Here is a 288,358-nt window from a genome sequence, read left to right as displayed (position 1 = left end):
TTAATTTTTGAAAAGAGAGATGAAAACCTAAAAAATAATTTTAAATTGGCTAAAAGTCGCAGAAAATTCGAACCGTTTTACTCATTTTGGCTAGAAAAGCTAATTAAATTTTGCTTCGATTTGAAATTTAATAAAATGTTAAGTGATAAAACGTCGAATATTAAAAAAAAAGTTCAATAAATAAGAATACGCATGTCTACATTTTGTTTCTAAATATAAGTAGGTTCCAACTAAAACCAGCTGGATTTTTTTTTTTTGAAATTAAGAGATTTTTTTTTGTGTTACATTCAAAATTAGTGAAGATTTTTTTTTTGTCTGTTCAAGAATAATATATAATGAAGCATAAAATGTAGTTTCTGTGATTTAAACATAAGATTTTCAGAGTTATTTTAACATTTTTTACGTTCCGCGAAATTTGCGTGAAATGTGGTGGTTTGAAATTGAGGGCCCCGTGAAATTTGCTATTTTCGAGCGTGAAAAATCACCAAGCCTAAATATGGGTATCAAACGATTCAAAATTTTACATGCAATTTTACTGCTTTAGAGTTTTCTGAATGAAATACTGTAATATTCACAAAATACCGTATTTTCTCAAAAATACTCAAATTTTTATAATTCACAATATGGGTATCAAACGATTCGAAATTTTGCATGTATTTTTACTGTTTAAGAGTTTTTTGAATGAAATACTAAAATTTTCACTAAATACCGTATTTTCTCGAAAATGCTCAAATTTTTATTATTCGCAATATGGGTATTAAACGATTCGAAATTAAAAATATTACAACTGTTTTAGAGATTATTAAATGAAATACTGATATTTTCACAAAATACCGAATTTTCTTGAAAATACTAAATTTTTTATGATTTGCAATATGGTTAACAAACGATTAGAATTTGTGCATATATTTTAACAGTTTTTTTGTAATGGAAAAGCAGGTAAAATTGCGCTTTGTTTGATACCCATATTGCTAATCATGAAAATTTGAGTACTTTAAAAAATGCAGCATTTTGTGAAAATTTGAGTATTTCATTCAAAAAACTCTAAAACAGTGAAAATGCATGCAAAATTTCGAATCGTTTGCAAATCATAAAAATACGAGTATTTTCGAGAAAATACGGTGTTTTGTGAAAATTTTAGTATTTCATTCAAAAAACTCTAAAACAGTTAAAATACATGCAAAATTTCGAATAGTTTGGTACCCAAATTGTGAATTATAAAAATTTAAGTATTTAAGAGAAAATACGGTATTTTGTGAAAAAATTAGTATCTCATTCAAAAAACTCCAGAACAGTAAAAATACATGCAAAATTTCAAATCGTTTGATACCCGAATTATGGATTTAAAAAATTTATGTATTTTCGACAAATTTTGGTATTTAAAAAAATAGTATTTCATTCAAAAAACTCTCAAACAGTTAAAATACATGCAAAATTTCAAATCGTTTGATACCCATATTGCAAATTATAAAAATTTAAGTTTTTTCGAGAAAATACGGTATATTGTGAAAAATTTAGTATTCCATTACAAAAAAAATCTAAAACAGTTAAAATACATGCAAAATTTCAAATAGTTTGATACACATATTGCATAATATACATAATTAAAGATTCTTGAGAAAACACGGTATTTTGTGAAAAATTTAGTATTTCATTCAAAAAATTCTAAAACAGTTAAAATACATGCAAAATTTCGAATCGTATGATACTAATATTGTGAATTATAAAAAAATATGTATTTTCGAGAAAATTTGGTATTTAAAAAAAATAAATTTCATTCAAAAAACTATAAAATAGTTAAAATATATGCAAAATTTCAAATCGTTTCATACACATATTGCGAATTAAAAAAAATTAAGTATTTAAGAGAAAATACGGTATTTTGTGAAAAAATTAGTATCTCATTCAAAAAACTCCAGAACAATAAAAATACATGCAAAAATTTCAAATCGTTTGATAACCGAATTATGAATTTTAAAAATTTATGTATTTTCGAGAAATTTCGGTTTTTAAAAAAATATTATTTCATTCAAAAAACTCTAAAACAGTTAAAATACATGCGAAATTTCAAATCGTTTGATACCCATATTGCAAATTATAAAAATTTAAGTATTTTCGAGAAAATACGGTATTTTGTGAAAAATTTAGTATTTCATTCAAAAAACTTTAAAACAGTCAAAATACATGCAAAGTTTTAAATTGTTTGATACCCATTACGCGAATTATTTTTTTTGTGTTTTCGAGAAAATACGGTATTTTGTGAAAATTTCAGTATTGCATTCAAAAAACTATAAAACAGTTAAAATACATGCAAAATTTCAAATCGTTTGGAACACTTATTGCGAATTATAAAAATTTAAGTATTTTCGAGAAAATACGGTATTTTGTGAAAATTTGAGTTTTTCATTCCAAAACCTCTTAAACAGTGAAAATGCATTCTTCTCTCGTTTTGAAGAACTCACAGTAAATAAATTATGGTAAAATTACATCTAAAAAGGGGTACATTTTTTTGTTAGAAAAAAACTTAAATTTTACCTCTAATAATGTCTAAATTAATGTCTGGCAGACGCTAGGAAAAAATATCTTGAATCCCAAAAACATATCGAGCCGACGATGGTTATATCTAGCTTACTAAGTCCGCTCCCCAACCCGCACAGCCAACTCGCCGCTGTGAATACTGGATGATCAAAGCCAATTTATTATTAAATTAAAGCTTTTTTTCTGACATATAAGATGTACCCCACAACCCTGGCAACGCTAGAGCCAGCAACAACACGGTGTTCGACGCTCTCCAAGTTTTTTCGATTTTAACGCCGCGAGTTACGTGATTATCCGCGAATCTGCCTCCCCGAGATGCCGAAGTCCGGCCGGAGCCGTGGCAGCTCGAGTGCGGTCTCGAAAAATCCGCGAAGTTCTTCTGCCGGCCGAGTGCAAAAAGGTGGTAAACAAACCATTGCCAATTCCGCCGCCATCACGAAAACGAGCGATCGAATCTTTGACGACACGTATTTACACCCCGAATATCGACCACGTGGCATCGTGGCCCCGAGAAGTCCCGTGTTGACACGTGGGAAGACCGCGGCCGCAGCAGGCTCGAGCAAGGTGAAGGTGCCGAATCCCGACGGCAATAAATCAACGGGTGGAATTCCAACCAGCAACCCGTACGAGCCCCTCAGCGGGGAAGAGGAAGAAGACGTCGAAACCAGCAGTGACGACGACGACGAAAACAGCAACACTCCTCAGTCCAGCGCAAAGGAGACGAACAAAACGCGTTCGAAAGAACGAAGGCCGCCGCCTATCTATTGTCTGGGCCATCTCGCAGACGATATAGATGAGCTCCTCGAGGGCAATAAATATTCGCTCAAGCTAGGCAAAACTGCAGTGCAAGTCATCACACTCGACAAAAAAAGTTTTGCCGATGTGATCGCGACTCTCAAAGCAAATGGGATAAGGCACTACACTTTTAGCCATGCAGAGGACGTCCCCGTAAAAATTGTCCTCGGCGGGTATATGGATCGCGATATTTCGCAGCTGGAGGAACACCTCCAAAACGCGAAAGTACAACCGCGGGAGATAAAGGTGCTCTCGCGCAAGACCACGGAGACAGGTACGCACACGCTGTACTTGTTATACTTCAACCGCGGTGCCGTCAAGATCCAGGACCTGCGGCGGATTAAAACATTGGACGGGTTTTGGGTAAACTGGCGGTTTTACTCGAAACACCCGAACGACGCAGCGCAATGTCACCGTTGCCAGAAGTACGGCCACGGCTCGCGACACTGCAACCTTCAGCCACGTTGCGTGAAATGCGGTGGCACACACCTTTCTGAGGTGTGTTCACTGCCACGGAAGGCGGATTTGGGGGATGACGCAGCCCAAACCAAGCCGCGCATCAAGTGCGCCAACTGCGAAGGTAATCATACCAGTAATTACCGTGGATGCAGCGCACGCAAAGCTTACCTCGAGGAGCAGGAAAAGAGGAAGAAGAAACCAGCAGCGTCCCGCCCTCCTCATCGAAGTACGAGCACAACCGTTCCTGCAGCTGAGCAGCGTACGGTTCCAGCGAGCAATTCAGCGTCTCCTCCTGGATGGGGACGTTCATTTGCCAGCGTCGTCGCCGCTGGCGGAAATTCGGCGCAGCAAGAAGTAACTGGCGAGGATCTTTTCACCCTGCCGGAGTTCTTTGCTCTCGCGGGGGAGATGCTAACGCGGTTCAAGACCTGCCGTAACAAAGCAGAGCAATTTATGGCGCTTGGCGAACTTATGATTAAGTATATCTATAATGGATAAATATTTTACTGTGATCTATTTTTAAGCTTTCCTCTCTCACTATCCCCTTTCCTTAGCAAGTACAGATAGTTTTTTTTTCTATTTTTCTATCTATTGTTAAATCCTTATTTAGCAATTAGAGTTTCCAAATGATCTATGAAATAACTCACAGCTGTAAGGAACCCCAAAACTCTGTAATGTACTTAAATGAACTAATTGTACCCGGGCAGACGGTAATAACAAAATTAATAATATTTCAATAACAAATCCTGTTAAAATAACAAAAAGAGTTATTATTTTATTCTGAAGTTCAACTTCAAGAAGAAAAAATAATAACAGTTTCTGATAAAATAACAAAATTTGGTATTGAAGTGATATTATATTGAAAATGTTTTAATAACACGCTAATAAGAGGAAATGTTATACATTTCAAAAACTCTCCTAATAACAAAATTTGTTATTCGTTCGGTATACTGACTTAGAAATAAAATTACCATAAATCGCACAAATGGAAAAGTTTCTAAGTGTCCATAACACAATCTGTTATTACTTTTTTCTTTTGTTAAATATGTTTAGATCTTTGGGATAATTTTGTCTAATTTCGTCGGGGTCATTATTTTCGCCATGAAATGGGGTCCTTAAGCTAAAATTATTCTAAAGAGTTGAAATTTCTGAAGTTGATTTTTTTTTTATTATTTGATATACCCCCTATGGGACGTTGCTAAAATTGGCTAGAACTATGGGATAATTTTGACCAATTTCGTCGGGATCATTATTTTGGCCATGAAATGGGGTCCTTGAGCTAAAATTATTCTAAAAAGTTGAAATTTTGAAAGTTGATTTTTTTTAATTATTTGATATACCCCCTATGGGACTTTGTTTAAAATAGTTAGAACTATGGGATAATTTTGACTGATTTCGTCAGGGTCATTATTTTGGCAATGAAATGGGGTCCTTAAGTTAAAATTATTCTAAAGAGTTGAAATTTCTGAAGTTGATTTTTTTGATTATTTGATATACCCCCTAAGGGACTTTGCTAAAATTGGCTAGAACTATGGGATAATTTTGACCAATTTCGTCGGGATCATTATTTTGGCCATGAAATGGGGTCCTTGAGCTAAAATTATTCTAAAAAGTTGAAATTTTGAAAGTTGATTTTTTTTAATTATTTGATATACCCCCTATGGGACTTTGTTTAAAATAGTTAGAACTATGGGATAATTTTGACTGATTTCGTCAGGGTCATTATTTTGGCAATGAAATGGGGTCCTTAAGTTAAAATTATTCTAAAGAGTTGAAATTTCTGAAGTTGATTTTTTTGATTATTTGATATACCCCCTAAGGGACTTTGCTAAAATTGGCTAGAACTATGGGATAATTTTGACCAATTTCGTCGGGATCATTATTTTGGCCATGAAATGGGGTCCTTAAGCTAAAATTATTCTAAAAAATTGAAATTTTGAAAGTTGATTTTTTTAATTATTTGATATACCCCCTAAGGGATTTTACTAAAATTGGCTAGAACTATGAAATAATTTTGACCAATTTCATCGGGGTCATTTATTTCACTATGAAATGGGGTTTCAAGCTAAAATTAATCCGATAAAATTAACTTTTTAGAGTTCATTTTTTTTTTTATTTTGTTATGTTCCCTAACGGAATTGATTTATTTATTGAGAATTTTTGAAGTGTGAATAACAAAAACTGTTATTATTTTCACAGAGCCAGGAAGTCGGAGCTGACGTTGAAGTTCGAGCTGGAGTGAGACCTCGAAGACTGCATCGGATTCAGCAAATTTTCAGCAACTTTTACTTGGAGTCGGAATCTGTGAAGTCGGGTATTTTTGGAGAGCTAAAGTCGTCGTTGACGTCATATCCTGCATCCAGAGTCGGAGTTGTCTTCAAAGTATGGATTCAAAGTCGCTTGGAGGTACCCGACTCTGCAGCCCCGACTAGTACAGAGGAGTTATGGCAACTGCAGGTTTATTTACAAATTACAAATAAACCAAAACAATAACTTTTTTTTGTTATGGAGACAAACCAGTTCAATAACATTTTTTGTTATTATGCTGCTCCACCTCTCTGCACAAAATAACAAATCTTGTTATTCCTTCATGATTCCTTCCGTGTTATTGGTTTGTTATTGCAATAACAACATAATAACAGTTTAAGTTATTCTTCGAACAAATCTTTGTTATTGATTTTTGTTATTTTAACAACTAATCCGATCATCCCAATAACATATTCCGATCTTCTCACAATATCAAAAACTGACCTTCCCAAGTTATTTCCGTCTGCTCGGGTATCATGATTATTCACTAATAAAATCTGAATTGAATTGAATAAGATGTACCCTTTTTAAGATGTAATTTTACCATGACTTTTTTTCACTGTGTAAACAACAGTGACCCAAAGCGAATCAAGCGTAGTCTCCCCTATAGAAGCCGGTATCAAGTGGCAATACCCGAGGACTTAGTACACCCATAATGGGTTGTCTTTAGCTCGAAAATTACATCTGGCAGGTCTTCAGCGATCTGCACAACTCTAACCGGAGACTACATGATGTGGCAGAAGTTGTCGTATTTCCAAGTGCATGGCGCTCGAATGACGAATATGAGTCCGGACGGCTGTAGCGCACTCGTTGCAACTTGGCTTCAAGTTGCACTTTTTTTTTTGAACGACCCCCGCGTCGTGTGTCGAGCTTTAGATTGTGGCGTATAAATTTCAATTTCAAAGTCCTCGCGTTCCCTCAGCTTCCTCCTCTTCGAGGAGATCTCTTGAGGCAGAGTTGCCGTTTGAACTCTGGGGTGGTTCTGGGAGGTGGTTCAAGCAATGGCAATAGCATTAGAGAGGAACCACCCCCGCGCGAACGCCACTTCATCTCGTTATGCTTCAACGTTCAAACTCACTTCTCCAGTGCAAAACCCTTTCCCAAGTTGGTAGCGCTGTGCGCGCGAAGGTTTTAGTACAAATTATTATTTTATTTGTGTCAAACACATTAAATTATAATAAAATTGTAAAACAAACCAACAGTCGTCGTCGTCAACGACGAAGTCGTGTGGTTTTTATGCTCGATGCAACACTTTGGCAGAAAAACAGGGAGGAGGAAATTGTGGGCAGGAAAAGCGCTACTGGTGTTTCGCGCTAAATTTTCCTCCCAACACTTACTAATTCATTAAATCACTTGTTCTGTTTTACTGGTGAGGTGAGGTGCGGTGTGTTTGTACGTTTTTTTTATCTTTACTATTTTTCTCTTCTGTGCTCTGGAGTTTTGTTGGGCTGTGTCGGTCGACCGTAGCGAGCTGCATGTTGAACGTTTGGTAGAGCATTTGGCTTTATGATCGCAGCAGCAAAACATTGAGCATAAATGCTGGGACACAAGTGCAGTCAGCAAATATAATTGGTTCTGTAAGTGTGAAGGAGGAAGGTCATAAAGGTTATGATGATTGTGAGTTTTATTAGAGCAGATTTGTTTTTTAAAGAGAAGGCAGGAAATTAGAAAATAAGATGAAATTGATCAAATGTAAACTTGATTTGCAAGCCTTGGAAGAGCAGATATTAGGGGGTGAGGCTTCTTTCCAACTGAATCAAATTTCTGAACTTGATGGATTGCTTGCGATCTTCCTAAGACTCATCATATCTGAAACTATTTTTTTAAGAAAGGGTCTTACAAACCAATATTTTTTTTTTGTTTTTCGGGTGTTTTTATTATTTTTTTTAACGAAAAATTAAGGTCGAAACAAAGAATAAACTTTTTTGAAGACAAATTTGATCAGCAAATTCTTAACCTTAAATCACATAAATTGAAAACATTCATCTCACACTTGTTTCAAAATAATTTATCTGTAGAGCAATTCACGCTGAAATCGGTCAATATATTGTACTTTACGATTGAATTTGGCTCAAACTTTGCTGAGCAAAAATGCGTATATTAAGCCGACATGTAACCAAAATTGTTAAGGAATTGTTAAAATAAATTTGGAATTTAGGACATCTCAGGATAAAACCGAGTTGTATTTACAGCTTACAAATCCCATTTTGATATCAGAATGCTTATTAATTCGACGTTTTGAAATGTTCTTAAAGTAAACCGTAATTTGCAGAACCAAATCTTTATCTTTTTCTTCCAATATGTTGTCATTTATTTAAAGTTTAAGATTTCGCAAGTTGTCTTTTTCGAATAATATTGCTCAGAAAAATAAATCATACTCCAAAATATAATTTAACGTCAGTTTTTGTTTTTAATGTAAAAACAAATTGGCAATAAAAAAAACTTCACAGAAATTTAATAAAATTTCATAAAATAAAAATCAGTTTGTTCTTTTTTTTTTCAACATATTTTTGTTTCGAAAGGTTGAAAAAAATCCATTTAATCTGTCTAACAAAAAGAAATACCAGTGGTTGTTAAGACACAGCTGATAAAAGAAACACGAAAATTGAAGTTTCCTAATACTCACACAAACAGAATTTCAGGCACTTTTTGTTAAAAAGAATTTTAGGCAACATGTCAAAAGAATTCTAAAATAATAAAATATAGATTTAAGAAACTTATTTTTATGTGAGAAAAAAGTTGTTCACAAAATCGGCATTTTTTCTCGTATATTATTCGCCAGTTTTGATTTTGTTTTTTTTTAATGACACATAGCCTTTTAATACATCTGTTCAAATAAGCTGTTGAGCATCAATGGTTTCTCCATACAAGTTTTCATAAAAAAAATTGGAGCTGTACTTACAAAAGTGCTATGAAAACGTTTGAGGATACATATGTTGAGGAGGGATTTTCTGATCGTTTTGGAATCTTCGACAAGTTTTTAGGTTATGGTTAACAGTTTTCATTTTAAAATATGTACACGGAAAAATCTCTTCTGTTTTACACTGTGTTTATTTTGCAAGAACTTGACTTGACCAACTCACCCCTTTGATTATTTTTTTTCATTATTTGGTATAAGTGGACCAAAGAAGCATACTTTTGAGTTACATTGCAAAACAGAAGTTTTTATTCCTGGAAAGGTTATTGTTTTAAGGAAATAAAACTATTCTAATAAGTAGTTTTATTTCCTTAAAAATTTTGTTTGTACAAAAATTTTGATATATAGACATAAGGGGTTTGCTTGTAACAATCACGAGTTATCGCGATTTTACGAAAAAAAGTTTTGAAAAAGTTACTTTTTGCGTTTCTCTTCGTTTCGTCGTCCGTGTCTGTCGCCATGATCGATGACGACCAACTTTTTCTAAACTTTTTTTTCGTAAAATCGTTTCATCAATTTTTCAATATTGAGCAGTTCTCTAGGATTGATTTTTTGTATTTTTTAATCCGACTGAAACTTTTTTGGTGCCTTCGGTATGCCCAAACAAGTCATTTTGCATCATTAGTTTGTAATTTCGCAGCTGTCCATACAAAAATGATGTATGAAAATTCAAAAATCTGTATCTTTTGAAGAAATTTTTTGATCGATTTGGTGTCTTCGGCAAAGTTGTAGGTATGGATACGGACTACACTGAAAAAAATGATGCACAGTAAAAAAATTTGGTGATTTTTTTCTTTAACTTTTTATTACTAAAACTTGATTTGCAAAAAAACACAATTTTTATTTTTTTTATTTTTTGATATGTTTTAGAGGACATAAAATGCCAACTTTTCAGAAATTTTCAGGTTGTGCAAAAAATCATTTACCGAGTTATGAATTTTATAATCAATACTGATTTTTTCGAAAAATCGAAATTTTGGTCGCAAAAAAATTTCAACTACACTACTTTATTGAAATTTTGATAAAAGGCACCGTTTTCATGTTAAATCCATATTTAGCCTTAATAATGTTAAAATTATTTTGGGACTTCTATGGCTATGCTTCTGACATAGAAATTCATCATAATTTTGTGTTTTCATCAAATTTTAATCAAATTTATGCATTTTCTATTTTTTTACCAAGATGGCGGTCAATCACATTCAATCAGACCACGCGTTTAGTGCCATAATTAAGGATTGCTATTTGGCTGCCTTAAATGCTCTTTTAGGAGCTTATGGTTTTAAGTGAGCTTTTTGCATGCTTAATGGCACTTGACAGCTACAAAGTTTTTTTTTCATATTTTTTTTATTGGGTCCTTTTCGGTACTGGGACCTGGTTAGGACCGAGTCGGCTTTTGTAATTACATTGTTCTCAATGCTAAGAGTAATTACAGAGGATCTTGTGTGTAAATGTTAGTAGGAGGGAGCCGAACAGCTACAACATCCTTGGCTTAAAAGAAGCATGCAATAAATCCGTTTGGCATGGCATTGCCATCTGGTTTTAAGCTTCTATTAAAACTTACTTAAAACCTTTTTGAAAGCCAGTTGGCTTTTGTTTTCACCAGGTTTTATGCCCGAGGCATAAAACCTCGTTAGAACCTATTAATAAACTCTTGCTTATTGGTTGCGATGAATGCCCAAACAAAACAATTACGCAATCAAGATGCTACCATAAAACCTTAATAAAACTAGGTGGTTACTAGTCGGTTTACATGGGATAGACAATTTTGGATCTGCTGTGAAATTATTCATCCACAACAATGTTGATCCGACCTTTGGTTACTTAGTTGCTGAGCAAATTTCTAAATCACTGCTAACATTTAAAAAGGGCGTTATAACAAGTTAAATGAAAACGTCCATCATGCGATATAACTCAAAAATTGCAACTTTTGGTCCACCAAAGTGAAATAAAAAGTCGGGATTTTTTATTCGGTGAAGTCTATTACAACTTTACCGAAGATACCAAATCGATCAGAAATTCTCTTTGCAAGATACGGATTTTCGAACCTATGTAGAGCACTATTGTACGGACAGCTTCTAAGTGTGTTTGCAGAAACCAATGTTGTTTGTTTGTTTAAGTCTTGAGAGTGATCCGAGTTAAACCTGACAAGTTTTCAACCACTCGAAGAAAAAAAATCTGTAAGATTGTTTTTAAATCTCCACCGATTTTGCACATAATTTAAATAATTTTGCTCTGAGTTGAGAATTCTTAAGATTTGTTTAGAAGACTGAGCACCACAACCTTTACCGTTAAGCAAACCCAATTAAATTCCGTAAGTACACTGGAACCACGCACTAACGTGTCATCTCAGCAGTTGCAGCACCAGCTATTCTCGTTCCCAGTTCCCGCAACGTAATCGTGTGTAAATCATAATAAAAGATATTATACACGCCCATAATTTCTCTCAGATTTCTATCAGTCATACTTTCAGCTTCTTCTGCCTCCTACTTCCCAGTCGTTCTTTCTAACAGAAAAAAAAACGACGACGTCACAGCATTGTAAAAAACTACCCTCCTTTAATCGCACACTCTCATGACTTTATGGTAGCGCGTACGCCAGAAGCCTCGCGCGTATAATAAAACGCCATAAAAACTTTACTCCACGCGTACGTCTGTGTCTCTGCGTCTGTGTTGCTTATCAACACTGTAATTTAAATCTCGCGCGACCCAATGAGCTTGAACGGGTCTCGCACTGAGGTTAGGTCCCTTATTAAGGGCCCATTTTCACCAGCACTCTCTGCGCGTTAAGTCGGTTCAGAGTTGGTTGAACACCACTGCGCTCGACGTGGACAGAAGAAGGAAAAGGCCAATCAACGCCGCTACTTTGCGTACGAACTAAAGGGCAGTCCGATTAAGACCATCTACGCCTGGCCCGCAAATGGGTCTTCCAACGGAAAAAAAACTGGACTAAGCCAGGTTCTGCGCACGGTACCGTTATGATTGGATATCTATTAAGGGGGGCCACTCTGCGCTACCGAAGAACGCCAACAGTTTTGCACCTCTCGTAAGGTGAACACGTGCTGAATGCTTTTAAACTGATGTGGTCCAAAATTACTGCCAGCTCAGCGAGATTACGCTACGATCTAGAAAGCGGAGTTCTCGAAAAAAAACGAAGTAAACAAAGAACTTCCCCTGCGCGCAAGATGCGAAATTCCACATAAATTACGTAAGCCGTATTTGTGTCATTTTTCAAACCTAGCCGTCATGATTAACGCCCGTTCACTGCACAAAGGTGCACAGGCCGCGAATGCATCGTTGGGAGATCAACGGAACACTTGCACTCGCGGAGACTCCTTTGTAATGTTGCGGTATTCGGTACTGCTGCCACCGCCAAATAGCAGGACGGAACCGTGAGGGGTAAAGTTCTGCGGAGCAGAAATATTGCACACATTTATTTTTAATCACACTCTGCAGGTTGAGAAATGTGAGGGGGATGTCACCCAAGTACATCTGGAAAGTGTGATGGAATTGTGCTCTTCCGCCGAAGCGATGTCCCCCATCTGTTCTGACAGGAGAGCAGCGAAGAGTCAGTTCGTTTTAGAACATTTGCTGTAGACTTCTTAGAACTTCCGGTCACGTTGATCAATACACTTGATGACGAGTTGATAACCTGCAGCGTCTACAAGAAAATAAACCGTAAAAAAGGTATAATTGAGAAGAGCTTGGTATGTTACAGACAGGGCTGTGGAGTCGGGTCTTATTTCAAACGACTCCGGCCTACCAACTCTAGTCGATAGTTGGCAAAAAAATCTTACTTACGAATAAAATTAAAAATCATGAGAAAATTCTTACCGGATGCATAGTATTTGAAAAATACATTGAAATTCTATCAATGTTATCCCGATTTATGGCATTTATTTTTTTCTGCGATTTTTAAAGATGAACACTTTAAGCTTTATGCAGAGAAATTGTAAACATTAAGGTAATCAATATATTTAATATATTCAATGACTATTTCAAAATTGGTGGCAACTTTTTTTATGTATTTATTTTTTCAGTTTCAAATATTTGCAACATGACACTTAGATAATTTTGCTATTTACATACAAAATGAGCATGTTGAGTACCAAATAAAACATTGATATAATAGTTGATACTTTGTAGGTATAGTTATACTGTCAGTTAACAAATGTTTTAAAAAGGTTTAATTTTGAAAGTACTGGTAGTGAATCTTTATTTTTTACGACTTCCAAATACAGTGAATCTATTTTTTTCATAGAAATGTCTTTATTATGCACCTCATAACATTTTTTTTTTGAAAAAATAAGCAAAAAAAATATGGGTCATTCCAGGTCAACTGAGTACACTTTTGGGCTCGACTTTCACCGATTTGGACCAAACTTGGAGGGAACGTTCATCTATCGATAGTTAACAGAAATCTCAAGTTTGGTGCTGATTGGACCATTACTCTATTTTTGGCACCGCCCTCTTTTTTAACGATTTTCTAAAAAACTTTTTTTTAATCATAACTTTGCAAATACTTAAGCAAATACTTAAGCAAAAGACTTTCTACAGGTTGTATTTTATAGGAACTTGTCCAAGAAATTCGATAAAAATAAAATTTTAATCCTTAAATGCCCACTAATATTATATTTAAACGTTTTAAGTATTAAAATTCAGTTTTGACAAATTCCTTATATTTTTATTTGTTTTGTGTTTTGTGTTCCCCGGACAATTTTACATAATAATCAATGTAGACTTCAAACTAAAATGAACTATTGGCAAAATACAGGGATTTTACTGAAAAAAGTTTGATTTTAAGCAGCACTCGGAAGTATATGGTGTACCGTAAAACGGAGTGACTTTGATAGGTTTGCGATTTTTCCACAAAATGAAGAGTACAATTAAAATACGTAAGGAATGGTTTAGAAACATACTGACCGTGGTAGAGAAGTGTTCAAACTACCTTAAGCAGAACTTTTCATAAAATTTTAACAAGTTTAAAAAGTTAGTAAACTATAGTTAAGAAAATGTTAATCAAAGTCAAAACCCGTACCTGTTGGAAAATATTCTAAAAACAAATTGAAATCCTATCAAAGTCACCCCGGTTTACGGTACTTTTCAACAAAAAGGGATGAATCCCGCATAGTTCGGTTTTAATATGTGAGAATCTTATTTCGGATTTGAATTCATAAGACAGAGTGCAGCGCAAAATCAAACTTTTTTCAGTAAAATCGCTGTATCTCGCCAATAGTTCATTATAGTTTGAGGTCTACATTGATTATTATGTAAAATTGTCCGGGGAACGCGATGGTGATAAAATAAAACAAATAAAAATATAAGGAATTGGTGAAAACTGAATTTTAATACTTAAAACGTTAAAATATAATTTTAGTGATCATTTGAGAGTGAAATTTTTATTTTATCTAATTTCTTGAACAATTTTCTATAAAATGCAACCTGTAGAAAGTCTTTTGCTCAAATAGTTGCAAAGTTATGATTAGAAAAAAAAAAGTTTTTTTTTTATAAAATCGTGCCAAAAATAGAGGGATGGTCCAAACAGCATCAAATTTGGGATTTCAATTAACTATCAATAGATGAACGTTCCCTCTAAGTTTGGTCCAAATCGGTGAAGGTCAAGTTCAAAATAAACTCAGTTGGCCTGGAATGAACCATATTTTTTTACTTTTTTATGTTAATCTTAAAAACTTTAAATAATATAAAATTTTTGTTGAAGCAAATAAAATTTTAAATTTATACAAATTTGAGATTTTTTTAATTTGTTGATAATATTAGCAACGGCTTAAATACTGAAAAAATAAATTTTCACAAAATTGCTAGTTTTTTTTCTATTAGGCCGTTGCAAATATTTTTTGAAGTTTATGTCCCTCGACTCTGGTGGAGGTCGAGAGGGGAGGGGGAGGGGGGGGGGGCAAAAAAATAATTCAATATAATAATTGAATGTCATGGTCTCAACATTTCAATGAAAAAAATGTTCAAAAATGCATTTTACACCTGCCCAGTTATTTTTGAATTTGATTTAGTTAAGAATTATCGATTAAATAGAATTTTCAAATATTATAGAGATATTCATAATAAAATTTTATAAGAATAAAAAAAATTGAATAGTCCTGCAAATTTTTGTAATTTCGGAATGTTGCTACGATGATTTCATAATTATTATATTTAAAAAAACATGTGAATGTACTTCTTTTTCAACAAGAGTTTGATACAATTTGGTCAAATTTGAATTGAAGAATACATAAATACTGGCAAAAAGAGGCAGACAAGAAGCAATAAATTATTTTTGAAAATTTTGACTACGCAACCACAAAGTTTTACTATTTTATGAGTTATGACACTACAAAAATAGAAGAGAGTTGATTAATAAGTTATAAGTGATCATAGTGAAATTACACAGTTAGAGCTATCCATTCAAAATAAAAATACTTCAAAAACGTTACGGCATCTGATACACTTCTAGAACCAATTCGCGAGTTAAAAAACAAATGTAAAATAAATAAAAGTTCTGCGGATTGACCTGCATTATAACAAATATTGAACAATAAAGGTTCATAAGCTTTGTCAAATTTTGCGGCTACGACTTCGGGTTTATCAGAATATTTCGACTCCCGCTCCGACTCCATTTCAAGCTCATTAAAAATATTCGAGTTTTGACGACTCCTACTCCGACTCCGACTCCAGGTCCCCAAAAAGACCCGACTCCGCCGACTCCGACTCCGACTCCACAGCCCTGGTTACAGAGAAGAGTATTCATGCTCTACTAAGCATCTCGTGTTCCTACTTTACAAATCCGAAAATATCACAATGACGCAACATCCCAGAATAAAACCCCTCCTTACATTCATAACTTTCCCGAAAGCAAGTGCCGCAGTTACGTTCATGTTTTATTTCCAAAACGCAAAACGGCTAATAAATGACACAACTCGAAAGAGCTACACCTTAAGCGTATCTTGCCTTGATGCAGCGACCTCAAGTGCGAACGAAACAATCAAGTGTGAGGACATCCCATGTGATGCGCCCCGTACGGTCCGACTCTCTCCCGACGGAACGACTGGATGATTTATGGTTCAGAAGGGGGTTTACGGTTAACTCTTATTTTTTGTGCTGTGGCTAAAGTCAGAACGCTGCAGAAGGTGCACCTTGCTTTGAAGTGATGGGAAATGACACACGTTCCAAACAACTCTGGAAGAGTTTCGCGAAGCGAAATCGAGAGATTTTCGCACCACTGCTACCTTGAACGAGACCATCCTAGACCGAAGAATCTGCAATTTTGTCACAGCAAATTGAAGCCACTTCTGCACAACACAGTAGCTGAACCGAGGGGTTAACCCATTCAGGCCACGTTGTAGGTCCGTCCTTTTGGCCCATGCAGTAAAGAATTAATTTTATGATTTTCCTCCCCGAACCTCACTTCCACCACTTCTTCAACTAATCCGTTCAACGGGTCAGCCCGTTGACCGTCGGTCGGTCGGGCCTGCAGGCTTCGCGTCGTCGAGATATGGGTGCACTTTAACACCAACTTCAGCGCGGTCAGAGGCCCATGTGGAGACCGACGGGGAGTGCTGGTCCGAAGAAGTGTTTATGCTTGGCCAACATATGGGAACGTGTTGATTATGGGTTTAGAGACGGGAGAACTCGTCAACGTCAGGCTGTTGTTGTTCTGATATGCCTTCCTCTAAGCATACAATCGGGATGGTTTGTATGGCACATTGACGGATTTTCTACTACTGCGGCACTGCTGTACGCAGCAGTGTTGGGAAACATCTCCAAGAAGAAGTGGGAGCAATAAACTGGGATTTGTTTACTTTGGAGAATCGGAGGCAGAAAAAACGCACGTGTGTGAGCGTGGCGACGGTCTAATCCCTCCGTTTTGATAGGGTATCGGGTCATTGGGGGTCAACGTGGGAACCTTTTCAAAATAAACAAATCTTGGTAGAGAATCACTTGTAACGTAACAACAGTAGATGCTTCAACTATTTGGAACAAATGTAACAGATTTTCAGTATTACCAATATTCATCGATGACAATAGCTAGTCATTCTTGGACTTGGGCAGCATTCAATTACGTTCAAGAATGACTTTTTGATAACTGAACTTAATGGCTCTCAGGGATGTTCAAGGAAAGGCGAAGCGAACCGGATTCCAACTTCGGCTCAGATGTAACGCAAACATAAAACCTGTGGGTCTACCACTGTAACAAGCAAGAGGTCGATATATTTGGACTCTGGATCATATGCGTGATAGTGATATTGTAGAATTTTAGAATTTTAGGATATACAAATTTTAAAATTTTGTAATTTTGTAGTTTTGTAATTTTATAATTTTGTAATTTTGTAATTTTGTAATTTTGTAATTTTGTAATTTTGTAATTTTGTAATTTTGTAATTTTGTAATTTTGTAATTTTGTAATTTTGTAATTTTGTAATTTTGTAATTTTGTAATTTTGTAATTTTGTAATTTTGTAATTTTGTAATTTTGTAATTTTGTAATTTTGTAATTTTGTAATTTTCGACTCCACAGCCCTGGTTTTGGGTTACAGACAAGTCGTAGAAACAACTCTGGATATGTATCAATATCGTAAACATGGTTAAAATCGTGTTGTTACGATGGTAGACTCGAAGTTCTGGAGTTCAGAACAAAACCAAGTAAGAGTTTCAATCATCAATTAACATGTAATTGAAATATAAGGAATTGCAACTCAACAAAACAACCTCTTCACGGATAAACACCGCAATTTGCATTCAAACCCAGCTCAACTCTTATCAAAAACCTGAAGTTCTGCGCGCACCTTCCTGGTGCAACTGTTCATTATCCTATCAAGAGTACACAACACACTGAGCTAGAAGCTTCCCCAGGGGAAGCCACCACCACCACCTCCGATACCCACCCAATCCCGTCGAGCCAGCTTGTCTGCCTGCAGCAGCAGGTCAGCTGTGTACAACACTGCGCGCGTAGGTTCCGTACGTAGCAATTCTACGACGCAATTTCTTAGAGCTGGCGGTGGCACGCTGGGCGTTCGCGATCGCAAATCTTCTGGGCTCGCACTCTTCCTTGCCCCGCAGCCACGTTCTGCAGCGTTCTCCGCCCGATATCGGCTCTTCGAGCCTGGCGTTTGAAGCACGACACGCGAAAACCTCCCGAACCAGCTGGTGGCGTTGGGGCAAGGTCCTCTGAAGAAAGGTTGGAAGTCATAAATTCAATTTGACTTAGTTAGGAGCTTCTTGAAAAGATTTCTACAACTTTTATAGATGACCAAACAAAATAATGATATCTTGATGTCAACCTCTGTTTTAGGACCTCGACGCGACTTGACTTGAAGAACTCGAGGAACTTGTGGGACGACGCGGATTGGAAGGTGTCGTGTAATTCTCGTGCACAAGTCAGTCTGTGTGTCAATATGCATTTCATAAATTATTCCCGCAATAACCGTACAATTATTATAAGTTTTTATCTATTAGCCGCTGTGGACGGCTCGCGTCGCGCATACGCCCACCAATACACTCACTACAACCCTTGTTCACGATCCTGCTGCATAATGGTGCACAATCTCAGTTCTGAAGCAGTACGAGAGTAGGGATAATTGAGAGTTGACGTTCTGTGCGCGCGAGCACGCGCACCAGGACTAACGGTTCTCTCCGAGCTAATTGGGGCTGAACCGGACTTTGTGTGGTGGGTTTCGGACCGAGATTTGGCAAGACATGGTTAAGAGTAATGACGGAGGTGGATTTAGCCACCAATTGACCGTTTATGGAAGTGGGACAGCAATTTCGGAACTGGTCACTGAAGGTGCAAGCATTAGGAAGAATTGTGATGTCTGTTTAAGTTGTATGCTAATTTGAGCTTTTCGTGACATCTAAGTTTTGCACATTTTGACCTTTTTTTATTTTTTCTGGATTTTGATTGATTTGAGGAGGACATGAGGAAATAGAAATTTGGCGTCGAAGGGACTTTTGTGTAAAAATAAACGGCATTATCAAAATTAAAATAAAAAACCTTTGTTTTACAAAACAAAAAAAAATGATTTAAAATCGCTGCTATTTCTCGTTATACTTAATGTGCCTTTTGAATCCTCAAAAATCCAGAAAGGTTATTTTTATCTTTTTGAACTAAATTATTTATTTTAAAAATTTCCAGTTTTGACAAGGTTTCTGAACCTGTAATACTTAATCGTGTGCTTTTAAAATTATATGGATTTTCTAAAGTTAAGCCCTTTGACGTTTTTGTAGCTCATGCATTGCTAAAATGAAAGGATTTAAAAAAAATGTGATATGCCGTTCTTCACATTCAATTTATGCACGGACCACAACATACATACAAAGAGTCATTCTTATGCAAAATTTGCTGAAATCTTAGAAAAAAATACAAACTTGTAGAACATTGCTTAGTTTCAAAAATAAGTTACAAAAATACACGAAATTTTGATTATTTTTTTTTGCTATGACCTCTCTGGTTTTTTTGCAGTTTTGAAAGTAAAAAAAAATTTAAAAAAATGGGATGGCTCTCAAAAAAAAGAACACAAAAAAACTGCCATTTTTTATTTGAACTGATATTGCAAGAAGATGTACTTCAAAAAGCATCTATTTTTAATTTTCGAATTTTTTTAATGTGTTTAAGATAACTTGAAAAATGCCTCTTTTGCGCTAGAGTTTAGGATGGTGGAAAATCTGGTATCGGAAAGAATAATGCGATTTTTTTATTGAATAATATCTAAAAATAGAATCAAACTAAATTTAAAAAAATAGTAACTTCGAAATCAAATTTTTAATCGTAATTTCTTTTTTTTAACTGCACCGTTTTCAAGTTAAAGACATTTTAACACCCCTACAAAAAATATTCATTGAATACAGAGCAATTCCAGCTCAAATCGGAATTTTTTATGATACTTTTGTACCCGATCAATATGAAGACTTGCATTTAAAATTGTCAGTTTTTGTAAATGATTTTTGTATTTTTTTAGGAGAGACATACCATCCTGCATTTTTCGTCAGTCTTTTTGAAACATCTTAACCTATTTCCTCAAAAATTTCGATCGAAGAAAAATTGTGATATCACCTTAAAATTTGACTTTTATACTTAGAAATCTAAAACTCTCATAGAAGTGGCGTGTATTTTTATTTCAGTGTATTTTTTTCAGAAAGCTCGACCATATGTTTGTCTTTGACCACTTTTTGATACGATGCAACGGCTTCGAGGTACAGTAATTGTCAAATTGCAAAATACAAAAATATGTAAATAACTTACGCCCTTCTCAAATGTTATTTTCGAGCACAATTGGCTCCATATACACAAAAATGGCTAATATAGGCCTATGATAGCATGTCTACAAAGTTTCATTGAAATCGGAGAGAGTCGGCTACAAAAGTACCAAAAAAAATTCCTGATTTGAGCTGGAATCGCTCTACAGCAAAAAATAACAAAGATTTTTTTTACTTAAATTTAAATCAACAGTTTTCCTGATATCGTGAGTTGGAAAAATAGGGCTAGTAAGATTAAAAAGTTTTTTTTTAATTTAAACTAAAAGAGGCAACCTCAATAAAGTCAAATTAAGAAACTTCTCTCATCTTTCAAAAATATTTTTTGCATGGTGTTTTTTCTTAACAAACTATTTTTGAATTGCAAAAACCGATATTTTTTTCGTTAAGTTTTATAATAATATGAAAAAATGTGATATTTTTGGATGCCAATTTGATTTGGCATTTAAGAGCAGTTTATGCAACAAGTTGTGAAACGAAGATTTTTTCAGCACGAGTCGTACATTTATTCAACGAGTTTTACCGAGATGACACAAGTTCTGAAAAGTAATACTTTTCGACACAAGTTCTGAAAAGTTCTACTTTTCAGCACGAAATAGGTGCTGAAAAGTTGAAGTTTTCAGCACGAAATAGGTGCTGAAAAGTTGAAGTTTTCAGCACTTGTGTTGAAAAGTTGTGCTTTTCAATATTGTTTTGATTTTATCAGTTAAACTAATCAGATAGAAATTGACTTTAAATTCCATTTTAAGGGTGTTTTTTTAGGGTGTTTTTGAACTTGATTCGGTAAACCTCGTTAGATAAATGTTCGACTCGTGCTGAAAAAATCATCTATTTGCAACTTGTTGCATAATTTACTATTTAAAAATAATGTTTGAAAACATTTTGATTTATTTTTTAAATCTATTTTTTTCAAAAAAAAAGCTCGGGTAACCAGATTTTGCACTATATAAAATCAATAGAAAATAAATAAATTATTATTAACATGATATTTTTGAAATTGATCGTTTTGCAATAAAAGGTCAATAAAAATGGGAAAAAAGGTTGTTTTATCTGAAAAGTCAAAACCTTTAACTTTGCCGACACCGTTACTAACTTTTTGGATTAAGACTTAAAGCTTTGGTCTCTAGGCCATCTTTGTAGAGCATTTAATTTACTATGAGATTATTTAAAAGGAAACAGGAAAAAAAATCATTAATTCTTTATTTTTCCCGGTTTTTCCATTCTTCAGCCTCGAGTATCATTGGGTAAATGCTGTCCAATTTGGCTCATATTTGGCTGAGAGTTTTCAAATATCCCACGGAACAATATACAGCTTGTGGAGCTGACTTTTTTAAAAAAAAGTCCCATATTCTGGACTAGAAAAAAAACATATGATTCATATGGCTTGCTTTGACATAGACAACAAAATTGACATAAAACTACGTAATAATGCAACATTAAGAAGCACGAATAAAATGGCAAAATAAAAACTATTGAAGAGTGATTTTTGAGAAAAAAAAAATTTGATGGAGAAGTGAACCTAATTTTTTTTTTCATTATTTATGAATACACTTTTGCAGTCCGAGTGGTAGCAAACATGGAGTTATTCCAAATTTGTATCTCAAAATCTTCTTAAAATTCAAAAATATATCTGTAATTCTTATGAATCTAGTTTATGCTTTACTTCCAATGGGTTGCTACTCCTTATTTACGATTCAGCTGAAAGCTTTTCAATTAATCAAAACTGTTTACATATTAAGAGCTTATCATCGAGCCCTGTATAGAACCTTAATTTCTTCGGATTACTGGTCAATACTAGCGCTGAATTTTCTTGTAATCCCAATCAATCGTTTAAATAAAGAACAACAACAAAATGCCCCATTTCCCCCCTCAATTGGGTCAACTTTAATGAATTTCGCTAACGATCAAGATCGAAACAACTGATTAGCGGTAAGATTAATTTGCGCAGCAATCATTCACAAACGTTGTAAGCAAACCACTTGCAAAGCCGAATCGCGCAATCGGACAGACTGCCTGTCTCCGTTGCTGCCACACCGCGGTTGATAGGCTGCGCTCAAAGCGTTTGTTGATAGTAATTAATATTATTAGCTACGAAAATTATGAAATCTCACCTACTGTACCGCGGGTGCAGAATCCGCAGATACAGAGCGAGAGAGAGTTCAAGACGAAAGTAAAGTTTTTTTCCTCGCAGAACGTCAACGTCGTCGTCGTCGTCGCGCAGTTTTGTTGACGATATGGCGTGTTGAGGGTGTAGCCTATAGTCGGGTTGAGGTTAGGGTGGCTCCTGTAAACAAATGAATAACCTAGCGTTAAAATTTTAGAGCTGAACCACCCTATCGCGCTGATCTTGCCAAGGGTTAACTCGGACACGCGCGTGCACGCTCGGTACAGATTCGTTCGAAGCTGGGAATTAAAATAATTTTTGTTTACTATTGCTGGCTCGAAGCTTCATGTGTTCAAGGGACGACGTGGTTGGAGGTTAGGAAAGGGGCAAAACCGGACTCGACGCCGTGACGCCAAAGAACCAACGGTTCTTCGTGTAAAACTCACGCGAGCCTGCTAGAAGGCGTATGACCACTTAAGAGCCCTGGTTTGAAATTCAGCTCTTTGGTATTGTGGGCTTTTCATATTTTTTACTGGAAGGGATCGTTGATTGCCGTCCCTTGCACCGTGGACGGTGGCAAATTATTGCAAATTAGATTGTTGAAATATATTGGTAGCTAATTTAAAGATATGTTTTACGTCGCAGTTGAACTCGCCAAAGTACATGTTTGTAGAACAAATGAGCAACTGTTGCAATTTGGTACCCCGTTCGTTACCGGAGCTACCAGAAGCCCAAATCTGTCGAAAGTTATCCCTGCGGGCACAGCTTCCTCCAACCTGGTGTTGTATCGATCAGAAACCAAAGCCCCGGAACAGATTCGATCTGGCAGGGCGTCAAATGGGTCATAATTTGACACGCTGCTTCTCTACGGGAGACTCTGAGTTGGCAAAGCTCGCCGAGACTGATTTAGAGCCCGGAAAGTAGGTCATAAAAAAGCTGCAAGAATGGGACACGAAACCCCCTCCAGGCTTTAATGGTATTAAATCCTTGAATCCACCCTCTCGAGAGAGGTTTTTTTTCAGCCTCCTCCTTTCAAAGTCCTCTTTCTTTTCCTTAACAGTTCGACACAGTCGAATCCGAAACCAACCTCTCTGCGCACTTGCTACTTCAGATGTCCCCGGGGTACCCCTATTTTCAACGCTTCGTACGGTGAAATACGAGTCGAGCTGCTGCACTTGGACTTCATCTGAGGGATTTCTCGTTGGTCCTTGTTATCTTCGAGCGTACATCTTGAAGAAAGGTATTGCGTTTACGGTAAAAGTCCTTAACGGTGACAACGGAGCGACGTTTTTAAGTCAGAAAGACATCATCTGCTCAATAGGAGGATCAGTTCCAATTTCTTCCTCCCTCCATGGTGAAAACCGATGATGATGATGATGGACCACAACAACAACAACTCCAGTTCGGGAGCGGGGGTTGCTGTAAATTAGGCGAACGATTGTTGTGGGATGGTGCTGAGAACAGGTCCGGATTTTTTTACGTCCTTTTTTTTCGTTCGATGCATTCAACACCAAGTGAAAGGGGACCGAGGGACATGTGATCTAGCTTAGATGTGTGAGTGCTTTCACCGGATACTTTTCTATCAAGGATCGTAAAAAAAGGATGCTTAAGGAGTAAGTGCGAACAAAAAAGGGATTCCGGCTGTATTGTTGGATGCATGCACCTGTTTTCAGAGATAGGACTACAATTTTGTGATTTATTAGGTTCCATATCATTACGTTCACTACTGTATTAGCAATCAATATTGAAAATGTTCAGACATCGCCATATAACTTGAAATCAAAGTCCAAACGCTTGCGGTGGCTAGTTGTGGCGGGGCAATCACAGCCAGTGTCAACAACGACGTTCACACGTGTCTACATGTGTTGCACTTGGTTGATATCTTCCCAGCTGTCAGTTCGCTATTGTCGAACAGCTTGTGAGATAACAAAGGGCGTGATAAACGTCCGCCACTTGGCTGTTGTTGTCGGACACGAGTTTTAAGACCAATTGAAGAAACAAGGTTTGCCTTCCGGTTTAATTTCACAAATTTCTATAAATCTTGAACAAATGCATAATTTACCTGCAATTCAGTAGTTTTATTTTATTTTTTTCTAAAAGTTATAAATTTTCTTTTATTCATCGGCGAGGTACTGAGTCAGAATTTAACATGTCATTTCAACTCAAAATTGTGTAAATATTTGCGTAACTTACTTAACTAACTTTATTATTCTAATTCCCAGCATAACTTATATAAGCCTACATCGATAAGGATGTAAATTTACACCATCTATATTATCCACTTTTCATTTCATTTCATTTCGTTTTTATTAGGTTGCTTTAACAATTACATCGGTGCAGTTGTTTATCTGAGCTGAGTTATGGACTACCTTTCAACAGCTGATTTGTTCGAAATGAGGAGAGAGTTTACTGGTACTAAGGAGAACAAATTGGACAGAGAAGGAAAAAAATTGCAAAAATAACTTTCGAAATAGATTATCCACTTTTAAAAACATAAAATTGCATAAAGTTAAATTGCTTAAAGACCCCTAATTTCAAAATAAGGAAATCATCATGTGAGTGAAAATGTGAAATTTACTTTTAAAAGTCTGTAAATTTTAGAAACCGGTACATTTCGCTGATAAGCGTTTTACTGAATGGACATTTTGCAAAAGAAAAAGACACCTCACCGACAGCTTTTTTATATTTAAGGCTTTGAAAAATAATGGGAAATTTTGTGATATTTTTGGCTTAAAATCTACAAAATCAAAAAATGTTTTTTTTTACAAAGTGTTTAAACTGCCTTATTTTAAATGAATGCAAAAACTCATTAAAATCATTCCCATATTAAAAATAAATAAATAAGTTGTTCGCTCACCAGCATATTCTTGGCATATTCCCAACAAAATCAGTTTTCACTTCCAAAAATATCACAGAAGGATTGTAAAACTCTGCAGACTTATTTGGAAATTCCCAAACTTCAGATCATTAATTCGATGCCTCTGTGCTCTCCTGTACTAAGCTTGCCAATAGATTGGTTGATAAATCTACCAATTTATCAATCTACCAAATGAAAAAAAATCACTCAATTTTTGATTTTAAGAAAACTCTTCAACTTTGATTTCAATGAACTGCTCATGGTTGAAACAAACAAAACCCCATAGAATGTTTTTCAAAAACCGCATGTTTTTAAAAGAATGCTAAATCTCTGAAAAAATTTTGCAAACATGTTTTTTAAATTGCCCATTTTTCAAGGAAATACTCATGCTCGAAAGAGTGCAAAACACTTAAAAATAAATATCATCTATTTAAATAATGAAAAGATCTTCTCGTACTTGAATGAATTTAAAATCCCACAGATTTTTTTTTTTTTTTTTTTGAGAGATAAACTTTTTTCAACGAACTAGTCATGTTGAGAACAATGCAAAAAATCATAACTTTTTGAATGCTTAATTTATTGTTAAAGAACTGGTCATGTTGAAAAAAAATGTAAAAATTAATATAAATAAAAGTTATTTTTTTCCGAAAACTCATGTTGAAAAGAACGCGAAAACTCGAAGTTTTTTATGTTGAATAAATGACTGATAAACAAATTACTGAACATGTTCATATGATTGCAAAAAAGCACATACCAAAATGCATAGAAGAACTCATTTGAAAAAAAAGTTTTTTTTTAACCTGCGCATGTTTGAAAGAATAACCCAGTATTCGAAGAACTGATCATGTTCATGCATGCTGAAATTTGTTTAATTTGAAAAACCTGGTGAAGTAGAAAAAATATATTCAAAAACTTATATACTATCTATACATATAAAAAATTTCGACGGTTTTGTTCGAACGCGAATCAGTTCAATACGGAGCATCGGATCGAGGTGCTCTTTGTTGCGTTGGGTTCGTATAAGCCCAAGGAAGGTTTATATGCTAACTAATTGACACTATGGCCACTCTGGAACCGGTTCCGGAGCATCGGTAAACTTTATGGGAAAAGCTGCGTAAAATCAAATTTTGATCACAGGAGGCTGAAAAAGCAAACAAGCTAAAAATGTCAGGAAACCTAAAAAGGGCAGGACGAAGTTTGCCGGGAAAAGCTTGTATCATATAAAAAAACTAAAATCAATTAATTTACAGATTACATCTCTTGTCTAAATAAATGCAAAAAATATAGAAAAACGTGCAAAAAAAATATTTTTAATTTTTTTTAAACTAGCGTGAAAATATAACTGTTTATTTCTTCAACTACTGTTCATCTTTTGACAAGTATTTATTTTAATAACTGAAAGTTGAGATATGATATGATAGAATTTTTAAACTTTCGATTGAAACTCTGTTTTGCTGTTTAAAGTTATTTGCATTAAAGTGTAACTGAAAATATATAGCAATATCTCAGCTACTATTGCACTGATTTTAAATTTTAAAAAATTAAACATAATTTGAATTTTGTTATCTGATTCTGAGTAAAAATATTTTTAATTTTAAGTTCAATCCTAACATGAGGAAAAGCCATGAACAAGTGTCATTGGTCATTGTTATAAGGCCGATGCAAATATTTAAAAAAGTTTTTGTCCCTCGGCCCTGGCCGATGTCAAGGGGGGGGGGGGGGGCAAAAAAAATAAAAAATAAAAAAATTTAAATAACAAGCCATAGCCTTCACATTTAAATGAAAAATGTGTTTTAAAATGCATTTTACACTAGTTCAGTTGTTTTGCAATCATTAGTTTTCAAAAAATCTAAGATCTGACAAAAACAAAAATTGTATCGAAAAAAAAGATTTTGCATCGAAAATTTACAAAAAATCTTAAGTTTTTTTAATAAACCCAAACATGCTAAAAATGATTTTAAACGCAGGAGAATGTATTTTAATTTGATTTCAGCTGGTTGCACTTGAATTTTCATAAAAATTTTGAAGTTTATTGTAAAAATATTTTTCGGGCCAATTTTGAAGGGGGGGGGGTGACAAAAACTTTTAAAAATATTTGTACCAGCCTAACTAATTTCAAAAAAATAAATAAAATATTTTGCTCCAAATATCACATGATTTCAGTATTGTTCCGTGTTTTAACATTGAAAATCAGTCAAATAGCTGGAGAGAAATTGTTGCTTGTATATTGATCTCAATTTTGCATACACTTAAAAATCATCATTGCTCAAGAGATGGCATTTTTGGATATAGGTAATTCTACACCAACTCACACAGCAGTTGCCCCGATCCCTCTTAGATTTGCGTGAAACTTTGTCCTGAAGGGTAACTTTTGGCCTTTTTTTTTTTTTTTTTTTCCTTGGATGGCCCACCTCAGTCAAAAATATTTTTCGGGTCAATTTTGAAGGGGAGGTGAAAAAAACTTTTAAAAATATTTGTACCAGCCTAACTAATTTAAAAAAAATAAATAAAATATTTTGCTCCAAATATCACATGATTTCAGTATTGTTCCGTGTTTTAACATTGAAAATCAGTCAAATAGCTGGAGAGAAATTGTTGCTTGTATATTGATCTCAATTTTGTATACACTTAAAAATCATCATTGCTCAAGAGATGGCATTTTTGGATATAGGTAATTCTCCACCAACTCACACAGCAGTTGCCCCGATCCCTCTTAGATTTGCGTGAAACTTTGTCCTGAAGGGTAACTTTTGTCCTTTTTTTTTTTTTTTTTTTTTTTTTCCTTGGATGGCCCACCTCAGTCACTTTTGTCCCTGATCACGAATCCTAGGTCCGTTTTTTGATATCTTGTGACGGAGGGGAGGTACGACCCCATTCATGTTTGAACATGCAAAAAAGAGGTGTTTCAATAATTTGCAGCCTGAAACGATGTAGAGATAGAAATTTGCTGTCTAAGAGAATTTTATGTAAGATTGGACTCACGATTTGACGGCGTACTCGTAATTCTGAAAAACGTATTTTTCATTGAAAAACATGTGCATGTCATTTTAAGGGATATTTAATGTACTTATTGAATCCACATTTACCCAGAAGTGTCATCATTTCATTTAGAACAAAAAAAATATTTTAAAATTTCGTGTTTTTTCTTTAGAGTGTAACAATGTTCTACAAAGTTGTAGAGCAGACAATTACAAAAAAAAAAATGATATATAAACATAAGGGGTTTGCTTATAACCGTCACAAGTTTACGATTTTATGTTTTTTTTTTTTTGAAAAAGTTACTTTTTATTTAAAAAAATTCTGCTGATTGGAGCATATTCAAGGAGCCCAAATCTATCAAACCTTGACAAAACTAAAGCGTCAAAAATGTCGAGTTGTGTAATGATTGTTTTACTCAATTGAAATTTTTGTTTAATAAATTGAAGTGAAAGGGTAAATTTTAAAAGGTAGCGTGAATTCTTCTTAAGATTCCAAATTTAGAAGAAAAATTTAGTTTTAAGAAAAACAAAAATAGGACAAAGTTTGCCGGTAATGAACAGTCGACTGATTATTTTGAGTCTTGTACATACTCAAAAGGCAGTTATTTGTTTGGATACAGAGTTTGCCCTTCAAATGTCCCCGCTACATTTCAAACAAATAGTTTGTCAGTATGCTATGATTCCACCTTTCAACTAAATCACCCATGCCAGGTCTTCAAACCCTTACAAGAGCTTGATTAGCGCATAATGGATGGTCATACCCGCGGTGCAACCCCTGGTTCGTGGCCATCCTCTTCGACACTACACACCGGCCCGAACTGGTTTCTTTTTACACCACTTTTTGCACCTTCCCTGCGAAATACGAAACTGCATTTAAAGCCTCGGCCAGGTCACGAGGAAGTGCAGAGAGGGTGAGTGCATTTCTTGTGGAAGTTGCACCTCGCCTAGCAGCAGCAGCAGCAGTGTCAAGGCAAGGTTCGTTAGTTGCCACCTTCTGTCCCTGGCTCGAGGTGCCCCGCAGGCAATCATGATGTTGTGATGCTGCCCGGGTTTCTTCTAAAACATGTGATTAATGACGCCTAGTGACAAGTTGGTTTCGCTGCATCATATACAGCTGCGTTCAGCTCGGTGCCACCAACGTACGCGGACATGTATGAACACATATATGTGTGTTTATTAGGTTATTGGGGAGGGTATCTTAGTCAGCTGATCCATAGTGGCACGGAAAGAAGCTCTTTTGAGTTGGTTGGTTACAAACAGAAAAGAAAAACATAATTTTAAGAACTTCAACTTTTCCGTGTCGACCTGCTGCTTCAATGCATAGATCAATCTATCGTTAAGCAGATTTCTTCTGCTGAGCCCCTTCTCGGAACTCAATCTCACACAGACCCAACTAGTCCGATTGCTACACTCTGCAATCGCTAGTACACACTAGCTGCTCTCTAGGATTAATTATAACGAGTGCGCGGGCGAAGTTTTCAGATCCTCGCGAGATATCTCCCACTTCTACTCTCGCGTGTGCGACGCAGAGAAAAGTTGTGATTTTGGATTTACAAATTGCATACAACATCAGATCTTAAAGTCGCCGTCGCCGTTGGTGTAAGCTGATTTGCGTGATTGTCACGGCCCGGTGACACATTGGCTGGTTTTTGCTGCTTCATATCGCCCATATCGAGCAATAATGTGCACCTCGATTGAGAAATTTATGGTAGGCGATTGATTCCAAAGAACAGTCTGGTTTGACTGCAAACTTGAATTGTGCAATTGGTGCAACTTTTTTTCTTTACTTTGCAAACTATGCTGGACCCATTCTGATTTTGACAGAACAAATTAAGCTTCATTAGAACGGTACGGAGTAGGGGGCCAATGTTTGGCAGGGGGTTAGTGGATTAGTACACGCAAAGGAGGGTGTCACTTCGCAGAACGCGAGCAGTGATGATTGTGGCAATTAGTGTCGTGAGTGGACGAGAGCGTGGAGTAATTGAAGCGATTTCTTTTTTCAATGTGTTGAAATTGACAAATGAGAAGCTGGTTGATATCCGTTTTGTTTCTTGTTTCAACGCTAAATGAGCAATTGCACATGCTTTAAAAAAAATGTATTTGAAGTTTTCAAAATATTTATAGTTTTCAAAGTATTTAAAGTTTCTAATATTTTTCAAGTACTTCAAATATTTAAATGGAATTTTCAAAGTATTTAATTTTTTTAAAGTATTTTAAGTATTTAAAGTTTTTAAAGTTATTTAAGTATTCACAGAACAAAAAATCATGGTAATATTACATCTGGGAAGGGGTACATCTTTTATGTCAGAAAAAAGGTGTAATTTTACCTCTGGAAATGTGTAATTTTACCACTTTTATGGTGAAATGTCACTTTTTCAGTCTAAATTGAGGTAAAATTACATCATAAAAAAGGGAATATTCAATCTTCCAAAATTAAAGCTTCCAAATTTACATTAATTTTTCTGTGTTGAAAGCAATGTATTTAATGATTTTAAAGTATTAAATGTTTTCAAAATGATTTAATTTTTAAAGCATTTAAAGTTTTGAATGTATTTCAGGTATTTCAAATATTCAAATAAAGTTTTCAAAGTATTTAATGTTTTTTTGAAGTTTTCAAGTATTTAAAGTATTAAGAGTATTTGAAGTATTAAATGTATTGAACGTATTAATAGTATTTAGGGTTGTTAAAGTATTTAAAGTATTTAAAGTGTTTAACTTGTGGAAGGACACAGAGCTCTATTTGCTCTCCATCTGCATTGACTATTTCTTATTCCTGATATTCTGTTCTTCTTTTGCTCTCCCTACCATCTGTCTCTTTTATGTCCTTGTGAGGGGATCATCGATCCATCCGCATTGACAAACTATTTTTTCATTTTTCTTCTTATCTTTCTTTACATTTTTCATTGCTTTTTTCACACTTACTTCACACACACTGAGCTCCATTTGCTCTCCATCCGCATTGACCTTTTCTCAACTATGATTTTCCTTTTTTCAGTAGTTAGAATCAAAGCCGGGGATCGGGGAGGGAGCATCAGGGCAGTGGACGGTATGCTGTAATGGCGGAGACTGGATGTGGATAGTGGAAGACCAGAACTACGTCATAAGGGGGAAATAGTTTATTAATTATACAATTCTAAAGGATTGTCTAATTACTAGATCTATTGACCTCTGTCAGTCTCCAGCTGTCTGCTGCGCTCTTTTAGGCCCCCAACAGGGTGCGAGCCCTGTTTTTCAGCTTTGTCAGATTTTTTTCGGAGTTATTGGAGGTTACTGTCGGAAGGAGATTCTCTCCCCCTGAGGACACCGTGAGTGATTTTGCTTGTTCGCGTCCAACCATCCCCTTTTGGCCCTTCATATGGCAGTAATTTGAAGATGCTCCTTTTAAGTCTGAGCTACTGTAATTCTAGGCAACCGCTACATAGGTCATCCTTGTGGCCCTGTTGGTTAACACATCAAATCAAATCAAATCAAAAATCAAATCAAATTGAACATGCTTTAAAAAATTTCAACAAACACATCTTCTTCATTCATGTATCAATAGAGCATTTCTCTGAGATTTTGGTCATTCAATTTCATTTTGTATTTTTTAATCCGGCTGAAACTTTTTTGGTGCTTTCGGTATGCCCAAAGAAGCCATTTTGCATCATTAGTTCGTTCATATAATTTTCCATACAAATTTGGCAGCTGTCCATACAAAAATGTAATGAGTGAAAATTCAAAAATCTGTATCTTTTGAAAACATTTTTTATCGATTTGGTGTCTTCGGCAAAGTTGTAGGTATGGATAAAGACTACACTGAAAAAAATTATGCACAGTAAAACTTTTTTTTTGGTAATTTTTAATTTCACTTTTCGTCACTTAAACTTGATTTGCAAAAAAAATCACATTTTTTTTAATTTCTGATATGTTTTAGAGAACATCAAATGCTAACTATTTTTCAATTTCATTTTTTTGATGTTCAATCGAATTTGCAATCAAAAAGTACTTTACTGAAATTTTGATAAAGTGCATTGTTTTCAAGTTAACGCCATTTTTAGGTAACTTTTTAGAAAATAGTCTCACTTTTTAATTTTTTTAAATTACTGCACATGTTTGCCCACTTTTGAAAAAAATATTTTTGAATAGCTGAGAAAATTCTCTATACTTTGCTATTTTGAACTTTGTTGATAAGACCCGGTCGATTCCCATCTGCTGCAACCTTCCATCGGATGAGGAAGTAAAATGTCGGTCCCGGCCTTGGTTGTTAGGCCGTTAAGTCATTCCAGGTGTAGACATTAAGACCCTTAGTTGCTGAGATATTGCCATGCAAAGTTAAAAAAACAGGAAAATTGATGTTTTCCAAGTCTCACCCAAACAACCCACCATTTTCTAACGTCGATATCTCAGCAACCAATGGTACGATTTACAATGTTAAAATATAAAATATCCGTGAAATTTTCCGATCTCTTCGAAAAAAATATTTTCAAATTTTTTAATCAAAACAAACATTTTAAAAGGGCCAAATATTCAATATAACGGCCTTTTAAAATGTTAGTCTCAGTTTAATTTTTTTTAATATTTTTTTCGGTAAGATCGGAAAATTTAACGAATGTTTCATATTTTAACATTGTAAATCGGACCATTAGTTGCTGATCTGTCGACGTTAGAAAATGGTGGGTTGTTTGGGTGAGACTTGGAAACCTTTGCATGGCAATATCTCAGCAACTAAGGGTCGTATCAACAAAGTTCAAAAAAGCAAAAAATATAGAATTTTCTTAGCCTTTCAACAATATTTTTTTAAGTGGGCAAACATGGGCACTAATTAAAAAAAATGAATAGCTGCGAATATTTTTAAAAAAGTTACCTAAAAATGGCAATAACATGATAACGGTGCACTTTATCAAAATTTCATGAAGGTACTTTTTGATTGCAAATTGGATTTTACATCGAAAAATGAAGTTGAAAAATTTTGCGACCAATATTCCAATTTTTTTGAAAAAATCAGTATTGATTCAAAAATTCATAACTCGGTCGAAGATTTTTTGCACAACCTGAAAATTTCTGAAAATTAGGCATTTTATGTCTCGTACAACATATCAAAAAATAAAAAAAATAAAAATAGTGTTTTTTTTGCAAATCAAGTTTTAGTGACAAAAAATTAAATAAAAAATCAACAAGAAAATTTTACCGTGTGTGTGTGTGTGTGCGTGTGTGCAACCAACCAAACGGGACCACGCGGTCGCTTCTTACAAATTGAGTTGTTTCCATGTATTTTTAACTCTCATTCTATACATGCAAATAACTCGCATAGGCATTTGGAAGGTGTTAGCTCTGCCGAGCTTCGGTGACCCATTTCTACGCTGGCTAGCCGAGCGCGAGGTACTTCAGCTTTGTCGACAAGCCCCGCCCTGAAGAACGTTTGGACCAATCGGATTCAAACGTTATTTAGAACTTCCGAGCCCTTGTCAAATGGACAAGGACCCAGCGCGTATATAGGTGGTAACAGTATTCCTGATTCCAGTCATAGCTCACCAAGTCGCGATGGCCTAGTGGTTAGCATTTTTGCTTACCAATCCAAAGGACGGGGGATCGAACCCCGACTCGAGCGACTTTGAATTTTCGTACATGTTCAGAGTTTCAAGATTTATATTTCCTATACTTTCTCGTTGGGAGCAGATGGGAATCGAACCCAGGACCATTCGCTTACAAAGCGAACACCGTAACCAGTCAGCCACGGCCGCTCCCTAACAAGAAAATTTTACCGTGTATCATTTTATTCCAGTGTAGTCCGTATCCATACCTACAACTTTGCCGAAGACACCAAATCGATCAAAAAATTCCTTCAAAAGATACAGATTTTTGAATTTTCACACATTGTTTTTGTATGGACAGCTGCCAAATTTGTATGGAAAATTATATGGACAAACTAATAATGCGAAATGGCTTCTTTGGGCATACCGAAGGCACCAAAAAAGTTTCAGTCGGATTAAAAAATACAAAAAAAAAAACGAATGACCGAAATCTGTGAGAACTGCTCAGATACACTATTTCTTACATTTACACACAAAAACTGGAATAACAAGCCATATTTTCAACATTTGACTGATAAAAGTGTTTTTTGATGCATTTTTCATAAGTTCTGTAATTTTACAATTCTTATTTTTTTTATGTAAGATTTAACAAAAACAAAAATTTTAGCTAAAAAATAACTTTTTGAATAAACCCAATCATGCTAAAAATCATTATAAATACAGGAAAATGCATGTAAAATTAATTTCAGCTAACTGCACTCAAGTTTCCATTGAATCTTTGATTTTTTTTGAAAAAAAAAATTTCGCTGATTTTTTGGGCCAATTTTGGAGGAAGGGGTGACAAAACCTTCAAAGATTATTTGTTCTGTTCGATATTTCTTATCAACATCGGAGTTGTTTTGTTTTACAGATTAAAATTAATTAATGTCATGATAATTGTTAAAAACTTGCGATGCCACAAATTTGGCTAAATTTATTAAAAACTATTTGAAAATTTAAGTTAAATTATGATCAATTTTAATCAAAAATTGCAAATGAAAATCATTCTTAAATAAAAAACAAATATTTTGCGTCAGTCAACTGTGTCAAAGCTTTGCAAAAAATAACCTTTGTTAATTAAAGCCGTGATTATCAACTGGACCGTGATTATCAACTTTGAACTGCAAGAATACCGTTTCGGTGGAGTCGCTGGCGGCAGTTTTATTCACAATCCAAAGGGCGTCATTTCGAATCCCGGGAAGAATAGAAATTTAGGTGTAAAAAGAGGTTTGCAATTGCCTCAACAATCAAGCCTTCGGACATCTAGTTTCGTGTAGGAGTCTCGCTATCGAGAACACCATGGCAATTTGACTTTTTTTCTTTGGATTTTTTGTATGCAATTTTATCTCATGATTTATTCCTCAGACTTGCTTGATGACAATTACATGAAAATCACAAAGCAGAAAATAAAATTGTTTAAAATGAGATTCTGAATTGAGTAAGTTATTTCACACTTGTCTTGTCCACAACTAATGAAAATAATAACCCAAACACCACTTACATCTTACATTGTTTTTCAATTTCAAGTTGACTCAATCCTTACGCTTTTTCTCTTTATCTTTTTCTTTCATTTCAGGTAAGTGTTTATATCCTCCAGCAACCGGTGTTCCCTCTCCAATATCTGCAAACTGCTTCGACGGAGCTTTAGAACGTCGTCGTGCCTACACCCCCTAGCAGACCATCGCGCAAAGTTCTTGCGCAACATTAATTAACATCTCAACCCACGCACCTCTCAAACACTACCGCTGAACGTGGAGTGTTGTGTGCGCGATGCTCTTAAGTGGACAATCATTCTTTCGAACGGAACCGACCAAAATCTCCTCCCCGGTACCGTTTTGGCCAGTTTGACCAGCAACTAAGCGGGGCACTAAGTGTTGGCCATAAATCTGCAAGTGTCCAACGGCAGCGCGTCTGGCGTGGTCCAGAGGGGTTTTTTTGTGGCCACTGCAGATGCGGTCGTGGAACGGCCCGAATGACCAGCTTGGACGATGAACCAGTCCAGGCCGTTAAACCCTTGACTTTAGTGCGCGACGACGACAGTCATAAAGGGACCGTTTGTGGGCAGGTGAGCGGCGTGTCGAAAGCTATTGCAACGTTCCATCAGTTTACCTTAAAATCTCATTCTCGACGCACCGTCGTCAGCTGAGAAAACGGTCGTCGTCGTTCGCGAACAGAACCTCCTCCCGAGAGGGTCGTAAAATCCGCGCCAAAAACCAGTTTGCTTTAAACTGGCTTCCCCGGTAAAGTATAGTGGGCACAACACGGTTCCCTCCCTCCAGCCAGGGACTCCATTAGGTTGCCCGCGCAAGGAAACTCGTTAGAACCCGTAGTCGCGCGCTGCAAACTTCTAGAATCACGATCTCTGCTTCTATATCCTAGGCTGCAGAGTGCCTAAGCCTTCAGCTCCTAGGCCCTGCATCATGATCAACTGCTGCTGCAACTGTGTAACGTTGTTGTCGCTAGTGACTTGGAATAGGGGAAGGAGACTTATTTTTTATTATATCATACAAAGTTCCCTGTTTTATTTTTGTTTGTACTTCAATTTTCTGATAAACCGGAATCCTCAAAGGTCACAACAAAAACATTTTAAAATTTTGATTTTTTTTTTTAATCCGACTTTGACGACCAGTATTTGCAGCAAATTTAAACTTCGTTGATTTTGAAAGACGGCACTTTAAGCTTTTGTTTGTGCTATATTTATCCTATCCCACAACTCTCAAAAAAAAAATACAAAAAATACATAAAACTGTTATTACCAGCCATGGTTTAAACATTTGAAGATAAAGCAATCATAGGTTCTAAATTGTAAACTATTGACATTTTTTTTCTTCAAAACAAAAAAAAATCAATGAAAAATATGTTTTGACAAAGAGGTAATTTCTGGTCGTTTATTTAGGATTTCTTAAATTAGGACTCAACAATCACATTTTTGTCACGATCTTGTCATAACCTGGAATGGAAAAGAGACCTCAGAGATGTTCCGAAGCTTGAAATTTTATAGAACCATGGTAATGCGGTCAATATTCATCCTCTTTTTAAAACAACAGGAAATTTGGCAGTTATTCAAATACCAAATTTTCAAGTAGTTGGTCGATTTTCGTGTTTTGAAATTATGGTTTCTTGTGTTTTTTATCAAATTATGTTTTAATGATAATTCTTAACTTAGATTTGTGCAATTACGCTTTTTCATCCGGTTTTAGCTTGCTTGGGCGCAAATAAAAAGTGATAAGTTTAATTTGAAAAAAAAAAAAATAGTTTCAAAATCTAGCCTAATATTTGACAAAAAAAAATGTTTTGACGGTATCTGGACCCAAAAGCCTATCTTTGAAAATATGTAAACTGATTTCTTAAGAAATTTTACATTACATTTTACAATTTTAAATACATTAGGAAAGAATTTAGTAACAGGATTTCTAGACATGATTTCTTGAAAATCAAAACATGGTTTTTCGACACTCCACGCATAAATACGAGAAATGACGCAAACGGAAGGACTCATGTTTGTTTTTACTAAAACTGCGATAACTCTAAAATTTTAGCAATGAAAAATGGATTTTTTCAGGTTGCATTTTACAGGAAATTCTAATGAATTTGATAAAAATAAAAAAATAACCCTAAAATGCAACTAAATTTTATATTTTTGCACTTTAAAATTTTTTAAATGTGGTTTTAATCCATTCAATCTTTGTAATATTTTTTTTCACCATCGTATTTTTCAGACAATTTTATATAAAAATCATTGAAAACCTCAAACTAAAATAAAAAAATTACGAAAAACAGCGATTAACTGGAGATAGTTTGATTGAATTGGATAAAGCAAATAAATTGTTCAGTACAAAAAACATGTTAATATTACATCTGAGCAGTTCTCATCGAAATCGGCCGATTTCGACCATTTTTATTTTTTTTATTTTTTTTTTATTTGGCTCAAACTTCTATGACCAAAGAAGCTATTTTGTATCATTGGTTCACCCATACAAGTCTCCAAACAATTTTGGCAGCTGTCCATACAAAAATGGTACGTAAATATTCAAACCTTTGTATCTTTTGAGCAGGGTTGCCAGGTTGCCAGAAAATCCTGGGAATGGCAGATTTTTCAAGTGACAGCCAGAATAAAGATTCATCCTTCTCTTTGCCAGGTAATGACAAGTTTTGCCAGATTATTTAGATTATGCCGTTTTGAACAACTTTTTGATTAACATTAACGAATATAATTGAAAATCTAAAAATATAGAATGTGCTTTTCTTGAGGGAAATGTAAGTTCAACAATTTTTGAGGCCATAAAATCAGTTTGATCATCTGAATTCTTCAAACTTTTGAATTGAATCATATTGTACCTCCACTTCACCATTCAGAAATGTCAGATTTTCGACTACCAGATTTTTCAAATTTTTACCTGGTTACCCTGCTTTTGAGTGAATTTGGTAATCAATTTGATATCTTCGGCAAAGTAGTAGCAATACCTACTGTTGAGGAGGTACTTCTCTCCTAACTGCTCAAAGCTCTCCAAAGACCCCTCAGTTTTGGTCGGTCACGGTGGTGGAACCCCAGCATCATATTGGGTACCCCCTCTCTCGGTTAGATTGACGCGCGGAACGTGCCCCGAGTGTCAGATTGTCCCCTGGCAGGACCCACAAACCAACTTCGCCCTCTCCACACACACACACGGTGACTTAATGGTGGGCTCGCGCCCCCAATGTTTGTAAACAAAGTCCTGCGCGGATGGCTTTTAGTGGCTCAACAATATTATGGCATATGGTTGAGGAGGAGGTAGAAAAAAAAATCAATTGCATCGACCAGAAACCGGTTCCCAGAATCGTGTTTCCGATGCTGTCCGGGCCCGATGGGGTGCAATTGTGGGTACTGGAAGGTGGGTTGTGGATAGTGGGTTTCAATGTCAAGTAGGTTACAGCTACCGCAAATTACGTGTTGGCAATTTTGAGATCCCTTTTAACGGTGGCTATGCTGCATATATGCGGGGGCACGTAACCACAATGTTTAATCGGTTTGGACTTCATCTACGTGAATTCTAACATTAATATCAAGATAAAACAAAATTGACGTCCAATTGGTCCAAGTTCAGCCCAAGGTTACGATTTGAAAAGAATGATAATACTTTTTTTTAAATCCGTGATGTGATACCGTCAAAAAGGGTGAGATTTTACGATTCCACTGGCTCCGACTTCAACAAAATCTCCCCTACGAACAAGTTGAAAATTAGTAGCTGAGAGTTTGCTGATCAACCACCACGACGATATTCTACCTTTCGTTTGATGTCTTTCCGATCAGCAGCACTATTACTTGAGAGCTTCAGGGTCGTACCAGCATACCGACTGCATGGTTATGTGCATATCTTCGCGTGCAATGGGTAGGTATGCTTCTCGCGACACTATTTAGCACCGCGATCCGGTCCCAAGTAATATGGCAGGTCGTCGTCGCGATCGTCCTTAGACTTGTGCCATTAAATAAAACATGATGATGTTGCATCATTTTGTGCCGGACCCATCGGACGACGACGACAAGTGAGGGCCGACTCTACCAACCAACTTGTCGACAGGTTCTCGGATAAATAACAATGAATGCACATATCATTTAATGGAGAGCCGATGATGGTTGGTGTGTTCTAATGCCACACATGAGACCCCAGTTCTTTGGGTTGACGAGATGAAGGAGTTGAATACTTCGACGACGTCGAACGACAAGCGATGAATTGCAAATGGATATTGCCGCTACACGGCGATGAGAGTTCATTAGGAATTAGTGGAAAACTAGCGATTTGATTTATATGTCAGCGGGGAATAATTACTCCGCGCGATGAGCTGCCGTACGCGACGGATTGCCTAACGAGCTGCTCTGGACCGTTTAAGGGACACATTTTTGCACGAGATTGATATTTAACTTTGTGCACAGTGTGCCCGTGAAGGTCAGATCAATTACAAGTATCTCATTATGCTGGTACCGAGCAAAATGGTCTACGCGAGTCGTAGTTATGAACTTCTTGGAACAATGAACAAACCAGACCACGTAACGTAGATTTGTATCCAGCTATTAACGACAACTTGGTTGGCCTTCCAGCTGACCCCTTTGTTGACACACCTCCGTGGTCCATTTTGCAGAACCGATTTGGTTGACCTGAAGCATGTTCTGGCCGTGTACAACCAACTCATGAAGAAAGCGTCAAACTTCGCTGGGTTCGCCGTATCAAGCTAAATCATGTTTCTTTTGATTAATTAATTAATCAACTTTTACAAAGTCTAGTCAGCTCCCGATCGGCGACAGCAAAACCCGAGAGTTCTAAATCGCGCCAGCGTAATTAATCCAATTGTCAGTATAATTTATAAAGTGCAATTACTCTGTGGCAAGAGAGCCGTTTGCTACTGCTGCAACCCCGCGCAGACTATAGCCGGTATGAGTGAGTACTTTGTGCCCACATTGGAGTCGCTAGGCTTCACCAGGCCTGGTAATTACTCGGGGGGTCCAGACCAGACCGCAGAAAACCTCGAGAAGTGGGCGTGTCCTGCAATGGTTTGCAGGTGTTCAAGTAGTCACAAGGTTCCAGAACCTCGCGGGATAATGGAAAACTTCAAATCTCGCCCTCGGGATCTACGTCCAGGAACGACTTCAAGTGTGTTGTTGTACTCGAGGATTCTCGCAAACGACTATCATTAGTCTCGGTGCAGAGTACGAGCAAAAGGTGAATCAACCAGACATGGTTCGAGTTGCAGATGTGAGCGCTGACCCGGTCTGGACAGCGAAAAAAAGGGGTAATTCGAGAAGCTGCGAGCTACCGTTTTGACTGAAGGATGGATTTGCTCGTGCTTTTTTGTTGCGCTCTTTCTTTCTTCGGGCTCGGAATTGGCCCAGGGATTAAGGTTCGTTTGTTTTGTTTGGTTTGATTTTCCGGCAAAATTAGTCTCGCCCGGGTAGAACAACGCGAAAGAAGCAAAAAGCTTCTGCTGGCTGCTGCCCCTCCACTGATTGAGTTTCTTTCTGGGAGCGTTTACTTACAGCAGCAGAACTTGGCTCTTTTTTTTTGTCCAGCAGAGAACCGAAGAAGATTAATTACGGTGCAGTGATTTGGATGGAGATGCGATGCTCGGAGCCGGGAAAAGGATTTGAGTAATTCGCTTTCTTTTAATTATGCAGATTTCATGCTGAGATTTCATGGACTGGAAGCAATGATTTTGAGCTTTCTTCTCCGAAATCCGTTATTTGGATGAGTGAATTTGTTACTCATACTATTTTGCCGCTATATGTCGAGAGAAAGATTTTTTGACATTCAAACTTGGATTTTTTAAACTAATTAAAACAAAAAAACTAACTTAATCCACCTATGTGGTTGGTGCCTTCCTCACTCTTTTCCAACAATGGGTGATATGTGAAATGATGTGTTTGGACACAAATTTGGTCCAAAAAAACACACATATCACTCAAGGGCTCATAAGTGGCATCATAAGTGGTCATAGCTTGATACAGGGTTGCCAGATCGTCAATGTTTTGAACTCGTTGGAAAGGTCTTTCGATTACCTAACCAACGATGGGTCGGATGATGGATCCGGACATTGTTTACATACATTTAAGTGAGATCCGGCTACAAAAAAGGTACATAAATATCACTAAAGTGGTCAGAACTCGAGACAGGGTTGCCAGATCATCAATGTTGTGGACTCGTTGGAAAGATCTTTCGATTACCTTACCAACGATGGGTCGGATGATGGATCCGAACATTGTTTACATACATTTAAGTGAGATCCGGCTACAAAAAAAGTACATAATATCACATAAGTGGTCATAACTCGAGACAGGGTTGCCAGATCTTCAATGTTTTGGACTCGTTGCAAAGATCTTTTGATTACCTAACCAACGATGGGTCGGATGATGGATCCGGACATCGTTTACATACATTTAAGTGAGATCCGGCTTCAAAAAAGTACATAAATATCACTTAAGTGGTCAGAACTCGAGACAGGGTTGCCAGATCTTCAATGTTGTGGACTCGTTGGAAAGGTCTTTCGATTACCTAAGCAACGATGGGTCGGATGATGGATCCGGACATTGTTTACATACATTTAAATGAGATCCGGCTACAAAAAAGTACATAAATATCACTTAAGTGGTTATAACTCGAGACAGGGTTGCCAGATCTTCAATGTTGTAGATTCGTTGGAAAGGTCTTTCGATTACCTAACCAACGATGGGTCGGATGATGGATCCGGACATTGTTTACATACATTTAAGTGAGATCCGGCTACAAAAAAGGTACATATATATCATTTAAGTGGTCAGAACTCGAGACAGGGTTGCCAGATCTTCAATGTTTGAGACTCGTTGGATAGGTTTTTCGATTATCTAACCAACGATGGGTCGGATGATGGATCCGGACATTGTTTACATACATTTAAGTGAGATCCGGCTACAAAAAAGTACATAAATATCACTTAAGTGGTTATAACTCGAGACAGGGTTGCCAGATCTTCAATGTTGTAGATTCATTGGAAAGGTCTTTCGATTACCTAACCAACGATGGGTTGGATGATGGATCCGGACATTGTTTACATACATTTAAGTGAGATCCGGCTACAAAAAGTACATAAATATCACTTAAGTGGTTATAACTCGAGACAGGGTTGCCAGATCTTCAATGTTGTGGACTCGTTGGAAAGGTCTTTCAATTACCTAAATAACGATGTATAGCATGATGATGTTTGGTTCAGTTTACTGCTATTTATTCATCTTCCGAAAATATGCGAAATTACATTTTTATACATAACTTTTGAACTACTTATCAAAACTTCAAACAATTCAATAGCACCGTATGGGACCCTAAACCAAGTCGAATGCGACTGGTTTGGTCAAAATCGGTTCAGCCAGTGCTGAGAAAACTGAGTGACATTATTGGTCACATACACACACACATACACACACACATACACACACACATACCCACACACATACACACACACATACACACATACATACACACACACATACACACAGACATTTGTTTAGTTTTCGATTCTGAGTCGATATGTATACATCAAGGTGGGTTTTCGAGCTTTAAATAAAAAGTTCAATTTTAGAGCAGGATTATAGCCTTACCTCAGTGAGGAAGGCAAAATGGATTTTAAAATTATTTAAACCGATTTTTTTGTTGTTGTTTTTAAGCCTACCTATTCATCAACACTTTTACATTTATTCTGTTTGAAACAAGTTAAAAATTTACATTCTCATCAATAGAGTAACGAAAATTCTATTTGCTTCACAAGAATAAAATTTACTGTGCACAACCAAGTTTCTCTAACTTTTTTTTTTAAATTCAATGATTTTAAATTTCAAATTCAATTTATTTTATTAATAAATAATCAATTCTCAATTCTATATTTCATATAACCTAACAGAATTTTGGAGTTCCTTTCAGCTATGATTTGTATTATAGTTCATTTTGATGGAATTGGAAAAAATCAAATATTCAGTAAATAAAATATTCAAACCAACTATAATTTTGAAACAAGCATTACTTAAAACTCGTACTTAGGTGGCAAAAACATAATTGCAGGTTCAAAATTATAATTATGTAAAAAAGAATGGCATTTTCATTAAATTTCATTTTCATACATTTTGATGGATTTCCATAAATTTTCAGAAAAAATCTTAAATTTTCCTAAATTTTCTTAAATTTTTATTTATATTTATATACTTTCATAAATTTTCATAAATTTTCATAAACTTTCATAAATTTTGATAAATTTTGATAAATTGTGATAAATTTTGATAAATTTTGATAAATTTTGATAAATTTTGATAAATTTTGATAAATTTTGATAAATTTTGATAAATTTTGATAAATTTTGATAAATTTTGATAAATTTTGATAAATTTTGATAAATTTTGATAAATTTTGATAAATTTTGATAAATTTTGATAAATTTTGATAAATTTTGATAAATTTTGATAAATTTTGATAAATTTTGATAAATTTAGATAAATTTAGATAAATTTTGAAAAGTTTTGATAAATTTTGATAAATTTTGATAAATTTTGATAAATTTTGATAAATTTTGATAAATTTTGATAAATTTTGATAAATTTTGATAAATTTTGATAAATTTTGATAAATTTTGAAAAGTTTTGAAAAGTTTTGATAAATTTTGATAAATTTAAAATAAATCAAAAATTATCATAAATTTTCATAAACTTACATAAATTTTCAACAAAAATTAGAAATTAAAAAAAAATCATAAATTTGCATAAATTTTCATAAATTTCCAAAAAATTTCATAAATTTTCTAATAATTTCATAAATTTTCGAATAATTTCATAAATTTTCATAAATTTTCATAAATTTTCATAAATTTTCATAAATTTTCAAATTAAAAAAAAATCATCAACATTCATTAATTTTTATAAATTTTTATAAATTTTTATAAATTTTCAAAAATTTTAATAAACTTTCATAAATTTTCATAAAATTTCATAAATGTTCATAAAATTTCATAAATTTTCAAAAATTTTCATAAATTTTCATAAATTTTCATAAATTTTCATAAGTTTTCATAAATTTTCAAAAATTTCCATAGGTTTCATAAATTTCCATAAATTTTCATAAATTTTAATAAAATTTCTTTAATTTTCTTAAATTTTCTTAAACTTTCTTAATTCTTCTTATTTTTTTTTAATTTTCTTAATTTTTTTAAAATTTTCTTAATTTTTTTTAATTTTTTTTAAATTTTCTTGAATTTTTTTAAATTTTCTTAAATTTTCTTAAAATTCCTTAAATTTTCTTAAATTTTCTTAACTTTTCATAAATTATTTTCCCTCATTTTCTTTAATTTTTTTCAATAATCAATTATAATTATTGAAATAATCATAAATCATAAATTCGAGAAATGAAAAGTTATTTGATGGTTATGACTTAAACAATTACTATCGAAAAAAATGAGTGCATTTCCTATGTTATAGAATAATGTAACTTTTCCAAAAAATGGCAGCTTGATAAAACATTGGGTAGATTTAAATTGTTGAAATTTTGAAAATGTGTGTAATTTTTATTTTTTTGCACTGGAGACTTGTGAGGACAAACCTAAATAATTCAAATTTGCCCTTTTTCAGTCAACAAAATTTGAACCAATTCAAAAAAATATATAAAATAAATTTCTAGAAGTCTGCATCAAAGCATAGTAACTTTGCTCCTAGATCTTCTCAAAACATTACCAAGTTAGGAAGCTCCATAATCTAAGGACCTATCCGCCATAAACTCTAAACTCACCACCGAGTCGCACATCCCCGCACGAACCCGGAAGATGACCATCTTAACGTTCATCCATGTCAGCCCGACTCCTCACGAAGCGATTCAATGTCAACCTTTCCGTCAACAACACCACAGAAGCTCCCCCATGGGGATAGGGTCGTGATCAAGGTTCCCGCCACCACCACCTGGGGCCCAATGCCATTCGTGGTGGTGACATCCAGCGACGACGCCGTGGGTCAATCGGATTAGGTCATCGCGGGGAAGAATCGTGATCGGCTCGGATGTTCTGGACGCTCGAGACCCTGCAGCTAGATAACAGTTTGTGTATTCTAGTCAAGGGGCGCAGTCTCGCTATCAGCTTTGCTGCAAGATACGAAGTTGAAGTAGCTAGCGCAAGAATCGTTTGTAATTATAATAATAAAATATTTACACTTGCGCGGGGCGCATACGATCGAAGTCGTAGTACTACTACTCCACTGGTTACGTAAGGAGCGGCGCGGCGAGGAAAGGGTTCGAGCGGTTTGAATTATACATTTCATAGCATCGGTCCACCACCCGCTTCTCGCGGAGACGTCGCGTATAGAACCGCGCCGCCGTATGGGTGCACATGACGGTCCAAACGCCATCTCGGAAGGGGGCACATAAATTACCATCCATTCGCATCAATGCTGCTCGAATGTGTGTTATGTGCAACACACGACGCCACCCCAACTGCCTTCAGTGTTGCCACCCACCGCCCAACGCCTCCCCCGTCCAGCTGAATGCAACTCTAAATTATTAAGATATTGTAGAACTCTGTGTCATGCGTTTGACGGTGGTCCAACCGCAGCAGGTTCTCCACTTCACCCTACTCGAAACCTTTTTATTTTTGTTACCTGCAAAATTTACGCTTTTCCAAGTTCTAAAGCTATTTTGAGTCAGAAGAACGGCCCAACATTAGCTACAATTACCCTATTCTTCAGAATATCCGTGTAATACCATTGAGTACGGTAAACTCCTGGTAGTTCAACAGTGACGAACTGTCAAAAAAGTCGTTTCCAATCAGTGTCGAACCAGCGGGGTTGCACCGTACTCCCAAGAAGTGGTACGTGCAAGTAACGCGCGTTGCGTTCCAAAGAGATCTCGCCGAGAGTTGTGGGGCAGCAAGTGCAAGTTCGATGCCGGACGGTGCATGATGCAACTCCCGATGCAGTGTGGTTGAAAGACGCAAGTGCAAGTGCATGTAGGGAACGCGCTGGATTTTCTTCCATTTCCACCGCGTTACAGCATGGAGATGTTCGCGGCGGATTTGAATATTAACGAAGGATGACACGTGCGATGACTTTGGCATTGCGAATGTGTGGTGCGATAAATCAGGAGGGTTTCAAGGACAGGAAGGGGTTGCTGTTTTATCTGGTTTTATTCATCGGGAACAGTTTAAATTTAGATTCATAGTTACATTGTGATTGAAGCTCGATGTTGCTCGAAATTGTGTCAAATATAACCAGCTAGAAAGATTACTCAGCCTCGCACCAGCAATATGCTTCCCAATAATTTAATCACGTACCAACCTTGATCTACCAACCTTATTGATTTTCAGCGTAATCACCGAATCGAATTAGAATCGGAATATACTGCACAGCTCCCAGCTGAACTTCGTCTACTAGGCAGCCTAGTCACGCATGCTATTTGCCACACAGGCCGCTCTGATGTAATTGCACTTGCAACTGAAGGGAATTATTATTCCTGCGGCTGGTGGCCAAGAACACAATCTTATGCTGGTCCGGCTCATAATCGGTCAAAGGGAGAAGAGGTCGGGGGAAGTTCGAAGGAAGGGGACAACAATTTCAAAACTAATTAAATGTAAACTCAGTGCGGTAAAGGCATAATACTACGAGAGCCCCAGCTCGTTCTTCGTGGTTGATCTTGAATGTTTTTGCTTGGCAGTGCGCAGTAGCGACGGACATTTTCTTAACAAATTATCAACAAATGTGCGCCACGCGTACGATCCTTCGAGCTAGTTCACATGTTGGAGCAGAGTTGGGCAGTGGTCCTCAAAATAGTTGAAAAGCTTTCGCATTTTCACAAAAAATAACCTGAACCTGAAGCTGAACCTGTACCTGAAGCTGAACCTGAACCTGAACCTGAACCTGAACCTGAACCTGAACCTGAACCTGAACCTGAACCTGAACCTGAACCTGAACCTGAACCTGAACCTGAACCTGAACCTGAACCTGAACCTGAACCTGAACCTGAACCTGAACCTGAACCTGAACCTGAACCTGAACCTGAACCTGAACCTGAACCTGAACCTGAACCTGAACCTGAACCTGAACCTGAACCTGAACCTGAATCTGAGCCTGAACCTGTCCCGAACCTGAACCTGAACCTGAACCTGAACCTGAACCTGAACCTGAACCTGAACCTGAACCTGAACCTGAACCTGAACCTGAACCTGAAGCTGAACCTGAACCTGAACCTGAACCTGAACCTGAACCTGAACCTGAACCTGAACCTGAACCTGAACCTGAACCTGAACCTGAACCTGAACCTGAACCTGAACCTGAACCTGAACCTGAACACTGAACTGAAAGCGTAACTGAATATGGAACTGAACACTAAACTGAATTCTGAGCTGAACACTGAACTGAACACTGAACTGAACACTGAACTGAACACTGAACTAAACACGGAACTGAACGCGTAACTGCACACGGAACTGAACACTGATCTGAACACTAAACTGAACACTAAACTGAACACTGAACTGAACACTGACATGAACTCTGAACTGAACACTGAGCTGAAAACCGAACTGAACACTAAACTGAATTCTGAGCTGAACACTGAACTGAACGCTTAACCGAACACGGAACTGAACACTAAACTGAATTCTGAGCTGAACACTGAACTGAACACGGAACTGAAACCTGAACTGAATACAGAACTGAACACGGAATTGAACACTGTTCTGAACACTGAACTGAACACTAAACTGGACACTGAACTGAACACTGAACTGAACGCTGAACTGAACTGAACTCTGAACTGAACACTGAGCTGAACACCGAACTGATCACTAAACTGAATTCTGAGCTGAACACTGAACTGAACTCGTAACCGAACACGGAAATGAACACTGAACTGAACACTAAACTAAATTCTGAGCTAAACACTGAACTGAACAGAGCAATTCTCTACGAAATTGGTCTTTTTTCTTAAATTTTAATTTTTGTATTTTTTTATCCGGCTGAAACTTTTTTGGTGCCTTCGGTATGCCCAAAGAAGCCATTTTGCATCATTAGTTTGTCCATATAATTTTCTATACAAATTTGGCAGCTGGCCATACAAAAATGATGTTTGAAAATTCAAAAATCTGTATCTTTTGAAGGAATTTTTGATCGATCTGCTGTCTTCGGCAAAGTAGTAGGTATGGATATGGACTACACTGAAGAAAAAAATGATACACGGTAAAAAATATTGCTGATTTTTATTTAACTTTTTGTCACTAAAACTTGATTTGCAAAAAAAACACTATTTTTAATTTTTTTTATTTTTTGATATGTTTTAGAGGACATAAAATGCCAACTTTTCAGAAATTTCAAGGTTATGCAAAAAATCTTTGACAAAGTTATGAATTTTTGAATCAATACTGATTTTTTCAAAAAATCGAAAAATTGGTCGCAAAAATTTTTGAACTTCATTTTTCGATGTAAAATCAAATTTGCAATCAAAAAGGACTTCAGTGAAATTTTGATAAAGTGCACCGTATTCAAGTTAAATCCATTTTTAGGTGAATTTTTTGAAAATAGTCGAAGTTTTTCATTTTTTTTAAATTAGTGCACATGTTTGCCCACCTTTGAAAAAAATATTTTTGAAAAGTTGAGAAAATTCTCTATATTTTGCTTATCCGGACTTTGTTGATACGACCCTTAGTTGCTGACATATTGCTATGCAATGGTTTAAAAACAGGAAAATTAATGTTTTCTATGTCCCACCCAAACAACACGCCATTTTCTAATGTCGATATCTCAGCAACTAATGGTCCGATTTTCAATGTTAAAATATCAAATATTTGAGAAATTTTCCTATCTTTTCGAAAACAATATTTTTAAAATTTTCAAATCAAGACTAACATTTTAAAACGGCGTAATATTGAATGGTTGGCCCTTTTGAAAAGTTAGTCTAGATTTGACCTAAACCTAAAAATGGTTTTAACTTGAAAACGGTGCACTTTATCAAAATTCCATCTTGGATTGCACATACCCTGAGTACTTTAGAGTATTCTATGGCACATATTCAAGTTCAGCGACCCCAAATTAGTTGAATTTGACCCATTGATTGCCTGTTACACATCTGAAAAAAAATCAAATTTTCTAGCTTCGCCATATTGGCCGCCATCTTGGATTGCACATCCCTGAGTTTTTTTTGGAATATTCTAGAGCTCATATTTAGTGCGTAATTGACAAAGGGAGCGCGTGGTCGTAAAACTATTCGGAGTGAAAAGTGATTTTTTTTTTGTGTGTGCCTTTTGTTTCGCATTTTTGTCGTGTATTGTGTGCTGCGAAGAGATTTGAAATTTGCTCGCGTTATCTAAATTGTAGAAACAGTAAAAATATACTGATAAGTCCAGCCCATAGCACTTATGCTCGGTTGGCACGCGTTCGATTAAAAAAACTTTCTAAATCATCACTAATTTATCTTTCCGCAGCCGGCTGCCTAAGATTTAAAAAATTCAACCGATAAACAAAATGCTCATGGTCACATCACTGCCATTCGTGAATCCTGACCTCATACCCATCTACTAACCCCCTCAAAACTCATGTGATACTTTGTCGGAGAAGCAGTCGATTGGGCGATCTCTATCACTCAAGTATCGGACTAACATTCCCATCCACTTCCCCGTGACTCTACCACTGGTCGTGGCCGGCGCCGGTATTGATCAGCATGATAGGGGCCTTTGAGAAGTTGCGAAGCGAGGAAAGATAGCACCCACTTATCTTCCACGGCTCGTGGATGTAACTTCTGGAGGTCCTGGTCAATAACGGAGTAGCAACTTCGGGTGGGCACCTATGCTTATGCTAAAACGGTGCACTTTATCAAAATTTCACTTAAGTCCTTTAAAACATATCAAAAAAAAATAAATAAAAATAGTGTTTTTTTTGCAAATCAAGTTTAAGTGACAAAAAGTTTAGGGAGCGGCCGTGGCTGACTGGTTACGGTGTTCGCTTTGTAAGCGAAAGGTTCTGGGTTAGATGCCCATCTGCTCCCAACGAAAAATTTTAGAACACAGAAATAAGAAATTATGAATATGAACGAAAAATCAAAGTCGCTCGTTACGGGGTTCGAACCCCCGTCCTTTGAATTGGTAAGCAAAAATGCTAACCACTAGGCCATGTCAACTTGGTGAACTAGTACTTAGGAATACTGTTACAGAGAGCGAGTTGTGGCGCTATAACCACGGCAAATAGTGTCCAGGGCATTCGTGGAAATACAATGTCCCATCCCAGAGGGTCTCGGAGTACCAAACCTTCTTAGCATGGTGCTCCCAACGAATACAACCAAATTTCGGAGCGTATGGTGGTGTGTCCCCACGCTTCTTCCTCCCCTGTCGATTCAGAATTGTGTTGTTGTTCGAACACTCAGTGCTCAAACTCAACCCAATTACGAGTCATCTCTGCGATACGGCTTTACGCAGTAGGCCTGGCCGCTTTAACGCTTGTGATGTTTCAATGCATCTCGATGCAATGGCGCACTACAAATGTTAATAAATGACAAGAAGAGTGCTAGGCGTCATCTAACCTAAGGCACTCTCCAGGATCCCTTCGAAAGATTGGCTTCGCTAAGGTCTGATTAGATTAGATTAGATTAGAAGTTTAAGTGACAAAAAGTTTAATAAAAAATCACCAAATTTTTTTTACCGTGTATCATTTTTTTTCAGTGTAGTCCATATCCATACCTACAACTTTGCCCAAGACACCAAATCGATCAAAAAAAATTCCTTCAAAAGATACAGATTTTTGAATTTTCATACATCATTTTTGTATGGCCAGCTGCCAAATTTGTATGGAAAATTATATGGACAAACTAATGATGCAAAACGGCTTCTTTGGGCATACCGAAGGCACCAAAAAAGTTTCAGTCGGATTAAAAAATACAAAAAAATCGAATGACCGAAATCTGAGAGAACTGCTCAACACTGAAATGAACACTGAACTGAACACTGAACTGAACACTGAACTGAACACTAAACTGAAGGCTGAACTGAACAATGAACTGAGTACTGAGCTGAACACTGAACTGATCACCGAACTGAAACTGATAATGAATTGAAACTTTTGTTAAGCATAAGGAAGAACCGAGCTTCAGCTTGACGACCACTGGTTCAGCCCACCGCTAGCAAAGCCAAGTTATGCTCCGCGATATGACAACACGCGGCACACCGTGCTCAGTTTTAACGGGTGCTTCCCCCTGGTGATACCGAGCCCGCGAAGATTGATAACCTTGAACGTTGATTGCAGCGATCAGATTGCATAACATGTATGCACCTAGAATCTCCTCGCGACTTCGTCGCCACCCTCCAACTCCCCTCGATCGATCGATCACTCGAGGAGGGCATAAAACAAGTCAGGCAAAGTCCGACCCGCGAGTCGATTTGTTCCTGCGCAATAAAAAGCCACCGCGCGCGCGCACACACACGTGAGTTCTAGGCTCGGTGGAGGGCTCACCTGGTGAAGCGACTTGGACGATTCTGCCAGCGGGAGGTTGGGGGGAGGGATACTTTTGAATGAATAATTCCCCCTGCCGGCGTATAAAGAGCTTGCAACAATCAGTGGATGGAGTCGTCATCCGCGGTGCCTCACCTTTCCACCTCACTCTTTGGAGGTGGCATTTCGAGTAGAATCCTCAAGCTCAAGCGGCTTGGAGGAGGAGCAGCAGTGCAAAAACAATTATTCACTGCACTCTCATTAGTTAGTCCTGCCGATGGTGATCAACGGCAGTGCATTATGAGGCACTGTGAAAAAAAAGTTGTAGTTTGCATGAACAAATCAAAAATTACGAAAATACTGGCAACGCTGAAATTCTCACCTCCAAAGCTACTTCCAAGTCTTCAAAGCGCAGCTAGCAAAGAAGAAGCTTTTAGTGTTGAAGATCATGAGTTCGAATCTAAATACGAATGATTTTTTCTCTGTGCACCTTTCAAGTCACAACACTGTACTAAGTGCTTGATACGGGTTGCCAATGCGCGAGGTTCTAATGGAAAAAAAGCTTCAGCTTGAACGATGACGATTGAAGTCTTTTGCAGCTGTAGAGTTGCACTCTACCAGGACAGTACACTAGACGACAACCGCTGCATATGCAAATGAAGGGTAATTTCAAACCCCACTAGAACAATATAATAATGGCCCCGCGATGGAAGGAAATCAGAATGTGGTGGATTGATAATCTGATTATATAAGAAAACGCCGGGCCAGCCGTTAATTAAAGTCATGCCCCTTCTATGCACACCATCGTGGTGTTAACACGTGCCAGATTTACACCATGCTCGAAGAACAGATTCATCCGAGAGCTGCTTTAGTGCGGACAATTAAGCATCGCCGCGGGCAATTGATGCTAAGGTTTGACTTGAAGGATCAAGGGTTTTGCATACTGCCAGTAATGTTGAAGGTGACGTACAGAGTTGTGGAACACTGGTTTTGAGACAACATTGCGGTTTGCAATAAATCTGCATGTGAACAAGCTGTCATAACTTGCCAGAAAAAAAATATAAATATAAAAAAAAATCTTAAAAGTCTTAATTATTTTTTTAAAGGTAATTATTTTGCTTTTAGGGTTTGGGGGGAATCAAAATCACAAATCGGGATGGGAATCGAACCCGATTCAAAAACACTCCAAATGCAAAAAATTGATTGATGGACCTTCTAAAATAATTTGGAGGATTTATTGTAAAAAAAATGCAAAAACATTATGACAATCCAATCACTTTGAAATTTAAAATATGAATTTCAAAGGTTTTTTCAGCAGCAATGCTCTAAGACATAGTTAATCGATGAATATTCGATCTTGAGAAGAGATTTTCTGAACGATTTATTGTCCATTTTAAAAGAAGGTCAAGAAATTTTAGTTAACCCTCTACTGCCCAATCTTTTCCAAGAAAAGGTCAAGATTGTACATGACTTCTACAGGTAAAATAGTCACTTTTAGGAAGATATAACTTGAAAACGGTGTACCTAATAAAAAAAAATTGGAAAATGAATTCAAAAATGTCCTTTGACCATAATTATCTTGCAAAAAAACACATTTCAAAAATTCGAAACTTGGGAAAATCTATTTTAGAGCAATTCCAGCCCAAAACAGGAATTTTTTGGGTACTTTTTTCTCGACCCTCTCCGATTTCAATGAAACTTTGTAGACATGTTATCCTACGCTTATATAAGACATTTTTGTGTATATGGAGCCAGTTACACTCGATAATGACATTTGAGAAGGGCGTAAGTGTTTTCAATATTTTTGTATTTCGTAATTTAAATATTGCTGTATCTCGAAGCCGTTGCTTCGTATCAAAAAGTGGTCAAAGACAAACTTGTAGGAAATTTGACGGGCTTTCCGAAAAAAATACACTGAAACAAAAAAACATTCCACTTTTATGAGTTAAGTTTAAAAGTAAAATTTGAAGGTGAGCCCACGATTTTTTGTTTGTTCAAAATTTTTGTGAAAATAGCCTAAGATGTTACAAAAAGACTCACGAAAAATGCAGGATGGAGCAACTCACCTATAAAAAAAAATTTACTGAAACTGTTTTTTTCAAAAGAGTTCTAAACATCAAAATTTGCAAAAACCGATAGTGGGAATCGATTCTCCAGACAATTTTACATAAAAGTCTCCATAATTACTATTGTAATATTGAATGTTTGGCCCTTTTGAAATGTTAGTCTTGGTTTGAAAATTTTGAAAATATTGTTATCGAGAAGATAGGAAAATTTCTCAAATATTTGATATTTTAACATTGAAAATCGGACCATTAGTTGCTGAGATATCGACATTGAAAAATGGTGGGCTGTTTTTGTGAGACTTAGAAAACATCAATTTTCCTGTTTTTAAACCTTTGCATGGCAATATCTCAGCAACTAAAGGTCGTATCAACAAAGTCCGAATAAGCAAAATATAGAAAATTTTCTCAGCTTTTCAGAAATATTTTTTTCAAAAGTGGGCAAAAATGTTCACTAATTTAAAAAAAAAAAATGAAAAACTTCGACTATTTTCAAAAAGTCACCTAAATATGGATTTAACTAGAAAACGGTGCACTTCATCCAAATTTCAGTAAAGTATTTTTTGATTGCAAATTTGATTTTACATCAAAAAATGATTTTTGCGACCAAAAATTTCGATTTCTTGAAAAAAAATCAGTATTGATAAAAAAATTCATAACTCGGTCAATGATTTTTTGCACAACCTGGAAATTTCTGAAAAGTTGGCATTTTATGTCCTCTAAAACATATCAAAAAATAAAAAATATTAAAAATAGTGTTTTTTTGCAAATCAAGTTTTAGTGACAAAAAGTTAAATAAAAAATCACCAAATTTTTTTTACCGTGTATTATTTTTTTCCAGTGTAGTCTGTATCCATACCCACAATTTTGCCGAAGACACCAAATCGATCAAATCCTTCAAAAGATACAGATTTTTGAATTTTCATGCATCATTTTTGTATGGACAGCTGCCAAATTTGTATGGAAAATTATATGGACAAACTAATGATGCAAAATGGCTTCTTTGGGCATACCGAAGGCACCAAAAAACAAAATGATGATAACACAGATGATAAAAAAAATGTTTATTTAAAATGGGAAATAAATAAATTTGTTTTAAAAACATAATAACTCTTTTATAATAACAATAAAATTAAAAAAAATGTAATACAACAATAGTTGAAAGACTCAGGTTAATTAAAATCTGTATAAACTTAATAATAAATTTTGAAAAGAGTACAAATCTTCAAGTCACAAACTCACATTTTTTCGAATTATTATGTCTCCGGAACAGCTTCACCAATTATAGCTCGACGCAAAGAAAAAAAAATGTATTTTTTGAACTTTAATAAAAATTAATGAGGGGTTTTTTTTCTTTGCGATTATCATTTATTAAGTATTCAAAACAAAAATTTAAAAATAAATATTCAAAGAATTGTTTGAAAAAAAAATTAGGGAGATAAAAATAAATTTTTAATAAATGCCTGTGCGTTAAAACAACGAACGATGCATGTTAAAAAAACTAATTTTGAGGAAAATACAAATATAGTCTAAAAATTGAAAACATCGTTCAAAATATTCTAAGACAAACATTTTATGGAAAAAATAAATAGGCACACAAATTTGAAATAAAAAGTTTAAAATACTGAACAAAGTTTATAAAAGTTGCTACATCACTCATTTGCTCACAATCACTAACTCGAACTCTAACTCACTCGCTCACATCGACGTCGTTGTGCTATCTTGTCGCACCCGCCATTTCGGTGTTCCGAGAAAAACGCGTTTTAATGTTTGACCTTGAATCACGCAATGTAAACAATAACAAACACGTTTTGTTTGGCTGACCATTCTGTGCATTGTTCCGAAGATTGGTTTAAGTTGGTTGCTGGAGTCCCAAGTTGTAATTACAAATGTTTACGGTAGTCTAACTTGTACGTGCGTCAAACGCATTCTGACCTGAAATCCCTTTGGCCAATTGTCGCACTTACATCAATTTTTAAGAGAGTGACAAGATAGCACGACAAGATTGAAACTTCTTTTATATGTAGAGTGACAACAATGAACGGAGTTTTATCGGTTTTTATTGAATATCTCAGGATTGAAATCGAATTTTGGGGATCTGTGAAGGTCAAAAGGTGAGACATTATGAGCTGCACAAAATGGCGTTTTTGTTGTTGAGCCATAACCCATAAACTACTCTAAAGTGATTAAAAAAAATTAAATCCAAGATGGCGGCCGAAATGGCGGTGATGAAATATTGAAAAAATAAATATTCTAATTAAATGGCATTCAACAATTCAATTTCGACTAAAATGAGGTTGCAGAACTCGAATTTGATGTTAAAAATAAGATAATATTGCGAAATTTTCACTTACATGGACTTCGCAATAAAGCATTGCTAAATAAAAAAGGAAAATAAATTTTTCGTGATTCGATTATCCGAAGTCCCATACTTTCGGATAATCGAACTTCGGATAATCGAAACATCGGATAATCGGTATTTCAAATCTCCAAGCTGTGACGTCACGGGTGTGGGAAATTTCCCATATCGTTCTAAGGCAACAGACAGCAGGATGCAATCAACCGCGGCAGTATAATTAGCTCGCGGTAATGAAGGTGCCATACTGTCTGCCAGCCGGGTTAGCTGACTGACTGGCTCGTAAATGTTCAACAATTACCTAAGGCTCGCCGTCAGACCGGTTCATCCGCGACAGACTGACTTTGCAATCTGTAATTAGTAGCGCTTTGTAAAACTTTTGTTGCTTACGCGAGATGATGAGATGACGATAAGCCAAAAGGTGTGTTTTGCACGTTCTGCAAAATGTCCAAGCGCGATAGATCCCGAGGTGTCGGATTGCAAGTTCTAAGCTGCGGAAAGTCCTCAGGTATCATCTTGTTACGAATGCTCAAGCTCATTGCGAGGCTTATCTTGCTTAGTTTGCCAACTTTACCCGTAAATCTTCGCTTCGCTTCAGCAAACATTTGCTCGAGAACATCTCTCAAAGTTCAAGTACTTTTTGTTTGAAACCTCTACTCGACGATTCAGATGCAGGTTATTATTATGTTTGTTCTTCCTTTACTTGTTCGCTTCTTGGGGCGCACGATTTTACAAACTTTTGTTTTGGTCTGCTGTTTCGTCTTCACAGCAAACTCACTCACACACAGCACATATGGGCAAGATTGAAATCAACCACAGTCTGAAAATCATCGTTGGAAGAAAGTTTCATGCTTGATTTTATTTTCGTTTCTTCTTCTTCTTCATAGTTTACACACAATCACGTGCACAAAAGAGTTCTTTCTTGCATGGTACGATCATTTATTTGTCTTTCTCTCTTGCACGTGTTCGCCTGGTTCGTTCTGGCTTCGTCTTTTTCAATTTTTGTTTTGCTCCTTTTAAAGTTGCTTCTTAGGTTTTATTAGGGAACGTTGACCAGCTTTGAGTCTAATTAGTTTTTTTTTATTTCATTGTCTTTTTCCAATATTTTTTTTTCAATGGTTTCAGAAAGTGTGAATCTGAGAGGTGTATTCTTTTCTCTTTTCTTACACAAGATCTGTTCATATTTTTAGGTGTAATATTACACAAACTATTTAAAGTCTGGAGTTTTTTTTTTGTTTTTGAAAGGTCCAATAAACCAAATTTTCAGTTTTTGCTATTTGGGTGTTTTTTAATACCCCTGACTAAATGCGGTTTCAAAAACACCCAAAAAGCAAAAACTGGAAATATGGTTTATTGGACCTTTTCAAAAAAAAACCAAAAGTGATTACCTAAAAAAACAATTCCAATCTTTTTTGAAAAGCCATCTCCTATGCATCTTTTAACTCTTATTTAAAATTCAAAGTTCTTAATCCTATCAAGCATCATGCCAAGAGTAATAACCTTTACCTTTGCATTAAAATCACATCTTCGCATCAACTTGGCCCCAAAACCGTCCCGACCGGGTCCACTTGAAGCCCAGACATAAAACACGTTAAGTTCTCCGAAAAAAAAACGAACAGTCTTTCAATCTCGGCGCAGCAAAACCTTCCGCCAAAAACTCACTACCGAGTTGAGACTGCAGCATCTTCTTCTTCGCCTTCGAAACAAATAAAGCCCAAAAAGTCGACGGGAATCAAAGTACATAAACACAGCCCCCGAAAAAAGAAACCAGTTCCAATTGCCCCACTTTCCGTCATGCAGGGAACTTCAAGCCCTGCCGTTGTTGTCCCGTTTGATAACGACGTTGACGACAACGGTGACCTGAAGACTCTCCTGAAGACGAGATGTGGTCAAACGGGGTGCAGCACCCACCTTCAACCGTGCTTTGTTTGCTCATCTTGCTGCGTCGTTGTGCGTACAGCCATGAACGTCTCAACGTCAACACAGCCTCGGAGGATTGGGCTTTGTTTACCTAGGCGGGATCTGTTCAGGTCTCGGTCATCCCGAAGCGATTTGATTTTCCCGCCAAAATGGCATCGTCTCGGTTCAGCTAGAAGCAACACAGAGAACTTTGAAGACTTGGTTGTGGACGGACACGCACATGGCATACAACCAGGGCCAAAAGGGAGACAGGGTAAGAGTTCGTTGTACCTTTTCCAGTCGTTGAAGTCTTTTGGGCCCAGACTTGAGTTCTGAAGATTCAGTGAGGTGAGGCGAAAGGATGGGGGGTGGGTGAAGGAGAGAAGAAAACTTGTTTCTTGAAGCAGCAGTTTGGCTTGAAAAGAACTCTCAACTGCATCACCATCGGAGGAACATCATTGAGGGTGCATCATTGGCGGTGGTGGTACGATGGTTTGAGGACTGTAATGCTTTTGAAAAGAGGATTCAGGAAAAAAGAGGGAATCAAACTAAAGTTTGGGACACTTGCACCTCTTCGTGGAGCATGTAATGTCTTGGAGCGAACGTAGGAGAAGTTGACCAATAATGGTTACACAGCTCTTTTTTATTTGAATTTTGACAATTTTGACAATTTTGACAATTTTGACAATTTTGACAATTTTGACAATTTTGACAATTTTGACAATTTTGACAATTTTGGCAATTTTGACAATTTTGACAATTTTGACAATTTTGACAATTTTGACAATTTTGACAATTTTGACAATATTGGCAATTTTGACAATTTTGACAATTTTGAGAATCTTGAGAATTTTGAGAATTATGAGATTTTTGACTATTTTGTCAATTTTGACAATTTTGACAATTTTGACAATTTTGTCAATTTTGACAATTTTGACAATTTTGACAATTTTGACAGTTTTGACAGTTTTGACAATTTTGATAGTTTTGACAATTTTGACAATTTTGACAATTTTGACAATTTCTACAATTTTTACAATTTTTACAATTTTTACAATTTTTACAATTTTTACAATTTTTACAATTTTTACAATTTTTACAATTTTTACAATTTTTACAATTTTTACAATTTTTACAATTTTTACAATTTTTACAGTTTTTACAATTTTACAATTTTACAATTTTTACAATTTTTACAATTTTACAATTTTTACAATTTTTACAATTTTACAATTTTTACAATTTTTACAATTTTTACAATTTTTACAATTTTTACAATTTTTACAATTTTTACAATTTTTACAATTTTTACAATTTTTACAATTTTTACAATTTTTACAATTTTTACAATTTTTACAATTTTTACAATTTTTACAATTTTTACAATTTTGACAATTTTGACAATTTTGACAATTTTGACAATTTTGACAATTTTGACAATTTTGACAATTTTGACAATTTTGACAATTTTGACAATTTTGACAATTTTGACAATTTTGACAATTTTGACAATTTTGACAATTTTGACAATTTTGACAATTTTGACAATTTTGACAATTTTGACAATTTTGACAATTTTGACAATTTTGACAATTTTGTCAATTTTGTCAATTTTGACAATTTTGACAATTTTGACAATTTTGACAATTTTGACAATTTTGACAATTTTGACAATTTTGACAATTTTGACAATTTTGACAATTTTGACAATTTTGACAATTTTGTCAATTTTGTCAATTTTGACAATTTTGACAATTTTGACAATTTTGACAATTTTGACAATTTTGACAATTTTGACAATTTTGACAATTTTGACAATTTTGACAATTTTGACAATTTTGACAATTTTGACAATTTTGACAATTTTGACAATTTTGACAATTTTGACAATTTTGACAATTTTGACAATTTTGACAATTTTGACAGTTTTGACAATTTTGACAATTTTGACAATTTTGACGATTTTGACAATTTTCACAATTTTGACAATTTTGACAATTTTGACAATTTTGACAATTTTGACAATTTTGACAATTTTGACAATTTTGACAATTTTGACAATTTTGAAAATTTTGAAAATTTTGAAAATTTTGAAAATTTTGAAAATTTTGACAATTTTGACAATTTTGACAATTTTGACAATTTTGTCAATTTTGGCAATTTTGACAATTTTGACAATTTCGACAATTTTGACAATTTTGACAATTTTGACAATTTTGACAATTTTGACAATTTTGACAATTTTGACAATTATGACAATTTTGACAATTTTGACAATTTTGACAATTTTGACAATTTTGACAATTTTGACAATTTTGTCAATTTTGACAATTTTGACAATTATGACAATTTTGACAAATTTGACAAATTTGACAAATTTGACAAATTTGACAAATTTGACAAATTTGACAAATTTGACAAATTTGACAAATTTGACAAATTTGACAAATTTGACAAATTTGACAAATTTGACAAATTTGACAAATTTGACAAATTTGACAAATTTGACAATTTTGACAAATTTGACAAATTTGACAAATTTGACAAATTTGACAATTTTGACAAATTTGACAAATTTGACAAATTTGACAAATTTGACAATTTTGACAATTTTGAAAATTTTGAAAATTTTGACAATTTTGACAATTTTGACAATTTTGACAATTTTGACAATTTTGACAATTTTGACAATTTTGACAATTTTGACAATTTTGACAATTTTGACAATTTTGACAATTTTGACAATTTTGAAAATTTTGACAATTTTGACAATTTTGACAATTTTGACAATTTTGACAATTTTGACAATTTTGACAATTTTGACAATTTTGACAATTTGGACAATTTGGACAATTTTGACATTTTTGACAATTTTGACAATTTTGACAATTTTGACAATTTTGACTATTTTGACAATTTTGACAATTTTGACAATTTTGACAATTTTGACAATTTTGACAATTTTGACAATTTTGACAATTTTGTCAATTTTGTCAATTTTGACAATTTTGACAATTTTGACAATTTTGACAATTTTGACAATTTTGACAATTTTGACAATTTTGACAATTTTGACAATTTTGACAATTTTGTCAATTTTGTCAATTTTGTCAATTTTGACAATTTTGACAATTTTGACAATTTTGACAATTTTGACAATTTTGACAGTTTTGACAATTTTGACAATTTTGACAATTTTGACGATTTTGACAATTTTCACAATTTTGACAATTTTGACAATTTTGACAATTTTGACAATTTTGACAATTTTGACAATTTTGACAATTTTGACAATTTTGACAATTTTGACAATTTTGACAATTTTGAAAATTTTGAAAATTTTGAAAATTTTGAAAATTTTGAAAATTTTGAAAATTTTGACAATTTTGACAATTTTGACAATTTTGACAATTTTGACAATTTTGACAATTTTGACAATTTTGACAATTTTGACAATTTTGACAATTTTGACAATTTTGACAATTTTGACAATTTTGACAATTTTGACAATTTTGACAATTTTGACAATTTTGACAATTTTGACAATTTTGACAATTTTGACAATTTTGACAATTTTGACAATTTTGACAATTTTGACAATTTTGTCATCGAAAAACTCTGTTTTTATTTTCAAAAAATCTTATCTATGGAACGTACTTTTTGACATCCCCAATATTTTCAAATGTTATGAATGTTATGTTAAATTTTTCGAGGAATCCGATAAAAATATTTTCAGACACGGTAAAAACGCCAGTTTAAGTTTTCATTCGACTTTTTCAAATGTATGTCTGGTTTTTTCGGATCTCAAATTATTTTTGATTGAAAGGCAATCTTTTCAATGTTTTTTTTGCGAAAATATACGAAAATTTCCGTTCTTGGGACCACTCTAGAACGGTGTTGATTGCCCTAATGGCGAAACAATAAAAGACGGGTCTCATTATTTCCAACCCCAGAAATTTTTTGAGCCCGATCGGAAAACTTTTTTCGGTTTATGCTCTTTTCTAACGGAATTCCTGTATCTTTATATAGTCCGATTTTAACGTAGAAAAAATGTTGAATTTTCTGCTCTGTTAAATCAATTTTTATACCAAATTTAATAAACAATTATAAAAATTTTAAAGGGGCAAAACACTTTTTTTTATTTTCAAATGTTTGACTTTTTTCTATTTTATTTTTTTTATCAAAAAATCATAGTCTGGTCAAAGATTTATTAGCCCTTTCTGAAATTTTGTGAAAAGATCTCATTTTATGTCCCCTAACAAATATAAAAAAGGATTTTTTGGAATTATTTTTGAATTGACAAAAAATGATATCAAAAATCAGCATTTATTCCATTCATCTTTTTTTTCGATAAGTCCTAATCCATCCCCGCAAATTTGCCAAAGATACCAAAACGATCAAAAAATACTTTATAAGAACTGAAAAATGGCTTCGCTTGGGCAAACGGAAAGTACCCAAATATTCAGCTAATTTGGAAAAATAAATTAAAATGGCTATATGAAAATAAAATTGCGCATATTGGTTTTCGTTTGAATGATTTTATTTGTTGTGTTTTTTTTTTAAGAATATTTAAGCGCAAAAATATGTAAAAAAAAGTTTGGTGCATCAAAAGTAAGCAAAACAAATTAAATTTATGATTTTTTATTATTTGAATCTTTTACAAATCAATAGTCAAAACAATTCCTGCACCTTTGATTTCTGCTCTCAACAATGTAGCAATTTTAACTTTAAATATTAACATTTATTTCACCCCTCAACTTTTGGGCGGTCACCAGCAATCAGTTATCCTCTCAGTTAGTACAACTATCCCAACAGTACTCACTGCACCTCCATCACGTTTCCTCCTCTCACTAACGAGCTTCGCGTCCTCGTCCCAGCTCACGTCCCAACCCGACTCTCATTTATTCCGTGTGTGAATGTTTTTTTTTTCACGCTCCACTAATTATCATGTTCAGTTCCAGATGTGTGCTTCGCGATTGCATTATAGTTCGGCGAGGGCTTTGATAATGCGCTTTAAACAAACATCCTTGAAGCTAATCCCTCCCATTTTCCACCCCTCGAGTTGGGGTGAGTCCTTTTGATGATGATAAATTTTCCGCTCGTGGTTTGCGGTCTTTTTTTCTGAGGTGATCATGAGGAAAGGTGATCTCACCTCTCTCACTAATGATCACTTATGAGTACTCGGGTAGAACTGGTAGCTTTGAGCTATTGATTTTGCAAATGACCGTGCATGATGGTGCTCACACTGACTGTTCATTATGATGAGCAATACCCAGTGACCCATTTTGTCGTGCAGTTCCCGGCGGAGAACAAAGAGGCATTCACTTGAAGGATACTGCTTTGGACTGGATGTGGGCAATTAAAATTCCTTGCACTTGTCAGGTTTGCATCAGGTGTTTGAATCTTTGACAGCCATCAATCCGAATCAGGAGAATGACTTATTTGCTGGAGAAACAAATGAATACTAAATATTAGAAAATCTGTAATATTACCGTTTCTTATAAAAGTTCCTCTGACATTTCGCAAATCAATCATCTCGAAACATCACAGCGGTTAGGAATTTCCGGTGGAATTTATGCAATTTCCTTCTACAGCATCCCCGTTGCAAAACTGGAATGTCATTCTCATTAGCGGGCCAGTTGCAAACAAGATGCAGTCCTTCTCCCGCTGGAGCTGTTCTGACTCATATCGCAACAACAACAACACTTCTAACGCTCTTTTCTTCAAACCTCCTTCCCCCAGACACCCCCTCGACACCGATCTCGCAGTCGCCGCAGAGTTCGTCCTGCAGTCCGTTCACCACCGGGTACTACAACACGCCACCGGGAGGCCAGGTGTTCTTCCCGCAGACGCCCAGTGGAGTGCTGCCGCCGAGGACACCGAACGCGGCCGGAGGAGGTGGTCGTGGTGGGGCCAGGATTTTCTTCGGCCAGCCCACGCCCAGCCCCAGCGGCAGCAGCAGCTACAGCAGCAGCCAGCACAGTGCCAACAGCCCGGACGCGAGCCACACGACGACGCCGGCGTCCTGTTCGTCAGCGGCGCCCATTTTGTAAGAATTGTCAGGTCTCGAATGTCTACTCAAACTATAGTCAATACCTATCCCCACAGCCACCAATTCCCATCGAGCTTTTCGGGACCCACCGCCGACGGCGGCTCCACCACAACACCAGCAATGGCCGGCCAGCCAACTTCCTGGCCGGACGACGGCTCGGAATCGAGCGAGTCGGACTCGTCCCAGCCCTCGAGCTCCTCGGAAGCTGCGCCCACCGGAAATTCCCCCACCGGGTGCAGTTCGCACTGTCTGGGACTGGGTCAGCTGCACCAGCACCGCCTTCACCACCACCAACAGCCGCTGGACGTCGGGGGTGGAGGTGGCCCAAGTGGGTTCATTCCGCCCCACCTGGACTTTATGGCGGGTCGGGAGCAGCTGCAGGAGTTTGCCGGAAAGATCCCCCAGCGTAAGAAGAAGTCCAAGGCCGGCGGCAAGTCCAAGAAAGCGGGGGTGAGTGTTGTCAACTTGGGTTAGACTATGGTTTGTGTGCTGTGCAATATGGGTGAATGGCCTTGCATGAAAGGGGGGATGAAGATGCTTCAAAGTAAAAAGTAGAAGATATGGGAAATAAGTATCATGTAATTGCAGTAAGGTTTTGTTTTCTTCAACACATGAAAATGCTTGATTCGTTCTAAACATATTTTTATTTACCCTTTCATGCTACTTTCAATTCTGATCGAAAATCTTCAAATTCTATAAAATTAAATCCAAGCAATCGACCATAATACGCTGCCAAAAAGAATACAAAGCGCCCCCATCGTTCTCAAACACCCTTCATGCGGTAAAACCTCCAGCCACTCCTCCCTCCACCCAGCGAAGTATATTTAAACATGAAAAGTATCAGTAAACAAATCTCCCACGTCACACCCGAAACGGTGCGCCAGGCCGGCTTGCCCTAGAGGAGGTGGTGATGGAGGTGGCAATTCCACTAAAATAAACAAACTGACACACACACACACACGTTTCATTACATTTGCTTCGATTTGTTTTGATTATAATTGGATTGTAGTGAAGCGCTGCTATAAACATAATGCACCATCATACGAATCCATTCGGAAGAGATTATGTTGGGCAATTCAATTGCTGCTATATTTATGCTTCTGTTGTTCTTCTTTTTTGTTTTATTTGCCCCACCAAAGGTAATAGCAATATAAATAATAATGTTAGTATGTTATGAAGATCGCACCCTTTTGGTGTCTTCTAGAGTTTAAATTTAAACTTTGGCGTGAAGTGTGCGTGCGTTTATTTACGGAAATTAAAAAAAAAAAAAAAAACAAAAATGGCTTAGATGTGGATCAGAGCAGCAAAGATCAATCGCGTTGATATGTTGTATACTAATTGGCAGATTGATGTATGAAGGGTTGGAGGCAAAGTAAACTCTGTTCAACATTGTACTGTTGATTGTTGCGAAAAACATTTGACTTTTTTAAATATCAAGTCTAGTTGTTAAAAGAAATCCTGTAAGCAAACCCGGTAACTCTATTTCATCGAATTTGTAAACATTGAAACGTTTCCGAAAACGTCAACATTTTGTTGTCGATTTTGAAAATATTTACAGCGAAATCGAAAAAAAAAACGTTGACGATTTTGGAAACAATTAAATGTTTATAAATTCGACAACACAGAGTTACCGGGTTTGCTTACAGGATTTTTATCCGTGTATAATACACTGCAAGTAGCAAGGAAGCAAACCTTTCTGTAATAAAAGATAGTTATTTCCTATCTTGTTCTCTTCACTCTCAAAAGAGTTACGACACCACTTCATGCAAGGCAATTCGTCCATGTTGCACGTACGTTTTATACTAATCAAAAATATTCTACTCATTTTTTTCATCGGTACATTTTGAAATGTGAATACAGTCCAGACTAGAGTGTCCAATTCCCGGGGTTGCAAAATTCACGGGAAACAGGAAATTTTGAACAAATTTCCCGAAAAAAATAAAATTTACTGAAAAAAATTCTGATCCTGATTCTGATTATAATTTTGCAACATAATTATATAGAATAGCAAAATAAGTGGTTAAAATATGTGTGAGGATCAATTAATAACTTGACTGGTAGTAAAAAAACATACATCTTTAAGAAATTTTATAAATTTTCTAAGCATATAAACTGTCTTCGTACGAAATATGAAAAAATATTACTATAATAATTAATAATATTAATATATATTATTATAATAGATGTAATGATATTTTTTTTTGTTAAGAGTAGGTACCGTAAACCGGGGTGACTTTGATAGGATTTCAAATTATTGTTGGAATATTTTCCAACTGGTTTTTCTCAAGATCATTATTTTTTCAACATGTACTGGGATAGGCCACACAAGGTACATGCCCAATTTTGAAAAAAAAAGTTTGTTCGATAGCGTTTAAAAAAGTAGTTAAGTTAAAAATTCTTATTTTGAATTCCGGGGTGACTTTGATAGTTATAGTTTTTCTTAATCACTAAGGTTGCTTATATAGTTTTCAAGAAAAAAAATAATGTTTATGTTTTTTTTTATTTACAAATACTGCCTCTTAAGGTGGTAGACCAACTTTTTCAAAACATTTTTTTTGTGTAAAATCGCGATAACTCGTGATGTTTATAAGCAAAGCCCTTATGTTTGTATATCAAAATTTTTGTAATTGTCTGCTCTACAATTTTGTAGAACATTATTATACTCTAAAAAACGTTACTTAATCCACCAGAAGGTGGTTGCTGCCTTCCTCCTAAAAACCTTACAACCACACACTACGAAAAATTTCCCTTAAAAGGAGATGTACCAAAAAATTTTAACAGTCAAGTAACGGAAAATGGGAGAATTTCTAAAACTTTTTTAGTCTTTTTTTCGATGAAAAATACGTTTTTTCGGGATTCTGAGTACGCCATCAAACCGGGCGTCCAATTTGTGTGTGTGTGTGTGTGTGCAACCAACCAAACGGGACCACGCAGTCGCTTCTTACAAATTGAGTTGTTTCCATGTATTTTTAGATCTACATTCTATACATGCAAATAACTCGCATAGGCATTTAGAAGGTGTTAGCTCTGTCGAGCTTCGGTGACCCATTTCTACGCTGGCTAGCCGAGCGCGAGGTACTTCAGCTTTCTCGACAAGCCCCGCCCTGAAGAACGTTTGGACCAATCGGATTCAAACGTTATTTAGAACTTCCAAACCCTTGTCAAATGGACAAGGACCCAGCGCGTATATAGTTGATAGTAACAGTATTCCTAATTCCAGTCATAGCTCACCAAGTCGCGAAGGCATAGTGGTTAGCATTTTTGCTTACCAATCCAAAGGACGGGGGATCGAACCCCGACTCGAGCGACTTTGATTTTTCGTTCATGTTCAGAGTTTCAAGATTTATATTTCCTATACTTTCTCGTTGGGAGCAGATGGGAATCGAACCCAGGATCTTTCGCTTACAAAGCGTACACCGTGACCAGTCAGCCACGGCCGCTCCTACCATCAAACCGGGCGTCCAATTTTACATAAAAATCTTTTTGATACCAAATTTCTATCTCATCACCGTTGCAGGCTGCAAATTATTGAAAAATACCTATTTTTTCGCATGTTCAAAAATGAAAGGGGTCGTACCGCCCCTCCGTCACGAGATATCAAAAAAGGACCTCGGATTCGTGATCAGGAACAAAAGTTACCCCTAAGGACAAAGTTTCACGCAAATCGAAGAGGGGTCGGGGCAAGTTTTCCTGATTTCGTGTGAGTTGGTAGAGAATTACACATATTTAAAAAAAAAATATATTTAAGTCACTACAGACTAGTGGGAAAAATCGAAGGTCTTAATGGGTACAGCAGATTTAAGAGAAAAACATTTGGAAACCGTACCATTTTTTTGTTCTGTTACAGTTTTAACCGAAATCAATAAAAAAAATCAAAACACTATGCAAAAAATGGCTTGAACAGCAGTCTTAAATCGCTATATTTGTTCTGATGTGCCCAAGATGCTGGTGTTTGATGAAAAATAATCAAATATGATATTTTTTTTTCAAATTTTAGATCATTTATATACGTGAATATAAATCCAGTCTTTTTTAAATTTTATTGAATTAAAAAGTAAATATTTAGCGCTGGGCGCTGAGTTGCGAATCATTCAACTATAATATTGACAATTTTGACAATAAGCCTAATAATTGCTGAAATATGCCAAGTATTTCCACAACTAAATCTGAATTTCCTGACCAAAATTTGTTTTTTTTTTCGATTTCGGGAATTCCCGGGGTAAAATATAAAATAAATCCCGGGATTCGGGAGTTCCCGGTTTTGGAAAATTCCGGGAATTCCCGGGATGGACGCAATAGTTTCTGGGAAGAATGCTCTACAAAATAGCGTTCTTAGATCAATTCGGCTCAAAATGCACATGCGACAGGAAAGTATGAGCACGACGAATTGCGAAATTTTAATTAATTGCACCGTTTTCAAGTTAAAATTTATTTTTGCAAAAAAAACCAGAAATTATTTTGTATCATTTTCAAATTTAAAAAAATGTCCGTTTATGTGATAGTTAGCGCTGGTAGCACTACTCGTGAGAGTTCGAACATTATTTTTACATGTTTTTTGCATGTGTCGGTCCATAAAATATGTATAAAAGTGACGATAATTATTAAGGGGTTAAATACATGTAACTCGACAAAAATGTCCGAGGTTGGTGTGAGCACACATTAAAATTTCTTTATAATGTTTTTGCAGGGCATTTAAATGTACATTTTCATCTATTAACAAAATTAATAAGAAGACTTTTGCATGTACCTTTGCCGATAAATAGCTACCGTAATCTGGGGCGAATCGGGACTTCAGTCTGAATAGGGACAGCAGTTTTTGAAGAACTTAAAGCTTTTAAATTTGGAAATGGATGTACACATTTTGTTGGTCTGAGTCTGTTCTAACCGAAACCAGCCAGAAAAATCAAAATATTTTGCCCGTCATTCAAAAACTTTGAGTACCCCTGGCTTATGTCCATCCCAGAAAAAAAATATATTTTCAAATGTACGAAGAAAAATGGGGGACCATGAACAAAGTGTTCACATTCCACGATATTCCATTGTTCGTGGTTGCTCAATTTTATGATCGCTGGTTCATGATTTTGGGAACTAATTTTTCTCCGTGTGGCTGAAACAATTCTCCCCTTTTTTTTTTGCAATTGTCGATCCTGTGATAACTGAGATATTTGAAAACATTTAAAATACACAGCAAAAAAAAGTTGAATTTTGGAATTACCTTAAAAATGTGTAAAAATGTGAATCTGATGAATTTTCACCAGAAACTGATGAAAGTTAATCATTTTCTAGGGTAAAACTAATCATTTTTTTGCCACAAAATCTGTCACCATTTCCTGATGAATATTACCATAATTTTTTCTGTGTAGGTACCATATTTTTTTCTGTGACAGCAAAAAAATTTGTTTCAGTAATAACGATTTAGCACTAATCGTGCCATCGACGGTTTCTTGGAAACTGTTGATCCGTTTTTAAAGGTCAAAACAAGAAACCTTTGTAAAATTTGTGCATCCCAACGTAGTTTTTTCTGGATTTTAAAAATCAAGATGTTGTGCCGAGGATGGAGTTGTTTTTGAAAGTGTTCACCAGCTTATCGGAGATAGTTCTTTTGAAAGCTAAGCAAATTATGCATAAACCTGAACCTTTAAAGGTTTTTTTTGTGGCTTGCATTGCTTGAAAATGCTGGCATCATCCCCAATCGGCCATTTGGCGGCCATGTTTGTTTTAGAAAAACATTCAAATCTTTATTTAGAATGTTTCAATCAAAAAAAGTTTTCTTTGTGTTGTTTGTAGAAGCATTTTGCATACAGTAATTATTTTTTCATTTCAATTTAGTATTTACTACCCTGAATTCAGAATCATCATTGACAGTCATTGCCCCAAAAGTGAAGGACACATCTACCACCTTGTATAGAAAAGATTTTTAAATGCGAACTTGGATTCCTGGATGATTAGGGTCTAGAAGTGGAAACATCGAAAAAATGGCAAAAAAAAGACAAAATCGTCGTTACGCGCCAATGATGTTGAAAATATTCGCCTTAAAAGTTCCGGCATTTTTGAAAATGTCGCCTTAAATCCCATTTAAAATTCAAAGGCTAAATTTCAGCTTCTGTTATGAAATTTTTTTAACTCTTTTGTACATTTTATTTTGCATCTTAAAATCGTCACTTGTGTAATATCTTGTAACACGTCCTGTCTTTTACAGCATACGTGTTATTGAAAGGAAACATTTAAATTCAACACAATTTTTATGGAGATTGCAAATCACAATCATTACAACGGCAATAAAACCTCCCTTTTATCAGCCTCTCACAAAAGCAGCAACAAACAGCATCTCTTCCAGTGTATCTTGAAAGTCATCCGTTCAGGGAGGGGTGGGGTGAAACTACACTACACTCTACTTAATCAGCACACTGCTCCTGCCCTCGACAAAGTGTGGCATCATCATCTCGATACTTCATCATCGCCACATCTCAGAGGTTCACGGCAAAAACAACATTACCTACATATCCCATCGATCTATGTTCAACCCACTCTGCTGCACAGACACAGCCTCCAGCGCCAGCATAGAAAAGCAATTAGGAAAATCAGACCTTGTCCTAGCCTAATGTACTCTTCTGTTGCATATTCTTGGGATCTGCTTCTTTTTTTTTTTTGCAAACGTGTTGATCGAGCTCAACAGTGAAAAAGAGCTAGGATTTTCACAGTGTTAGAAGTAGGTAATTGGGTAACTGTTAGGATTGGTCATCCTCGCGGATTCGCGCGACCTCTGTATCCCTTTTGCCGTACAGTAATTAACCGTACCGCTTGACCCAATTGCGAGGTCCCACTCAAGCTGGTCAGCAGCAGCAGTGCTGCAAATCTGCTAATGGGGGAAACGGGGAATAGAATTGGCATCACTCCCTTTAAATTATCTTCCCGAGGGAGTAATCAGCAATTATACCGCGGCCGAGCCGATTGAATGATGTGTTTTCACTTATCGGGAGTATTTATGCGTCTTTTTTTTTGCTCATCTCGTCTTGTTTTTTGTCTTTTCGCAGTTCCTGGAGCAAACGCTGGTGTGGCCTACGCTGGCCGTGACCGCAACGCTGATCGCCCTCGGCTGCGGACTTCTGGCCGCCCGGTGAACACCGTCGTCGCTCGTCATCCAGAGGCCATTCGCTAATAGCTGTGAGCTGCAGCAGTAATTACATATCGCGTATTTGTGGAGCAAATCGATCGGCGCGTGGTCTAGATATCCTCGAAAAAGGGTGTCCCGCTGGAAAAAAAAGGAAACACACTCACACACGCGATAGACAATTTACCATCCCAGAGGAGAAAAAGGGCGTGCAAAAAAAGAGAAAGAAAACTCATTTTTCTTACAGTTAGGCTAATTAGTTGAAAGAGTAACCCCCCGTGTAGCGAGTAAGAGATTTTATTTTTATTGAAACCTTGAATTACGAAACCATTTTGAAATCCATTGGACGGATTGTGATCTCGATTTTTATTTTTTTTTTCTGCATGTAATTCTCGTATTTTTTTTCTCGTTCTTGAAATCGTTAACAAATTCAGAGTTTAGACGAAAATCGATAGACAAATGTAAATCCCAAAGTGAATGTGATTGATTTTTTAAACGATAAAAAAATATCTTTTTTTGTTCATTTTCATACATGTAATGTTATAGAAAGTAGATGATAAGTGAAAAGCAAGAATTTCTAACCATATGTTGAACTCAATATCGTGTAACGTTTGCAACACAGCAGCAGAGTGTAGCCAATAAAGATTTCCGTACCGCTTAAGCAAAACTGATCTTTAGTTGAAACAGACAGCCATCGGATCGGGTAGTGTAATGATGTTTTATTTTTCTAAGAAAAATCTTCTAAAGATGACGATCATCAGTGGTTTGAAGGAAAAGGGGAAAACCAAGTGCCGATTTAAAATAATTAACTTTTAAGGTTACACAACAAACATCTTATCCAATAACTTAGGAGGTTTGCATTTATATCAAAAGTAGAGCAAAATTGAATCTTTCTCAATTAGGGTGACAACATGTCAATTCGAATAGAGATTTAAGCATGCGCCAATACCATTAAATTTCATTCAACACGGATCCTAGAATGGTGCCATCTCATTAAAAAAAATCACAATAAGGCAAGATTGTTGAACGCTGAACTATCAATTTCTCTACTGCCAAAATTGTTTCCGTGTTCAAGAGGTCATTTTGAGCAACTTTTGTTCTACGAAAAAAAAAATCGGGCAATTTTTCCCAATTTCGTGTGAGTTGGTAGAGAATTACCCATTTCTTAGCTATTATTTTCAAATTAAAAATTATCAATTAATTTAAAGATAAATTGAATATTAAAAAATATATTTTCACCTAACTTCAAAAATGAGAATAATTTTATTGAATGCGATTCATCACGACGTGTCTTCTAGACAACTTTTAGAAGAAAAAATAGTCATTGCTGCTTTCAAAACTATCTTTTAGGAAATTTTCACAGTTTTCGAATGCTTCCATGAGATTTTTTTTCTAAAGAGCAATTCCATGTCAAATAGGGAATCGGTTGTACCCGACCCTCTCCGATTTCAATGAAACTTTGTAGACATGTTATCCTACATATACAGCAATTCCATTTGAAAAGAGCCTAAACCGAAAAAAAAGTTCTCCGATTGGGCTCAAATTTTTTCTGGGGGTTCCTTGGCCAAAATAATAAGACCCGTATTTTTTTGTTTGGCCATTAGTGTGACCTACATCGTGCTAGGGTGGTTCGAAAAATGGCAATTTTCGTCATTTTTCGCAAAAACCTCTTTTTTCAAAAAATCATATCTCCGCGCCATTTCATCCTATTTTCGCTGTCTTAGACGCAAAAGAAAGATGATGAGTTTGACTATTTGGGAAAAATAGTAAGAAGTTTCGAAAATCTAGCTTAATATTTGAAAAAGTCATTTTCCCGTTTTTGCGCGTGGCGCGACGAAAAACTAAGTTTTTATTTTCAAAAAATCATATCTCCAAATCGTACGGTTCGACATCGCCAAATTTTTTAAATGTTATGTGAAATTTTCCGAGGAATCCGATAAAAATATTTTCAGACATAGGCTCTTTGGTCCAGACACGGTCAAAACACCATTTTAAGTTTTCATGCGACTTTTTCAAATGTTAAGCTGGATTTTCGAAACTTCTTACTATTTTTCCCAAATAGCCAAACTCATCATCTTTCTTTTGCGTCTAAGACAGTGAAAATCGGATGAAATGGCGCGGAGATATGATTTTTTGAAAAAAGAGGTTTTTGCGAAAAATGACAAAAATTGCCATTTTTCGAACCACCCTAGCACGATGTAGGTCACCCTAATGGCCAAACAAAAAAATACGGGTCTAATTATTTTGGCCAAGGAACCCCCAGAAAAAAATTGAGCCCTATCGGAGAACTTTTTTTTTCGGTTTATGCTCTTTTGAAATGGAATTGCTGTATATATATAATGTGTATGTATGGGCTTACAGATATAAACTAATTACATTGCTCATCATAACTCAAAACATAATATTTTTTCAGTGTAGTATAGTAACCTGGATTGTAAATTAGCTTATATCTGTAAGCCCATACATCCAATTGAAATGTGGTCAAAGACAAACTTATGGGAAATTGGACGAGCTTTCCGGTAAAAATATTTTCGAGACTGAAAAATCAAGTCGGTCATATAGAAATTGTCAAAAACCATCAAAAAACCTATTTTTTCAACATTTTTATTTTTAAAACCACTGTAACTTCACAAAGATTGGACTTAGGACAATGGTCAATATGGAGACTTTTATGTAAAATTGTCTGTAGAATCGATTCCCGCATTCGGTTTTTGAAAATTTTGACGTTCAGAGCACTTTTCAAAAAAACAGTTTCAGTAAATGATTTTTGTATTTTTTTAAGGTGAGTTGCTCCATCCTGCATTTTTCGTGAGTCTTTTTGTAACATCTTAGGCTATTTTCACAAAAATTTTGAAGGAAAAAAAATCGTGGGCTCACCTTTAAATTTGACCTTTAAACTTAAAAATCAAAAAATCTCATAAAAGTGGACTGTTTTTTCTTTCAGTGCATTTTTATCAGAAAGCCCGTCAAATTTCCTACAAGTTTGTCTTTGACCACTTTTTGATACGATGCAACGGCTTCGAGATACAGCATTATTTAAATTACGCAATACAAAAATATTTAAAACACTTACGCCCTTCTCAAATGTCATTATCGAGTTAACTGGCTTCATATACACAAAAATGGCTTATATATGCCTAGGATAACATGTCTACAAAGTTTCATTGAAATCGGAGAGGGTCGAAAAAAAAGTACCTAAAAAAATCCTGTTTTGAGCAGGAATTGCTCTAAAGATTTTTGTTTTGAACTCTTTTATTACCTAATAACAGTTTAGGAAGCTTGTCAAATGATGTTTTTTTTTGTCAATTACTCATAAGATACGAAAAAAACTTTTTAGAATGTGTCAAATCGCTAAACATGTTCAACATTTAGGTTTAACTGATTTTGTTTTTAAGTTTTAACAAAAACTTTGAAAACGCGGGCTTTAAATAGAAATTATAATCATAAAACCGTTTAAAAAAAAATAACAAGAATTAGAGTTTTGTGTACAATGTTTTGTATACAATAATCACCTGAGGGCTCTGATTTAGCTGAAAAATCTAATTTTAGCAGGTTTTAGATGGGATTGGTATTATTGGATTTTTATGAATAAATATCATATTTCTTTAACCAAACATTCAACAGTTGCATGGATACGAAACATGTTTTTGTTTAAAATTGAACTACGAATTACTTTTGCAAGCTTCAGAAGAATAACTTTGTTTTAATTGTTTTTTTTTAACTACGTTTTTCAATTACTTGAATTATATTATTCTTCAAATATTTTTCGGGGATATTTTATTTAAATTGTTAAAATATATTGAAAATAATAAAAAAATTGTAACGTTGTTTTAAGCAAACACACAAATTTTCTTGCTTTTTTCAAATGCCTTTTTAAAGAAAAAAAAATTTTGTTACAAAAATATCTTTATTTTATACACACGAAAAACATGACTTCTAAAGTTTGTTACAGTAATTTAGAGTCTATTTTCGATTTAAAAAAAAAATGTAGCTATGCACCTGGTTAATGCTTGCTTTAAGAAATATGATATTTATCCAAATAAATCCAATAAAACCCCTAACAATCTAAAAACTACGAAAATTTCGGTTGCATCAGCTAAATCAGAGCACACAGGTGATATTTGTACACGCACATTATGTTATTATTATATTCCAATATTACAAAAAAACTTTTAAAAAATATCTCAAAAATTTATCGATGATACAATTTGCTCCTTGAAGCATCGGAATGCAGAGAAAATTCCCTATAAGACCCTTTTGAAAGCTGCAATGATACATTTTTATGCCAATTTGGTTCAAGAAAACAAGGCATGATTTGATATTTAGGAATAATTTCATTTTAATAGATCGTTTTTACTTTAGCAGAAATTTATTTATTTATTTTTTATGTTTGAGATGATTTTTTTTATTAAAATTTCTCTCAAACTTGTTTTTTAGACAAAAAATAGGAATTTTGTCTAAAAAACAAATGAATAATTTTTTGCTTATTTTAAAGTTTTTTGTCATTATAGGGAGGATTGCAAAGTTTCGAAAATGGATTTAATTTTCATTATTTTACTTGGCTCAAACTTTGTGGGGTCTTCCCTTTGACCAAAGAAGGCGTACATACAATTTTGACAGCTGTCCACAAACAAATGGTACGTTATTTTTTAGTGAAAACAAAGGAGTATTTGATGTACATTTTAAAATAACTGTTTTTCAGAAAAATAAAATTTCCCAAAATCCTTGCAAAACGTGCAACTTATGAGCAGCAGAGAAACACTTCCATAAAAATGAAACTGAAATATGATTTATTGAAAAATTGTGTTTTTTGAAGCAAATGAAATCTTAATCCAATCATTATTTACTGCAGTTTTTAATGTTAAATCAAATTTGCAATTCTCTAAAAAATTAATGATAACTTAAAACATTGCAGCTATTCGATTTTTTATGATGAACATTTCTGAAAATATTTAGTTTTAAAAATTTCAAGCAATTTCACAAAATCTGGCTAAAATATCAACGAAAATATAGTTCAGTTTTTTGTCCCAGGTTCAAGGAAAAATTCTAAATCAACTAAAAAAAATCCGTGTACCTATTTTTTTTAATAGTCCTCATGAATACCTACAACTTTTGCGAAGTTATCAAACTGTTCAGAAAATTTATTCAATGAACAACTGCCAAAATTAAAAAAAAATTGTATGGGTGAACCAGTGACAGACTTCTTTGGTTATAAAGAAGTTTGAGCCAACTAAAAAAAACACAAAACTTAACGATTTCATAGAGAACTGCTCAATAGAAAAATTATGTCAAAACATAGCTAATAGAATCTCCAATTCTCATAACAGTTAAATTGTCAAACACCCTGACATTTTATTGTAGTAAAATTACGTTTAACTTAAAGAAAAGAAATTGTTAGCTCGGCGACAGCAATTTTACTTACTTCATTATTTCCATAATAAAATAAAAATCAGATTAAACCAGAACCTAATTCAAAAAAATTCTATACAAATTATTGAACTGACAAGACTGTTGGATACTTTGACCTTGACATTGCCAGTTCACCGCCACTTATCTACGAATGAAAACATTTATTTGATAAGAAACCCGATCTACATTAGTAAAAACATACAACATGCTTAATCTAAAAACAAAAGCGAGAAGGTATATGAGGTTCAGATTCTTTCGAATCTTGCTGTGCAAAATTCCCAAAGAATTACATGTTTTTTTTATGTATCAATTCGAACGCAATGATCTCAAATCCAACGCGCCTTTTTGTTTGTCAGTTTCGTGTTACATGTTATGTGCTCTATTTTGTTCTCAACGTTCCAAAAGCGTAGCAAAATTGCGACAAATTTGTGTCCATCAACGCATTTCTCAAGTTTTCTTGCTTTCGTCCAACAAAAACAATAAACGCAGGAAATTGCAACAGCATTTAATTTAAGCAAAACACAGAACGATTTTACTCCTCTTAGATGATTTTATTCTTACTCAATAAGTGTCATAAAAAGCAACAGTTAAACAACATTAAACTAGTGAAATGACGCGTGTTTCGAAACGCAGAATCGGAATAAGCCAACATTACAAAAAAAAAACGGAGGAAGAATCTAGCTGCTAGAAAAACTAGTCTTAGTTGAATGTCGTTTTCCCCGTGCCAAACTCACACTGCTGGGCCTGGGAAAATTGCTGTGATGTACATTTTTGATCTCATTTTGAAAACCGTTTCATCTCATGTACCATAGAGCAACAGCAGCAGCAGCGAAAAGAATAGGTGTGGGTGGAATTCTTCTTTTTTTTTTTTTTTGGTTAAGTTTTGTTGTCACATATCGGATAGCGCAATTTTAGGACGTGTTAAGCTGGTTAGCGAGTAAGTTTAATAGAGTTATATATTTTTTTCTGGAGAAGGGGAAATGATGATAAGTATAGTAATACGATGAAGATTATATGATGATCTAGAACAGATTTCTATTGAGCTTTCCGCGAACGATATCTTTACTGTGTAAATTTTTTACCTTTCTTACAGTAAATGGATCGAAAGTGGGACCGATTACAACTCATTCGATAGAGTAAACATTTTGTGGGCGATCTCAAAACGATTCGCGAATTAGAAAAAAAAACGGTTAAGATTAAATTGGTAAGAAGCCAAAATTTGTTACGAGAAGCAACGTATTCGTCAATAAAGCTGTGAAAATTATGGTTTCTTTAATTAAACTTTATCACCATTCCCCTGCTGGCATTTCCTTTTGAGTATCTTTTTCGGTAGAAATACCTAATTTGAAAAAAAGCTTTAGAATAATTCAAAAACCCGATTTCATCCCACCTGGGGTGAGATAGAGCCTTTCTTACAAAAGAATATAACAGTGGTAGAACTTCTTTTGATTCTTAACATCGACTTTGTTTATTTATAACGTCAGCACAAAAGAAAGTGAAATGATCCAAAAAACTTTTTTGTTGAAAGCAAAGTAAATGATGTGTTTTCCAAAAGAAATTAAAAACGCAATTTTCACCGAAAGAATATTTTTAATCGTACATATTCTTAATCAAACAAGTGTTTATGACAAACGCGAGCAAAGCAAGCTTTCCCATGCCCCAGTAATAACCCACACCAAGGTATTAATTTTCTAACTTCGGTACGAGCCCGCGTCGGCTCGTCAGTTCGGTTTCGTGTCTGGCACTCACTCGTGGCATGAACCCAGCGTATGAGCCAAGGAGGTTCACTGCGTTCATGCCACGGGTAAGTGCCAGACACGAAACAAAAAATCAAAGCAAAACCGAGGTACAAGTGAACCGCGTGTGCCGCACGGTGCAGGGAAGTTTGCCATTCAGCTTCTATGAAAGTGACAGAGTCAGAGAAAGCTATTTCTACAACCGCACCACTACACACTCAACCGCGAGTACCTTTGGTAGATAGCAATTGGAGTCGCGAGCATTGAAAACGATATAAACGATGAAAAGCTTAGAAATCTTCTATTGGAATCCTATGTAGTCTGTTAAATAAACTTATGAAAACACAAAAAAATGAAATCTACTTTAAGGCGATTTAAGGAGCACATTGGAAACTATTTAATTTTAGCAAGCTACTACAAACGAGTATATCTCGAGCCACAAAATATATGCGCCAGCATTCGAAGCTCAACTTGAACAACTTGTCGACTTGGCGACGAAGCGTTGAAAATCGATGCAGTGTGTTTTTTAGCGATTTTTCCGCTTAAAATTCATGCGGAATTGTCATATTTACGAAGATGAAAATGATGTCCAGCCATAAAGTAAAACGTATACCTTTCTTTAGTAAGAATTGCCTTTTTTGTAAATCGTTTTAAAAATCGATCGGTATTGCCGATAGTTGTCGAATTTGTTACAGATGCTCACTCATGGTCTGAACTATGAATGTAAAAAGAAATTTCGGATAAAATTAGAAACGAAAAATGTAGGCGAAGGTCACCAGGTGGGCTTTTACCTGTTTTTAGGGAATTTTTTTAGGTTAATCGAACGGCTCTATCTCCAGAACCAAATTATGAATTCTTATGAAAATTTGAGAGGTTGTAGAATGCGAAATTCGTTGAAAACAGATGGATAGTTCTAAATTCAACCTCAAAATGGCCCGGGTTCAGCACACCAGCTTTCAAATGCACTTGGTACAATCAAAATCGAAAATAGGGGAGCCAACGACTTCGCGACACAAAATTTTGCGAAATTTTACCACACACGGACATCATTCGAACTCTACGCAATTTATTTTCTATAAATTCGAGGGTTGGAGATAGACGAGTTCTGTCAAGGTGAATCGATAGAGCGTCGAAAATCGATGCATTGTGATTTTTTTAGCGTTTATTCCGATCAAAATTCAAACTGAATCGTCTTATTTACGAAGATGAAACTGATGTCCAGCTATAAAGTAAAACCTATACCTTTCTTTAGTAAGAAAGGCAAAAGGACACAAATAACCAGGATTAAAATATTAAGAAACAGTCAATTTTTGATATGTATAAGTATTTTCTTAATTTTATTGGATTGTTTTGTAACAAACAGCTGAAAGCAACTCCTACTTGAAATGACATTTATTTATTTCTGTTCCACCAAATTAAATTTGCGATTAACTTTATGTAGTAGGGCTGGCCAATGAAAAGAGATTTACGATTTAGGCTGCTGCAAAGTTTAACATTTGAATAAAAAAAAAGAGTTTTAAAATGCATTATAAACCTGTCCAGTTGTTTTGCAATCATTAATTTCCAAGATTTCTAAGTACATATTGACGACAATTTTGGCGAGAAAAAAAAAAGTTTTTGCGGTGCCGTACATTGTAATTTCATAAAATTTCAAAATATTTTCATCCGAGCCCAATCAAGCTAAATATGATAATCAATGCAGAAAAATGTATTTTAGACTGTTCTAAGTTCATTGCATTTGATATTTTGGTGTTTTTAGAAAAAAAAATTGGGCCCTTTTGAAGAACTTTTTCTTTGAATCATGCTGTTTTCGTGGGGAGTTGAAGCATAATTATTTATTTTTGAACCTTCGTTTTACACTTTTTGCAGGATTGGTTTGACTTTTTCTCATAAGGCTGATACACATATTTTTAAAAGTTTTTATCGTTTTGTTGTCCTGAAATTCAAAATTTGGTTAGAAATTAAGAAGTTCAAATTTGATTGAAAACGCATAAATAAGAGCAATACAATGTATTCTGAATAGTTTACAATCGATTTTACAAGAAAAATTTGCATGAAAAAAAATTTTTAGGTAAGATTTTTTTCCCATCGATGTTTTGGGTAAACCTTGAAGGGGGTAAGTTTATATCGAAAACTTGCAAAGTTAAATCTTATTTTCGTTCCTTGTAATAACAATTCGACTGTAATTTTATTTTGAAGGTAGATTTACAAATAAAATCAGGGGATTCAAACTTGTTTATTTGAGATCAAATGAATATTGTTTCATGAAGTTATGTTTGATGTTCAAGCACAGGATTGGCAGTATTTTTAAGAATTGCATTCCTGAGACTTGTGAAATTTTCACGAAATTTGAGTTTTCCCCGTAAATTGGACATTTCGTCGCCGTCGTGCTTTCTTGTCATGCGTGCATATTGGGCCAACAATGAATCATCTTTTGACCTTCACAGATCTCCAAAATTCCTGAGATATTCAATAAAAACCGAAAAACTCCGTGCATTGTTGTCACTTTTCATTTGAAAGATGTACACAGCAAAAAAAGTAGTAATCCAGCTGCGTGTAAAAGGCCTGGGTGTAAAGAAAATGTTGCATTATTTTATGAAGTTATATGTAATATTACACCCTGAAATAAGTAGCCCATCAATATGGGGAACCTACTTGTCCGAAATGTCAAGCTCATATATGCGTTTATCCTTTCCTCATCGGTCTGATGGCCGAGCGGGCTAAGGCGCCAGTCCGTACTGTTGGTGCTGGGTTTGAATCCCGTCGGTTGCAATTATTTTTTGTGTTTACAAAACTTGTACATGCAGCGTGTAATATTAAGTGTCTATTTTGACGAAGGTGATGTGCATGCTTTTGCATGCGATTTTACGATCGGATTTTTTGCTGTGTATCAATCTTGACACAGCCTTTTTCATGTTAATTACATTCTAACACGTGTAAAAAAGGAACAGAATAAAAAGAAATAGATAATACATAGAATTCTTTTTTTATTATTGTCACGATCAAAATTGTTTAGAAAAATGAAATAAGATTGAAGAATAATAGAAAAAAGAGTTTAGGACATTTTTTTGTAAATTTTATTTTTACATTTTCTAGGTAATTTCATAATTTTTTACGTTCCATGAAATTTTGTGAATGCGAAGCCGGTATGAGAATCGAAACATATTTAGTAAAGTTTCTGTTGCAGTTTTTGTCAGAAATTAAAATTAAATGATTATATCCGTTTCACTGAAAACGATTTGTCAGCGTAACGCTCGCTAACAAAACGAATCGTATCTTTTTTCTAAAGACTCATTAGTTATCTGGCTTTATTGACTAAGATTTTAAAAACCTTTCAATCGAACAACTCAATCGGTTCCAATCGATTTAATTCTAGTTCTAGTAGTTTGGTTTGATAACAAAACCCACCGTCAAAGGCTCTCCCTTTTCTCCAAAATTTCTCCCACTTAACCGCCATTTTGAATAACCCGTTACCCACCATAACACCCCCGCAACTGCCAGCACGTTACTGCCAGCACGACCCATGCAGCAGCGGCAGCCCGAAACCCGAACCGCGTTTGTTTGCGCAAACTTCGGCCTCTCCGTTGCTGTTGATTCCAGCTTCGTGCTGTTTGTGGTCGGCCCGCAACATGTTTGCTGTCGGTTCTTCGGCCGTCGCATGTACAGTTTTATCGCGTTCGCCAAGCCGTCCGGACCTGCTGCATTCCTCTGCGCCAAGTTACGCGGGGTCGTTCGTCGTCGTTGATTCGGTTTTCGGTTAGTGTTTCCTGTTTGGCTCACCAGTCGGAAGTCGGCTCGTTCGCGGTAATTCGGTAATCGTCGAGTGTAAATACGCGAAATTTCGCGGCGAGTTTAAGGAATTTTACGGTGGGGGGGGTTGTTGTGTTGCGGGTCCTGAAGGGGGTCGTGGTGGGTCATCGGTATGTGGTGGTGACCTGAAGTTCTGGAAGTGGTGAGCCAAAGGGTTGCTTCAATAGTTCTGCAACAGCGGTGCGTGCAGTGTTGTTTCCCGTAAGTTGCTGACGATGTGTAATGAGAAGAATCCAGTCGGTGGTTGTGTGTGACATATTTTTCCCCTTCTTCTGCATGGAGCCTTCTCCGTTTGGTTGGTTGGTCTCTTGGAGCGCTGTGGAAGCTCTTTTAGTTGTTGTTCGTTGGTCTCTTGTTTTTCTTTTCCCTTGCTGCTACGTACGTCCGTAGTCGTTGCCGTTGTTGTTGTTGTTGTTGCTCTTGAAGTTGTTGTTGCTGGTGCTGCTGCATTCCAGTCAGAAAAACTGCCAGCATATCAAAGTGTGTGATGGAGGCAGTCAGTTTTTAAAGTTGCTACGCGCGCGATAGTTTGTGTGGAGTTGAGTGTGGCTGGCTGTCGGCTATCGCTGTATTCGTGGCATTCGGTGCTCGTGGCTATCCATGTGTGAAGGCCAGGGGCCGGCCCAGGTTGGGGGTGGAAGAGCGCCAGACCAAAACATAATAAGCCACTGTAGAGAACCGGTAGTTAAAGTGATTCGTGGAAGGATGCAAGCCATCATCGTCGGTGGCACTGAAAGAGAGTTCAAGTCAGCGTAAGTCAGCTCGGCCGGGCAGTAAGTAACACAATGTGACGAACATGTAAACGACCCGGCCTGTTCGGCCCGGTATTGGGACTTGGGAGAATCGATAACGATACTATTTTTCCATTCACGGTAATCAATCATTCAGAAAGGGAGGTTGGGATATTGGTACGGGAAGCCGGGCATGGGAGTACGTTTTGAGTGCGCACTTGCCGGTTGGAAAACCACAAATCCATTTTCAATATTCTATTGTTTTGAGAGGGCTTAGCAAATCAAGTGGGGTTTAATTATGAACGCTGTGAATGTTGTGCAATATGTTGCATGATGGTTTCAATGGTGCACTTTGCAACATTGTTTTGGATGGTTGGATTTAATTCAAATTGGATTATATGCTTTTGGAATTATTATGCAAATGTTCTGCTTTCGTATAGGTGCTCAGCATTATTTTCTTACAGGATATTATTTTTTTACTCATAGAGAATTAAAAAAAAGTTGAAGTAATCCAACAGAGGCCAGCAAATTTCAGGGTAGATAAAAGATCAGACATTTGTTTTGTTTTAGCAATCGCCATCTATTGTTTTAATGTCGACCTAAAATAAAATGAAAATTATATATTTAACAGTAAAAAATAATGTAAATTTGGAAGCTGTAATTTAGGAAGGTCTAATATTACCTCTTTTATGATGTAATTTTACCTCAATTTAGACTGAAAAAGTGACATTACCCCAGAAAAGTGATAAAATTACACATTTCCAGTGGTAAAATTACACCTTTTTTCTGACATAAAAGATGTACCCCTTCCCAGATGTAATATTACCATGTTTTTTTTTTCTGTGTTGGTAAAAAAATAAAAGTTTGGCAAATCTTTAAAAATATTGCAGTATTCACTTACCAAAATATCATCCCAACTCTAAAATGTCATAATACAAAAGCATGGAAACATATTTTTGCGTATTTTTTTAGTGGCAAAAATTAGCTCTTGGTCGATTTGACGTGGAAACTGTTACTATTAAACATGAAAAGTTAAATACCGTCGTCTAGGGCGAGTCAGGACTACAATCTAAATAGGGACAGCATTGTTTAGATCACTTAAAGGTTTTAAATTTGGTAATCGATGTACACATTTTGTTGGTCTGAATCTGTTGTATCCCTAACCAACCAGAGAAATGAAAATGTTTTGCTCTAACATGGTTAAAACTGCTGTCCCAATTCGCCGCAGTTGCCGGTACGCAGTGTTTATTTTTTTCAGTTCCAGACAACGCAAATATTTCAAAAATTTAATGTCCCCAGTATAAGGTGAAGCTGAAATTTTTAGCACTTGTTTTGAAAAGCAATATTTTAAAAATGTGTTATTATTTGAACGTTGAATTGGCTATAGTTTATTAACTATGTTGACTATGTTTATATGTATGTATACAGCAATTCCCCACGAAAACAGCATGGGAAAAAAACAAAAGTGCTCGGATCGGGCTCAAAATTTGTCTGGGGGTTCCCTGGCCGAAATAATAAGACCCGTATTTTTTTGTTTGGCCATTAGGGTGACCTACGTCGTGTTAGGGTGGTCTGAAAAATTGCCATTTTCGTCGATTTACGCAAAAACCACTTTTTTCGAGAAATCATAACTCCTCGCCATTTTAACCGATTTCAATTGTCTTATACGCAAATGAAAGGTGATAAGTTGGCCTTTAAAAGAAAAATAGTAAGAAGCTTTAAAAATCTAGCCTAACATATGACAAGGGCGTATGAAACTTTAAAATGCCGTTTTGACGGTGTCTGGACCAAAAAGCCTATGTCTGGAAATATTTTTATCGGATGCGTCTTTTAATTACGAAAATTTTGGTACTCAAACATTTATAGGTTATCGCTGAAATTTTAAAGTTATCGCAGTTTTAGTGAAAAAAGTTATCGACGAAAATGGCCATTTTTCAGACCACCCTAACACGGCGTAGGTCACCCTAATGGCCAAACAAAAAAATACGGGTCTAATTATTTCGGCCAGGGAAACCCCAGAAAAATTTTGTGCCCGATCCGAGCACTTTTGTTTTTTTCCATGCTGTTTTCGTGGGGAATTGCTGTATATGTATTAGGGTGGAATCTAGTTATATGCGAAAATTGAGAATGATTAAAATCCAATCAGCAACACATTTTTGGATCCCTTTTAGGGTCCCAAACAACCCCCCAAAATTTGGTAGCGATTGGTTAAGCCCACGATTGGCGCAATGCGATTGAAATTTGTATGGAAATTACTATGGTGACTGAATTTACAAAATTCATGTTTTATTATTCTATTAAACCAACACCCTAGCAGTGTACCCCTGGATGTCCTGAACAACTCTCCCAAAGAAAGTATAGTGCTAAAGTGCGTCATAAAACAGATATAGAGTTTTCAAAAGTAGTGTATTGAAATAATCAGTAAAACTCAAATATTCTGCCAGCATTGCCTAAGGAACCATGGAATACAAAATAGACATAACTGTTCTTATATTTTTATGCCCAAATCTATTATTATCAGAAGACATTATTTAGTTAAGTTGCACCCCAAATTCTCAAATATATCATAGCAGGGGTGACCAAAGTATGGCCCGCGGGCCAAACGTGGCCCGCGAAGTGATTTTTTGTGGCCCGCGAATCCATTTTGAATAATCATGAAAAATGGCCCGCTGATCACTTGTAAAGTGATTTTGTACTTTTTTTCAAAATTAAGGTATTTAAAACTTTTGATAATCTTTTTTACTTTTTGTTGATAATGTGTGATAAAAGTGAAACTAGTAAATATTCATCAAACTTTTTTGGAAATCCAGGCTTTCAGGATTAAGGCAGACTAAATTATGAAATAGGAAGAAATATGGCTGTTGCAAGTGACTCGAAAAATCACAAGCAAAAATATTTTTTCGAAAAATTTCAAAATATCCCTAGAAATTTTAGTGCAATCAGCTGAAATCAATTAAAAATGCAATCCTCTGCGTTTAGAATCTTTTTGAGCATGTTCTGGTATTCAAAAAAATGATTCAAGTAAATTTTTGATGAATAAATGTTTTTTCGCTGAAATGTCGAATCTTACATTTTTTGAAAATAATGTTTGCAATTCAACTTTACGGGTGCTCAAAACATTTTCTAACATTTTTTTTTGTTGAAATGTTGAAATTCTGGGTTTTAATCGATTTTAGTTACACTAAATTTAAAGAAAAAAAAATTATGCCGCTGCAAAAAAGGCAAAAAACATGCCGCCATTTTCAAAATATAAAAAAAACTTTAAAATTGTATTGAGAACACAAGTAAATTCAGATCAAACCATATTTTTTGTCAAATTCCTAAAACAATTTAAATAAACAATACATATAAAAGCCATACTATGTTTTCTATTATTTTTAATTAACAAAAACTTTGAAAAAATACAAAAAAAATAAAAATTATATCTCATTTGGCCCGCAAGCTAATTTGAGCTTCAAAATTGGCCCAGCCTCCAAAAACTTTGAGCACCCCTGCATTATAGTTTTCGAAAAATTCCGCTTGACTTGGCAAAAAGTAGGTATTTTTTTCGAGTATTTCGAAATGTCTGCAATTTGGCACCAGACTGTCTTCGGGTAAGTTGTTCAAGACATTAAGGGCTATACTTCTACGGTGTTAGTTTCATGAAATAATAAAACATGAATTTTGAAAATTTAAAAATGTGAAAATGCAAGTTTCCCCATATTAATTTCCATAAAAATGTCATTCGCTTTGCACCAATCGTGGGTAGGACTAATCGCTAGACTCTAAAAGGGACCCAAAAAATGTGTTGCTGAAAAAAACAATTTTCGATTCCTCCCTAATATGTATACAACTCGTCGCAAAACTTGATTTTTCCAGCACTCGTTGTATTTATCCATTCTGGCAAACCTGGTTGGATAAATGTACGACTTGTACTGAAAGAATTTTTTTGCAACATGTTGCATAAACTACATTGTTAACAGTTTTAGAGTTTTTTTTGAGTAGGTCTTATAAACATATGAAAGACAATAGCTTTAAGGACATTTTTTTTTCATTTTTTTTTATATTTTATTTATCGTTAAAAATTGTTTTGTGGAATAATTTTAAAATTTAAAATAAACATGAGAATGAAATAATTCGGCTTGAATTTTTAATTTTAATTTCTTTACTGACATTATCAGAAAATATGACAAAATAATTATTTTTTAACTTTCAACCAATCAATAGTTTCCCTAAATTGAAGAATGTGGAAATGCTATTTTTCTCAAAACTTAAACTGTAAGAGGATGTACCTCAGCGACCAGCAGTCCGTTTACAAAGTCTAATGTCAAATATTGCTGCCTATTTTTTTCGCAAACATCGTGACATTCGTGAAATTCCACAATTCCCGCGAAATCTGATAAAATTCACACAAAAAAATGACAAAATATTCATTCATTTCAACTCTTTTCAATTGAACTCTAATATTTGAATGAAACCCAAAATGTAATCTGAAATTAATGCTTTGAATACCTAAGGCCGTTGCAAATATTCTTCAAAGTTTATGTCGCCACGCCCCCCTTTCCGTGCGTCATGGTTGGGCCGAAAATATGCGGGCTAATTTTTTTTCAAGAGCTTCAAAATTGTATTATATATTAGAGCTCTTCTAAGATTCTAATAGCCAGAATCGCAAATAAAATATATTTTCGTCAATACTTAGATATTTTGAAAACCAGTGTTGATACCTTGGCTTGTAACATTTTTTTATTTTGTTTTTTTTTTTCTTCACAGTATTCTTTTTTAAAGCATAACTGAGTATTGTTTGCTAAAAATTGCTTTAAATTTGATATTTAGTTCTTTTTAATACACAATTTTAGCATTTTATCGTTCCGTGAAAACTTTGTAATTTGTTTTTTTTTTTTTTCGAACCAGTAGTCCCCTGAAAATGGCATTTTATTCTTGCTTCAAAAATCACTAAGGCTTATTTATTATATATATTTAAAAATTGAGCAATTCAATTTCCAGAACATATATAATTCTAATAATACCTATTTCATTTCATTTCTTTCATTTCTTATTCACATAGAGTATGGAAATATACTTTCAAATTACTGCACTTTGTTGAGATTTTGAAGAGCACTTTTCTTAAATATTATTTAATTCTAGAGTTTATTGAATCATTTATAAGCTATTGTGTTTTATACATTTATAAGTCCATTAAAAAACGTTATTTAATCCACCTTTAAGTAGTTAATGCGTTCCTGACACTAGTATAGTAAATCCATTTATTCAAAATAGCATCATTCTCTCTTAACATGTTTAAACAATTAAGCTGCATTGCTTCATTGACAGCGTTCTCAGATTTTCAATTTTTGGGCTCATTGCAAAGCTCTTTTCATAACGAATTCAACGATGGGTCGCATTAAAGACCCGGACAATGTTTTCATCAAAATATCTGATAACCGGCATAAACTAAGAGTATAAATGACACTTAAGTGCTTATAACTTTTGATAGGGTTGTCAGATCTTCAATATTTGGACTCGTTAGAAAAATATTTTATTTACCGATCTAAAAATGTAGGGTACGTTATCCATTAGTGGACCTCTTTCCTATAGTGGACCCTCTGAAGGGTTTTTGATGAAAAAGTCAATAAAATCACAATTTCAAGCGTGTTATTGTCTACAAATCTTTTATTTGGCATGTTCAGCATCATTTAAACCAATGTTGACTGATATTTAACTGTCCTTTTCACCAAAATAAGTGTTTTGAGTTCGACATCTGAAATCAGCCATGGCCACTAGCATTTTCACAACAAAACTGCATTTATATTTTATGATTGAATTAACTATCCAATCATTTTTTGACTGATTATTTAACTTCAGCAAGTCGAAATAATGTAAGTTTAAGGAACTTTACTAAAATAAAGCGAAGAACTGCTCATTTTCGGGCAAAAATTAGAGGGGTCCAATATAGGACAACGAAAATCAAACTTTTCCGAAAGTGGACCCCTGTTAATTAAATCTTCAAAAATAAAGAAAACTGTGTATTTAAGCAAAAGTTTCTCTTAAACATACAATAAATGCTTGTTGTTATCAACCTAAACGCATATATTTTTCAATTATGAGTATAAATATAGCTGTTTCATGTTAAAAGTACCAAAAATGCTGAAGCCGTAAAAAAATATAATTAATCAAAACTATAGTCAATTATACTTAACTGAAGCATCATAATTGCAGTTTGAAATGATATTTTATAATAATAAATCAAGAACAAAACTGTTTTTTTTTTAAATAAACATGCGTGGTTTTATCAGCAACTGTAAACAAATCTATTGTTTAGTTTTGGTCAACCATTTATGTAATTAATATGAAAAAATGTGCATCAAAATTAATTTTTTTAAATTATTTTATGTTTACAGTGGATTTTGAAACGTTTTCTCTGATCTTTTTCGTTAATAAATGTGTTTAAATGTCTGTTTCGTTTTGTTGTTGTTTGGAGCCAAATTTGTTAACAAAACAAATTTGTTTATGATAAAAAGTGAGCAGAATCCATCTTTTATTCATTATATCTATCATTAGACCTACACCATGCATCAAAACATCAAATATCGGTTAAATTTGGTTTAAAAATAACAGTTTGCCTATAGTGGACCCGGGTCCACAATTGGATTATGGACCCGGGTCCACTATAGGAAAAGGGGGTCCATGAAAGGAAAAAAACTTTTTTTCCAATGGCTATTTTTCTGCTCAAAAACAAGTAACTGATGAAACAAATAGTCAAAATTGTTCAAAAGAGTTTCAGTTTTCATTGTTTTGTACAAAGGGTTATGAAAAAGTGCTTAAAATATTGAAAATTTGTGAAAAATGTGCTTCGGCTCTACTAGGGGGTCCACTAATGGTTAAAATACCCTATAACATGAAGGGTTTCCTTACAAAAACAACCCTTTTTACAATGTTCCGGACTTTAGTCTAAATCGTTTTTTGCATAACTTTTGAAGTACTTAACTAAACTTCACAATTCGCAATAGCAACTTATGGGACCTCAAGACTGATCGAATGAGACCAATACGGACAAAATCGGTTCAGCCAGTACCGAAATAATCGCGTGACAATTTTTTGATCAACATCCCACCACACACACAGATATTTGCTCAGAATTTGATTCTGAGATGTATACGTGAAGGTGGGTTTACGAGCTCAAAGTACGAAGTTTAGTTTTCGAGTTATTTTTTAGCCTTTCCTCATTGAGGTGAGGAGGGCAAAAACTCTAGATTTCTTAAAATGGTGTACTAAAATGTGGTTTGACCATATGTTCAATACTTTCCACACACTTTTTTTCCAATAATTGAAGCGGATTTTGAAGAATCCTAAATTTAGCACAAAAGATGTTTTTTAAGTCGTTCAAATAAATCAAGAATAAATCGAATATCAACAAAACACCTATTTTGGAATTCAACCTTCAGTTATTAAAAACGATATGACAAAATTGGATTCTTTTTCAACTTTTCTTATGATGTGAAATTGTTGCTTTTCGTACAGGGAAAGTATGTGCATTTAGAATGTTTCAGTCGAACAAAATAAATAAATATTTTTGAAATTATATAAATTAGATTCAACATAACCTTTTTAAAAGTGTTGCCAAACGATTATTCAATGAATCCAACCAGAAATCCACTCTATATTTAATTTGAAAGTTTTAATCCCGCTCGCTTCTGCCTGGTTAGCTTCGCGGAAATTTTAAATGATCGCAATGGTATTCACTCATTTAATCAAAAACATTTGCCACAGCTGGAAATGGAAACTATGTTCGCAAATGTAGCCCCGTCTGGCTACACGTTTTCCAAAACCCAAAAAAAAAGTTGTTCAAAACTGCCAGTTGCTGCTCGCAGCAGCAGCGGAGCGACCGCATTTAATTAAAATTTCAATAAAAGCCAAATTTCCACCAGAGTGATGATTCTGTTAGCGAACTTTTCCACCACGGGATAAACAACACTGCGCGCGAATAATAGTGTGTGTGTGTGATCTGGTAATGTTTGAAATTCAAGAACATTGAAGTGCGCGTGGCTTTGAAGTCGATTCAGGTGAATTGGAACAGGAACTAAATCTGGAGTTTTTTTTAAAAGGTCCAATAAACCATATTTCCAGTTTTTTGCTTTTTGGGTGTTTTTGAAACCGCCTTGAGTCAGGGGTATTAAAAAACACCCAAAAAGCAAAAACTAAAAATTTGGTTTATTGGACCTTTTCAAAAAAAAAAAAAACTCCAGAAATGCTTATGGAAAAGTTTCTCAGATATTTCTATATTTAAAGATGAATTTGTCCAAATGTCAACTCTACAATGCTATAATTTATCAATTTGGTCCTTGCGTCACTTTGTACTATCGTGACAATACTATCGATATTCAATATTCATAATGTTCAAACATTCTTGCTCTAACGTTTCATGGCCACCGGAATGGAAATCTGACTGAGGACCGGCAATCGAACCGCCCACGGTACGATTCATAGTGCACCAAAACAAACACACACACTCTTATATACAAACATACTTTGCCGAGATCGTGAAAACCTGTTAAAACAACAACAACAACAACACACACAAACAAACAAACAGCAGAACTACTAACTGCTTTCATCATTCATATGTGTACCAAGTGAGAGTGAGTGTGAGCAAGAGAGGGAGCGGTGCAACGCATTGAAAATTCCTTTTGCAGATTCATTTGTGAATTGTTTTTCCAACCTTGTTTTTTGTTTTGTTTTTGCTCAATTCTTATTTTCACGTTTGCCTCTATTCGTTGGCCATTATTGTGCTCGTGTTGTGCAAGCTTTTGATTCCAAGCTGATGATGGGTGACGAAAATGGGTGCCCCTCTTTACACTGGAACGCATTTTCATCAGTAAAAATTGTATTCAAATCAAAATGATTTTTTTTATATCTACAATTAAGACGAAAACAGCTGCCTTCACCCTAATACCTTTAAGGTGCAGCGAAATGGCACCATTTTAGCTGCAGGCATTTATTGTTTGTTTGTACCTGTAAAATTGTTTTGTTTTATTTCTACGCTATTGTGTGTGTGTGTGCGCGACACCGCTTCAGTTCAGCAGAACGTTTTGGAAAAGTGATTTTGTTTTCCCTTTCCTCTTGATTGCTGCGGATCCTCCCGCTTGGGTTGTCCCCCTCCCCCCTCAAAGAGCTTACCAAATGATGTCTGTCAATTTGTTGATACTGTTGTTAAGGGGGGGCGTGGACACAGTTTTTCACAGAATAATTTGTTTTAGACGAGTTTGCTCAACATTACTGCAGACTGCAGAAGGCTGCCGGGGAATGTCGAACGGGGGTGAAAAGTTTCCGACTTTGTTGTTCTCCAAATAAAACGGTATTGCTCTGGATGAATTTTGCATTTTTTGTTGTGGATTTTCTCAATTTTGCGGTACGTGTAACATTCTTAAAATTGAGTACTTTCCGTGAAAAAAATGTCATCTGTTAAAATCTGCATTATTTTTTGATCTTTTCTTATTGTTAGTCTGAGATGCTTAATAAAATTTTTGTAATTTTTTATATCTGCAATATTTATTTAAACAAATATTTTTTTTTTCAAATTGTACCAATTTTTTTTAGAAATGATCTCAAAAATTAAAAGAAAACCCTTTAATAAGGCAATTTAAAATTATGTTTCATATTTTGGTCCTTCCTCCTCCACAATTTCCCCAAAAAATCAGGGGGTTAAAGTGTTTTTTTTTTTCTTTCTCTAAAACTTATATTTTCATTGAAAAAACTTGTAAAATCGAAGTATAATCTATTCAGAAAGCATGCACGCATTGCAATGCTTATTCATGTATTTGGGTAACTCTGCCCACTCACACAAAATCAGAAAATGTTGCCCCGACCCCTCTTAGATTTGCGTAAAACTTTGTCCTAAATAGTAACTTTTGTCACTGATTACGAATCCGAGCTTCATTCAAAAAAAGACATGTCTTTCAATAATATGTGGTCTGCAATGGTACTGGTTTGGAAATTTGGTCTAAAAGAAACTATTATGAAAAATTGGACGCTCGTTGTGAAGGCGTTCTCAGAATTTCTAAAAAACCGTATTTTTTGCCGGTGGTTTCAAAATTCTACCATTTTTCTTATTCAACTGTTTTGGCACATGTCATTTTATGAGAATTTTTTTGAACATTTATAAACAAGGTTTACCGAGTTGGATTAATACGTCGAGTGCTGAAAAAATGAAGTTTTGATACGAGTTCCATACAACATTTTTTGCAATTCCGAAAACACCCTTTGAGCATCCAACACAATCAAGAAATTCTCTCAGATTTCGGTCATGATTTTTTTTTGTATTTTTTAATCTGGCTGAAACTTTTTTGGTGCCATCGGTATGCCCAAAGAAGCCATTTTGCATCATTAGTTTGTCCATATAATTTTCCATACAAATTCGGCAGCTGTCCATACCAAAAATGATGCATGAAAATTCAAAAATCTGTATCTTTTGAAGTAATTTTTTGATTGATTTGGTGTCTTCGGCAAAGTTGTAGGTATGGATAAGGACTACACTGAACAAAAATACACGTTAAAAAAATTTATGATTTTTCATTTCACAAAAACTTGATTTGCAAGAAAACACTATTTTTTAAATTTTTATTTTTTGATATGATTGATTTGGGACATAAAATGTAAACTTTTTTTTAACAGTCATAATATCTACGTTTTTTTTAAATTAAATTTGTTATGTTTTTCAAGCTTACAAATATAGAATTAGCTCGATACTGTTAATTGGTGATAATCTATACTTCAATCTGAACAAAAACAGCGTTTTTTAGTTAGTTTAAAAAATACTAAGAATTGTTGTTTTTTGTTGTGCTTTGGATCTTTAATGAACCATAATTTTTAATCTAATGTCATATCAATTATTTCATATTAATCATCTTCAATTTTTTTTTAATTTCTTCTATTTTTCATATGAAATTACTTCTAATGCTTAAAGAAATTCATTGAAACTGTAAAAAAGAAACGAAAACAAATAAAATGATACCATTCAATGTAAAATTTTACAAAAGTTTATAATTTCATGTTAAAAAAAAATATTAAAAAATTATCTTTAAGCTACTACCGCCAACTAAGGGAAATCGGGACTGCAGTCTGAATAGGTTCAGGATATTTTTGAGTAATAAATTAGAAAATCGGTGTACCACTTATTTTGTTTATTTAAAAAAAAAATAACAGAACATTATGCAAAAAATATTGGCTTAAACAGCTGTCCTAATTTGCTCCAGATGCCGATGTTTGGTGAAAAATAATAAAATATTTTTTCAAGTTTAATACCATCACTAAACGTAAATATTTATAAAAATAAATAAATTTTAATGTAAAATATTTAAAACACTAAGCATTCTGTGGATCCGTACGTTAAAATATTAATATTTTTTCCTTTTAAGCCAAATAAATGTTGATATGTGCCGAATACAAATTTGTTAATGATTTAAAATTCTTTTCGATTACTAAGTATTCATTCATCTATTTCCACAACCAAATCTGAGTTTCCAGACCAAAAAATTATATTTTTTTTCAATTTCGGGAATTCCCGGGACAAAATATACAAAAAATCCCGGAATTCTAGATTCCCGGTTTGAGGAAAATCCTGGGATTTTTGTCCCGGAAATTCCCGGGATGGGCGCACCAGTTTTAAACTTTTGAATCAATCCTGATTTTTTCAAAAAATCGAAATATTGCAAATTGATGTTTTCTAAGTCTCACCCAAAAATCCCATTTTTTTCTATTGTCGATATCTCAGCAACTAATGGTCTGATTGAGAATGCTAAAATATGAAACATTCGTGGAATTTTCCGTTCTTTACGAAAACAGTATTTTCAAAATGGTCAAATCAAGACTAAAATTTTAAAAGGGTGTAAAAGCAACTTTACGAAATTGCGTTTTTTTTCGCTAAAATTGAACAAATGCTGATAGTTTATTTGGAGAAAATATTCTGTGAACTCTTGTATACAAAGAGTAGATTTGGTAAAATGTTCAAGGTTAAGTAATTTAGCGATGCTTTTAGAGTCTTTGTTTAAAAAAATGCAATAGACTCACCCCCAGAAATTGTAAGTACAATCAGTTGGAAACAATTAAAAATGCATTGTCCTGCGTTTATACTTATTTTTAACATGTTTGTGTCGAATAAAACATATTTTGAGTTTTTTGAATTTTCAATGTACAATATCGCAAAAACAAATGATTTCGCAAAAAAAAGGATTTTCATTCAAATAAATTTTACTACTGTATCATGCATTTTGAATGCCTTTTTTCATTGAATTTTTGAAATACTGGATTGAAATTTCAATCTTTATTTTTTTTTTGTTATTTTTGTTTACCTTCCCCCATAGCAAAGTGACAAAAAATTTGAAAAATATTTGCATCAACCTTAATAATACAAATAACTAAAAAAAAATTGTCAGTCTGGAATTAAATTTAAAAAAAATCAATCATGTGAAAATGGTTCAAAAGACCACACGAAAATTATAGACTAGTTAAAAAAAGATTGTTGAGTCATTATGCCCCATGAAATTTAATTCTCAATAAAAAAACTAACCTAATCCACCTATGTGGTTGATGCCTTCCTCAATTTTTACCAAAAATGGGTAATATGAGTGGTTTGGACACACATTTCAGCTTTTTTTAGTTCCAGAAAAAACAGATATAACTTATGTGGTAATAATTTGAGGCAGGCTTGCCAGATCTTCAATAATTTTGACTCATTGGAAAGGCCTTTCAATTACCTAACCAACGATGGGTCGGATGATGGATCCGGACATAGTTTACATTCATTTAAGTGAGATCCGGCTTCAAAAAAGTACATAAATATCACTTAAGTGATCTTAACTCGAGACAGGGTTGCCAGATCTTCAATGTTTTGGACTCGTTGGAAAAGCCTCTCAATTGCCTAATCAACGATGGGTCGGATGATGGATCCGGACATAGTTTACATACATTTAGGTGAGATCCGGCTTTAAAAAAGTACATAAATATCACTTAAGTGGTCATAACTCGAGACAGGGTTGCCAGATATTCAATGTTTTGGACTCATTGGAAAGGCCTCTCAATTGCCTAATCAACGATGGGTCGGATGATGGATCCAGACATAGTTTACATACATTGAAGCGGGATCCGGCTTCAAAAAAGTACATAAATATCACTTAAGTGGTCATAACTCGAGACAGGGTTGCCAGATCTTCAATAATTTTGACTCATTGGAAAGGCCTTTCAATTACCTAACCAACGATGGTTCGGATGATGGATCCGGACATAGTTTACATACATTTAGGTGAGATCCGGCTTTAAAAAAGTACATAAATATCACTTAAGTGATCATAACTCGAGACAGGGTTGCCAGATCTTCAATGTTTGGACTCGTTGGAAAGGCCTCTCAATTGCCTAATCAACGATGGGTCGGATGATGGATCCGGACATAGTTTATATACATTTAAGTGAGATCCGGCTTTAAAAAAGTACATAATTATCACTTAAGTGGTCATAACTCGAGACAGGGTTGCCAGATATTCAATGTTTTGGACTCATTGGAAAGGCCTCTCAATTGCCTAATCAACGATGGGTCGGATGATGGATCCGGACATAGTTTACATACATTTAAGTGAGATCCGGCTTTAAAAAAGTACATAAATATCACTTAAGTGGTCATAACTCGAGACAGGGTTGCCAGACCTTCAATAATTTTGACTCATTGGAAAAACCTTTCAATTACCTAACCAACGATGGGTCGGATGATGGATCCGGACATAGTTTACATACATTTAGGTGAGATCCGGCTTTAAAAAAGTACATAAATATCACTTAAGTGATCATAACTCGAGACAGGGTTGCCAGATCTTCAATAATTTTGACTCATTGGAAAGGCCTTTCAATTACCTAACCAACGATGGGTTGGATGATGGATCCGGACATAGTTTACATACATTTAAGTGAGATCCGGCTTTAAAAAAGTACATAAATATCACTTAAGTGGTCATAACTCGAGACAGGGTTGCCAGATCTTCAATAATTTTGACTCATTGGAAAGGCCTTTCAATTACCTAACCAACGATGGGTCGGATGATGGATCCGGACATAGTTTACATACATTTAGGTGAGATCCGGCTTTAAAAAAGTACATAAATATCACTTAAGTGATCATAACTCGAGACAGGGTTGCCAGATCTTCAATAATTTTGACTCATTGGAAAGGCCTTTCAATTACCTAACCAACGATGGGTTGGATGATGGATCCGGACATAGTTTACATACATTTAAGTGAGATCCGGCTTTAAAAAAGTACATAAATATCACTTAAGTGGTCTTAACTCGAGACAGGGTTGCCAGATCTTCAATGTTTTGGACTCGTTGGAAAGGCCTCTCAACTGCCTAATCAACGATGGGTCGGATGATGGATCCGGACATAGTTTACATACATTTAGGTGAGATCCGGCTTTAAAAAAGTACATAAATATCACTTAAGTGGTCATAACTCGAGACAGGGTTGCCAGATATTCAATAATTTTGACTCATTGGAAAGGCCTTTCAATTACCTAACCAACGATGGGTCGGATGATGGATCCGGACATAGTTTACATACGTTTAGGTGAGATCCGGCTTTAAAAAGGTACATAAATATCACTTAAGTGGTCATAACTCGAGACAGGGTTGCCAGATCTTCAATGTTTTGGACTCATTGGAAAGGCCTCTCAATTACCTAACCAACGATGGGTCGGATGATGGATTCGGACATAGTTTACATACATTTAAGTGAGATCCGGTTTCAAAAAAGTACATAAATATCACTTAAGTGGTCATAACTCGAGACAGGGTTGCCAGATCTTCAATGTTTTGGACTCATTGGAAAGGCCTTTCAATTACCTAACCAACGATGGGTCGGATGATGAATCCGGACATCGTTTACGTGCATATAATTGAGATCCGGATATTTGCGAAAACACGTTTTTATACATAACTTTTGAACTACTTATCGAAACTTCAAACAATTCAATAGCGATGTATGGGACCTTAAGCCAAGTCGAATGCAACTGGTTCGATCAAAATCGGTTCAGCCAGTGCTGAGAAAACTCAGTGAGAATTTTGGTCACATACATACATACATACACACACATACACACACACATACACACACACATACACACACACAGACATTTTTTCAGTTTTTGATTCTGAGTCGATATGTACACATGAAGGTGGGTCTAGGAGCTTTTAATAAAAAGTTCATTTTCAGAGCAGGATTATAGCCTTACCTCAGTGAGGAAGGCAAAAAGGTTTTCCATTGCAATTCTCAGATACCTAATTGGCCATTGCAAATTTTTTTTCAAGTTTTTGTCCCTATCCCCCAATTCAAAAGTTTCTCAAAAAATCAGAAGAGGAGGGGGGGAGCAAAAAATTTACTGATTATAATATAAATTGACTTTAAAAAAAATATGTACAATCGGTTCTTATCTATAAAATTAAGGATACATTGAATAATCATCAAATCTGCATTTTCAATGAAATAGAGCATTTTGAATTTATCTATTTTTTCAAATTTTGGGACCGCATATCGTAAAAAGATGTGAAACTTAGGGTTCATCCATAAACCACGTAGACACTTTTTTGAAGTGGGAATCAAATGTTTTCATGAAATCACTGAAATTATGCAAATTTGTGACAGAGGCATAATTCAAATGCTGTTTAAATTATTCTGTGCTATTCTCTGCTCTGCTTAGCTTGAAATTTGAAACTTGATTCTCCCTTGACCTTGACCAGAACTAAAGGATAAAAAGTTTATAAAAAATTGGTACCAGCCTTATGATTCTTTATAAAAATACACTTGAACAAACATAAAAAATGCAATTTTTCCCTAATATTTATAAACAAGATGGTTAACACATTTTTGGAAAGTCTGTTGGAAATTTTGTTGTGATCAAAACAGTTATCTATTAAAAAAAATCTTCTGCTTTGTATTAATTTCACGCACCAAAATCGGTTTCCAAAATCGTAAACAAACGTTCATGAAATGGGAGCCTTATGTCCACGGTTCTCAAATGTTTAACGCTTATTTAACGGTGCACAGCAACCATAGTTTTTTGCACCAAGATTATCTTCAAAACTACGGAAAATTATTAATTTTATAGTTGATTCATCCTCTTATGTAGTGTCTACCTAATTATTTGCAACTAAACAAAGTTTTACTATTTTTTTTGTAATCACAACAACAGCAGGATTGGGTCCGTAAGTTTGTCAATTTTCGAAAAAGAAGACAACATTTTTATCAAATTTTGTTAAATATGCCTGAAAAACTTTAGGATGGCATTATTCGTCAATTTATAGAAAAAACAAATATTTGGTTAGAGTCCACGAATCAAATCCATAGGTGAATCAACTCTCAACCTTCTATTTTCGGCCATCACTTTCGAAAAAACTGAAACTTTTCGTCACCAGACAAGACTAACAACTTTGCCAGAGTCGAGAGAAGATAAAAAGACCGATTCCGATTTGCATAAAAAGCAGATTATCTACGTGATTGGAAAAGAAAAGTTTCCCCTTGGCCGCCACCGTCGTCGTCGTCGTCCAACGATGTCGTCAAGTTTGGAGTTTAATTTTTCTTTTCGGGGTTTTTATTTCACGTCGAAACGGTTCGTGTTGGTCACCGGAGCTTTTCTTTTGTCCGTGTGTTCCTTCCGCGCGCCGGTCGGTGGCTGTCAGCGGCTTCTCATGGCCAATGGCGCAATAGTCGGGGGACCCAGAGAGTGGACGCCACCTTGGGCGGGCAGCTCACGCGAAAGTTCTCCGCAGCTTAAGGCCATGAACAATATACCTGGGGCGGCAGGCGCACGTGTACCTATCCATAGCTAACCTTTACCTGCAAACCACTACTTTGCGACTTTGTGTGTGTTTTTCGGGGTGCTCTATATAAGTGTATACAACGACAAAGTTTCGATTTTCCGTCCGTTGTTTCGCGTTGAATGCGCAAGGTTTTCCACGACGGAAAATAATAAGAAAGGGAAAATATGAAGAAAATGGGTGGAAAAACTACTGCAGAAAGGAAACACAGTTTATCATAGTGCCTACACCGCATTAATCATACATACATTTTGGGAACGGTGAAGGTGAGCACCCGTGGTTGCCTGGGAGCTCAATTAGAGCAAATTGGGGGATACAAAAAAAGGAACACAGTTGTATTTGTTCTGCAAATTTCTATGATATTTTCTGATATAAAGGAAATAATATTAAGTAAATTTTGGTTTAAAACTGAGCTGAAAAATTTTTTTGCTTTGAAAAAAGTAATTCGAATAGCTGATCATTGTTACATTCTTTAAAAAATCCTGCAAAGTTAGTACATTTTTGTATTTTTATCGATGAAAAATGTGTTTTTTTGGCTTTTTTACTGAGTACGTCATCAAACCAGGGTTTCAACTTTACATAAAAGTCTCGATCGATTTTTTTGTATTTTTTAATCCGACTGAAACTTTTTTGGTGCCTTCGGTATGCCCAAAGAAGCCATTTTCAATATAATTTTCCATATAAATTTGGCTGTCCATACAAAAATGATGTATGAAAATTCAAAAATCTGTATCTTTTGAAGGAATTTTTTGATCGATTTGGTGTCTTAGGCAAAGTTGTAGGTATGGATATGGACTACACTGGAAAAAAATGATACACGGTAAAAAAAATGATGATTTTTTATTTAAATTTTTGTTACTAAAACTTGATTTGTTAAAAAACCTTTTTTTTAATTTTCTGATATGTTTTATAGAACATCAAATGCTAACATTTCAGAAATTTCCAGGTTGTGCAAAAAATCTTTGATCGAGACTAACATTTCAAAAGGGCCAAACATTCAATATTACGCCCTTTTAAAATGTTAGTCTTGGCTTAGAAATTTTGAAAGTAGAGCAAAAGAACCTTTGCATGGCAATACCTCAGCAACTAAGGCTCGTATCAACACAGTTCAAAATAGCAAAGTATAGAGAATTTTCTCAGCTTTTCAAAAATATATTTTTTTCAAATGTGGGCAAACATGTGCACAAATTAAAAAAAAATGAAAAACTTCGACTTTTTTCAAAAAAGTCACCTAAAAATGGATTTAACTTGAAAACGATGCACTTTATCAAAATTTTACTTGGGTACTTTTTGATTGCAAATTTGATTTTGCATTAATAAAATCTGAATTGATGCAAAAATGTATAACTCGGTCAAAGATTTTTTGCACAACCTGGAAATTTCTGAAAAGTTGGCATTTGATGTCCTCTAAAACATGTCAAAAAAAGTGTCTTTTTACAAACTAAGTTTTAGTGACAAAAAGTTAAATAAAAAATCACCAACATTTTTTTTACCGTGTACCATTTTTTTTCAGTGTAGTCCATATCCATACCTTCAACTTTTCCGAAGACACCAAATCGATCCAAAAATTCCTTCAAAAGATACAGATTTTTGAATTTTTAAACATTATTTTTGTATGGACAGCTGCCAAATTTGTATGGAAAATTCTATTGACAAACTAATGAAGCAAATCTTCTAGTTTTTAACTAAAAAAAAGGCAAAAAAAAACATATAAAATCACATAAAAATAGTCTTTTTATCATTTTTTTTTTTCAAAAATAACGAGAGCATACAAATTTGGGAGAAAAACCACTCGGCCCTGTCTAAATATTTTTGACAAAAATTCAAAATGTACGTGTTTCTGGGGACCCAAAACTTCATGCTTCCCCTCGAGTTGAGGCTGTGCAGGAATTTTGTTGTTCGGTGTTATTTATCCAGAAATTTCAAAAATTAAGTTGCGTCTTTTTGAAACAATTTGTCAAAAAATATATTTGATTCGTTTTCTGCTAAAACAAATTCTTCAAACATATTTTCAAATGTTTTAGTTCTCTCAACAATCGTGGAGCTAGAAAAAAAAAACATTGTCATTCACATTGTCAGATCACAACTTTTCACTTGTCATAAAAAAATGTTTAACTTTCGACATGAGAAACATAGATATCTCTTTAAAATAAATTTATAGCTTTTTTTTAATATGCTCAAAATTTTTAGCGGGTTTAAACAGTTAAGTTTGATTTTTGCGTGAAAAAAATATCAATATTATTTAGGAATTGAATTGTTGTATTTTTGCCTTTCGTTTTTATTTACTGGATTTAAAAAATAAAAAAAAAGTAGTGAATTCTTTTTAAAGAAAGCTAAAATTTCAACTCGGTGATCATTTCATAAAAATATCCGTACCCATTTGAGCAAGTAATTATTTGCAGTGGTAATTTGCATTGTGTGGTGGCACTTCAATCGAAACCAGTTAGCTGACTGTTATTTAAATCAATTTCACTCGAATAACTAGACATGCTTGTGGTAGCCGAAAACGTGCTGTTTGGACATTCGGCTAGCCAGTGTAGTAAAGTATAACTTTTTTCGAAAACTGGATTAAAAAATGTGGTAATTTTATCCAATTTGCGTTTTTCTGTGAATGAAATTCTTCAAAATGTTATTTGCTTACCTTTTATAATATCCTTTCCATGAATCACAAACTTAAAATTGCCCAAATCCTCCTTGTCCTAGTTGCCAAAAAGTGAGTGCAATTGAAGGCCATACCGAAAGTTTTCTTGGCTTTCGGTACCCTCGACTCTCTCTCTCCGTAAATAAGTAAATTCATGTATCCCCGCCGTGAATGGCGACCAACTAACAACTTGAGCAAAAATAAACATAAACAGCCAAAAACAGGTGCCGAATCTCAGCGCCTCAGCGGTTTTGCACTTCCATTTCTTTCCGGGTTCGGACGGGGGACGTCTTCGGTTGTTGTGAGTTGGGCCATGAGCAGACTTTTAAAATATTTAAAACCGTTAAACGGTGAAGCGGAATGGAGATGAGCTGGGATTTCTTATGGATTCCTTACAGAGTGTGTGTGCTCTGGATGGAGGAGGAAAAGTTTCTTTTTCTGTTTGATTGCCCCACTTAAAGCATGAAGTTTCAAAGGCCCTATCATGCTGATCAATACCGGCGCCGGCCACGACCAGTGGTAGAGTCACGGGGAAGTGGATGGGAATGTTAGTCCGATACTTGAGTGATAGAGACCGCCCAATCGACTGCTTCTCCGACAAAGTATCACATGAGTTTTGAGGGGGTTAGTAGATGGGTATGAGGTCAGGATTCACGAGTGGCAGTGATGTGACCATGAGCATTTTGTTTATCGGTTGAAAATTTTAAATCTTAGGCAGCCGGCTGCGGAAAGATAAATTATTGATTATTTAGAATGTTTTTTTAATCGAACGCGTGCCAACCGAGCAGTAGTGCTATGGACTGGACTTATCAATATATTTTTACTGTTTGTACAATTTAGATGACGCGAGCAAATTTCAAAAATAATAAATAAATGACGCTTTACTCTTCATAAAATCGATAGCTTGATGAGTTAATACTAAAACTGCCAGTTGGAATAAATTAGTACGATCAAAGAATATAAACGAAAAGAAAACATGACACCACGTAACCGATTCTAATTCTAATGAGCCAACCTCCTGTGGCCGAATGGTTACGGGTTTCGCTTCATAAGCGGAAAGTCATGGGTTCTTCTCAGGGTGGCAGCCTTAGGTTTATGTTCAGAGGTAGCAGCAACCGCATGAGTATAAAACGGTTGCTTCACGTGCTCTTCAAGCATGTGATAGATCTTGGGATATTCCTTTGCGCCTCTTCCCAAAATACTTTCCTCGTGTCTTCGCATGTAAATAATGCCCAGCCGATCGGTATTGCACTGCAGTCCAGTCGCATTGTCCAGATCAGAGCAAAGGGAACACCGCAAGAGTAGCGCCGCAAAAGACAATTGTCTTTACAAGACCCCGCGCGGCAAATAATAGCTGCTGGGAAGAGCTTGAAAAATGACACGAAAAAATTGTCACCGCGGTTCTAGCGATACATAGCGCACAAGGCACAAGGAATGGAGTTTACAGCATCTGGATGGAACAGCACTTTTCCTCTCAATAGGAACTGTGTTATAGATCTCGAAATGCTTAATAACAGTAAAAATGGGTAACACGATACAATAGTCCTTGTAATCAGGATTCCGTGTCTTAATACTCAAACAGAAAAAAAAAACCGATTCTAATGAAATTAAAACAATAAATTAAACGAACTTTACCGGCGGCGTGCCTTCCTATCAACGATGATAAAAGAAGGACTTATGAAATTTTAAATGTAAAAAGGCTCCGAAAACACGTTGCATAGTAACCACGAAGTCCCGCTACTCACAATCGAATCCGAAAGATAGCTATCTAGAATTTTAAATATGGTATTAATTCGACCGCGATCCATCAGAAATTCTCCGTCGGCGTGCCTTCCGATCAACGGTGATGTAGGAAGGGCTTCATACATTAATATGATTTTATATCATAAGCTTTAAAAAATATTCATCAGCGTGCCTTCCGATCATCGATGCTGTAGAAAGGACTTAATCCAGCAATACGACTTGCTTGTCTCGAAAAAAAGAATTCGGATCATTTCTATCGAAAGCTAGGTAAAGAGAACAAAAAAACTCATCGGCCAACGAACGCGCGAACTGAAAATAAAGAAAAAAGAAGAAGAAGACCAATCACCCCATGCACACAAAAAAGACGAAAAAAACACGAATAAACAGGACTTCGCGTCCTCATAGGCACTGCACTTATTTATTTATTATGTTGACCAATCACCCCATGCACACAAACAACGACACAAAAGAGATGAAAATAACACGAAAAACAAGTCTACGCGTCGTCACAGGCACTGCACTAATCAAACAGGACAACACGTAATAAAATTAAAACACTAAATTAAACAAACTTAACCGGCGATGATAAAAGGAGGACTTATGGAAAATAACATATCAAATAAAAGGCTCCGAAAAACACGTTGCAGGGTAACCGCGGGGTCCCGCTACTCTTTCAATAAACGATTCTATAGCAATGAGTTTTTCACCTTGATAATTTAACACCTTATTTGAAAAATAACTGCACAATTTAACCCGAAGCACAAAAATCACCTATAACTGAAAAAGTGACACTCGAAACACGAATAATTCTGCAAGGCGTGTGCGCTGCCCCACCATCCAAATTCCAGTTACGCGGATGTAGACATGCATTAAACATAAACTCAGTCACACTCTCAAACACACAAAAGCCATCTCAGATGCTTGAAATATTAAATTCAAAGTTGCTTGTGAATCATGGACTTCACGAAAATTCACGAAAATAATATTTTTATGATCAAAACTGAAATATTGAAAAAATCTCAACATCGCTTGTGTTGAAAATTATCCTGAAGTTTGTATAACAACCTTATTTACAAAATTTCAACTATTGGTTTAAAATCAGAGACTAAGTACCAAATTTAAGATCACTATATTTCCTAACAAACATTTCTCGTTTAAAATTTCCTAGAAAACAAATAAAATAAAATAATATCAGCGATAACAATTCCCCACTTTAAATTGGGTTGAGTTTCCACTAATCTAAGAAAATGGATAGTTCCAAACAAACGTGATAAATGTTTTAACTCACCCCTCAGTGAGTGCTTAGAGTGAATGGCACTCATGTGTTATGACAGCTCTCACGCGCAAGTGGCGCTCACAAACATCTTTCATTCATCCAGTTCCACACAAACTCACACATATTTGAAAAGTCAACATGAAACGCGCTCACCGGGTTCTGGAGAGAATAATCGTTGGTCCTTATCTGCCACCGCAGCATCGAATCGGACGCATCAGTATCGACTGAGCCGACGACGCCTGGATTTCAGTTTCACACCTGTCGTTGCACCCCTCACAAGGCTCGCGGATTCAACTGTGTGCAGCTTCCACACAACATCACCTCTATGCAATTAAATGCGACACACCGCAAATCTTCCAGTTGATCACATTTCATAACAATCTTCAAAAATGATCATTTCAACATATGCCACTTAGTTGGCCATAGAGCTTTATGACGTTTCGCGTACACACACTAGCGCACCATTTGATTTTGCTGGCCGGACAAAATTTAACCTCAATCTTTTTCGTGTATGTACACGCAATACATGCGCACGTAGATAACTCTATAGAGCTATCTAAGCCCGATCTCACGCACACTAGCACACCATTTGTTTTGCTGGCTGGTACAAAATTTAACCTCACTTTTTTTCGTGTACGTACACGCAATACATGCTCACGTAGATAACTCTATTAACACTCTCCTTCATCACACACACTTGACAATCTGTGGTTACACCACACGCGAAAACTGTCACCTTAGGTTAGGGTTGGGTTACACTCAATCTCCTCACACACTTCTCATGTGAACTCACACACACTTTGGCAAAAGCCGATTGAGGGCAGAAGCCCACCACTGCTGTACCGCCATATTGGAATTTTTGCTCCACAAGCTCCGAAAACACTTTTCACTTTGAAATAAAATGACTTTCCATCGTATTTAACAAAAATCTTCACCATTCTCGTACTCACTCCGACGCGACGCATCGAGTAGAACACTTTATGCTGCGTTTTTCTTTATAATTCACGCGAATAACTTGGAATTTGTAAAAGCGCATCATTTGTCCGGCCGTTCCCTCTACACTCTCCATTTGTTCCTTGGAATCGGTGAATTGTTCCTAAAAAACTAACTTAATCCACCTATGTGGTTGGAGCCTTCCTCACAACAATAGCTGTACACAAGTTTCATCTATTTTTTAAATCCGGCTTCCAAAAAGTACATCGATATCACTTAAGTGGCCATATCTCGAGACAGGGTTGCCAGATCTTCAATGTTTTGGACTCGTTGGAAAGGTATTTTGATAACCTAACCAACAATAGGTCGGATGGTGGATCCGGACATAGTTTACATACATTTAAGTGAGATCCGGCTTCAAAAAAGTATATCAATTTCACCTAAGTGGCCATAACTCGAGACAGGGTTGCCAGATCTTCAAAGTTTTGGACTCGTTGGAAAGGTCTTTTGATAACCTAACCAACAATGGGTCGGATGGTGGATCCGGACATAGTTTACATACATTTAAGTGAGATCCGGCTTCAAAAATGTATATCAATTTCACTTAAGTGGCCATAACTCGAGACAGGGTTGCCAGATCTTCAATATTTGGACTCGTTGAAAAGGTTTGGAGTTTTGGACTCGTTGAAAAGGTCTTTTGATAACCTAACCAACGATGGGTCGGATGATGGACCTGGACATAGTTTACATACATTTAAGTGAGATCCGGCTTCAAAAAAGTACATCAATATCACTTAAGAGGCCATATCTCGAGACAGGGTTACCAGATCTTTAATGTTTTGGATTCGTTGGAAAGGTCTTTTGATAACCTAACCAACAATGGGTCGGATGGTGGATCCGGAAATAGTTTACATACAGTTAAGTGAGATCCAAATATATGTGAAAACACATTTTTATACATAACTTTTGAACTACTTATCGAAACTTCAATCTGTATAAAACTCGATCTATGGGACCCTAAACCAAGTCGAATGCAACAAGTTCGGGTCAAATCGGTTCAGCCAGTGCCGAGAAACATGAACATTGTGAAACATGAGCTAGTTTGTTGGTCACATACATACATACACACACACATACACACACATACACACACACATACACTACATTTGTTCAGTTTTCGATTCTGAGTCGATATGTATACATGAAGGTGGGTCTACGACGTTTTTATACGAAGTTCATTTTTAGAGCAGGATTATAGCCTTACCTCAGTGAGGAAGGCAAAAGATAATTCAGAACAAACTTTTCATTTCGAAACAATTTTAAAATAAAAGTTCCGTAAATCAATCAACGAGCCTAAAAATATGGAATTGGAGCACAACATGAAATGCATTGTCCCGTCACAAGCATTATACGAGCATTAAAATATCGCTTTATAAAGTGTCGTATAGTAGCAGGATTTATGCTTGATGATACGAATGCTTTCCATGGCACACACACGCTCACTTCATCATCTGGTTCACCGTTTTCTTTTGTGTGTTTGTGCTTTGTGAGTTCACGTGAATTGGTGCGCGCATACAACGGGCACAAAGTCACCATTGTTCTACGCCGCCGGCTCCGGTCGTTGCCATTGTTGATGTGACGCACACACACACGCAGCCGACGACAATGTTGCAAAAGTTTTCCTTTCTCCCAAAGGACACCAAACTTAGCAGCAGCAGCAGCAGCAGCGCCACCTGTCTGATAGAGCCGAACCGGGCCGGCCTGAGACGACTAAACATAATAACCAAAGTTTGCCCCCTCCAGCAGCAGACAGGTTGACACTCAAAGCAAAACATAATTTTTAAGACATTTGATTTAAACATTTTGACTAAAATACTAGATAAATTCGAAAAGCTTAGACAATTCTCAGCAATATTTCAGTCTTGCAAAGAGTGGATATTACAAAAAAGCGTTTTTTTTCATATTTTCTCATTTCATGTTAAATTTTAAATGCTTTCACTTGGAATGAATTTATTTAAAATGTAGTAAGGCCGTTGCAAATATTTTTTCAGGTGACATAAACTTTGAAAAATATTTGCACCGGTCTATGTTTCAAAGTATAAAACTCAAAATTGTTCACAAAATACCGTATTTTGCGAAAATACTCAAATTTCATGATTTGTAACATAGGTATCAAAGGAAGCAAAATTTTGTAGGTTTTTTCACTTTTAAAGCATTTTTTAAATTAACATTTTCACAAAATACTGTTTCTAAAATACCCAAATTTTCAAAATGCGCGATATGGGTATAAAACAGGAAAAAAATTGTATAAAAACGAAACTATTGGCACTACGCCCCCCGGGGCATGGCCTTCCTCTAACGTGGGATTTCTGCTCCAGCGCCTCTGACGAGACAGGAGAAACCGGGACCGACGTTTTACTTCACCATCCGATAGAAGCTCAGTGGATAAGGCGGGAATCGAACCCGCGTCTCATAGCATCATCGGGATCGGCAGCCGAAGCCGCTACCCCTGCGCCACGAGACCCAAAAAAAATGTATGCTTTTTTATATTTCTTTCTTTTTTGAAAATACTGAAATTTTAACAAAATACCGTATTTTTCCAAAGTATTATGAAAACTTATTTTCAAAATTTGCAGTATTGGTATCAAACAAAGCAAAATTTTGTAATTTAATATAATTATGTATGAATTTTCACCTCACAAATCTAAAATTTTCTAAAAATTCCATATTTTTCGAAAGTACTTAAATTTTTATAATTTGCAACATAGGGGAAATGTACCCATTTTAATCACTCCAAGCCGTTCGACCAATTCTCTTCACTTTTGCCGTTTTCCGCTATTAAAATAACATTTTCAGATGTATGAACAATGGAGAGTTGGTTGCTCACTTTAATTTGAGCTATTTATTACTTTGGTACAGTCAAAAACATTTTATGAAAGCTTTAACTCATGATCATTCATGATAGAGTGTTATAGTAAATATCAAAGCTTTCTGAAATACCGTTTTTATGTCGAGATACTCAAATTTTTCAATTTTGCAATATGGGTATTAAAAAAAGCAAAATTTTGTATGCGTTTTCACTTCATAAGAGTTTTTTCTTTGTTGAAAACTAAAATTATCACAAAATATCGCATTTTTTAAAACACTTCAATTTCACTTCGTTCCATATTGCAAATTTTGAAAGTTTTTATATTTCGAAATAATACTGTATTTTGTGAAAATTTTAGAATTTTCAAAAAAATACTTTAGTGAGCTGAAAAAGCATACAAAATTTTGCTTCGTTTGATACCCATATTGCAAATTTCGAAAATTTTAATATTTTCGAAAAAATACGGTATTTTGTGAAAATGTTGAAAAAATAAAACAAATATAAAAAATTAAATTTCAAGCCATGGTATTGACATTTGAATGAAAAAAGTATTTTAAAATGTATTTTACTCCTCTCCAAGTTGTTTTGCAATTATTGATTACATTAACTATGAAAACTATTTGCAAAAGAGCAATTCTCCACGAAATCGGTCTTTTTTTTGGAATTTTAATTTTTGCATTTTTTAATCCGACTGAAACTTTTTTGGTGCCTTCGGTATGCCCAAAAAAGCCATTTTGCATCATTAGATTCTCCATATAATTTTCCATACAAATTTGGCAGCTGTCCATACAAAAATGATGTATGATAATTCAAAAATCTGTATCTTTTGGAAGAATTTTTTGATCGATTTGGTGTCTTCGGCAAAGTTTTAGGTATGTATATAGACTACACTGAAAAAAATGATACACGGTAAAAAAAATTTTGGTGAATTTTTATTCAACATTTTGTCACTAAAACTTGATTTGCAAAAAAAACACTATTTTTAATTTTTTATTTTTTGATATGTTTTAGAGGACATCAAATGCCAACTATTCAGAAATTTCCAAGTTGTGCAAAAAATCTTTGACCGAATTATGATTTTTTTTAATCAATACTGATTTTTTTTAAAATCGAAATATTGTTCGTAAAAAATTTTCAACTTCATTTTTCGATGTAAAATCAAATTTGCAATCAAAAAGAACTTTAGTGAAATTTTGATACATTGCACCGTTTTCAAGTTAAATCCATTTTTAGGTGACTTTTTTGAAAATAGTCGCAGTTTTTCATTTTTTTAAGTTAGTGCACATGTTTGCTCACTTTTGAAAAAAATATTTTTGGAGAGCTGCGAAAATTCTCTTCATTTTGCTTTTTTGAACTTTGTTGATACGACCCTTAGTTGCTGAGATATTGCCATGCAAGTGTTTAAAAACAGGAAAATTGATGTTTTCTAAGTCTCACCCAAACAACCCACCATTTTCTAATGTCGATATCTCAGCAACTAATAGTCCGATTTACAATGTTAATATATGAAACATTCGTGAAATAGTGTTTTTTTGCAAATCAAGTTTTAGTGACAAAAAGTTAAATAAAAAATCACCAAAATTTTCTTATCGTGTATCATTTTTTTCAGTGTACTCCATATCCATACCTACAACTTTGACCAAGACACCAAAACGATCAAAAAATTCCTTCAAAAGATACAGATTTATGAATTTTCATAAATTATTTTTGTATGGACAGCTGCCAAATTTGTATGGAAAATTATATGGACAATCTAATGATGCAAAACGGCTTCTTTGGGCATACCGAAGGCACCAAAAAAGTTTCAGTCGGATTAAAAAATACAAAAATTAAAATAAAAGAAAAAAGACCGATTCCGTAGAGAACGTAGAGAAACATTCGTGAAATTTTCCGATCTTTTCGAAAAAAATATTTTCAAAAATTTAAAATCAAGACTAACATTTCAAATGGGCGTAATATTGAATGTTTGGCCCGTTTAAAATGTTAGTCTTGATTTTAAATTTTTGAAAATATTTTTTTCGAAAAGATCGGAAAATTTCACGAATGTTTCATATTTTAACATTGTAAATCGGAACTATAGTTGCTGAGAAATCGACATTAGAAAATGGTGGGTTGTTTGGGTGAGACTTAGAAAACATCAATTTTCTTGTTTTTTAGCCTTTGCATAGCAATATCTCAGCAACTATGGGTCGCATCAACAAAGTTCAATAAAGCAAAATATAGAGAATTTTCTCAGCTTTTCAAAAACATTTTTTTCAAAGGTGAGCAAACATGGGCACTAATTATAAAAAATGAAAAACTGCGACAATTTTCAAAAAAGTTACCTAAAAATGGCTATAACTTGAAAACTGTGCAATGTATCAAAAATTCACAAAAGTACTTTTTGATTGCAAATTCGATTTTACATCGAAAAAATAACTCGGTCAAAGATTTTTTTCCCATTCTGGAAATTTCTTAAAAGTTGGCATTTTATGTCCTCTAAAACATATCAAAAAATAAAAAAAATTAAAAATAGTGTTTTTTTGCAAATCAAGTTTTAGTGACAAAAAGTTAAATAAAAAATCACCAAAATTTTTTTTACCGTGTATCATTTGTTTTTAGTTTAGTCCATATCCATACTTACAACTTTGTCGAAGACACCAACTCGATCAAAAAATTCCTTCAAAAGATACAGATTTTTGAATTTTCATAAATCATTTTTGTATGGACAGCTGCCAAATTTGTATGGAAAATTATATGGACAAACTAATGATGCAAAATGGCTTCTTTGGGCATACCGAAGGCACCAAAAAAGTTTCAGTCGGATTAAAAAATACAAAAAAAAATGGAATGACCGAAACCTGAGAGAACTGCTCAAAAGGCTTAATTTCAAAAACCATATATGGGTCATTCCATCTGAAGCGGAACAGCATTTGAAAATTACCATCTCCGATTCTGCTCAAATTTGGCAGAGCTGTTGAGACTATCAAAACATGCAAAAATCCCGAATTTCATCCAAATCGGACCACCCCCTTCCATTTTTGTACCCTCCCAAAAAACGGACTTTTTGGCGATTTTTGAGTGAAACCCCTATCTTCAAGCGACGATAACTCAGGAACCACCAATCTTAGAGGGTCGGTCTTAGACTCAATTTTGAAGAAAATTGGACGTAGAATCCATTTCCGTGATCAAAATTTAGATTAAAATATTTTGTCTACCTGTATTGCGCAATTGAAAACTTTAAATGGCCGTATCTCAAAACAGCCCTATTTATTTTTTAAATTTGACCTCACCATCGTATTCCCCGTCCAATTTTACATAAGAATCACTTATCGACAGAAAGGAATATGTTTCGTTCCAGAGATATCGAATTTTAAAGTTTTGAGTATTTGAGATTACCTAAATTAGCTACACTCGCCGCATATGCTAGAAGCACTCAGTCGTGCTGATCAATAATTACTACCTGGTGTTCTGTAAGATAAATTATTTTTATAATTTTATACGATTTTGAGATAATCAATACCTTGAACAATCTATTTTTTGTTTAAGGAATATTTATTGGGTAATTTTTAATGCACTGTTTTTCCTGATCACAGTGTCATTGAACCATATTAAGTAAAATTTGAACTTTTAATATATATTTGCAAATGCTACAACGTTTTTACAATATGTTTAAAAAAAATAAAAAAAATCTATTGTTTTCATATTTTTTCTAATTTTTTATTCCTTCCAACTTAATCAAATTATTTCCTTTATTTGAAGCGAGAACAAATGTAGAGCTGGCTGTAGTAGATGAAATAATTCTCATGGGTTCTAGAACGTTTGCCATGTGCGGTAGCGAAATAGTACCATTCAGCAAAAACCCCAAAATCTGCCTTACGGTTTGAAAGATTGACCATATTAAACCGATTTTTATACTGTGAGCCAGTTTCATCTGAATAATTGATGATTTTTTCCAATTCTGGTACATTTAATTTCAAAAACAAAACTATATACTTTTGATACATGTAGACTGCAGCTGTATCGTGTCCTAAGATTTCGAAATGATTGACAAACAAAAAAAGATTATTGTTCGGACTGTGTCGAAATCAACACCACTGAAGTTGATCTTAATCAGATACTAAATCAGATTTATCTTTGTGATTTTCATACATTTTTCAGTTTTATACATTCCAGAAATCCTCCTCCTTAATTATGCTTCACGAGAGTTTTATTCATGTTGATTCATAATTTTTAACCCGATATTGTATCGTAAACTTTTTCTTTTTCTGTTACTTACAAGGTAAATTGCAATTTCCTGCTAGCACTGCGGGAATTCCATTCTGCCCTGTATTGCTTGTCGTTCTTGCTCTGTCCTGTGGGCTAGCACATAAATTCACCGTATACAATTTGTTTAATTTAAGATTAATACAGCAGTTTCTACAATTTTTGCCTAATTTGTTAATGATTAATTGGGACGAAATCTTATTTCAATAAATAAACAGGTAGCAGTTATTGATCAGCGCGCCCGAGTGCTTCTAGCATATGCGGCGAGTGTAGCTGATTTAGGTAATCTCAAATACTAAAAACTTTAAAATTCGATATCTCTGGAACGAAACATATTCCTTTCTGTCGATAAGTGATTCTTATGTAAAATTGGACGGGGAATACGATGGTGAAGTCAAATTTAAAAAATAAATAGGGCTGTTTTGAGATACGGCCATTTAAAGTTTTCAATTGCGCAATACAGGTAGACAAAATATTTTAATCTAAATTTTGATCACGGAAATGGATTCTACGTCCAATTTCCTTTAAAATTGAGTCTAAGACCAACCCTCTATGATTTTTGGTTCCTGAGTTATCATCGCTTGAAGATAGGGGTTTCGCTCAAAAATCGCCAAAAAGTCCATTTTTTGGGAGGGTACAAAAATGGAGGGGGTGGTCCAATATGGATGAAATTCGGGATTTTTGCATGTTTTGATAGTCTCAACAGCTCTGCCAAATTTGAGCAGAATCGGAGATGGTAATTTTAAAATTTGCATTTTTTCTTGCACACTTCAGGTGGAATGACCCATATATTTATATATTTTCTTGCAATTGCTGAAATTGGGACTGAGTCTGAGATGGGACCAAAGATATGTTTAACAGTTTGAGCAAAATCCCAGAACCAAGTCACCGACATAAGGGAGCATTCTTTTATTACGTAACGCAGTTGGGGGGGAAAGGGGGCCCGAGGCCGTGTTACACTCCATACATTTTTTTTAAATTTGTATGGAAATTTTGTTACGAGGCGGGAGGGGGTCTAAAAATCGGATTTTTTGCGTAACGTTATAAAAGAACGCTCCCTATACCTCGGTTTTTGGCATTTTGAACCTATAAATTGGTCTCAGAAATTTCCAAAAAATCTGGCTGCTGAGTTACAGCCAAGTTACTTTTTGCGTTTCTCTTTGTTTCGTCGTCCGTGTCTGTCGCGGGTGACCATGAACGGCCATAATCGACGACGACCAACTTTTTCAAAACTTTTTTTCGTAAAATCGCGATAACTCGTGATGTTTATAAGCAAAGCCCTTATGTCTATATATCAAAATTTTTGTAATTGTCTGCTCTACAATTTTGTAGAACATTGGTAAACTCTAAAAAATAACCCTGCAAAGATAGAAAAAACACGAAATTTTAAAATGAAAATTTTTGTTCTAAATGAAAAAATGACCCTTCTGGGTCAATGTAGATTCGAAAAGTACATTAAATTTCCCATAAAATGACATGTTCCAAAATTTTTTTACAGTCGAGTAACGGAAAATGGGAGAATTTTTAAAACTTTTTTAGTGTTTTTTTCGATGAAAAATACGTTTTTTCGGAATTCTGAGTACGCCATCAAATCGGGCGTCTAATTTTACATAAAAGTCCCTTTGACACCAAATTTCTATCTCATCACCGTTTCAGGCTGCAAATTATTGAAAAACACCTCTTTTTTCGCATGTTCAAAAATGGAAGGGGTCGCACCGCCCCTCCGTCACGAGATATCAGAAAACGGACCTCGGATTCGTGGTCAGGGACAAAAGTTACCCCTTAGGACAAAGTTTCACGGAAATCGAAGAGGGGTCGGGGCAACTTTTCCCGATTTCGTGTGAGTTGGTAGAGAATTACCCAACATGTTTTTCAGTTTGATCGGAAAGTATCACGTAAGTACTTAAAAATAAAAAATGTTTAGCTTTTTACCTTTCTATAAAAAGCTGGATTTTTATAATCAAAAGGGTTTTAGGGATATCGCTTATTGAAAAATGAGGGCTAAATAGATCAGTCTGAGCTGAAGAAAACTCATTTTTAACGAAATTTGAAAATCAAGAGGCTGTATCTCACCAACCAGCAGTTTAATCAACAAAGTCAAGAAAAATAAATTTTCTTAGCTCTTCGAAAAAAAAAGTATTTTTGAATCACAAAAAAACTGGTGAAAAGTTCAAATATTTTCTCCTTTGGGTGCCTCTAACTTGAAAACGATGCTTTTGATTTGGTTCGACAATATTCTATTATTTTTGTATGAAAATACATATCTCCGGTAACAGATTTTGCATGAACCTAAACTCTAGTGCGAAATATGCCTATTTTTTCAAAAAATAAATTTCAGCTAAAAGCTTTTTTCTGTTCAGTTTGGCATGCACTCTAGAAAAATCCGATGAAATTGCCAAATTTTCAGTTTTCTGAAAATCTCCATATAAAATCCGATTTTATTGCTACCTTTTTTTGACATCTGGAAAACCCGCCGTACCTTATCTAATCTAAATGCCTTGCCATTTGGAAACAAAGCTTAATCACGACGCGCAAACGGTGTATGTACCGCAAGTGCTTTCTCGCAAAATTCACCTGAGAAAGTGACAACTTTGTGCCACAATCTTACAACTCCGCGGTTGGGTGTACGAAAGCACCGCCCAAAGACGGGTGTGGCGATAACGAGAACGTGTTGGAAAAGCTAGTAAAATTTCTCGTTGCACACGACACCTAATTTACGGGGGCCGCCGTGATGAGGCACCGTTCCGTGGGGGTGACTTTGTACCACTTAAGAGATGTCATTAGCGCCTAGCGGTTAATCTTGCTGGCTCCAAATAACGAGCTGTGGAAGTGAGTTGGTTCGAAGCAACTCCGCGTTCCAGTTCCGGTCCCGAGAAATGGAAAAAAAAGTTCAGCTCATCGGCCCTGGGTTGTCATTTGGCGATATGGGGCGTATCTAACAATCCCTGGTGGGGGGAAAGTCTTTCCGCCGCACCCTGCTCTAGCGTAGCGTACACACATTCAGCACCGGCTCATTATATCTGGGTCATGCGCGACGTACAAACATTCCCAGAGGGGGGCAGAACACCATTTGAAGGTGCAGAATTCAGTGCGAAGTCATCAGGCTGGCACAGCTGTACAGAAGCAGCAACAACAACAACAGCAGCCATAGAAACCGTAACAACAACAGCACTGCTCAAAACGCTTGTTGTTCGGATAGTTTCGGAGAGCATGTGTCTACCGGGCTGACACTATAAACACAAACCGTGGTACTGGTGTTGTTGTTGGTGGTGGGAGGGCGTTGCTTTTACAATTACAATTGGAGTGCATTGTACGGCCACGTAAAAGATCTGGTTCACCTCCGGGGCGCGCGAACCCTTCAGGAAGTTTGCACCATCAACATCATCATTATCACTGTCGCCGTTGACGACACCAGCTCTGTGAACTGTTCACCGTTACCGGGACCATTTGAGAGCTGTCCTGATGGTGAACGTAATTAGAGTACAAAAGGAGCGTTTCTAGGTGCGCAAAATTGAGGTAACTGTTGGTTTAAAATTTTCCATTTGAGTGACAAATTGTTTCGTTACTAACTTCATTACTAAACAAATTTTCACTTCTAGATCCAGTAGGCATTGTGAATCACTAGCAAAATAACAGCATTTAGTGGTGTGACAAACTTTTGTACCGCTGACGTTGGACCGATTTCAGTTTAGTTCCGTTCGGTTTTGCGGCATTTGCCATGCAGCCGGCACGGTGTGGTCTCCGATTTCAAACGACTAACCCTAACGACACGCACACACACACATTCACACACGATCAGATTGTAAACTACCGACAACGATACCACCATAGATAAACAGATTGTGACTTGTTTTGACCTCGTCCACTTGTCAGCGTCTCAACAGTCTCGTCTGCTGCTCTGTGAACGCTACGACGACTCCGCGCCCGCGGTATGGCATTTTGGGGCGCGGAGAAAACAGGTTCAAACATGCCAAATTGCGCGTGTGTCTACTCTGCCGAGTGGATGCGCGAGGAACGAGGTTAGGGATTCCGGGAATTTTATTCCGCAACTGGATTAACGAGCGTCGCGCCGTTTGTTGTTTAGTGCTGGTGACTTCCCGAGAACGGGATTGTGATAGTTTTGGATCATTGTTTGATGTATCGAGAAATAAAGAAAATTATTCAGAAATTAGTCATTGATCCCTTGTTGTTTAGGTTAAATACAATAATTTCAGAATCTTTGGTCGCTCACTCTTTTCGATTTTTGCTAAGCATTGCGCTATTTATTATAATGCGAAGAGCTGTGAATCGATAATTAATTGTTTTTTTCGCTGCGTACGATTTTTTTATTTGAGAGATTTATAATTTTCATTGTTTTGATATATTTTTTCTAGTTGTGTTGGGATCACGGATGGAATAATCGCCAAAAAAAACATTTTCGCTTGCACACTTTCTTCACCCTCGAAAAAGAGAAGAGGCGAATCACACAAAAGAAATTCTCCGATAAAATCAATCGTTGAGGATTTTTTGTGAATTTCCTTGTCAGCGCCACTTAAAATGGTTTATTTCGTTTTGTTTTTACACACATTGCACATCTACAAATAGTGAAAAGTTATTTTCGACGTGTGACGTTAAACTTGCAAGTGTAGTAGTGAAAAAGGTGTTGCACCGAATAATCAAGATGATGATTTTTAGAGATTCCTTGTACCGATTTTTCGTGCGCGAGAGAGGAGAGCCATGCTCCTTACGGATTTTTTCTCTTGATGAACGTCAACAGATTTTCTTTTGATGATGATTCTTTCATCGCTAGTTAGGATTGATTTTTGCGATCAACAAACTTAAACGGTTTATTTTCATTAATTTAAAATTTTCAGGATTGGAACAATCGCAAAAAAATCATTCTCGCATGCGAGCTTTCTTCACCCTAAAGAGAGAGAGTAGGTGATACACGCAAAATATGGCTCCCGAAATTTTAAAAGAAAATCAAGCAATCGAAGATGTTATGTGAACCTCATTTTCTTGATAAACGTCAAAAGATTTTCATATGATGAAGATTCTTCCAAGCACTGCATGAAATGAAGTCTAGTTTTTTACCTAGCAAACAAATTACACAATAAAAAAATTCTGTGTAAAATCGCATGCAAAAGCGTGATGTGCATGCTTTTGCATGCGATTTTACATAGCTGAGAGGGTTGGGGCGTGGGCTTGGTAATCTGAATATGACTTTCGCCGGATTCATGTTATTTTTGGGGTGAGCAGACCTAATTTTCATCTTCGGTACATGCTTTTTGTGTACACGTTTTCTCATACAATATTACATGTTTTTTTGCTCACAAAGGTTTTTTTGTTGCAAGATTATCAAAATTTTTAACACTCCATAGACAAGAAGCATCCAAATTTCCCGGGTTTTTAATTTCCCGGGAAACGGGAAAAATATTTCTGAAATCCCGGGAATTCCGAGAAATTTATGAAAAGTCATAAAATCTATGTTTTTATAATATTTGTTATTTTTTCAAGCTTAAAATCATAGAATCAGCTCAATCATATTACTTGGTGATAGTCTTCTCTTCAATATAAACAAGGACGACAAATTTTAAATTGCTTAACATTCCAACGCCCAAGGCTCCAAAAAAGTTGGAACGGTAACTTCAACTCAATGGTTCTCGGGCATAACTCAACCAATCAAGATGATTCTTCTTTCCAGTGATTTGTTAGGATGTCTAGATGATTCTAGACCTTTGCAGAACTTAATTTGATCAAATCTGTAATTTTGGCGATCAAAAACATCGTTCCAACTTTTTTTTTTCGCGTGTAAAAAAAAATTCGCCGAAAATTCCGCGGAGGCAGTCGTTTAAAAAAAGTTGGAACGATGTTTTTGGTCGCAGAAATTACAGATTTGTTCAAATCAAGTTCTGCAAAATTTTAGGATCATCTAGACATTCTTACAAATCACTGGGAACAAGAGTCGTCCCGATTGGTTGAGTTATGCCCGAGAACGGGTGTGTTGAAGTTACCGTTCCAACTTTTTTGGGAGGCTTGGGCGTCCGTGTAAGTTGGACATGCGTTGGGCGTTCCAGTGTTAAAGAGAATTCAAATAAGTTTTTTTTGTTCTTTGTTGTGATTTGGATTTGAAATGAACTACAAAGTGATTCAAATTAAATAAACTTATATAAATACATTTCTTTTATAAACGACATGTTTAGAAAAGCTTGAAAAATTTATTTAAAAGATCTTTAAAAAACAAGAGGCGACAACAAATAAATTTACAGCAGTCAATGTAAAATTTTAGATCTATTAGTTTTGAATTAGAATAAACGACTTTTGAATTTTATTTTATTCCATTTTTTAAATAAATCCACCGCTGAAATTGAAAAAAAATTACCTATAGATACATGTATTGAAAAGTTCAACTTTCACACAAAAAAAAAACTTTTGCAAAAACATATTTTACAAATTATCTTTAAGTTAATGCCGCCAACAAGGAAAAGTCTGAATTGGTAAGTAGATTTTAGAGCAAAAAAAAAAAAATATAAGTCGGTGTTCTGTGAAATTGTTATGTTCTGTTCCTGTTTCAACCAAAGTTATTTGAAACATCATGCAAAAAATTGACCGAGCCACGTAGCCCCCCCCCCCCCGCCTCGTAAGCGGTAGATCGGGGTTCAAATCCCGGCTCGGACCAACACAACTGGTGATCTTTTCCCTTCTGGAATCGATTGCTTAGTAAAGGGAAGGTAGTGTATCGTCACAAACTGGACCTTATCACGACACCTTAGGGAGGCGACCTATGGAATGTTAACATTAACCTCAACATGTTAACATTAAGTTGAGAATGAAACTGCCACTGAATCCGCTTTGTAAATGCCGGCCCCGATACTCTTCAAGGGTGTTCCCCTCAGGAACTGGGAAAGATTTACTTTACATGCAAAAAATGGCTAAATAGGTGTCTTAATTCGTTTCTTTAGTTCTGATTTGCCCCACATAGCAGTGTTTGATGAAAAATAATTTAATCTGATTTTTTTTATTTTAAATCATTAATATACCTAGATATCTCAATCTTTTTTTAAAGCGCTAGGCACTTCGCAGATCGGTAAACTAAAATTTCAACAGTTTTCCTTAATACACCAAATCATGCTGATATATGCCTAATACAAATAATAATGCTTTAAAATTATTATTTTTTATGAGGTATTCAACTGTTCATCTATTCCACAACCAAATCTAAATTTACAGACTAAAAATTGTTTTTATTTTTATATTTCGGGAATTCCCGGAACAAATTATGAAAAATCCCGAATACGGGAATTCCCGGTTTTGGAAAAATCCCGGGAATTTTGTCCCTGGAATTCCCGGGATGGACGCACTAAAAACAGTTAATTTAAAAGACCGTTTATTTTGTTCTATCAAATTCCTGGATATATTTTGCAAATTTTTGATCGATAAAGTTAAAAAAATAATACCTGATTTTGAATTTTGGGAATTTCCTGGAAATTCACAAAATTCTTTGAACCGAAAAAAATGTTTTACGGGAAATTCCGGGATTCCAGATTTTTTCGCACTAGAAATTGGACGCTCTATAATCTATTTAATTTTTAAATCTATGATTCGCGAAACGATTGTTATCATTATTCATCAGTAAAAAAATATATAATACTTCTCATGATAATTTATAAAACTTTACCCAGATACGAAAATATTTTGTAGTACCTGTTTCAATGGCAATCGTTTTGAAATTTGCCCAATCTCCAATAAAGGATATATAATTTTATTGTTGTTGTTGTAATAAGGCCGATGCAAATATTTTTCAAAGTTTTTGTCCCTCGGCTCTGGTCGGGGTCAGGGTGGGAGGGGGGGGGCAAACAATAAAATAAAAATAAAAATAAAAATTGAAATGGGTAATTCTCCGCCAACTCACACAGCAGTTGCCCCGACCCCTCTTCGATTTGCGTGAAACTTTGTCCTTAGGGGTAACTTTTGTCCCTGATCACGAATCCGAGGTCCGTTTTTTGATATCTCGTGACGGAGGGGCGGTACGACCCCTTCCATTTTTGAACATGCGAAAAAAGAGGTATTTTTCAATAATTTGTAGCCTGAAACGGTGATGAGATAGAAATTTGGTGTCAAAGGGACTTTTATGTAAAATTAGACGCCCGATTTGATGGCGTACTCAGAATTCCGAAAAAACGTATTTTTCATCGAAAAAAACACTAAAAAAGTTCTAAAAATTCTCCCATTTTCCGTTACTCGACTGTAAAAATTTTTGAAACATGTCATTTAATGGGAAATTTAATGTACTTTTCGAATCTACATTGTCCCAGAAGGGTCATTTTTTCATTTAGAACAAAATTTTTCATTTTAAAATTTCGTGTTTTTTCTAACTTTGCAGGGTTATTTTTTAGAGTGTTTTAATGTTCTACAAAGTTGTAGAGCAGACAATTACAAAAATTTTGATACATAGACATAAGGGGTTTGCTTATAAACATCACGAGTTATCGCGATTTCACGAAAAAAAGTTTTGAAAAAGTTGGTCGTCATCGATCATGGCCGTTCATGGTCACCCGCGACAGACACGGACGACGAAACAAAGAGAAACGCAAAAAGTAACTTTTTCAAAACTTTTTTTCGTAAAATCGCGATAACTTGTGATGTTTATAAGCAAACCCTTATGTCTATATATCAAAATTTTTGTAATTGTCTGTTCTACAACTTTGTAGAACATTGTTACACTCTAAAAAATAACCCTGCAAAGTTAGAAAAACACGAAATTTTAAAATGAAAAATTTTGTTCTAAATGAAAAATGACCCTTCTGGGACAATGTAGATTCGAAAAGTACATTAAATTTCCCATTAAATGACATGTTCCAAAATTTTTACAGTCGAGTAACGGAAAATGGGAGGATTTTAAAACTTTTTAGTGTTTTTTCGATGAAAATACGTTTTTCGGAATTCTGAGTACGCCATCAAATCGGGCGTCTAATTTTACATAAAAGTCCCTTAGACACCAAATTTCTATCTCATCACCGTTTCAGGCTGCAAATTATTGAAAATACCTTTTTCGCATGTTCAAAATGGAAGGGTCGTACCGCCCTCCGTCACGAGATATCAAAAACGGACCTCGGATTCGTGATCAGGGACAAAAGTTACCCCTTAGGACAAAGTTTCACGCAAATCGAAGAGGGGTCGGGGCAACTTTTCCCGATTTCGTGTGAGTTGGTAGAGAATTACCCAAATAGCAATCCATAGTCTCAACAATTGTCCGGGACCGTGGTATAGGGGTAAGCGTGATTGCCTCTCACCCAGTCGGCCTGGGTTCGATCCCAGAAGGTCCCAGTGGCAAATTTTGAGACGAGATTTGTCTGATCACGCCTTCCGTCGGACGGGGAAGTAAATGTTGGCCCCGGTCTAACCTAGAGGGTTAGGTCGTTAGCTCAATCCAGGTGTAGGAGTCGTCTCCCTGGGTCCTGTCTCGGTGGAGTCGCTGGTAGGCAGTTGGACTCACAATCCAAAGGTCGTCAGTTCAAATCCCGGGGTGGATGGAAGCTTAGGTATAAAAAAGAGGTTTGCAATTGCCTCAACAATCAAGCCTTCGGACACCTAGTTTCGAGTAGGAATCTCGCAATCGAGAACGCCAAGGCAATGCTGTAGAGCGAATAATTTGATTTTTTGAGTCTCAACAATTGAATGCTAAAAGGGCGATAAAAACTAAAAAAATTTAAATGATGTGAAGTGTAAATAATGAAAAAAAAAATGATTTATATTGATATTGATTTTGAAATCTTTGATAATTTTAACGATAAACTTGCTCTCCCGATTTTTAATTTATGCAATGAGTTTTTTATGATATTTTCAAAAAAATTAAAGAATCAATATTTATTAATTACTCAGGATAAAACAATTATTTTTTATTCAGCATATTTATAAATTGGATTATGTATTTATAAGATAAAAAAAATAGATTGATCACAGAAAATAGAAAATTATTAAAACATAAAATTTCAGGGAGTGAAAAGTGATTTTTTTTTTTGTGTGTGCCTTTTGTTTCACATTTTTGTCGTGAATTGTGATATAGTTTTCGATAAAAACGATCCGAGTTCGTTAGGTTTATCGCGTAACAAAATTATTTTGATTCATCGTCGTGTGGTGCGCGAGTCTTTTTTGTGTTGAAAAGACCTTCCCATAGCTCCGTAGCTCGGAGGGCTCGACGTCGGTTGTTTGTGTGTTAAGCCCTCTCCATTGCATCGTAGCTCCAAAACCAAAACCAATACCAAACCAAAATCAATACCTTATCTAGCTAACAGAAAGAAGATCGGAAGGCACTTGATGATTGAGTTCGTCGCTTCTATTCCGTAACAAATTCATGAACTAAATGATTATATAATTAAAAATCAGACTACGCTATCATTGCAGCATTGCGTTTAACACCTCATTTTATAAATAAATATTATTTGGTTTTATCTTTCCACAGCCGGCTGTCTAAGATTAAACCATTTCATTAAAAATTTAACAACAGTTAAACGGGAAATGTCTCATCCGCAGCAACCGATTGTTTGCCTTGAGAATAAAATATAATACCTTTCAACAAACACTATGATTTTGGGTCGCATCATCATCTTCTATGATGAATTCTAACCAAACACCCTATCCTACTTACAAATTTTCAGGTTCCTGGCGCTTGTGAGTAAATCAGCTGCCCTAGTAGCAACCTGCGCTAACTAACATTCCCGTCCCTTAAAATCGAGATCTACAAACTGACATGGCGGGCGCCGTTGGTGGCCAACGACTGTTACCTATTCGCAACTGATCTTGTTCTGGAAATCATGGTGTTTTATCTTTTCAGCGCATTCATACATGCTGTTGATAAGGGAAATACCACTTGATAGTCGAAGCCTATGATCAGTAGTGCTGAAAGATATTACGGTTCTGTTCAGCAACGGAGAAGGACAACCATGGGTGGTCTCTCATGCTCATGCTCATGCTCAATTATTAAAACATAAAATTTCAATAAGTTTGAAATTTACTATTTCCCCGCACTCGGGACACGCTCACTTTGGAGTATTTAGAAAACGATCTTTGTCGATGGCACGCAATAAACGGGGGGTAAGAATGATGCAAACGGGTGGTCAAGTTGAATTCCGCCTGAGGAGTAGGATTGGGGAGGGCAGGGTGTTTTAGATTTAGTAGATAGTCGTTGGAACCGGCTGTGATTTTATTTCGCTCGCTGCGAGTAGTACGGCAAGTGCACTGAACACTTCCAGAAGAAAAAATAAAACCCGGGGAAACCAACGCGCGACGCCACACCATGTGGATATAAACCAATTATGATTAGGGGAGTACGTTGAGGTTATACAAGGGGGAGGTTGAAGTGGGGTTAGGTTAGTTAGTACAGCTGGAAAAAAGACCTAGTTGTTTGAACGTGAATACGATGAGGCAGTGTTTAGGAATAACTTAAATTTTAAATCTCTAAAAGTTACAACAACGGTAATTAGAAAAATCTTGTTTTCACATCGCTGTTGATTCTTACAATGACGGTGTATCTTCCATTACGGTTTATGAAGATCTTCTCTGGGACGATGACTTAATTTGCTTTGATTAGGCCGTAATAAAAAGATCTGATCTCCCCCAAGAGTGACGGTGGACAGTAGCCGGTCTTGTATCAGATTAATTTCAATTATGTAAGCATGATTAGGTGGCTTTTTGCGTCGTTCAGGGCCAGGATAAAAACGAGAACCTCCCCCGAAATGAAATTATGCTACCTTTCTTCAAGCCGGGAGTCCAAATAAATCACGTAAAAGTTTGAATGCGTAATGAGCCCTCCTCTGGAAGCCGGGCGTGGTGCGGAAAATGACCTCCAATTGAATTAGGACCATTTGTGCGTGCGCCCGGTGGCGATGGAAAGCAATTTCGTTACAAGACAAAGTTATAATTGAGCCCTGTGTAAAGTCTCAACGGTTTGAAGGGTGATGTTAACAAGCTGGGAAGGCAGGGACTCGTTAGGGACTTTTCGATGTAAGTTTACTGGGTTTCAAGTTGTTTTCATGTTTTACGACTTGTACAAATTGACTGAGTTTTTCGGTACTTAAACATCCCCAACTATGTAGAATTGAATACAATAATTCCAATCCATAAGAACACAATCAATTCGAAATGCAATAGATTCACCTGTCGTCAAACTTCCTCATCGACCAAATCGAATTATTCAAGGTGTTAACATACATCGAACAAACTTTATCCATCCAGCCCAGACCGTCCATATATCGCTCGCATCGAAATGATGTTACCTGACAACTTATTTCCAGCAGAACAAAACTCGTTAAAGTGACAACTGCTCGGGTCGATCCTGCGAGGTGGAACACGTGTATGGAAGAAGCATTAATTCCAAGGAACTTTACTTTCGACTTTGTTCTCGCAAGTGGCGTTCTCCGCCCCAAGTAGAGCTGCGACGAAACAACCTTTTTTTTCTGTCCAATCTCCCTGCCCCCAGAGGGAGCAACTTTTACCACATCAGAACCAACTCGTGGAAAGTAAATTTCCATCCACCCCATCCCACCCACCCAGCGGTCTTCGGAGAATTGCGCTGAAACCACCACCACCACCCCCCCACCCAAGCTTGCGAAATAGACAAAAGCTCAAAGTTTACCATTATTGAGTACCACCACAATGTGTTTCGAGACCCACCCTCACCCGCAAAAAAAAAAGAAAAAGAAATGCGAGGAAAAACTCTGTCTTGGAGCAATATTTTTCCTATTTTTATGGTCGCCTTCATTTTTTGTGGTTAGTCAGCGAATAACTTTTACCGCCCACACATACACACGATGCTAAGAAGCTGCTTATTTTGGTTGTGGTTGAGCTGAATTCAAATTATTTCGACGATTTGAAAAGAGATATTCTTTCGAGTAAAAGCAATTTCTTTTGAAATTGTATCGATCAAATTTGGAATGAATTGTTCAATTGAATTTCCTAAGTCTCCATTAGCTTACCACCATTTCCGCAATATTTTTATAAATTTTTGCCTTTCTTTGAAATGAAAGGTTACAAAAGAAAGATTACAAAAGAAAAGGTAGGTAAGATTGGTAAGGTTTGCTTTTGGATAAACGCTCTACTCTTTTTGTGAAATTCTTGTGCGATGTCTGCATCCGATTTTAAAAATTTGTGCACAATTTTTATATTGCTCATTTGTAGCTGTGAGGTCGGATACGAGAATTTTTTTATGGATTCATATTTTTTTGAGGTTTAGAGGATTCACCTTCAAATTCAAAGAATTCAATTTAAAACAAAAAGCTATTCGAAAACTGTACCATATACCTACTGTGTGTGCCCAAAATGTTAAGCTTTTCCAAAATTGATTTCCAGTGATATAGCCAAATAGTGTTTTAGGTCTTTTTTTTTACCCTATTTTTTTTATAAAATTTTTGGTTTTATGCAGAACCATACACTGCACATCAAATTCGAATTTCCGACTCGTTCTCGCTCGAAAGATCGACAAGTCGTCAAGTCGTCGTTTTACGCTGCGCTTGAAAGTGTATCTTCTGGCTTATTGTAATAGATCGACAAAGGGCACTATCGATACATATTTTTTAAAGGTAATTATAGACTCGAGTAGAAGACTGAGTAACCTTTATATTTTTGTTCTAATGGGTAATTCTCTACCAGCTTACACGAAATCGGGAAAAGTTGCCCCGACCCCTCTTCGATTTGCGTAAAACTTTGTCCTAAAGGGTAACGTTTCTCCCTGATCACGAATCCATGGTTCGTTTTTTGATATCTCGTGACGGAGGGGCGGTACGACCCCTTCAATTTTTAAACATGCGAAAAAAGACTCAAAATTTATAAAATTTTTTTTTCAAAATTCCGAATTTTTTTTCAAAATTTCAAAAAATATTTCGAATACTTTTCATATATTCGAAAAAAAAAACAATAAAAGTTATTTTGTTTTGGAACGTGTCATTTTAAGGGAAATTTAATGTACTTTTTAAATCTACATGAACCAGGGTCATTTTTTCATTGAGAACAAAATATTCGATTTTAAAATTTCGTGTTTTTTTTTATTTGCAGAGTAATTTTCTAGAGTGTAACAATGTTTCACAAAGTTCTAGAGCAAACTACAAAAAAATTGATAAATAAACATATGGGGTTTGCTTGGAATCATCACACGTTATCTCGATTTTAGGAATACAAGTTTTAAAAAAGTTGAGCAATCAGTTTTCGAGATATAGCCTAACAAAAATTTGAATCGATGAAAAAGAATTTCTCGAAGTGTCACCTAATTAGCTTGTTATTTTCAACGGACGATAGCTATGAAACTATTCGTCTGGTTTTTAGTGCTAAAAATTGAAACCTTTTTGAAATTTCATGATAATAATTTAAAAATAAAGCTTAAGTTTTGAAAAGGTCTAAATAGATATAATTTTTTTCTTATTTCATTTTTTAAACCAAATTATATGGGCAAAGTTTTTATCCTTATAAAAATAAACAAAGAAAAAATGATAAGCTGTAAACGCAAATCTACAACTTTAAAAACTTAATTTTACAAAATTAAACTTCCAATCAATCCAATCTTATTTCAAATCAAGTTTCATTCAAACATACTGCCCTTGATCGCATAAATGTCCCATATGCATTTTCATCGATTTCGAGTTATTGATGCAGTTTGGTTCAAAAGTGAAAAGTGTGTGCTCTTTCAAAAGAGCCTTTAACAGTACTTTGTTCCAAAAATCAGGAGGAAATCCAGTTTTTTTTGCGAAATTTTAACACGTAGCCTTATGTATGGGGCAAACTTCAAATGCGTTTTCCCCAGCTTGCTGTTTTTGCATATGGGACATTTATGCGAACATGGGCTGCATATTTCTCTAAAATTTCAAATATCATCAAACCTTTTATGATATCCAAGAAATCCAATTTTTATCATTTACCAAATTTGTATATTATTTTTATTTCATTATACCATTTGAAATAGAGGTAGAAATATTGGGATATTTATTAAAATCTGGTTCATTTTTTAAATAAAATGAAATATGACCCCTTCCAAAATAGTTGAAAATCTGAAAACTAATTTATAAATTATTTATGTACCTTAGTAAAAAGTTACTATTGTTTTGTTTCAATGTGATATTCTTCTATAGGCTAGAGCTGGTGATTTTTCGCGATTTCACGGAAGTCACGTAATCCGTGAAATTTGCCCAAGTCCGTAAAATCTGGTCAACACCGTGAAATGCTGCGAAATCCGAAAAATCACTTGAAAAATTTCTCCTCAGTGTTCAAAAGTTTGATTTTTGAATTGAAACAAACCACAAGTAGAGCATTTTGGAAGTAGTTGTTATAAATGGAGTTTTGCTTAAACTTGTCCTCAATATTGAGATAAGAATGGATTTAGTTTAGAGAGACTTTAGCAAATTATTTTGATATTTTAATTTTGAAGTATTTCAGATGTAAAGCTGGGCTAAATTGAACTTATACAAAAAAGCAATGAATGTTTTGTGTCAATTATGAACTATTGTTAATTCTCAAAGTAACTTTCCTCTACACAAAAATACTAAAATAACATATTTTTGCATTTATTTCAAGCCGATTTTTGAGTACCGTGTAAATGCCATGCAATTCCAATGTTTTGTAATTTACATGCCGCGAAATTTCAATTTTTTGTCATGGCATTTAGCAAGACAAAGACAAAAATTTAGCAAAGACAACAAGACTTTGTTTTTAAAATTTCAGATTCTTTGAAAATTTGTTTAACTTAAAAAATTTCAAATATTGATAAAAGTTAGTAAGTAATCTGCCAGTGTTTTCTGGATTGGTTTAGTATGAGAAAATTTACCATACTTATGTTATATTAAATTTTATCATAATTTTAAACTCAACAAACAATATTAAAACAGTTTTTTTTCTTCGTATTATGATATACCAATACGAAATTGTGTTATATTGTATATGTTTTTCACTGTTTTTGAATTTTTGTTGTAAATTTTATTTACATAAAGCATTGTGTAATTTTTCGAAAATTCTCTGTACTGATTTCGATATTTACAAATCCAATTACTAAGCCAGTCAACAAAAATAAAAAGATTTTTTCTCCATCATCTTGGCACCAAAAAACTAACGTTCCGGGCTTTTAAAACATGCACAAAATATTTTCATTGACCGGATAAGAGGCTGTAGAATCGATCTTATACTTGAACAAAAAAACGTTTAAATCTCCCATGGGTCATTTCGATTTATAATATTTGGCTTTCGCCATATCGTGAAGATAGTTTTATTAAAATGAAACTAACTTAAAAGTGTGTCGTAAGGTTTCACTGTCAAAAACGATAGTTTAAAAAAAAACAAAGTGCAGATTTTGTGTCACAAAAAGTTTATTTCATTTCAAAAGATGTAAACTTTCGTTTTTTGAATCCCTATCTGCATATTGATGTAAATCTGCAAAAAAAATCCAGATAGTTGGTTTTTCTGCTCATTTAAAATCTGTTGTTGTTTTTAAGATTTAAATGTGGACTTTTCAATTATTTTTTTTATTCCTGTACAAAATAAGTCGAAAACGAAAAATTCTGCTCAATTCTATTTTATTTCACCCAGTAACATCAAATTCAGTGCAGCTTCAGTGATGCTTTTGAAAGCACAAAAATGCGTTTGAAAGAATTTAAACAACCACAAACGATTTCTCAGTTCAAGTTCATCCCCAGATAATTACTAAACACTCACTCACGCTGGCGAGAATCAATCTTCGCGGGCCCACGAGAGCGAGAGAGAAGTGAGCAAAACAGGAAGCTGTTGATTATTTTCGTACAATTTGAACTCTCAGAGCGATATCGGCTGCTGCTTCTTGGCCGTTTTTCAGTGTTTATTCGGAGCTATTACTCATATTTCGTCGCCATCGTGCTAACTTGTCGTACGTGCATTTTGGGCCAAATTGAGTTAAGAACGCCATTTTGTGCAGCTCACAATGCCTCATCTTTTGACCTTCACAGATCCCCAAAATTCGATTTCGTTCCTGAGATATTCAATGAAAACCAAAAAAGCTCCGAAAATTTTTGTCACTCTACATATAAAAGAAGTTTCAATCCTGTCGTGCTATCTTGTCACTCCCTGAAAATTGATGTAAGTGCGACAAAGGGCAAAGGGATTTCAGGTCAGGATGCGTTTGACGCACGTACAAGTTAGACTACCGTAAACATTTTTAATTATAACTCGGGACTCCAGTAACCAACTTCTACCAAACTTCGGGACAATGCACAGAATGGTCAGCCAAACAAAACGTGTTTGTTATTGTTTACATTGCGTGCTTTCGTTTTTGTTTCTTGAAGGTCAAACATTAAAACGCGTTTTTCTCGGAACGCCAAAATGGCGGGTGCGACATGATAGCACGACGACGTCGATTTGGCGATTTTTTGCAGGGGTTCTCACAATTTGATTTCGTGCAGATATTCATATTTGTTTTCTAGAAAAAATAATAAATATGTTTTTTTGAGGGAAAAAATCTTAAATTCAAGTTGATTTCAACAGAAAATTTATCAGGAAATTAGGAACCTCTGATTTTAAACATGATTACTCCACAAAATATTGGTTTCTTTTACTTTGAGTGTCTTGCCCTGCATGTTCGTTAATCTGTTGCCTCTAGACGAAGATACCCTGTAATTATCCGTGGAAGTAGCGTACGAGTTTAAAAACTGCGCAAAATTGAACATTTTAAGCGTATTTTTGGGGTAGTTTCGGTCGATCACGAACATGAAGGAGGCAAAAGGAGAGCTTTTGCTACCACGGAAAAGCTGTAGTGATGAACACTTCTAAAACAATTATCAAATCAAAGCCAGGTCATTGGCTGACGTTGCTTGAGTGCTTTTTGATTCTGTAAATAGATATCTCCTCAAGATATGTTGTAAAAGCAAAATACACCCAGAATTGGGCATCGGCAAACGAGAGGATAAAGAGCACAATTTGGTAGTAAAATGGTACTGTGTGCGGACTGAGAGGATAAATCCCGAAATTACCGAGAGTACTTTACTCATGGGTTCATCTTCAAAAAAAGTTCATCTATCAAAAAAAAAGTACCGATATCGAGTCTCGAACCCAAGACCTTTGGCATATTGAACCGTGCCTTTGCCGTGTGGACCACCATGTTTCGGTGAATAAGTAGCGGTCATTTGTCCATATAAGCCACTCAATAGGATGAACTGTTCTAATGAACGAATGAATACGCGAGAGGACTATACTCTCGCAAAATAGCACTTTCCTCACGTTTCTTTTCGTGAGGACTATCCCCTCGTTCTTAAACTTTGGGTGCACATATTCTTGGGATGCTGATTCTCCTTAAGAAATGATAACAATAAGTTTGAAATGAAAGCAGATTCCATTCTAAGCTAATAAAGATCCAATTTTAACCTAATGACTGCCACAATAAGATGAATGAAACGAATTGTTTGACATTTCCATATCAAATTTTCCCAACCCTTAACAATGCTCGCAACGAGAACGAACAGATTCATCTCAAATAATCGTCTTTGTTCGGCTCGTATGACGAGAAGGCACTCCAGTGAAGAGTCCGTAATACATTTTTAATTGTGTGCACCCCCCACCCACACTGCTCCCCAAAAACATTTACATTTCAAAGATCGCTCACACAGGTTCACAATCTGCTGCTGCTGTGTGTTCTGGTGAGAGGTTGGGTTGTAATTATGCACCATCTACAACAGTCAAACAGTTGACTTCGGTAGCGTTCGTTCGCTCTTTGGTGGCGTCCAGCCATCATCGGTAAGATTCTTCTCATAGCGGGACTTGATGAGGGCTTGCCCAGATGAGAGAGAGAACGGCGACGACGACGACAAACGAGAGCACTTACATAATTGGAAAGAGACTTATTGCTGGCGACTTCTTCTTCGTCGTTTTCGTCTTCTTTGGCACCACTAACGTGTTACGGGTACGCATGTGTGTATACAAGTGTAGAAGAACGTACTTACACGTACTATACGTTTGAGTTTGACTGTTACTTCAAAGAACGGTTCCAACCAGCTTAACCCTCAACAGCTTATCTTTTAACATTCTCGTATTATTCGTGCCCAAAACCGATTCTAAAAGTGTTACTTTTCGATACAAGTGCCGAAAAATTGCACTTTTTTTTGGTATAGTTAAAGGTTAAGCACACCGTACTGTTGCGTCGCGGCGCTTCGAATCCCAAAAACATTCTGAATCCGTTTAAGGGCCCAGTGTTGTTACATCTGGCCGTAATGCTATGGTAATATACGCGGCTACGTGTGCGCGCTCACACACATTTATGCCCCCCAACAAGTCGGCCAGCCACCGCCGGTCGGTGTCACGTTATTTTCCGCACCACCTTTTCCCTCGGCCAAAAGCCGAGCTGACTCGGCGGATAGCTGGAACGGTTGATGGAGAAGAAAGCTCGCTCAAGGAAAAGCTCCGTAATGGCGATACGTGCATAACAAGACGTTTAAGAGCTGTCACCGTGCACAGCTACAAAAAATACTTTTGAAAAATTGCAAAATATTAATTATTGAATATGTTTAATTGGTAAAAAAATATTTCTAAAAAAATCCAAGCATTTTTTGCGAAAAACAAAATAATGCGATTGCTGACAAACTCTTTTTGCGAGCACAAAAAAAAAACAAGAAAAATGTTGAGCAGATCATGAGTCAAGAGGAACGGTCGGCAGTGTGTAAGGAAAAGCTCAAGTGTTTACCCCGTCGTTTGGATTTTCGGCCTGATGAGTTCACACTTCTGTTCTTACTAGCGAGCACCAGGGAAAAAAAAGAGGGATGAAAGCTGAACGAGCAACAGGATTTGGAGTAGGGGAAAGAGCAATTAAAATGAGAAGCTTAGAGAATTTGGCTGCAGTCACGTGGAAAATCTCCATGAGAAACATGGAAACTCCTTGCGAGGCACGACGGGCATGGTTTTCTGGCGCTTTGTACTTGGCAGAACAAGCTTGCCTTCCACATTTGAATTAAAATTTATTCCTGCCTTTTTAGTCACGATGAAATGCAGCGATGAATTCAAAATCACCATCGTAACGAAACGTAACATTTTCATAAACTGAAAAGAAAAGTTTGCAGATTTTATTTTCCAGAAATCAAAAATTGGGTTCGGGAATGAAAAAAATATAAAAATTCATATAACAAGCCATATTGACATTTGAATGAAATGAATGAAAAAAGTGTTTAAAAATGCATTTTACACCTGCCCAGTGGTTTTGCAAAAATGTTTTCAAAATATCTAAGTATTAACGAATTTTAACATTCATAAGAAAAATTGCATTACTGTGCAACGGAATTCCATAAAAAAATCAAACATTGTTGATACGACTCTTAGTTGCTGAAATATTGCCATGCAAAGATTCAAAACCACGAAAATTGATGTTTTCTAAGTCTCACCGAAACAACCCACCCTTTTCTAATATCGATATCTCAGTATACTATTGTCCGATTTTCAATGTTAAATCATGAAACATTCGTGAATATTTCAGACCCGTTCGAAAAAAATATTTTCATGATTTTTGCTGAATAAAATTTAAAGCTCAAAAAATCCATTTCTAATTGTTTTCTGGTAACTGGACTTCTATTTTTATGAAAATTCTGAAGTTTTTTGCATTTTTTTTTTGTTTCCGGATAGAGAATTTGCAGCAGAGCTAAAAAAACACATGCTGCCACCCATGAACAAATATCGTGATTTGATTTTTCAATAAATTGTGTGTTTTACCTTCAACATCAATTTTATAAAAAATATGCCGGATTCGGATAAGAAAAAAATATTTCCAACATTTTGGTGAACAACAATTTTTCTATGAGAAAACTGTAAATTTAGAAAAAGATAGTAATTTGAACTATTTGACAAGAAAGTCTGTCAAAAATCAATTAAAAATATTTGATATACGAGCAGTTCTCTCAGATTCCGGCCATTCGATTTTTTTTTTTAATCCGACTGAAACTTTTTTGGTGCCTTCGGTATGCCCAAAAGAGCCATTTTGTATCATTAGATTCTCCATATAATTTTCCATACAAATTTGGCAGCTGTCCATACAAAAATGATGTATGAAAATACAAAAATCTGTATCTTTTGAAGGAATTTTTTGATCGATTTGGTGTCTTCGGCAAAGTTGTAGGTATGGATATGGACTACACTGAAAAAACAAAAAAATATACGGTTAAAAAATTGGTGGTTTTTTATTTAGCTTTTTGTCACTTAAACTTAATTTGCAAAAAAAAACATAATTTGTTTTTTTTTTTTTTTTTTTTTTGATATGTTCTAGAGGACATAAAATGCCAACTTTTCATAAATTTCCAGGTTGTGCAAAAAATCTTTGACCGAGTTATGAATTTTTTAATCAATACTGATTTTAAAAAAATCGAATTATTGATCGCAAAAAATTTTCAACTTAATTTTTCAATGTAAATCAAATTTGCAATCAAAAAGTTTCCAGTGAAATTTTGATAAAGTGCACAGTTTTCAAGTTAAAGCCATTTTGAAGTAACGTTTTTGAAAATAGTCGCAGTTTTTCATTTTTTTTTAACTTAGTCCACATGTTTGCCCACCTTTGAAAAAATAATTCTCTGCATTTTGTTGGTTTAAACTTAGTTGATACGACCCTTGGTTGCTGAGATATTGCAATGAAAGTGTTTAAAAAAAGAAAATTGATTTTTGCAAAGTCTCACCCCAAAAAACCCACCATTTTCTAATGTCGATATCTCAGCAACTAATGGACCGATTCACAATGTTTAAACATGAAACATTCGTGAAATGTTCCGATCTTTTCGAAAAAAATATTTTAATTTTTTTAAACCAAGACTAACATTTTAAAATGACGTAATATTGATCGTTTAGCCCTTTTGAAATATTAGTCTTAATTCATTTTTTTTAAATGTTGTTTTCGAAAAGATCGGAAAATTTTACGAATGTTTCATATTTTAACATTAAAAATCGGACCATTAGTTGCTGAGATATCGACATTGGAAAACGGTGGGTTGTTTGGATGAGACTTAGAAAACATGAATTTTCCTGTTTTTAAACACTTGCATACCAAAATCTCAGCAACTAAGGTTCGTATCAACAAAGTTCAAAAAAGCAAAATTCAGAGAATTTTCTAAGCTTTTTAAAAATATTTTTTCAGAAGTTAGCATGTGCATTGATTTAAAAAAATAAAAAAAACCGCGACTATTTTCAAAAAAAGGTTAACCAAAAATCGCTTTAACTTGAAAACGGTGTACTTTATAAAAAATTGCACCAAAGTACTTTTTTGATTGCAAATTGGATTTTTCATTGAAAAATGAAGTTGAAATTTTTTGCGACCAATATTTCGATTTTTTGAAAAAAATCAGTATTTGAAAATTTCTGAAAAGTTGGCAATTTATGTCCCCTAGAACATATAAAAAATAAAAATAGTTTTTTTAGCAAATCAAGTTTCAGTGAAATCACCAACTATTTTTACCGTGTATCATTTTTTTTTTCAGTGTAGTCCATACCTACAACTTTGCCGAAGACACCAAATCGATCAAAAGAATCCTTCAAAAGATACAGATTTTTGAATTTTCATACATCATTTTTATATGGACAGCTGCCAAATTTGTATGGAAAATTATATGGACAAACTAATGATGCAAAATGGATTTTTTGGTCATACCGAAGGCACCAAAAAAGTTTCAGCCGAATAAAAAAATACAAAAATTAAAATTCTAAATTTTTCGTAGAGAATTGCTCATCTAGTTTGTCATTTGCATTTCAAAGTTAAAATTGTTTTGTCGTCTTATGACAAAATAGATATTTTGAAATAAAATTGAAAATGTTCAAAAACTAACAAGTTGAAAAAATCAACATTGATGTGTATAATTAAACATCAAAGTCCACTAAATTTAAAATTAGAAGTTTCACCTGAATTCAATAAATCCAAATTAAATTGAAAGAATGAAACATTTCTTGAACAAAAAAAAAATAAATATTAAAATTCATAGTCATATCATTTGAAGCTTTTAACCATTCTTTTATTTATTTAAAAAAAATTGTTGGTTGATGTTGCCTTACTCAAAACAGTATTCGATTTGAAATCATTCCATTTATTTGAGTTTGTGAAAAAGTTTGTAATACAAAAATTGGATATGAGTGGCCGCTCTGCAAGTGATGTCCAAGTAAAAATTGAACCTTTACTTTTCTTTAGTAAGAAATATGAAAAGTCGAAATCGATCATGCACACAAAAAAAAACAAAATCAAAAATACATTTTTAAATTGAAAATTTAATTTTAAATCGATTTTTTTTTGTTTATTTTTGATAAAGTGGACACCTTAGGTGGAGGGGGGGGGCTGTCGGTTTGCGGTCCGCGAAATTTGAATTGTTTAATCGGTTGTTTTTATAAAAAAAAATCGCGTGGAAAGTAGTGAAAACATTTTACAATGTGTAGATTTGCATGTGGAAAGTGAAGATTTCCTGCAAATTTGGGAATATGTAGAGTTTTTTCGCGATTTTTGTTTTCTACGCCGCTTGGTAAAGGGTTTGGCAGTTTATCGCGGCGGCTTCGCTCTTGCAGTTGTATTAGTGTGATGTGGGCTAGCTTGTTCTAAGGGTGGTATTCAACTCGTTAGAAAAATCAAATATTGTCCGTTTCTCTCAAAAGTGCACGCCACGCGGCATTTCAGAATGTGCTGAAGACTCTGTTGCCAGCGATTTTGTCCACTTTTGGTGCAATAAAAAACATACCCGGCAACAATGCCATGCAGTTCGAAGAGGAAGATCAACAAAAACAAATCGTGCAGTATGGGATTTAACAGCGCGCATTTGCCGAAAGTGCGGCGCGTCGTTTCGAGGTTGGTATGCGATTGTCCACGCTCCATACAAAAAAATGTTTTGTATCAAAATTGTCCTCGAGGGGGAAGGGAGAGTGGGGGATTCTGATATTTAAAAAAGTGTCCACGTGGTTTATGGAAAACTGTGTAAAATTTCTTTAACTAAAAAAATGTTTTCAGATTTTTGAAATCACGAATACATTTCAAATGGCTCAATAAGATGATATCGTCGTGCTATCTTGCCGCAGGTGCATTGTCGTCCAAAAAGAGTTAAGAACGCTAGTTTGCGCAGCTTTCAATGCCTCACCTTGTAACCTTCACAAATCCCCAAAATTCGATTTTAATCCTGAAATATTCAATAAAAACCAAAAAACTCTGTGCATTTTTGTCACTTTTCATATGAAAGAAGTTTCAATCTTGTTGAGCTATCTTGACACAACCAAATTGATTTAAGTACGACACCTGGCGAAAGGCATTTCACGTCAGAAACTTCGGAAAAATGAACAGAATGGTCAACCAAGCAAAATGTATTTGTTATTGTTTACATTGCATGCTCAGTTTTATGTTTATTCGTCGTTAAACAGTAAAACGCGTTCTCCGAACGTCAAAAATCGATGCGGGACAAAGTAGCACAACAGCGTCGATTGGATTTTGGATTAGTAAGTGATTTGCAAAATTCTAGAACCAGTTATGCATTGCAATTATCAATGTAGCAACCGCAAATATGAGTCTTTGATCGTTGTTCATCAAAAACTAGATTAATTTCAAAACTCCAAAAGGATCCTCTTCTACTAAGCAAATAAAAAAGCTCTTTAGATTAAGTAAAGCATCCCCCACCAAAACAGCGCACTCTAATTTGTCTCCCTCGGACTTGTGCAGCATCTGCCGACGCGACCATATTCCAATTGAATTCCGTCTCCCGAAAGTCCCCTCGAGGATATCAACCTCCACCACAGTCGGGGGACTCGTATTTCTTGTCCTGCCCCAGCGCGCTCGCTCGTGTCTCCTTTTTGCGTGTGCAGCTGACAAGCAATTCCAGGGAAACTTCTTCGTGACACACAATAGGAACAATGGGGTTTTTCCCCGCTTGGTTTTTCCCTCTTTTTTGTGTTCAGCTTGACTCGGGTTTTCCGCTTTCTTTTTTCTTTCTTTCTGCTCAAGATGAATTTTCCGCTGACTGTAACAATTAAACTAATTATGTTTTTTTTCGCTGCGTTTTCCCGCGAGTTTTACTCCCCTCCCTCGGCGTGGTTCGTGACTCTCTGAAGTGTGCGCGGTACTACTTGGTTACATTATGTATTCTGTGACTGGAATTTATCCGACATTTATACTTCACCTTCGAGCTAGTTGAAAAAGTTGCTTTGAGAGAAAATTATCCGATTACCTGTAAGTTGAAATCACTGGAGGGCCTTCAGGTGTAATCTTGACGACCAGCCAACCAATCGAGAGGTCCAACGCAGAGAAGGCTCATCTTTTCCTCAGACAGAACCACTTGACAAACCCGGAGAAGAGGTGCCCCAAGTGGCGTTGAGGGGTTTTGGTACGCTCAGTGGCATGAAAAATTGTGAAAATATGCTTCGCTTTTTTGATAAAATTTCAATCGACCAATTTCAAGCAACTGAGTGCAACAGTCTACAAAACCCTTCTCAATTCTGAACGTCCTCCTGAAGACTCCAACCAGAAAGCCACCTTGTTGTAACTTGGAATATCACTTACTGCCCTATACATATCTATAACGCAGAGAATAACTGATTACCTTCGCTTTCTTCCACAGGTATTTCTCAACAAGGGGAAAAGTGCTGTTCAATAAGAGCTGGGAAGTGGAAGAATCCCGTTTGCGGTGGCCGGGCATGATGATGCCCAAGAAGTGATCCATAGCTGGCGCTAGTGTGTTGAGTGTGTGTGTGTGTGTGTGCGCCTGTCCCCCAATGGGTGTGTGTCCGTGTGCCAGTGAGTATTATGACAACGTCAACGGTAGTGCAGTGAATGGGAAGAAAGCCTGGAAATACCGGCAATATTAGTGCCAGCTCAGGTATTTTCCCAGAACCAGAATCTCCCGAGTGCAGCGGAAGAAAGCGAGAAGCAAAAGTGGGAGCAAGGACGTGGGGCACCTTCCCACGGAACTGGCCCACGTAGCGCCCAGCCAGATACCCACGTGGTCCCCACGTGACGGAGGGGTCGGCGACGATGGAATTGAAAGTATGGGTCGAAGGAATACAGCGTATTGTTTGCGGAGTGACGGAAGTCACCACTTGTCAGGTAGCTATTATCGCTCTCAATGTCTTTCCGTTCCGCGAAAAGGTGAATCGTACTTTGTGCGGAAGTACGGTCTATGCCCTTTGCCCTTCGGGTGACACAGTGGGAAATTTTAGGAATTTTCAAGGTCTTAGAGGATGGTATTATTTTTCAACATCAAAGTATAGTTTTAGTGACTCGTCTCTAAATTGTGTCTAAAAAATATACATCCTTTTTTGACCACAATTGCATAAATTATCACGTGCAAATTCATAGAAACTTGTATAAATTACATCAATCCTTTTGAACACAACTCACTAAGTTATTTTAACAAGAAAAAATGCCAGAAAGTTTTACGGATCAACCTGAGTGGTCGATTTTATGAAAAAAAACGGACTCTGGTCAAAATTCATTTTTTTTTTAATTTTAAGTCAATCCGTAATCCTAAAAAAATATCAAACCGGCTAACTAAGTCCACGCCCCAACCCACACGGCCAACTCGCCGCTGTGAAAACTGTGGGTTGGGGCGTGGACTTAGCAAGCTTGATATAACTATCGCCGGTTTGATATTTTTTTAGGATTACGGATATTTTTTCCTAGCGTCTGTCAGATGTAAATTTACACATTATTAGAGGTAAAATTAAAGATTTTTTCTGACATAAAAGATGTACCCCTTTTGGATGTAATTTTACCATGTTTTATTTTTACTGTGAATGTTGGAAAACAGTTACTTGAAAGCATAAATCACTCGGAAATCACATATTGTTAGCAGGGCGTGCCACTCAAGTCGGGAAATCGGGAAAGTCGGAAATAAGTCGAGATTTCACCAAAATCCATCAAAAATCAGAAAAAGGTGGAAATTTGTGATGTGTTGTTAAAGAGTACATGCTTGAAAATTATTTTCTAAATCTTGAATAATTTTGCACTATTTAGTTTCAACTTTAATTCACTCAATCCTTCTTTGGTAATTTAGCTTTAATTTAAAGTTCCCTTCATTATTTCAATCCATTTGAGATTGAAAAGGCTTTTTAGGACATTAAAACCTTATTAAATATTTAATGCATTTGACACAGATTTTTGTGAATTAAAAGATTTTTTTATAAATGTTTGTTTATCGAACTAATTTAAAAACAACAATATTTTTAACGAAACCTAAATTAAAAATAGAGCCCAATTTTAAAGATTGTGGCCAGCTTTAAGGGGTTACATACATGTAGAAAATCACAAAATTTCATTTTACAGAAAATTCACTAAATTCACTAAAAAGGCGATTTTCAATCACTCCTGAAAGTTTCATGATGATACTTCGTGACTGAACTGAGTAAGAGACGATTTAAGTTCGCAAATTTGCAATGCGCAAAGCGAACTGTCAAACTTTGTAAACGTTATAATCTAAAAACCGAGTTGATTTACGGGTGCCACGATATCTCGAGATGGGATTGACCGAATTGGCTGAAATTTGAGGTGAAGACTCCCAAGACATATCCCGTGTGCATGACGAAGTCCGATTTTAAAATTTTGCTTTTTAAAAAATACAAAAAAACAAAAACTGACGATTTTTTATTTGAAAAACATAAAAAAAAATATCTTTTTTTTAAATTAAGTTTTTGAAAATCGACCTTCGTCATGCACACAGGACCGGTTTAACAAGTCTTCACCAAAATTTTGAGCCGATTTGGTAAAAGCAGTGTTGAGATATCGTGGCACCCGTTTTTTGAAACTGCTGACTTAAAATAGCTATATCTCGGCAATGGTACATCTAAAGGTCTTCATATTTATTTTGTTAATAGATGAAAATGAATTTTTTAATGCCCAGCAAAAAGATTTAATTTTCAATTTCAATTTTCAATTAGTTTTTATTAGTAAATAATCAATTCACAATTTCGTAATTCTTATAACCTAATAGAGTTTTGGAGTTCCTTTCAACTATGATTTGAACTATAATTCATTTTGATGTAATTGGATATTCTAACAATGGATTTGGCAAGAGAAGGAAAAATTAAAAAAAAAAACCTTCTAGATTTACTAAGGAAAAGGATAGAAATAGAAAAGCTTAAAACTATATCACAGTATGTTTTGTCCATTGACGTCGAAAAACTTCGCTGCACAAGGCAGCTTATACGTTGTAGATGTACTTCATCATCAGCTCACTGAGAGCTTGGAATTGTTCTGCCTTGTTCCGGCAGGCACGGAAGCGCGTGAGCATCTCTCCAGCAAGAGCGAAAAACTCGGGAAGCGTGAAGAGGTCATCTCCGGTGACGTCTGCTTTTCCCGGTGAAGTACCGCTCCCAGAAGCGGCTACTCTAGCGTACGAACCTCCCCAACCGGGAGGGAACGCTGGGTTGGTCGATGGAACCGCTCCGCCGCCAGCTGCTGCAGCGTTCGAGCTCGATGTCTTTGGAGGTTGGCGGGACGCTGGCGCTTTCTTCTTCTTGTCCTGCTCCTCGATGTACTTTTTCCGCGCGTCACAGCCACGGAAATTCGCAGTGTGGTTTCCACCACAGTTCGCACACTTGACGCGCGCTTTGTGCTGCTGGGCGTTTTCCCCCAGCTAGTCTTTCCGCGGAAGATTGCACCTTTCGGTGAAGTGGGTCTCACCGCACTTTACGCACCGGGGTGGAAGATTGCAATTTCTGGAACCGTGTCCGAATTTCTGACAGCGGTGGCATTGAGCTGCGTCGGCCGGATTCTTCGTATAGAATCGCCACGTAACAAAGAAGCCGTCCAGTGCTTTGATCCGCCGTAGGTCCTGGATTTTGACGGACCCGCGATCGAAGTACAGGAGGTACAAGGTGTACGTACCTGTCACCGTAGTTGATTTTGAGAGCACCTTTATCTCTCGAGGCTTTACCTTGACGCCCGTCAGGTGTTCTTCCAGGTCGGAGATTGGGCGGTCCGGATATCCCTGAAGGACGATCTTCACTGGGACCTTCTCTGCAGGATCAAATGTGAAGAATTTGAAGTTTCGCAACTTCAACTTCTTCACCACCAAGTCGAAATGCAGCTTCTTGTGGGTAATCACTTGCACAGAAGTTTTGCTGATTTTGAGACAATATTGGAGTCCCTCAAGCAACTCGTCAACATCGTCAGCCAACGTATCCAAAACAAAAATTGGAGGTGGACGTCGTTCCTTCGGAGAGTTACACTTTTTCTGCTTTCCTTGCTTGCGCGCAAGTTCATCATCGTCATCGTCGTCGCCAGCACTGCTGCTGTCACTGGCGGTGTTGTTTTCTTCTCCACTCAGCATCTCAAATTCGTTGCTGGTGGGAACGTTGGAAGTGGTTGTTGTCGTAGTGCTGGTGGACTGCTGCTGCTGCTGCTGCTGGCCGGAAGTGCTTCCGGATGCCCGGGTCGATTGTCTCGTCCGTACTGGGGACTCACGTGGACGGTATGACACGTGTAAAAACGATGGATCGGTGACGTCACTGGGCACGCTCCCGTGCGCGATGGCGGTCGATGCGGCGTTGGTGTGTTTACCTTTCTGCACTCTGCCGGTAGATGAACTTCGCGGGTTTTTCGAGGCCGCACTCGAACTGCCACGGCCACGGCCGGCCCTTGGCATGCTGGAGCAGCAAACTCGCGGGTAAACACGGTTAATTACGGCGAAAAATTCGAAAAGTTTGAGGAGCTCCGAACAGTTGACTGTTGCTGGCTGGTGTTGCCAGTCCCGATGCAAAAAGATTTAAATAAAAGTTTGAATGTGTGCTCATACCAACCGCTGACATTTTTGACGATTTACATGTATGAAACCCCTTAAGTTATGGTTCTGTTAAATTTTGTCACATTGATTGACATTAAAACCAAAATCCGATTGTTATTCTTTCTAACTGAAAAAAATGCCAAACATTTTTTTACGTTTGGAAAACATGAAAAAAGTATTGAATTTTCAAAAAATATCCATTGAATTATGAGTTAGGGTTTGTTCAAATATTACGTCCAGAGAATTTCTGGATTTAAGCCCTCCTTTCCCCACTACTCCTGTACCATAATATGGGCTGTCACAAACATCAGACCGACTTTATTTCAAACATGTTTAAATAATTTATCTTTTAGAACATTTTGCTTAAAATTAGCGGTAAAACAAAGAATTTTTCAATGAAAAAAAAAATTTAAGCAGTTAAATTTGAGTTAAACACTTACAACCAGATAAATCATCATTGATTCAAAAAATTTATATCAAAAATAAAAATATTAAAATGAGAACCAGGCAAAAACATTTTTCAAACAAATTTGTCTATGTTTTTTTTTCTAAATTCTATTAAAGAATACTAACAGAAGTCGTGATTTAAGCTCTTTGATTTAAAATAAAATAAAATTAAAAATAACATTTCTGGAGTTTTTTTTGAAAAGGACCAATAAACCAAATTTTCAGTTTTTGCTTTTTGGGTGTTTTTCAATACCCCTGACTCAGGGCGGTTCTAAAAACACCCAATAATCAAAAACTGGAAATTTGGTTTATTGGACCTTTTAAAAAAACTTCAGATTTTAAATTCTACTTGCCATTTTCAGTTGAAACGAAGTTTCATAAACTATATGTTTACCAATTATAAAAACATTGATATTTTATGTATTGGTAAGCTTTCAGTTATTTTTTAAGGACTTATTGTTTATGTTTCTACTCTCGTTTAACTTTCAATCAAAATAATGAGTGCTTAAATTTTTGAAGTATTTTTTTTTTATGAAAGTTTTCAATAGTTAGATTATTTTAAATAATTGTACTTTTTGTTATTTTGGGTTCACATTGACACTATTATAAAGAGTTGTTTAAAACAATTCTTTAGATAAGAAATACATATTATTTGAGTTTCTGGAAATGGCGGGAAAAAGTCGGAAATTTGAAAATGGGATTTGAGTGGTCACCCTGAACTATTAGATTGTTAAGTATTGAGAGGTATGATTTCTGTGCCAAAGTTTGTATTTAATGTGAAGATTATGAAAGTAGAACATTTCTTATATCCAATGTTTTCTATGGAATGAAGTTGGCTTCAAAAAATTATTTGTGATTTTTCATGAGTTAGAATGCACAATAAAAAAGTTTAATTTTGGAATGTTGAGGCATTTCAATGTAGTATTATTGCAATAATTGTGGAAGTAGTGCAATTACATATTTAAAAGACGTTTATTTACACAATGTTTGAGGTAATATTGTCCATTTTCTGAAATAAAATCTGTCTGCATTACGATATTTTTTTAAAATACCAGAAAAGTGTTCGGATAATTTCTGGTCAGAGAATTGCTTAAGTTCTAGCACTTTTTGTAAACTTCTATGCAAAAATCGCAGAGCTTGCACGTCACCTTGATGCGAAATGACACTTTATATCACACGTTGAATTTTCGTTTTAAAGCATTCAATGGATAAACGCATATATGAGCTTGACATTTCGGACAAGATGGTCTCCCATACCGATGGGCTACATATTTCAGGGTGTAATATAACATATAATTTCATGAAATAATGCAATTTTTTATAGGCCCAAGTTTTTACACTCAGCTGTATTACTACTTTATTTGCTGTGTACGTATTCGGCTGAATCACACGTAAAATCATGTTTTTACGTATGATTTGTTGCAAATTTACATCATGCGATATTACATTCGTATGGTTTGCTGTGTAGAGTTTCAGCTTGAGCTTGAGTAGAAAAGATTGTTTTCGTTTTTACCGGGACCGTGGTGTAGGGGTAAGCGTGGTTGCCTCTCACCCGGTCGGCTTGGGTTTGATCCCAGACGGTCCCGGTGGCATTTTTCGATACGAGATTTGTCTGACCACGCCTTCCGTCGGACGGAAAGTAAATGTTGGCCCCGGTCTGACCTACAGGTTAGGTCGATAGCTCAATCCAGGTGTAGGAGTCGTCTCTCTGGGTCCTGCCTCTGTGGAGCCGTTGGTAGGTAATTGGACTCACAATCCAAAGGTCGTCAGTTCCCGGGGTGGATGGAAGCTAAGGTGTAAAAAGAGGTTTGCAATTGGACACTTAGTTTCGAGTAGGAATCTCGCAATCGAGAACGCCAAGACAATGCTGTAGAGCGAATAATTTGATTTTTTTTTTTCATTTTACTTGTGGAAGTTTAAAATGTTATTCTAACATTTTTGTGTCTGGATTAAATTGAAACAAGATTAATTTCTTACTACTCAATTATGCAACTAGATGCTTTAAAAATATTCAGGGATTGCATATCTTAGAAAATTCCCACTGTGCACCTTCGAGTACCTGTTCGCACCGACAAACCCGCTGCCTCCCCCGGCAGCGGTGACGAGGGTCATAAATCATCTTTCCATTTCACCGACTGATAATGCTCACTTTTTCCTTCCATTTATTTTTTTCCTTTTCCTTTGGCACCGGAATCTGCTTCCTTTCACCACGTCCGCCACCGCCCGACGACATCCGCCCACCGGGGGTTTCCTGCTGCGGAATCTAGGACGTGGTATTTGCGCTAGCCCATGCCACCGGCAAAACGGGCCGCTTCACCCTCATCGAACGGTGGCGCAACAACGAGCGGCTGCTGGCACCCCACGAGAACCCGCTCAAGATTCTGATGAAGTGGGGTGAGTACTCGAGCGATGTCCAATTCATCCTGCAGCGGTCCGAGCAGAAAAAGGACGGCCAGACAACGCAGCAACAGCAACAGCAGCAGCAGCAGAACAACAACAACAATAACAACCCGCAGCCAAACGGCAGTCCTCCCACGAATCAGCCACAGCAGCAGCTTCAACAACAACTCCAGAATCAAAACCACCCCCAGTCCCAGCAGCAGCTGCTGCGGCAACAGCAAAAGCTCAACCAGCTGAACGGCAACGTGGACGCGGATGTCAAGAGCAAGCTGGTGCAAAGTAATAACCTCAAAAACAGCGGAAGTGATCCCAGCTACGGGAAGCAACAGCAGCAGCAACCTCCAGCGGAGCTGATCACCAACTCGTTGCTGCTGGACCGGGGCAAGGAGACGCGAAAGAGTCTCAACTCAGGGTGAGTCATCGTGATTGATTTCATTTCACGGGACGGGGCATTGATTGGGGATTTTAGGTTGTTTTTTTTTTTCTTGGTTGAGATGGGTAGAGTGGTTCGCTGAAGTTTTTAAAAGTAAACTGCGGAGGGCAGCTGAGGCTTAAACTAGGATGAACATTTTTGATTGGTATTCTTGTAGATTTAGGAAATTAACTGAATTAGTCGGCACTGTTTTCGTTTTTTTGGTATTTTTTGAAGGAAATTTCGTGGCACAGTCCAAACTCGATTATCCGAAAGTGTCCAAGGAATTTTTTTTCCGATTTTTTTTTTGTTTTCTTTAAACATAAAATTCGAGTTCCGTGGCCAAATTTAAGTCAAGTTTGAGTTGTTGCTTTGCTCGCTACATTACCAAACGCATTTTCTTAATATTTCATCACCGCTTTTTGTCCGATATCCTGCATCAATCCTGGGTTTGAAATTTCCAAATCTATTTGCAGCATTTTTGAAATCATTGAGCTCAACATTCTAAAAAAAGACAGTGAAATTTTATTTTTTCTTGCTCGAATATCCGAATAAGTGATTTTTTTCCAAAGACTTCGAATTATCGTGACTGAACTATATACATAAAAAAGTAAATGGATTTCACTTTATTGGTTGTCAAAGTATGACCCTCGTGTCAAATTTGCACCGAGAGCTGATTAAATTTGATGCGCGGAAACGATTGGTCATTGGATGCCATTGGAAATTCAAAATAAATTAATAATAGATTTATAAACCTCTATAATTTTGTATAAAAATTTGTAAAAATAAGGCTTACTTCACATTTTCTTTTTTGTGCTTGATTTTTTACACACTTTTAAAAAGATGTTCACAATAACGCAGAGGCACTGAAATTGACAAAAATAAATTAACTTAACTTAAAACATAAAATGTTTCAATTTTCTAATCCTGAATTCGACCACAAAGTCCTAAAAAGGTTTTTATTAATTTAGGAAGTTAGGACTGAATAAAAAAGGGGTACAGGGAAAAAAATTCGCAATTTTTTTTTAAAATTTTATTTTTTTTCAAAATTCGCTTTCCAGAAACCCTGCCCTTGCCCTTTTTCATTTTTGATATGATTTGGTGACCCTAAATGCCAAATTTTGAGCTATATTCTGGTATAATGTATCGAGCAAATTGACATTTTAAATTATACAAATATGCAACAAAAACATTCCGTAGTTTTTTGACAAAATTATTTTTCAAGAAATCGAACCACCGGTCGCCAGCATTTTCCAACACTTTCCGAAAACAATATTTAGATTTTTTTTAAATCATGACCAACTTTTCAAAAGGACGTTATGTTGAATGTTTGGACCTTTTCAAATGTTAGTCTTGATTCAAGAAAATAAATATTGTTTTCGAAAAGATCGGACAATTTCTCGAATGTTTCATATTTTATCATTGAAAATCGGAAAATTAGTTGCTGAGATATCAACGTTAGAAAATGGTGGGTTGTTTGGGTGAGACTTAGAAAACATAAATTTTCCTGTTTTTTAACCTTTGCATGGCAATATCTCAGCAACCAAGGGTCGTATCAACAAAGTTCAAAGAAGCAAAATGTAGGGAATTTTCTCAGCATTTCAAAAATATTTTTTTAAGTGGGCAAACATGGGCACTTATTTAATAAAATGAATAGCTGCGAATATTTTTAAATAGAGGTAACTTTTGGCTTTAACTTGAAAACGGTGCACTTTATAAAAATTAACTAAAGTACTTTTTGATTGCAAATTTTATTTTACATCGGAAAATTAAGTTGAAAATTTTTTGCAACCGATGTTTCAATTTTTTTTCAAATCAGTATTGATTCAAAAATTCAAAATTCGGTCAAAGATGTCTGGCCCGTTCTAGAAATTTCTGAAAAAATAGCAGAGCAATTCTCTACGAAATCGGTCTTTTTTCTTCAATTTTAATTTTTGTATTTTTTAATCCGACTGAAACTTTTTTGGTGCCTTCGGTATGCCCAAAGAAGCCATTTTGCATCATTAGTTTGTCCATATAATTTTCCATACAAATTCGGCAGCTGTCCATACAAAAATGATGTATGAAAATTCAAAATCTGTATCTTTTGAAGGAATTTTTGATCGATTTGGTGTCTTCGGCAAAGTTGTAGGTATGGATACGGACTACACTGGAAAAATAAAACACGGTAAAAAAATTTGGTGATTTTTTATTTAACTTTATCACTAAAACTTGATTTACAAAAAACACTATTTTTAATTTTTTTATTTTTTGATATGTTTTAGAAGACATAAAATGCCAACTTTTCAGAAATTTCAGGTTGTGCAAAAATCACTGACCGAGTTATGAATTTTTAATCAATACTGATTTTTCAAAAATCGAAATTTTGGTCGTAAAATTTTCAACTTCATTTTCGATGTAAAATCAAATTTGCAATCAAAAAGTACTGTACTGAAATTTTGATAAAGTGCACCGTTTTCAAGTTATAGCCATATTTAAGTGACTTTTTGAAAATAGTCGCAGTTTTCATTTTTAAATTAGTGCACATGTTTGCCCAGTTTTGAAAAAATATTTTTGAAAAGCTGAGAAAATTCTCTATATTTTGCTTATTCGGACTATGTTGATACGACCTTTAGTTGCTGAGATATTGCAATGCAAAGGTTTAAAAACAGGAAAATTGATGTTTTCTAAGTCTCACCCAAACAACCCACCATTTTCTATCGTCAATATCTCAGCAACTAATGGTCCGATTTTCAATGTTAATATATGAAACAATTGTGAAATTTTCCGATCTTTTCGAAAAAAATATTTTTGGAATTTTCAAATCAAGACAAACATTTTAAAAGGGCGTAATATTGAATGTTTGGCCTTTGTGAAATGTTAGTCTTGATTTGAAAATTCCAAAATATTTTTTCGAAGAGATCGGAAAATTTCACAAATGTTTCATATTTTAACATTGAAAATCGGACCATTAGTTGCTGAGATATTGACGATAGAAAATGGTGGGTTGTTTGGGTGAAACTTAGAAAACATCAATTTTCCTGTTTTTAAACCTTTGCATTGCAATATCTCAGCAACTAAAGGTCGTATCAACAAAGTCCAAATAAGCAAAATATAGAGAATTTTCTCAGCTTTTCAAAAATATTTTTTTCAAAACTGGGCAAACATGTGCACTAATTTAAAAAAATGAAAAACTGCGACTATTTTCAAAAAAGTCACTTAAATATGGCTATAACTTGAAAACGGTGCACTTTATCAAAATTTCAGTAAAGTACTTTTTGATTGCAAATTTGATTTTACATCGAAAAATGAAGTTGAAAAATTTTACGACCAAAATTTCGATTTTTGAAAAATCAGTATTGATTAAAAATTCATAACTCGGTCAGTGATTTTTGCACAACCTGGAAATTTCTGAAAAGTTGGCATTTTATGCCTTCTAAAACATATCAAAAAATAAAAAAATTAAAAATAGTGTTTTTGTAAATCAAGTTTTAGTGATAAAAGTTAAATAAAAAATCACCAAATTTTTTTACCGTGTATTATTTTTTCCAGTGTAGTCCGTATCCATACCTACAACTTTGCCGAAGACACCAAATCGATCAAAAATTCCTTCAAAAGATACAGATTTTTGAATTTTCATACATCATTTTTGTATGGACAGCTGCCGAATTTGTATGGAAAATTATATGGACAAACTAATGATGCAAAATGGCTTCTTTGGGCATACCGAAGGCACCAAAAAAGTTTCAGTCGGATTAAAAAATACAAAAAAAAATCGAATGACCGAAATCCTAGAGAACTGCTCAGCATAAATGCACAAATTTGATGTCTCCTAAAACATATCAGAAAACAAAAAAATAAAAAAAAAACTTGTTTTTTTGAAAATCAAGTTTTAGTTATAAAAAGTAAAATTAAAAATCACATATTTTTTTACCGTGTATGATTTTTTTAAGTGTATTCCTTATCTACACCTACAATTTTGCTGAAGACACCAATTCGATCAAAATATTTCTTCAAAAGATACAGATTTTTGAATTTCCATGAATCATTTTTGTGTGGACAGCTGCCAAATTTGCTTGGAAAATTATATGGACAAACTAATGATACAAAATGGCTTGTTGGGGCATACCGAAGGCACCTAATTAGTTTCGGACGGATAAAAGAATATAAAATTAAAAAAGAGCGATTTCGTAGAGAACTTCTCAGAATGGAAATTGTGAAAAGTACATATTTCTAAGTGCTACCCAAATAGTCTAATTTTTAAATTGACGATATCTTAACTGTAGATTCAATATCCAATTTTAAAACATAAATTCTTTGAAAATTTCTCATTTTTTTTGTAAAAAGAATTGATTTTAAAATAACGACACTCATTTCAAAGAGCTTATATGTATGATTTGGCCCTCTTGAAATGTCAGTTTTGAAATACTGAAAATATTTTTTTAAGAACGAGAAAAATTTTTGTCATTAAAAACATACTGTATACCATACATTCTATTATAACACTTCATTAGGGCTAAACATTGATGAAATTTTAAATTATTGAGAGAACTTGGAGAAAGTGATCATTTTTACTTTTTCTTTCAATTTTTAAGAACATATTGTCAGATTAAGCCCCATGTTCTTTCTTGTTAATAATAATAATTGCATCGTATTTTCGAGCATCCCCGAGCTGTACAACATTCGTCAAATCGGCCAGGCCTACTGCGTTGCATTAACCACAGAGAGGATTCTGTGAACGGATCACATTCTACAGAATTTACAGGGGAGGAAGGATGCGTGGACATACCGTACGGAATGCTCCGGATCAGAAAAAAAAACTCGAATAGCTAAGCTTTATATATTTCAATTTTTATATGATTGAAAGATGTATTAAAGAAACGAAGGAAATATTAAATATTGCATAAAAAGTAAAAATTAATAAAAAATCGGCCCGTGTCCTAATCAAAATATTCTTTAAAAGTTTTTTTTTTGTTGTTGAATAGATTGCTGAGATATGGATATATTTTTCCAACGCTTACAATTCGCCCATCCGCTTCATTCAGTGATACCTCGAAAACTCTTGAAACTTGTTTTATTTTAATTAAAAAACAAATAAATAATCATTATTATAAGATTTTTTAAATTTTACGAAAAATATCAATCTTAAACAACATTTTGGGATAATTTTCAAAGCACCACCCCAATGTCAACGCACTACCAGCTCACGAACTTTGCCCACACACGCACTCGCCTAGATAATCATTTTATTTATTTCTTAATTTAATACGGTTTGTTACCCTTTTCTTCAAAGTCACTCTGCGTGGGCCCTCACGGAGATTTCTCCCACCCGTAGCCCCATGGGAATTCCTTCCCGTTTTCTTCAACTCGATGATCCCGAGCCCGGCAATCAGTGGGATATGATTGGAAAGCAATGGGTCCCGTCCATCCGAATCAATGAAAAACGATGAAGCTAGAGCCTGTGTGTGTGTGTGTCGGCAGCACATTATTTGTTCAATTATCATCCTTTCCTTCCTTGTATTTTTATTTTTCTATCTTTCTCTCATTCTCTATCGCTTTTGATCCTGTGGGAGAGCGATTGAATGACCGGCTCTTTTTTTTCTCTCTCTCTCTTTCTTGATACGATACGGTCAATAATGAAATACGATGATTCGGTGGGTGTGTGCGTGTATCGCTATCGACGCGCCGCTGAGGTCCGACGATAGGTACTATAGAAGATTACGAGCTATGGCCGGGGCCTTCTTAGCGGTCGCTTTCGACACTTCTGGCCTGCTGGGAAGGAACATGATTTCCCACTTTGAAGATTTTCTTTTCTTCAAGGATATCACGGTTGTATTTTCCAGCGATAGTAAGAAATTGTGAGCTTTGGAGAAGGTTTGAGTTGTGAAGGATATATACAGGCCCGTAGCCAGGGGGGGGGGCTACCGGGCTGCAGCCCCCCCCCGAAATTTTTTCCATATTTTTTATAATGTGCTATCGAAAAAAAAAAACCTCAAATCGATGATTTGAGTTTTCTTTCATACTCCCAGAAGTAGATTGTTAGATAGAGAATCTAGAATACATTGATCAAACTATGTAATTTTTGCTTCCATTGCCGGGCAAAAACTTTGCGAAATAAAGACCCAATATTTAACAAATGAGCTGCATATTTGAACATTTTTTTTTCCAGTGACATTTTATTCGCCTCGTTTACGTTTACAATTTACTTTGGTGCTAAATTTATCCTACACTGAGACGTTGGGCTATCTTTCAAAGAAGAAAGAAGGACAAGTGTCTAAAGGAACGCCTAGGTCAAATAAAGTTCAGCCCAGCCTCGATTGCCCGCGGACCTTGCAAAAATTTGACTTCGAATAATCGAATCACGAAAAAAATTGTTTTTTTTTTCGAGCTTGTACGGCATCATACAGAAAAAATGGCATTTAAACTTTTCTAAAGTGATTTTAAGAAAGCGGTCATAACCCTTGTAACATTTTAGGTTTTAATTAGGCCATAAAAGCCTTTTTAGGCCGTATGAGGGTTTTCAGAACCATGATAAAACCTGTAAGTTTAAAAATGTTACTAGGGAATGGCGGTGATGAAATATTGAATTTGACTGAAATGAAGTGGCAGAAGCCAAATTTGATTTAACATCAAGTAAATAAAAATACCATTTTTTTATTTTTTCATGAATCGATTATCTAAAATCGATAATCGAAATGTTAGATTATCGAGACTTCCTTTGGGGACCTTCAGTATATTTCCAAAAGGTTTGTTTTCTACATTTTTCAAAATATAACTTATTTTTAATAAATATTTATTAAATCAAAACTAAAAATTCTCAAAATATTTTTTCTAGTATTTTTAAAATTTTATTGATTTTTTTAAATTCTTGAATTTATTCTAAATCTAAATTATTCGCTCTACAGCATTGCCTTGGCGTTCTCGAATGCGAGATTCTTACTCGAAAGTAGGTGTCCGAAGGCATGATTGTTAAGGCAATTGCAAACGTCAATAATACAATAAATTCGATGTACAGTTCAGACAAAAAGATTTCGTCACTAGCCGGTTATTTTGAAAACTTAGGATGCAAAACAACTGGTACAAAATGCATTTTAAAACACATTTAAAATTATAAAATCATGTCTTATATTTAAAATTATAAAATCATGTCTTATATTTTTTGTATATATTTTTCATTTGCTTTTTCCGGTCGGAATCGAGAGATATAAATTTAAAAAATATTCGCAGCGGCCTAATTTTAACTTTAAAAATTTCACAATTTAAATAATTTTAGATTTAATTTTCTTTATTTCAAAGTGTTTTTACTTTGTATTTTGGAATATTTGAATTTAGAAATTCTTAAATTACTGAATTTAGAAATGCTCAATTTTTAATTTTTTAAATCCTCTAAATTAAAAAAAATATTTTTGAAAATTTGGACTTTTTATTGTTTTTGGTTTAAGAATTACCTTATTTTCGAAATTGTGAAATCCTAAATATTTGAGATGGACTAATATTTTTATTATTGAATTCAACAATTTATAAATTGCTGAGTTTTCAAAAAAAAAATCCCGAAAATTAAATGTTTATTGTAATGGCTTTCCCTAATTTTAAACTTCACTCTCAGCAAAAAACTAAATCTATCAGGGGTGACCAAAGTATGGCCCGCGGGCCCATTTTGAATGATCATGTAAAATGGCTCGTTGATCACTTGTAAAATGATTCTATACTTTTCAAAATTAGGTTTTATTTTAAACTTTTTTATGCTAATATTCTATATTTTTTATTAAAAACAAATGATTTATCAATGTTTTGATCCACACACACAAATATTTTGTTCACAAATCATAATAATAAAAACAATTTCACACGTTTCAATGTGAGTGAAACTAAAAACATTTCTGGAAATATTTATAAAACACTAAAATTTTACATATATAAAGAAATCTATAATAATATAAAAGTCATAATAACCCTATTATGAACTAACCCTCAAAATTACTTTGCACTTAGAAACCTTCCCTCGAGATTCGAACTCATGACAGTTGGATAACGAATCTGACTACCAACAAAATGTTGAAATCGGAGGAAGAAGGCTGTTGAAAATATGTTACAAAGCTTTTGCGACCAACCCTCTCTCGAAAAATCAGAAACAAAACTTTTTTTTTTCAAAAATCAAAAAAATATGAAAATTTATTTATTTTTCTGCGTTTAGAATCATTTGAGCATGTTCGGGTATATTCAAAGTTAATTTGAATTTTCGTGAATCTATATTTTTTGAAAATAATGATTGCAATTTACTTTTGCGAGTGCTTAAAACATTTTCTTACACTTTTTTTCATTGAAAAGATAAAATTCTGGCTCTTAACGATTTTTCATTATTCACCTCTCAAATTAACGATAAAATTACCTGTCATCATTTTCGAAATATCAAAATTGAAAACACAAGTACATTTAGCTACAAACTTTTTTTTCAAATACCTTAAACAATAATATTAACAATACCGATGTTTTCTATTATTTTTTATTAATGAAAATACTCAAAAAATTACAAAAAAATAAAACATAATAACTAGGGTTAGTGAAATTTCACGATTTCGCGGACAGCTTGAAATCCGTGAGATTTTGCTTTTTCCGCGAAATTTCGTGAAATTGTATGTTTGTGTTAAACTGTAACGATATTTCTCAAAATAATTTATCAAACTCAAATAGGAATGAAAATAATCTTAATAATTACTGCATAGTTAAGCAGTTTAATTATTAATATATATATTTTTATATTTTTTTTAAATAACAAAATAAAAAATATTTGATCCATATAGACTATTTAAGTAAATTTTATTATTTTTCAATTAAAAAGCTTGATATGAACTATTTGAAGAATTGTTCAGTCTTTTGGAAACTAACTAAATTTTGTAATATATTACTTCGTTGTAATACACATTTTGCTGCTATTTTATTTGAAAGGTTTTGTGGGTTTTGTTTCAATAGAAATTCAAATAATCCAGCTGTGTTTTATTCAAAATAAAATGAAGAGTAAATTTTTATTTTTCAAATTACCTTTTAAACACATTCCAGATTTTTTTCTGAGTCCTGTTTAATTTTAACAATATTTGATTATTTGGGTGGATAATTCCCGTGAAAGATAAAAAAAAATACTCTATTTTTTTGTTTTCTGTTCTCATTTTGAATTAAAAATTTCGAAGTTAAGTTTTTGATAAGTGAGATGAAAACTTTAAAAAATATTTTAAATGGGCTAACTGTCGCAGAAAATTGTAATAATTTTACTCATTTTGGCTGAACAAGATTGTTTAATCTTGCTTTGATATGAAATTTAATAAAATGCAAATCAGCGAAAGCTTTTTATCTTTACAAGTCTAATATTTAAAAAATACACTTTGTTTCAAAAAATATAAAGTGCTCATCCATAAACCAGGTGGAAACTTTTTTGAAAATTAGGAGAACTTTGTTTTTGCGTCACGTTCAAATTAAGTGAAGTTTTTTTTTTTAGTTTACTGATGTGATTTAAACATAAGATTTTCAGAATTATTTTCACATTTTTCACGTTCCGCGAAATTTGCGTGAAATTTGGTGTTTTGATATTGAGGTCCCCGTGAAATTTGCAATTTTCAAGCGTGAAAAATCACTAAGCCTAATAATAACGTATGGTTGTATTTTTTTAGTATTTTAAATTAAAATAAAGTAATTTCTTTTTTTAAATAATCTATTTTGTAAATTTGGCCCGCATGCTCATTTGAGCTTCAAATTTGGCCCGGCCTCCAAAATCTTTGAGCACCCCTGCTTTCAATGTTCGACTCTGCGTTTTTAAACAATTAGGCCGTTGCAAATATTTTTTGAAGTTTATGTCCCTCGACTATGGTCGGGCTCGAGGGGAGTGGAAAAAAATAAAAAAATATAAAAATTGAAATAACAAGCCATGGTCTCAACATTTGAATGAAAAAATTGTTTTAAAATGCATTTCACACCTGCCCAGTTGTTTTGCAATCATTAGTTTTCAAAATACCCAAGTATTGAAGAGATTTTTTTTCGCCGCAAAAAAAACTGTACACTGGAATTCCACAAAAATTGAAAATATTTTTGATCGATCCCAGACATGCTAAATATGATTTTAAACGCAGGAAAATGCATTTCTAATTGTTTTCAGTTGGTTAGACTTCTATTTCTTTCAAATTTTGAAGTTTTTTGAAAAAATATTTTTTTGCCCCATGATTTTTCGACTTTGAAACTTTGAAAAATATTTGCAACGGCCTTATTGATTTTTAATATTTTTTTTTAGCAATTACATTTTTTTTCAAACGTTTCAGTCGCATTCAAATAAACAATCTCAAATTATTTGATTTTTTTCATCAATTACGTTAAACGCCACTTTTTGATTCTGTTCCCTTTCAGCTGCTTACCGCCTGACAAAAACATTTTCGTGACTCTTCCGTTGACCATTGATTGAGCGTTTTTTATATGGAATGTTACGTTCCTTCCGTGCTCCGTACTAGCATGATAGGGCAAAGCTTTTATTTTTCTTTTGAATGTTAAATATAATTCTAGTAGCAAAATGCCAGACGTAGATCAGGTTTACAGGAAAAATCTCATTGTTTTAAACAATCTTATGGAATGTTTTCTTGACTGTTCATTGAACCAGATTTCGTAAATATTTTTTTTAAATCCTAAAATTTGTTAAATTTCGTTTCCAGAGTTATATTGCTTTAATATACAAACCAATTTAATTTTATCATCAACAGAAATGAAATAAATGATGTAATACAGTTTTTATCTATAAAACTATAGTAGAAATTATCCATCGGTTATAAATTAGATAGTAGAAATTTACCAATTTGTTCATGAGTTTTTCATCCAGAGTTGTTGAACTACGAAATTACATACATCAGTGAGATAAATTAACATTTTTTCTGGCAATTTTTGTTATAAAAAGTTTTATTCAGGGAATATTTTAAATTTATAGATAATTTGCTAGTGGACAGTTTTTCATAAAATTCGATTACATTTCAACAATCCAAGAAAACGTAAGAAAATCATTTTCTTTTCAAGTTCTTTTATAGAAACATGCTATATGAAAACAATGGATTTTTGATGAAGCAGTTTCTTCAATTTAATTTTAAAGATACATTAGATGAAACTCTTTAAAATCTTTTTTTGCATACAATATTTTACAGTTTTATAATTCTTCTCAATAATTATACCGTTAACCAGGTGAATTTAAACGAGTGGTATTTCTGATTTGCTGATTTCCATATCCTTTGAATTTTTGAACCCAAGCCCCCCCCGAACAAAAATCCTGGCTACGGCCCTGCATATATAATATGATACTTTTCCGAAATTATACATTGTTCAAAACACTTTTAATTTTTTTTTTTTGTTAAAAACACTTTCGCAATATTCAACAATGAAAATTTAACGATTTACACTTACACTAGCCACTAGGGTGGCCCAAATCTGGGTACCCACTTTGTTGCTACTTCCGGAAATCGTAGACCATTGGGCGTAAATCCGAATTTGAGCTTGATCTGACCATGACAACCCCTCTTTAAACCTTTTAACTTTGAAAGGAAAATTCGTCAAATTTAAGGAAAAAGGTACCCGGATTTGGACAACTCTTTCAGTCATACATTCAAACAAACCGATACACATACAATCTCAGTCTCAAGATATAGTGTCCTGGGTCATATTTCTTTCCCGATGGGATATCGTCGGAGGGTGGCATTGAGTGTGAATTGATGGACACCTTCGTCGGCCTCACCCAGGTCCATTTCTCTTCGCCCACGCACTATTATCTGGACAGGCCAGCCGGAGACCATGAACCTTGACCTGGACTATATGGTTACCCGTATGGTTGGAGAGTGGGATAGAGAAAGAAAAAGAGACCCTCCTTTCTGATTATCAATTCATGCGGCATCTGAGCAGCAGGTTTATGTTGGGTACAAGAACACACACGTACACACGCTGAAGAACAAACATGGACAAACTTTTCCGATCCCCCGTAAGAGGAAAGGATGCTGGAAATCAGAAACACTCGAATCAGCTCTTTCCTCCGGGGCTAGCACTTGTTTGGTATGTATAACCGGTGACTCGATGTCGTCCGATTTTCGAAATTTATCGTTACCATTTGTATTTATGAGTCTTGTGATGTGTACGGGATTTGTGTAGAATCGTCCTAGAGCGGAACCCGGAATCATGGTTTGCTGCATCATCGTACCCCAGTTGTTGCACCGTTCTATGTTACCCTTGAGAGTTTTGAAACAGTCACCACATCATTCTGTAACCTCAATGAATAAGTTTTCTAATGATTTGCCCTGGGAATGCCAGCCCTTCAGCATAAATTTCCAACATTTAGTCGAAATCAGTGCCCAAATCAACCGGCACATTTCACAAATCATCGTCCAACATGAAAATCCCATCGCCACAAAGTTTATCGCCACTTTAAACTGCCCCCCCGGAACCGTATTCCGGAAAACCAGAACGAATGAGTTCGGAGCGACCGGCGACGTGCTGATTTTGGTCGCAGTATAGAAGTCCGCTCTAAACGAATTATGAATTTAATATGTACTTCCGACCCTCGGAGGCGGGGGCCAAACCTTCCGGAAAGGATGGGAAACATTCATGTGACACGAATTCTAATGAATTCCTTCCGAGAATCTGAGTGGGGCCCGTCGTCATTCGGAAGCAGCGCTATCATGTGTGGTACACACACACATATTTTGGTTCGTTTTGAATTGGTTGTTGGTGTCGGTGTATTGAAGGATAGGTTTTGTCATTCTTGAAAATCAAACATTTTGACATAGATAAAAAAAGACAAAGCTTACAAAATTTAACTTTCTTATGAAACTTAGAAGATAATTTTTTTTATTAGAGCTGATTACATCGAAATCGTAAAATTACAAAGTCAGCAATACTCAGACTGTAGTACTTTTTCAATGACCAAAGATCACATTTTGCATCTGAGCAATTCTCTGAGATTTCGGTCATTCGATTTTTTTTTTGTATTTTTCTAATCCGGTTGAAACTTTTTTGGTGCCTTTGGTATGCTAAAAGAAAATACAAATTTGACAGCTGTCCATACAAAAATCGAGTGGGTCTCGTGGCGCAGGGGTAGCGGCTTCGGCTGCCGATCCCGATGATGCTATGAGACGCGGGTTCGATTCCCGCCTTATCCACTGAGCTTCTATCGGATGGTGAAGTAAAACGTCGGTCCCGGTTTCTCCTGTCTCGTTAGAGGCGCTGGAGCAGAAATCCCACGTTAGAGGAAGGCCATGCCCCGGGGGGCGTAGTGCCAATAGTTTCGTTTTCGTTTTTCCATACAAAAATTATATATATAAATTCAAAAATCTTTATCTTTTGAAGCAATTTTTTGATCGATTTGGTGTCTTCAGTAAAGTTGTAGTTTTAGATAAGACTACACTTAAAAATAATGACACACGGTAATTTTTTTTGTGGTAATTTTTAATTTCACTTTTGTCACTAAAACATGATTTGCAAAAAACACTATTTTTATTTTCTGATATGTTTTAGGTGACATCAAATGCCAACTTTTGAATCAATCCTGATTTTTTTACAAAAAATCCAAATATTGGTCGCTAAAAATTGTCAGCTTCATTTTTCGATATAAAACCAAATCTGCTATCAATAAGTACTCTAGTGAAATTTTGATTAAGTGCACCGTTTTCAAGTTATAGCCATTTTTAGGTAATTTTTTTGAAAGTTATTACGTTATACGCAGTTATTGATTTTTTTTAATGTTTTCACACCTTTGAAAAAATATTTTTGAAAAGCTGAGAAAACTCTCTATATATATATTTTTTTTTTAACTTTGTTGATACGAACCTAAGTTGGTGTAATATTGTCATGTAAAGATTAAAAAAACAAAAAAAAATATGTTTTCTAAGTTGGTTGTTTATATTTCGATTTTTTTTAAATCAGTATTGATTCAAAAATTCATAACTCGTTCAAAGATTGTTTGCACAACCTAGAAATTTCTGAAAAGTTGTGATTTGATAATCCCTGAAACATATCAAAAAAATTAAAAAAAGTGTGTTTTGCAAATCAAGCTTTAGTGACAAAATGTTTAGTTAAAAATCACTAATTTTTTTACCGTGTATAATTTTTTTTTCAGTGTAGTCCTTATCCATACCTACAACTTTACGGAATACACTAAATCGATCACAAAATACCTTCTAAAGATACAGATTTTTGAATTTTCATGCATCATTTTTGTATGGACAGCTGCCAAATTTGTATGGAAAATTATATGAACAAACTAATAATGCAAAATGACTTTTTTGGGCATACCGAAAGCACCATAAAAGTTTCAGCCGGATTAAAAAATACCAAAATTAAAATTAAAATGATCTTAGTTGACCCTGAGTTATTGTCACTTAAAAATTGAACGTTTTTCAGTGATGTGGGAAAACATCACTTTTTCTTATTGCTGGGGGCTGTATTTCAGCAACAATTGGCCAACACTTCAAAGTTTGTGCATCAAATTTGTAAAGCAAAAAAAATGTGGATATTACTTGAAAAGACTGATCTTGTAATTTCAGTAAAGTAATTTTCGATTGCAAATTTAATTTTACATTTAAAATTATAAATAACATTACTTCATCAATCATGATTTAAAAAAAATGATGATTTTCAAAAACTGTGGAAAAATTAGTACGAAAGTCAAAAATTAATAGAGACCCATGTAACATTTTAGGCTTTATCAAAGCTGTCACAACCGTTATAAAACCTTTCAGCCAAAACCAACATTAAAACCACTTAGTCGTAACAGCCTCCCCAGAACCCCGATAAACCTCTGTTAAAACCCCAAAGGACCTCCGCAATAGGTTGTCATGGCCTATTTATAAAACCTATAAAGGAGGTCAAGGCTTCATAATTGAATTTTATCAACCTACTAAAAGCCTTAATAAAACCTTTGTTAAAACCCAGTTAGGAGTTATGGAAAAATTACATTTCATACGTCTTCAAACGTCTTATGCCAGACAGATTTTGTTTTTTTTGGCAAAAAATAAGTCTTCGGTTTGCAAAATCATAAAAATTTTATTTTATTTAATGGAGATGGTTTGCAAAAATGGCGATGGTTAAATAATATGAATTGGAGGTAATTATAATAATTTAAATGATTATTTCGCGCAGTTACTGGCTTAATTTTAGCTGCGGTGAAATTTTTATCGATAAATGTGGGGGAGATAAAGCCAAAAAAATCAACTTGCTTCATCAAAAATAACTGTTTTGTCATTAAATTTTTTTTATTAAAAAAAATGATTTTGCATGCATGTTCATGCTAAAAAAAAAAATGTTTTTGCATTTTTTTTTTTTTTTGAAAAAATAAATGTCTTCAGCATAAATGTGTGTTTTCATTAAATGCTAATAAAATTCAATGTTTTTCAACCTTTTGTACCAAGGTGACGATCAATCACAATCAATCAAACCACGCGTTTAGTTAGCTTTTGCATGTCTAATGGCAATTGACAGCTACAACACCCTTGGTTTTAAAGAAGCATGAGATAAAACCATTAGGCATGACATTGCCATCGGGTTAAAAAAACTTAAAACTTTCATAAAACTTTATTGAAAGCCATTTGGCTTTTAATGCCACCAGGTTTTATTTCCGAGGCATAAAACCATCTTAGAACCTTTAAATCAGCTCATTCTTTTTGGTTGTTGTGAAAGTCAACATAAAGCTTATAAGCAATCAAGATGCTACAATAAAATCTCAATAAAACTAAATGGTTGCTTTTTGGTAAAACAATGTTAGTTGAGGATGATTACTTTAATTTTAAATGCATAATTTAATTTGCAATCGAAAATTACAGAAATTTATTTTTTTACAGGCTTGTGCCATAGCTCAACTGATCTTATTTTTTTGTCATCCGAACAAATAAAAAAAAAAATTGCGTCAAAAGCAGTGATGTCAACCATCGCGACGCTCATTTTTGGTTCGCGGCACATTTTTTGTTTATAGTACTTTTCAGTTACGGAATTTGACAAAGTTGTGTATGAAGGACTTGTAGAACACACCAAATTGTACAACTTTGCTGAACATAGTAATGATTTTTGATGAATACAAAAAAAGTTACAACCAAAAATGCGTTAGGCAAACGAAAGCATCGCGAACCATTGGTCTTGAGGTCGGAAATCTTCTTGTAACTTTTTGCGTATGAATTTAAAGCTGTTCTGAAGAAATGTTGCTGTTGGTGAGTCTTACAAGTGCTTCGAACACGATTTTGTCGAATTCCGTAACTGAAAAGTACTACAACCGAAAAATTTGCCGCGAACCAAAAATGAGCGCCGCGATGGTTGACATCACTGGTCAAAAGTCGTAGTATTTAGAGTAGGGTAGGGTAGTCATCAATGAGACACTTTTGGTTTTCAACTTTCAACGATTTTTCTAATTTTTTCATCAGCATGTTTTAATGAGCTTTTAGTTGCATTATCTTTCTTTTAATGTGTTCTATCATTGACCAAAATATGAGATCGATCCGACATCTACAGCCAGAGTTATTCAACTGTCTCATTGTAGACGCACTTGGCAGGAACAATGAGACAGCTGGGGAACAATGAGACACTCTACGAAAATCAAAATTTTTCTAGCAAAACATCATGTTTTTGTATTGTTCCATTGCAGGTGACTTGCCTTGAACATTTTAGAGCAATTTTGCCAACATGAAACTTTTAATAACAAAAGTTACACTAAAAAGTATTTAAATTTTGTAAAATCCATATATTAATACCAAATAACTTTGTATTTTTGGTAAAATTAAGTTTAAACTCTATAAATATGCCAAAAATCACTTTTAGTTCATGTTTTGAAAGATTTCCATCGATTTTGAAAAGTTTATTGAAGAAAAATCAAAGTGTCTCATTGTTACCCATGGGCTGAAATGAGTGGGGAACAATGAGACAGTCCTGGATTCTGGGTGTATTCTAAATTTTGGCCAAATCTAATGAAAGGACATTGTAGCCCAACTTAATCCCTTTGGAACGTCGAAAGAAATTTGAAGAAATATTAGTTTTGGTGTAAATGGCAGCCTACGAGCGAAAAAGTATTTTTTGTCTATGATTTACTTTTACACCCCAGAATCAAACATTTATGAATTACTTATCAAGGGAGCGTCCATAACCAAAGCCACTTATATGGCAGACGTGTATCCAGTAGACACACCTTTCCCCCAAATATGAGCCTGATTGGTTGAAACTACGACTTGTGAGAGCCATTTTATCATTGTTCCCCGTGTCTCATTGATGACTTCTCTACCCTAAATCTTTTTTTAACAAATACCTACTAAACAATTTCTACAATCATCCCGAAGACTCTTAATCATAAAGAAATCTGTTCTCAAGGTACAGATTTTTGAATATTTGAACAGAATTTTACACGCTGCCAAAATTGTATGGAAGAACTACAGGGCATTATGTAAAGTTACAGTTGCTTTTTTGTACTTCACGTTTTTATCGTCATAAGGAAATTCAGAAAACCATTTTTCCAATGTAATTTGTTTTACAGAGTTAGCATCTCTTTAAAACAAATTACTCTCTTTAATCATAAGTCTGATACTCATTCTTTTTTATTACAAAATTGTTTTATGTGCCTTTTATTTGAGAATGCTATTTTTAGTAAAAATACATATATTTTGGATAACAATTTCTGCTCTTTTTATATTTTTCTATAATTATGATAATAACACAAGGCAAATCCTTAATTGATTTTGATTGTTTTATGCTCAAACGAGTTTAAACGGCCACAAAAACTAATTCAGCTTAATGAGTTTTTTGCAAAACGCATTTTTTTAGAATGCTACAAAGTTTCCTGAGACATCTATAAATTTGCTCAATGAAAATTGCATTTACAAAATTTCAATCTAGTTGAGATTTCAAAATATTCATATTCGAAGTCTTTGAGAGTTGTTATAAGGATCAATATCTACCAAATTGATATCTCATTAAATCAGACTTTATTCCTGTCTAAATTAATTAATTTTCCAAAAAAGTGATCCAGATTTCCAAATTCTCAAAAAAAAATATATTACTTTGTATGGAAATATTCCTTAAAAAATATATCGTGCATGAGCCTAAATAACCTACGAACGGTTTCAAATTTCATAAATTTGATCTTCACACACCGTCTCCGTCGTCATCGTTTCATGAATGTGATTTCAATTTACCTTAATGGAAACGGATCGCCGTGTCCTGCCAGTTGTGGGCAATCATTTTTCAAATGCTTCTGGCCAAACTCATATCGAGTGCCGCCCCTCGCATCGTGGTTTGCTGTATTTATTTTTTTGTGTGAATGTCCTTTTTTGCGGTGGGTTTTTGCCTTTTTTGTTTTAATACCCTCTCGGAGAACCCAACAAGGATAAACAGGATGGGACAAAAACAGCCGTGGGTTGACGACTACGCGACACGGCCGCGGTGGTCCCCTTTTCAGCGCTTATTTGAACCGGAAATTCAATGAAAAAAAAAAGAAGTCAGAAAAAGGACACGCTCCTTGCTCAAACGGGGCAAGCTGCACAATCTCACCGAGCAATTTGGGAGTTTTCTGTTTTTTTTTTTGGGCACAGGTTGGGCCGGACTTGTCAATGATGGTCATGGTCAGAAGGATCAAAAGCATTTTCCATTTTTCGCCCCACATTTTTTTACCCATTCCTGAGCGATGTCAAAACAAGTGCACTGTTAAAAAACTTTTATGAGTAAAACCATTTTTTTTTTTGTCAATAACGGCGCCAGCCTTGTCGAAATCTAGATCTCAAGGATTCTTTTGAAAAAAAAAAAACTTTCTTAAAATAACATTTTCAGACAGTGTAAACAAATTTCCAGGTGCAAATATGTGCATGAACGACGAGGATTGGCAGAGTGTTTCCAATAAAAGTCACTTCCAACGAACGATCAAACATCGATGAAATTTTCTGGAAGAAGAAAGTACTCAAATTTCGTTTGAAAAAAAAAAGCTGCTGCCAGCAAATTGAAGGACGATGATAAACAGCGTCGTCAACGGTGCTGGTAAAAACAACATTATGTCACGGCGGCTGCGGTGGCGACCATCATCGACACTTTGTCAGCTGAGTGACGGACGGCCGCCGGAAATTGTTAGTGATGGCGCGCTGGTGGTGGTTGCTGCCGTCACTCGCGCTGTAATTTTTGGGGTGATTTAATGCCATCGGAGACATATTTTTGTTGTACGTGGTAAGCCATGTTTGATGAATGATACGGCATCACTGGCTGTTACAAAGTATATTCATTTGGTTTTTTTGGAAGTATCGATTAAACTGCCGTCAGGTTTGGCGACACTAGGTAAAAGAAAACACATTTTGATTATAAATAAAACTTTGGAAATGTTATTCTAACAAACCTTCATTTTTTTGAGGAGCTAAAAAAAATGTGTTCTTTATGCTTTTATACTTAAAAATTATGCTTTTATAAAAATTATTAGACTATCAATGTTACCCTGTTACGGTAATTTTTCTGGCGTTGAATAAAAAAAAACTTTATTATGAATTATATCCCTAATCTTTTGGTCAAAACGACAACAGTTTCTTATATTTTCGACAACTGTATTTGCCTCTAGATGAGAAAAGGTTTTCTTTCTTGCGCAGTATTGTAGTACTGACCATTTCAAACAAATTTGCCAAATAAACCAAATCTGTATCTCTCAATTTATTTATTCTACACCTCTTTATATGAAAAAGCATTAGGGTGGTCCATCAAAACAGTGTTTTCATTGCGATTTTTTGTATTATTTTTAACAACATTTTCGGGGAATGGACAAGGCACCAAAAACACGTCTTTTATACGTGAAATAGCTGATTGTAGTCATTATTTACATTTTGTTTTCAAGTTTTTCTAAGCCTTTTTCGAACTTTTTATCTTTTCGATAAAGTTTGCTCCGTGGTGCATTTGAAAGCTTAAAATTCATTTGTTTTGCAATCGCCAGTTTTCAAAAAATGTAAGATTTAAAGAAAAAAAAAACCTGAAGAAAAAAACTCATCAAAAAATCACCAAAATTCAAAAGCTTTTAGAACAAATCCAAACATGCTAAAATGATTCCAAAAGAAAAAAAACATTTAGAATTGATTTCTCCTAATTAAATAGGGGCTTCAATTAAACAGTAAAGCTGTTGTAACGAGTGCAAAGTGCACTGTTTTTGGGTTAAAGCCTCATTTATTCAACAAAATTGTCATTTCATTTTTAAAATGGTGTCCATCCTTGTCCTTATTTGAAAAATATATCCAAAAGACTGAGAAAATTCTCCACAATTTGCTTTTTGAGACATAGTTAAGCCGACATTTGGGTGCTATATGGCCTAAGATGGAAACAGTTCTACACCATTGATCCTTAATTGTGAAACTTGTGTAAAATTTTCTTAACTTTTTGAACAAATATTCTTATCTAAACTTACATTCAAAAGGGCTTAAATAATATTGCTAGTGCATTGCATGTCACAGTAAAAAAAATCTGTGAAAAATCGCATGGAAAAGCATGCACATCATCTTTGTGAGCAAAAGCATGTTATATTGTATGAGAAAACGTGTACGCTTTTGCATGTGATTTTACCATTGGATTTTTTACTATAGTGGTCATTTATGTATTTGTTAATCAAAATGAGACCATTTATTATTTTAACATTTTTTTTATTATTTTTGGACCGCACCACACAAAAATAACTAAAAAAATATATGGGTCATTCCAGGCCAACTGGGTACACTTTTGGACTCGACCTTCACCGATTTGGACCAAACTTGGAGGGAATGTTCATCTATCGATAGTTAACAGAAATCCCAAGTTTGATGCTGATAAATGAAACTGTCCAAGAAATTCGATAAAAATACACTTATAACCCTTAAATGCCCCCTAATATTATGTTTTAACGTTTTTAGAATTAAATATCAGTTTTGACCTATTTCTTATATTTTAATATTATTTATTTTATCACCATCGTGTTCCCCGGACAATTTATTATGTAGACCACAAACTAATATGAACTATTGGCGAGATACAGCGATTTTACCGAAAACAGTTTGATTTTGCGCAGCACTCAGCCTCAGAAGTACATGTTGTACTTTTCAACAAAAAACTAACTTAATCCACCTATGTGGTTGATGCCTTCCTCACTTTTTACCAACAATGGGTAATATGAGTGGTTTGGACACATATTTCAGATATTTTTTTAGATCCAGAAAAATAAGTACACAGATATAACTTGAGTTGTCATAACTCGAGACAGGGTTGCCAGATTTTCAAATATGTGGACTCGTTGGAAAGATCTCTTGATAACCTAACCAATGATGGGTCGGATGATGGATCCTGACATCGTTTACATGCATTTAAGTGAGATCCGGCTTCAAAAAAGTACATAAATATCACTTAAGTGGTCATAACTCGAGACAGGGTTGCCAGATCTTCAATGTTGTGGACTTGTTGAAAAGGTCTCTTGATCACCTAACCAACGATGGGTCGGATAATGGTTCCTGACATCGTTTACATGCATTTAAGTGAGATCCGGCTTCAAAAAAGTACATAAATATCACTTAAGTGGTCATAACTCGAGGCAGGATTGCCAGATCTTCGATGTTGTAGACTCGTTGGAAAGGTCTCTTGATTACCTAACCAACGATGGGTCGGATGATGGATCCGGACATCGTTTACATGCATTTAAGTGAGATCCCGCTTCAAAAACGTACATTTATATCACTTAGGTGGTCATAACTCGCGACAGGGTTGCCAGATTTTCAAATATGTGGACTCGTTGGAAAGATCTCTTGATAACCTAACCAATGATGGGTCGGATGATGGATCCTGACATCGTTTACATGCATTTAAGTGAGATCCGGCTTCAAAAAAGTACATAAATATCACTTAAGTGGTCATAACTCGAGACAGGGTTGCCAGATCTTCAATGTTGTGGACTTGTTGAAAAGGTCTCTTGATCACCTAACCAACGATGGGTCGGATAATGGTTCCTGACATCGTTTACATGCATTTAAGTGAGATCCGGCTTCAAAAAAGTACATAAATATCACTTAAGTGGTCATAACTCGAGGCAGGATTGCCAGATCTTCGATGTTGTAGACTCGTTGGAAAGGTCTCTTGATTACCTAACCAACGATGGGTCGGATGATGGATCCGGACATCGTTTACATGCATTTAAGTGAGATCCCGCTTCAAAAACGTACATTTATATCACTTAGGTGGTCATAACTCGCGACAGGGTTGCCAGATTTTCAATTATGTGGACTCGTTGGAAAGATCTCTCGATTTCCTAACCAATGTTGGGTCGAATGATGGATCCGGACATCGTTTACATGCATTTAAGTGAGATCCGGTTTCAAAAAAGTACATAAATATCACTTAAGTGGTCATAACTCGAGACAGGGTTGCCAGATCTTCAATGTTGTGGACTTGTTGGAAAGGTCTCTTGATCACCTAACCAACGATGGGTCGGATAATGGTTCCTGACATCGTTTACATGCATTTAAGTGAGATCCGGCTTCAAAAAAGTACATAAATATCACTTAAGTGGTCATAACTCGAGGCAGGATTGCCAGATCTTCGATGTTGTAGACTCGTTGGAAAGGTCTCTTGATTACCTAACCAACGATGGGTCGGATGATGGATCTGGACATCGTTTACATACATTTAAGTAAGATCCAAAAAAGTACATAAATATCACTTAAGTGGTCATAACTCTAGACAGGGTTGCCAGATCTTCAATTATGTGAACTCGTTGGAAAGGTCTCTCGATAACCTAACCAACGATGGGTCGGATGATGGATCCGGACATCGTTTACATGCATTTAAGTGAGATCCCGCTTCAAAAACGTACATTTATATCACTTAGGTGGTCATAACTCGCGACAGGGTTGCCAGATTTTCAATTATGTGGACTCGTTGGAAAGATCTCTCGATTTTCTAACCAATGTTGGGTCGAATGATGGATCCGGACATCGTTTACATGCATTTAAGTGAGATCCGGTTTCAAAAAAGTACATAAATATCACTTAAGTGGTCATAACTCGAGACAGGGCTGCCAGATCTTCGATGTTGTGGACTTGTTGGAAAGGTCTCTTGATCACCTAACCAACGATGGGTCGGATAATGGTTCCGGACATCGTTTACATACATTTAAGTGAGATCCGGCTTCAAAAAAGCACATAACTATCACTTAAGTGGTCATAACTCGAGATAGGGTTGCCAGATCTTCAATTATGTGGACTCGTTGGAAAGGTCTCTTGATTACCTAACCAATGATGTATCGGATGATGGATCCGGACATCGTTCACATGCATTTTAGTGAGATCCGGCTTCAAAAAAGTACATTAATATCACTTAGGTGGTCATAACTCGCGACAGGGTTGCCAGATTTTCAATTATGTGGACTCGTTGGAAAGGTCTATTGATTACCAAACCAATGATGGGTCGGATGATGGATCTGGACATCGTTTACATGCATTTAAGTGAGATTTGGCTTCAAAAAAGAACATAAATATCACTTAAGTGGTCATAACTCGAGACAGGGTTGCCAGATCTTCGATGTTGTGAACTCATTGGAAAGGTCTCTCGATAACCTAACCAACGATGGGTCGGATGATGGATCCGGACAACGTTTACATGCATATAATTGAGATCCGGATATATGTGAAAACACATTTTTATACATAACTTTTGAACTACTTATCGAAACTTCAAACAATTCAATAGCGATGTATGGGACCCTAAACCAAGTCGAATGCAACTGGTTCGATCAAAATCGGTTCAGCCAGTGCTGAGAAAACTTGGCAAGATTTTTGAACACATACATACATACACACACACACACACACACACACACACACACACACACACACACACACACACAGACATTTGTTCAGTTTTCGATTCTGAGTCGATATGTATATATGAAGGTGGGTCTTCGAGCTTTTAATAAAAAGTTCATTTTTAGAGCAGGATTATAGCCTTACCTCAGTGAGGAAGGCAAAAAGATGAATCCCGCATAGTTCGGTTTTTATATGTGAGTAACTTATTTCGGATTTTAATTCATAGGACAGAGTGCAGCGCAAAATCAAACTTGTTTCAGTAAAATCGCTGTATCTTGTTAATAGTTCATTTTAGTTTGAGGTCTACATTGATTATTAAGTGAAATTGTCCGGGGAACACGATGGTGATAAAATAAAAAAAAATAAATATAAGGAATTGATCAACATTGATTTATAACAAATGGCCGGCTAACCCCAGCAATGATGAGACCTCCCTTGCTAAAACACCTCAGGGTCGGCCTGTTAATCCGAATTCGGCACAAAAGGGAAACACCTGCTAATACCGTTGAACAAAAACACCCACTTTATTGCGGTACTCGCGAGACAGTTTATTTCGGCAGACTCAAGCTGCACTTCCTTGTCCTTCCCACTTCCTTATCCTAGTCCTACCTCACACGTCCTCTTCTTCCTTCTTCCTTGGGGCACCTTTCCGGAACTGTCACTGCTGCCGCTGCTCGTTCTCGTCGGCTTCTGCTACTCGCCGTCGTTGTCGCCTCCACGCATCCGGGACACACTCCACCGGAGCGGAACGCCTTCTTCTGCTCTTCGTGCTCACGGACCCACTCCTCGCCTCGGACCCACTCCTCGCCTTCTGCTACGACGCTCCTGGGTTTGTTGACGGACCCAGGACTTCGGTGGACAAGTCCACCGGATTGCCTGGTTTCCGGCGTCGACGGGTTGTAACGGTGGGCAGATTCGGCGGCGGTTATGGTCGCGACAGGGATGTTCCTCGGAACAAAATGGCGGCGTCGCGACCGGCAGTTCCCACACCGGAACGGTGTAAAGCTGCGATCGTCTGGCGTGACGATCGCCGTAGGGGATACTGCGGGTGTCGTGTGGGTCACACGGGCTTCCGGCTCCCAGGGTTGGGCTCGCCGGCCAGTACGCGAAGCGTACACACCGAGGGGTCTGTAGAGCACAATGGGGCAGCGTTAGAAGATGGCGGAAAGGAGATGGGTTGGCTGATTCGGGGATTTGTTGTTTTGGGATCGTCCTCTACCTGGTTGTCCAGTTTCTGCGCAGGTTCTCCTGCAGCTCGTCCGGATCTTCCGATCGACGGACCCTTTTCTTCCGGTCTTCCGCGCCGGTTCCACTTCACTTTCACTTGACGGCGAACGTAGCTGGTTCGACCGTCCACTTCTTAAATCACCAGGCAAGTGACCGATCCAATGGCGCAGATTCTCCAGCGTTCCTCAACCTCATCCATCCTTCCCATTTCGCCCCATTCTCATCCTATTTCGCCCTAGCGAATCCATTGTCCTTTTCGTGGCGCTTTCTGGTGGTGACTAGCGCAACTACTCCAGCGTGCAGCGTTGGTAGCGTCCATTGGCGTTGGACAGCTACTCGAGTGGGGATGTTCCGCTCTCCAGCTTTCACAGTGTTCCCTTTCGGCATGCTAATTTACGCGTCGCGGAACAACAGTCTCACCACTCTTGAAGCTAACCGAACCACTGGTTACACTCTCCCCTCGCTCGGGTTAAAAAAAATATTAGAACTAATATTTTTTTTTAGAAAACACTAGAACTAATATTCATTTTATATTATTCACTGTAAACTTTGAACACTAGCTTACCTCTGAACCACGAAACAAGAACAAAAAATGACTGCACATCTGTGTTTTAACTCAAAGTAACCGGAAATAGTTGAATATTTAGACCTCAGTACTAAGTCAAGTCTGAATACACAAGTTGACAACACTTATATCAGGGACTATGGGTCGGGGTCATAAGTTATCATCGTCAACCTAAGTCAACTCCTCTCAGTTTCAAGGCCGTAACCTGTTACTGACCATCAACGTATATTTCAACTCCGGTCTCCAGCGAACTCCAATCCTGATACATTAACCGACATTGACAACATTTAAATTACAAAAATATATGTACAAGTCAAACAAAATAAATATTTACAAATTAAAATTCAAACAAGCATGCAATTTCTACATTTTTACAGCATGCAAAATATTTACAAAATTCAGAAAATCAAATTCCAGAATAATTATTTACACAATAAATTCTTTTACAATCGTACCGAGTCACACCAAGTGACGGTTGATATACATCAACACGCGCGAGTGTCGAAGATCTCTTTTTCCACTCTACTTCGTTATCATTACCATTCGTATCAGTGTGTGTATGGCTCTCACGATTGTGTGCAAAAATTGTTTGTAATCTTCATGCAAATTTTAAGACAACAACAAACTACAAATTAAAATAATAAATAATTACAAAAATAAAAATATGTACATAAAAATCGGCATAATTTTTACAAAATTTGCCATATATTAACCGAAAATTTAATTTGTGCATCAGCACTTTCATGCAACATTGTACGCAAGATCTTATCAAACCTCGATCTAGTACTGCCTTTTCCTATAAATTGATATAAACTGTTTAACTGTATGTATTATCACTGTTCGGGAAACTTACAACCTGTCAAATGAATCTGTCACACTCTGTCAAAGACGTGTTTATATGTGGAAATGAGGCATGAATAAATGGAATGGTAAGTATCGATGAAATATTTGGTAAAAAAGTTGAGAAATTGTGAAGCAAGTACTCTCCAAATCACGAGGTACCAACATGCTGGTCAAGTACTCGCTGGTGAATGAATCTCATTCATTTTTATCAAGTAGTTCATCAAATACAGTGAACGAAAAAAAATTCATAACCTCAAACCTAATTGTGAAAATTGATTATTGGATTTTATTGGTGCTTTACTTACATATGTTGTGATTGATATTGATTGTTATGTTTCATGATTTTGGTTACTTTCCCGAGACACATGATATTCAGATACATTCTATGTATTCCAAGTTATTATGCTGAAGGCAAATTATGTGGGTTCTGTGATTTCTATTTATGCTTTTATGCTTTCATTCACTATTTATGGTGGGAGGAAGAAAATTGAATATTTTTTTTGGACAAAACAGTACAAATCAATAAAAAATCATGCAACAAACTAAAATTCAAATAAATTAACATTCAATTCAACTTTTTTTACAAGATTTGTACAAACTCTTCACAACTACAGGTAATTAAGAGTAAACTACCTTTCTCCAACTCATTTTTCTTGGTATTAGCGATAATTGGAACAATGTGAGTGCATCTAGAAGAGATGTTAACAGATACCACTCTCTTGAACCAAAATCCACCACGTAACATCGAGCCAAACTGCTCTAAAAGTTGCCCTAACTCGAGGCACAACTACTCCCACATTTTACAGGCTAGACCAACTTAGACGCAATACACGATCAAACAGATTGTTTACGATCATGCACGCTGTTGTATCTACCGTCACATTACCGAACTCTGTCTCACCATCTCGTCAGATGTTGTGTGAGCAGGTTCAAAACTTCTACTTTCTGGATCCAACTTCAGCATAACAGCTGTAACTATGTCCTACGACACTAATAAACATTTCTCCTGCAGGTTCACCAAACTACGTGGCATAATACGAAGGACTGGAACTTAGTCACAACTACTTTGGCCAGAGATGAGCATTGGCGTACTTGAATGAACGAAATAGTACTTCTTAAAGAACATTTAACAGAAGGTAACTATTTGCCAAACTGTACTGCTCGATCTAACCAAAAGCAGCTCAACTAATTCCATCTCTTCTTTCAGGGTAAATTGGCCTTAACAACGCACCACCCTAACAAAGGAACATCGTCCTCAAAACATCTCACACAAAGGTAAGATTTACATCTACAAACACTTCACAAACTTCACAAACACAAACGATCTTCATCGTCTTCCTAGACTAGTACCACATTACGATCAATGGTGTCTCCGTGTTTGCATGTCCACTACATCTGAAAATTCGACGAATGATGAACTTTTAACTTCATCGATTCTCAGAGTAATTAACTACACACACAGGAGACCCAAAACGATCTAAAAATCTTGTTTGAGGACTAACTTAGGTGAACTAGTACCGCAATACTCTGCCTCTCCGAGTATCAACGCTTTTTCTCACCAAGAGAAAACACATGGCCAACTCGACCAACATAAACTCCTACTCTCTTCACAACATTAACTCCAAATTTGAACAGGTACTAGAAAAGTCTAGGAAATCTTAATAAAAAGAAAACAGATTTTCTAAAATTTTGTTCTTGGGTTAAAAACAAGTCTCATACACAACAAACTTTCATTTGTCATGTAGAAACCTACCACTAACTCACACATACTCGCAGCGACTCTCTCTACAACATAAACTTTCTCCCTAAACGCTCTCTTTGATTGAAAGCTCTCGCAATTTACTTCAATTATCAACTCTTGTTTCAGATTTATCTCTCATTTTTTCAATTTCATATTCTTTTGCTGATTTGCACTTTTTCTGATTCTCTCAAGGGGTAATTGGGTTGGAAAATTGGTGAAACAGTTCACCATTCTAGTACATCATTCATTCATCATTTTTTCATTCAAATATCACTCATCACTCAAACACTCAAATTAAAATTCTTTCAATAAATTTGATCTCAAGATCTAAAACATTCACAACACTAAATTATTTCGTACAAAAAACACTGTTTATTAAATCAAATACTTTTCTTTTCTTTTTTAGATGTCATTCATCCTCGCAACATTCAGCGAAATGGACTACAAAATACTGTGGAGCTCACTACCCAAAGCGGTCATGTTGTCATCATCCCACCGGAACATAAGTCCAGATTTGGAATGGAATTCCAATAAAAATTGGATAAAATTGTAAAGAACTACCTAGTAAAACGGTTTTGCACGTCGAAAACAATTTGATAACCTAGAATTTGTTCACGCTCGATACCTAAATGAGCTGATTTGAAATTGTTTAATTACTAGGGCTAAGCTTGTGAACTCGCACAGACTGTAGCGAAAATAAACGATTTGTTTTGCCTGGTCTTTTCATTCAACACTTACGAAGGAAACCACACTCCACTGATACGAAAGCCATTCTGGAATTTTGTAAATTTATCAATGAAATCTTCGACCAATTACTATGTCAATGTCTGGTGGTCGTTCCTCCTCACATAGACATCCAAGACCCCTCCAAAGGACCTAAATATCCAAGTATTAGTTTTTATTCTGTTTGTATTTTGATGTTTGGTCAAGTCCTGAACTTGAATAATGGGCGTTTTCCCAGAGAAGTGGGCATCATGCTCACAATTCACAGATATTCCCATGCACGAATTAGTTAAACTATTTCTAGTTGGGCGCCAAGTATAACAAATGGCCGGCTAACCCCAGCAATGATGAGACCTCCCTTGCTAAAACACCTCAGGGTCGGCCTGTTAATCCGAATTCGGCACAAAAGGGAAACACCTGCTAATACCGTTGAACAAAAACACCCACTTTATTGCGGTACTCGCGAGACAGTTTATTTCGGCAGACTCAAGCTGCACTTCCTTGTCCTTCCCACTTCCTTATCCTAGTCCTACCTCACACGTCCTCTTCTTCCTTCTTCCTTGGGGCACCTTTCCGGAACTGTCACTGCTGCCGCTGCTCGTTCTCGTCGGCTTCTGCTACTCGCCGTCGTTGTCGCCTCCACGCATCCGGGACACACTCCACCGGAGCGGAACGCCTTCTTCTGCTCTTCGTGCTCACGGACCCACTCCTCGCCTCGGACCCACTCCTCGCCTTCTGCTACGACGCTCCTGGGTTTGTTGACGGACCCAGGACTTCGGTGGACAAGTCCACCGGATTGCCTGGTTTCCGGCGTCGACGGGTTGTAACGGTGGGCAGATTCGGCGGCGGTTATGGTCGCGACAGGGATGTTCCTCGGAACAAAATGGCGGCGTCGCGACCGGCAGTTCCCACACCGGAACGGTAAAGCTGCGATCGTCTGGCGTGACGATCGCCGTAGGGGATACTGCGGGTGTCGTGTGGGTCACACGGGCTTCCGGCTCCCAGGGTTGGGCTCGCCGGCCAGTACGCGAAGCGTACACACCGAGGGGTCTGTAGAGCACAATGGGGCAGCGTTAGAAGATGGCGGAAAGGAGATGGGTTGGCTGATTCGGGGATTTGTTGTTTTGGGATCGTCCTCTACCTGGTTGTCCAGTTTCTGCGCAGGTTCTCCTGCAGCTCGTCCGGATCTTCCGATCGACGGACCCTTTTCTTCCGGTCTTCCGCGCCGGTTCCACTTCACTTTCACTTGACGGCGAACGTAGCTGGTTCGACCGTCCACTTCTTAAATCACCAGGCAAGTGACCGATCCAATGGCGCAGATTCTCCAGCGTTCCTCAACCTCATCCATCCTTCCCATTTCGCCCCATTCTCATCCTATTTCGCCCTAGCGAATCCATTGTCCTTTTCGTGGCGCTTTCTGGTGGTGACTAGCGCAACTACTCCAGCGTGCAGCGTTGGTAGCGTCCATTGGCGTTGGACAGCTACTCGAGTGGGGATGTTCCGCTCTCCAGCTTTCACAGTGTTCCCTTTCGGCATGCTAATTTACGCGTCGCGGAACAACAGTCTCACCACTCTTGAAGCTAACCGAACCACTGGTTACAGATTTTTGATTTTTAACATTGATTTTTATTTTTTTAAATAGAGGGATGGTCCAATCAGCACCAAAATAAGGATTTCTTTAAACTATCAATAGATGAACATTCCCTCTAAGTTTGGACCAAATCGGTGAAGGTCGAGTCCAAAAGTATACCCAGTTGACCAGGAATGACCCATATTCATAAATTCATTGGCATTTTGTTTATTTTTATAGCAGCATAACTGCAGTAATGAGTAAAGGATTTTGCGATACTTTTCGTCTATTTTTTTTAAAATCAGGCTTGAAATTCTAGATTAATTTAGTTTTTTTTTGCTTGCCTGAATTTGAATTTGAAGTAACTGTTAAAAACTATGTTTCTCTTATCTTTTTTTCTCTTTTCGTTAAGAGTATTTTCTGTGCATTAATTAGTTAAGTTATTTTTGCTAAATGCATTTGACTCATTAACTTTTTGATTTTATCATAATCCATCCCTAAGTAAAAATGAACTCCAGCAATTTTTTCTCGATTGCGAGATTCCTACTCGAAACTAGGTGTCTGAAGGTGATTGTTGAGGAAATTTCAAACCTCTTTTTACACCTTAGCTTCCATCCACCCCGGGATTCAAACTGACGACCTTTGGATTGTGAGTCCAACTGCCTACCAGCGACTCCACCGAGGCAGGACCCAGGGAGACGACTCATACACCTGGACTGAGCTATCGACCTAACCTTTTAGGTTAGACCGGGGCCAACATTTATTTCCCCATCCGACGGAAGGCGTGGTCAGACAAATCTCGTCTCGAAGCTCGTAAGCTAATAATAATTCTATTTTTTTCTAAAATTCAAATTCTCGACAATGTCGTAGATGTGCAAAATATGCGGAGCGTTGGATACGGTATGTTACCGTAATCTGGGGTGAATCGGGACTACAGTCTGAATAGGGACAGCAGTTTTTAGAGCACTTAAAGCTTTTGAATTCGGAAATGGATGTACACATTTTGTTGGCATGAGTCTGTTCTAACCGAAACCAACCAGAAAAATCTAAATATTGTGCTCCAACATGGTTAAAACTGCTGTCCCAATTCGCCCCATGTGTCTCGATTGACCCCAGTTTACGGTAACATATCCTTGCTCCGCTTGCTAAACAGGAAAAAAAACATTCCTGTAAATTTACATTATTTACCATGTACGAAAAGATATCATGATAAATGATGTATGTTTACATCAGATTCATTGGAAATTTACATTTGTTTTGTCGGAACAATTCTATTCAACTAATTCTGATTGGCCAATGGGAATGAGAAGCTCGACTTGGGTTGCAGTAGGAAAAGGGTGTGGCATATGTTCTATTTTAAAATTGTTGAATTGCCGACTGAGCCACCATCAACTTGTTCAGGGCAAGGCTTAGGCAGTGGGCAAGCGAAGTATGAATGCGATAGAAAGAGAACCAAATATATCTTTTTTTAGTTCGGGTAATTTTTAAGTCAATATTTTGCAGAAATACATTGGAAATATGTTTTGCATCAAATAAAATTTATGGGATGCCAGCTCGCCAGATTTGAGTTTCCATGCTAAACGATTTCATTACATATGTTATTCACGTTAGGTTTATATTTATATTTGATTAATTCGATGACGTTGCTCTTAACATATTTCAACATTACATTGAGTGAGTTTACATAAGAAGCAGCAATTACGTGCTATGTAAATTCACATATTTTTTGTGTAGATTCTGTGAACAGTGATCCGTTCACAGAATGATCTCTGTGGTTAATGCAACGTAGTAGGCCTGGCGGCTTTAATAATAGTTTTGTGGCTTGGGGATCCTCGAACGTACTACAATCAGAATTTGGGGTATATCTAACAACATGTTCGGTTCAGAGCGATTTCTTCAGACTGGAATAAAATTAGATTAGCAAAGACTTAATTTGTAAAGCAAAATTTTGTATATTTACTAGAAAAAAATCTCCAATCAATTGAGTCTAAAAGATTCAATAAGTATAAATTTGCACTCTCCCCCTGCCACCCTCCCCAGTCACCAGTACGTACTCCCGGGTTCAGGTTGCCCATTTTCCGCCCCGCAGCTATTACTGGCCGATAAATTAATTATTCAAATTGGAAAACTTTTCGACACCCCGCTTAAAACTTTCGCCAACCGACCGACCACCAGTCAATAAGTCACATTTGGGTCACCACCACCAGGGTATGGTTCCAGGTCACGGACCATACGAAAACCTTTCAAGAAGTGGCGGTCCTGACCCCGGGATTACCTCCTCTTGGACGCAAATAAAGTGCCTGTTCGGTGGGTTGAGCCGAGTTGCGGGGGGTGGAAATTGGGCGCTATTTGTCTTTTATGGTGTTTTTTGGTAAGGTGACACATTTTTGGTTTAGTAACTTGGCATTACTTTTTATTGGATGGTTGTAAATTATCTGGTCCAAATTAAATTAAATTTTTGTTGGATTTAAATTAACGAAAAATTAAAGCAATTCCAACCCACAAAATGCTCTCCGGCGTAAAATTGACCTGGTCAAAGTTTGCCAAAGCCCCTTACCTCTGGGTGGTGTCGATTTGGGTCATTTGTGAGCCGAGATCCTTTTCGAAGCATTTTTCCCCCTTTTTTGTTTGTTCTTGTTTTTGGGGGTGGTGGGAGGGGTCGTTACCCTGATGATGTGGTGACCTCTGAAAAAGTGGGGGAAGGGAAAGACATTTGTCACGACCAGCAAGGTAAAACAGAAACAACATGGAAAAAGTTACAAAGCCAGGTGTCTATTTGGGGGTTTTCCGGAGGTTGGCTGGAATGTGTTTATTCACTTTGGTGAAATTTTCTACCTCACTAGTTTGAACTCAATTTTCGGGTCCCAGGTGGTTTGTGGGAAGAGATAAGTTTGGCTTGAAAGTTTTAATTATAGAAGCATTTTTTTGGATGCCATAGATTTGGTACAATTTCTTTACAAAAAATGGAAAAATATGCACCAAAAAATGCCATCACTGCGAAAGTATTTCGTATTCATTAAAAGTGTTGCAAAACGATCACTCGTATACTGCTATATTAATTGCCCTGGCCAGCACGTGAAAAAATCGAACCACTTTTCGGAGTGGGTAGCACATGCCAAACTTTGTCTCTGGCCTCGCCACACTTTTGCCGGCGCAAACATATGCAACTCCGAGTGGGGTGCAAATCGTTTTTAAACACAGTAATAAACTTCAGTAATTGTTCAGGAATAACTTTATCGTAATATTGAACAAAAAAAATTGATTATTAGAAATTTTTGAGCTGAAACGTTTTTGCTGCCTGCACGATTCACGTAAATGTATGCATTTTTGAGCAGGTCGAATCCATAACGGCATCGGCAAAGTCAAGGGGTGCCGGCACTTCTCGGTTCGGTTATTAAAAGCCAAAAAGTGCAATCTGCACCGTCGGAATAATGGTGCGGTGAGGTGCCACCGATTGGGAACCGTCCAATAGACGAGGCTTTGAAATCGATTGAAAAAATGCTAAAATATAATTCAGGTGAATAACCACGCATTAATAACATGATTTTATTTTTTCGAGATGTGCTTCTTTTCATGGCTAGTTTGAAGAACAAAGCATAACAATTATTTGAAAAAAAATAAATTAAAAATTTTAAATGGATAATTGAACTTTTAGAATAGTTGAAAAACTTTGAAATTTATTCAGTAATGTTGCATCAATAATATGCTTTTTATAATTTTAGCTAAAGCATAGCATTTCAAGGCAAATTTTTAAGGGGAGGGGTAGAGGGTGACATAAATTTAGAGAAATATTTGCAACGGTCTAAAAGGTAAGAATAATTTTGTATTGTCTAAATTGAGAATTTTCCGAAAAACAACACGTAATTTGTTGATAGCCCCAAAATTGTTTTAAGAAATGTCTTAATCTCGCGATATTTAGCAAGTTTTTTTTTTCAAATATTTACCCTAATTTTTGTCAATAATGTTTGTCCAACTTTGTTATCTGAGCAATTCTCAGAGATTTCGGTCATCCGTTTTTTTTGTATTTTTTAATCCGGCTGAAACTTTTTTGGTGCCTTCGGTATGCCCAAAAAAGCCATTTTTCATCATTAGTTTGTCCATATGATTTTCCATACAAATTTGGCAGCTCTCCATACAAAAATGATATGTGAAAATTCAAAAATCTGTATCTTTTGAAGGAATTTTTTGATCGATTTGGTGTCTTCGGCAAAGTTGTAGGTATGGATATGGACTACACTGAAAAAAAATGATACACGGTAAAAAAAAATTTGGTGATTTTTAGTTTTACTTTTTGTCACTAAAACTTGATTTGCAAAAAAAACACTATTTTTAATTTTTTTTATTTTTTGATATGTTTTAGAGGACATAAAATGCCAACTTTTCTGAAATTTCCAGAATGGGCAAAAAATCTTTGACCGAGTAATGAATTTTCGAATCAAAACCGATTTTTTCAAAAATCCGACATTATGGTCGCAAAAAATTTTCAATTGAATTTTTCAATTAAAATCGAATTTGCAATCAAAAAGTACTGTAGTAAATTTTTGATAAAGTGCACCGTTTTCAAGTTATAACCCTTTTTAGGTTACTTTTTTAAAAAATAGTCGCAGTTTTTCTTTTTTATATATTAGTGCCCATGTTTGCCCACTTTCGGAAAAAAATATTTCTGAAAAGCTGAGAAAATTCTCTATATTTTGCTTTATTGAACTTTGTTGATACGACCCCTAGTTGCTGAGATATTGCCAAGCAAAGGTTAAAAAAACAGGAAAATTGATTTTTTCTAAGTCTTACCCAAACAACCCACCATTTTCCAATGTCGATATCTCAGCTACTATAAATCCGATTTACAATGTTAAAACATGAAACTTTCGTAAAATTTTTCGATCTTTTCGAATACAATATTTTCAAAAATTTTAAATCAAGCCTAACATTCAAAATGGGCGTAATATTGAATGTTTGGCCCGTTTGAAATGTTAGTCTTAGTTTAAAAATTTTAAAAATATTTTTTTCGAAAAGATCAGAAAATTTCACGAATGTTTCATATTTTAACATTGAAAATCGGACCATGAGTTGCTGACATATCCACATTAGAAAATGGTGTGTTGTTTGGGTGGGACTTAGAAAACATCAATTTTCCTGTTTTTAAACCTTTGCATGGCAATATCTCAGCAATAAAGGGTCGTATCAACAAAGTTTAAAAATGCAAAATATAGAAAATTTTCTCAGCTTTTCAAAAATATTTTTTTTCAGAGGTGTGCAAATATGTGCACTCATTCAAAAAAAATGAAAAACTGCGACTATTTTCAAAAAAGTCACCTAAAAATAGATTTAACTTGAAAACGGTGCACTTTATCCAAATTTCACTAACGTACTTTTTGATTGCAAATTTGATTTTACATCGATAAATGAAGTTGAAAATTTTTTGTGACCAAAAAGTATTTATTGCAAATCAAGATTTAGTGACAGAAAATTAATTTTAAAATTACCATTTTTTTTAACCTTGTATCATTTGTTTAGTGTAGTTCAGTGTAGGCTGCTTTGACCATACCAAAGGCACCAAAAAAGTTTCAACCAGTTTAAAAAATACAAAAAAAAACGAATGACTGAAATCTCACAGAATTGCTCAACAGGAAAATCAAATTGGCAATAGAAAAGTTCATGATTTTTTTATAAAATTTACTGTTTTCAAGTTACAGCTATTTTATGTTAAAAATTTCTCTTCGTTTTTCAGCATTTTTAAAATATTTCTTGAAAAAGCACCTCCAGAAAAAATTACAAACATTTCCTTCAAGTTTCTCTTAGAGACTTCGAAAATCGAGCACTAAGTTTGGACAATCGCCGAACCCCTCCCATTTAAGTATCCATGTGGTTTATGGATGACCCCTTTAAATAAACTAATATAACCAGACCTGTTTTAATAATCCTTCTCAGGAAAAAATTGTGTAAATTTGGAAGGATTATTTCTTTTATGATGTAATTTTACCTCAATCTAAACTGAAAAAGGGTTCGTTCAAAAATTACGTCCACGAGTAGGGGAGGGGGAGGGGTCTGGGGATTGTGACAGTCCATGTAAGGTCCATATTGATATAGTAAATGTGCGTGCCAGGGGGAGGGGGGGGGGAGGTATCTCTGGCCGTAATATTTGAACAAACCCTTACACCAGAAAAGTTGTACCCCTTCTCAGTAGTAATATTACCATGATTTTTTTACTGGGTACATTGAATAAATATATTGAAATTTCAATAAAAATAATGTAATTAATTTTATTTTTTTTTCTTTTCAGGTATGTACTTCATTGTTTTAACATAACAACAGTAACGTGAGTAAGCCCAAAGCTTTCTTGATAGCAATTATCAAATTGTGCGCTTCAAGTATTATTCTGAATAAAAAATGATACATAAAAAAAACAATTCCACCCTCCGTTACGGTCCCGGCAACTCTGTCTAAGCTTTTATAGCTCTCGTTGCCGGAGGGGGGGGATAGACTGGTGCACTTTTGGCGGTTCGATTTGCATTTTGCATGTATGATTCGGCAAAACTCGTCGAAACATATCTTCTACCAAGTCAGGGCACTGCCTGGCGGGCACGTGTTGAAGCAGCACCGCGAGGGGAAAAAGCTAATCGCGGTGCCCGTCTACCGTGAAGTTAGGTGGCAGCAGTGCTGCCAGCTTCTTGTTTTTTTTCTGGCTGGTTGCTGCTACATGAGAACCTCGTTAGGATGACTTGCCGGAAGGCAACGGATGCGAACTTTATGTTGGCGGGATTTTTATGGGTTTTATCAATGAATAGAGGGGAAGTGTGTGTGGGAGTTCGCTTTTTTTGTATGAAAATGTCATTTGAATGTTTGTCGAGCTGTTGCGATAAATCCGGGGGGTAAGCCCATTAAACTAGCTTTATCTTAATTTTATGCATGATAGCAGTGAAATGGCATTGCTGGAATTTCCTTGAGCGCATGTTTTTTCCGGGTCATGAATTTTCATTGCCAGTTCGATGAGATTTCAGCTTTTCACTGCTTCCGGCCAAAATAAATAAAATGATCCAAATTACTGGAAGCCCTTTTGCAAATCGACATGTTTGATGTTTGCTTTCCCGCTGCCGTTTTTATAACAGTCGGTCAATATTGAAACAATACATTAATAATATTATTTTTCCATTGTTCGATTACCACTTCCGCTTGTGCATTCAAAGTACGAACTCAGCCATGACTGGTGGGAAATCGGCAACAAAGTATAACGGCCTCTAACTGCACAGTCATAACTGTGTCAGGCCCTCATCCTGTCAGGATCAACTGTGCCAAATAGGGTAAAAGTAATTTTGTTTTGTTTTCTAATTTAAATTCGATGAAAAATTTCATTAAAAACCACACAAGGTGTTCAATCAAAATTTAAAAATCTTGTACACCTTTCCACCCTATTTCGACCCTATTTCAACAGAGAGGAGTCTACAATGTACCACCCCCACGTGCCACGTGGTCCATCTGACAGCTGACAGCATTGTTGAGGGAGGCCACGAAGCGCACATCCCTGCACGATTGTACGTGTGTGTGTGTGTGGGTGTGCTCAACAATGTGCAATTACAGCTTCAGTACCATTGGCATACTAATAAAATGATCCATGCTCTAATTCTGCAAGGAGGCCACGGATCGCAAATCAGGCAGGCAGATAGTCGGTGGCGCGCGGAAAATTTAATAACCATTCGTCGTTAGGGGGCGCGCACGTCGATTGCATACCAAGTGGGGTTCTAATGTGGTGCTCCTATCGACAGGAAAAACGGGGGAAGTTGGGGTTGATTTACAAAAAGTTTTTTTTAATGATTTTTTTGAAATTTTTTCGAATGAATTTTAGTTAATTTCAGTTCATTTAAAACTGCTGCTCGAATAGTTCACCAAGGTTTAAGAACAATTTCAACTAATAATCGAAATTTTTCTGAAATTGGACGTTTTCAACCTCAATTTAGATAGAGTATCATCAGATAGGTAATAAATTCAACACCTTTCAGATTTACACATTTTCTATGGAGCATTTTGTTTCACTTTTCAAGCTTTATGCCAAAGTTCTTGTTCAAATTTAACTTCTTAGAAAATGCTTCATCTTAATTCGCTATTTATCTAGCCACTGAACAAGCACATATTTCTAATTAAGCTTAATTTCTGATAGCACAGCAATTCCATTTGAAAAGAGCCTAAACCAAAAAAAAAGTTCTCCGATCGGGCTCAAAATTAGACCCGTATTTTTGTTTGGGTGGCCTACATCGTGCTAGGTGGTTCAAAAATTTTCGTCATTTTCGCAAAACCACTTTTTCTAAAATCATATCTCGCGCCATTTCATCCGAGCTGCTTAGACGCCAAAAAACTATTGAAAAGTCGTATGAAAACTTAAAATGGCGTTTTGACCGTGTCTGACCAAGAGCCTATGTCTGAAAATATTATTATCGGAATTTCACATAACATAAAAAATTGGCGATGTCGAACCGTACGTTTCGAGATATGATTTTGAAAAATTCGACGCGCCACGCGCAAAAAAAATGACGAAATCGGCAAAAATCAACTTTTTCCACTAAAACTGCGATAACTTTCAGCGATGACCTATAGATGTTATGGTACCAAAAGTTGCGTCTCTCAATTACGAAAATTTTGGTACCCAGACATGTATAGGTCATCGCTGAAATTTTAAAGTTATCGCAGTTTTAGTGAAAAAGTTGATTTTTGCCGATTTCGTCATTTTCCCGTTTTTGCGCGTGGCGCGTCGAAAAACGCAGTTTTTATTTTCAAAAAATCGTATCTCCAAAACGTACGGTTCGACATCGCCAATTTTTTGATATGTTATGTGAAATTTTCCGAGGAATCCGATAAAAATATTTTCAGACATAGGCTCTTTGGTCCAGACACGGTCAAAACGCCATTTTAAGTTTTCATACGACTTTTTCAATAGTTAAGCTAGATTTTTGGAACTTTTACTATTTTTCCCAAATAGCCAAACTCATCACCTTTCTTTGCGTCTAAGACAGCTAAAATCGGATGAAATGGCGCGGAGATATGATTTTTAGAAAATGTGTTTTTGCGAAAATGACGAAAATTGCCATTTTTTGAACCACCCTAGCACGATGTAGGCCACCCTAATGGCCAAACAAAAAAATACGGGTCTAATTATTTTGGCCAAGGAACCCCCAGAAAAATTTTGAGCCCGATCGGAGAACTTTTTTTTTGGTTTAGGCTCTTTTCAAATGGAATTGCTGAGCATTTAAAAACAATGTTTATGCAGCAGAAACAAAAAGTATTATTTTATTTTTTAATGTTAACAATTATTTTATTTTTTTCATGTTCATTTAAACACAACGTAATAAATCCTATTTTTTTGTCAAATGCTTTATGTGGTCTCCCAAGTACGTTTTTTTTGCATCAAGACAGAATTAAAATAAACCTTTTTATTTTCATTATAAAATCATACATTTTCTCATTTTCTATTTTTAAATTGAATTGAGACACTGTTTATGGTTTTTTTTTCGATCAGGTGAGAAATTTTCTATAAATAAAGCCTTTTTCTTAAAATTTTAATTTCTGTATTTTTTTATTTGCCTGATACTTTTTGGGTGCCTTTCGTTTGCCCAAAGAAACCATATCTACATACAAATTTGGCATCAATATCTGTATATTATTTTTTTTTTATATAAATCCGCAACTTTTGAGCCATAGAGAAGTATGGTCAAAAATCTGCCTCCGAGTTATGATTTTTTGAAAAAAGTGATTTTTTGACAAAATAGTGATTTTTTGACAAAATAGTGATTTTTTTTAAAATAGAGATTTATGAAAAATCCAAATTTTATTTAAAAAAAATGACCTTATATCAAATTTAATTTGCAATCGAAAAGTACTTTGCAGATTTTTTGATAAAGGGCTCCATTTGAAAGATATAGCCACCAAAAGTTTGATTTGAGCAAAATATTTGCAATTTTCTTATTTTTATTTGGTCCTATTTTCATTGTTAATACATGAAACATTTGTAATTTTTTCGATCTTTTCGGAAACAATAAAAGGGCGTAATATTGATTGTTTGGCCCTTTTTAAACATTAGTCTTGATTCGTTTTTTTTTTAATTTTTCTCCATAATCAATCTTTGGTGGCTATATTTTGAAAACGGAGTCGTTTATCAAAAAATCTGTTAAGTATTTTTTGATTGTAAATTAAATTTTACTTTAAAAAAAATAGTTCAAAATTTGTTTTGTAAAACATGTAGATTTTTTTTTTGTATTTTTTACCATACTTCTCTATGGCTCAAAAGGTTGTAGGATCAAAAAATGATTTTAAGTAACTTTCCCCATACAATCTGCAGATTTTCCGTAATCGGTTCTTGTCACTTTTTGTCGTAAAAACTTTCCTTGGACTTATATTAATCCAACGCAATAAAGAGCAATTTTTAAAATATCGTCGCTTGTGTGCTATCTTGTGACACGTCCTATCTCATTACAGCAGACGTGTCACAAGATAGCACACAAGCGACGATATATAGACTTCTCACCTGATTACAACTCCAAAAACAAATTGATGCACGGAAAATAAGTCTAAATTTGTTAAATCAGTTTTGTCAAAAAATAATCATTTAAAAAATAATCATTTATAAAATACATTTTTCTATTTTTTCGTTTTTATATGTTTTGAATGCTATCTTTTCAGGAAATTCTAGAAAGGGCAAACATTTATTGACGAAGCCATAATTTTTAGAAAACCTTTCCAAAAATATCATGAAAATTAAAATGTTGATTTGATTTTGAAATGTAAAATCAAATTTGCAATTAAAAGTACCCTTGTGAAATTTTGAATTAGTTGTTCACCGTTTTCAAGTTAAAACCATTTTTAGGTAAGGTTTTGATTTTTTATTATTTTTAAACATAGTGTCCATTTGTATCATTATTTTCGAAAATTCCCTACATTTGGCTTTTTTTAACTTTGTTGATTAGCCTTTGGTTGGCAAGCAAATATATAAAACAGGAAAAAAGAGATGTTCTGATTGTTCCCACGTTTTTTGATCACTGATATCTTGGTAAGGGATCGTGCATTTTTTTCATTAAGAGCACAGTATTCTTTTTTAAATTTCTTGTTTTTTTTTTAACTTTCCAGGGTAATTTTTCAGAGTGTGACAATGTTCTACAAAGTTGTAGAGATTGTACAAATTACAGATAATTTCACAAATTTTGATATGCAAACATAAGGGGTTTGTTTGTAACCATCACAAGTTATCGCGATTTTAAGAAAAAAAAAAATGTTTTGAAAACATTGGTTGTGTCGATCATGGCCGTGCATGGGCACGAACCAAGAAACAGAGAGAATCGCAAAAAGTAACTATGGAATTTCTTGTTACTCAATTTCACAACAAATAAATACACTCCCTCATCCCCTATCTTGTTCAAATAGTACGCAAAATTGGTTTCCCGTATCATCCAGAGTGCAATCACGGCGGGCAGCCAAACGAGCTGTCGCTTCGCTGTCTCTCTCTTTCTGTCGAATTACTTGGGCAAAATGTTAGCTGTGTGGAGGTATACCTATTTGGGTACATGTATTTTTTATTTGGATCGTGTTTACGACTCCTGCTCTGTCAGTCCTGGCGCGTAGTGATTTGTAGAACCATTCACGTGGAGTGGCTTTTACTTAACGTCACGTGTGTTCCGTGTACCTAGATCTATGTAATACATTTCATTACGATGGTAATGCACAGGAATAAACCCAGAATGCGGATTAACTACAAAAATTTCTTAGATTTTTACTTTCAAAAGAATTCTTAATGAATTTTAAACCAGACACAATATTAAGAAACCCTTTGGACTTTCAATTATTTTTATAACTGTGTTGATACCTTGATGGCAGAGCGCGCCATTCGACGACCTTTCTTGGTGGCCCCCATCCAACCATAATCAAATTAGAGCATATTTGCATTGCAGTGTATTAAATGTTTAATGCCTCCTACCCCCCATCGACCGCGTGAGTTCAGAAAGTTGGAATGAAGTGAAGGCACGTGACCCCCTTTGTGGCGGCATTACTTGGACCACAGCCGAGAAACGGGAATTAACGAAATCTTCTTTTCTGGCGAATCCTGATGGGTGTGGGAGGGCGTTTCATAATTAATCAACCTTCAATCTGAGGGCCAAATATCCCACGCGTGGAAACCCCCAGCACGATCTCTGCGGGTTGCATGAGGTGGTACTCCATGGAAAATCACAATTTCCCAAAAGCTGTCAGAAACGAAACTGACGACCCGGGCAGACGGTAATAACAAAATTCATGTCATTTCAATAACAGATTTTGTTAAAATAACAGAAACTGTTATTGAATATTCTTGTAAATAAATTTTGGAAGAAAAAATAATAACAGTTTTTGTTATTTTAACAAATAATGTTATTGGAATGATATTCAATTGGAAATGTGGAATAAGATAATAATAACAGTTTAAGTTATGTTTTTCCATTTAATTCAATAATAACAGGAGCTGTTATTGGTTTGATATTCCATTGGAAATGTGAAATAAGATGATAATAACATTTTAAGTTATGTTTTTCCATTTTATTGTATAATAATAGAAACTGTTATTGGTTTGTTATTCCATTTTTTTACCACCTAGCAGGAGGATAATAGAGTTATCTACGTGCGCATGTATTGCGTATACGTACACGAAAAAGATTGAGGTTAAATTTTGTACCCGCCAGTAAAACAAATGGTATGCTAGTGTGCGTGAGCTCGGTCTTAGATAACTCTATAGAGCTATCTAAGCCTGCTCTCACGCACACTAGCACGCCATTTGTTTTGCTGGCTGGTACAAAATTTAACCTCAATCTTTTTCGTGTACGTACACGCAATACATGCGCACGTAGATAACTCTATAACCGAAAGTTTCTATGCCTGTATTAGTGAGATACGTATTCTTCTTCTTTCTTTCATTTGAAGGCAAAAAATAAAAAAAATCAGCAGTAAATCCAAAGTTTAGTTATACACAAACAAGTCGCTTAATTTAATATTATAAGAGATTAAACGCTGGCTAAACTAAAACTGGCCCAATGGCCCGTCTTCCTAATCGGCGTATTGTTGTACTCCTCCTGGGACAACCTACTGGCCAGCGGAACCTCCATCGACTTCGGCGGGGACATTGATGAATCGTTGCAGAAGTCCTTTTCCGGTAATGGAGACATCGGGAAATCATCACTTTCGCGTCCGGCTACATTGGCGAATCATCCAGCGGTGACGACTCGGGCGAATCAGACGTCACATCGGCGTCGGAGCATCGAGACTTGTGTTGTCCCATAGCGCGGTACTTGGCGGGGTTGGGTTTCTGAAAAAACAGCATTTGGAAAAATTTCTTAAAACGTAGACTCGAACTAACAAACCTTCAAACTAATAAACACGACCTCGTCCATGCCTCCGTTGTCCTTATCATTCCACATGATGTTCGGGTTCGGGTTCAAGCTCCACGGCCAATTGTTCTCCAGCAGGGATTCCGTTTCCGGAAACAGTCGGCTTCGCATCTTCAGATTTTAACCGGTCGGTACCTACATCGTCGGTGGCCTTGGAGGAGTCGTTGCTGCCGGATAGATAAGCGAAGGGGAATTTCGTCAAAAGGGACCGGTAGAGAAACGACCGGAAGATGGCGGACGACGGCACTGGGAATTTCAGCTGGTTCTTTTGTAGTCGGCGAATCTTGCCGATTTTAGGGCGCAGCGGTTAAAGAAGTGTGAGTGGCTTGGAAGATGTTCGGGTTCAACGGAGGCTTTTCGGACGTGACGTTTGGAGTCCCCATTGATCGTCTCTTGCTCCGCAGCAGGACCACTTTCAGCACTTTTCCTCCAACCTTTTCATTTCTTCACTGATATTTCCGGTGACCACTCCAAAGGCACATCCTCTTCCTCCCATGGTGCGCTAAAATCTAGAAACATGTATGAGTAAAAACATTTTTTTGAACAAAAGCTTCAACAAACCATCCTTGGCGACATCCGCCTCGAAATCGAAGCCACCCTTTCGAAGATGCTTCTCCAGAATACCCGGGCAATGCGATTTTCGCTGACCAGCGCCTCGCTCATCGTCAGATGGATAGCGCTCGGCCCACGGCGATCAACTTCTGATGCAATCAACATTTTTGACACCACCCAAAACGGTGAGATAAAAGAAAACAAAATAAATAAACCACCCACCAATCGACAAGCAGCCTCAACAGTAGAGGCCATGGTCGAAGAATGTCAGGGCCGGCTCAAGAAATCTACTGAAGTTTCTTACAGAGTTTTCAATATTTTGTGCATAGATTACACAGCATGCTGCATTCTGCTGCAAGATAAAAGAAGTAAACCCACATTTATGTTGCACTGAATGCAAAAAAATTAACTACAGTTTTGGTGCTTATTTATTTTTAGTAAATTAAAAAATAATTGAAGTAGATGTATAATAAATTTTTAATCCAATGTTTAAGTTTTACGATTCCGTCATTTGTGAACGGTTCCTGCAGCTGCGCGCGCCGCGCGTCTCGTCATTCATGGCCGTGCAACACGATTTTCAAACGTCAACACACAATCGCAGAAGGCGCTGCTGCTTGCGGAATGTTTACCTTTTCGTTCGGTATCCGCGAGTGGTCCCGCTTTGGTGGTGAAGGGCCGCGTCCCGTTATCGTTGTCGTGTGTGTGCGTGTGTGTTTGTGTTTGTTTACATTTTGTGGGGAAACAAAATTCGCGTGTTTGAGTAATCGAGCTTGCAGCAGAAGGAAAATCAAAGCAGTTTGTTTCCGGAATAGATTCAGCTGACAATTTGTAAGGTTTCGGCTTTTGCAGAGGATTTAAAAAGTGAGTGCGTAACTACTTGCAACTGACAGATGAAGGAAAGCTATTTCCGGACCGTGGAAAGGATGGATTCTTCAACTGCTGCTCATCATAATGCAGATTCTTCCCAGCAGAGGGCATTTGCGTCCGTGGATCGTTTGTGAATGGTAAGTTTTCCAAATCATTTATTTTCTTAAAAATTAAAAGTCAAGCACAACAACGTAAATGGGCCAATGTGCATTTTTTAAAAGCAGTCTGTCCTACTCCCGTTAGTAAATGTTTACTTTTAACATGAGCAGGACAGACTGCTTATTTACAAATCGAGTTTGATTTTAACATTGTTTGACTTGAGGTCGTTGAAAGTAATGGTTATTTTAAATATTTCGGCTTGTTTTCTAAAGGCGCAAGAGCCATTAATTTGTGAACAAGTGGGTTTTCGATGTTTACAAAAGGTCCATTTCAAAAATTATAGCATAACTATGTAAATGGGCCAATGTCGAAGAGTAAACAAAAAGTCTATCCCTCTCACATCAGTTGATGTTTACATTAGGATCGAGCAGGATAGACTTTTCCTTTACTCTTCGACATTTGCCCAATTACATTGTATGTACATTGTAAGCTCATGAGTTAGGATGTGAACCATGCCGAGCTCATGAAAAAGTCGAAAATTCTCATACAAATCATGAACTAGTTTTCAAAAGGACACAAGAGCAATTTGTAAACAAAACCGTTTCTCGATCGGTATTTGATCGCTTTACGAAATTATCTCCAAAATGAAACTAACTAGAAAATTATTCGTTATTTGTGAGATTGTGAGTATAATTTTTAACGAAGTCCAATCTATTTTCAGAAACTTCTTCGCCAGGAAGGACCATGGATCAACCCGGAAAATCGATATGACGTTTTGATGTTTTCAGTTAAGTAGACCATTTTTAAACTTATACAAACTTCAATATTTAGAAAAAACGACAAATCCCATGTTTTCTACAAGACTTGTCTTAAAGCGCAATCATTTCTATAATTTTGTTGCAGTTGTTGGTAGTGAGAGCAGAACGATCGATTCTTAAAATTTGTATTTTCAACATGTTTATTGGAGAAACATTATATGTCTTGAACGTCCTTACGATGCTCACATTAGATCTCAGGATTAAATTGTGGCTTCTCAGTCCAGTAATTTTATGTTTGTTTGCTAAACGAGCTCGTTGGAGTGAATTTTCTCTCGATTGACTTAGAAACTGGTTTTTAAAATTGCACTAAAATATAACTCATTCAACCTTCATTTCCTTTTCCAGCTTTATGGTTCCAACAATCGATGTGTTCAATCATTCAACAACAATTCATTATTTGTACCACCAAGAGTCAGATAAGTATTTTTTTTTTTTTATTTTAAGCTTAGCTCAAAATTCTTTGTGAAATTTTTATTTTATTTTTAGGTGTGACCAATTTAATCTGTTTTGGAAGTAATTTTTCATCGAAATGGTATTTGTTCAAAATCACGAACTGGCAGTGAGGCTGAGCTTTGGAAGTCGGTGTCATCATGGAGACCGTGAGTATCAAAAGTTTATTTTAAAACCGTTGTAATAGTATCATATAAAAAGTGTTCTGACTTCTCTATGCTATTATTTTTGAAGTTTCATTCATTGCGAATTTTATTTCAAGTTTTTGGTCCCCGAAATGTCCCCCTGAGAAAAAATATTGCTGAATATTTTTATTTTTACTGTAAAAAATCTTGTACAATATATTACATATCGTCATCAAGGGTGACATTGGGTCTGGGGGTGAGATTGGGTCATACAAATTTCAGCATTTTTGTATGACCTAATCTCACAGTACTATATAAAATGCATTGTATAACTTTTTTGTTATTTTAATCAATAGGGCACTTTTGGACTTTTTGCAAATTTTGAATGTTGTGACCACAGATCGGAAAAAGACAACACTTTAGGAATAACATATGTTCATAAATTCATTGATATTTTGCAATTTTTGGTAGTAGCTTAACTATAATAATATATAAAGCTTTTTGTGATAGCATAACACTTTTTGTTATGCAATCAATCCATAAAAATAACAGTTTTTGTTATTCGGGTGCTCCCCATCCATCGCTCAGAATAACTAACCTTGTTATTCTATTGTTCTGGATTCTTTGTTATTAGTATGTTATTGCAATAACAGAGCAATAACGATTTGAGTTATTTTTCGAACAAATCTTTGTTATGGAAATTTGTTATTTTAACAACTAATCCGATCAACCCAATAACGGATTTTGATCTTCTCACAATATCAAAAACTGACCTTCCCGAGTTATTTCCGTCTGCTCGGGGAGCTAGAAACAAACAGCGCAGAAAAAAATACCGGCTGTCAAAAAGTAGCGCGAAATCTCACCGTCATGAACATCTGCGTTCGGTTTGATGAATTTCTTATCGCACTTTTTGGATTTTTTTTACTCTGGGAAGGTTTGTAAGCTTTGCAAACAGCCACCGCGTAAAAATTTCACGTCCTCTGGCATGATTGATTAGTTTGTTTGTTTTTGGCGAGCAGATAAAGGCACGTTGCGTGTGGTTCGCTGCCCAAAAATGTTGATTAATTTTGTGCAAAAGTTGTTTTCCCATTTAGAGAGATATTTTTAAATATTTTATAGAGCTTTTCAGCTGGCCAACCCCTTCTTTGTATCTTTTTTTCCAGGACAGATTCTCTTTGAAAAAATATGTTAGGATAAGGCCGATGCAAATATTTAAAAAAGTTTTTGTCCCTCGACCCTGGCCGAGGTCAAGGAAGGGGGGCAAAAAAAATAAAAAAAAAAATAAAATTAAAATAACAAGCCATAGTCTTCACATTTAAATAAAAAAAAGTGTTTTAAAATGCATTTTACACTAGTTCAGTTGTTTTGCAATCATTAGTTTTCAAAAAAAAACTAAGATCTGACAAAAACAAAAATTGTATCAAAAAACGTTTCTTAATCCACCATTAGGTGGTTGGTGCCTTCCTCATGTTTACAAAGTCATAATGAAAATAAGTTTATGAAAAAAATAAATACCTGATACAGACTTTTACAGAAAACCTGCAGACTCTCATTTGAAGCAATGTGGCAACCGGGCGTTTCGCATCTGGCGCGACTCTCGCATGTAAACAAAAAGACCCGGCATTTTGAGGTTATGCAAAAAAAACACCCTTTTTTGTAGATACAAATATCTTTTTCTTAGCATAACTTTTCAAATACTTTACTAAACAGAATAAATTTTAATAGGGTCTTATGGGACCCCAAAACAAATCGAATGAAGCTGACCCGGCCAAAATCGGTTCAGCCAGTTATGAGAAAATCGTGTGGAAAAAAATCATGTCTACACACATCCCCACAGACATTTGTTCAGAATTTGATTCTGAGTCGATAAGGTATATCTAGAAGGTGACAAAAACTTTTAAAAATATTTGTACCAGCCTGATGATGGAATAGTATGATTACATACAAATGCATTCGGGAGCGAATGACCCATAGGGTTAAAGTTCCCCCAATAAAATCAACAACAACATACAAATGCATTCGAAAATTAAAAGAAGTATTTGAACATTTTTATTTTTGGTTTAATGTGTTACACATATTTTTGGGTTGATTATCTGACTCAAAATGCAAATCAAATTTTGATCCGACCTTAATTTTTTTATGTTTTATATTTATATTTTTAAAACTCTTGTATTCATTAGTTATAAAATTTTATGTTTATATTAGGCCGATGTAAATATTTAAAAAAGTGTTTGTCTAGGTACAGAAAAAAAATAAAATAAACAAAATATAGGCTTTAGAGGGTTAAATTGTATCAGGAATAGCAATTACATGCTCCTAGCCTGGCTCCCAGTTACTTTGTGACTCAATTATCCCATTCAATTCAATTGAATTTATATAAAGATTAATGTTTCAAAACCAACACTCCCCCCGGTACCACACTCCCCCGTCGTCACCTTGGTGCGTAAAATTTATTCGATCGAAATCCCACAAAAACCCAAAACCCGCAGTCAGTTCCAGAACCGGAACCCGGAATCATCTGGCGACGACCGTCCTCCCGAAAACTGACAAAAAACATGTGACCATAACTCACCGTAATGGCATTTTTGGCCGAGAATGAACTGAATGTTTGAAATGAGGAAGGAAAAGAAAAAAAATGCAAACTCCATAACAAACATAAATTTTTATTCCGTTACCGAGCACACTGCGGGGGTGCCAACTTTTTGGGTGCCAAAAAAAAGACTTCCGCTCCTCCTCCTCCACTTCACAACCAGGTTTTAACTCATAACTCATTTTCGAGGGAATGATTCTGTGTCGCATTAGAGGGCGAAAGAGTGAGGAGAAAATTTGCTGGAGCCACATTTTGCAGAGTGAGATTTTTATTGGTCTCAGGCTCATTTTCAGCTTCGGGAGGAGTTTTTTTTTAATGTTGGGTCTTCATTGTGGTCATTGTGTTAAATTAAATTGCAATTAATATAAATTTATTTGATGCTGATAATTGAGGTCAAGCATTCATAGAATACTTGTTGATTAATCATTCTTTTTTTAGTTTTCTGTTTAAAATACATTTTCAAACGAATAATTGTTATCAGTAGCGTATCCGAGCTCTGACAGAAGGGGAAGGTGATGGGGGAGGTGGCAAGAGGGTCCAATTTCCCATCCCGGAAATTCTCGAAAAAAAAAATATATTCCGTTCCCCGGACAATTTTAACATTTGAATGAAAAAAGTGATTTAAAATCAATATTCACCAGTTCATTTCTAATGCAATCTTTTGTTTTCAAGAATTTAAAATTTGTCGAAAACAAAAACTTTAACTCTAAAAAACTTTTCGTGGTAGTGTACATCAAAAAATCACTAAAAATCAAAAGCTTTTTGTAGTTTTTTGTCATTGCTCATAACTGAGAATAGTATATATTTTTCAGTGTGGTAGAAACCTGGATAGTAAATGAGCTTACGTAAATTTTAAAAAGAATCAAATTAAAAAGCTGTCAAAGGCAAACTTATAGGAAATTTGACGAGCTTTCCGGTAAAAATATCAGGCTAAAAAATCAAGTCTGATCGAAAAAAAAATCATGACATTTCCTTCAAATGTAACTTTGAAACTTAAAAATGGAAAAAAATTCTGGAAGTGGTGTGTATTTTTCTTTCAGTGTATTTAAAAAAAAACCGTCTAATTTTCCACAAGTTTTTTTTTGACCACTTTTTGATACGATGCACCTGCTTTGAGTTATAGTAATTTTTAAATTACGAAAGACAAAAAAATATTCAAACTACTTACGCTCTACCCAAATGTCATTTTCGAGTACAATTGACTCCATATACACAAAAATGGCTTATATAGGCTTAGGATAACATGCCTAAAAAGTTTATTGAAATCGGAGAGGGTCGGGTACAAAAGTACCAGAAAAAATCCTGATTTGAGCCGGAATTGCTCTGAATAAACCCAAACATGCTTAAAATGATTGTTTACACAAAGGAATGCATTTTTGATTGATTAAAGCTAATTGCACTTGAGTCTCCGTTAAAAAATTTAAGTTTCTTTAAAAAAAAGTTGGCCCTGATTCAGTAGGGTGCAAACATTTTTTTTTTTAAGTTAAGCCTAATCATAAAAAACTTTGGGCCATACCTAATTTTATTTCAAGTTTTTGTTCTCCATTCCCTAAAAAAAAATCCCCAAAAATCAGAGTGCAAAAATATATTTCTAATAATTTAATCTTTATTGAAAACCTTGAACAATTGGATGTGAACCATTTATGATACATTAAACGTACATATTTTTTTACTGTTAATTTTTTTATAAATTCATTGAAATTTTGCCAATTTTTGTAAATAACATAACTGTAATAATTTATAAAGCATATTTTTCAAAATGTTGAAAATAGGCTGGACATTTTTCGAAGCAATTTTGTGGTTGTTTCAAAAATGCATATTTCCATATTTAGTTTTATTTTCTAGTTTATTATAAATTCTAAAATTGATTTTAATCTATTTTCAAGCTGTCTTTTTTTTCACCAACAGGCTAGCCCTTGATCCTCCTTGTCATTTTGAGCTTTAAAATTGCTGTCTCATGATACTCATTGCAAAATATTGAACAGAACCAGGATGTTGAAAAAAAAAATATGTCTTTTAGTCCCCTTAAACAGACCAAAGAAGTAAAAATTGAAATACGTATTTTGGGAATTTAACTTTCAGAGATAAAAAGTTAAAAAATAATTAAATAATAGTAGTTTATGCAACAAGTTGCAAAAAGAGGATTTTTTCAGCACGAGTCGTACATTTATCCAACGAGGTTCACCGAGTTGGATAAATACGAAGAGTGCTTAAAAAATCAATTTTTGCAACGAGTTCCATACAACATTTTTTGCAAATCCGAAAAACACCCATTGAGTGAAATTTTAAGTCAAATTTTCATGTATTTTGTCAATAAATCGTTTAAATCAAAAAAATGTTGAAAAGTGTCACTTTTCGAAACAAGTGCTGAAAAATTCAACTTTTCAGCACCCATTTCAGTGCTGAAACGTAGAACTTTTCAGCATTAATTTTGAAAAGTGTTGCTATTCGATCCTGTTATTTTTGGTACAGAAAAGTAGGCTATTTCGTCGTTCAAGAATGACAGGAAAAGTAGGTAGTTTCACGACGGAATTTCAAAAATACTTTTTTTGCATTTTTTGAGCTTTAAAATTGCTGTCTCATGATACTCATTGCAAAATATTGAACAGAACCAGGATGTTGAAAAAAAAATATGTCTTTTAGTCCCCTTAAACAGACCAAAGAAGTAAAAATTGAAATACGTATTTTGGGAATTTAACTTTCAGAGATAAAAAGTTAAAAAATAATTAAATAATAGTAGTTTATGCAACAAGTTGCAAAAAGAGGATTTTTTCAGCACGAGTCGTACATTTATCCAACGAGGTTCACCGAGTTGGATAAATACGAAGAGTGCTGAAAAAATCAATTTTTGCAACGAGTTCCATACAACATTTTTTGCAAATCCGAAAAACACCCATTGAGTGAAATTTTAAGTCAAATTTTCATGTATTTTGTCAATAAATCGTTTAAATCAAAAAAATGTTGAAAAGTGTCACTTTTCGAAACAAGTGCTGAAAAATTCAACTTTTCAGCACCCATTTCAGTGCTGAAACGTAGAACTTTTCAGCATTTATTTTGAAAAGTGTTGCTATTCGATCCTGTTATTTTTGGTACAGAAAAGTAGGCTATTTCGTCGTTCAAGAATGACAGGAAAAGTAGGTAGTTTCACGACGGAATTTCAAAAATACTTTTTTTGCAATTCAGTCGTGAAACTACTTACTTTTCCTGTCATTCTTAAACGACGAAATAGTCTACTTTTCTGTACCAAAAATAACAGAATCGAATTAGCAACACTTTTCAAAATAAATGCTGAAAAGTTCTTTTTTTCAGCACTCAAATGGGTGCTGAAAAGTTGAACTTTTCAGCACTTGTTTCGAAAAGTAACACATAATAGTAGTTTATGCAACAAGTTGCAAAAAGAGGATTTTTTCAGCACGAGTCGTACATTTATCCAACGAGGTTCACCGAGTTGGATAAATACGAAGAGTGCTGAAAAAATCAAGTTTTGCAACGAGTTCCATACAACATTTTTTGCAATTCCAAAAAAACACACATTGAGTGAAATTTTATGTCAAATTTTCATGTATTTTGTCAATAAATCGTTTAAATCAAAAAATGTTGAACAGTGTTACTTTTCGAAACAAGTGCTGAAAAGTAGAACTTTTCAGCATTTATTTTGAAAAGTGTTGCTATTCGATTCTGTTATTTTTGGTACAGAAAAGTAGGCTATTTCGTCGCTCAAGAATGACAGGAAAAGTTTGTAGTTCCACGACGGAATTGCAAAAACTACTATTTCCGTTTGCCTATTCTTCCGAAATGTCCGTAATATTTCGAGCGTAATTTCTAGATTCACGATCAAGATTTCTCGATAGTAAGATAACGACAAATAATAAAGTACCATCGAGAAATAACGATCGTAATTTTATTGTTGAGAAATTACGATCGTTATTTGTAATACCAATTTTTAATATTTTAAATGTTTAAAAAAATCTAAATTCATTTTTTTACTATTAAAAAATTACAAAATTAAAAAAAACAAAATCAAACCTAAACAAACATTTTTTTTAATTTGAAAAAAATCCAAATTGTTAAAATTTTTAAAAAATATTGAAAAATTTCAAAATTTCAAAAATTTAAAAAAAAATCAAAAACTTTTAAAATTCAAAAAATTTAAATACCTAGAAAATTTTAAATTAAAAAAAAATTTAAAAAAATCTAACATAAAAGAAATCCAAATTCTTAAAAAAAATCAAAACTTTAAAATTTTCAAAAACATTGAAAAATTCAAAAATTTCACAAATATTTTTATTTTTTTTTATTTTTAAATTCCTTAAATTTTTGATTACTTGAATTTTTTTAAACAAATATCGATCGTCAGTCGTAATTTGTCAATATGGTAGATCGAGAAATTACGAAAGAGAGATCATCTCAATCCACTATCGACAAATTACGATCGTAATATTAAGATCGAGTAATCTCGGTCGTGAGTCGAGAAATAACGAGAAATAACGAAATATTACACCAAATCTATCAGAAAATTCCTTCTCAAGTTACAGAACTTCATACATTTACATACCCATTTCGTATTACCAGCCCCCGAAATTGCATGGAAACAAGTATGGATAAAATAATTATGAGTAATTCTCGCTGAAAGTGGACCACTATTTACACAAGGTGCTCAAAAATCAAAAGCAATGTACTTTTCCAATAGCCCCCACCAAGTTATGAAAGAAACCATGTTTGGTTGGTTGAATTTCACCTCACCTCGGCGCCACGAAGCTAAAACATTTTTTTTAATTGGTAATTTTTTGACTTAGGCGCGTCTACAAAATTGCTAATAACTTTGCAAAAAACCAACGAACCCTTGATGTTTAGGGGTGTTTTGGAAAGGAAATGAGCAGAGCTTTCGAATGCACTTGTCAGAAAAATACCGTTTCATACATTTTTTAGCCATAAAACATCAATGTATTTTTAAAAGTCATTTTTGAAGGCCAGCGCCCCGCTTTATCAAAAAACTGACAAATCCATTCGAAAGCTGAGACGATTTCACATAAAGGACCAATAAATCTAAGGTGTATGTTCCTCCTATCTTTTTTAATCTTATTTAGATTCTGAGAGCGCAGCGCTCCGTTCGTATTTCGGGCGCCCAAAATGTTGCATTAACTTGCCCCAATTTAAGGTTTGTCAAACAATATAGGTGCTCACTTTTTAAATGATAGTTTATTATCCAAGGATCAAGATGCACTATCGATAATTGACCAATATTTAAGGTTTTAGGTTCTGCCAGGCAATTTAATGTCGAAAGGTTGTTTTTGTTTACCTTTTTTGTTGTTAAATGCTTATTTACAATTTGGTAGACATTTTTACAGTTTAGCTAATGAATGTAGCATGTAGGAAATTTCACTACGAACATTTTTCTAGAGGAGAAAACGTAATTTCGATACTCCAACGCAAAGATATTTGAGTTTTAGTGAGAAAAAAAAGTGCCAATTTTATAAAATACCCAGAATTAACAAGCACGGCCTATTATTCACATGCGCCATATGTTTTGGAAGCCAAAGTATGGTTTCTTACAGTTATTTAGGTAGCTGAGTTTGGATCTGCAATCAAATTTCAGATAAACAGTGAAATTTCGAGCCACACGCAAAAGTTATTTGCGGTAATATGCTAACATTGAAGATCTGGCAACCCTGTCTCGAGATATCCCCACTTAAGTGATATTGATGTACTTTTTGGAAGCCGGATCTCACTTAAATGCATGTAAACTATGTCCGGATCCACCATCCGACCCATCGTTGGTTAGGTTATCAAAGGACCTTTCCCATGAGTCCAAAACATTGAAGATCTGGCAACCCTGTCTCGAGATATGGCCACTTAAGTGATATTTATGTACTTTTTTATTCCGGATTTTAAAAATAGATGAAATTTTTGTACAATTCCATCATATCAGCCATTGTTGGTTGGTTGGTGGATTAAGTTAGTTTTTTTATGATTTTGTGGAACGATTGTATACGTCAGTCATTAATTAATGACGATTACCATAACTTTGCAAGGAATAGAAAAATCGCTCCCAACCATTTTCACTACATGCAAATAACATTTAGGCGTGGCTCAAATATCACTGTTCACTGTTTATCTGAAATTTGATTGCAGATCCAAACTCACCTACCTAAATAACTGTAAGAAACCATACTTTGGCTTCCAAAACATATGCCGCATGTGAATAATAGGCCGTGCTTGTTAATTCTGGGTATTTTATAAAATTGGCACTTTTTTTCTCACTAAAACTCAAACATCTTTGCGTTGGAGTATCGAAATTACGTTTTCTCCTCTAGAAAAATGTTCGTAGTGAAATTTCCTACATGCTACATTCATTAGTTAAACTGTAAAAATGTCTACCAAATTGTAAATAAGCATTTAACAACAAAAAAGGTAAACAAAAACAACTTTTCGACATTAAATTGCCTGGCAGAACCCAAAACCTTAAATATTGGTCAATTATCGATAGTGCATCTTGATCCTTGGATAATAAACTATCATTTAAAAAGTGAGCACCTATATTGTTTGACAAAACCTTAAATTGGGGCAAGTTAATGCAACATTTTGGGCGCCCGAAATACGAACGGAGCGCTGCGCTCTCAGAATCTAAATAAGATTAAAAAAGATAGGAGGAACATACACCTTAGATTTATTGGTCCTTTATGTGAAATCGTCTCAGCTTTCGAATGGATTTGTCAGTTTTTTGATAAAGCGGGGCGCTGGCCTTCAAAAATGACTTTTAAAAATACATTGTTGTTTTATGGCTAAAAAATGTATGAAACGGTATTTTTCTGACAAGTGCATTCGAAAGCTCTGCTCATTTCCTTTCCAAAACACCCCTAAACATCAAGGGTTCGTTGATTTTTTGCACAGTTATTAGCAATTTTGTAGACGCGCCTAAGTCAAAAAATTACCAATTAAAAAAAATATTTTAGCTTCGTGGCGCCGAGGTGAGGAGAAATTCAACCAACCAAACATGGTTTCTTTCATAACTTGGTGGGGGCTATTGGAAAAGTACATTGCTTTTGATTTTTGAGCACCTTGTGTAAATAGTGGTCCACTTTCAGCGAGAATTACTCTTATGCAAAATGACTTTTTTTGACATAGGGAATGCAAGTTTTACCCAAATAAAAAAAAAATCAAAGAAAAGTCGATTTGCGATAATAACACGGCCTAAGTTGATTGCAAAAATATTTTTATTTTTTTTAAACTTTGTCTTAATCCTAAAAGCATAGTTTTCAACAAATTAAAGATTTCTTTTTTGTAAAATTGATCAATGCGTTTTCAAGATAAGAAATAGTTATTGAAATAAGATTTTTGTCAATTTTGAAATTTAGAGCTTAGAAGGGGATTCAGGTTGCAGAGTGATAAGGTATTTTTAATCGCTAAATAAATATTAATCAAAAGTTGTTTGCGGGGGCAAAACTAAATCAACTATTTAAATAATCATTTAAATCACTAATGGTAGCATTTACCCCTCCACCCTCTTCCTCCTTTGTGGCACCCCCGCACAGTTACCTCGTAAGCTCAACCCGAGCTTTTTTGTTTCCATTAAGTGCGAGTTTAATTGCATTAAGTTAAGTAGCCGACAAAATGGGCACTCTTTTTCTCTCCCTTTTTTCCTCACTCGTTGTATTTTGGAAGCTTCATTTTTCCATTGGGGCGCTCGACCACCACCACCCCTCCGATGGCCGGCAAACTTCCCCTCCCAAACAGAGGGAATGATAGCAAAAGTAAGCAAACAAAAAAAAATAACGTGGCAAATTTTCCACCACTTTGCCGGGGCCTCGATTCCGGGCTGGGATGTTGGAGAGGTGGAGGATGAAATGTTGAAAATCTCTTCCCCCAGGGGGAAGTTAAGGGTGGACGCGACGTGGTGGCGATCGGATCGGTCGTCGGAGGGTGTCGTTATTGATTTGAGCTGCTGTGCGATTTTTGTTGTGCAATAGAGAAATTGGTTTTTAGACAAACAGCCGCGGGAAATGCTGATTTGGGTGGGACAATTTCGCGTGAAAGGTTTCGGGAGAGTTAATGGGAAGGTTTTCATCAGCAGGGATTAGACTTGTTTTTTATGTGCTGTCGTTTTCAGTATTCAATATTTGTGTTGGAATTGTTCGTTATTTTTTACGATTTTCTTTGAAATCAATGGATTTCTTGAAAATGTAACGAAAACTAATACACCCTTTTCGACATGAAAATATCCCAATTATACTGAATCAATTAGTATCAAAGCTATTATTTCTCACTCTTAAAATAAACACCTACAAATCGTCAAAAGTTTCCCCTTAAGCAAACAGACACCTTTTTCTTCTGTTTTAACACTCGCTTTAGCTATAGCTTCACTCGCTCCAGGTGAGACATTATTTCATTGTGTTGTCCCCGGAAGGTGAGAAAATTGTAACAATTCAGCTCTGCCATCTCCAAAGGTAACGGTTTCATTTTCGCGCCAATTTATGTTATCTGATGGGTTGTGCTCTGTAAATAAATGGGAAGCAAGCCCCTCCGTTAAGGGGGGAAGGGTGGCACCCAGTCACCCAAAAACTCAAAACCAAACACCGTAAAGTGGGCGGAAGTGGGTGCCGATAAGTGTGCGAGTCGCACTCACAAACACACGCACACGTACATGAAACTGCGCTAATTTGATCACCGAGTTCGGACGACCTTCTCCGCCGCTCCGGCGGCAGGTTTTGGCAAGTTCCGATGACACTGCAGGGGGGAAGGCAGTTGCTGCCAGCTGTTGATTGCTTTTTAACGATGTAATGGCTGAATTTTCGAGCAATTCGAATTAATGAGTCAAATCTTATCGTCGCGCAGCGTGGGCGTGCGCAAGTGGATTACTAATCTTGGCTTTATGGTGGCAGCGATTTTTTTGTTGTTGCTTTTGGCGGGCGGCATTAGACTTGGAACAGCCATTAGATAAGCCATCAATGGCTGGTGTTAGATTTTGACTTTAGATGGGACGATTCGCAGTTTTATGTGTCAATTACAGCGAGGTAGATTTTGATATAAATTCTGCATTGGAATGCCATTTGGGCCATTACAAATCTTTTGTAAACATTTGCTGAATATTCATTCAACATTTGATTTACTCTTCTTGGCACTTTTTGTCAAAGGATTTTTTGAAATTTATTAATGGATATTATCATTTAACAAATGTTCTTTTAAATAACTTTTAAAAGTTGTTATGCTGTTTTAATTTTTCATATCAATAACAAATATAGTCGACTCTCTCTTTGTTGACATCGATTTGTTGTTCCAATAGCATGCTTTGATTTTTCGTTCTATAATTTGATATGTACCTTTAAATTTTTGACGATCTCCTCAACATCGACACAGAGAGAGAGAGAGTTCTCTTTAAAATCAACATTGAGTTTTTAATTTTTTGCGATGAACAATGTTGACAATCAAGGTTGGGTAATTCTCTACCAACTCACACGAAATCAAGATAAGTTGCCCGACCTCTCTTCGATTTGCGCGAAACTTTGTCCTAAGGGGTAACTTTTGTTCCTGATCTCGAATCCGAGGTCTGTTTTTTGATATCTCGTGACGGAGGGGCGATACGACCCCTTTTATTTTTGAACATGTGAAAAAAGAGGTTTTTTTCAATAATTTGCAGCCTGAAACGGTGATGAGATAGAAATTTGGTGTCAAATGTATTTTTATGCAAAATTAGACGCCTGATTTGATGGCGTACTCAGAATTCCGAAAAAACGTATTTTTCATCGAAAAAAACACTAAAAAAGTTTTAAAATTGTGCAATTTTCCGTTACTTAACTGTAATTTTTTTTTGGAACATGTCATTTAAAGGGAAATTTAATTTAATTTTCAAATCTACATTGACCCAGAAGGGTTATTTTTTCATTTCGAACAAAATTTTTCATGTTGAAAACTTTTTTTTTTCATAAAATCGCGACAACTCGTCATTGTTACAAGCAAACCCCTTATGTTTATACATCTTTTTTTTGTAATTGTCTGTTCTACAACTTTGTAGAAAATTGTTACACTCTAAAAAATAGCCCTGCAAGGTTAAAAAAACACGAAATTTTAAAATGAAAAATTTTGTTCTAAACGAAAAAAAAAAAATTTCAAAAAAAATACAGTTTAGAACGTAAAATGACAGAGTTTTTATTTTTTTTTGTGTTTTTTTTTTTCGATGAAAAATACGTTTTTTGGAATTCTGATTACGCTATCAAATCGGGCGTCTAATTTTACATAAAAAAACCCTTTGACACAAAATTTTTATCTCATCATCGTTTCAGACTGCAAATTATTGAAAAACATCTCTTTTTTCGCATGTTCAAAAATTGAAGTGGTCGTACCGCCCAAAAAACAAAGTTTCACGCAAATCGAAGAGAGGTCGGAGCAACTGTTTTCCATTAAACGCCTTGAAAAATATCGAAATCAACGAATTTTTTTCCGGTACATAATTTTAAATTTCCTCGAAAAAAATACACAAAATTTTAGTGTTTGCAACATGGGTATCAAATGTTCTGGGATTTTTCAAACATTTTGATTGAAATTTTTTTTATGTTGAAAATACTCAAAATTTCCAACAAAAAAAATCATGCATTTCTATATACAGCCATTCCACGACAAACAGGAAGTCTCCAAATCAAAAGTGCTCCAATTTGGCTCAAATTTGGAGTGAGGGTTCTTTGGCGCAAATTATTTAACCCGTATTTTTTTTTTGTTTGGCGATTAGGGTGGTCCTGTCCGAAATAGGGTGATCCATAAAATTGCGTTTTTCGTCGATTTTTGCAAAAACCGCATTTTAAAAAAAATCATATCTCCAGAACGGTTGAACCAATTTTGGAGCACCACAATTCAAAAGAAAGGTTATTAGTTGGGCTTTTATGGAAAAATATGTTGAGGTCCAAAAAACTAGCTGAAGATTTGAAAAGGTCCTATGAAAGTTTCATTTGCTGATTTCATGGTCTCGGGACCAAAGAGCCCATGTCTGAAAATATTTTTTCCTGATTCCTTGTAATATTTTACACAACATATCAAAAATTGCAAATATCCATCAACATGTTTCGGAGATATGATTTTTTTAAACATAAAAACTGGGTTTTTCGACGCGCCGCGCGCAAAAATCGGCAAAATGTCGAAAACGGGTAAAAATCAACTTTTTTCACTAAAACTGCGATAACTTGAAAATTTCAGCGATGACCTATACATGCCTGGGTACCAAAAGTTTCGTCTTTCAATTACAAAATGTGGTTTTTGCGAAAATCGACAAAAAACGCAATTTTATGGACCACCCTATTTCGCATAGGACCACCCTAATCGCCAAATAAAAAATACGGGTCTAATTATTTGGGCAAAAAAACCTCCACAAATTTTAACAAAACTTCGTACTTTCAAAAAAGTACAAAAAAAGTTTTCTGCAATATATATCTCACATTTGCACAAATCTATATATTTTCAAAAAAAAAACTCCAAATTATAGTTTTTTACGATATGAGTATCAAAAGATCGGGAATTTTTCAAATTGTTTTATGTATGCCTATCGAAATGTATAAAAAATCATGATCATTTGGTACTCATATTGTGAAAATGTTAAATTTTAAATATTGAGTATTTTTTCGAAGATAGTTTATATTGTGAGAGATTTCACTATTTTCATAAAACTATTATTACTATCAAAATGTATGGCAAATTTCCGATCATTTGATAATCAGATTAAAAAATAAATAAAATTTTGAGTACTTTTTTTTCGAAAAAAACGTAATTTTGAGAAATAAATACTTTCGAATTTAATGGAAAAACTTTCTTTTTTTCAAAAATATGTAGTTTCGAGGAAATTAGAGTATTACAAAAAAAAATGCTTTCAAAATTTATTAAAATTCCCGGTAATTTAATACAGTCTAGACTGTATCCACAATAGGGTTGGGAAAAAGAGCTGTTCGGTAAAAATATTTTCGAGACTGAAAAATCAACTCTGTCTTATAAAAATTGCCAAAAACCACCAAAAACCCTAAATCGATTCCCGCATTTGTTTTTTGAAAATTTTGGCGTTTAGAGCACTTAAAAAAACAGTTTCAGTAAATGATTTTTGTATTTTTTTTAGGTGAGTAGCTCCATCCTGCATTTTTCGTGAGTTTTTTTTTTGTAAAATCTTAGGCTATTCTCACAAAAATTTTGAACAAAAAAATCGTGGGCTCGCCTTTAAATTTGACTTTTAAATTTAGAAATTAAAAAAAATCTCATAAAATTAAAAAAACGGAATCGACGTAACACCTTATAATGTGGCCCTCTTAAACCTTGCGGTTTCGTCAACAGATCCACAGGCGTGTATCGTTCTTTTTGCGACAAGACTCCGCCTCCCGGGTCTCCTAAGTGTGAAGGTATGGGCACGGGGAGAGGGCACCGAATACCTATATTTACACTTAGAATTTTTTGCGTCCGCCCCGGGATTCGAACCGGCGACCTCTGGATTGTGAGTCCAGTGCGCGGTCCGATTGATCCACACAGGCAGACGCATAAAAGTGGCGTGTTTTTTTCTTTCAGTATATTTTTTTTTTGAAAGCCCGTCAAATTTTCTATAAGTTTGTCTCTGACAAAAATATGTAAAACCTTTACGCCCTTCTCAAATGTCATTATCCAGTGAAACTTGCTCCATAAACACAAAAATGGCTTATATAAGCGTAGGATAATATGTCAACAGAGTTTCATTAAAATCGAAATGTGTCGGGTACAACCGGTTCCCTTTTTGAAATGGAATTGCTCGCCTGTGGTTTTGCTACCATTTTTCTAAGTAAGTTAAGCATCAACATTTCGCATGCACCTAATACTTATTCCTTCCCCGGTGAATAATGGAGATGGGAGCGACCGGCAATTGATAGCTTTCATAGTGCTGCCGGCCTGTTTGGGTAGAATTGGTTTTAATTCTTTTCAATCAATTTCTAAGCAACCTGCGCTGTACGATCATCACATATACATGACGATTTAAATTTAATTTAATTTCTATTGCAAATAATAAATATTACTCCGTTGAATGACCCTGTCCACAATCAAATAGAATAAAATAATTAAATTCAATAAAAAAAACAAATCATCACTGTCAGTTCAAATCTCTCGAAAAACTTTCTGGAATGATTCCTATCATATAAACAATAAAATATAACATATAACAACCAAACAGCAACAAGAAAATAATTTCGAAACAGAATCTACTCACACCGGAAAATATTGAGTTTACCAATTTGTTTCTGTCAAGGAAGATGTATTCAAATATATTTTCGCTGCAAAGCCTCTTCCCCCGACAAAATCAGCTGTCAACGTTGACGGTAAGCTACTTCGTCGTAATCAATCAAGTGATCCCTCTTGTAAGCCGTCCTAAACGGTGAATTCGACAAAGAACTGACACTCTTCTGGGCTAAGGCGAAAAGGCTGTTGTTTGTTCTGCATAAGAAAAATAACTGTGTTTTATTTTCTTTCAAAATGTTAGTTTTTTTTTATAGGCTAAAATCAAACACAAGCAAATCTTAACATTTTATGAATATTTAAGATTTATTACACACTCTGCACCGCACAAAAGACCACCAGACATTACATGCTGAAGGTGTCTTCAACGAGACCAACGATGACGATGCCCCCTCAACAACTCAAAGAGCGACGACACCGGCGCCTGGATTGATGAGGTTTTATGTTCATAAAATAAATTGATCCTGCTGGTGAAAACGGGTGTGATTAATTTTAATTATAAGCTCGGCAGTTAATTAGAATTTTACGGGCCAGGGAAGCCCTCCCGACAGATGTCGGGTTTCGTTTTGCACGAGTCGGTTGAAAGTGAACGCTGCGGATTTTAGAGTGCGAAAAAGGATGCTTGGTGGGAAATTGCTTGCCGGGAGTTGATGAAGAACGGCTTCAGATTTTTTTTTTTGTTCCCTCAAACGAACGATTTCGTGCGGGGATATTCGATTAGCCTTTTTCACATTTAAAATTAAAAGACTCAAATTGTTCCGTTATATTCTTGCAAGTCTATCATCCTAAAACATCTTCAACGATTCATTTTCCCTTCACTTCCCTTGAGGGAATTCCCCGAGAGCAGCTTTCAACAATAATTGTGAAAATCCGCTTTCCCGGGATTTTATTTTCCGTTTTCAATTGAACTCGTCGCCACACTTCAACCACTTTTCGCTACCACCACCTACTCATCCCGTAAACCTTTTAGCATCCAGTTTCCCTTTGTTATACCTTTTTATTTTCCCCAAAGCAAAAAAGCATGCCTCATACCCCATTACCATTTGGTCGCATTTTTCCTGCCCCTGCCAAATGAGAAAAGTGCATTTTTCCGCTGTGACTTGCCCATTTTCCGCACCTCCACCCCCTTGTTTTACGAGATTTTTGTTTTCTCCACCACTGCGCTGTGCCATGAAGTGCTTTTCTCTGGGAGCTTTTTCCCTCTTCTTTTTCTTCTACATAGTTATGAAAAGGCTTTTTTTGCCTACTTTTGCCCACAGAAGTACCCACGCGAGCAAATTTCTTCGATTGAGGTTGGTAGGAAATCTCGAGGGTGCCCTGCTCAAGTAGCAAGTAATTTAGCGTATCGAAATGGAAATGAATTGTTGTTGTTTAGCAGTCAGTGGTTCACTCACTTTGGTGGGGGCTTTTTGTGGAATTCAAATTGAGAACTGCTTTGTAATCGCTGGATTTTATTTGTTTTTTTCTTGTATATAAGCGTTCTTTTAACAAATTTTAACAAGTTTTAAACATTATTTGTTCATGAATTTAAAGAAATAATCAAAGTCTCTGAAAAACAACTTATTAGAGAAATAATGATAAGGCCGTTGCAAATATTTTTCAAAGTTTATGTCGCTCCCCCCCCTTCAAAATTGGTCCGAAAAATCAGGAGGCAAAAAAATGCATTTATAATCATATTTAGCATGTTTGGGCTGGATTAAAAGTATTTTGAATTTTTATAAAATTCCAATGTACAGCACCGCAAAAACTTTTTTTTTTTTTGTAAATACTTAGGTATTTTCGAAACTAAGATTGCAAACCAACTGGGCAGGTGTGAAATGCATTTTTAACACTTTGTTCATTCAAATATTGAAACCATGGCTCGTAAATTCAATGTTTAAACTTTTTTATTTTTTTGATGTTGCCATATTTTGTAATTTTCAGCTCTTTTTGCCTTCTCCACCTCACTGAGTAAAAGCTTTAAAATCACTCGAAAAATGAAATTCTTAATTTGACCTCCTGGACCCACCTTCACGTATACATTAGGGTGGGTACGGATTTTTAAAAGTTCTCAGATCAAGTTCTGGTGTGGTTCCCCTTGTAGGACATACCCAAAGGAACTCTCACGCCAAATTTCAGCTCATTTGGTTGAAAACTGGCTTGTCTCAAGCGGGTTCAAGTTTACATGGAAATTACTATGGGAAATTTTGAATTTTCATTTATTCGCTCCTACAGGCCTGGGGAAAACATGTAGAAACTTCTAGGATGGCCAGAAATTAGCGGAATCGTCTGGAGAACAACTTTCCCAAAGAGACCAGGTCGATTCGTTCAACCCCCATCGAGCTCAACGGCAATACATCCGGGGTTTTCGGAACCAACGGTTTTCCCCAGAAAAGCATCAAATTTTCCTTAGCATGCTATGAATGCTTGATGAAAACCGCGACGCCACATGTCAAACAGCTACCACGTGGACTAGCATCGCCTATAAAAAAATACTTTTTATTACTTTTTGAACCATAGAATAATCATTCATGGTGATCAGGATACTATTCAGCTGTATTCTGAACCTCCAAATGAGAAAAAAAAACTGTTATGGTGCAAATTTTACAATCACATGGTAGCTGTTTGACATGTGGCGCCGCGGTTTTAATCAAGCATTCATAGCATGCTAAGGAAAATTTGATGCTTTTCTGGGGAAAACCGTTGGTTCCGAAAACCCCGGATGTATTGCCGTTGAGCTCGATGAGAGTTGAACGAATCGACCTGGTCTCTTTGGGAAAGTTGTTCTCCAGACGATTCCGCTCATTTCTGGCCATCCTAGAAGTTTCTACATGTTTTCCCCAGGCCTGTAGGAGCGAATGAACGAAAATTCAAAATTTCCCATAGTAATTTCCATGTAAACTTGAACCCGCTTGAGACAAGCCACTTTTCAACCAAATGAGCTGAAATTTGGCGTGAGAGTCTCTTTGGGTATGCCCTACAAGGGGAACCACACCAGAACTTGATCTGAGAACTTTTAAAAATCCGTACCCACCCTAGTATACATATCGACTCAGAATCAAATTCTGAGCAAATGTCTGTGTGTGTCGTGAGATGTTGATAAAATAAATTGCACTGGATTATCTCGGCACTGGCTCAACCGATTTTGTCTGTTTTGGTCTCATTCGATCCGTCTTGGGGTCCCATAAGTCGCTAATGAAAATTATAAAGTTTAGTTAGGTGCTGCAAAAATTATGCTAAAAACAATTTTAATAAAAATCCGTAAGATTGTAAAAAGGGTGTTTTTTGCAAGAAACCCGGCCTGATAAACATTTTTAGGAAGATATACAAAAGACCTTTCCAACGAGTCAATAATATTGAAGATCTGTCAACCCTATCAAAAATTGATGCACTTTTTAGAGCCCGGATCTTAGGTATTTTAATGAAAACGTTGTCCGGATCTATCATGTGACTTGTCGTCCAATCCCAAGTAACATTTTAGGCTTTATCAAAGCTGTCACAACCGCTATAAAACCTATCAGCCAAAACCAACATTAAAACCACTAAGTCGTAACAGCTTGTAACCTGCCTGCTGCAGTTTACCATCGCAACAGTAGGAGTCTGCGAATAACAAGAAGAATGCCCTAAGCCATCCCAATCAGGGCAAAATTTAATCTTTTGTCTTCTAGAATTTTTATAAAACCACTACACTTACAACACAAACAAGAAGCCAAGAACCATCATCATCATCGATCGCGGCTTCCCAGCAGCCGATCGATGCCGATTGCGCGCTTACTCTCGCGAGTGCGTGATCTCCCAGCTAACCGTACGCACATAAGGCACGTATGCACTAGATATTGGGCAATTTCAAAACCGAAGGCCGATCGTTGGATGATTACCCTAGCACAAAACACAACATGCACATCCACCGATTATGTTTATGCTCATCATCACATCAACATACCGGACCGACATCAACCATGCCAGCATCAAACTAATTTCCCGTTGGGAAATCAAGTCGAGCAGCCACCCTGGCGACGCCCCGGTACTCACTCTCCAATCTCTTATCGGCCGACGCCAACTAGAGCCGTGAGTGATAAAGCGAGGCGCGATCGGTCAGGCAATATAGCCGATCGTCGCCCGCGGATCATCATCAGTCACTGGTTTATCGTAAAGGAGACCGCGTCGATCGTCAACCCGATATATTTTCCGCCAGACGATCGACCTGAAGAAGAAGTTTAGTTCGAGGAATTTCTGTGGTGAAAACCGTCTCACCAGTGTAATTTTTTGCGGATTTTGTGATGTGAGCGTAAATTTAAATGTAATTTTGATTGTTTCGCCTAGGAGGAAGAACAAGGCGTGGAATAATAACCGCACTGGAGTGCGAGGTGCCGCGACACCGTAAATTGGTCGTGGTGGAGAGGTAGAGTGGCGACCCTCCCTCGTGTGCTTAATTGGTGTTAATTTGAGTTTTTGTACTTTTGTGTGCTAGTGAGGTGGCGTCTACGATCAGCATGGAAAGCATGGCCATGCTGGAGTAGATAGGAGTACTTGAGATCGGCCTTCATTTCCTGTTTCACAAGCTGAATTCCATCATGGCTGGAGCCGTGGTGTGGAGCAGTGCGCTGCTGTGCATTCCTGCCGACTGGACGGCGGGGCTAATGCACCGGATGGCCGGCGTTCTCGCCGGTGACCAAGCTGGGTTCTGCCCGGGCAGCAACGTTGTTCCGGATCGTCGAGGGATACACGGGGTCACACACACACACAGGTTTACACCCGCAACTCTAGTTTTAAGGACGCCAACTAGGTTTAATTCGTCAATATAGATGTAAGTACGCTAAAATCCCCTCTTTTATTTCTGTGTAGGTTGAATTTATCCTTGTCTTGGGAGGGCTGGTTGATTATCTGGGATTCTGTTGGAATTCGACCCATTTTTATTGTTTGCTGTGTTCTTTTGCATCTGTGCAGGAAATAGTACTCCTGCTATTCAATAGTCCTCCATCTTGTCTCATGCTCGCACTTTCCCTGGAAATGGGAGGTGACAAAATGGCGCCCAACGTTAATAAAAGTACAGCAGAATCAATTACCAGTGTCTTCTGAACAATCAGCCATTTTGAAAAGGATTTTCAGCGTTGCTTTTGTGAAATAAAAGAAGATTGTGTACATTTAGTTTGTAATCTTCTAACTCTTCGCTGTTGTAAATAATTTTCCCATTTTTGGACTTTTGTAAATAATTTCCTAGTTTTAGAAACTTGTAAATAATACATTAATTTTAGAATTTTGTAAATAATATACTAATATTTAGTTATAATTGTAAATAATTTGCAATTGGAATTGTAAATAACCCTGAACGTGAAAAAAATTGTAAATTTTGTACATAATTTTGAACTAATCATATATTTTCTCCTGATTTTGATTTTCTAGGATTATGTGATCAATTCAAGAGATCGCCAACGATGGAATAGTGTACACACACAAGAATTGATGAAAAGTGATAAATTTGAAACATAAAACTGTAAATAGATCGTTTTGCTTGGGATTAATTTGATTTTTCTCCCAGATGTAGTTGAGGTTGAAGTGATCATGAGAATTTTTGTATATATTTTCAATACGAGAAGTGATGGGAGGAAATGTTGTATATTTTGTACATTTGTATATATGAATTTTTGGCTGTAAATAAATGATGAATTTGAACTTGCATGAATTTTAACTATTTTAAGAAGAAAACATAAAAAAGAGGAAGTTTTGCAGGATGAAACCGGCCTCGCTGGAGACTTGAGTCCAAGACGATGACGGTCAGTAATAGGATCTTGATTGGATCTCGAATTCGGTCTTGATAACCTGGAAACAGCGCTGAGTCACTGACGATGACGCCCTATGACCCCGAGGAGTAACGATTTATCGGAGGTTGATTCTTGTCTGACTGATTCTTACCAAAAAACATTAGAACTTTTAGAATTTTGCATGAATATTTATTATTTTAATTCTAGTAAATGGTGGATTTGAAAATGAAGCAGGATGAAGGCCGATTCTCAAAGTATCGTTCATGTAAACAGTTTTTGTTGGAAAAATTTAATTTATTGTGTGAGTGATTTGGAAATCTATTCAATCATTTTTATCTTATTTATTTATTTATTTTTTTTAAATTGTGCTTGTGAAAGATTAAGTGAAAAAGGACACTATGGCTGAAGAAGGAGAGGAAATTTTCTTGACCTCATCTGAGACCAGTGCTACGGAATCATCGGGTAGTGAGAGCGAAACCGAAAGTAGTGATAGTACGGGTGAAAGTGTTAAAAGTTCTAGTCCGGTGATGAGTATTAAGAAAATGAACACCAAGCAGATCAAAAGGTTGACAATTTCGCCGAGATTTATGAGGAAGTTATCTGAAGTTTATGCAAGCAAATCACAAGAGCAGAAGAAAAGGTGCGAAAAAGATGATCCTGCAAAGAAGAAGAGTCCCATCCCTGATCCTCCCCCGCCACCACCAAAACCTAAACCAAATTCCCCAAAATCCGATCCCCCAAAACCTGATCCTCAAAAACCCGAATCATCAAAATCAAAACCATCCAAAGATAAGGAGAACAAGAAGAAGGAAGATGAGTCAGGGAAGAAGAGTAAGAAGAAATCGAAATCTAAAGATGATAAGGGAGGTGCACCTGATTTAGACCTTGATAAGCCACCTAATTTAGATGATGTTAAGCCGGATGACTCTGAAAAACTTTTGCCACCTGGATTTAACATAAAATCAGCTTCTTTTGATAATGTTAACTTTTCAAATAATCCGTTGTTTTACAACATGAACACTTCTGGTAGGGCGAATAAGAAGACTTTACCAATTTCGCAGTGGCCCATCAAATACAGTGGCACAGACAATGGTATAGGGTTAAATTTGTTTTTGCGCAGAGTAGAATTTTTTTGCTCATTCTGAGCGGGTGACTAAATCAGAGCTTTTTTGAGTCAGCACATTTGTTACTGGTTGGGCCAGCTCAGGATTGGTTTGTCTCGAAGTGGCCGACTTTTAGGAATGAAGATTGGGATTTTTTCATTCATGCTTTGAGACATCAATACCTACCGAACAACATTGATCATTACATCAAAGTGAGATCGTTTTCTATGTCACAAAACAAAAATGAAACTTTTTCAAACTTTTTGGTCAGGATGGAGCAGTTCTTTTTGTGCCGAACTACACCACTAGCTGAAGAGGACAAATTTGATATTATTTGGCACACCATGAAGTGGCACTACAGGGACAGGTTGGCGCTAATCAAGAGAAAGGGAATGAGCATCAATGAGCTGGAAGATCTGTGTGGCAGAATTGATAATTGTAATGAAGGGTTGATGAATCGTCTTGTACAGTCGTTTGATAACCAAAATATTCACGAAATCATTACGGAAGGACCATCTACGAGTTACAAACCGCAAGAACCTCATGAGCGTAGGAAAAATCAACAAAATCAGAGCCAGGTAGTTAATCAAAGTCGTGAGAATAGTCATGTAGGTCAATCAACAACAAGAAATGATCAAACAAATCAACAAAATAGTAACCGATACAATCAAACAAACCAAAATGCCACAAGAAATAGTCAGTTTAACCAAAATCAATCAAATACAGGTCAGTCAAGTTCATACAATCAAAACAACTATAGAAACAACCAGCAACAACAACAAAATTACCAGAATACAAACAGAAATCAAAGTACTCAAGAAAGAGGAAGAACGCAAGAAGAGTTCTATCCAGAGAATGGTTGGAGATCGTTGAATAGGGAACAAATTTTGCACTATTACAAACAACCTGATGGTCGTATTTGTTTAAATTGTCGTAAGTTTGGACATCATTTTAGTACTTGTTATTCTCGTCGTAATGTTTTTGTTGTATTTGTGGTTTGCCAGAATTTCATTATGAGGAGTGTCCGTTCTGTGAAGAAAAAACAGGCGAAGGGAAAATTGAAGGAGGTGGTTTTCCTCCCCGCAAATCCTCCAGTTTGTAGAACTGAACCGATGATAGATTTATTTCAGCAAATAGCAGATGAAGTTGATGTGGGTGGAGAGTGTGCATCTGATTCAGAGCATTCTGATAGGGAATATGAAAGGACATTTGAAAGTGTGAATGAAGTTTGTGTTGATTTTAGTGGCGATCAGCGATATTTTCTAAAATTCAATGTTTTAGGGTTGCAACTGCATGGATTGTTAGACAGTGGTAGTAATGTGTCAATTGTAGGAGAAAATTTTGGAAATCTTACTAGCTTTTTGGAGATTCAACCGTTAGAGAATGAGATTTCAATTTCGACAGCGAGTGGTGATCCGATGGATGTTTTAGGTTTTGTTGATGTACCTTTTAATGTGGATAGAGTTACTAAAATTTTACCTTGTTTAGTTGTACCAGAGTTAGACAACAGGTGCATACTAGGGATGGATTTTTTTAAACTGTTTAATATTACTTTGTCATTTTCTGGTTGTGATCGTAATAATGTGTGTTGTATTGAGCAGTCAACTTATTTTGTTAACAATACTGAATCTAGTCAAAATCTAAATCCCGATTCTCATGTCCTCACTGCTGAGCAAGCAGAGCAATTGAAAGTAATCTCTGATTCATTTAAGGTGTCAAAACCAGGGACTTTAGAAACGTGTAATGTAATGGAACACACAATTGAACTTAGTGATAGCACTCCAATTCATCTTAATCCACACCCATTTTCACCTGCGATTCAAAAGAAAGTTTATACAGAAATTGATCGTTTACTTAAGATGGAAATTATAGAACCTTCAAGATCTGACTGGGCTTTGCATGTTGTTCCAGTTCAGAAAGAAAGCGGTGAAATGAGGCTGTGTCTTGATGCTAGAAAATTAAATGCAAAAACAATTAGAGATGCTTATCCATTGGCTAGTACGATGAGAATAATTAGTAATTTAGGCAAAAACAAATACTTTTCTGTGATAGATTTGAAGGAGTCGTTTCTGCAAGTGATGTTGTCTGAGGAGTCTAGAAGATTGTGTAGTTTCAAAATAATAGGAAGAGGTTTATACCAATACAAACGATTACCATTTGGACTAATAAATAGTAGTGCAACTTTGTCCAGGATTTTAGATAAAGTTTTGAAAGAGGGAATGTTCGAGCCATATATTTTTTCCTATCTCGATGACATTATTGTTGCGACAGAGACTTTTGAAGATCATGTGAAGTATTTAAAAATTGTGTCCGAGTGTTTACGTGAAGCAAATCTGTCTGTGAATATTGATAAATGTAAATTCTGTCTGCGTAAAATCAAATATTTAGGTTTCATTCTTTCTGAAGAGGGCTATCAACCCAACCCTGAGAGAGTAGCAGCGATCTCCAAGTTTGTTAGACCGCAAACTCCAAAGGAGATTCGCAGATTTTTGGGAATGGCAGGATATTATCGTAATTTTATTCCAAATTTTGGCGGGATTTCGGCCCCAATCTCAGATTTGCTCAAAGGTAAACCCAAGAAGGTTCAGTGGAACGATCAGGCTGAGCATGCTTTTATTAAACTAAAAGAATGTCTCATGTCTGAACCTGTTCTCGCTAATCCCGATTGGTCGAAAGAATTTAAAATTCAAACTGATGCAAGTGATCTTGCCATTGCAGGTATTTTAACGCAAGAGGTTGAGGGAAGGAACATATTATTGCCTATTTTTCCAGGAAGTTGAGGTCGTGTGAGAAAAAATATGCTGCGACAGAAAAGGAAGGATTAGCTGCACTTGAATCAATTGATCATTTTAGAACATATGTTGAGGGTTCACATTTTGAATTGATTACAGACTGCTCAGCGGTAACATACATTCGAGATTCTAAGTGGAGGCCAGGGTCACGGTTGTCTCGCTGGTCAGTGCAACTGCAAGGCCATGCGATGACCATTAAGCATAGGAAAGGTAAGGAGAATATTGTCTGTGATACTTTGAGCCGAGCGGTATGTGCTATCTTCACTGATTCCACGTCAGCTTGGTTCACAAATTTGAAACAAAAGTAACTAGCAACCCCGAAGACTACCCGAATTTCAAAATTGAGAATGGAGATTTACACAAATTCATCGCGGCAAGATCAGACTTTGAAGGTAACCGGTTTGAGTGGAAGTTAGTTGTTCCACCAGACAAAGTCACACAGTTAGTCATAGAACAACATGAGCAACTAATGCACCTAGGAACTGATAAAACGTTAGAAAGAATCAAATTAAAATATTACTGGCCAAAAATGAAATCAGATGTGAAACGAATTTTGTCTAAATGTGCTAAATGTAAACAAGCAAAATATCCAACTGTTGCAACTGTACCGCCGATGGGGGAGCATAAAAATGCTACTCGTCCTTTTCAAATGATCGCGTTAGATTACATAAGTGGTTTTGTTCGTAGTAAACATGGTAATATGGATTTGTTAGTTTGTTTAGATATTTTTACAAAGTTTGTCAGATTATTTCCTGTGAGAAAGATAAGTGTTGAGAGTTTAACTGAAATTATAGAAAAAGAATGGTTTTTAAAATACGGTTCTCCGCAAGTTGTGATATCGGATAATGCTGTGACGTTTCTAGGCAACAAATTTCAAGATTTATTACAAAAATATCATGTTCATCATTTTAAAAATAGTCGGAGACATTGTCAAAACAACCCTGTAGAACGCGTCAACAGAGTTATATTAGCTTGTATTAGAACGTACTGCCAGGAAGATCACCGAGTGTGGGATAGTCGCTTATCAGAAATAGAATTTGCAATTAACAATACAAAACATTATTCAACCGGATTTACACCTTTCTTCTTAGCGCATGGTTTTGAGTCGGTTCTAGATGGGAGAGATCATCATCAAGGTGGTCAAACTTCTGACCCATCACCTGACCGATTTGTCCAGCAGAGAAGGGCAGTGCTTGGTCCGTTGTATGAAAAAGTGATTGAAAATAACAGAAAACAATTTGATAAATACAAAAAGAGTTATGATAGCAAACATAAAACTGTACCGCAGGGATTTAGTGTTGGTCAAAAAGTGTATAAGAAGAACTTCAAAATTTCAAGTGCCCCAGATAATTATGCAGCTAAATTGGGCCCAGTTTATGTTCCATGTAAAGTGATTGGGAGAAAAGGCGCTTCATCTTATGAGCTAGCCGATGAAGAAGGAAGAAATATTGGTATTTTTGCTGCTCAGGATTTAATACCCGCATAGATTCGTACTAACTGATTAGGTTTCAATTTTAATGTGTTGTGATTATTTATTTAAGTGAAATTAGTGTGATGTAGGATGATTGATAGTATAAATGAGGGTTGGCCACCCAATTAATGAGTGAGATTGTTTGATAGTGAGAGTGATTGGATAAAAATGATTGAAGTGATTTAGTGTTGATTTTAAAGTGTGTGAAAGTTTAATTTATTATTTTAAAGTGTTGCATGAACGACTTTGAATGAATGGGATGAATTCAATTTTACCTAGGAATTTTTGAAAGACTGTGTGTACCAAGAATGTATTTATCGAAACCTAATTGAATGTACTGAATCAAGAATCCAATTTATGATCAATGAACAAATGGACTATCAAAAAGAAAAGAACGGTATCATAATAAGACACTGGGATTGTTTTAACTGTGAGTTTATTAAATTGGATTCCGCTTGTCTGTTGTGGGAGAGTGGGTTACGAGGAGTGTCTAGCGACCACAGCAATACTGGTCTTAGATATCTTCCTTTGGTTGATACTAATCCCATATTTCTGTCTGGTGTGGGGGTATTGTAACCTGCCTGCTGCAGTTTACCATCGCAACAGTAGGAGTCTGCGAATAACAAGAAGAATGCCCTAAGCCATCCCAATCAGGGCAAAATTTAATCTTTTGTCTTCTAGAATTTTTATAAAACCACTACACTTACAACACAAACAAGAAGCCAAGAACCATCATCATCATCGATCGCGGCTTCCCAGCAGCCGATCGATGCCGATTGCGCGCTTACTCTCGCGAGTGCGTGATCTCCCAGCTAACCGTACGCACATAAGGCACGTATGCACTAGATATTGGGCAATTTCAAAACCGAAGGCCGATCGTTGGATGATTACCCTAGCACAAAACACAACATGCACATCCACCGATTATGTTTATGCTCATCATCACATCAACATACCGGACCGACATCAACCATGCCAGCATCAAACTAATTTCCCGTTGGGGAAATCAAGTCGAGCAGCCACCCTGGCGACGCCCCGGTACTCACTCTCCAATCTCTTATCGGCCGACGCCAACTAGAGCCGTGAGTGATAAAGCGAGGCGCGATCGGTCAGGCAATATAGCCGATCGTCGCCCGCGGATCATCATCAGTCACTGGTTTATCGTAAAGGAGACCGCGTCGATCGTCAACCCGATATATTTTCCGCCAGACGATCGACCTGAAGAAGAAGTTTAGTTCGAGGAATTTCTGTGGTGAAAACCGTCTCACCAGTGTAATTTTTTGCGGATTTTGTGATGTGAGCGTAAATTTAAATGTAATTTTGATTGTTTCGCCTAGGAGGAAGAACAAGGCGTGGAATAATAACCGCACTGGAGTGCGAGGTGCCGCGACACCGTAAATTGGTCGTGGTGGAGAGGTAGAGTGGCGACCCTCCCTCGTGTGCTTAATTGGTGTTAATTTGAGTTTTTGTACTTTTGTGTGCTAGTGAGGTGGCGTCTACGATCAGCATGGAAAGCATGGCCATGCTGGAGTAGATAGGAGTACTTGAGATCGGTAAGAAAAAGCTGCTAAACCGTCTCTAAAATAAGTCCCAAAATGTGCTTCGTCCCTGAAATGTGTGCTAATTTCTATTGTCTGCCATTGTGCAGGCCTTCATTTCCTGTTTCACAAGCTGAATTCCATCATGGCTGGAGCCGTGGTGTGGAGCAGTGCGCTGCTGTGCATTCCTGCCGACTGGACGGCGGGGCTAATGCACCGGATGGCCGGCGTTCTCGCCGGTGACCAAGCTGGGTTCTGCCCGGGCAGCAACGTTGTTCCGGATCGTCGAGGGATACACGGGGGTCACACACACACACACAGGTTTACACCCGCAACTCTAGTTTTAAGGACGCCAACTAGGTTTAATTCGTCAATATAGATGTAAGTACGCTAAAATCCCCTCTTTTATTTCTGTGTAGGTTGAATTTATCCTTGTCTTGGGAGGGCTGGTTGATTATCTGGGATTCTGTTGGAATTCGACCCATTTTTATTGTTTGCTGTGTTCTTTTGCATCTGTGCAGGAAATAGTACTCCTGCTATTCAATAGTCCTCCATCTTGTCTCATGCTCGCACTTTCCCTGGAAATGGGAGGTGACAAGCTTCCCCAGAACACCGATGAACCTCTGTTAAAACCCAAAAGGACCTCCGCAAAAGATTGTCACGGCCTATTTATAAAACTTACATAGGAATGCGCCTTGATTAAAACTTTGTTAAAACCTAGTCCTATAGTTAAGGAAAAATGACATTTCATACGTCTTTAAACGTCTTATGCCAAATAGGTTTTATTTTGGCCAAAAATAAATCTTTGTCTGTCTAGATATTGGAGGTAATTCAAATAAGTTGAAAGCTTGTTTCTCGCAATTTGTGGCTCAAATTCAGCTGCGGTTGAAATTTTATTGATTAATGTAATCATAGTTTTCAATGTTAAAAAATATTTTATGCAACTCTTTGAAAAAAAGGTTCAAATTATTTATAAACACCTATCGCTATATTAATTATATCAGAAATTCAGTATAAATGAGTGTTTTCGTCAAATTTAAATCAAATTTCTCAGTTCTCTATTTCAGGGTGGTGACACTTTCACGATTTTCGCGGATTTGGCGCGGTTTTTGTCAGCGATGGCGTGGATTTAGCGGATTTACAATTATTATTTTTTATTAAATACATTTTTTGTTTAATTTAATTCATATAAAAGTACTTAATCATGTTTTCATTTGGAATTGAGTGCTTTCGACAATTTCAAATGTCATTGTTGAAACTTTTGCTAGTTTTTTAGTCAATTTGTTATTCAATATTTGTCAGATTTATTTCATGGCTTCAAAAATGTTATATTTGATAAATATATACAATGTTCATGAAAAATGATCTTATTAATATATTTTAAATTTCTTGTGTCAATCTTTTTTGGCTCAAACTAAATTAAAAAACTTTGGCAAAAAGCAAAAAGAATAATAACATAAAATTAAAAACTAAATTCTAAGCCTACAACAAAGTAAAAACTTTATAGCTCTCAAAAACTTTTTTTTCCAAATTTTGCTCAAGGCTGGTTATTAACGCAATATTGAAAAAATAAGAACCAACAAAGCTTGTTCTGATTAAACTTTTGATTTAATTCATGTAGTGATCACCATACTGCGATCCACGTCAAAGATTGGTGCCCTTTTTCATTTATTTTTAATTTTATAATTTCTTAAGATGATAACTAAACTAAGCTCAATAACTGAATATTTTGTCTGACATCTCACAACAACTTGTACTTGGATAGGCAATTAATTTGTCGGTCTTCTAGAAAAATTCAAATATGTTTTATTTTGGGAATTTTACCGATTGTTAAAATTAATTACACAATCTTGGAAATTGAGCAAATTATATTTTTATGTTTTGAAAGATATATTAAACAATCTTATTTTAATTAAACCTTCTGAAGCGATCTTTAAAATTTTATTTCCATTTTAGACATAATGGAGTGTATTTATTATTTAAAATATTTATTAAAAATAAACTCACTCTGATTCCAGCCATAAAATGATTAACCTTAAGTAATGATTAAAATTTATTTTTGAAAAAATATGTTCTAAATTAAAATTATTTTAATTTGATAAATTAGTAAAATAGAAGTCTAGTCTTTTAAAGCTTATTTGTATTAAATAAAAGGATTGTGATTTATATTTGAAATTAAAATCAGATTGAATCAGAAAGCGGACTACATTTTTGAATTCTTGGCAGGGATGTCACTTGGTTTTTTGAAATGTCTGTAAAAAAGTCTGTGTATGTCTGTGCATTTGTCTAAAATTTTAATATATCAATTCACAGTCATTGAAATCCATCAGAAATCGCGTTTTTATGCATTTAAAGTCTAACGAAATAAGTTTCGACGAAAAATATTACAAAATATTAATTCAATGAAGTTTTTTAAATGTCTGTGTACCTCAAAAAATGTCTGGCACAAGCTCAAAAGTCTGTGAAACACAGACAAATCTGTGTATCTGGCATCCCTGATTCTTGGTGACATTTATTTTTTAAACTTCAATAGATGGATGTTTCTATGCATTTTCATGAGAACAAATGTAATTGTTTATGTTAAATTGTTTCGGTATTAAAAGTTTGTTTAAATAGCAATATACTGCCCCTGATCGCATAAATGTCCCATATGCATTTTCATCGCTTTCGATTTATTGATGCTGTTTAGTTCAAAATTGTGTGCTCTTTCGAAAGAGCCTATAACATCCACTACTTTCTTCTAGAAATCAGGAGGAAATCCAGGTTTTTCGCGAAAACTTATCGCGTAGCCTTATGTATGGGACAAACTTTAAATGCGTTTTTCTCAGCTTGCTGTTTTTGCATATGGGACATTTATGCGAACATAGGCAGTATACGATTTTCAAAAAATCTCTTATCAGATGAAATTTCAACTAAATTTTAACATTTTATCTTCTGAAAATCCATTTTAAATGAATTATATTTAAAGTTAAAACAAAATGCCCAAAGAAACAAACTGATTGTTCGTTTTTCAAATGTCAATGGGTCATTCCATCTCAACTGTGCACGAAAAAGTGCAAATTTGAAAATTACCCTCTCCGATCCTGCTCAAATTTGGCTGAGCTGTTGATACTATCAAAACATGCAAGAATCCCGAATTTCATCCAAATCGGACCACCCCCTCCATTTTTGTACCTCCCCAAAAAATTGACTTTTTGGCGATTTTTGGCCAAACCTCCTAGTTTCAAACGGCGATAGCTCAGGAACCACAAATCTCAGAAGGTCGTTCTTGGACTCAATTTTGAAGGAAATCGGACATAGAATCCATTTCCGTGATCAAAATGTTGATTAATGTATTTTTTCTACCTGTATTGCGCAATTGAAAACATTAAACGGCCGTATCTCAAAAAACCGCAACTTATTTTTTTTATTTGACCTCACCATCGTGTTCTCCGGCCAATTTTACATAAGAATCACCTATCGACAGAAATGAATGTGTTTCGTTCCAGAGATATCGAATTTTAAAGTTTTGTGTTTTCGAGATTACCTGCATCAGCTTCATTCGCCGCATCTGCTAGAAGCACACAGGCGGGCTGATCAATAACTGCTAACTGGCCATTTATTGAAATAATATTTCATCATAAATAATCTTCATCAAATTGAGCAAAAATTAACTGTATAATACTGAAGGAAACTGAAGTTTAATCGCAAATGTTTATCTGCTCAAAAAAATTAATGAAGTGGAGCAAAATAGTGCCATTCAGCAAAAACCCCAAAACCTGCTTTATTATTATTATTATTATAGTTTATTCTTGACACTTTACCATAATTCTGATTTATGGTTTAGATTGATCATATTAAATCAATTTTTATATAGTGAGCCAGCTCCATTTCATTAAAATATGATTTTGGTCAAGGTACATTTAATTAAAAAAATCCTTATACGTGAGGACAGCAGCCGTATTGTGTTCCAAGAATCCAAGAATGATAGATGAAAAAAAACACTGTTGTTCGGACGGTGTCGAAATCATCGCAATTAAATTTGGAGAATTAGCCGCTTTGCAGCAGATCAAACTTTGTGATTTTCTTACATTTTTCAGTTTTATACATTCCAGAAATCCTTTTCCTACTCTTTGTGATCGTCCTTCACTAGAGTACAACGTATCAACAAATTTGATTCATTTTAATTCATATTTTTACTCAATAATGTATCGTGCACTTATTTTTCAGTGTTACTAACAAGATTAATTCTCGGGTGAGTTTTTAAAAAGCCGTAAGAGCCATTGTGACCTCTGACACTAATTTTCGTTTTTCTAGAAAATGAAACAAAATTTCATTTATTTTAAGTTTGGGGCACTTGAAGGACGTGTAGATGAACAATCTCGAGCATTTTGATATTGGTTTTTCGTAAGTAGGTCGAATACCGATGCAAAAAGGACTTTGTTTAACAATGGATCTTACGGCTTTTTGAAAACTAATCCGAGAATTGCATTTTCCTCTCGCTCCGTCGGAATCCAATTCTGCCCTTTACTGTGTGTCGTCATTGCTCTGTCCAGTGGGTTAACACAGAAATTCACTTCATTATTTTTTTTGAGCAGATAAACATTTGCGATTAAACTTCAGTTTCCTACAGTATTATACAGTTAATTTTTGCTCAATTTGATGAAGATTATTTATGATGAAATATTATTTCAATAAATGACCAGGTAGCAGTTATTAATCAGCCCGCCTGTGTGCTTCTAGCAGATGCGGCGAATGAAGCTGATGCAGGTAATCTCGAAAACACAAAACTTTAAAATTCGATATCTCTGGAACGAAACATATTCATTTCTGTCGATAGGTGATTCTTATGTAAAATTGGCCGGAGAACACGATGGTGAGGTCAAATAAAAAAAATAAGTTGGGGTGTTTTGAGATACGGCCGTTTAATGTTTTCAATTGCGCAATACAGGTAGAAAAAATAAATTAATCAACATTTTGATCACGGAAATGGATTCTACGTCCGATTTCCTTCAAAATTGAGTCCAAGAACGACCTTCTGAGATTTGTGGTTCCTGAGCTATCGCCGTTTGAAACTAGGAGGTTTGGCCAAAAATCGCCAAAAAGTCAATTTTTTGGGGAGGTACAAAAATGGAGGGGGTGGTCCGATTTGGATGAAATTCGGGATTCTTGCATGTTTTGATAGTATCAACAGCTCAGCCAAATTTGAGCAGGATCGGAGAGGGTAATTTTCAAATGCTGTTCCGCTTCAGATGGAATGACCCCAATTGAAAAAGAAACAATGGCACAAACACATTTGACGTAAAGAATTTATTTTACACATTTTAAATTTAAAGTTTTTAAGAACTGGTTACTGGTTCGCGATATTTATTTATTTAAGTCAGGCGATTTTTATTATCAATAGTTTTGGATTTTTAAGCTTTGACATGATTTGCTTTCATTTGCGCAAAAATCGCTCGTGATATCAATTTTTGCATGGGAAGATTTTTAGTTCTAATAAAATGGACAATTGAGAAATACTTTTTCTAACTTGTTTGATAAAAGTGGTTTTGAATTTTATAGTTAATTGGTATTTTAAAAAACCTGAATTTGTTGAAATTTCGCAAAAAAAAAAATGTATGGCGCGGATTTCGCAGATTTGAAAAGACTCGGTGCGGTTTTCGCGGATTTGATTTTGGGAAAGTTGTAACCACACAGAAAAAAATCAATTCTCGTAATCGTGAATTAAGTTCACGAATGTGAGAACCACGAAGGAATTTATTCATGAGTATGGTGCATTTGCACTATAAACGTGAATATATTCCTTCGTGGTTCTCGCATTCGTGAATTTAATTCACGATTTTGAGAATTGATTTTTTTCCGTGCACCCTGCTATTTTTTTTTTTTTTCAACCAAGATGGCGGTCAATCACACTCAATCGGAACACGCATTTAGCGCCATATTTATGCACTGGTAATTGGCCGCGTTAAAAGCTTTTTGAGAAGCTTGTGGTCTTAATTAAGCTTTTTGCATGCCTAATGGCACTTGACAGCTAAAACGCCCTTGGTTTTAAAGAAGCATGCGATAAAACCGTTTGGCATGACATTGTCATAGAGTTTTCAAGACTCTCTTAAAACTTTCATAAAATCTTTTTGAAAGCCATTTAGCTTTTATTGTCACAAGGTTTTATGTCCGAGGCATAAAACCCTGTTAGAACCTATTAGTTAGCTATTGCTTATTGGTTGCGGTGAATGCCCAAATAAAACTATTAAGCAATCAAGATGCTACCATAAAACCTTAATAAAACCAGGGGGTGGATAGTTGGATTACAAATGTTACTTAGAATAAGTACAATAGATTAACGATCTGAACACCCTATCATAAGTTGTGAGCACATGTGCCCTGATCTATGATGATCTGACTACTCAATCTGATGGTATGAAATGAAATTGATTGAACACTGAAAGGTTCGCCCTTTTATGTCTATTTCTGAAAGCATTACACGCTCAATGTGAGGAAGGTACCAACCACCTAAAAGTGGATTAAGTAACTTTTTTTTTAAATATTTGTGATGTTCTTTTTTATTATTTCTACAGATTGGAATTAAAGTTCAAGAAATGTTTCACAACTCCACTAAGTAGATCACAACGAGCTTTATCGTCTTTTTATCCAACAGTAGATTAAGAGAGGACATTGGGTGTGTGTGTGTGTGCATAAACGGAATGGAAATGGCACATTTGGCCAAATGGCGCCAACTTTTGCACAGAGCTCGTGTTTTTTTTTGTTTTTTTTTATTCCCAGCACCTCTCCGGAGGGGCCTCTCTCCACATACATATAGAGTCATTACCGGTTGGATGTGGCTGGTTAAGCACCAGTCACTTCAGGCGTCAGCTATTTGGAATGTGTCGGGAAGTTCGTCAAGAGCGCCACCGCCACAGCAAGTCTCGCTGACTGGGACTGATGGATTGAAGATGACTGCTGTTGGAGAGGTGGGAAAAAAGTCAACGACAGCGCGCTGAATGCTAATTGGTGCAGACATTCGTTGATTGTTTATGGTACTTGTTCAACTGGGAATACTTTACTGGGGGATGCGATACAGGCTATGTCAGCGTTTAATCTTATTTGCAACTGTTTTAAAACGTGAATTGAATTGAACATTACATACAAAATGCAAAACATTGTCTCAAGATCATACGCACATAACTTCCACTTTGTCGAAGGTACCAAAACGATCAAATAATCTCTTCTAAAGGTAACTTTGATTATTATAGTGATGTATAATGATGATGATAATATCGATGTAAAAGTATATCGAAAAAAAACTCAAGGATCATTCATCCCTCTTACGTCGGAAATTAAATTTCACTTGGAGCAGAAACCATAAGCTGCGAAAAAAGCATATCCTTAAGCTAACTTTGCGTAAATTATGCCATGTCTGGCTAATCCTTGCGAAGCCCTATTTTGAAGCAGAGCCTACCCCAGTCAAGCAAAAAAAAAAATTCCTGTCCTATCTCAATCACTAAATAAGTGATTCGCCATTTCTGTGGACACAAAACACAAACATTGACCGTTGTTTTGTGGTACAGCCAACATCCCTGATTTGAATAAATTATGCTAGCCCAGTATTAACTGGAAAATTCCCTTCGAAACCTCAAAAAGCAGGTGTAAGAGGTTTCCTGAATCGTTTTTCAGTTGCCTTCCCCTCGCAGTAGCTCGGAAAAGGATTAGTTTTTTTGGCACTTAAATTTGCATAAGTGAATCGGTATCGTTGGTTTTCATGAATAGGGGGGTGCTACAAGAGGGAAAACACACTTGCCCACGTCGTTGGAGTCATCCTTTCAGGATTTGCCTTGCTGCCATCTATCGAGGGTGTAATCCTTTGCTGGAACGTGAGCCGCTCCGACAACAACGCTAAAGTTTGGTTTGGGTTCCAGGGCAGGCATTTTTTTTTTGTTCATGCTCGCACAAATATGTTGACCATCAACAGAAAACGGCAAACTATGTTTTGCTTCGGGGAACAACGTGGGTGCACGTGAGCTTCAAACTGGGCGTTTTCATGGCACGAGGCACAGTTAAAAATTATTGTCTAACGAAAAATGTGATTCATATTGAATGTGATGCCAATAAATATATGAAAAAGAAATCCTAGAATTTCAACCTTGAATTTCATTGAAAACTGAAGCATTTTTAATATTAATTGGGTCTACAGATTTTTTTTTCACTTTGTGAATGCCAGCCCCGAACATTTTGAATATTGGGGAGTCTCTTTGTTTCTTACAAATTTGAGATTAAAAGAGGAGCAATTCCAGCTAAAATCAGGATATTTTGTTGATGCTTTTGTACCCGACCCTCTCCGATTTCAATGAAACTTTTTAGACATGTTATCCTATGCCTATACCTATAAGCCATTTTTGTGTATATGGTGCCAGTTGCACTCGAAAATGACATTTGAGAAGGGAGTTTGCTGTTAAAATAGTTTTGTATTTTGTAATTTAAAAATTCCTGTAACAAAAAATGGTCAAAGACAAACTTGTAGGAAATTGGCCGGGCTTTCTAAAAAAAACACACTGAAAGAAAAATACACGCTATTTTCATGCGGTTTTCAATTTTTAAGTTTAAAAGTTAAATTTAAAGTTGATGAAATGATTTTATTATCGATCTAAATTTTTGAGGAAATAGCCTAAGATGTTTAAAAAATACTCACTAAAAATGCAGGAAGTCCCTCATAAACAACTACAAAAATCATTTAATAAAACTGTTTTTTTTTTTTTTTTTTTTTTGAAAGTGATCTAAAAGTCAAAATTCACATAAACCCATAGTGGGAATCGTTTCCTCAGATAATTTTACATAAAAGTCTCCATATTGACAATTGTCCTATGTCCAATCCTTGTAAAGATACAGTGCACAGTGGGCGGAAACCCACCGCTAATCCCATTAAATTGAAGCCGCTGTTTTTTTCTTCTGAAAAATAGTTTTTCTTATGTAAAAAAATCTCAGGAATCGATTGGCGCATAGCTAACCTACCGGAAATGAAGGGAAATGGTCCATTTTGCCTCATTTGTCCTAATAATTGGAATTTTCTGGATTTTCACTCTGCTAGTTAACCATATTAACATTTATAGGATATCTATATACTTATTTTGATGTAAAATTAGCAGGGGAATCGAATGGTGATATTGTGGAATAATTTGGAGTGACCCATTTTGCCCTACGGGCCCTTTTTGAAGATTTTATCTAATTTTACTCCTTTTTACAGCATTTAGCGTAGGAATTTCGTAAACTAATGTCTACTATGCGTGCAAAATCGGCACAAGAATCATATAATGCTAATTTAGGATCACTTATAGTAACCCGTTTTACCCCATGGGCATTTTTTCCTATTTGAGCAATTCCATGCCAAATAGGGAATCGGTTGTACCCGTCCTCTCCGATTTCAATGAAACTTTGTAGACATGTTATCCTACGCTTATATAAGCCATTTTTATGTATATGGAGCCAGTTCCACACGATAATGACATTTGAGAAGGGCGTAAGTGTTTTAAATATTTTGTAATTCGGAATATAAATATTTCTGTATCTCGAAGCCGTTGCATCGTATCAAAAGTGGTCAAAGACAAACTTGTAGGAAATTTGACGGGCTTTTCGATAAAATACACTGAAAGAAAAAAACACTCAACTTTTATGAGATTTTTGATTTTTAAGTTTAAAAGTCAAATTTGAGGGGGAGCCCACGATTTTTTTTCGTTCAAAATTTTTGTGAAGATAGCCTAAGATGTTACAAAAAGACTCACGAAAAATGCAGGATAGAGCATCTCACCTAAAAAAATACAAAAATCATTTACTGAAACTGTTTTTTTAAAAAGTGCTCTAAACGTCAAAATTTTCAAAAACCGAATACGGGAATCGATTTTCCAGACAATTTTACATAAAAGTCTCCATATTGAATACTGTCCTAAGTCCAATCCTTGTGAAGCTACAGAGGTTTTTAAAATAAAAATGTTGAAAAAATTGTTTTTTTTGATGGTTTATGGCAATTTTTATATGACAGACTTGATTTTTCAGTCTCGTAAATATTTTTACCGGAAAGCTCGTCCAATTTCCCATAAGTTTGTCTTTGACCACATTTCAATTGGATGTATGGGCTTACAGATATAAGCTAATTTACTATCCAGGTTACTATACTACACTGAAAAACTATGACGTTTTCAGTAATGAGCAATGTAATTAGCTTATATCTGTAAGCCCATACATCCAATTGAAATGTGGTCAAAGACAAACTTATGGGAAATTGGACGAACTTTCTGATAAAAATATTTACGAGACTGAAAAATCAAGTCTGTCACATAGAAATTGCCAAAAACCATCAAAAAACCTATTTTTTCAACATTTTTATTTTTAAAACCGCTGTAACTTCACAAGGATTGGACTTAGGACAGTAGTCAATATGGAGACTTTTATGTAAAATTGTCTGGAAAATCGATTCCCGTATTCGGTTTTTGAAAATTTTGACGTTTCGAGCACTTTTCAAAAAACAGTTTCAGTAAATGATTTTTGTATTTTTAGGTGAGATGCTCCATCCTGCATTTTTCGTGAGTCTTTGTAACATCTTAGGCTATCTTCACAAAAATTTGAACGAAAAAATCGCTCCCTCAAATTTGACTTTTAAACTTAAAAATCAAAAATCTCATAAAAGTTGAGTGTTTTTCTTTCAGTGTATTTTATCGAAAAGCCCGTCAAATTTCCTACAAGTTTGTCTTTGGCCACTTTTTGATACGATGCAACGGCTTCGAGATACAGAAATATTTATATTCCGAATTACAAAAATATTTAAAACACTTACGCCCTTCTCAAATGTCATTATCGTGTGGAACTGGCTCCATATACATAAAAATGGCTTATATAAGCGTAGGATAACATGTCTACAAAGTTTCATTGAAATCGGAGAGGGTCGAGAAAAAAGTACCTGAAAAATTCCTGTTTTGGGCTGGAATTGCTCATTTAAAAAAAATTATAAGTATTTTGCGTGTGATTTTAATAAACTAATCACTGGTAATTGTATAAAATGGCTATGAGAATTGAAAGATATAAATTTGGAATTATTTGAAACTTACTATTTTGCCCCATGCCCTGCAGTGGTTTTAAAAATAAAATGTTAAAAAAAATAGGTTTTTTGGGGTTTTTTGAAAATGTCTATATGACAGGCTTGATTTTTCAGGCTAGAAAATATTTATACCGGAAAGCTCGTCCAATTTCCTTTAACAGCATTTGAATTGGATGTATAGGCTTACAGATATAAGTTTAATAATATTGCTCATAACTAAAAAATTTTTCAGTATGGTAGAAACCTGGATAGTATATAAGCTTACTTAATTATTTAAACGAGTCAAATTAAAAAGTTGTCGAAGGGAGGGAGTTGTATGGGAAATTGGACGAGCTTTCCGGTAAAAATATTTTCGAGACTGAAAAATTAAGTCTGTGATACAGAAATGGCCAAAAACCACAAAAAAACCTATTTTTCAACATTTTTATTTTTAAAACTACTGTATCTACACAAGGATTGCACATAGGACAATTGTCAGTATGGAGACTTTTATGTAAAATTGTCTGGGGAATCGATTCCCACTATTGTGCAACAACATATTTTTTTAAATGAAAAACGATTGATCTAATATGGCTTCTACTACAAAAATAAAGACTTTATCTCCCTTAAAATTACCAAAAAGTAGGGCCTTTATAAACCAAAATGTTTCATTTTTATGTTACGTGTTTTTTTGTAACAACAAAAGGCTATTTTTTTAGAGTGAGTTGTGGCGCTATAACCACGGCAAATAGTGTCCAGGGCATTCGTGGAAATACAATGTCCCATCCCAGAGGGTCCCGGAGTACCGAACATTCTTAGCATGGTGCTCCCAACGAATACAACCAAAATCTCGGAGCGTATGGTGGTGTGTCCCCACGCTTCTTCCTCCCCTGTCGATTCAGAATTGTGTTGTTGTTCGAACACTCAGTGCTCAAACTCAACCCAATTACGAGTCATCTCTGCGATACAGCTTTACGCAGTAGGCCTGGCCGCTTTAACGCTTGTGATGTTTCAATGCATTTCAATGCAATGGCGCACTACAAATGTTAATAAACGACAAGAAGAGTGCTAGGCGTCATCTAACCTAAGGCACTCTCCAGGATCCCTTCGAATGATTGGCTGCGCTAGGGTCTGATAAGATTAAATTAGATTAGACAACAAAAGGCTATTTTTTAAGTATAACAATGTTCTAAAAATTTGTAGAGCAGAGAAAAACAAAAAAACATTTTCACCTTAACTCCCAAGCTCGAGAGAAAAAGGGAAATTTATAGGGAAATTCCCCCTTTTTTCGAGCTTGTAAGTTTAGTTGTTATACATAAGGGATATGCTAGCACTAATTACGAATTGTCATAATTGAGGATTTTTTTCTGCTGTTTTGACAATGGTTCTCCTTCAAACCTCATTCGTGTTTTTTTATAGAGTTTTTTTGTTTTCTTAAATTTCAACAATCGCGAAGATTTTTCATAAAACGTGTCTAAGTGAATATTCAGATAAATGGAAGTGGTCTTGATGATCATAATTTTTGAGGTCATTTTGAAAGTTTAGTAAAAATATGACCACTTTTGTTTACTAATAACACTTAAATCTGTTACGTTCCCTTTTTTGCTGTGCATGTGACACAGCTGGACGTAACAACTCCCTCACATACGGCAGTGGTTGAGGGTGGTGGTGCCCGCAAGGGTCGCAAATGGAACGCAAACAATCCGAAACGGCGAGCTGCTAGTCCAAACATAATTAAAATAACCATTCAGCTCACTTGAGCTGCAATATCCGTTTTACCCGGGAGTGGATAGCTTTATTGACCATTTAAAAGTTGTAAAGCGTATAGTTAGAAGCCAATCTGGTGATGCATTGATGTAAACATTGCATGTAATGGAATGTTTGGTTTTGCTCATATTTTGTGATGGAATTTAGAACAAGTAAATACGTGCAATCATTGCATGTCAAATCAATATTATCATAAGAACCCATCAGCTGCGAATCGTTCAAATTGATTCAACTCGTTCACTTTGTCCATGGCTAGAGTCAATATTTCACCAACATCTACCACAACCTTCCCCCCAGCCCCCGATGGGGGGGGGGCGGTCAGACATCAAACACGCGCTGAAAATTATGACCGACTTTACCCATCACCACCATCAACCGTGAAAACCAATTATTGGGTGTTTCGAGGCTTTCCGAACATTAATTTTCACGGCTCGCCGCAACACAAAACTTCACACCAGCAGGTTGAAACTTTGATTGTTTGTGTAAGCTCTCGCATCGTCACATGTGTCGAGGTTGAGAGTTATCAATTTGAAAATTACAACCAAACAAACCACACCCGAACTAATCCCCGACTCGTTCCAACTCAAACGCTCTTCCGGACATCGGCGTCTGTCACTGCACGGGACTGCAGTTTCAGTGGTGACGAGTGGAATGTCATCCAGAGTTGAGTTCTCTCGTTCCGCAAACCACACACACACCGCACACCAAGAGTCAACATGCACTCTGAGTTTCATCTTGTTATACAAAAGGCAAATGCAAACATTGTGTCTGCAGTGGGCTTGATTTCTCCAAACCTGTGTCAGCTAGCCGGTCAGCCAGGAAGATCCTTGCTTTGTACGGTGGGGATTGCTGGTTTTGTACAGGTTAGAAAGCTCGAACAGGTCAGGGTGACTGCACTGATAGAAACATTATTTGAAATTTGGAATTAAAAATTGAACATAGAATATGAACAAAACCGACTTGAATCAGGTCGAACTCGAACTTTCCAAAAGAATCAAATCAAAAGGTCACCAGGAAGAGCCTAAAATTCAACAGGCAACACTCAATTTACTGCTCAATTATCCTCGCCGGAGGGTCACTTTACAACACAATAAGGATGTTCTTGATTTCAACCAAATCTCGTTTCCGACCCGCGCATCACTCCGGAAGCTGTCACCCTGTCTGACAGCGGAAAGCTGCTCAACGCCGACGACCCTTGTCACACGGGCTTTCAGAATTATTCCATTCGAAAAGTGGTCGCCCAATTCTGTCCAATCCGGTCTTTATTACAAATTCAATAGAGTCGACTTGATCACTTTATGAGCTTATGGCCTCTCGCCTGACCGCACACCTCACCCCTCCGAAATCCTTCCGAACCTGCTCGGGAATGGCCCACGTTGAGCAAACAAATTAACGCCACCGCGCGGGGTGGTGCCCCCAAAATAATCCCACCCCAATCCGGTCAAAGAGGAGGTGATTCCCCGGGAAACCACAAATTATCGTTTGTGTTGCATACCTTCCGGGGGTTAATCCTTTTTACACACAAACAGATTATCGATTGTGATTGCGGCGGCGACCAGCACGTGGTGTTTTCTGCTGGTTTTGGACGGGGTGGGTTCCACAAACATTTTGATGGCCATCCACCTCAACCCTCAACCCCCTTTTTCCCCGCCACCCACACAAGAAGGTTTTGTTTGACGCGTGTTGTCGGAGTGTTGTTCGTGTGAATTGCGGTTTTCTTGGGTGTTATGGTATTTGTGTGTGTGTGTGATGTTTGTGTGGGTGGTTTGTTCGGAAAGTCATTGGTTTATATGTTTTATGTATTTATACACGGCTATAGCAAATTAAATCTGAAAGTCAATTGCCACCATCAGCGTCAGAAGCAGCCATCAGCATCAGAGTCAGAACAAAGCTGGGTTCCGATTGTTCCATCAGGGCACGGGGTACGTGGGTCGAGAAGGATGCGTGAATCAAAACTTTATTTCATTTGAGATTTTTTTGTTTGGTTTCTGTTTTTTTTCTGTAAACGGCATGTATGAAACAGCAATTTATTAAAAATTTACCAGGTTACTAAAACTTTGGAGCGACATAAATACTTTTTCTTCTCGTGATTAGTGATTTAATCTGTTATTTGCTTATAGACCTTATTAGCTCTAGTGTAGAAAAAATCTCTGAAATAATTAAAAAAACAACCTGTTTTTGGCTGCTGTTTTGTAGTTTTGCTATTTCTTCGTTTTTAATTTTTTGATATTTTTTGCTTTTTTTTTGCTACTTTTGTGGCATTTTTTACTATTTTTGCTATTTTTTTTTACTTTTTTTACAATTTGTATTGTTTTTGCTATTTTTGCTTTTCTTCTATTTTTGCAATTTTTGATATTATGCCGTTTTTGCTATTTTTACTATTTTTGCTTTTTTTGGTATTTTTGCTTTTTTGCTATTTTGCCGTTTTTTGCTATTTTTGTTATTTGTGCGATTTTTGCTATTTTGCTATTTTTGCTATTTTGCTATTTCTGCTACTTTTTATTTTCTTGCTTTTTTTTTTTTTGCTATTTTTGTTTTTTTTTGCGATTTTTGCTATTTGTGCTGTTTTAGCTATGTTTGCTTTTTTTGCTTTTTTTTGCAATTATTGCTTTTTTTGCTCTTTTTGCTATTTTTGCTATTTATGCATTTTTGCAATTTTTCCAATTTTGAAAATTTTAGCAATTTTTTCCAATTTTCGCAATTTTTTGCAATTTTTTGCCATTTTTGCTTTTTTTTGCTATTTTTGCAGTTTTTGCAATTTTTGCAGTTTTTGCAATTTTTGCAATTTTTTGCAATTTTTGCATTTTTTGCATTTTTTGCAATTTTTGCATTTTTTTTGCATTTTTTGCATTTTTTGCAATTTTTGCAATTTTTGCAACTTTTGCAATTTTTGCATTTTTTGCAATTTTTGCAATTTTTTGCAATTTTGCAATTTTGCAATTTTGCAATTTTGCAATTTTGCAATTTTGCAATTTTGCAATTTTGCAATTTTGCAATTTTGCAATTTTGCAATTTTGCATTTTGCATTTTTGCATTTTTGCAGTTTTGCATTTTTGCAATTTTGCAATTTTGCAATTTCGCAATTTTGCAATTTTGCAATTTTGCAATTTTGCAATTTTGCAATTTTGCAATTTTGCAATTTTGCAATTTTTGCAATTTTGCAATTTTGCAATTTTGCAATTTTGCATTTTGCAGTTTTGTAATTTTTGCATTTTTGTAAATTTATTTTGCAATTTTTGCAATTTTGCAATTTTGCAATTTTGCAATTTTGCAATTTTTGCCATTTTGCAATTTTGCAATTTTTGCAATTTTGCAATTTTGCAATTTTGCAATTTTGCAATTTTGCAATTTTGCAATTTTACAATTTTTGCAATTTTTGCAATTTTTGCAATTTTTGCAATTTTTGCAATTTTTGCAATTTTTGCAATTTTTGCAATTTTTGCAATTTTTGCAATTTTTGCTATTTTTGCTATTTTTGCATTTTTTGCAATTTTACAATTTTTGCAATTTTTGCAACTTTTGGTTTTTTGGTTTTGGTATTTTTGGTATATTTTTGCTATTTATGCTATTTTTTGTTATTTTAGCTTTTAAGCTTTTTTTGGTTTTTGTGCTATTTTTGCTGTTTTTGCAATTCTAGCTATTTAGTCTATTTTTTCTGTTTTAGATATTTTTGCAAGTTATGCAATATTTTGCTATTTTTCCTTTTTTATTTTTGCTTTTTTTGCTATTTTAGCAATTTTAGGTTAGTTTGCTATTTTGATATTTTTTGCTTTTTTTGCTATTTTTGTTATTTTTTGCTATTTTTTGCTATTTTGGCTATTTTTGGCTATTTTTGCTATTTTTTTGCTATCTTTTCTATCTATTTCTTTTTCTTTTGTAATTTTTTGCTTTTTTTTGTTTTTTTTTGCTTTTTTTCGCTATTTTCGCTATTTTTGCTATTTTTGCTATCTTTTGCTATATTTGCTATATTTGCTATTTTTGCTATTTTTGCTATTTTTGCTTTTTTTGCTATTTTTGTTATTTTTGTTATTTTTGCTATTTTTACTATTTTTGTATTTTTGCTATTTTAGATATATTTGCTAGTTTTTCTATTTTTGCTATTTTTTTCTTTTTTTTTTTTGCTAGTTTGCTGTTTTTGCAATTTTAAATATTTTTCCATCTTTGCTATTTTTGGTATATTTTTTGCAATTTTTTTGCATTTTTTTGCCGTTTCTGCTGTTTAGCTATTTTTGCATTTTTGTCTATTTTTTCTATCTATTTCTTTTCTATCTATTTCTTTTTCTTTTGTAATTTTTTGCTTTTTTTTGTTTTTTTTTGCTTTTTTTTCGCTATTTTCGCTATTTTTGCTATTTTTGCTATCTTTTGCTATATTTGCTATATTTGCTATTTTTGCTATTTTTGCTTTTTTTGCTATTTTTGTTATTTTTGCTATTTTTACTATTTTTGTATTTTTGCTATTTTAGATATATTTGCTAGTTTTTCTATTTTTGCTATTTTTTTCTTTTTTTTTTGCTTTTTTTTGCTATTTTTACTATTTTTTGCTTTTTTGTTGTTTTTGCTTTTTTTTGCAAATTAACCATTTTTTTTTGCTAGTTTGCTGTTTTTGCTATTTTAAATATTTTTCCATCTTTGCTATTTTTGGTATATTTTTTGCAATTTTTTTGCATTTTTTGCAATTTTACAATTTTTTCAATTTTTGCAACTTTTGGTATTTTGGTTTTGGTATTTTTGGTATATTTTTGCTATTTATGCTATTTTTTGTTATTTTAGCTTTTAAGCTTTTTTTGGTTTTTGTGCTATTTTTGCTGTTTTTGCAATTCTAGCTATTTAGTCTATTTTTTCTGTTTTAGATATTTTTGCAAGTTATGCAATATTTTGCTATTTTTCCTTTTTTATTTTTGCTTTTTTTGCTATTTTAGCAATTTTAGGTTAGTTTGCTATTTTGATATTTTTTGCTTTTTTTGCTATTTTTTGCTATTTTTTGCTATTTTGGCTATTTTTGGCTATTTTTGCTATTTTTTTGCTATCTTTTCTATCTATTTCTTTTTCTTTTGTAATTTTTTGCTTTTTTTTGTTTTTTTTTGCTTTTTTTCGCTATTTTCGCTATTTTTGCTATTTTTGCTATCTTTTGCTATATTTGCTATATTTGCTATTTTTGCTATTTTTGCTTTTTTTGCTATTTTTGTTATTTTTGCTATTTTTACTATTTTTGTATTTTTACTATTTTAGATATATTTGCTAGTTTTTCTATTTTTGCTATTTTTTTCTTTTTTTTGCTATTTTTACTATTTTTTGCTTTTTTGTTGTTTTTGCTTTTTTTTTTGCAAATTAACCATTTTTTTTTGCTAGTTTGCTGTTTTTGCAATTTTAAATATTTTTCCATCTTTGCTATTTTTGGTATATTTTTTGCAATTTTTTTGCATTTTTTTGCCGTTTCTGCTGTTTAGCTATTTTTGCATTTTTGTCTATTTTTTGCCAGTTTTGCTAGTTTTGCTACATTTTCTTTTTCCTATTTTTGTTATTTGTACTATTTTTACTATTTTTGCTACATGTTCTTTTTTTCTATTTTTTTCCTTTTTTACTATTTTTGCAAGTTGGGCAGATTATAAAATGAAAAAAAAATATGCATCATAAGAACTTTTTTTCAGTTCAGTTATGATTTTTCAGCGTCAAAGTTTAACAATAATTTTAAAATCATTTTCACCCCATCATCCCCCCCTCTAAACCACCATCGGCAAAGTTCAACAACTCTGGCAGCCAAAGTCAATTTGACTGGCGTTTGATGTTGGCGAAAAAGTTTCCGGAATTTCTTTTTTATTGTTTTTTTTGTGCTACCAAATCTGAAAAACAAAACATGTTTTTTTTCCTGCGCAGACTAAAACAGTTCAAATCCAGGCAAATAAAAAAAAACGCAAAAATAAATAACAAACCACCTCGTTTGGCATGTGTTTACTTCGGCTGGGTTGGTTCTGGGTGGATGGAAATTCTCCGCACCGGTGCGTCCTGATTGAACCGGAAGTAATTCAGGATCAGAAGTGCGGTTTGCGAGCACGATATCCGGGCTGATCTCCGCTCTGATGGAACATGGGATAACGATATGCCGGATCGAAAATAAAAAAAAACGGGAAATTGGTTTGGGCAGTAAAGTGCCATGCTCCAATTTGGGTTTGTTTGTTTTCCGATTGACTTTAGAAGCTTATGAGTTGTTTTATCACCGAACACAGATTGTTTTCTATTTAAAAAATGTTATCTGATTATATCCGAAAAGAAACAAGAATGTAATTCAAGAATGAACTTAATTGACACCATCAATCAGCATTTTTTAACAACAATCCTCTTCAACCCACAAGATTTCAATTAGCGTAATTAATTTCGACCAAATTAGACCCTCCGCATAGTGTTGCGCGCTAATAATGAAACACTTCGAGCAGCCCCTCGCTCACCTGAGGTCCTCCCCTAAGCAGTGATACTTGATGGATTTTGTGTTGAAAAATAATCTCCCAGGTAATTAATTATTCACTTCGAAATTTGGGCCTTTTCTGATGCGATTAAAAGCTAATTGATTTTCCCCGGCACCAAACCAGCAGCTGATTAAGTTCGGTGTGGTTTTCCTCTCCTAGGAATGAAGTTAATCTCGGGATTGAAAATGACTTAATCTTCATTCTGTGAGGCCGGAGCATAAATTTGATCTCATCACACGAAAATAAAGTTAAAAAATATGGGGATGTGGAGAGGCTTAGTATTAGGGGTTATGTTTGTGATGAATGCATAATTAATGCGGCACAAAATTGCCAAGGGTGTAATTTGTTAGCTTTTGCAAAGTTTCCACTTCAAACATACTCATGTGTGTTGAGCTGTTGAAGAGACTTTACAACAAGATGTGAAAACAACTTTGGTGGAAAGTTTTTGATTGAATTCTTGAGCACACATTTCGTAACTTGACACATTTGTTATTTTGTTTATCTTTCAGAACGTAAACTGCCACAATACTAAGAGGCTAATTTCACATTTCACAGAATCTACAAAGAAAGAAGGATTCGTGGACATACCGTAGTAAACGGTACGGATCATTTTTGATGTGGTGTGTGATTTGTGTATGCAATCCTGAGATGTTCTATAAAAAACCGAAAAAACTCCATACATTGTTGTCACTCTTAATATGAAAGAAGTTTAAATCTTATCGAGCTATCTTCATACACCCTGAAAATTTCTTTAGGTGCGACAACTGGCTCAAAAGATTTCAGGTCAGAACGCGTTTGACACACGTATAAGTCCGACTACCGTAAACATTTTTAATTTTAACTCGGGGCTCTTGCAACCAAATTCAACAGAACTTCGGGACAATGAATATTTTATCAATTACAGTACTTGTTCGGTAACTGGGCTGAGAACGTAGCCCAGTCACCGAATGCTGTTCGCTAACTGGGCTGAACGAAAAATAACGAGGGTACCACCGATGCATAATATTTTCTTGTTAAAATTTTAAAATTAATAAAGTTGCTCAAATTTATTTAGAATGATTACTTTTCTTATTTCTTTAATTGTGACTTGAAATTACATAAAAGTTTGACAAAAGTTTTTTTTACTTATTGAACATGAATTTTGCATCCATTAACCCCTCGGTGATTTCGATTTCTTTTGGTTTTTTGACGTTTGTCTGCTTTTTAACTGGGCTACGGCCCAGTTGTCGAGCGCCCAGTTAATATGCAGCCCAGTTAAACAACGCCCAGTTACCGAGCAACTACTGTATTTGTTTATTCAAGGTCAAACTTAAAATGCGTTTTTTCTTGGAACGTCAAAAAGCGACGTACGACAAGCGAGCACGACAGCGTCGACTGGTCAATTGAATATGGAGACCTTTGTGTATTTTTTCGCTAACATTTCTTTATCTTTCTTCCTCAATTCCAGGACACCACCCAGTGCAAAAACCCCCACGGCCATCCACACCAACACCAGGAGCAACGGAACCTCCGGCGCCACCACCGTCGTCAAGGTCGTTGACAACCACGCTGGCCTAACGCTCAAGAGCTTACCACCGCAACAGCAGCCTCAAAAGTCCCCAAATAACAGCACGAGCTCGTCAAACAGTAGCAGCAGTAACAGCAGCAACAACCCCGTGGAAGCGACCTACGCCAGTGTGATAAAGAAGCCCAAGGGACCTGCTGTTACTGCAGTCCATCCGGCGGGTCCTGCGATAGTCGGGGAGTTTAACGCGGCGGATCTGAGGAATTCGCTGGACCGAAAGTTGAACGGGTTGCTTTACAGCAATGGAGTTGGAACGGCGATTCACCACGGGGGTGGAACGACGATTGTGGGAGCGACATTGAAGGACAACTCGAGGTACGGGGGAAACGTTAGTGGCCATCAACACCTCAGCAGTAACGACAGTTTGCTGCTGGACAGTAGTAGCATTAGCAGCGTTAGCAGTGGTGGCAACCACACACTCCTTACGAGTCCAACGCCGCAAAATCTCAGCGGTAGCAACAATGCCTCCCCAATAACCGGCATCTCGTCGAACGGTGCCCTTGTACCGCCACCCTACCGGGATCCACCTCCGCCACGAAACTCCCCACTCTCCCACAAGCTCCTGCTCGAGAACCAGCTGAACAATAATCCGAACGCCAGCATCAGCAGCACCGGCAGCAACAGCTCCAGTCAAATCATCTCACCCTCCTCCTCCACCAGCCAGATGAACAATCTGAACGTGAACCGGAAACTGGAAAAGGATAGCATCAACATGAATCTGGCGCTGGCTGCGGCCTCCGCGCCGACCTCAACGGGAAGTGGCGGAAGTATCGGCGGGGGCAGCAGCATCGGCAGCGGAAGCAGCGCCAGCAACGCCAACGAGCTGCTCCTGCTCAGTGAACTGAACCTCAACGATGGCCAGACGTCGGCGTCGTCGTCGTCGGCGGCGGCTGCGGCCCAGTACAGGGATCTGGTACAGCTTATCAAGTATCAACGGGAGAAAATCAATACCCAGCAAGCGGATCTGTCGAAGGTAGGTGGAATGAGGGAGGGAGACGCGGCTATCGAGTTGTTGTTGTTGGGGGTAATATTGTTTGGTATTCATTTTATACTCTGTTGCTTCTCCGGAATCGGTTGGCTGGGATGTAGGACTATGCAGATTTTTTGGTGCTTCGTCTATCACTGTGATTCTAGAGGGTGTGGACATAAATTGCAGCGAAAGTTATTTTTTCAAGCAATGCTTTCTTTATAATCATTTCAAATTTATTTATTTATCATCATTTTGATTTATTTCATTGGTTGAAGACTGCACTTTTTTTGTTTTTTTCTCGTGATACATTTTATTTTAATAATGAATTTTATTAGAAGCTCATGAAACATATCATGAAGCCTAAATGTTTTTTTTTTAATTTCAAGGGAATAGTGTATGAAACCACCCTAACGAAATTATAAAATTATCCAACTATATGTTTTGCCTTCCTCACTGAGGTAAGGCTATAATCCTGCTCTAAAAATGAACTTTTTATTAAAAGCTCGAAGACCCGCCTTCATGTATACATATCGACTCAGAATCGAAAACTGAACAAATGTCTGTGTGTGTGTATGTGTGTGTGTATGTGTGTGTATGTATGTATGTGACCAAAATTCTCACTGAGTTTTCTCAGCAGTGGCTGAACCGATTTTGACCAAACCAGTTGCAATCGACTTGGTATAGGGTCCCATACATCGCTATTGAATTGTTTGAAGTTTCGATAACTAGTTCAAAAGTTATGTATAAAAATGTGTTTTCACATTTATCCGGATCTCATTTATATGCATGTAAACGATGTCCGGATCCATCATCCAACCCATCGTTGGTTAGGTTATCGAAAGACCTTTCCAACAAGTCCACAACATTGAAGATCTGGCAACCCTGTCTCGAGTTATGACCACTTAAGTGATATTTATGTACTTTTTTGAAGCCGGATCTCAATTAAATGTATGCAAACGATGTCCGGATCCATCACCCTGTCGTGATCGGGGACTTTCTTTTATAATAAAAACACAGATATTTTGCAATTAACAAACAACACGTCTTATTCCACAGAAATTAACCACAAAACTGATTTGACAATCTTCATTCTCTCTTTCGCCGGCCGCGCGCATCTCGTTGTTTTCTCGCTCGTTGTTCTCTCTCGCAGCTCGCTAGCGCGCTCTCGCACTCAATCCACAATTAGCTAACAAGGCAATATTCATGAAGGTGCACCCTTTTTGTTGCGCTCTTAACTCTTATTTATGAATTATATCAATCTTATAATAAATACTCATTTAATAATTTATTACATATTCAATCCTGCAACCCATAATCCCTACATTCTCCCTCTTTTCTACTCTCAAGGTGACGAATATCAATCATAATTCCTAACAGAAAAATTGCATGAATGCTAAATCAATCTATTTTTTTTTTTTCAATTTCCTAAAAGATTTTCGTCGGGTTCCTCGACTTTGTTTTCATGCTGATCTAAATACGAAAGCGCAGTCTTCGAAATGTTTCATCTATGTTGTCCAAGAGACTGACATCCGATCGCAGGAGTTGTAGAAAATGGAATGCGCTGATGAGGTTGAAAATTTAAAACACCTGAAAATATTAGAAATAGAAAAAAACGAGGAGAAAAAACAAAAACCACAAATATTTCTCAAATAAACGCAGGTTTATCAATTTTTTAAGCAATACGAGATTAGTGATTGTTTACCTGATTTTCTTTAAATTTTATGTAATTTAAAATTAAAAAGCAAATTTTACAAACATTGCTGAAACAACACAACACGATTTAAAAAAAATAATAATTCAAATTCAAAAGCAATTTTTATTTTTTTTTTTTTTACATTTCGAATTAAATGGAATCGCATTATTTTTAATTATTATCATTTTGTGAATATGAAATATAAAACAATGTGTTCTAAATTCAAAAATCTAACATGTTGCTGACTTAAATAACAAATGAAGCATAATCCTGGCGTTTTTAAAGTTTTAAATTTATGTGTATCATACAAAAACAAAGAATAAACATTTCTATAAATATATACAATGTGGTAATTTATTTAACTTATTAAAAAAAAATCTGAAGCAAAAACTATGACAGGCACACACAGATATTGTTTTGACTCAAATTTACACTTTGAATTTATGTGCGCCCGCCACGGAGTTCAAACCAATCTATGGATTATGAGCCCAAGCCCAGTGCCACGTCCGATTGATCCACCAGACGGGACTTGAAGGTAAACATAAACTGATTTTAATATTAAATGCAGACGTGACGAAAAGTATATGTTTATAATTAATACCCAAAAACACCCAAAATGGATCTACAAGCAGGCCCTTTCCTTCCTCATTTTCAATATTTTTATCTGTACTTTTCTGTAATTTATTCCCAACCAAGCTGTACAGCTAAAACAAACAACATTTTTTTTTTTAAATAAAGGCTAGTATGGAGATCGGAAGGAAAGGGGTCAAGAAACAGCTTCACGAACAGCAGAACAAAGGAGAGCGAGCGTTTTCTTAGGGCTTTTCTTCACCCTATCTGGCTTGCTTTCGCTTCTACTGCTGCCCATTTGAATTTTTCTTGACCGGTTCCTTTCGATGTGCATACACCGCTTAACATTGTATCAAAATTACCGCATTTTAACTAATTTTGAAACTGTTAATAAATCATGGCAAAAATTACTAAAATGCAAAATCAGTAATATTTTCGAAGAATTTGTTTTCATCAGTACCGGTACACTTTTATAAAATAAAAAATAGTCCATATTTCAGTTTAAGATGATTTCTTGAAAAGCAATCTCAATAAATGAAGCAAATTGCAAAAATAATATAAATAATTCAATTGGGTACTAAAGTCCTATGTAAATTTTTATGTACAACGGTAAAAACACGATTAAAAACCATTTCTGATCACTTTTTCATTTTAATGCAATTTTTTTTTTACAAGACAACATTTTTTTTATGGATCAACTATGGTCCCCTTGGAACGAACTGTCAAGTAGGAGCTTTTCTGTCAAGAAGGACCGCGAGGTTAATTTTTCAAAATTGATTTAAAATCCATTTTAAACTCTTTGTGGTCGTACAAAGGGTCATTGTACTCAGAAAAATAAGCTTTATCGCTGTAAACAATAATATCAGCAATCTAAGCTTCATTTTAGGACCCAATTAATGCTCAAAATGTGCTTTTCTGCACAAAATACATTTTTTTTATAAAAAAATAAAATCAAATGATGTTTATTCTTGCCACAAAAGCTTTCTTAAAAAAAAATTACCGATTTAACGATTTTGTTCTGTAAATGCATGGTAGTATCAACATTTTTAACTTTTATATAAAAACTTTGAACTTTCTATAAATATTCACTTACGCGATCTTTTAACCAGACAAACGATAGTTTTTACCGAATAGTTTTTTTTTTTCTGTTGTGTCTACTTAATAATATTTTTTTTTATCTTGAAACAAAACACAGTTCAAAAAGTATTATTCTAATGAATAAAACAAAATCATGTGGTAAATTGTTGCAATAAAAATAAAATATATAAACTGAAATAAATGCCGTTCCGCTATATTCGATTTCTATTATATGTCAAATTAATTTTCTCTTCAAATTGTATTTATTGTATCTAAAGGTATGGATTCAAGCACTTTTGATATTACCGTAGATAAGATTATTCAATGTTACATTTAATCATGATCAAAACAATGTTTAGGGTCATTTTATTTATATATACCTTCAAAATGTACTGTGCTTATCAGATAACAACAAAAAACATATTTTAATCAATTATTCTTGTAATGCATAGATGTATAGATTTCAATCTGACTACTTTCTCAAAGGGTTCCAGCTGAGGCGAAACATTTTTCAAACTGCCACCGCAGAGGTCTGTCAGGCTCCAACACGGAGGAGACAATATCCTAACCATAAATTCTTTCAAAACGTATCTTGCTTATCTAAAATCAGCTGAAAGATTTTTAATGTTTTATTTTTAAATATTTTGTTTTATTTTTCTCGTAATGTAAAATGTGTTCAAAGCTACTTTGATATATTACTTGAGTAGATTGTTCACAGAAACTTAATTTTTTTAATCACGATCTTTACGATCCCTGTCAATAATTTCTTTTCTTATTTAAAATTTTAACTTTTTCTTTGCTGATAAACTCCTGTTATGTAATTTGATAAAATTTGGTTTCATAATTAAGTACAATCGATTGAAGAACCCCAAAGTTTCCTTAATTTATTTCAAAATAATGTTTCTCCTTATTGAATTTTGATATATTTACTTTACTAAAATTCTGAAAGTTTTGTTTTTTTTTAACTCAATAAAATGATACAGTGTTAAAATATAATTTCTATCGAAATTAATGAATGATTTTGAACTATTTTGATACAAATAACAGATATTGCATTGAAAAATAAAAATAAATATAAATATTTCCTATTTTTTTTAAATAATGTTTTTTTTTTCGCTGCTCAAATTGTCACTCATACTTCTCAATTCAAAATTAATATTTAAATATTTGTATTATTTTCTCATGTGACGCAACGCTCTCACACTTTAAATTATATTTTAAGCATTTCTGATGATTAATCATTCCTTTATTTATTATTAAAAATTGCATCAAATTAATTATTTTTCCTTTTTTTAACTAGTAATGTATTATTCATGTTAACGATTACTTAAATTTTTACCTTCCTGTGAAATAATGTTGGGTTTCAAGCAACTTTTGTATCACAGCTGAGTAAATCGATTAAAGTAACAATTAACCATAACAACTATCAATATGGAATACTTAATCATTAACGTCTTTCAATTTAGAGGTTTATATTTCAAGAGAGGACAACTCCAGTGTTAGTTATAGTGACAAGCGTTTTAATCCTATTCGATGAATTTGAAATCATCTTTATTTCAGGCAGTTCACAGAAATAACGCCAAAATACATATTGCTTTATCTGTGGATACCAAAAAGTGCTCACTTTCACATTTAAATTTATTTATTCATTTTCTTAGGTTAATATATTTTGTGATGTTAAAGACGGTCCTTAATTGAATGAAAAGATTTGCTGAACAATATATTTTTAAAATCCATAAGGCTCCTTCTGCGAAGTTATTTAAAAAAAATCATCACAAAAGTCTGTCGGGTTCCTTTATCGAGGAGATTGTTATCTGATGCTTTCGCAAAACTCCAGCACAGATTATTAATTTTTTTTTATCTGATGATGTCAGAGGTCTGTCAGGCTCTAACACAGAGAAGACTTTTTCTGACTACCATCGCAGAGGTCTGTCAGGCTCCAACACAGAGGAGACTTTTTCTGACTACCATCGCAGAGGAGACTTTTTCTGACTACCATCGCAGAGGTCTGTCAGGCTCCAACACAGAGGAGACTTTTTCTGACTACCATCGCAAAGGTCTGTCAGGCTCCAACACAGAGGAGACTTTTTTCTGACTACCATCGCAGAGGTCTGTCAGGCTCCAACACAGAGGAGACTTTTTCTGACTACCATCGCAGAGGTCTGTCAGGCTCCAACACAGAGGAGACTTTTTTCTGACTACCATCGCAGAGGTCTGTCAGGCTCCAACACAGAGGAGACTTTTTTCTGACTACCATCGCAGAGGAGACTTTTTTCTGACTACCATCGCAGAGGTCTGTCAGGCTCCAACACAGAGGAGACTTTTTCTGACTACCATCGCAAAGGTCTGTCAGGCTCCAACACAGAGGAGACTTTTTCTGACTACCATCGCAGAGGTCTGTCAGGCTCCAACACAGAGGAGACTTTTTCTGACTACCATCGCAGAGGTCTGTCAGGCTCCAACACAGAGGAGACTTTTTTCTGACTACCATCGCAGAGGTCTGTCAGGCTCCAACACAGAGGAGACTTTTTCTGACTACCATCGCAAAGGTCTGTCAGGCTCCAACACAGAGGAGACTTTTTTCTGACTACCATCGCAGAGGTCTGTCAGGCTCCAACACAGAGGAGACATTTTTCTGACTACCATCGCAGAGGTCTGTCAGGCTCCAACACAGAGGAGACTTTTTTCTGACTACCATCGCAGAGGTCTGTCAGGCTCCAACACAGAGGAGACTTTTTCTGACTACCATCGCAAAGGTCTGTCAGGCTCCAACACAGAGGAGACTTTTTTTCTAACTACCATCGCAGAGGTCTGTCAGGCTCCAACACAGAGGAGACTTTTTTCTGATTACCATCGTAGAGGTCTGTCAGGCTCCAACACAGAGGAGACTTTTTTTTTCTGACTACCATCGCAGAGGTCTGTCAGGCTCCAACACAGAGGAGACTTTTTTCTGACTACCATCGCAGAGGTCTGTCAGGCTCCAACACAGAGGAGACTTTTTTTCTGACTACAATCGCAGAGGTCTGTCAGCCTCCAACACAGAAGAGACTTCAAAATTAACTATGACTAATCAATTATAACGGCAAAAAACGTTGCTCAAAATTTCAAAGCAGAACATTGTTTGTCAATTTCTGCATAAATCTATAAAATTTTCATTAGAATTTTAAAACGATGGTTTTCAATTTCCACAGCATCAAGCAACAATCTAATATTGCATCAAATTCACAGTAAAAATTTATCGTCAATAATAACAACAATCAAATCTTCATTCAAATGAGACCTAAAAAATTTTTCATTAACCATAAAATTAATAATCAAATTTTGCATCAACTTCAAAACAAAACATTGGTCATCAATTACCATATAAACAATCAAATATTGCGTCAAATTTAAAACTCAAAATTGCCCATCATAAAACAACAATCAAATATTGCATGAAATGTAAAACCGAATAAAAATACCGTTCTATAATAACAATACTCAAATTCAGAAAACAAATCTTGGCCTTCGATTGCCACAACAAAAAGCAAATCTATCATCATATTCAAAATAATAACTGGTTTTCGATTACCACAATATCAATCAAACCTCGTATCTTACTCGAAACAAAATATTGGTTTTCATTTATCGCAAAAATAAGCAAATTTGTCATCTTATCATAACAAAACATTGGTCTTTAATTCCCTCATCAACAATCAAATCTTTCAATCAAAATTAAACCTGTAAATTTTGTAATTTGTGATTTTGTTGGACTTTGCATTAAGTCATTGCCACAACAAGAATATCTTTCATTAAATTTAAAACAAAACTTACAAGAAGCAAATATTTATCTTATTCAAAAATAAACATTGGTCTTCAATTACCAAAGTAACCAGAATCCAATCCAAAATAAAAAATAAAAATAATGATCATGATCATCAATAATAACAACAATCCATAGCAATCAAATTTTGCATCAAATTCAAAACAAAACATTGGTCGTCAATTATAATAACAACAATAAAATTCAAACAACAAATTTGATTTCAATTACCAAAACAATAACTAAATTAAAAACAAATTATCTACCTTCAATCGCAAACTAATCCTCCATCAGATTCAAAACCAAATATTGATTTTCAATTTCCACAATCTTGTCAAATCTTTTGTCAAATTATAAACAAAATATTGATTTTTTATCAATCACAAAAATAAGAAAAAAAAATTGAAGTCTAATTCGTAACAAAACATTGGAGTTCAATTTCCACAACAACGATTAAACATTGCATCAAATTAAAAACAAAACATTGGTCGTCAATCAAAACAACAACAATCAAATCTAAAGCAAAAATGTGATTGTAAAAAAACAATCAAATTTTGAGCAAATTATTTGCCTTTAAATTCCACCATAAACTTAGAATAAAACATTGGTTTTCAATTACCACAACGAAAAGCCAAATTGACTACTTCAAAACAAAACATTCGTTCCCAATATCACAACAACAAGCAAATCATTCATTAAATTTAAGACCGTCAATTATCGCAGATAGTTTTATGCCTTTTATCAATTTCAAATAACAAGTTCAAGCAAAAATCTACCTGATTCAAAACACAGGCAAAACAACAAAGCGAAACTTTGGACCTGCATCCAGGCAGGTAAACAAAACTGTTAGATTTCACAACACAACAATTCAAGCAAAACAAATGATCTTTCATGAATCAAAAGGTTCGACTTACCGGACTGTGCCATTGTCGTGATCGGGGACTTTCTTTTATAATAAAAACACAGATATTTTGCAATTAACAAACAACACGTCTTATTCCACAGAAATTAACCACAAAACTGATTTGACAATCTTCATTCTCTCTTTCGCCGGCCGCGCGCATCTCGTTGTTTTCTCGCTCGTTGTTCTCTCTCGCAGCTCGCTAGCGCGCTCTCGCACTCAATCCACAATTAGCTAACAAGGCAATATTCATGAAGGTGCGCCCTTTTTGTTGCGCTCTTAACTCTTATTTATGAATTATATCAATCTTATAATAAATACTCATTTAATAATTTATTACATATTCAATCCTGCAACCCATAATCCCTACACACCCGACCCATCGTTGGTTAGGTAATCGAGAGATCTTTCCAATGAGTCCACAACATTGAAGAACTGGCAACCCAGTCTCGAGTTATGACCACTTAAGTGATATTTATGTACTTTTTTGAAGCCGGATCTCACTTAAATGTATGCAAACGATGTCCAGATCCATCACCCGACCCATCGTTGGTTAGGTAATCGAGAGACCTTTCCAACGAGTCCACAACATTGACGATCTGGCAACCCTGTCTCGAGTTATGACCACTTAAGTGATATTTATGTACTTTTTTGAAGCCCGATCTCAATTAAATGTATGCAAACGATTTTCGGATCCATCAACCGACCCATCGTAAGTTAGGTAATTGAAAGACCTTTCCAACGAAACCACAACATTGAAGATCTGGCAACCCTGTCTCGAGTTATGACCACTTAAGTGATATTTATGTACTTTTTTGAAGCCCGATCTCAATTAAATGTATGCAAACGATGTCCGGATCCACCATCCGACCCATCGTTGGTTAGGTAATCGAGAGACCTTTCCAACGAGTCCACAACATTGATTATCTGGCAACCCTGCCTCGAGTTATGACCACTTAAGTTATATATGTGTGCTTATTTTTCTGGATCTAAAAAAATAGCTGAAATATGTGTTTAAACCACTTATATTACCCATTTTTGGTAAAAAGTGAGGAAGGCATCAACCACATAGGTGGATTAAGTTAGTTTTTTCATATAATTTGCCTGCTCAATCTGAATCTGCCCTCAGAATTGAGCCAAGGGGTACCAAAAGGGTTTAATGTTGGACCCTAATAACGAACCGGAGGTCCATTTATACATATCTGAGATTGAGATTTTTCCGCAAAATGAAGAGTACAAATCAAATACGTACGGAATGGTATGGAATCATACTGACCGTTGGTAGAGAAGTGCTCAAAGTACCTCAAGAAGAACTTTTCATAAAATTTTGAAAAGTTTAAAAAGTTAGTTAACTATAATTAAGGCTCTGGAAGGCATCATTCCCGATCGGCCATTTGGCGGCCATGTTTGTTTTAGAAAAACATTCAAATCTTGATTCAGAAGTTTTCAATCAAAAAATGGGTTTCTTTATGTTGTTTGTAGAAGTATTTTACATATAGTGATTATTTTTTCATTTCAATTTACTTTTTCTGGACCCTGCATTCAGAACCATCATTAACAGTCATTGCCCCAAAAGTGGAAGACACTATCTACCACCTTAAGAAAATGTTGATAAATATCATTATTTTAAGCTTCTCAAAGTGTTATGATTTTCTCTATGAACTTGATTTTGAATCGTAAAACGAATGCATTTTCGAATTCTTCGGACAATGTTCTACTCTGAAAAGGTAAAATAAGTTTGTAAATTATAAATTCTATATGTTTTTGAAACATAGTAAAAAAAATTCCTAATTTTCAGTAAAACAAATTTCAAATAAAATTTGAAAACGTTTTATTCGTTCTTTGAATCACGTAATAATGTAATATAAATTGATAATTTTATAAACAAAACAAGTTTTACAAATTTCATGCAAAGTTCTGACTTTTTAACAATTGTACCTAAAATTTATATGTATTTGGTTCAAAAGCTTATAAACTTAGTTAACTAAATATTAAGTTTGTAAGTTTGAAGTAAAAATAAAGCTTGAACACCTCAAATCTTATTTTCAACAGGAAATTGTATTGAAATTAAGAATTTTAACGTAACTTTTTTAAAACGTTATTTAAAAAACTTTTTTTTTTCAAAAATAGTGCGTGGACTTCCCCAGTAAATGTTTTACAAATAATAATCTTGAGAAAACCCTTACCAGTTGGAAAATATTCCAAAAATAAATTGAAATCCTACCAATGTCACCCCGGTTTACGGTATTCTAAAAACGATATAATTTTAATAAACTTGCTGCAAAGCATTAAAAAACTATTATGTAAAAATGAACACCAGATTTGGCGGCTTTTTTTTTATTTAACCTGTGCCAATTTTGTTACCCTCCTAACTCCTCACAAATAACGTTTTAAGGAAAATTAAATGAACTATTCGAATCAGCAATAAGGTGCCATCCACAAATAACATTGAATTTAGGGGGAAGGAGGGTCTGAAGATATATGCGTCGTTTCATTAATAATTTTAAAAAGTGTGTGGATTGCATATTGGCATTTTTTATTCTTGATTTTTTATCGCTTTAAAATTTCGTGTTTACCCAGTACACAGTTGTCCAGATTGCAAAATTAAATGGAAAATGGATTTTCCGTAAAATGATGAAGTTTTGGAGTTTTGGTGTCTTAAGAAGAGTTGTTGCATATGGAAAGGGGCAACTTTTGGTTTGGTTGAAAAGTAGGGTGGTTCACTATTAGGGTGGTTTTGAAAATCTAACTTTTCAGGAATATTTTTGGGAATATTTATGTCTTTTAGAAAGTGGTTGGGCTTGCCAATCCAAGCAACTTTGTCCAAGACACCAAAATTTTATCTCGTTATCTACGCCTTCTACGACCAAATTTATAGAAAGCATCTGAGCAAAACTTTAAAAATCAGTTTTTTGAACGTGGCAATTCAGGGTTAAGTTTTAGAGAAAAGTGGTATTCGGAGCACTTTTAGAGCTTTAAAAAACAAACATTTTTATTTTATGACAAGTCAATTTGGACTTAAGGGTCAAAAGTTACAGCGATTTAAAGGTAAAAAAAGATGCAAATTTAAAATTTAAATATTTCGAAAAGGCGCAAGCCAAATTTTAAGCACCAGGTTGCAATTGAAAGAGGAGATCTAGCGCTATAAAAGCTGAAAAAATCTCGGGGGTGTTTTTCTTTAAATTGGAGATATCTTCTTTTGAAAAAGTCTAATTTTCAAGAGAAAACCATATGGAACCACCCAAACGAATTTCGAGACTTGTCCAAATATATGTTTTTCCATGTAATTTTGCCCGCTGAATCTGAATCTACCCTCAGAATTGACCCAAAGTGTCGAAAAATCGATTTTTGGACATATTTTAGGTTTCCATGTAAAATAATCATTTAAATCCAAAATAAAAGAAAAATGACGAATATAAAAAATTAAAAAAATATATTTGATCAGAGCAGTTAATTAAAGAAAATCTGTCCAAGCAACAGTTCTGATTTAAAATATTTCAAAACAACAGTTAACTTTAAAAAATCAACTTTTCATCACACACTGTCTGCCTCTGTGCCATCCAGTCGTCTACGTTCTCTAGAATAACGCCCCCCTCTGCTGCTGCTGCTACTGTTGCCGTTTGCCAGTTGATGGTGATTTCCCGCGCGTTCGACAGAAATGTGATCCAAGCAAAACAAAAAAGGGGGAGGTGGCGGTCAGGAGGCGGAAGCATATTGGAGGTCGGATCCTATTCCATTGATACGCACACTCAGTGGGCGTTTTTGATGAGATGGGTGGTTTGTAACGTGATCCCGGGGTTTTCGGTATTGTTGCTGGGTTTGTGATACTAATATATTCCACACACAGACACACACGTACAGATCCACCCCTCTGTGATGAAGAAGATTTGATGGGCTTGTTTTGTTGGCAGAATGTTTCACATCAGAGCCCTCGATATAAACCGATAGCAATTTGCATGGGGATCAGCTGGGAAAATTTGCCGACGACGACGACGACATCGATGTTCGGCAGCTTAAGCTTGTTGATACCGTTTGCTGGTGGAAAATCATGGGGGCTTTCGACACATTTTCAAGATTTGGACTTCTAGGAATTGCCAAGTCCCTCGCATCGGATCCGTCGGGGCATCCAGCGCGGAAATTGGTTCGAAACATTCCGATAAATGGGATATGAGAATTTGCAGTTTGTTTCCTTGCTTTGCGATAATCAAACACAGATTGGAACAGGCTTATCAGGCATTTGACTGTTGGAATTTGCTGGCAAAACTCATTTATTTTATAAGTTTGCACAAGTTTCTATTTTGTTTTGGGTGTCACATAACAAGCATATTTTTTTAAACAATATCGATATCTTGGGACTATTGGTCCGATCTTACTTCTGATTTTTCATCACTTTAGAGCACTTTGGAATCAAATACTCATTTATGATCTCAACGATAACATAAAATAGGCAAAAATATTATTCTCGAATAATTATCTGTCCGTACTGAAATTTATACGATGACTACGAATAACAGAGTTTGAACTGTGTAATGAAAAGAAATAATTCCACTATACAGCAAAAAATCCGATGGTAAAATCGCATGCAAAAGCATGCACATAAAATGTGTAAAAAAAGACATTTAATATTAACGGTGGTTAACGGTTAACGGTATTAACACGGTACAACGGTATTGAATATTACTTCTTTTATTTGAGTAATATTACTTAAAAAATGTGTAAAAATGTGAATCTGATGAATATTCATCAACAACTGATGAAAATTTATCATTTTCTGCGGTAAAATTATTATATTTTTTTTTTGCACAGAATCTGTCATTTCTTGATGAATATTATAATCATTTTTTTTCTGTGTGTAATTTTGAAATTTGTAACACACCAATAATAATCATAGTAATTCTACATCTGGAAATAAGTACATCTTTTATGTCAGAAAAATGTGTAATTTTCCAATTAAAAAAGTGTAAATTTACCAAGGATCTGACACGCATGCAGTTTTCTGAACTCACCGCCAGAGGCGCTGTCAATATTGTTTACGTGTGGTTTTTTGAAAAGGTCGTATTTATGAAATACATACATAAATATTTTCCAAATTATTTTTTTGTGAGTTTTCACTAAAATTTGCATTTGAATTTGAGATGATTACAAGTATTACTATTATTAAAATTTTTGAAAAATATTTGCAACGGCCTTATTGAGAAAAAGAAAAACGAAATGATTATTTCAATCATTTTAAATAGAGCAATTCCAGCCCAAATCAGGAATTTTTTTGGTACTTTTTTCTCGACCCTCTCCGATTTCAATGAAACTTTGTTGACATGTTATCCTAGGCATATATAAGCCATTTTTGTGTCTTTGGAGTCTGTTTCACTCTATAATGACATTTGAAAAGGGCGTAAGTGATTTGAATATTTTTGTATTTCGTAATTTAAATATTGCTGTATCTCGAAGCCGTTTCATCCTATCAAAAAGTGGTCAAAGACAAACTTGTGCTTCCTGAAAAAAAAATACACTAAGAGAAAAACACAATCCACTTTTATGAGATTTTTTTATTTTAAGTTTAAAAGTCAAATTTGGAGGTGAGCCCACGATTTTTTTTCGTTCAAAATTTTTGCGAAAATAGCAGAAGATGTTACGCAAAGACTCACGACAAATGCAGGTTGGAGCAACTCACCTAAAAAAATACAAAAATCATTTACTGAAACTGTTTTTTTGAAAAGTGCTCTAAAAATCAAAATTTTCAAAAACCGAACACCAGAGTCGATTCTTTAGACAATTTTACAAAAAAGTCTCCATATTGACCACTGTCCCAAGTCCAATCCTTGTAAAGTTACAGCGGTTTAAAAAAAAAATGTTGTAAAAATAGGGTTTTTGCTGGTTTTTGACAATTTCTATTTGACAAACTTGATTTTTCAGTCTCAAAAATATTTTTACAGTAAAGCTCGTCCAATTTCCCATAAGATTGTCTTTGACCACATTTCAATTGGATGTATGGGCTTACAGATATATGCTTATTACATTGCTCACAACTGAAAACATAATATTTTTTTCAGTGTAGTTAGAGCGTCCAATTTCCCGGGGTTACAAAATTCCCGGGAAACGGGAAATTTTCAACAAATTTCCCGGGAATTCCCGGGAAATCTGAAATTTAACGAAAATTATTCTGATCCTGTTTCTGATCAATATTTTGCAACACAATTGTATAGAGCAGCAACTTTAATGGTCAAAATAAGTGTGAGGATCAATTAATGGCTTGACTACTTGTAAAAAATCATCCAACTTTGATAAAATAAATAAATTTTCTAATTTTTTATGCTGTCTTTAAATCGAGCTTAATTTTTAAAAAACATAATAAATATTTTTTGTTGAGAAGTGTTTGAACAGTTAAAATCTATGCTCCACAACCATAAAAATGCTTTTAAATTTGTCGCAGTGACCATAAAGTTGAAATGAAAAAAAGTCATGTAGAAATAATGTTTGCCATGGCAAATAACTTATACAAGAACAAATATTTTCATCATGTGCATAAATAGATAATCATTGAATTTGCATTAAAAATCTAATTTGTGGCGCTTTTTTACTTGAAACACTATTTCATGAAATCACAACTCAAAGTTTTCAAATAAATTAAGCGATTTTTAGAAATATGGTTGCATTCTTTGGGTAAATTTTATATTATACGAAATTGTTTTTGAACGATTCTTTATGGTTTCATTTATAGTATGATTTTAGTTAAGTTAAGTAATTTTCAAAGTGTTGAAGTGGTTGAAATTAAACGATATTTTTTCATATTTAACCCTCTTACGCCCATGGTAGCTCACGTGTAATTTATCGAATACTTTTAAACAAATTTTCATCCAATTTGGTCAACGTAATCAAAATTGCTGAACAAATCTCAAATTTAATCTTGGCCGGAAGAGGTAATATCTTACTTTAAAATTATATAACAAAAAAAATCGTTAAAATAGGTTATCAAAAATGAATTAGTTCATATTCATGCCATAAAAGCGTAATTTTTGTTGCCCAACATGTAAGCAATCAATATTACTAATTGTGAATGCTTCAAAAATAAATATTAAATTAACATGAAATTAACAGACAAGCTGATTAGTTCATTATGAACAGTAGATTGAAATGAATAAAATAAATTAGGTTTTCAAATTATTATTTTTTGCATAATTTCAAAACTAAAACTTGCTTGTAAACTTGTAAAATGTGTAGGAAAATGTATACTTCCGCTTGTATTTCGGGAATTCCCGGGAAATTTACAAATTTCCCGGGAAACGGGAAATATTTTTTTCCGGGAAATCCCGGGAATTCCCGGGAATTCCCGGGAAATTTTTTCCCGGGACGGGAAATTGGACGCTCTAAGTGTAGTATAGTAACCTGAAGAGTAAATTAGCTTAAATCATCAAAAAACGAGTTATTTTGAAAGTGGTCCAAGGGAATCCTATGGGAAATTGAATGAGCTTTCCGGTAAAAATATTTTTGAAACTTAAAAGTCAAGTCTGTCGTATAGAAATTGCCAAAAACCATCAAAAAACCTATTTTTTAACATTTTTATTTCTAAAACCGCTGTAACTTCACAAGGATTGGACTTAGGACAGTGGTCAATATTGAGACATTTACGAAAAATTGTCTGGAAAATCGTCTCTCGTGTTCGGTTTTTGAAAATGTTGACGTTTAGAGCACTTTTCAAAAAAACAGTTTCAGTGATTTTTGTATTTTTTAGGTGAGTTGCTCCATCCTGCATTTTTAGCGAGTCCCCGGGCAGACGGTAATAACAAAATAACAAATACTGTTAAAATAACAGAAAATGTTATGGAATCTTCTTGAAAAATCCATTTGTACAAAAGGGTTTAATAATAGTTTATGTTATTATAACAAAATTTGTTATTGGTCTGATATTGGTTGAAAGCCAAATCAACTTTGGAATAACATATTTTGTTATGGAAGAATAACTCCAAAGGTTATTGGGATGATCGGATTAGTTGTTAAAATATCAAAAAATAATAGCAAAGATTTGTTCGAATAATAACTAAAAATGTTATTAGTCTGTTATTACAATAACAATCCAATAACAAAAAATTCATAACGACGAATAAAAAATCTTGTTATAAATAACATAAAATGTTATTGGTCTAGTATTTTCAAATATCAAAAAATGTTATTCCCAAGTTATTACCGTCTGCTCGGGTCTTTATGTAACATTTTAGGCTATTTTCACAAAAATATTGAACAAAAAAAATCGTGGACTCATCTCCAAATTTGACTTTTAAACCTAAAAATCAAAAAATCTCATAAAAGTGGAGTGTTTTTTCTTTCAGTGTATTTTTTTCGGAAAGTTTTAAAATAAATACGTTTTTATGCAGGTTTTGTTACTTAATATTTAAGTCATTTGAAGAGGAGAGAATTTTAAAATATGTTGCATAAGCCAAAAAAATCCCAATTCTAGAATCGAGCCAACTAGAAAAAAAATATTGAATTGAATATGAATCAAATACATACCTAAATATTATCGAAATGATCTAGAGCGTCATATACAACACAGGCACGTGTACTAGAAAAAAAAACTGTGTCGGCATAAAATGTTGATAAAAATCATAACTGACACTGACACCATGATCCTATTTTATACATCGATTGCCAAAAAAACCACCACCGTCAGCGAAACATAGGCGAAAAAACGCTTCCAATTTTTTATTCCAACCATTTCACCGAAAACGTCGCTCTCAAATGTTTACACTGATAGCATTGGCAGTTATCCAATTCCGGGTAAAGCAGCTCATCGAACCAATTCAATAAGGAAAACACACAAACACACACATTCTGCGGAAATGCCCAATATTTTTTTTCGTTTTTTTTTTTTTTGCCCCAGCGTGGGTGCCTGTGAAAAACCACTTTTCCGCACATCACATCGGTTTGTCCGTTTTCCGAGCTGCTGGAAAGTTGCCATATTTTGTCCGGAACAAGTTCGGCGAAACAAGCGCGACTCGAGGGGAAAATAAATCAATTGGAATTAGGCTGCGATCAGCGGCCAGTCAGAAGAAATTGAAACTGTGCAACGATGCTAGGGCGGGGGTCGTTTTTCCGGAGAAAGTTCATTTTCCGGGCAGCAACTTTTCACCCTCTTTTTGTAAATTTGCCTTTTTTATTGATTTTTCTCATTAAACCTTTTGGCGCTCTACCACCTTCCGAAAAGTACGGTTCATTTGGTAAACTAATTGCAAAAAGCAGTAAAAGACTTAGTACCTGTGAAAGCAAAAAGATAATTTCACGCCCCACTTAGTCTAGCCTTAACGATCGCCATTTCCATGCCAAAAAGGGGGGGGGGGGCTCCCGCCACCAGCAAACGAGCAGGTCGTAACTTTCCAACGACTTGCCCAAGAGATCATCACATCATCTTTCAGCTGCCGGCTGCTGGCTGTCTAGTACCATGCGTCCCCATGCCCACCAAGCATCATCGCACCTCGTCAAGGAAAATTCCAACTGAAATGCGAAAAAGAAAGCAAAAACGCTATGAATAATAAGGTTAAGGCGTGCGTCAATGTCGCTTTGCTCCGGCACTCTCCAGCCCCGTGCACCCTCCCGTCGTCGTCTGCCACCCCCACGCGAATCCTTTTTCCACACCATAAGGCTTCAGTTTTTGGGCTCTCGAGAAACATTTGGCCCCTCCTCCAACCCTCTTCGGTGTTTGTTCTTGTCTGATTCGATGATGCAGTCGCAAAGCTGGGAAAAGAAGTTATTGAAATATTTGCAAGTTAAAAATTGATATTTAAAAATATTACGAAACATTTAAACTTTTAAAACTAAAATGCACTTAGGGAAATGTGTGATTTCCCGTTTCCCGTTTTTTCTGTTCTGTGGTCCAAGCATAAAAATTAGTTAAAAATCTAAAATTATCAAATTATTTTTATCAGCACAGTAAAATAATCATGCTGATATTACATCTGGGAAGGGGTACATCTATTATGTCAGAAAAATGTGTAATTTTACCACTGAAAATCTGTAATTTTACCTTGCTGGTGTCATGTCACTTTTCAGTCTTAATCGAGGTAAAATTACATTGTAAAAGAGGTAATATTCAACCTTCACGAAAACAGTACACTTTCACTATTTGTCCGTTTCATATTGCTATTATTTTTCGATATTGAGATTTGCTTTATAGAGTAATATTTGAGCTTCTCAGTTTTCCACAAATGCTTGATTATTTTCAAACAATGTATTTTAGGTTTTTGTTTTCTGAAAAAATGGGATTACAGTTTTGTATTTTTCATATATAGCTGAAACTTTTTGACCAAAAAAAATACATTTTAATTTATTATTTCGTTCAGACAAATTTCATACACATTTGACTAACAAAAAACACGAACAATAAAAAAAGCATATTTCATGATTACAGTCATGTCCCAGTTTTGCACTGCCTCGGTTAAGCACTAGGTCTTGCTTATGGGTTTTGGCTTAGGACAGTGGTCAATATGGAGACTTTTATGTAAAATTGCCTGGAGCAGTGTTTCTCAACCAGTGAGGAATTCCCCCCTGGGGAGGGGGGGATTTTAACATTCTTTGGGGGGGAATGAGGAAGTAATGGAAATCTAGTTTTCTTGCTTGACAAAATATATAAATAAATCCAATGATATTCCACAAACCTAATACTTTTTTTACAATTTTGTAACATTCATGCTGAGTTTTCACACTATTCCAAACATGAACAGAAGTAAAATTTTTCGCGCTTTAAGTATTAGGGTAATTCTCTACCAACTCACACGAAATCGGGAAAAGTTGCCCCGACCCCTCTTCGATTTGCGTGAAACTTTGTCCTAAGGGGTAACTTTTGTCCCTGATCACGAATCCGAGGTCCGTTTTTTGATATCTCGTGACGGAGGGGCGGTACGACCCCTTCCATTTTGAACATGCGAAAAAGAGGTGTTTTTCAATAATTTGCAGCCTGAAACGGTGATGAGATAGAAATTTGGTGTCAAAGGGACTTTTATGTAAAATTAGACGCCCGATTTGATGGCGTACTCAGAATTCCGAAAAACGTATTTTCATCGAAAAAACACTAAAAAGTTTTAAAAATTCTCCCATTTTCCGTTACTCGACTGTAAAAATTTTGGAACATGTCATTTTATGGGAAATTTAATGTACTTTTCGAATCTACATTGTCCCAGAAGGGTCATTTTTCATTTAGAACAAAATTTTTCATTTTAAAATTTCGTGTTTTTCTAACTTTGCAGGGTTATTTTTTAGAGTGTAACAATGTTCTACAAAGTTGTAGAGCAGACAATTACAAAAATTTTGATATATAGACATAAGGGGTTTGCTTATAAACATCACGAGTTATCGCGATTTTACGAAAAAAAGTTTTGAAAAAGTTACTTTTTGCGTTTCTCTTTGTTTCGTCGTCCGTGTCTGTCGCGGGTGACCAGGAACGGCCATGATCGATGACGACCAACTTTTTCAAAACTTTTTTTCGTAAAATCGCGATAACTCGTGATGTTTATAAGCAAACCCCTTATGTCTATATATCAAAATTTTTGTAATTGTCTGTTCTACAACTTTGTAGAACATTGTTACACTCTAAAAAATAACCCTGCAAAGTTAGAAAAACACGAAATTTTAAAATGAAAATTTTGTTCTAAATGAAAAATGACCCTTCTGGGACAATGTAGATTCGAAAAGTACATTAAATTTCCCATAAAATGACATGTTCCAAAATTTTTACAGTCGAGTAACGAAAATGGGAGAATTTTTAAAACTTTTTAGTGTTTTTTCGATGAAAATACGTTTTTTCGAATTCTGAGTACGCCATCAAATCGGGCGTCTAATTTTACATAAAAGTCCCTTTGACACCAAATTTCTATCTCATCACCGTTTCAGGCTGCAAATTATTGAAAAACACCTCTTTTTTCGCATGTTCAAAAATGGAAGGGGTCGTACCGCCCCTCCGTCACGAGATATCAAAAAACGGACCTCGGATTCGTGATCAGGGACAAAAGTTACCCCTTAGGACAAAGTTTCACGCAAATCGAAGAGGGGTCGGGGCAACTGCTGTGTGAGTTGGCGGAGAATTACCCATTAATTTTCTTTAAATAATCAGCATTTCTACATTTTATTTAAAGATGTTAATTTTATTTATATTTTGAGTCTACTGGTTTTTTTGTCATGTTCGTACAGTTCTAGAAATCATCACACATATTTTTGAATATTTATGTCAAGATATTTTAATCATTCAATCAAGAACAGTTGGTTAATTTCACGAAAAATACTATTTTTTAAATATTTAATGAGTAAATTTTTTGTGAGTAATTGCTTCCATTGTTGGATAAAACCTGAGCAGTTATTGAAAGAAAATTTAGTTATTTTATAGATATTTTTGTGAGAACTTGCAAGTAAAAAAATGTCATCCAACAAAAATGATTTCTGTGAGTTTGTGAAACCATTCAAATTCAAAAGTTTAAAAAGAAAAAGAATTAATTTTTGTGATGTTTGAAAAAAAGCGTTTTCAATCTGTAGGGGGGAATGGAACGAAAAAAGTTGAGAATCGCTGGTCTGGAGAATCGACTCTCGTGTTCGGTTTTGAAAATTTTGATGTTTAGAGCACTTTTGAAAAAAAAAAAAACAGTTTCAGTAATTGATTTTTGTTTTTTTTTTTAAGGTGAGTGGCTCCATCCTGCATTTTTTGTGATTTGTGATCGTGGGCTCACCTTCAAATTTGACTGCTTCAAATTTTCAAAAGCTACGTATTTTCGAAAAAATACTCAAAATTTTGTTTTTTAACAACATGGGAATCAAATGGTCGGGTTTTCTTTTCACACATCCCGATCAGACGGTAATAACTAAATTCATGCCATTTCAATAACAAATACTGTTAAAATAACAGAAAATGTTATGGAATATTCTTGAAAAATCCATTTTTGCATCAGAGTTCAATAACAGTTTATGTTATCATAACACAATTTGTTATCGGTCTGATATTAATTGAAAGCCAGAAAAACTTGGGAATAACATTTTTTGTTATGGAAGAATACCTCCGATTGTTATTGGGATGATCGGATAAGTTGTTAAAATAACAAAAAATAATAACAAAGATTTGTTCGAAGAATAACGTAAAATGTTATTAGTCTGTTATTAGAATAACAATCCAATAACAAAAAAATCATAACGGTGAATAACAAATCTTGTTAAAAATAACATAAAATGTTATTGGCCTAGTATTTTCAAATAACAAAGAATGTTATTCCCAAGTTATTTCCGTCTGCTCGGGATTTACAAAGAAATGTAATTTTTGTGAAATACTACAAAATTTTACAAATTTACGTATTTTCGAAAATAAATCAGAATCTGTTTTTTTTTTTTAATATGGGTATCCAATGATTGAGATTTTTTCATAAATTTTAAAAGTAAGAAAACAAATGGTTTTGGTTTTACTCGAAATTTTCACAAACTAATTATTTTCAAAAAATACCAAAAATGTCATACTTGATACCCATACAATAAAAACTGAAATTTTGAGTATATTTTCAATTGTGCGTAGTTTGTTGAGTATTTTCAAAAATAAATCTATCGTAATGTTTGAAAAAGTCCCAATTACCATTTAAAAAAAATGTTTTTTTGTGACGTGGTTTGGTAAAAAATTTGAGCATTTCATAAAAAATATTATTACTATCGAAATGAATGTAAAATTTCCGATCATTTGATAGCCATACTGCAGAATACTGAACTTTTGAGTATTTTTTCGAAAATACGTTGTTTTTTAATTTTTTGAGTATTTCACAAAAATATACATACTATCGAAATGTATGAACATTTCTCGATCATTGGCAACCTTATTGTAAAATACTGAAATTTTGAGTATTTTTTCGAAAATACGTAGCTGTGTGAAAATTTTGAGTATTTTCAAAAATCTATGTTGTTATTTTCGAATGAATGAAAAAAATCCCCATCATGTGATACCCATATAGCAAAAACAATGATTTTGATTATTTTATCGAGAAAAAATTGCATTTTCAAAATAGAGAAAAAGTACGTATCTTTGTGAAAATTTGCATGAAATTATAATTGCAATGGATAACTGAACTCATCCCGATTCTAATACATTATTATTATTAGTTTTATTAAAGACACTTTGCCATGGATTACGAATACTCAAGAAAAAAAGGAAAAATGATAAGCATTGAAAATTATCGACACCTAATTTGAAAAAAAAAATCAATTATCGGAAAACTGGCAAAAATGGTCAATATCAATTCTTTTTCAAAAAACTTTTTCGTAAATTTCTGGTAACAATTATACAAAGCAACCCTGTAAAGTTAAAATAAACACGTATTTTTTAAAAGAAAAAAAATTACTAAGTTAAAGAGTACTTGTTCCCACAAAATGACAAGTCTTACGATTTTTGACGGTTGAGTTACGGGAAATAGCAGTAATTTTAAAAATAAGTGTGAAAAATATGTTTTTTTTTTTTTTAATTTTGAGTACGCCACAATTTAGACGGCCAATTTTACACAAAGGATAGCAAAACATGTTTTGTTTGATTAAATTGTGTGTTTAATAATTTTTACGGGCTTTCGATAACAGGTCTTATTTATTTCCCTAAAATTGGCCCATTTTGTTTACATTTTGCACTGCTTGTACTTAAGAGCGAGTTTTTCACAAATGTGTAACAGGTCGTATCGAGGTGCTCCGATTTGGATGAAACTTTCAGCGTTTGTTTGTCTATACATGAGATGAACTCATGCCAAATATGAGTCCTCTACTACAAAGGGAAGTGGGGTAAAACGGGCTTCGAAGTTTGAGGTCCAAAAACCCTAAAAAATCTTAAAATTGCTCGCATTTCCGTAAAACTTCAACAATTCCAACTCTCGTAGATGCATTTGAAAGGTCTTTCGAAGCACTTCAAAATAGGCCATAGACATCCAGGATCGGTTTGACTTTTTCTCATAGCTTTTGCAAATTACTGTTAAAAATTGATTTTTTTAAAACCTTAATATCTTTTTGCAAAAGCCTCCAACACCCATTTTCCCATAGGTCAAAAGATAGGTAATAACATGGACTATAAGCCTACGGTGTTAACTTTTTGGCCAATCGCAGTTTTTCTCATAGTTTTTCGATTTTTCTGGAACAAACATTTTACAACGTTAGTTTTTGCCCTGTAGGCCGCCATAGCGGCACTTTTTGGTCTCAATTTTGTCATATTCGGAATCCTCGGACAATTTCACCGTAAGTTAGTAGTATTGTAGTTGTAAATTTATTGTAAAGTTGTAAAAAAGAAATAGATCTTATTTACCCTGTGATCAATACGTCAAATGCTGTATCAAGTAGGCGAAAACCTGTTTTACCCCTAATCCAACAAATTGTTAAAAAATGGCGATTTTTCCAATCAAATTTACAACTCCAATGCTTCTAACTTACGTGAAATTGTCCGAGGATTCCGAATATGACAAAATTGAGACCAAAAAGTGCCGCTATGGAGGCCTATAGGGCAAAAACTAACGTTGTAAAATGTTTGTTGTAGAAAAATCGAAAAACTATTATAAAAACTGCAATTGGCCAAAAAGTTAATACCGTAGGCTTATAGTCCATGAAATTACCTATCTTTTGACCTATGGGAGTATGGGTGTTGGAGGCTGTTGCAAAAAGATATTAAGGTCTTAAAAAAATCAATTTTTAACAGTAATTTGCAAAAGCTATGAGAAAAGTTAAACCAATCCTGGATGTCTATAGCACAATTTGAAGGGCTTCGAAAGACCTTTCGAATGCATCTAAGAGAGTAGGAATTGATGAAGTTTTACGGAAATGCGAGCAATTTTAAGAATTTTCATGTGTTTTGCACCTCAAACTTCAATGCCCGTTTTACCCCCACTTCCCTTTGTCGTAGAGGGCTCATATTTGGCATGAGTTCATCTCATGCATAAACAAACAAACGCTGAAAGTTTCATCCAAATCGGAGCAACTCGATACGACCTCTAGAACAAACCGAGCAGAATTTACAAATACTGCTTCTTAACCAAATTTGATGAAATTTGGGGAGATGTTTGCATACATTCTACATGACTACCTGCAATTTGAAGCACCATGAAGAGTTGTGTCTGTTCCGAAATTTTCGAGTTTAGCTGAAAATACATCAGTTCAAAGCTTCGCCAAACAAATTTTACACACCCTGCGCAACAAAAACAGCGCGCGATATTATCACGTTTTTGGCGGGGTGTGTGTGTGTATGTTGTCGTGCCCCAACGAAAGCGATCATCGGATGAGAAGCGGCGGAACCCATCGGAAACTCACCCACGCGGGTCTCTCCCACACCCGCCAAAGTACGTTAACTTTTCTTTTTGGCTTTTCCCCTCCTCCTCCTTCTTGTGATGACCTTGGGCGGTTTGCCAGTTTGCTTGGGTAGGGGGTGAGAGGTTAAACAGATGGGGGTTAGCCACCGATTTTTTCGGCTTGAGGGGTTTCGTTTTTGTTTTGGCTTCTTGACAGCAGCGTGTGGAACGAGCACAGGGTGACGGATTGGCGGTGTTAAATGGAGCGTGAAATGGAAAGAAATAACAAAGTGCGGGTAAACCGCAGCATTGGTTTGAAATAAATTTCGACAAATTTGAAGGATGAAGTTTGTTCCGAACTGTAATTAATAGCAAAACAAAATTATTTTTTTAAATGAATTGCGAAAATGATTATTCAGATAATTGTAAGTCGATTTCCATTAATTTGTTTTTTGATGAAATTTCCTTCGAAATTTTTTGAGTCACTTTTGAAGATTGACTGACAAAAAAAAATTTCATTAAATGTAAGTTGGTAATTTATTTTTTTTCAACAATTTCATTTGTTTTTGTCTTTTTCTCATTCTTCAATTTTCAAAAAAAATCTTTCAACCCGTCACCCTTTTTCACACTTCACGCATCCTTTTTCCCCTTCTCCCTCAAACAACCCGACCAAGATAATGTCACGCCGGCTTCCGGGCCACGGCTGTGCAAGCCAAGTTATTCCGGGAATTTTGCGGCTTCCCCGAGAAGATGACAGAGGCATCACTTATGCGGGGTGTATATTTATTTCATCTTTTTTCCTCCCTCGCTGTCTCTCTCTCTCTCTCTCTGTTTACGCTCCTTTTTCCCATATTCACGCCCCCGCGCGCGACTTTTCCGCCGAGAGACCCCCCCCCCCCCCACCTCCTCAACCACCCCTCTTTGATTGTGAGGAGGTGTTCATGGGTGGTGTCATTGCTCGCGGCATGATATTTTATTTCTTCTTTTTGAAGGAGCTGCTACTCTTCAACCTAAACCGGGGGAGCAAATTGGGCTTGAAGATATGCGTATGAGGGCCGGAGTGATGGAACGAAGTTAAATTTGTTTGCGAAAACAACTTATCCGGGAAAACAAAAATATTTATACGAGCCACAATGGGGAAAAGCGCACACACGCACACAGACGCGCGCGCTCGCTTTAACACATGCAAAAACACTGCAAAGTGATCCAAACGCTCCCCTTTTATGCATAATAAAGCTTAATAAAAGTTGAAAAAGGGTAAAAACAGGGGGGGACCCATTTCAATGGATCTCGTTCAACGACAGCATCAGTCGAGAAGGAAAAAGGAGAGGGAAAATGCAACTTTGAAGTGCTCTCCTGGAAGGTGATAGTTTATGATTATCAGTTTTATCATCACTGCATGTTCCATTAAACGTCGAGAGAGAATATTTTACTATCCACGGTATTCTCATTTTATGCTTGATATTTATTAAAGAAATATAAAAAAATATAATAGAAGAAAAAATCCAGCTAAAAGAAATGGATATAGAGCAACTCTCTACGAAATCGGCCGATTTCGACCATTTTTATTTTTTGTATTTTTTGATTTGGTTCAAACTTTGTGGGGGCCTTCCCTATGACCAAATAAGCTATTTTACGTCATTGGTTCACCCATACAAGTCTCCATACAATTTTGGCTGCTGTCCATACAAAAATGGTATGTAAATATTCAAACAGCTGTTACTTTTGAGTGAATTTTCTGATCAATTTGGTGTCTTCGGCAAAGTTGTAGGTATTGATTGTTAAGGACTTTTGAGAAAAAATAGGTACACGGAAATTTTTTTTGCAGATTTTTTATCAACATTTTTTTTACTAAAACTCAATTTCCCAAAATACATATTTTTTGATTTTCGAGATTTTTTGATATGTTTTAGGGGACAAAAATCCACAACTTTTGAGCCATAGAGAAACATGATCAAAAAATCTGCCACCGAAGTATGATTTTTTGAAAAAATAGTGATTTTTGGAAAAAATCGAAGTTTCATGCAAAAACAAGTTTGACATTATTTTTTAATGCAAAATTGAATTTGCAGTCGAAAAGGACTCAACAGATTTTTTGATAAAGGGCTCCGTTTTCAAGATATAGCCACCGAAAGTTTGATTTTAGCGAAATATGACCATTTCTAAAAATATTTTTTTTGAAAAGTTAAAAAAATTTGCTATAAAATTGTCTAAGAGACATTGAAGATTGGACCTCGGGTTGCTGAGATAGAGCCGCTTTAAGAAAAAGAAACACGGAAATTGGAGTTTTCTAAGTCTCACCAAAATAACCCGCCATTTTCTAATGACGATATCTCAGCAACTAATGGTCCGATTATCAATGTTTAAACATGAAACATTCGTGAAATTTCCCGATCTTTTCGAAAAAAATATTTTAAAAACTTTTAAATCAAGACTAACATTTTAAAAGGGCCAAACATTGAAAATTACGCCCATTTCAAATGCTAGTCTTGATTTAAAAATTTTCAAAATATTTTTTCGAAAAGATCGGAAAATTTCACGAATATTTCATTTATTAAAATTCGGACCATTATTTGCTGAGATATGGTCACCAGAAAATGGTGGGTTGTTTTGATGAGCCTTAGAAAACTTCAATTTTCGTGCTTCTTTTTCTTAATCAGCTCTATCTCAGCAAACCGAGGTCCAATCTTCAATGTCTCTTAGACAATTTTACAGCAAATTTTCTGAGCTTCTCAAAAAAAAATATTTTTAGAAATGGTCACTCAAAAAAAAAATTGAAAAACTGCAAATATTTCGCTAAAATCAAACTTTCGGTGGCTATATCTTGAAAACGGAGCCCTTTATCAAAAAATCTGTGAAGTACTTTTCGATTGCAAATTCAATTTTGCATTAAAAAATTATGTCAAACTTGTTCTTGCATGAAACTTTGATTTTTTCCAAAATTCACTATTTTTTCAAAAATTCATAACTCGGCGGCAGATTTTTTGACCATGTTTCTCTATGGCTCAAAAGTTGCGGATTTTTGTCCCCTAAAACATATAAAAAAATCTCGAAAATAAAAAAAAATATGTATTTTGGGAAATTGAGTCCTAGTTAAAAAAAAGTTGATAAAAAAATCTGCAATTTTTTTCCGTGTAACTATTTTTTCTCAAAAGTCCTCAACAATACCTGCAACTTTGCCGAAGACACCAAATTGATCAGAAAATTCACTCAAAAGTTACAGCTGTTTGAATATTTACATACCATTTTTGTATGGACAGCAGCCAAAATTGTATGGAGACTTGTTTGGGTGAACCAATGACACAAAATAGCTTATTTGGTCATAGGGAAGGCCCCCACAAAGTTTGAGCCAAATAAAAAAAATACAAATAAAATCCATTTCCGGTTTTGGTAGAGAATTGCTCTATAGCTAAACTCACTGTAGAACGAATTTAAAAATGAGATTTGAAGATTTTTTATGAAATGCAATGCATTTGATTCGGCTTTTGCATCTTTGACATAGGGGAAATATACCCATTTTAATCACTCTAAGCCGTTCGACCAAGTCTCATCACTTTTGCCGTGTTCCTCTATTAAATCAATATTTTCAGATGTATCAACAATGGAGAGTTGCCTGCTCACTTTTATTTGAGCTATTTATTAATTTGGAATAGTTAAAAACACTTTATGAATGCTGTAATTCATGATCAAAGTGCTGATAGGCCGATAATATAAATAGGCTGAAAAAGGGTTTAGTTCTCCTACTTTTCTAAGGATAAGCATGCCATATGAAATTTATTTTCAAACTGCTTGCTGCCCGTAAGATTTTTTTGCAGATTATTAAAAAAAAAAGCTTGATCAATTTTTTTCCTATTGCAGCGGCAAGATAGCCGAGTGGGTTGGGGCGCGGACTTGGTAATCTGAATATGTCTCTCGCCGGATAGGGGATTTTGGGATGAGCAGACCTGATGTTTTCTCTTCGGTACATGCTTTTTGTGTACACGTTTTCTCATACAATATTACATGCTTTTGCTCAGAAGGTGATGTGCACGCTATTGCATGCGATTTTACACAGATTGTTTTTGCAGTGTTTGATCATGAATAAAAGCTTTCATAAAGTGTTTTTGACTATTCATAAGTTTTAAATAGCTCAAATATTAGTGAGCAAACAACTCTTCGTTGTTGTTTTGTTTGAATAGCGGAAAACTGCAAAAGTGATGGTTATTTTTTTTACAAAATACATTTTTTTTCTAAAATACTCATTTTTTTATTTTCATAATACCAACGAACTGAAATTTTGTATTACTTTGTTATATTTTTCATATTTTTCCGTAAAATAGTCAACTTTTCACAAATACCCTTTCTTTCCAAAATATGTACTCACATTTCCATAAAGTTGGCAAGTATTCGAAACCCTTACCGAATTGAAATAACTCATGCATTTTTTCACTTAATCAGTTTTGTTTTTGTAAAATACTATTTTTTTACAAGGTGTCGCATTTTTTTAAAAAACAAATTTTTCGAAGTTTGCTCTGTAGGTATCAAACGAAGCGAACTTTTGTATGCTTTTTAACTATAAGCTGATGCAAAAAATCTTGATGTTTGACCTATTACTCGAACTTTCCAAATTTTTAACAAAGATTTCAAACGGAGCGAAATTGTGTAAGCACTTTCACTTTATTGGAGTTTTTTTTTGTAAAATACTAAAATTTTCAATTAATCGTATTTTTCTCAAAATTATGAAAATTTAAATGAAAATACGGCAGTTTAAAATATATTTTTTTGTAAACATTACAGTATTATACAAAAAAACAATAATTAAGTGAAAATTCATTCAAAATTTCGCTTTGTTTGATACTCATAGTACAAGTTAAAAAAAAACTCAGTGTTTTCAAAAATTGATGGTTTGAAAAATTTGGGGTAATTTACAACAAAATAGTAAAAATACCAACTTAACTTCGCTTCGTTTAAGACCCACATTACAAATTACAAAAAAATGAGCGTTTACGGAAATTTGTGAAAATTTGAAAATTTTACAAAAACACTTAAATAAATTGAAAATAAATACACAATTTTCCTTCGTTTGATACCCATATTTTGAATGAAGATAATTTGAGTATTTTCGAAAAAAAAATATTTCGTGAAAATTTTGGTATAAAAAATTTGTATTTGTATTTGTATTGTAATTAGTATTTTGTTTAAGAATTTTACAAAACAAAAATCTAAACATGATGAAAAATTATGTAATAAAGCGAAAATGCAAACTGGATTTGTCTTCGTTTGATACCCACACTGCAAATAATAAACTTGCAAACAATATTTTCGAATAGCGGAGAAATTTCCAGCAATTTTCCTTTTTGACTTGGTTTGCTTGGCGCTGAGGTACAGCTTTTTGGAGTTTAGTTTTGTTTTTTTTTTATATTTTTTTTCAAAATCATTGAAATAGCCATCAAAATTTCACTTAAGTAAGATTAAGATTGCAAAAAGAAAGATATTGTAGCTAATGTTTCGATTTTTTGAAGAACAAAAAACATGCTTATCTTGAAAGATGTTGTTTTAAATTTATTGATATTCTACAAACTTATGACAGAAGCTTAGCTATGTACAATGCATATTCTGATATATTTTGCTGCAACATTTTGAAAATTAGCCTTGAAACTTGTTTTTTAGATTTTAAGAATGGCTCAATAAACAAGTTTTTTGATCAATCATAAAATCAACATACAGATAAATCTGGGATAATGTTGTATATGTATTGTTGGTTGTAACTTTTCTTTAAACTGAGCAATTCTCTACCAAATCGGTCTTTTTTCTTAAATTTTAATTTTTGTATTTTTTAATCCGACTGAAACTTTGTTGGTGCCTTCGGTATGCCCAAAGAATTTTCCATACAAATTTGGCAGCTATCTATACAAAAATGATATGTGAAAATTCAAAAATCTGTATCTTTTGAAGGAATTTTTTGATCGATTTTGTGTCTTCGGCAAAGTTGTAGGTATGGATATGGACTACACTGAAAAAAAATGATACATGTTAAAAAAATGTTTGGTGATTTTTTATTTAACTTTTTGTCACTAAAACTTGATTTGCAAAAAAACACTATTTTTAATTTTTTTTTATTTTTGGATATGTTTTAGAGGACATCAAATGCCAACATTTCATAAATTTCCAGGTTGTGCAAAAAATCTTTGAGCAAGTTATGAATTTTTGAATACTGATTTTTTCAAAAAATCGAAAAATTCGTTGCAAAAATTTTTCAACTTAATTTTTCGATGTAAAATCAAATTTGCAATCAAAAAGTACTCTAGTGAAATTTTGATAAAATGCACCGCTTTCAAGTTAAATCCATTTTAAGGTGACTTTTTTGAAAATAGTCGCAGTTTTTCATTTTTTTAAATTAGTGCACATGTTTGCCCACCTTTGAAAAAAATATTTTTGAAAAGCTGAGAAAATTCTCTATATTTTGCATTTTTGAACTTTGTTGATACGACCCTTAGTTGCTGAGATATTGCCATGCAAAGGTTTAAAAACAGGAAAATTGATGTTTTCTAAGTTTCACCCAAACAACAAACCATTTTCTAATGTCGATATCTCAGCAACTAATGGTCCGATTTACAATGTTAAAATATGAAACATTCCTGCAATTTTCCGATGAATGAAGTTGAAAAATTCTTGCGACCAATTTTTCGATTTTTTGAAAAAAATCAGTATTGATTCAAAAATTCATAACTCGCTTAAAGATTTTTTGCACATCCTGGAAATTTCTGAAAAGTTGGCATTTGATGTCCTCTAAAACATATCAAAAATTAAAAATAGTGTTTTTTTGCACATCAAGTTTTAGTGACAAAAAGTTATGTTAAAAATCATCAAATTTTTTTTTTAACGTGTATCATTTTTTCCCAGCGTAGTCCATATCCATACCTACAACTTTGCCGAAGACACCAAATCGATCAAAAAAATCCTTCAAAAGATACAGATTTTTGAATTTTCATACATCATTTTTGTATGGCCAGCTGTCATATTTGTTTGGAAAATTATATGGACAAACTAATGATGCAAAATGGCTTCTTTGGGCATACCGAAGGCACCAAAAAAGTTTCAGTTGGATTAAAAATTACAAAAAAAAATCGAATGACCGAAATCTGAGAGAACTGCTCTACTTCAAAATTTATTTATTTGTATTTATTTATTTTACTTGTTTCAAGTTTCAAGCAAAATTTTTATATCAGAATTAATATCCGGAGTTTTTTTTTTATTAAAAAAAGGTCCAATTAACCAAATTTTCAGTTTTTGCTTTTTGGGTGTTTTTGAAACCGCCTTGAGTCTTGAACCGCCAGGGGTCTTGAAAAACACCCAAAAAGCAAAAACTGAAAATTTGGATTATTGGACCTTTTAAAAAAAAACTCGAGATATGCCCTTTAACTTTGATCCAACATAATTAGCTACAGCACAATTAAATTTAAATATTAAGGCTTAAGATACATTAAATGTTGATGCAAGTACTTTATTAAAATCAAATAATAAACTAACAAAGAAAAGTAATATTTATTGTAAACAAAAACACATAGAATTAATATTGAACCAAACACTCTGAAAAAATCTACCACCCTGCTAGGTAACCTCCGATTGCAAGTTTTTTTCCCCGGTGCCAGTTTCCCATGACGCGAACACCGGCGCGCAGCCGAGAGAGGGCAAAGAAAGTTGTGCTGGAAGCTATCAATTTCTGGCTGGGAAGCGTTTTTAGTGATTTCATATCTTGCTACTGCTGCGACGATGACGACGTTGCGAATCCTGTCCTGTGGGGGGGGTGGGGGAGGTGTTGGCTAGAGAATTATGAGTGTCCTGGGGGGAGGGGGGGGGGTCAGGACAGGGGGATTATTTTCAGAAGTTTCAAGTCCTGCTAGGGGAGGGGGGTGTGCTATAGAGATAAACGCGATACTTTTACGCGCTAAGTAAATGGCACTTTGGTGAAGTCTGGTTGGTGGCTGTTTGGAAGGGGAGGGAGGGGTGTGGGTGGGAAAATATTAAATGTTAATTTAAGGATACTTTTGCTGGTGCTTTTATCAGTTCTGCGCGAGCTTCAGCGTCATCTTGCGGTGGGCAAAGTTTGATGATGAAATTTAATAGCAGAAAAGTGCACACGCATAGAGAAGCGGCTTCTCAGCCGTTTGGAAGATTGAAATTTTGCTGTTAATCCACGGGGAAATTTGAAACAATTTGTAGATGATACTTGAATGGAAATTGGCCCGATCTTTGCGTTAAGCTTTTATGTTGCAAATCTAGAACACAAAATTTTCCATTTTTTTTATTAAAACCAAACATTTGCTTAGCTCTTTGATTAATAGGAATAACATTCTAAATCTCAAAATGCCTTTTTTAAATAAGGCAATAGCTAAAACGTCGACCTTTATTGTTAGAATTTATTTGTTTGTTTGTTTTTTTTGTGTTATTCCAATTTGAGTTCATCATCGTATATTTGCAATTTTGTTGACATTTGTGATTTAAATATATTCTAAATACAAAATAATATAATGAACTTTCTCTCCTTGAAACACATGGATTTACAGGAGCAAATATAATGTTTTTTATTGTAACACTGACTCAATTAATACTAACCGCTCAAAACTATTTTATTGCTCAGAGGATCCCAGGTAAACCCCACCCCTGGAAACCGCCAGTGATAAAAGTTCGTTCGTTTGCTAATCAAATTTAGATCTGTACTAATAACCAATCTTTTTCTTCCCTCCCCCCTCTATCCAGTACGACTCGGAGATCCAGTACCTGGAGAGCCGCAGCCGCGAGCAGCAGGAGCAGCTGGACGCGATCACGCAGGAGATCAGCAAAACGGACGCCCTGTACCGGGCGGGGGCCGAACAGCTGCAGACGCTGCAGTACGTCGAGGAGGAGGGCGAGCTCGTGCGGCAGCAGGAGAAGACGCTCAAGTCGGAGATCACCCTGCTGCGCTCGAAGCTGGCCAACTGCGAGACGGAACTGCTGCAGTGCAAGAACAAGATCCGGCTGCTGATGGACGAAATCCAGGTCGAGCAGCGCAAGTATTGCCGACAGTACGATCCTAACCACCGTGCCCAGTTGGAACGGAATCTAATGTCTGAAGTTGACAGGATCCAGCTGGAGATCGACTTGGCCATCCAGAGCACGGACCAGGCGAGCAAGACGACGGAGAAGCTCAAGAGCGAGGTCGCGCACATCGAGGGCAACATCGCGGACAAGAAGAAGCAGGTCGAGCAGCTGGTGCACGAGATGAAGGAGGTGAACCTGCAGAGTTTGGCGTCGGTGGCGCCGGCGGACGAGGTGCGGCACCTGCTGGAGGGTGAGTTGGATAATATTTAATTTTTTTTCAAAAAAATAAAAAAATATAAAAATTTAAATAACAAGCCATAGTCTTCACATTTCAATGAAAAAAGTGTTTTAAAATGCATGTTACACTAGTTCAGTTGTTTTGCAATCATTAGTTTAAAAAAATCTAAGATCTGACAAGAACAAAAATTGTATCGAAAAAAAAAGATTTTGCATCGAAAATTTTCAAAAAAATCTTATGATTTTTTAATAAATCCAAACATGCTAAAAATGATTTTAAACGCAGAAGAATGTATTTTAATTTGATTTCAGCTGGTTGCACATGAATTTTCATTGAAATTTTGAAGTTTATTGTAAAAATATTTTTTTTTGCCCCCTGATTTTTCGGGCCAATATTGAAGGGGGTATTTGTACCAGCCTTATGCCGTGGCAAATATTTTTCCAAGTTTATGTCGCAAGGTTGTAGAGGGTTAAGGTTACCTTTGAAATTGCTCCGAAAAATCAGGGGGCAAAAAATCATTTTTTTTTTTTTCAAACAATTTTATAATTGTAATGATAACAGATGTCGAATCAATTGAAAACAATTTAAAATGCAATTTTGGACTGGTTTAACCCTCTACTGCTCAATTTTTTTTCTATTTGTTTTTATTTGTTCCGTGTTTGCGCAACATTTTGAGCAACTTTTGTTCTGCGAAAAACTTTACTTTTCTTGTTCTATGTTTTTTGACATTTTTTTAATATTTTAATTTGCATTTATCTTGTTTAGTTTATGTTTGTTTCTAATTTTTTCAAGCCACTTTTTCAATTTTTAATTGTTTTTTTTTACATTTTCTGCTCTACAATGGCACTTTTATCATTAAAATTGTTAAAAAATGCGTAGAGGCATAGTCTGGGACACCACAAAAATTACTGCATACTTATTTTTACTTCAAATATAGAAAATGTTAGTTAAAAACACCAGCCAAAGTTGTTTACTCCAGAAAAAATATTTTTCTAAATCAGTGGAAAAGTCACAACTTCCAACCCTAAAATTTTCTAAAATTTTGAAAGTTCTTGTTTGCTGTAAGGAAGCCTACTCGATTTGTGAGTGTGAGTGATTTTCCGAACTCTGCTTTCCAATGCTTTTTAAAGAACAAAAATTGGTTGAAAAATGGATTTTTGGTGATTTTTCAGCTCGAAGCCAGCCTAAGGGCGGGGTTAGGTTGTAGAGTCTGGGGTTTTTTTGTGGGCCGCGGACCCGTATTAAATGATCATGAAAAATTGCCCTTTGGAACACCTGTAAAGTGATTTTATAAATCTAAAAAATAGGATTTAGTTAATATTTTTTGTTAATATAAAACTAATTATACACAGCAAAAAAAGTTGAATTTTGGAATGTTGAAAATTTGTTAGGTTGAATATTCCTTTTTTTTAGTAATATTACATAAAAAATGTGTAAACATGTAAACCTGATGAATATTCATCAAAAACAGATGAAAATTAATCATTTTCTGTGGTAAAATTAATCATTTTTTTGCCACTAAACCAGTCACCATTTCCTGATGAGTAAAACCATCATTTTTTTCTGTGCATCCATTTTTACCTGTGTGCTGATTCATCCATACATTGATTCTGAATATATCATACAGATATTTTGTTGATAAATCTATGTATTGAAACAATTTCACACTTGTTAATGTGACTGGAAACAGTAAATTTTGTCAAAAACTTCATTAAACATTTTTGGAAATGAGTTATGAAATTTTATTAAAGTAGAAAACTGTAACGACAGAAAGATCAAAGATATTCCATATTAAAATTTGTATGGGCTGGGCCCCAAATTTATTTGCACTAAAAAACCACCCACCTAGAGATTCGAACTCCTGACATTTAGGTTACGAATTGAATACGTAACGTCTGATTCAGGCTGACTAAAATTTATGCAATATAATTGAAATTGGAGGAATATTGTTGAAAATTCTTTTTTATAAGGGTTTAAAATTTTAGTGGCAATTTATTTAAAACTAAAATTACTTTTTTTCAACTGTGAATCAACTGTTTTAAAATATTTTTGCAAAAAACTAAAATACAAATGCTGTCATATGCACAAAATTTCTTCAACAACGATTGTAATCTGCTTGTTAAAGCAAAAAAAAGGAAATATTTTACCAGTTTTTTAGAAAATTCTAACGAGTTTTTAAAAACAATGTAATTTTTTCTCTCTGTGTCAAAAAAGTCTAAAAACATACCCACCGTGGCTGTAGGTAGTTTGTTTTTTTTTATTCATAACAAATTTTTATTAGGACCCACAAACCATGAGGACGGCACCTATCACTTAAAGGTGGATTTAGTAATGTTTTTTTTTTATATTAATGTCGGTAAACGCTTCAGTTTCATTAAGGTCTGATAGATACGGGCTTTCTGAACACGCTCCATTCAACATAATTGAACTTTAGGGAAATTCCTGCGAAAAATAACATTGAGAATGTCGGGTTTAAATGGTATGCAATGTCCATACAAAAATGATATGCGAAAATTCAAATTCTGAAGGATATTTTGGATCGATTTGGTGTCTTCGGCAAAGTTGTAGATATGGATGAGGACTAATCCAAAAAAAAAAAATGATACACGGAAAATATTGCTGATTTTCGCATTTTGTCATGTTTTAGTTTCCAAAATCCAAAAATGGTCAATCTTTTATTTTTGACTTCTTTTAATGTACAATGAAAACTAAAGTGCACCGTTTTCAAGCTATAGCCATTTTCAAAGTTTTCTGAAGAAATGGCATGAATTGACTATTTTTTTTATTTTAAGTGACAAAAGGTGATTTTGAAAGTTTTCATAGTTTTCCGGTACATATTTTTTTTCCTATGATCTTTATTCTTCCCTGCAACACAAAAACGATCAAAAAATTCCTTCAAAAGTTTATTGGAATGTTCATAATTTGAAAAATATTGACTAAAAGATTTTTTGATTTTCTTTTCCCATTAATGATTGAACTTGATAACAGTAACGCTGCTGTCAAAAACTTGCAAAATAATTTAGAATTTATGAACTTTTTTTTCTCAAGTTTCAGGCCTTTTTATCACTACACTGATCTACAAAAATGACTGCGAAAGTTCAACACGAGGGGAAGCATAAACTTTGATTTTTTCAAAAATATTTGGACAGGGCCGATTGGTTTAACTCCAAAGTTTGTATGTAGAATATGGTGGTTCGTCGCTCTTGCAAACAACTAAAAATTTCATGCAATATGTAGGAGAACCAACCCGCCCTATAGTTCTCCATACAAACTTTGGAGGAAAATCATTTTGCCCAGTCCAAATTTTTTTGAAAAATTCAAAGTGCACGTGTTTCTGAGGACCCCAAATTTAATGCTTCCCCTCGAGTTGAGCCTGCGCAAAAATTTTGTTGGTCGGTGTTATAATGCTGGACAAATTTTATTTGAAGTTTTTGTCTCCCCCCTTTCAAAATTGGCCCGAAAAATCAAGGGGCAAAAATTTCAAAATTTAAATGGAATTCAGCTGAATCAATCTGCTGAAATCAGTTTAAAATGCGTTTCCTTGCGTTTAGATTAGCATTTACCATGTTTGAGTTGATTTAAAAATCTTTCGATGTTCAAGTTTTTTTTGCTAAAATTTTTGTTTTCGTCAAATTTTTCATTTTTTAAAAATTAATGATTGCAAAACAACTGAACTAGTGTAAAATGCATTTTAAAACATTTTTTCCATGCAAATGCTGTTATTTCAATGTTTATATTTTTTTATTTTTTTTGGCCCCCTCTCGACCCCGGCCAGACAAAAACTATGAAAAAAAAATGCATCGGCTTTAGAAGAACGCGCAGGGCGTGATCTAATCACAAATTTATCCACCAGGATTATTTCTTTGGACTGGCTGCGCTTGTGTTCGATTAGATTAAATTTAAATTCATTATATTGGCAAAAGAGAGAAACTTTGGTTTTGGAAAAAGAAAGTGAAATCCGTGTTTGTTATTTCAGTAGGAATACCAATCGCAAAGTTTCACAAATTAACAGCAATAATCGAAAAAAAATTGAACCCTTTCCTTTTTTCAGTTGGCTCCGTCAAGCCGGGCAGCACCCGCCGGATGATCGGATCCCCGAGGCAGCTGGAGAACGCGGTGCCCACCAGCAAGAACCCACACGGAGTTTGGGTTTAACTTGACACACATCGTACACTTTACATATAAATACACACACACACACAGCAACAGTGGCATGCAATAAGTTAATCAACCAATTGTGATATTGTTGTAAGAGAAAAAAAAAAATGATTTAGTGAGAGAAGGAGGACGATAACCAAACCGTGTAAACTGGCTGGATACGAAAGTAATTGCATTCTTCATCAAAACGACTCACTTCTCACACAAGTACTACAAACTCCTGCAAAGCGAATTATTTTATTACACTCACACACAAACTCTATAGACTCTACCTACATGTGTATACTTCACGTACTGTTTTTTACGAAAACTTGAATGAAATGAACTGATAATTTCTCACTTGTGACGAGAAACCGGAAAGCGGTTCGAGATGGCTTCAGATAATATGTACTTACTAGCGAAACAACACAGAAGATAAATCGATTTACGAGGGTCCAAGCTGTACCGGAACAGGACCAATCGAGTACTGATCAAATCAGTCCGCGATTGGCATTTTTGTAAGGGTTACTGCATGCTTAATTTTTCGAAGCATTTTTTTTAAATGAGTCATTTACATCATCACACCCACATTCCATTCGTTTTGACGAAGAAAAACAAATATTTACTTAAATTACAAAAGAATGTTAAAATAGAAACACGCAATAATGGCCTCGAACGTGTGCGCGCTTAGTTTACAAAAAAAAGACAGATAATTGTTAAATGTTATGAATTTATTAATTATTTTGCTGGCAACTCCTCTGTGAAGAAAAAAAAAGACATAACTTCTTTTCGTCTCGAAGCTTTCTTTCACACTTCACGCTCTCAAGAGAAGGGTGAAATTTGGCTTCCCCCAATTAAGTAACTTTAAGCGCAGCTGTAGAAAGGTAACTAAATTTAAGTGTTTTACTTTGACTCCACCCACAAAACTTCTTGCTGTGTTACGTGAACAATGTTTTAAACAATGCCATTTTGCCATTTAAGGTTGCACCCCGCGTCACCGAAACACACACATACTTACACACATTGTTTAGCACACTTACGGTTTTAGTTATCCACACAGAAAGAGAGGATTTACGTTTTAGCACTTTAGTTTAAGTCCCATCAAACAAAATATAAAAATAGCAATCGTTAGATGATAACGGAGGAAGAAAACAAACAAAACGATTTCAAACTAATAACTTATAAAAAAAAGAAGATGAAAATATCGGAATCACCAATATAAGATAGTTAGAACGACGAAGCGCACGTGGACTGGATTCCACGTGGTGGAGAGTACTCGAACACACACACAAACACACACTGCTACGCAGGCAAATCGGGCGCCGGAAGTAAATGTTATGCAACTAAACCACCTATTTCGAAAGAACGCACTTAGCTAGCAAATAAATGAATAAATTTAACAAAAAAAAAGGAATTCTTACACACAAATAAAAAAAAAGGTCGCTAAATCCAACACAGAAATACACAAATACGCGCTTACGTCTATATATTTCTATACAGCTATATCAAAACTAAACTAAACAAAAGAGAAGATATTTTTCCAGAACGAAAAAGTTATTTTAACCAATTCTCAACCCAGAAGAAAAACAACAACACGCACTCACTCCCACACACGATAGTTTTTATTCCGTGCACCCTTTCCAGAACTCCTATATTCAAACTCAAACTCAAAAAAAAAGGCAGCAAAACTCAACAGGTTTCAAACTCCTCTATATTTACCTTTCCTCACAGAAATGATGGGAATTGATTTGGAATTCTACTGGATTGAAGCGGGGCGATGCTGAAAGATAAACTAAACTAAACTGTTACTTGTATTGGTTATCACGGAACGGGATATCGACAGATACGTTCAAATGGGAGCAGCTGGTAGCAACGTAGTCTATGCTGGAGATGAGAAATAAATTAACGGTTACTATATTGCCACTATTGAAAGTTTATCAAAAGATGTCTAGCACGAAGAATCTATTAAATGTAAATTAAATGAGAAGTAATTTGAATATTTTTTGTAGAGATAATAACGGTCAGCAGGCAAAGCTATCTTTAATTTTTTACCCTATTATTTTATAAAAATAAAAAAAAATTTATTTTATGGTTTTGTCTCCTACACAAATTTAAATAGGATTTTTTTGTTCAAAAATCTTAACTTGACAACATAATCGCCATGTTTTTTTGTTCCAAAATATTAACTTTTTCATTTTTTTCCATGTTTGATGATTTGAATTGCAGATCCAAATAAAGCACTAACCCGGTGAAAATAAAATCTAAGAAAGGGTGAAATCTTTCATCAATAAACTTTTGAGCTATCTTTTTTTTAACTTTTGTTTTCAATTCCTTCATTGTACGGTCAATTCCTTACGAAATATTCTTGTAGAGGTGGTTCTGCCAGAGTCCTGCTAGAACGTCGTGACTGGGTGGATTCGGTCGCTAAAAACTATTAAAAAAAATCTACGTAATATGCGGTGAAAAAAATGACCAACACTTTTTTTTGGTTGAAATTCTGAAAAAAAAGTTTTTTTGTAATCAAAAAAATATTTAATTAAAAGCACACACGCAAAAAATGTCAACTGTTTTCCATTTTTGACTTGCTGAAATTTAGCCTCTCAAAGATACAAATTTGTGAAAAATTATTTTTATTTTTTTAATGTCATAAAATTACCCCTAATTAAACTGACGATGTCTTGAAAACTATTATTATGATATGAAACTAATGTTAAATTTATGAGTTTTTCCAACACAAAATTAATTCCTAAAATATTAACAACTACAAAGTGTCCACTTCAGTCGGAAAATCGGAAAAATCGGATAAAAAAGTATTGCAATCGCCAAAATCCGGCAAAAATTAAAAAAAAAGTCCAGAATTTTTAATTGTTTGTCATAAAGTTGAGATAAGTCTGGAATCCCAAGCATACTCATTTGAAAATCATGTTCTATCTTTTGAACAGTTTTGTGTTATTTTGTTCAATTTTTTTTTTTTTTTTTTTTTCAATTTCAATTGCACTCAATTCGTTTCGAGCACTTAGCAACAAATTTAAAGTTTCCTTCACTATTTTAATCCAGTAATTTTGATTTAGCTGAATTAAATTTTGAACCAAATGATTAGAAGCATTTTAGACAGAACTGTTTTAAAATATTATTGCCTGTTCTTTACTATTTTCAATGTCAAAAAATACCCGGAATTTTAGAAAAATCAAATGGTAGATGTATTTTTACACTTTACAGATTGAAAAAACGTAATTTAATTTTTCTTATTAAAAAATATCACGTTTGGCTCATGTGACTTTCAGATTTGGCCCGCCATTTTTAAACTTTTAAACTTATTAGTTTGGGTAAACAACCCACTGAGAATTTTGGCTCGAGCCTCGAGTCGATCTGGCTCGAGATCGAGCCTGAATCGAGTCGAGGCTCGAGCCAAAATTCTCAGTGGGAAGTTTAGATAAAGGTTGATATTCACAAGCAAATGAAATTCAATCGTTTCTCGTGTTCAATGCAAAACAAATAAAAAACGTTGAAAACATTGAAATTTTAAAAATTAAAAAATAATGTATAACCTTTTTGATTCTTATCAAATTGGATGTTTCAATGAAATAAAATAAAAAAACATTTAAATACTGGCAAATTAAAAATTTAATATGAATTTTCTGAAATGAATGTTAACTACACAAAGGAAACTTTCAAAAATGTGAACTGTTCGATATTTAGATTTTTTTAAATAAAGTTGTAACGTCAAGGACAACTTTCAAGAAAAAAAAAAAAGATGAAATCAAAAAATTTAGTTATTTTTAACTTTTTGCCATTCTTTTCTTATTGAACCAAAGAACAAATACCTTATGTTTAAATGAATTATGATATCTTTTGTATTTTTGAGCTATCATTTTTTTAAATTTTTTTAGGTGGTTTGAGTTTTTTCTTTTGTTGAAATTACGAGTGCTTCCATGCCTCTGTTTCATGTTCTATTTTTACTAAATTGTCAATAGACAATATAATTTATTTAGAAATCATGTTCGCTGGTAAAAGTTCACTTTTTCATAAATAGTTTTGGCAATGTTCTGGAAACGTCTGGAATTCGAAAATGGAATTTGAGTGATCAATTTTTGTGAAATTGTAATTTTTTTTGGACTTATGGATAAACGAAACAAGAATTTTAAGTATATTTTGTAAAAAGTTTGCATTTTATTTATCAAAATAAATTTGTAATGCAAACAGAATGAGGAGAAGAGTCACAAAAATTGTTAAAAATAATTAGTTCTTATTTTAAAATATTCATGAAGTAATAACAAAAAAAAATTAATAATCCAAAATTCACTTCATTTAAATTCACAATTGTTTCTCAAACTTTAAGAAGTTGAAAATATTTACTGATGTTTGTTTTTTGTTCTTTTTTCTGCTGACCGTTTTATTAAAAAACACAGAAAGACAATACTAATTGCGATTTGCCCAAATATTCCCAAACTAATTCCATCACCTTATTTAACACTCTTAAGCTCACCTTAAAATGATTTCAACTAAAAAGCATATCGTAGCAGCTGTTGATCTAATAAACGCCATCCTCTCACATGTGTGAACCCCCTCGAACTTAGCCTACTCCGATAATGATTCTCTCTGCACTAAGCAACGAACTATTTTCATATCACTATTTAAAACGAGCAACTTTTTTCACAAAATGCAAAATAATCTCAACGCTTACTGGTAACTATTATATAAAAGGGTACTAACAAAACGAACGAATGTAATTCAACACAACATTTTTAGGTACAATCAATTCAAACGAGCTTACTCTCTTTTTATACACGATCAGAACGAACTCTACATTGAACGTTTACACACAAACAACAAAACACCCAAACTACAACAAGTTTACTTCTGTGCCACACTCGCTTGCAATAATAAGCCGTGATTTTTTCCCAGTCCTTGCAGTGCAGTCGCGCGGACATTTTTCTTCTTTTTCCCCCTGCGACTTCATAATGTAACGCAACATTCAACTAATAAAACACACACACAGATAAAATAGTAAAATAACAGATAAAACTGCTAACGCTAATAATGTTTCAGATTCGATAACCGTTGAAGCGAATGCTATCTTAAAATTAACATTTATAAAAATCAAAACAAATCGTCGACTATTCAAACACTTTTGTTAGAACCGCTGAAAGTCTATTCCAGTTCGCGACGAACCATATCACGCAACAAAACCCACCATCAACGGTAGTTTACAGAAATCAATATCATTTTAGAAATTCAATGTTTGAACTGGTCTAGATTTTCAGCTTTTTTTTTTTTTGCTTCGCCATCTTGAAGAGATTAACATTTCCCCCGATTTAATGGACTCGTTTAGTTGCATTTTATTTCCTCGTGTAGCCAGTGATTTCAATTCGTTTTTTATTGTTTGGCAAACTTACTGAATCGTACTTAGTTAAGTATTTACTCTTGTGTTAAGTAGAAAATTTGTGCGGAAAATTAAATATAACGCAGTTTAGTTGTAGATTCCTTATTTGTAAGATTGACATAAGTAACGCAGAACATGAATCTTGTTGAATATATAATATGAAAATCATGTTTGTTTGCAACTTAGGAAGATATCACACACTTACAAATAAAATACAGTTGAAGAAAATTAAAAAAACGGTTGTTTTACATCTTTCATAAATAAATAACATTTCACTGTCCCCCTTCTTCTTTCTTGCTCTTTGCCTTGTGTTCGTTGGCTCGTTTCAACTTGTCCAGCTCGGCTTGACTCTGCGCCGGTGACTCAATTTCCAGCGTAACCGGACCATCGTTCTGGATGTGAACCTGCGTCATGGCCCCAAACCGGCCGTCCTTGATCTTATCCGCCTCGTACAAGCTCCCCAACCTAGCCAGTAACGTCCCGTACAAAGCTTGCGCATCCGGTCCCTGCATGGCCCGGCTAAAATCCGGCCGGTTGCCCTTCATCCGGTGGTACAGCGTGAACTGACTCACGCACAGCAGCTCCAACCGTTGATCCAGCACGCTCTGGGACCACCGTTTGCCGTTGGCGGGGTCCTCGAACAGCCGGATGTTGAGCAACTTGCGGGCCATCCAGTCGACATCGTTGGCGTTATCGTCGCTGGATATGCCCACCAGCACGCACAGACCCCGGCCGATGGAACTGACCAGCTCGTCGCCGACTAGGGGAACGAAAGCGGAATTACTCATCGTTTATAGACCAAACACGAAGTGTAAACAAACAGTGCATCTTGCTTACAGTAGTGAATGTTCAAAATTAACCTTGTATTGCTCTGCCGCTCTAATCGTGTCCGTCCCATATGTAAAAACAGCAAGCCGAGAAAAACGCGTGTCAAAGTTGTCCCGCCCATAAGGCTACGTGTTAGAATTTCACGAAAAAGTGAATTTTCTCCGGCTTTCTAGAACAAAGTACTACATTTTATTGGTTTTTTTGATAGTTTACATTATTTTGAACCAAACTGCATCATTACCTCAAAATTGACGAAATTACATATGGGAAGGACTAGCTAAGAGCGGCAGTGCTATGGTTCAGCATTTTGACAATGAACTTCGTCTTAGGAACTTATACGGGGTAGCAATCCAAAATTTCGTGAAGCGACATGAAACTCCTGAAGATGAAACACCCTTTCCCATTTCGGGACGTGCTATTCAAGTATCTAAAGTTTTTCGTCACGGTGGTTATCCTTGTAGCATTAACACTGCACCTTTTTGGGCAAAAGATCATCACGTTTACCTGTTACTTTAGCCGACGTTACTCTTTGAATGATTGCTTTCATCTTTTAGTTTAGTATTATCTGCAATTTTTAGGAAAGTTTATTTATAAAATAGTTCAATTTTACTTAAATAATATGACAACAAAGACACCGGCTACGGCAACGACGGCAGCTCAATTTTTCTTCAAGAACCCAGAAACCAAAACAAACATATTGCATGCTGTGATGACACTTGAGGCTGTCAGTTCAAACACTTTGAAGAGTAACGTGCTGTCCAACCCTCTGGCACCACTGTAAATGGCTAGAACGTTTGACAGTCACCAAAATCTCGAAGAGCCCACGTAGTAGTATTAGTGAAGAGCCCACGTTGTTTATGGTGGGCTCTTCACTAATACTACTGCGTGGGCTCTGTGAGTGTAGCAGTATTGGTGTTGTCTGTTTGTTTACACCAAATCTTCAAGAAACATCACTTTTTGTGTGTGCAAATCTGTTACGAAAAAAGATGAAAACTGTTGCTTCCGATTGACCGGTAAGATTTGCCGGGTAGTACTGGACCGGGGA

At 35.2% G+C, this 288,358-nt stretch overlaps 3 protein-coding genes and 1 long non-coding RNA gene across 9 annotated transcripts in view; 3 read left to right on the top strand and 1 right to left on the bottom strand.

Annotated features, from left to right (window-relative positions):
* LOC6054583 (cell death protein hid) overlaps window positions 1-71,886 on the top strand; it is a 104,740-nt gene extending 32,854 nt beyond the window's left edge. The window contains exons 2-4 of the mRNA XM_038264452.1: window positions 63,754-64,060; window positions 64,120-64,513; window positions 71,098-71,886. Of these exons, the coding sequence (XP_038120380.1) occupies window positions 63,754-64,060; window positions 64,120-64,513; window positions 71,098-71,184 (788 nt within the window). The 3' untranslated portion in view covers window positions 71,185-71,886. The remainder of the gene's footprint in view (window positions 1-63,753; window positions 64,061-64,119; window positions 64,514-71,097) is intronic.
* Window positions 71,887-81,946: 10,060 nt separating this feature from the next.
* LOC6050623 (probable serine/threonine-protein kinase tsuA) lies at window positions 81,947-283,027 on the top strand. 3 transcript variants are annotated; one of them, XM_038265971.1, is made up of 8 exons: window positions 81,947-82,330; window positions 138,918-139,402; window positions 145,793-146,337; window positions 242,279-243,368; window positions 276,288-276,332; window positions 276,407-276,711; window positions 276,769-276,977; window positions 281,017-283,027. In XM_038265971.1, the coding sequence occupies exons 2-8, from the start codon at window positions 139,331-139,333 to the stop codon at window positions 281,118-281,120; spliced, it is 2,370 nt and encodes a 789-aa protein (XP_038121899.1). In that variant the 5' UTR covers window positions 81,947-82,330; window positions 138,918-139,330; the 3' UTR covers window positions 281,121-283,027. The 3 variants fall into 3 exon arrangements, with proteins under 3 accessions (XP_038121899.1, XP_038121897.1, XP_038121898.1); XM_038265969.1 differs by having other exon boundaries at window positions 276,407-276,977; XM_038265970.1 differs by lacking the exon at window positions 276,288-276,332 and having other exon boundaries at window positions 81,948-82,330; window positions 276,407-276,977.
* On the top strand, window positions 212,892-214,900 carry LOC119770660. The gene is made up of 4 exons (XR_005278934.1): window positions 212,892-213,157; window positions 213,223-213,301; window positions 213,371-213,706; window positions 214,303-214,900. It is a non-coding gene; the product is annotated as an uncharacterized LOC119770660 (long non-coding RNA).
* A 3,676-nt stretch (window positions 283,028-286,703) lies between the features above and the next one.
* Window positions 286,704-288,017, bottom strand: LOC6050622 (D-aminoacyl-tRNA deacylase). 4 transcript variants are annotated; one of them, XM_038265972.1, is made up of 3 exons: window positions 287,941-287,965; window positions 287,818-287,878; window positions 286,704-287,245 (listed from the first exon to the last, which is right to left on the bottom strand). In XM_038265972.1, exons 2-3 carry the CDS (start codon window positions 287,858-287,860, stop codon window positions 286,758-286,760), a joined length of 531 nt encoding a protein of 176 aa, XP_038121900.1. In that variant the 5' UTR covers window positions 287,861-287,878; window positions 287,941-287,965; the 3' UTR covers window positions 286,704-286,757. The 4 variants fall into 4 exon arrangements, 3 of the variants coding, with proteins under 3 accessions (XP_038121900.1, XP_038121901.1, XP_001867195.2); XM_038265973.1 differs by having other exon boundaries at window positions 287,938-287,954; XM_001867160.2 differs by lacking the exons at window positions 287,818-287,878; window positions 287,941-287,965 and adding an exon at window positions 287,323-287,401.
* Window positions 288,018-288,358: the final 341 nt, after the last annotated feature.

Source organism: Culex quinquefasciatus, chromosome 3, assembly GCF_015732765.1.
Source record: "Culex quinquefasciatus strain JHB chromosome 3, VPISU_Cqui_1.0_pri_paternal, whole genome shotgun sequence".
Classification (NCBI taxonomy): domain Eukaryota; kingdom Metazoa; phylum Arthropoda; class Insecta; order Diptera; family Culicidae; genus Culex; species Culex quinquefasciatus.
Note: the sequence above shows the minus strand (reverse complement) of the source record. Positions and strands in the feature narration are given on the sequence as shown.

Coding starts and splice junctions, on each gene's coding strand:
- LOC6050623 (XM_038265969.1), top strand. CDS start 139,331: ATGGAATTGAAAGTATGGGTCGAAGGAATACAGCGTATTGTTTGCGGA. Junction 276,333..276,406: donor GGAAACCGCCAGTGATAAAA/GTTCGTTCGTTT, acceptor CCCTCTATCCAG/TACGACTCGGAGATCCAGTA. Junction 276,978..281,016: donor GGTGCGGCACCTGCTGGAGG/GTGAGTTGGATA, acceptor TCCTTTTTTCAG/TTGGCTCCGTCAAGCCGGGC.
- LOC6050622 (XM_001867160.2), bottom strand. CDS start 287,383: ATGGGACGGACACGATTAGAGCGGCAGAGCAATACAAGGTTAATTTTG. Junction 287,246..287,322: donor AATTTTGAACATTCACTACT/GTAAGCAAGATG, acceptor TCGTTCCCCTAG/TCGGCGACGAGCTGGTCAGT.